Source organism: Peromyscus eremicus, chromosome 22 (assembly GCF_949786415.1).
Source record: "Peromyscus eremicus chromosome 22, PerEre_H2_v1, whole genome shotgun sequence".
NCBI lineage: Eukaryota > Metazoa > Chordata > Mammalia > Rodentia > Cricetidae > Peromyscus > Peromyscus eremicus.
Genome location: NC_081437.1, coordinates 23,469,584 through 23,721,040, shown reverse-complemented (window position 1 = coordinate 23,721,040; position 251,457 = coordinate 23,469,584). Strand labels below are relative to the sequence as shown.

Genomic DNA, 251,457 nt, shown 5'->3' with positions numbered 1-251,457 from the left:
TCCCAGGAAACTTCGAGAGGATGTCTGGGGTCCTGGCTCTTACTGTGGCTAAATGCCAATAAATGGTTTCATTTTCTTTTAGACAGAAGTGTTCTGTTGTTACTCAGTAGAGAAGGGATTGTAAGTACAGCTCACTACTGTGACATGGTTCATTGTTTACTCCTGCTGTCAGGATTGGATGGGTGCCTGTGAGCTGATTCTTAAGGTTGTGTGTGACAGTCCCATTCTCATGAGGCTGCAGACACAGTACCTTGTGAGAGAAAATTAAACTGGAGTTAGGAATCTCAGAACTTCCTGGTGACCACATCTGACCCCGGCACTGCCTGTCCACCTGTCTTGGCTTGCTTTCATTTTCTCTCCTGGGGATGGTGAGGTGCTGTGGTTTTTAATCTCACACCAATACGGCAGAGAGACTCTCTCTCCCCTAACCCTCCCACCTCCCTATTTGAAGAAAACTTTTGATATATCTGCCTTACTGAGTATTTCCTCCCGTAATACGACTCAGTAATTTTTGAGGCTTACTCACAACACAAAGACCCCTTTAGCTGTACTGTTATCTCCTAAATCTCACCTTTTTATGAATGCGGATGTTTTTTTTCTTTGGGCTTTGTCTTTATTTAGTTTGGTGGTGAAATTTCTTGCTGGTTTTAGTTTCCACTGAATGAGGTTTGTGCTTAAATGAAGAGTGTGTCTTAAACCCCTTTTTTTTTGGGTAGGTTGCACTTGGATAAGATAGGCACCACTGTGTTGATATGTAATTAAATTTGTAACTGTTATCACCTATGAATGTGACCATCTTTAGATATTGTAGCTCATGCCTTTGTTGAGTTTCTGTCTGCTGCTTTGTAAAAAGTCACTGGTTGATGCTCCACCTGAATGTTTTTAAATCCTAATCATTGTCGTGTAGGCTGTTGAAAGTGATCCAGGAGCTAACCCACAGTTCTGTGCTCAGTGTTAATTGTTTGTAAGGCTTTTGTGTGTTTGGGGACTTTCTCTGAGACAAAAATATGAAAGCAGACATTGATGTGGAAAGTGGGTAGTGATTCTGTGTTCGTTAATAAATTGCCATCATGGAGGTCAGAAAACAAGCCAGGTACATGAAGATAACTGTCCTGTGTACTCAAGCTCTGTAGAACTGAATTGGGCAACTCGGAGTCGGGAAAGAGCTTTGTGATAAGGTTTTTGGCTGATGATTTCACTCTTTTCTTGGCCTTGTACACAAGAATAATCATTTGTATAAAAGAAAATAACATAAATATTTATAAAATAACGAATTTGGACCACAGGCTTTCTTCACCTTATGCAGTATACTGAAGAATCATGTCCTATAATTTGAGGGCCCCCCCTTTTTTTTCTTTTAAATGTATCTGTCCTCTTTTTATTGCATCAAGTGGGTTTGAAAATATGTTTTGTGCCTTTTGTTTTGTGTTTAACATGTCTCTGTGATGGTAAAGAATTCTAGTTTAGATAATTTTGTTGACACTGTTGAGTGGAAGAGAAGGCTACTGACAGGGAAGCGGAACCGGGCAGTGGAACCGGGCAGTCGGGGTTTCAGAACCCTGTGGACCTGGGACTCCTTCCTAGCCTGTTCATGTCCTCTGTCTTGATGGTGCATCTTAAAAGACTCATTTGTTGTAGCGGTACAGGAGGGGATGAGGGACTGGGTTCTCACGAGCTCTGTGCATCTCTGTCACGCCCCTTCCTCTACACTTTCCAAATGTAAAAGGTACTGAAAGCTTATGTACACTATTTGGGTGAGTTTACCCCACAGCTTTTGCCAGTGTCTTGGGGAGAGGCCTTGCGGTCAGGAGCACGCCTTCATGCTCTCTGTGCATGGGGAATAGAGTGCCTTAGCCAGTCTAGGGGTTGGCACTGTTACTCTGCTGGACGCATACCACAGACACCTTCAGAGCCTTCTCTTCGGGTTATGGTATGAAAAAGCCCCTTCAGGCTTGTCAGAAAATAATCTCCCTGTATCCGAGAGGGTGTGGGATAGAAAGATGTTAACAATACTTGGATAGAGGCTGCCACCTCTGATCTTTCGATAATATTTATGATCTTGAAATTGCCACAATCACTGTCTTAAGAAATAGTAATAGTTGATAGGTTTTAGAGCTGTAGAGTAACTTTGAAGTAAAAATATAACCATTCTTCCTTGGCATTTCAATATTCCGAATGACATACTTTTAATTCCAATTTTAAAAAGAAAACGTTGAACATGATTTAGGATGTTACAAACTGCTTCTAATACTGCCGTTTGTTCTCTGCTCAGGCACTGGGGAGGGAGGTGTATGTCTGGGGTTAGCACATGCTAAGTACATGCCAAGAATGTTGCTTGTGACTTGAAACCTGAACGTTGAAGGAATATGGTGTAGTCAGAAGGTGTGTGGGTGGCACCTTGCTTCCCAAAGCAGACTTCAACTCCATGACCTATGAAGAATAAAAAGATAATTTTTTTAAATTGGAGGTATTTAAGTCCAGGACTGCTTCCCCCCACCTCCTTTTTGGAGGTGGGGTTCCAGAAAGGACGCCCTAGTTGTCCTAGAACTCACTCTGTAGACCAGGCTGGCCCCAAACTCAGAGATCCACCTGCCTCTGCCTCTTGAGTGCTGGGATTAAAGGCGTGTGCCTCCCCCGCCCCGACTACTTTTTCCCTTTTTATTAGAACTTGAAACCGACTTGTAGCCACCACAGAGGACAGAAACAGCTCATTGAGGCCAGGCTTGGCTGCCTCCAGACCTTGCCACATTCCGATGGTGAATGCATTTTATCTCTTGGCTGGTGAAGGACTGGGAACTCCCCCAGAGAAGAGAGTAAAACCTGTGGGTTGCAGCTTTTGAGTTTTGAGTCTCCCAAAGCCAGAAGCAGAGAAGTGTTGTTGTGGTGATGCCTGTGTTCAGAGCGGCCTTATCTTGACTCATTTCTGGTCAAGCCCTCTGTCTGTCAGAAATCTGTGATGTCAGACCGGAATTTTTTTTTTGTCCCGTGAACTGTCATTTGAAGGCAGCATGTCCTGTCTTGAGCATCCGGTGGGTGAGTAATCTGATTATAGTTAGCTGCCCCTGCTCCAGCCTTTCAGAAAGAACCGTAACTAGCGTGCCGCATTGAAAGGGACGTTCCTAACAGGAAAATGGTGTTGAATTAATTAATCACTGTGAAACTTGAACGTGTGAGGCTCTAGGAATTTTCAAAAGCTAGCATAAATTTCTGCTTTTCTTTTATTAATTATGTAACCCATGTGATTTGTATATTTTGGGTTTTTTGTTTTATAATCCTCTTCAACAGTGACTGACATCAGAACAGACAGTGGCTTCAGAGTACATGATAAATCATGGTGATCTATCTTTCCCAGAGAAAGTGGTGATTTTTTTTTTTTTTTCTTGCATGGAGTCTTGGGAATTGGCTTTGCTGGCTGATTCATTTCCAGGGTTTTTACAGTACAAACTAAATGTAACTTACCCTCCAGCCTGCATGTTAGTAGTGTGCTTTGCTCTTTAATAAACAGACACTCGAGATAGTACAGCAGCTGGCTACTGTCTCTGTCTTTTAAGCAGGGATATGTTCTTTTTATAGACATTGAACAAGCTCACATTTAGGGTAGCAGGAGGAGTTTGCCATTTGGAGATCTCCCACAGGCAGCCTGAACAAGGTTTTGTTCATTTAGTGAGGAAGGCTGGGTTCCCAGGATTGGAAGTGCCACACGGACTGATTTTAGAGTATTTGACAAGGGCTTGTCTTTCTAGGAAAATACCTTTGGGCAGAACAAGAAAGGCTGTCCTGGGCTGTTCGGCTGTTCCTCTTGTCTCCCTTTCAGAGAATCATTCTTAGAAAGCTGGACGAAGTCAGTCTGGCTATGTTTATGGCAGTTGGATCATGGCCACTGAAAGTCTAAAATAGAAAGAGAGGCCAGTGCCCACTTGAGCTCTAAAACGGAAATCAAAGATCGCATTGACTATCCAGGGAGTGACTGATACTGTGGGTGTTTTCTATCACAGTGGCTACAAGATCTTTTAAGCAGTTTCTTTGGTTAACAATCAAAATAAGCGTGGATTTGAATTTTTCATAAACAAAAATAATTCTTGATGCAGTCTTGATTGTGGTATTCCTGGTAAGCACTTTTTTAATATCTAGAGAGAAAACCTCATGACCTGGAACTTGTTTATTTTGTACTTGAGGTAACTAAGCAGGTTCTGGAAGTGGCCGGTTTTTTTTAAACTTGGCTGCATCAGTGATCTATTGCAATTACTGTTATTCATCAACAGGCTAATGATTAGCTCATTTCAAAATGTCCCAAGAAAGCAGAAGTCAGTATTGAACTCCGAATTCTAGTTTTAAAAAAAAATGTTGTTTTCCCCCTTTTGGGGCAGAGTGGAAGACCACAATGGCCAGTGTGTAAAGGAGGCCACCGGCTCTTTCCTTCCCCACCTGGCAGTGGGTTAAATGATGGCAGGTAGAAAGAAATGGCTACTGTTTTGAGTAATGTTTCATGTCCTGTGCTAAGAATGTGCGGCAGGAATTGTGGCTGGGAGTTTAATTTGGTGCCGTTCCCAGTGGATTTTCTGTTGTCTTCTGAAGCAAGAGGACAGTCCCATCCCTTCCCTCCGCACCTACACACCACCACTGGAGCACGCAGGATGTGTTCGCTGCAGAGGATGAAAATTCTATCAGAGATACAGATAAAAAGGACATAATAGCTTCCCACTTTCAAGTACTTTTAATTGTAGCTGGCCTATATAGGACTTGCTGTACTAATGGTAAATATGTAGCATTTCTTGAATCTGCTGCCATGTGCTCTGTATATACACACGTTTAATGTGTACACCTATTCTCTGTCTGTACATATGATATGGTATCGACATGGTGTTTACTCCTGATTATCAGCCAGGTGGTAACCCTCACTAGACTGTGGACTTGGGGTGCCCATGATCCGCATCGAAAGCCACTTACCCACCTGGAGCCATCTCAGGCCTTGAGAAAGCCCTCTAGGTATATCACTTTCCACTTCCTTTTCATCAGGGAGCTGGTGAACCAGAAAGACTGGTTTCGAGAGTGCAGGCTGCTGTGTTGAGGGTTAAGGTTTCTGGGTCTGGTGGGCCCTTTTTGACTAGGCGGCAGCTTTGGGAGCAGTGTGCCTGTGAACTCCGTCAGGGAAATACTTGCCCTTGCCAAAGCAGAGCTCTGCAGCTTGCTGAACTTTACTGGAATGTTCCACGTCTTGTGATTTGATGTATAGTAGAATACCCCAAGGCGTTTGAATGTGATGTTTGCATCATCTGTGTTACCGTTCCCTGCTGCTAGTCCAGATAATCAAGACCTGTTTTTTGTCACCTGATTCTAGAAGCCTTGACCTCTCAACTGGATTTATGTTCATGTCTGCTGCTGTGAACTCCAAAAGTAAAGCAGTAGGTTTTAGTTTTAAACTGTTTAATTCTTTTATTGATAAATATTTATTGTAATAAAAATAATTTTTAAATCCTTTTAATTGTTTTCAAGTTGTCTCTCTCTCTCTCTCTTTTTTTTTTTTTTCTTTTTGTCCTGCCTTGGTAGGTGCAAAAGGGAAGGCTCTGTAATGGGAAGCAGTCCCAGCTGCTTGATTCAGAACCATTGGTCAGTGTAAAGCACAATAGTAAAGGTTTGATTTTATATGTGTGTAGATGTAACCAACCTTCTTATTAAATAAGAAACACAGAACCAATGCAAAGAAGAAAGCCAAGAGGTCAGAACTAAGAGCTAAAACCTTACCCTTCCTCCTGCAGTGGTCCTACCTCTCCGAACCAGAGCTACCCCTGTGTTAAAGTCTTTATATAGAGTTCCTGTTCTGCCTTCTCATTGGTTGTAAACCCAATCACATGACCGCCTCGTCACAGCCTGTCTGTATAGGCCTCCAGGTTTTCCATGATTGGTATTGAGATTAAAGGCATGTGTATCCAATAATGGCTGTATCCCTGAACACACAATGTTCATATGATGTCCAAACCCTAGTTCTATGTCAAACGGCAGCTTTGAATGCATGGGACAGAGTTGAAGAACCAGGAAAAAAAACTGAGTCATTTACAAAGGTTATACAGGGCCCAAAACAATCTTTCACAGATTTCTTACAAAGATTGACTTCAGCAGTACAGAAAATGGTCCCGAATTCAGAGGCTAGTCAGATAATAATTGAATCTTTGGCCTTTGAGAATGCAAATGCAGCATGCAAAAGAATAATCAGGCCGTTAAAGGCAAGATCTGCACCTTTGGAAGATTGGATTAGAGACACAATTAATGTTGAGGCTTATGACCATGATGATATGTGGGTAGGAAAAGCAATTTCAAAAGGTTTGAGAAATGTTAGCTGTTTTGGATGTGGAAAGCAAGGACATTTGAAAAGGAATTGTAAACAGGTCATTCCTAGAAATAATGTTTCTTCAAGGAACACTGGCAACAGAATGCCCCTTCTTTCTGGAGTATGCAGAAGGTGTGGTAAGGGAAAACACTGGACCAACGAATGTAGATCAACAAGGGACAGACAGGGTAATCCTCTGCCTCGAGCTTCGGGAAACTCCCAGAGGGGCCTCAGGCAGGCCCCCACAGTAAATCCAGTTCAAACCTTTCCTGCAGTTGTAGAGGAAACCCCTACTCAAAGCAACTAAATAACCACACGTCTATTAGAATAAATCATGTTGGTCGAGATGATGAAACAGAGAAAATAGGAAATTCAGGAAAAAACATAAAGAAAATTTTTTGGCAAACTTCTATTAATGAACAAAGACCAAAACTAACAATAAAAATAAATGGTGTTTTGTTGTCTGGTCTGGTAGACACAGGTGCGGACATTACCATAATTGCACCAGAATTTTGGCATCCAACTTGGCCTCTTCAAGAGGTAAACGTACAACTGTTAGGAATTGGGACATTATCTCGAGTGAAACAAAGTGCAAGATGGCTTGAATGTATAGGTCCAGAAGGACAGAAAGGAAAATTAAAACCATATATGGCTAACATAGCTATGAACCTGTGGGGTCGAGACTTGTTACAACAATGGAATACTCAGATTAATATCCCTCCAATCTCAGAAACAAATCATAAATTAGTACATGTTTCTGAGAGAAATATTAAAAGATATTATTCTAATGAGTGCTCACCAGCCATCCATGTCATACAAAAACAGGGCACAACAACTGATAATCTTCCAAAAACACCAACAGCTCTACCTTTAAAATGGTCAACAGACAAGCCTGTATGGGTCCAGCAATGGCATTTAACAACAGAGAAACTCCAGGCTTTAGAAGAGCTGGTGGAAGAACAGTTAAATGCTCATCATATTGAAGAATCAACCAGCCCTTGGAATTCTCCTGTATTTGTTATTAAAAAGAAATCTGGGCCGGGAGGTGGTGGCGCACGCCTTTAATCCCAGCACTCAGGAGGCAGAGGCAGGCGGATCTTTGTGAGTTTGTGGCCAGCCTGGTCTCCAAAGCGAGTTCCAGGAAAGGCGCAAAGCTACACAGAGAAACCCTGTCTCGAAAAACCAAAAAAAAAAAAAAAAAAAAATGGAGAATGGTAACAGACCTTAGAGCAATTAACAAAGTAATTCAGCCAATGGGCTCTTTACAATCTGGAATTCCTTTGCCTACTCTGTTACCAAAAGTATGGCCTCTCATAGTTATTGATTTAAAAGACTGTTTCTTTTCAATACCCTTACAAGAAAAAGACAGAGAAAGATTTGCTTTCACAGTGCCTACTTATAATAATTCTCAACCGGTTAAAAGATTTCAATGGAGGGTTCTCCCATAGGGAATGTTGAATAGCCCAACTTTGTGCCAATATTTTGTACAACCATTAGAAGTGGTACGTAAAAAATTTCCTAAATCTATAATTTATCATTATATGGATGATATTTTATTAGCTGACTCAAATGCAGATACTTTAAAAGAATGTTTGAAGAAGTAAAGAAAATTTTGCCTTGCTGGGGATTACAAATTGCTCCTGAAAAGATACAAAGAGGAGATTCTATTAATTATTTAGGATATAAAATAGAACTTCAAAAAATTAGACCTCAAAAGGTGCAAATTAGGAGAGATCGACTACAGACTCTTGATGACTTTCAAAGATTGTTTGGAGACATTTCTCATCTAAGAACTATTGTTGGGGTAAAAAATGATGAACTGAATAATTTGTTTGAAACCTTAAAAGGTAACAAGGACTTGAATAGTCCAAGAGAATTATCACCTGAAGCTGAGAAAGAATTGGCCTTGGTAGAAAAGAAAGTACATGAAGGGCATGTAGGTCGTATTGATCCAAAGCTGAATTGCATTTTGGTTATTTTACCTTCTAGGCATTCTCCAACAGGAATATTAATGCAAAGGGAAGATATTATATTGAAATGGATATTTTTACCAAATAAACCAAATAAAAAATTAAAAACTTATGTGGAAAAAATCTCTGACTTGATTTGGAAAGGAAAATTGAGACTTCGTCAATTAGCAGGAATAGACCCAGCAGAAATTATCATACCTTTAACTAAGGAGGACATTGAAAAATTACGGATAGAAAATGAAGCTTGGCAAAAAGCTTGTAGTAATTTTTTGGGAGAAATTAACAGCAAATATCCCAAAAGCAATAGAATTGATCTTATAAAGAGAGCTGATTGGATCTTGCCTCGAATTGTGAGGAAAAACCCCATATCTGGAGTTCGTACATTTTATACAGATGCCAACAAACAAGGAAAGGCAGGTTACAAATCAGAAAATTTAAGTAAAGTGGTTCAAAGTCCTTATAATTCAGTTCAAAAATCAGAATTGTATGCTATTCTGTTGGTATTAATGGATTTTTCAGAACCTCTCAATGTAGTAACTTACTCTCAGTATGCTGAAAGAGTAGTATTACATATTGAGACTGCAGAATTTATCCATGATGCTTCAGAATTAACTTCACTTGCTGTGGGATGTTCTATATGGCAAATGTGTTGCTGATTAGTCAATAAATAAAACACTGATTGGCCATTGGCTAGGCAGGAAGTGTAGGCGGGACAAGGAGGAGAATAAAGCTGGGAAGTGGAAGGCTGAGTCAGAGAGACACTGCCAGCCGCCACGATGAGAAACAGCATGTGAAGATGCCGGTAAGCCACGAGCCACATGGCAAGGTATAGATTAATGGAAATGGATTAATTTAAGCTGTAAGAACAGTTAGCAAGAAGCCTGCCACGGCCATACAGTTTGTAACCAGTATAAGTCTCTGTGTTTACTTGGTCGGGTCTGAGCAGCTGTGGGACTGGCAGGTGAGAGAAATTTATCCTGACTGTGGGCCAGGCAGGAAAACTCCAGCTACATTCACTATTTATTCAATTACAAGATATAATCAGAAAAAGGAGTCATCCTTTATATATAACTCACATCCGATCCCATACTGGTCTGCCAGGCCCTCTAGCACAAGGCAATGATGAGATTGATAAATTATTGATAGGAAATGTGCTGGAGGCCTCAGAATTTCATTAAAAAAAAATCATGTAAATAGTAAAGGTTTAAAAAAGGATTTTTCCATAACCTGGCAACAAGCCAAAGAAATAGTAAAGAAATGTCCTACTTGTTCCTTCTACAATCAAACGCCATTACCAGCAGGATGTAACCCAAAGGGTACTCAGAGGAATTTAATCTGGCAGATGGACGTGTTTCACTTTGCAGAATTTGGAAAATTGAAATATGTACACCAGACTATCGATACTTATTTAGGATTTCAATGGGCAACTGCTTTGAGTTCCGAAAAAGCTGATTCTGTAATCACTCATTTGCTAGAAGTTATGGCCATCATGGGTATACCTGCACAAATCAAAACTGATAATGCTCCATCATACGTCTCTGTTAAAATGAAAGAGTTTTTTGCTTATTATAATATAAACCATATTACAGGTATACCACATAATCCTACAGGTCAAGCAGTTATAGAAAGATCAATTTTAAGTCCAATTGGGTGATGCTTTCCGTGAACTGTATCTTCCTTTTTGTATGAAGTAGAGTTGGGGTTTAATTATATACATATACACATTTAAGCTTAGAGGTTAAGAGAAAAAGAAAAGCACTCAGAAAAGACACCTGGAAGCTTGGGTATGGTAGATTTCTCTAAGAGACTTGCTTGCATCTTTTTTTTTTTAATTTATTTTTTTCCTTTAATAGATCTTGAGTGTTATTCTAGGTCACATAAATTCTTAAATTCTGTATCACCCCACGAATGCTTTGGCAATTAAAAAAAATTATTTATTTAATTCTATTTTATGTGCATTGATGTGAAGTTCCCCGGAGCTAGAGTTTTGAGCTGCCATGTGGGTGCTGGGAATTGAACCCAGGTGTGGGGGGCCTGCCCCAACTTTTTCCCCCAGGGTACTCTTGAGCAGGGAGAAGTAGGAAATATTTAGATAAATATATAGAGGGAAGAGACAGATAGGAACACAGGATAGCCTCGGGAGGGCCTGGGTCAAATCCTGCCAGCCCCTTCTGTCTCTTCTAAAGGGCTATTTATAGAAATGCCAAGGTGTGGAGCAAAAGACCTCCCCCAGCACAGCCAAGTGCAGACCCTCCAAACACCTGGTAACCACACACGTGGTCAACCCATCCCCTTATGCAGCCCTGCTGGGTAAAGCAAATTCATCTCACTAAGAAACCCCAACACCCAGGTCCTCTGGAAGGGCAGCCAGTGCTCTCAACCACGGATCCGTCTCTCCAGCCCCAGCTTTAGCAAAAGTTTTTTGATGGCTCTTGTGCCATACCAGCTTTTAAAACATAAGTAATCAGAATAAGCATACAGATCCATCTGCATTTTTTCACTCAGCATATAAACATTGAACACTTAACATGTAGCAGGTATCGTGGTAGATGCTATAGCATACAATGCTGAATAAAACACATCAGTCTCCTCAAAGAACCCCTTATTCCCTGGGATAGGTATTTTAAGTAGACCTTGGCACCATATTACATTAATGGCAGACTGTCCTGAAAGGGGCCTTCCCAGTGTCATGTGTGACATTTGTTCCTCACACCCATGAAAAAAGTTACTGCGGCGCAGACATTGTGGCTTTTACTCTGTAATCCTATTACTTGGGAGGTTGCCACACAGCTCCAGGCCAGCCTGGGCTGCAAAGTGAGATGTGTCTTAAGGCAACAACAAAACCACCCAAAACAAACAAAAAGGCTTATTACATAATTGAGATTGGCCAAGAGCAGCTGGTCAGGGAGTGGACTGAGCCAGGAAAGACTAGCCCTGTAGCCTTTATTGTGGTTATGGGTCCCTCTAGATGGGAGTCTCTAGCGATGCTGGGAATCACCTGCCTGCAAAGAACGTTTTTTGCTTGTTTTTGTTTTGAAGATTGTGTGTGTGTGTGTGTGTGTGTGTGTGTGTGTGTGTGTGTGTGTGTGTGTGTGTGTAAGAGGGAGGATGCCAGAGGAAGCCAGAAGAAGGTGTCAGGATCTGTGGAGCTAGAGTTACAGGCAGTTGGGTGCTGCGAACTAAACTCGGGTCCTCTGGAAGAGCAAGTGTTCTCCATAGCTGAGCCATCTCTCCGGCCGCGTGGTGGTGGTTTGCTTGTTTGAGATGCTGGGGTCGAGCCCAGAGCCTCACCCATACTAGGCAAGTGTAATATCCATAAACCACTTCCAACTCCCCTTTTTACACAGTTGTCCCAGATATGGAGAAGAAAGGAGAGCTCTAAGAGCAGACAGTAGCCAGACAACAGAAGAATGGGGTCAGTGCCTTCCCACACAAGAAGCGAGACCGATACCTGGATGTCATTAGGGCCATTCATCACCGATTATGCTTACTTGTCATGGATTTTTTTTTCTTTTTTCCCCATTATACAGATGTTGCTGGTCTGAAACTTGCTATGTAGACCAGGCTGGCCTTGAACTCAGAGATCCTCTGCCTCTGCTGGGATTAAAGACATGCACCACCACACCTGGCTTTTTTTTGTTTTTGTTTTTGTTTGGCTGTTTTTTTGTTTTGTTTTGTTTTGTTTTGAGACAGGGTCTCTTGTAGCCCAGGCTGGTCCCTTACTATGTTGCTGAGAATGACCTTGAACTTCTGATTGTCCTCCCTCTATCTCCCACATCTTGGAGTTTTATGGTAGCTTTATCCTCGATTGCCTCTTGTGTAGTAGCTCATAACCATTGACTATCTCGTGGTGGTCTACTCACCGCCGCAGCTAACCAGATACACATACAAGCACACACAGACATATTGCATCATGAATGTCGGAAGCGCGAACCAGAACCTGACAGAGCCTAGGCCCCTAGGAGAGTTTAATGCCTGAGCTTACAACAAAGGAAATCTCCTTGGCTTGACCTTTACGTCATGTGGATAAGCGCTAAATACTTCCTTGGCAGCTGAGGAAATAGCCTTCAAAGAATTGCGATTCATCCAAGGCAGCAGGGCAAGTCTAGGATTAACGTCTGTGTTCTAATAACTTTCTTTAGCTGTCCGTGGGCTGATGGGGCGAGGCCCGGTCTAAATGACACTGGTAGTTTAGCATAAAAGGCTGTAAGGGCTGGGGACATCATTGCAGTGACAGAGCCCTCGTGTAGCTTGTGTGAGCCCCTAGGTTCAGTCTCCAGCACTATAAAAATAAAACGCTCTTGGCTGGTTTGCTTTGGGGATAGTGTCTTGTAATGTAGCCCAGGCTGACCTGGAACTTTTTACAATTCTCCTGCCTCAGCCTCCCAGAGGGCTGATTGTGAACCACCATGTCTAGGTAAAAGGATTTTTAATTCTGTGTGTGTGTGTGTGTGTGTGTGTGTGTGTGTTTGTGTGTGTGTGTGTGTGTAGGGCTTAATTGATCTAGAGATAGGGTCTCATTCTGTAGCCCCAGGATGGCTTGGAACTCAGTATGTGGTCTCCTGAGTCCAGCAATTCCAGGGGTGGCGGTTGTATTTTGTTTTGTGCGTCCTGTCCCCGGGGCTCCGATCTATCTACCCACTTGCTGGTGTGGGCAAGCCCTTTACCACTGTTCTGGATCACAAGCCCACATGCATGGTTTTAATTCTTAATGAGAACATTTAAATTTTTTTCTTACACGTACGTTTGCGTGCTCGAGTGCCAGTGCAGCCTGTGAAGGTCAGAGGACAACTTGTCAGAACTGGTTCTTTTTCCGTAGTGTGGGTCCGAAGGATTGAACTCAGGTGGTCAGTCTCCTCGGCAAGAGACATCGCCTGCTGAGCCATCTCTGCGACCCCGGAACATTATTTTTGTTGGCAAGAGGACACGCTGTGACTAAGGAATAATGTTTTTCTGCAGACTGCTGCTTTGGGAGAGCTGTGGTGTCTTGGGTTTTTTTCTGTCAAACCATTCTCCTGCTCCTGACTGTTCGTACTTGGGTTCACACTTCCAAAAAAAAAAAAAAAAAAAAAAAAAACGCAGGGGGCTCTACACTCTGCTCGAGGAAAGGACGCACTATCCTTAGCTAGAGCACAATGCTTTCCATGCAGCAGGTACTCAGTTACATTGGAGGAATGTGCATTTTAGAAATACTCATTTAGTCAGTGGGTGATGGATGAATTTTGGTCATTCGAGTCAGAAAGTGATGAGGTGCCAGCTGCCTTCGTGGGGACAGGACAAGCCAGCCTTATGCAAACTAACTTCAGGCAAGGGGAATAAAGTCCCCAGGTGGGATACAAACATACAAAGCTTGGTGAGGACCGAAGAGCTGCACGGGCAGCGCACGCACAGTTACGCCCCCTGTGGGTCAGGTGACGGCCTTCCCCTGGCAACGGCTTGTTCCTAGCAACCGAGCCTCGGCGGGTCCAGGCGGAGCTGCCAGCGGGCGGGAGGCCGCTGCCATGAATCCGTCAGGAAACCTTGGGGTCATAGAGCAGAATGGGGACGAAAACTTAGCTACCCCGATTCACGGGCCCTCGGTGCATTCGGATAACCCGCAGGAGCGTATCCAGGCCAGGCGCCTGCGCATCGCTGCTCGCCAGGAAGCCCGGAGGCGGTGAGCAAGGGTGGCGGGAACCTTGACCGCAGTGTGGGAGCTGGGGGCGGGCTGGGTGGGGGCCCTGCGGTGAAGGATGGGTGTGGTCTAAGTGTGAGCAGGAAACTTTTTCTTCCAGAACATGCAAGCAGTGAGTTTTAGGCCAGCTAGGTGTAGTGGCCTTTAATCCCAGAGGATTAACGAGGCAGAGACAGGCAGACCTCTTTGAGGTCAAGGATAGCCTGGTCTACCTAGTAAGGCCCTGTCTCCTCGAAAGAAAAGGAAACGTTTTCATTTCAATTAGTGACCACACTCACTGGCCCCTAGGTCATGCTGATGTACTGTAGCAAAGATCAGGATAGCTACTTGTTTGTGCTTGCAGAAATTGATAATCATTTGCTAGAATCCATCCAGGTATTTCGAGGGCCAGACCCGTGAGTTAGGAGGTGTGAGGGGAGCCTCCAGGCCTGCATCCTCGCCATGCCCCCTTGGCTCCGAAGTCTTTATTAGCTTAGGCACAGTCGAAGGGACAACCGTTGGGCTCCCACACTGTGAGAGCTCTTACCCAGACTTAATGTGGCAGCTCTTCAACTTCTAAGTAGTTCATTCCGTTTTTACTTTGGGGGAGCAGAAAAAAAAAATGACCATTGGCTGAGTGTACAGATCCAGCAGAAGCATAAAATGTTGGTGCCCATGTGGCTTCATCCTAGTTGGGTAAGGCCATGATGAGGGTCTGCGTCGCTAGGTATCAGTGATAACTCAGATCTTGTTTTAATTGTCCTAAAACTGTCTGGGTTAGCCCTCTTGGCTCACTGTCAGTTCCCTGAGGTCCACCAGTCCTTGGGGGGAGGGCTGTGGGCATCATTACAGTGTGTGTTTGCCATTGTCTTCCAGGTTCTTCCTCCTGGGGACCCCGCCACTTCATTAGTTAATAGGTTCTGGGATGAGAGCTGGTATTGGTTCAGGAACGGGGCAAGGCAGGAGCATTCCCAGTGTGTCTGTCCCTGCTTTCTCTGGCGAACAGATGAACTGGACTCTCGTCTGCCCTTCTGTTGGGCTCCAAATAGTGCTGAATTTAACCGTCTCCAAAGCTGTCTGCGGATCATGCTTTTGGCTGTCGCTCTGGCCTTGACAGTGAGTGATACTGGGGATTCGGTGACGTATAAAACAGAAGTTCCCTCGGGAAGTTTGGACTCTAATGGGGGAGAGAGGACAAAGTAGAGTGAACAAAGGGAGTGAGTGGCACTTTAGGAGCTGTGAGGAGGACAGTAAGGAGGAGAGGAGGGTAATGGGTATGGGACCTAAAGACAGGCAGCTAGAAAGGGTGGCCTGAAGCCCCAGAAAGAACTAACGGTATACGATAATGTCTCAACAAAATAAAGGCTACTTTCTCCATGGGAAGGGTGGCACTTTCGCCTTCAAATGGCTCTACTTACTTCTTGAGGACTGGGGTGAGGGGTCAAAGGCATCACCAAGGAGACGAGGGCAGGAGGCGGGTGCTCTGGTTCTGGGGAGGCTCTGGATTGGCCTGGACTCTTTGTGGTGGTGGTGTAGAGAGAAGCACTGGACTCAGGACAGCGTTTCGAGTTGGGACTGATGGACGTTCCGGATTGGCTGTTGGAGCAGAAGCTGGTGAAGCAGGGAGAGCAGCCTGTGGCAGCGTCTGTTCCTAGGGTGACGGCGAGCCGCCGGTGGGACAGCCAGGCGGGACATCAGAGACTGGGTTTTGAACATGTTAAGCCAAGTTGAACATTGTAAGGTATTAAAACTGAGAAGTCCTTTAGGCATTTGGAAGTGGGTCTCAGGTTGAGGAGAGAGTCCTCTTTTAGTAATCTTGAGTAGCCAAAGAGTCAGCCCGCAGAAGCGGCCCACGTGGATCATTAGGCAGAGGTTCACGGTCCAGCCCCACCCTTGTCCCAGTTCTCTTTGTTAGTGCATACATAATGTAACAATGCATTGGCAATACCTTTGGGGTAGGAGAGTCTGTTCTAGGCAGTGATCCTGAACTCCCTGAAATTCTCCTGCCTCAGCCTCCCAAGTGCTGCAGACACTGGGTGCCAGCATATCCGGCATATTTGTCGTAATATTAAAATTAATTTTTTCTGCTTTATGGTAGCAGCATATTTCAAGTTTCTAAGTGATGGGTATTCAGAGTGAAATAATTCTAAATGCTCTTTATTGTCCCTGAATTGGGAGAATTTGTACAATCACGTACTTGTATGTGTGTGTATGACTAACATGACCCTCCACACCCCTTTGGAGATTCTAGCCTTATTTTCCCTTGTCTCAATTAAAGTAGAAGGCAAGAGACAACTTCTGAAAGTTGTCCTCTGACCTCCAGAAGTGTACCATGGTTTGAGTACACACACACACACACACACACACACACACACACACACACACACACACAAATGAATAGATAAGTAAGATTTTTTTTAAAAAGATAGTTGTCAGCCCCATGTGGTGACACATGCCTTTAATCCCACCACTCAGGATGCAGAGGTAGGCGGATCTCTGTGAGTCTGAGGCCAGCCTGGGCTACAAAGCGAGTTCCAGGACAATCAGGGCTACACAGAGAAACCCTGTCTCAAAAAACATAAAAACAAACAAACAATCAAAAATAGTTGTCATCAGTGTGGTGTGCACGCCTGTAATCCCAGCACTCAGGAGGCAGAGGCAGGCGGGTATCTCTGAGTTCAGGGCCAGCTCTGTCAAAATAGGGAGTTCTAGGCCAGCCAGGGCTACCTAGTGAGATCCTGTGTCAAAACAAGGCAAAACAAAACACTAAAGAAGCCTGGAGAAATGGCTCAGCAGTTAAGAGCAGTGGCTGTTCTTTCAGAGGATCTAGGTTTGATTTTTAACCCCCATGGCAGGTCACAACTGTCTCTAACTCCAGTTCCAGGGGATCCAATGCCCTCTTCTGGATTCTGTGGGCACTGTGCAGGCACATGGTACACAGACATACATACATGCAGGCAAAACACCCTTTAACATAAAATAAAATCCTAATCATAAAGAAACTGTTCAGCACGATGGAGGAAATAGGTCTACTCCAGGTAAGGAGAGGATATAGCTCAGTGACCAATCACGTGCCAGTTCCCAGCACAAAAAGGAAGAACTGGAGAGGAGGGGAGAGGAGGGGAAGGGAGAGAAAAGGAGAAAAAGAAGGGAAGGAGGGGGAGAGGGAGGGAAGGAGGGGGAGGGAGGGTTGAAGGGTCATTCCAAGGGAGAGAAGTGCCCACCAGCTTCCAGGGTGAAGTTGCTGTGGTACATGCCAGTAACTCCATGACTTAGGGAGGTGAAGGAGACAGATCATGAGTTCCAGGCCATCCTGAGCTACATAAGGAGGGCCTGTCCCAAAACAACCAGCAAACAACACAACACAATGGGACAACAGAGGATGACCATGCCCAGCTTCCTGTGGGGGCTGGAGGCCGGAGGTTCGAACTGAGGTCCTCAAAGTTTCTATTTTCCCAGCCCCTGGTGGATGGTTTTTGTTTTTAGATTTCTTTACTTTATGTTATGTTATATGATGGTGTAAATGGATGTTTCCTGGTCCGACCCCCCCCCCCCACCTCACCCCCTTTGCCTGTTCCCAAATACCCAGCTGCTGCTTCCCAAATAATTGACCCAGGCTTAGTATAAATTATAAATGCTTGGCCAGTAGTTCAGGCTTATTACTAACTAACTCTTACATTTTAAGTTAACCCATGCTCCTTATTTACACTCTGCCACGTGGCAGTACCTTTATTAGCATGGCACATTCATCTCCTGCTCCTTCTGCATCTGGCTGGCAACTCCTGACTCCGCCCTTCTCCTTACCATCATCCTTAGTTTGGTGGCCAGCCTATACTTCCTGCCGGCTGTGCTTTATTAAACCACTTCAAGTGACAAATCTTTACAGTGTGCAAGAGGATTATTCCACAGCATGATGGTTTTGCCTGCATGAATGCATGTGTACTATGTGCATGCCTTGTGCCTGGGAAGACCAGGGCATCGGATCCCTGGGACTAGACTGATTTCAAGGCATGTGGGTACTGAGATCTGAACCCAGGCCCTCTGCCCGAACAAGTGTTCTCAGCCTCTGAGCCGTCTCTCCAGCCCTGTAGTGAGTTAAACTCACGGCACATTTTAGTTTGGTCTCGCCTCATTTCAAGGGCCTGTTAGTGGCGTGTGGCCAGTGTCCACCGTATTGGCCAGCACAATGCCCGGGAGGTCAAAACGGATGGATTAAAGCTGAAAAGGGATTGAAATAGAAACTTGGTGACAGTTTATAGCCGTCACTTTCCTTTCTGAACCCCTGATCTTTGTCCCAGGGATTAGCTGGAAGTATTTAGACAGGAGTTGGTTATTAATTAATTGATTGATGGCCAATGTAGGAAGTTTGAGGTGGGGCTGGGGATACAGACAGGTCAGATAGTCTGGCAGCGTCCTAGCAGAAGGGAACAATTAGTGTTCCTTCCAGAAAAGCGAAGGGTAAATTCAGATCAGGAGACTGAGCGAAAGGATGAGAAGGATTTGGGTACGACTCCCCAGTGGGGGCTCTCAGCTCTCTTATCTCAAAAATGGGCTGCGGTGGACTTTGAACAGAGTGGGTGGAGCTGAGGCCAGTGGAGGGCTCTCCTTGTTTCCTAATGAATGCTGGAAATCTGACAGCTTCCTTCCTAAACCACTCAGGAGCCCTTATGACTACTTGTGACTTGGGAGTGAGGAAGGCCCTTCCCTCTTCCTTCATCCCCGCCCCCCTTCTCTGTTTTCCAGATAGTAGGAATCATAGGTGTTGGTCACAGTGCCTACCTCAACTGGCGTTTTAATTTTTTTTCTTCTTTTTTTGAGATGGAGCCGCACTATGTAACCCAGGTGGCTGGCCTTAAACTCACAACCCTCTCCCTTGGCCTGTAGAGTGCTGGATTACAGGCCAGAGCCACCATGCTCTGCTCTCAAGCTTAGTCGAGGTCACACCCATCCTTTTCTGGGCTAAGCAGCTCTTTAGATCACTGTTGCGTAAGTTACTTAAGCAAGCTGTTGGGACTGGAGACGGCCCAGGGGCTAAGAGTGCATGTATACTGCTCTTGTGCAGGACCAGGGGATGGCTCCAGCATCCGCATTGGGTGTCTCATGACTGCCTGAAATGCCAGCTCCAGGGGATTCACCGCCCTCTTCTGGACTCCATGGGCACCTACATCTGCATTTGCACATACCCCCTCCCCCAACACATACACATATACATCATTAAAAAATAAAAATAAGCTGGGCGGTGGTGGCGCACCCCTTTAATCCCAGCACTCGGGAGGCAGAGGCAGGCAGATTTCTGTAAATTTGAGGCCAGCCTGGTCTACAGAGTGAGATCCAGGACAGGCACCAAAACTACACAGAGAAACCCTGTCTCGAAAAACCAAAAAAAAAAAAAGAAAGAAAGAAAAAAAGAAAGAAAGAAAACGCCTCCTAAAGATTGGACTGTAGGCAAACCTGTAGGGCATTTTCTTAATTGACAAGCCCATTGTGGGTGGGGCCATCCCCGGACTGGTGGTCCTGGGTTCTATAACAAAGCAGGCTGAACAAGTCATGAGGAGCAAGTCGGTAAGCAGCATTTCTCCAGGGCCTCTGCATCAGCTCCTGCCTCCAGGTTCCTGCTCTATTTGAGTTCCTGTCCTGACTTCCTTTGATGATGAACAGTGACACAGAAGTTTAAGCTATATAAACACTTTCCTCCCCCAATTTGCTTTATGGTCATAATGTTTCATCTCAGCAGTAGAACCCCTAACTAAGGATGTAACTGGATTCCTAGGGGTCTACGCTGAGGGGTCCCAAAGGTCCGGGCCCAGCTACCCGTTGGAAAGGCCAACTAAAGGCAGGGGAGGAATTTACTCTTAATGTGGCCGCACTGGAGAGTGAATGCCAATGAGAAATCTGTCCCTGGCCTAGCTCTCAGGTTATGGTTTTCCTGGTTGACCATATCTCAGGACCAGTGAGGCAGAGCCTGCCAGAGATAAGGAAGTCCTTGCTGCCCTGGGCTGGTTTTAATTCTCATCAAAGGCCGTTTGCCATGCAGACCTGTTCCCTCCTGGAGCCCAAGGTAAAGCTTAAGGGAATGATGCAGAGAAAAGGAAGGTCAGAACGGTGAAAAGTGGCATTAGCTGGCATTTTGCCGGTCATCATGTAGACAAATGGCACACAGAGGTGCCAGCCACCAGGCACCCGACCGTCTTGGTTACTTTTCCTGCTGCTGTGTCAAAGGCAACTCTTGGGGGAGTTTATTTCAGCTCATAGTTCACAGCAGGGAAGGATCCCGGTCAGGGTTGGTGGGTGGTGAGTCTTCCCATTTCAGCCATTCTGTCAAGACAAACTCCATGTACAGTCCAGACACCCGTCTCCCAGGTGATTCCAGATTCCGTAAACCGACAGTTCCCACCATCAAGGCGACTGGTAGCTCTCAAGTCTTTTTCACCTGACTGGATTTTTTCAAAGATGGGCTTGGTGTGCTAAGGTTCTCCATTCTCTTACATTTGCTTCTAGTGTGGGGTTTTGTTGTTGTTGTTGTTTTTTGAGACAGAGTTTCACTGTGTAGACCAGGCTGGCCTCGAACTTAAGAGATCCACCTGCCTCTGCCTCCCGAGTGCTGGGATCAAAGGCCTTCGTCACCACCGCCTGTTGTTTTGAGACAGGGTCTCTTTGGTTTTTTCGAGACAGGGTTTCTCTGTGTAGCTTTGCGCCTTTCCTGGATCTCGCTCTGTAGACCAGGCTGGCCTCGAACTCACAGAGATCCGCCTGGCTCTGCCTCCCGAGTGCTGGGATTAAAGGCGTGCGCCACCACCGCCTGGCGAGACAGGGTCTCTTTACATAACCCCGGCTGTCTTAGAACTCAGCACTGTTTTTATTATCATTGTATGTATGGTGATTTTTTTTTTCTTCTTCTGTGATTCTGGGGCTGGGGATTGAACCCAGGCAAGCTTTTACCACTGAGCCACACCTCTAGTCTTATTATTTAAAAATGTATCTAAGTCTGGCGTGATGACTCCTGTCTGCAGTCCCCGCACTTGGGACCAGAGACAGGTGGATCTCTTCAAGTTCACGGCCAGCCTGGTTTACATATCGAGTTTCAGGCCAGCTAGGGGTTACAAAGTGAGATCCTGTGTCCAAAAAAAAAGAAAAAAAGAAAAAGAAAAGAAAAATCCAAGTGGGCTGCCTTTGGTTCTACGGAGCGTTTAAAGACGGAGCGCGAACACTCGGGTAACAGCAGCCTCCGCGTTGGTGTCTTTGTGCCGCAGGGAAGCCTTGGGAGAGTATCTAGATGGGAAGAAGGAGAGTGAGGAGGAGCAGAGCAAGAGCTACAAGCAGAAAGAAGAGAGCAGACTGGTACGAGCTGGCCGGCGACAGCCGAGACCCTTGGCAGGAGGGAACTACACCTTTTGTGTTCCCTTCTCTCCACCAGCAGATCTGGAGTCTGCCCGGTGGGGGGCGGGGGTGGGGTAGGCTGGGGTGGGCTGGGGTGGGGGTGGTCCCCATCCCCCAGGAGTGAGCTTTCAGATTGTGGGTTCTTCTCAGGAAAGGTGGCGCGTGTCTGTAGCACCAGCATCCAGGACACCGGGGCAGGAGGATTGCTCTGTGTTTAAGGCTGGCCTAGGATACAGTGTGAGCCTGTCTCAAAGACAGAGAAAGTGCCGGTGTCCAAAGCACAAGGGCTGGAGGTCAGATCCCCAGAACCCGTGTAAATACTGAGTGGGCGGGGCAGCAGAGACAAGCCAACCCCAAAGCAAGCTGGCTTGGAATTTGCTGTGTAGACCAGGTTGGCCTTAAAAAAAGATCCACCTGCCTCAACCTCCTGAGTTCTAGGATGAAAGGCGTGCACTACCACCCCCAGCCTTAATTTTTTAAATATATAATTACATTTTATTTATTTTATGTGCCTGGGGTGTATGTGCCATGGTGCATATGGCAGAGGACAGTTTGTGGGAGTCGGTTCTACAATGCAGGTTTTGTGGGTTGAACTCAAGTTACCTGGTTTGGCAGCAAGGCCCCTTAGCCCAGTGAGCCATGTCATCGCCCCTCTTAAATCCTTTACAGAATGTTCTAGCTTTACAGATTCTCATCTCTTCGTTTTTTTAGAAACTGACGAAACTACTGCTCTGTGGTACGGAGTTGGTGACAAATATCCTGGTGGCTACCGACATCCGAGAGATCCATAGGAGGGTGGAAGAAGAAGAGATTAAGCGTCAGAGGTGAGGCATCGACCGCGCTTGCGCACTGCCGACGACGTGCCGGTCCTAATGTTCTTTTGAGTCCTTGGAACGAAAATCTGTCCAACTCAGTCTCTCATGAAATCTCCTACCTGCTTCTCACGACTCCACCTTCCCTCTTCCCCCACCTGGCTGTCCTCTCCCTCCCCTCCTCAAGTGTCCCAAGCTGTGCGGGCTGGAAGGGGTAGACTCCCTCGATCCACAGGGAACACTCAACCGCAGTCTGATCTGGAATTGAGATGAGTGTGAAGAGCCGTAGGAAGTCACACAAGGAGGCTTATAGGGTTTCTCTGCAGCCGCCAGAGGAAACTGAGCAGGCTTTTAGGTTGGGCTGGAAAGGCCAAGTAGGGTTCCGGCTGTTGAGAAGGAGTTTTTTAGGCAGAGGTTTGCAATCTCAGCATGGGCTTGGGAGTGGCAGGTGTGGCTCAGATGCTGCCAGCGGTCCCGAGAAGGACTCTTGCAGGTGCAGCTTGTTGAGTAGGAGTTGCTGACAAAGCCCGTGGTGACTATGGGGGGAGGTACAGGGTGTGTGCGTGTGCGTGTGCGTGTGCGTGTGCGTGTGCGTGTGTGTGTGTGTGTGTGTGTGTACCTTCACCTGAAGTCAACACCCGCCTCTGCCAGCGAACTTCTTTTTTGCAGCTCTAGAGCTGCCGCAGAATTGATAGAAACCTGGGCTTGGAGCGCCCCCTAGTGGTGTATCTGCAGAAGCGACGACGGGCTCAGATGAGGCATCGATACTTTGAGACAAAGTGTTGTTGTGCATTGGGCTTTCTTCCTCTTAGCCAGGCTTCTCTGATCCTAGTAAACACCTTGGAAAACCGTGTGGCTTGTTTTCTGCAGTCTGGCATACAGGACCGTTACCTGAAGTCATGCTGAAAGATGACGTCACTGTGGCGGGCATTTAGAGACGCTGTTTCAAGCCTACGTGATAGTGAAGATTTGGAGGGCAGAGGAGAGGGGAAAAAAATCAATCAAGAAGCTCTTTATTTAAATCAATTAAATGACCAGACCCACAGATAGCCCAGTGTTATGTACATATATGGCAGCGTATTTTAGAAAAGAAAAGAAAAATTGTAATGGGTACTGTGACCTAGCTTGGACAGTGGAGGTGTAGGGGATGTGATCATAGGATATTTATGTTGTGGCTCCTGTCATTAAAGAAATGTGTGCCCTTTTTTGGTGATAGTCTTATAGAGTTATAGGCATTCACTGATGTGGTCCTAGCCACCATTTCAGAAGCGCTCCGGCCTCAGCTCTGATGGCGACTTCTCTACCGCATCCTTGGCGTACCCCTTCACAGGGCCTCTTTGGAATCTCCGAAAGGCACTCCTGATTTTGTTACTGATGATGGAAGGGGACACCTGAGGCTATGCTGTTAATGACAGCATATGTAAGAGTTTAAGAGCTGGGTGTGGAAGTCATGCCTGTATTCATCTCAGTACTGGAAAGTCGAGGTAGGAGAATAACCTCAGTTTTGAAGCCGCTCAGGGGTACCTACTGAGTTCCAGGCCAGCCTGGACTGCAGCTGAGACTCCCAACAAAAAGAACTTAGGTAAAGCTTGTGAAGTGGTTGCCAGACACTGAGCCCCCAAACAGTGTCCTAACAACGGGTACCCAAGGTTGCCAGGGTAGGTGTTTCATCCTCTGCGTGGTACAGAGGAGGAAAGGGAGGCGTGTGGAGGTTCCGTGATTTGTCTTGAGTCTACTCACAGTAAGGTCAGGATTTGAAGCTAAGATGTAATAATTCTAAATATGTCACCCTCTCACCTGGCCGGGCTGGCTTCAGGAGAATGCGTGGAGGTGCTTGAACATTGCCTTGTTTTTTAAATTGGGGTTGGCATTTATGAAGAAGAGGTTTGGTCTGAGTCACTTGTCCTGATGCTTTGACAAAATGCTGGACAGGATCAGCTTAGAGAAGGGAGGGCTTCTTTTGGCTCACAGTTTGGGGGTCACAAGGATGTCGTGTCAGCAGGAGCCCCGGGCAGCAGCTGCTCACACTGCACCCGAAGCCGAAAGGCAGAGGGAGGTGAATGCTGGTGTTCAGCTCAGCTTGTCCTTTTGACTCAGCCCCGGACGTCAACCTTTTAATCTATGCATGGGTGCTGCCCATATTTAGAGCTGGTTCCCCACCTCAGTTGACTTAATTTTGACATGCCCTTGCAGACACGCCCAAAGGTTTGTGTCTATGGTGACTCTAAACCCCGCCACAATGACAAACAATATTAACCACCGCAGATTTCAATAGAGATTTGAGCATGGGCATGCAGAGAGGGGGAGAGAGACATGGAAGGGTCCGTGCTTTCGTGGATGGGTTGTCAAGAGATGGGCTTGCTGGGTCTGTCTTGGCAGGGGCTTGATATAAGTTACATGGGGTGAAGCATTAAACTAAAAGAAAGGGTGTAGGTAAGGGTGCTTGCCCCAAGACTGACGAACCGAGTTCATCTCTGGGACCCACATGGTGAAAGCAGAGAACTGACTTCTTCAAGTTGTCCTGTGTCCTCAACACAAAGGCTGTGTCACATGCCTGCCCCCACACACATGTGCATGTACACACACTTACAAAAACACAATACATAAATAAATATGCAGTACGAAATTAAGCTGGAAGTAGTTTCCCCAGAGTTTGGTTTTTCTTTGGGTGAGTCTGAGAGGAGGGCCTGGACCATGGAGCCCGTCTAATGCTCTCAGGAGAAGCTGCCTGCTCCTCTGGAAGGCAGGACCTAGGGCACCCAGCATGCTTCTATTTGCAGACTCGAGAAGCTGGAGAATGAACTTAAGACCAGCCAGGACAAATTTGACGAAATCACGGTGAAATGGGAGGAGGGCCGACGGAAGCGGATTCCCCAGGAACTGTGGGAGATGCTCAACACCCAGCAGGTGCACTGCGCTGGCCTCGTGGAGGACAAGAACAAGCTGATCAGCGAGCTGCAGCAGGCAAGGGGCGGGGCCTCCGTCCTGGCTGAGAGGGGCGTGGCCTGGTGGTCCTTGGCTTTTCCTGCCTTGCTTTATCATCTAGCCTGTGAACGAATTCAAGCCCGGAGTGGTGATGTGCACCTGTAATCCCGGCACTTGGGAGGCTGCTGGAGGACGACAGCAAGTCCAAGGCGGATGGGGCTGCAGCAATGAGATCATGTTGATAAACAAGAAAGAAACCCACTTGATTGTATTTCTGTTCTAAGTGGTAAAGATTTATCATGTACACAGTGTTCTGCTTGCACGTATGCCTGCAGGCCAGAAGGGGGCACCAGATCTCATTATGATGGTTGTGAGCCACCCTGTGGTTGCTGGGAACTGAACTCAGGACCTCTGGAAACGCAGCCAGTGCCCTTAACCGCTGAGCCATCTCTCCAGCCCGTTGGCAGTTTCTTTAAACTCTCAGAAGGTTTTGAGTCTGGTACAGTCCCGTTTGTCTATTTTTGATTTTGTTCCCACTGCAAATCCAGTGTCCCGAGGCTTTTCCTGTTTTCTCCCAGGCCCTCGCTGTTTTAGGCTCTGCTTTTACGTTTTTATTCCATCGGAGTTAATTTTTATGACATAAGGCGGGAACACTGTTTCATATCTTACATACGAACTGTCCAGCTATTTCAATAATGCTCCCTCCACCCCCCCCCCTTTTTTTTTTTTTAAACATATTCAGTTTCTGGGCACAGTCCTATAGTCCAGGTTGGCTTTGACAGTCTGTAATTGAGAACGACCATCAATTTCTAATCCTCTTGGCTCTGCCTCCCAAGCACTGAGATTACAGGCGTACGTCACTATACTGGGTTTATGTGGTGCTGTGGTTCAAAGCTGGGGCCAGCTGCATGCTAGGTGAGCACTCTACCGACCCAGCCCTGCATGCTAGGTGAGCACTCTACCGACCCAGCCCTGCATGCTGGGTGATATCATCTGAGCTACATCTCTGGCTCTAATAACATTGAAAGGACTTTGAGCATCGTGTGGACTTGTTGAAAACTCTAGGGTCGGGGCTAGGGCTGAGCTCAGTGGTAGATGATTCCCCAGCACAAGGCTCCGCCCTGCACTGCCAACCTCTGCCAACTAGCTCCCAAATCATGGCATAGAGACTTATTAGTTATGAATGCTTGGCCTAGCTTGGGCTCGTTTCTGGCTAGCTCTTTTAACTTAAATTAACCTGTTTCTCTTGATCTACCTTTTGCCTTGGCATTTTTACTTTTCTTTTCTTCTGTATCTCTCTCTCTCTCTTTTAAAGATTTATTTTTTTATTTAATGTGTATGGGTGATTTGTCTGCTTCTGTGTCTGCACACCAGAAGAGTGCATTGGATTCCATGGGATTATAGTTAAAGACAGTTGTGAGCTGCCATGTGGGTGCTGGGAATTGAACTCAGGTCCTCTGGAAGAGCAGCCAGTGCTCTTAACCACTGAGCCATCTCTCCAGCTCCTGCTTCTGTACATCTTACTTTCACTGCTTCTTGTGTCTGCTGGCTGGTGGCTTCCTGACTTTCGGCCCCAGGCGTCTCCCTGATTCTCTCCTGTCTCCCCCATTCTCTTCCCTATCCCCCCTACCCCCCATCCCCACCTCTCCCTCCTCTCCCTCCTCCTCCTCCTTCCCTCCTCCCTCCTCCCCCTCCCTCCCTCCTCCCTCCTCCCCCTCCTCCTCCTCCTCCTCCCCCCCCCCTCTGCCTCCCCCTCCTCTTCCTGGTGCCTAAGATTTCTCCTCCTATTTATTCTCTCTGCCTGGCAGCCCTGCCCATCCTTTTTCCTGCCTAGCTATTGGCCATTCAGCTCTTTATTAGACCAATCAGATGCCTTGGCAGGCAAGGTGAAACAGATGCAACACATCTTTACATAATTAAACACACCATCCTTACGTCCTTAAACAAATGCAGCATAAACAAAAGTAACACACCTTTACACAGTTAAAGTGATATTCTGCAGCATCAACAAATGTAACACATCTTTGCCTAGTTAAAATAATATTCTACAACATGCCACCACACCTGGGATTCTTTTTTTTTTTTTTAAATCAAGTCTTGCTGTTTAGGCCGGGCCAGCCTTGAGCCCACTATGAAACTAAGTGTGGCCTCAAACTCACTTAGTAGCCAAGGCTGAGTCGCACTCACAACCCTCCCATCTCTAGGCCATGCCATCATGCCTGCCTTAATTCCTACTGTTTACAGATTTGAATGGGAGGTGGTGGGTCGGTATGCTTGGAAGCTCTTGCTTCTGTCTCCGTTTCTGACCAACTTCTGCCTGTGCCGTTCTCAAGGAGTTAAAAATAAAGGATGACCAGTATGTGAAGGACTTGAAGAAACAGTCAGACGACATCAGCCTGCTTCTGGAGAGGATGGAGGAGCAGGTGAAGAATGTGATGAAGAACTTCCGTCAGGAGCTCTTTCACATCGAGGTGAGGGCTTGTGGGGATACCTGGAGGACAGCCACACCTGTCCTGACAGTCCAAGGTGGGGCCCCAGTGGCTCTGACCTCTGATTTTAGGGTTTGTTTGCTCACTCATTCACTTATTCAACAAGTAATAGTCAAGTGTTTACTGTATGGCAGGTATTGTTCCAGGGGCAGACGAGACAGCCATGAACCAAACAGAGCCCCCACTGGAGCCTGTGTTCTCACGGGCAATGGCTCCCGCTAAGCATGTCAGTTCCTAGGCATTTTATTTGGCTAATAAGTACTGTGACAGGGTTGGAGCATGTGCGGCGGTCAGTTTTCTGTCACTGTACCCGAACCAGTACCCGAACAAGACAACTTAAGGGGAAAAGTCTTGCTTCAGCTGGTGGGGTTCAGAGGACTCAGTTTGTCCTGCTGGAGAGGGCCTGGCACTGAGCAGTTCACATGAAGGTGGGAAGCAGAGAGGAGTATGCCTGGGCTGAAGAGTGTCCTCGTCTCCCTTTCCCCCACCCAGACCCCCCAGCCTGTTTACTCAGGGTCCTAAGCTAACGGACCACCCATATGCAGGATGGCTCTTTTCCTAAGTCCGTCTCAGACTCTCCAAGAGGTGTGCTGTCTCCCAGGAGCCTCTCAGTTCAAGCTGACAGTGGAGATGAACCACAGGGAGTGAGTGAGGGATGTCCGGCTGGTGTCCGGCCGGCGAGGTGAGGGGATAGGGACCAGGAAGTGACAAGTAGGAATCAGAGGTCATTGCCTTGGATTTGAGTGACACGTTCAAGATTGAGATGGGGTTTTAGGTCCTCCAAAAAATGCAAGAGAGACAAGAGGGCTGGGGTCCTCTCTCCTGACTGTCACTTCCGCAATGGGCAGGTCTTCACCGTCTGCATGCTGTCTTTGTAGAGTCAAGGCTGAGATACACGCTGAGGTTGGCCCTGTGCTTGCCAACCAGAGCACCTCTTTTGCCTCTCGTACCAGGCCTCTGGTAGACCAGGCTGTGGGATTCTGGGCAAGCTTTCTTTCAAAATTTATGTGAAGTACACATTTGCTGACTTCCAGTCAACTCTTTCAGCAGCCATTTTGGGAGATCCACGTGTGTATGTGACTTCATCTGTATGACTAGGCACTTGTGTGGTTCCCTGAAAGTCCTTTGGTACTGGTGGGCCACCCCCACCCCTGCAGTGGAAACAGACACCAGGATCTTTTCCTGTCTTGGTTGTAGAAAGCGTTTGAGCTAGAACGGCAAGAGCTACTGTCCAATAACAAGAAGAAGTGGGAGCGAGCACTGCAGGCTCACAATGCCAAGGAGGTAAAGGGGTGGATGAGTGGATGGGGGTGTCCGGGGTGACCTGTTGACCCCTGGGCAGTACTGGATATGGCCGAGCCTCAAGCCTCAAGACCCTGGGGTAGGACTTGCATGGCTCACACGCCTTTCTGCTTCATCGTTAGTCAGTGTGGCTTAAGGCTGAGTGTGTCCAGTGCATTTCCACCATGTCGTCATTGGCTTCTTGGGTAGCCACTCTGGTCGTAGTGTTTGTGGCCCAAGGAAGTGTTTTTATTTTTTCCTTCTTATTTATTTATGTATTTTTGGTTTTTCGAGACAGGGTTTCTCTGTGTAGCTTTGTGCCTTTCCTGGAACTCACTTGGTAGTCCAGGCTGGCCTCGAACTCACAGAGATCCACCTGGCTCTGCCTCCTGAGTGCTGGGATTAAAGGCATGCATCACCACCGCCTGGCTATTTTTTTATTTTTTAAGAGAGGGTCTCATGTAGCTCAGGATGGCCACAAACACTCTATATGGCCAGTGACCTTGCTCCTCTGCCCCCTTCCCCGAGTGCTGGGATCATAGGTATGCAATGTTATGTCCAGTCTATGAAGTACAGGAGTCCAACCCAGGGCTTCCTTTGTGAATGCTAAGCAAGCACTCTTTCAACTGAGTTATCTCCCCAGCTCAGGAAAGTTTAAGACACACTACTTAATTACTGTTATTAATTTTTTGAGACAATCTCACATTGTCTATGTAGACCTGGCTTGCCTGGAACTCAATATGTAGAACAGGCTAACCTTGAACTTGGAACATGCTTAAGTCTGATTGTTGGGACTGCCGGTGTGTACAATTCAATTATTTATTTATTTATTTATTTATTTATTTATTTATTTATTTATTTATTTGGGACAGAGTTTTTCTGTGTAGCTTTGGAGCCTGTCCTGGAACTCACTCTGTAGACCAGGTTGGCCTCAGACTCACAGAGATTCACCTGCCTCTGCCTCCCGAGTCCTGGGATTAAAGACATGTGCCACCACTGCCTGTCTGTACAATCCAATTTTAAGACACATTTAAAAAATATTGTATCACCTTATTTGATACATACACAGAACAAAGAAACAACAGGAGTAAGGTACATTATTATTATTATTTTGCACTGTAAAGGCTAGGTTATAGGGTGTGTTTAACTTCTTTTCAAAAATTATTTTTTAAAAAGATCTGTTTTTTTAATGAGTAGATATGTGAGCATATGTGACTGTGTATAGAACCCCAAAGCCAGAAGAGGTCATTAGATCTCCTGGAGCTGGAGTTACAGTGATGTGGAGTCATGTGGGTGCTGGGAACCGAACTCGGGTCCTATGCAGGAACATTAATCTCTCAACAGCTGAGCCATCACTCCAGCCCGTTTGACATCTTCCCAGGGTGCCTTTCTATAGTTTCTACAATAAAATCCCAGCCAGGACTCCGGGAACTCCTTGGGCCTTTGAATGCCAGCGGGAATCCCCATCCGCGAGACTCCCAGGCCCGGCACTGTGCCTTGCCTGTCGGGCTCTCTGCAGGGTTGAGTTGGGAGGGAGGCTCCGTGATCTGACCGTCTTCCCACCCTTAGCTGGAGTACCTCATCAACCGCATGAAGAAGGTGGAGGACTACGAGAAGCAGCTCAACAAGCAGCGGGCCTGGGACTGTGAAGAGTACAACACCATCAAGATCAAGCTAGAGCGGGACGTGCAGGTGAGAGGCGCCTCCCACCTCGGAATCGGTCGCCTTTCAGTGTCTCATCTTAGCTGCTACCCGTGGTGTCTCAGAGGCAGCTGCTTACTGTGTAGTATTTCTTTTTCCTCCTCCTCTTCCTCTTCCTCCTCCTCCTCCTCCTCCTCCTCCTCCTCCTCCTCCTCCTCCTCATTCTTCTTTTTCTTTCTTCTTCTTCTGGATAGGGTCTAATGTGGCCTAGGCTAGTCTTGAACTCTGAGTAGCACCAGGATGACCTTGAACTCCTGATATTTCTACTTCCACCTTCTAAGTGTTGGGAGTTCTTCTAAGTGATGGTTGTAAGCCACTGTGTGAGGGTTAGGAATAGGACACAGGTCCTCTGCAAGAGCAGACAGTGCTCCTAACAGTCCCTTAGTTTAACTCTTAATGAAGGAAGCAAATGCTTTTATTTTAGGCACTTCATGCTCTATCGTCCGTCTGTCTGTCCGTCCGTCCGTCCGTCCACCCACCCACCCACCCACCCACCCACCCACCCACCCATCTATCTATCTATCTATCTATCTATCTATCTATCTATCTATCTATCTATCTATCTATCTATCTATCTTAGTTTGGGTCTATCTATCTATCTATCTATCTATCTATCTACCTATCTATCTATCTATCTATCTATCTATCTATCTGTCTATCTATCTATCTGTTTTAGTTTGGGTTATTTTTGTTGCTGTGAAGAGACACCATAACCATGGTAACGCTTATAAAGAAAACATTTCATTGAGGTGGCGGCTCACAGTTTCAGAGGTTCAGTCCATTATCATCCTGACGGGAACATGGCAGCGTGCAGGCAGACATGCTGGAGCTGAGAGGCTACATCTTGCAGGCAACAGGAAGTCGAGTGACTGTCACACTGAGGGAAACTTGAGCAAAAGAGACCTCAAAGCCCGCCCCACAGTGACACACTTCCTCCAACAAGGCCACACCTCCTAATAGTGCCACTCTCTTTGGGGGCCATTTTTTTTTTTTTCAAACCACCACACTGTCTAGTATCTCTTGTTCTGGAGATTGAAGTTAGAGTGTCATGCACACTAAACACATGCTCTACCCCTGAGCCTACATCCCTAGCCCTCTTCTTACTTTTTATTATTTTATTTTGTTTTTTTATTTTTATTTTGCAATATTCTTCTTACTTTCTATTTTGAGACAGTTTCAAGTTACCCAGGCTGGCCATGAAGTCGCCCTGTAGCCCAGGCTGGCTTTGAAATCATGACACACCTTGCCTCAGCCTTAGGCTGAGGTTGTAGGCTTATGCAGTTAGGCCCGGCTGGTCCGTGCTCATTTAAAATCATAAGTGCAGTTCTCACTAGGAGCTGCTGTCTTGAATAGCAGGATGGTAACCACAAAGCATTGAATATGTGCCAGGCACAGTGGCAGTTAGTGCAGGACTGGGGATGGAGCAAGGGTTGGGATGGTGCATACCATCCATCATGTGCCAGAATTTACAAGGAGGAGGCAGAAGCATCAGCAGGTCATCTTTGGATACACAGTGAGGTGGAGGCCAGCCTAGGCTACATGAGAACCTTATCAAAAAAACCAGCAAACAAACACCAATAACCTATGCTTAATATATAGCAATCAAGGATGGCTGTGTTGAGACTAAAACCGGAGATGATTGACAGTGAGGCATTGGTGTGGAAATTATATTAAACACAGAGAGAACACTATGACCAGATATTAAATCACGTCACTGTGCCCTGCAGAGGTACACTGTGGGAGACACAGGTTCCTGTGAATTGTGCGGGATCCTTGGCTACAACTGCCAACAGCCCCCGTGTGCCATTGTCTCTGGGACCCCAGTGGGAGATGCCTTGCATCTTGGTGGAGCCCGAAGGGCTCGGGGCTGGTGCCGGGCACTCAGCACACTGGCAGTGCCCAAGATGTTGGTCCCTGGAATTGCTCTCCAGCAAAACCAGGAGCACATGTTTGGAAGAAGCACGAGGAAGCAAAAATGGCCAACAAATAGTCAAATGTGTGCAACTGGAGACGCAAATCAAAACAATCGGATGACGGTTGCTGTGGTTTGGTCGCCTGGGTCTGGTTGCTTTGGAGTTTTGCTTATAAAATCAGCATAGTTAAATTCTTCCAGATTACAAAGGGGAAAACTGACAAGTCCTTCCGCTCTAAGGTTTCTTTGCGGTATCCAGTGACATGAGACCGTGGAAGTGGTTTACAGAGCTAGCAATGTGCTACCAAGGGCTGCCGAGATGGCTCAGGGGTCAAATGCACTTGCTCTTGTAGAGGACTAGCTCGGTTCCCAGCATCCATGGGGTCAACTCTCAACTGCCTGGAACTCAGGCTCTGGCCTTCACCTGCACATAGAATGCATACATACATGCAGGTGCTCACACATACACATTAAAAAATGATGGTGATGGAGATGTTCCTACATGTGTGTGTGTGTATCTGTGTGTCTGTGTGCGCGTATGCACACACACTCATGTGCATATACCATGGTATAGACATAGAGGTCTTCCAGAAGTTATTTCTCTCTTGCCCCCGTCCCCCCAACCCTTAAATATATTTTAAAGTATGACTTACTGTTGGAATGATCAGCTAGTATGTTCAAGGCCCTGGATTTGATCCCCAGTACCGTTTTCTAAAAAAAGGCAAAAATATTTTAAAATGTATATAGGAAAATATATATTTTTCCTGATATAATCTTCCTTTAAGAATGACATTATTGCTGGGTGTCAGTGGTGCACGCCTTTAATCCCAGCACTCGGGAGGCAGAGCCAGGCAGATCTCTGTGAGTTCGAGGCCAGCCTGCTCTACAGAGTGAGATCCAGGACAGCACCAAAACTACACAGAGAAACGCTGTCTCAGAAAACCAAAGGGAAAAAAAAGACTTTTTTGGGGCTATGACTCAGTGGTTAAGAGCACTGGCTGCTCTTCTAAAGGACCCGGGTGCAATTCCCAGCACACACAGCAGCTCATAACCATCTCTAACTCGGACACCCTCATACAGATATACATGCAGGCAAAACACCAATGCACATAAAATAAAAATAAATTATTTACAAAAAAAGGGAAGACAGCTAGGACTACACAGAAAAACCTTGCCTTGAAAAATCAGAGTCAGTGAGTTCCAAGTTCAGTGTCTTAAAAAAAAAAAAAATAAGATGGAGAGTAATTGAGGAAAAAAACCTGATGTTAACCTCTGTGCTCCACACCTGGGACCCAGAGGGATGCAATCCCACACACACTCATGCGAGCACACATAGATACCACATACTTGCAAACAAAGTAAGTAATAAATTGAAGATTTCAGCATGTAGACCAGGCTGGCCTGGAACTCACGGTCCCTCTGCCTTGGCTTCTGGCTGACTCTGATTGTAGGTGTACACCATTGTTCCAGCCTCTCTACTCAGGTTTCTACAAGCCGACAGTGACCTTTCTGCAGGGTCGGGACTCCGCTGCTCAGCAGCCTGAGCGACACCTCCTTGACTTGATGATATTTTGAATCCTCAGCTTGGCGCGGCTCAGCTGCACAGCCCGCCTCCTCTCTAGTTGTCATTTCCTGGTGCCTTACATCCTAAAGTGCTCATGGTCTCTCCTGGCATCTCTGACCCTTGCTTCTGTGGTCTTGGGCGCCATTTCCTCTCCCCAGATCCTGGGGTTCACTGTGTCACCTCACTGAGTCCTACCCACCCAGGTCTCAGCAGACATGAGGATGCCGTCTCCTCAGGGCTGATTCCTGGTCTCTCGAGGTCAAGGGCTTCTGACTGAGGAAGGAAAGTGTTCCTCTCTGTGGCTCCCATAGCACCCTCTGCCTATTTCGAATGCCCCCTTTTTTTTTTTTTTTTTTTTTTTTTTTTTTTTTTTTTTTTTGAGACAGGTTTCTTTATGTAACAGCTCTGGCTGTCCTGGAACTCACTCTGTAGTCCAGGCTGGCCTTGAACTCACAGAGATCCACCTGTCTCTGCCTCCCAAGTGCTGGGATTAAAAGGCGTGTGCCACCACCACCTGGCTTGAATGTCTTAACATGGATGTGTACTTACTGTTTCAGACCTAGATGGGGACTATGACTTTTCAACAGTGGTTTCCCAGAAACATCTAGAAAAAAAATGTGTGACATATATTAGTCACACAGAAGATAGAAACTGAGCTGTCAGATGCCTGTCCCCTTTCTCTGCTCCCTGATTAAAAGCAGCAGGAAGGAGTCACACCCTACAAAAGGGCCCACTGGGCAGTTTATTGAGGGGGAGGAGGGGCGAGAAGGGAGCAGAAACAGTCCCTGGGGTCGAGGCTAAGGAAGAGAAAGAGAGAGACCAGAGGTGGTCAAGGCCCGCCTTTTACAAGGAAACATAGCGAATACACACAGAAGGAGCTCTTAGTGGCTGCAGCTGAGGTCTACCCTGTCGGGACCCTAAGGGCAGGCCAGTGCAGATGCCCAAATGCTAACACTGATCTCTGCACACTGTAAATAGGCTGGCCCATATTACCACTACCAGGGAGCTACCCACCAACATGCCTTCCACCACGGAGGGCTGTATCCTTTCTCCCTTGAGAAAAATAATGATGTCTGTCCTCTTACATGAGCCTAGATGCTTTCCACTGATACTGCTACTCTGGAAAAGAAAACTGAGGAAAATTCTGATTTTGTGGTAATCATTTTCTAGTGTTTTAAAGGCAGCTTTTTCATACCATTAGAGGGTCTGGAGCAAAGCACCAGGGTTAATTGGGAAATTCTCGACACACACTTTCCTCTTTGAGTATGCAGGTTTAGTTGTGGGATGATTGATTTATATTTTATCCATTTATCCTTTATTTCTCCTCTATCGACACTTCCTTTTTTTTTTCTAGATTTATTTTGTTTTTATTCTTGTTTGTGCGTCTCTGTGTGTATGCACATATGTGTGCAGGTGTCCGCAGAAGCCAGAAGAGTGCACTGGGTCCCCCAACATATGTACTGGAAACCAGGCTCCCGGTCCTCAGTAATGGCAACACGTGCTCTTAACCACGGAGCAGTCGCAATCCAGCCCTGTGTTGATAGGTAGAATTTCCAGTTTAGGTTGAGGTGCATGCCCCTGAGGTCCCTCTAGAGCATGACTTGAACAAACCATTAAGGTTCCAACTCGGTACGCATGCGCGCGTATTTACTTTTAAAATGTACACCAGATTCTCGAGCAACAGCTTCAGCAGATGAAAGCAACTTACCAGCTCAACCAAGAGAAGTTAGAGTACAACTTCCAAGTGCTGAAGAAGAGGGATGAAGAGAGCACTGTGATCAAATCCCAGCAGAAGAGGAAGCTGAACCGGTGAGTGGGCGAGCGTGCGAGCGTGCCAGCGGTGTGTGCCAGCGGTGCGTGCGAGTGAGCGTGCAGAGCAGGAGGGAGCTCGGCTTCTGTGCTGTCCCCGGGGATGGCTTAAGTACTTCTTTCTCCTGAAGGGGTAGAAGAAGTCAGGTGGGTGAGAGGGGGACCACCTTCGTCCCACCCGCTTAGCTACCCCACCACGCTTTCCTCCTGTCAATCAGCCTGCACGACGTCCTCAACAACCTGAGGGCAAAATACGCCAAGCAGATAAAGCAGTTCCAGGAGGAGAACCAGACCCTGGCCTCCGACTACAAACGGCTACAGAGAACCATGAGGTGTCCGGGGGGGACCTGTCCTGGAGTGGGGGCGATGGTGGGACGGGGAGTTGGCAGGGGCGCGGGAGCAGCGATTCCGTTAGACTTGAGATCACCCTCATGCTGTCCGTTCCTCTGTCCCTTGCATTTCTCGTTGCGACAGCTGCATTTTAGACCACGCAGGGTCCTGGTGCTGGGGATTTGGAATTCTTCCTCAGGTTCTTGTCCTGTGGACAGGTGTGGGGAGGGGGCCAGGGCCCAGGCCTCGGGGGGGTCAGCCGTGGCTGTGCTCAGGGACCCTCCTTCGCAGACACTTCGCCGTCATTGACGCGGAGAAGTTCCGGGAGATTTGGCTGATGAACGAAGAAGAGGCCAAGGCGCTGGCGCAAAGAGCCTTCGATGTGGACAGCATCATCAGCACCCAGCACCTGGGGCTGCCCTGGCAGATGCCCGACTACTGGTTCCTGAAGAACGTGGGGCCGATTTCCCTGCAGCAGCGCAAGTCGGTCACACAGATACTGGAAGAGCTGCTGCTGCAGACAGGTGACCGGAAACAGCCACGGAGACTGAGGGGCCCTCTGAGAACACAGGCATGGGGAAAGCAGGAGGGATGCTCGGTAGCGAGCTAGTGAGAGGGTCCAGCGGGTGGGTAAAGGAGCTTGCCGCCAAGCTTGACATCTTGAGTTCAAATCCTAGAACCCACATCTTAGAAGGAGAGGACCGACTCTCAGAGTTGACCTCTGACCTCCACACATGTGTGCCCCCACATACAATAAATTAAAAACACATACTTCCTTTCATCTTTTTTTTGTTTGTGGTGCCCAGCACCTCACACATGTTAGGCATGCTCTGAAGTCACTGTGTGCTATCCACAGCCCTTACTTTATTTTCTACACCCCTGGAGATTATTGGTTGTAGTAAAAATTCCCTTCTTTCTCCACATGGTACCGCGTTAACTCTGTGCCTGAATTCACTCAATCAGCCCTCTGGTCACCACAGGCCTGGTGGCTTTGGGGACTACACCTGTTGCTGAGTGAATAGCCCTGTTTGTTTGTCTTTTTGTTTTCTCTGTTGGAAAATTGTTGGGACAGATCCCTACAACTACGTTCGCTGGGTTAGCAGGCAGATGCCTTTGCTGTCTTGTTGGGAATCACTACAGAGATGTTTTCAAGTCCCTAGTCTCAACATGTATGCTATCTGAGACTCAGAATCATGCTTTTTTTTTTTTCCCCCCTTTGAGAGAGTCTCATGTGGCCCAAGCTGGCCTCAAACTCTGTGTAGCCAAGGCTGGCCTTGGACTCCTGATGCTCTTGCCTCTCCCTTCCAAGTTTTAGGATTACAGGCATGTGCCAGATCATAGAAATTATCTTACCCTTTGAATAACCAGTAAGTCTTGGGTGATTTGTCATTTTCAAAAAATACTAATTCATAGCCAGGCATGGTGGCACATGCCTTTAATCCCAACATTCAGGAGGCAGAGGCAGGTAGATCTCTGTGAGTTCGAGGCCAGCCTTGTTGCATGAATTCTAAATGGTCTTATAATAAAAATCCAGAGCCAGATATTGGAGTAAATGCTGAAACAAGCCACAGCCACTTCTCACCTCGCCAGCTCCTCAGCCGAGCCTGTCTCCACAAATCCTCAAACTGAATGCCCCTGAGTCCTCAGCCGAAAGGCCTCCCTAATTCCTGTCTCCTCATACCTTATATGTCTTTCTCTGCCCAGCCATTTCACTTCCTATCTCAACCTCCCTACTGCTGGGATTAATAGCGTGTGTGTACTTCCCAAATACTGGGGTTAAGGTGTGTGCCACCACTGCCTGGCTCTGTTTCTCTCCTAGACTGGATCAATCTCATGTAGCCAGTGTGGCCTTGAACTCCCAGAGATCCAGACAGATCTCTGCCTCCTGAGTGCTAGGATTAAAGGTTTGTGCCACCACTGCCTGACCTCTATGTTTAACTCTGTGGCTGGCTCTGTCCTCTGATCTTCAGGCAAGCTTTATTTCTTAGATTACAAGTATCACCACACAGCCTAGTCTACAAAGTGAGTTCTAGGACAGCCAGGGCTGTTATACCCTATCTTGAAAAAGCAAAATAATAATAATAATAATAATAATAATAATAATAATGTGTGAGTGTGAGTATGTGAGTGAGTGTGAGTGAGTGAGAGGGAGTGAGAGTGAGAGGGAGTGAGAGTGAGAGGGAGTGAGAGTGAGAGGGAGTGAGAGTGAGAGGGAGTGAGAGTGAGAGGGAGTGAGAGTGAGAGGGAGTGAGAGTGAGAGGGAGAGTGAGTGAGAGGGAGAGTGAGTGAGAGGGAGTGAGAGTGAGAGGGAGTGAGAGTGAGAGGGAGTGAGAGTGAGAGGGAGTGAGAGTGAGAGGGAGTGAGAGTGAGAGGGAGTGAGAGTGAGAGGGAGTGAGAGTGAGAGGGAGTGAGAGTGAGAGGGAGTGAGAGTGAGAGGGAGTGAGAGTGAGAGGGAGTGAGAGGGAGAGGGAGTGAGAGGGAGAGTGAGTGAGAGGGAGAGTGAGTGAGAGGGAGAGTGAGTGAGAGGGAGAGTGAGTGAGAGGGAGAGTGAGTGAGAGGGAGAGTGAGAGGGAGAGTGAGTGAGAGGGAGAGTGAGTGTGTGTTCCACAGCACATATGTGGATCAGAGGACAAGTTGCAGGAATTGGTTCTCTCCATCCATCATGTGGGTCCCAGGAATCAGTCTTAGGTTGTCAGGCTTGGGGCAAGCACCTGTACTCACTGAACCATCTTATCAGCCATTATACCAGGATTTTATCTCCTATTTTCTGATTAAGAATTAATAGGGTAATGGTGGGATAAGGCATTTTTATTTTTAAAATTGTAGTTTCTCTCTCTCTCTCTTTTTGGTGTGTTTTTCTTTGTTTTTTTTTTTCCCCCTTGAATTACAAAAAATGATGTGTGAGTGTATGCTACATGTGTATGCCTTAGGACGCCAGAAGGTGGCGTTGGATCTCCTAGAGCTGGAGTTCCAGGTGGCTGTAGACTGATATTGTTCAGGTGCTGGGACCTGAACTCGGGTCCTGTACAAGAGCACCAAGCGCTCTTAACCTCCAGACTGTCTCTCCAGCCCTTTTCTTCTCATTTTAAGAGAAGTTTGGCTCCTGCTGTCAGCTGTCAGTTCTTGGTTGACAGGGTTTCTCTGTGAAGCCACCATTTTCTTTGAATCGACTGCTCCCGATCTCTGTGGGTTTCGAAATCATGTAACTGGCCTCCAGGACTATCTCCAAATGGCAAATAAATAGGTTCAAACTCTCATCTCACTTCTGGGCTCCTGATTGGACTCTAAGCATGAAGCCCCCAGGTGGGTGAAGTTTGGGGAAATACATCATTCTGGGCTGGCCGGGACAGTCCCGAGTCTCTAGTCGGGCTCTGATCCATCCCTAATTCTAGTCCTCACACTGTAGGATTTTTCCAGCACTCAGATGCGATTGGCCACCGAGGAGCAGTAAGAGGCCCATTTGGTCAGGGAAAGCCTCCCCTCTGCTTCTCGAAGTCCACCAGGCCAAGAAGCCACCCTCCCCCTCCTCCCTTTCTCTGACCCACTTGTAGAGGATGAGGAGATGTCAGAAGACGAGTCTTACATGGACCTGCCCCAGCAAGTCTCGGCGAAAACTACCAAAAGGATCTTGATGCTCCTGTGTGACGAGTCGGTAAGGCCTCCGAGCCCCTGTGGCCTGGAGTCAGGAGTGGCGGGCCTGCCCAGAGAGGGGCCCGGGGAGCGAACTTGAAAGGCGGTGCTCTGAGAGGCCTAGTGGGCAATGACTGCCCCCACAGCGGGCCAGCGGCTGGTTGACAATAACGTTTTTCCTTCCACTGATCCACCTGCCAGGGCTGCCCCTGCTGTGGCAGCACCAACGGTGGCCTTTCTCCAGCTCTGTCAGGTCTAAAATGTTTGCGCTGTGTTGGCAACAATGATTGGACTTAGAGGAAGGGCATGTTGGAGCTGGCTCAGCTGGAGCTAAGTTGTTGCAACATCTCATGGGTGTTTCTTAGATGAGGTGGTAGCTCAGCCTCAGTGGCCCCGGGGCAGCCAGGGCAGTTTTCTTTGGTGCCGCTGAAGCCACTCCTGCTGAAGGAGTCAGCTGGCAGGTCCCCTCTGTCATATGCAGCTGGATAGCGTGACCTCCTCAGCTCAGTGTGGCACTTGGCTTCTCCTTACCCCACCCCATCTGTGTTACATGCCGTGTGTTCCAACGTGGCTCACTCCTCCTCCACACCCTGTTCTTCTTTTCTGTGCTTGCTTCTGGGTTCTGTAGCGATTTGGAGGAAAATGGGTGAGGTGGGCACTGAGGATGCGTCTTGTTTAAAGCGCTGTGGAGACTCGGGTGTTTGTCCAGTGGCTTGTGGGTGAGGTGGAAGGCAGCCTAAACCCAAGATGGGAACTGACTTTGTCCTTGCCTCCTGAGCCTGGCTTAGGCATGCCCAGAGGGCCTTCACTGAGGACCCCACTGCCCGAAGGCTCGCGGTTAGAGGTTCTGCTCCGTGGCGTTGTCCCTGGAGCGTCACATTGCGGATGGCTGCAGATCCTGTGCCTTGTTCCTGAAGCCTGGCTCTGACGGGGGGACCCCACCTTCCTTTTCTCCTCAGGGTTTCCTCATAGAGAGCAAACTGCTGAGCCTGCTCCTCCCCCTGGAGAAGAGTGAATGCTATCTGCTGAGGTTGGACGCCATCTTCTCTGTGAGTCCCTCTGGGCGGAGAGGACGTGAGGTGGGGGTCAGAACTTGTTTTCTCAGTGTTACCTCAACCCCGAGACTACGCCAGAGTCTCCCAGGCCTTCCTGGGCTCACTATCACTGCCTTCCTTCAACTTCAGTTTGGCTTTGGTGTCATGATGTGTGGGCCCCCCTCCCCCCTTGGGGTCATGATGTGTGGGCCCCCCTCCCCCCTTGGGGTCATGATGTGTGGACCCCCCTCCCCTCTTGGGGTCATGATGTGTAGACCCCCTCCCCTCTTGGGGTCATGATGTGTGGACCCCCCTCCCCTCTTGGGGTCATGATGTGTGGACCCCCCTTCCCTCTTGGGGTCATGATGTGTGGACCCCCTTCCCCCCTTGGGGTCATGATGTGTAGACCTCCCTCCCCTCTTGGGGTCATGATGTGTAGACCTCCCTCCCCTCTTGGGGTCATGATGTGTAGACCCCCTCCCCTCTTGGGGTCATGATGTGTAGACCCCCCTCCTGACTCTGGGCTTTGCTCCAGTGTTCCGATGGTTCCACTTCACTCCATCTTCCAGCTCTCACCCTGGACTTTCTATTTGGGCTCCAGGGATGCTGAGGGGAGCCGCTGACTCTGGTTCAGAGGAGCTGAGGGCCTATGAGCGCCCCGAGTTCACGGCCCGTTTGGTGAGGCCTCTGAGCGGCCATGTTTGTTTCCTCCCCAGGCCCTGGGAATTGAAAGTGAGGATGACCTGTACAAGCTGGTGAACTTCTTCCTTCAGTACCGAGCACACCGATTATCCTCTGCTCAGGTTGGACAGGGTGCCGCTGAGGGGAGCGTTTCATTCCTCCAGAGGTTTTGCTTCCCCACGGGGGTCCTGGCTGTCTTTTCACTCCGCCCCTGTCTGTGACGCATGCCCTGCGTTCTGACAAGGCACATTCCTCCCCTGTGTCTTCCTCTCTTGTAGCTATTTGGGGAATATGGTGGAGTGGGCACTGGGTCTGCGGGGAGTTGGGGGTGTCTATGCCGGGAATGGCTAATAGCATTGGTTTAACTATTACTTTTTCTATTTGCAAAGGGCAGAGTGCCTGGGGGAGGGATGAGATGTTGCTCTATATTGAGGCCCAAGGGCTCTCTTCCTGGGCCTTCTTCAAAACCAGACTTTAACCACTGTGAAATCTGAATGCGTCACTCTCTACATATTTGATCCATCACACTGGGCTCATTTGTAGCACTGTGAATATTCTGTTGTAAATAATTTCAGTATAAGACGCAAAGAGCAGCTATTCTGGAGAGTCACGTTCAAAGCTACAAGCGTTTAATTTAAAAATGTTTTTAGTGGTAGTAGCGCCAGGGGGAGTTTCCTGACAGCCTTCAGAAAGAGAGTGCCCAAGGAAGGGCTGGGGAATGCAGCTTCTTTGGAAGGTACTTGCCTAGCCTGCATGAAGCCCTGGGTTTGATCCATAGCACTACATCAACTGTGCATGGCGATGCAGGCCTGCTATCTCAGTACATGGAGGAGGAGGCGGGGGTGGGACAGTCTCATTATCGAGCTCAGGCTGTCCTCAAACTCGTACAGTCTTCCTCCATCACCATCTTAAGTCTGGGATGACAAGTGTGCATCACCACACCTGGACCAGGACAGGCAACTTTTAACACGCCATCGGCTTTCCTTGTAAGAAGGGCCGCACAAGCGAGAACTGCCCAGCTGCTTTCTGCCTGTCGGGTTAACAGCAGAGCTTGACGTCTGCGAACACATAACCGATGCACTGCGTGCTGGCACACTCAAGACCTGGTGGGAGTGTAATGGCTGTCACCTTCCTGAGGACGGTTTGACAGCGTCAAACTATACGCTTGACAAATCTCCTAGGATTTTGTTCTATAGTTAGATCTTAATACAGTCGACTTTCTTATTTTCTTTTTAAGACAAGGTCTTATGTAGCCCAGGCTGGTCTCAAACTCTGTGTATCAGAGGATGACCTTGAACTTAAAACTCTCCTACCTCTACCTTTCAAGTGGTGAGATAAAGGTATGCTCCTGGATACGCTTCCTAATGCAGTTGAAACTAAATGTATATTATAGTTTTCTAAAAATAATTTATTGCATGTGCTTTTGTGTTTTGCTTGTATGTATGTCTCTGTGAAAGTGTCAGATCTCCTGAAACTGGAGTTACAGGCAATTATGAGCTGCCCTGTGGGAATCGAATCCCAGTTCTCTGGAAGAGCAGCCAGTGTTCTTAACCACTGAGCCATCTCTCCAGCCCCTATATTATGGTTCTTTTTTTTTTTTTTTTAAAATTGCAACATTATTTGAAACAGGAGAATTTCATGCTTAAGGAATGTATTTTATTTATTTATTTATTTATTTATTTATTTATTTATTTATTTATTTATTATGTATACAGAAGAGGGCACCAGATCTCATTACAGATGGTTGTGAGCCACCATGTGGTTGCTGGGAATTGAACTCAGGACCTCTGGAAGTGCAATCAGTGCTCTTAACCTCTGAGCCATCTCTCCAGCCCCCAAGGAATGTATTTAATAACTCACGGGGCACTCACACAATGGGACACTACTATGTACAAAACAAAGACCAAGGAAGTTCTTTTATGATTATATGAAAAATCCATAAGGTTGGTTGGTCTGTGAAAAAGGCAAAGTACAGAACATGTACAAAGATTTATATAAAGACAGCAAGGAAGCCAGAACTGTGGCTGGGTAGGTAGAGGCCCATTGCCACCAAGCCCAGCAGCCTGGACTGAGTTTCTGGGACCTGCGTGGTGAGTGACAGCAGACTTCCACAAGTTGTCCTCTGAGCTCCACCCACGTGCCCCTCCCCCACAAATAAATAATTGTAATTAAAAACAGGGAGGGAAGGTATATTCGGGTTTGGTCAGAGACACGCTTTTTTTGCTGAGTGCAGTGGCGTGCACTTGGAATCCCCAGCTGAGGCAGGGGGATCATGAGTTTGAGACCAGCCTGAGCTCTATAACAAGATCGTGTCTCAAAAATAGCTTTTATTCCCCACCCCACCCCACCCCAGGGGACACACTTGCTGCATAGGAAGGTTGCTAACACTGGTTTACCTGTGGAAAGGTAAACTGAATGAGCTGGGATTGGGAGACAGTAAGAGAAAGACTATTTAAATTTAAAAGTTATACCAGAGTTGATTCTGTATTATGAGTCAAAGGGTATTTATAGCATTGGATCACATGACTATCAATACAGCGAACACCTGTGACCTGGATTCAGAGACAGAGTACAGCGCTCATTTCAGGGCCCTGTGTACCCCCTTTACTCACCTGCCTGCCTTCTGTCTTTATGTAAGTGTGTCCATCTGCAAGTTTTCTGGAAGCTTGCTTTGGTTTCTTCTCCTGTTTCTTGTCACGGCGTGTTTGAGAATCACCAGCGCACAGCCAACCTTGTCCCTCTCTCCAGTACGGCACCTCCATTCCGTCAACCATGTCCTTCCCTCTCCAGCACAGCACCTCCATTCCGCCAACCATGTCCCTCTCTCCAGTACAGCACCTCCATTCCGTCAACCATGTCCCTCTCTCCAGTACAGCACCTCCATTCCGTCAACCATGTCCTTCCCTCTCCAGCACAGCACCTCCATTCCGCCAACCATGTCCCTCTCTCCAGTACAGCACCTCCATTCCGTCAACCATGTCCCTCTCTCCAGTACAGCACCTCCATTCCGTCAACCATGTCCCTCTCTCCAGTACAGCACCTCCATTCCGTCAACCATGTCCCTCTCTCCAGTACAGCACCTCCATTCAAACCAACACAGCGCGCACAAGCCTGATGTCCCAGCTGGAGCGTTTGAGCGTGATGTCCCAGGTGGACAGGAAGAGCATGGTGTCCAAATCGGAGCTGGAGCCCACAGAGCAGGGGGTCCACGGAGGCGACAACGAGAGCCTTGTGGGCAGGATGTTGAGAGAGGAGGAAGACCAGGCTTCCCCCAGGCTCATCCACCCCAACGATGTTCTCAAGATTCTGGAGGCCTTTGTCATGGGGCTGAAGAAACCCAAGTATGCAGCGGTGCGGTAGTGATTGGAGGACTTGCCTGAGACCCAGGGACTGGGAGGCTGGGAGGCAATCAGTGGCGAGTTAATGGAAAAGGGGCAGTGAATACGTACATGCACACATGCGCGTGCGCGCACACACAATTTTTTTTTTTTTTTTTTTTTTTTAACATCAAGTATATGACTGACTTCAGTACCATCTGGTTTTGACTTTCAGGGACACTCGGCCAGTCCTGAGAGTGAAGAAGGAAGTTCGAGATAACTCCAAGGACACCGAGTACTGGGAATCCCTGGCCAATGTTATCCCTTTCTCCAAGCAGAGCCTCTGGGATGCGCTGTACAAGGCCTTGGAGAAATATTAGTCAGTACCAGAGCTTGGAAGGGCTGGGAGCCGGGTGGTCTATGGGGACAATTCTGTCCGGAGCCACAGTTGTGTCTCCCATGCTCACACGGTTTGAGGTGGCAGGTGGCGGCACCTCTAGTCCCCGTCTCCTTGTCTGTCCCTGCTAGCCTGGGAGAAAGGGAAATGTCCAGTTCTTCCTCTGCTTGCAGCCAGAGCAGAAGCACCCAGGGCCTGGCTTCGAATCCATAGAGGATGGAAGACCGAGCTGGCTTCTGTCTAACCTGCTTCCTCTGCCCCACCCCCAGCCTCGTGCTGACGGACAGGGCCAAGATGCTGATGGAGAATGACTCCCTGGAGCAGCAGAACGCCGAGATGCAGTCTCTGCTGCAGCAGTATCTCCAGGCCAAGGTGAGTGTCAGGATGTGGGGCCGGAGCAAGATCAGGAACCGCACCCCAGGAGGAGACAGTTGCCAGCAAGTCCTGTCGAGGCCAGAAAGCCTGTAACTCTGTCCCTTTGATGTCATGGTACCACTCTGTTGTGACTGCTCTTTTGATTTTTAATTTTGTTTTAATTTTTTGACGCCATGTGTCAGGTAGCCTAGGCTGGCCTCAAACTCCATATGTAGCCAAGGATGACCCTGCAGTTCCAATATCCTGCTTTCATCTTGGGGAGTTGGGATTACAGGCATGAGGCACCACACCCTGTGTGTGCAGTACAGGGGATCAAGCCTAGGGCTCTCGTGAATGTTAGGCAGGCGCTCTACAAACTGAGCTACATCTGCTCCACTCCCCTTCTCTCAGCTTGAACGTTGTAGTTCAGGCTCTCTGTCTCTCTGTGTGTGTGTGTGTGTGTACATGTGTGTGTGTGTACACGTGTATACATACCATGGCACACATGTGGAGATCAGAGGACAGCTTTGGGGAGTCAATTTTCTTCTTCCACCATGTGGGTCCCAGGGATAGGACTAGGAAGTCAGGCTTGGCAGGAAGATCATCTCTCTACATAGCCCTGGGTGTCCTGGAACTCACTCTGTAGACCAGGCTGGCCTCAAACTCACAGAGATCCACCTACCTCTGCTTCCCAAGTGCTGGGATCAAAGGCGTGCGCCACCATGCCTGGCCATAATGACTCCTTTTTAAAGAACAGTACCAAGTCCAGAAGTAGCTTCCAGGTCCCAGAACCGCCCTAGGGGTTGTATAGTCCTAACAACCTGCCAGGGAGCTGGGCAGAAACTGTCCTCCCTGGTTCAAAAAGAAAAGCAAGCCTGGAGATCTGGTGAAGCTCCCAAGAGCATTGAGTTTCTCCCCCTCTGCCGGACCGGCTTCCTAGGCTATGACTGAGGGTCTCTGTGAGTGGGGAGCAGATTCTGTGCTGCTGGGGTGTCCCCATCCAGGGACAACTGTAACTCGTTCCCATGGACTGGCCAGGGGAGGAAGGGGAAGTCCTGTGACCTGGCTGCACATACCCTGTGGCTGTGGAGTGATACTTTCAGGGTGGTGCTGAGTCCCAGGCCAAGAGGGCCATGACATTCTCCAGTCCCTTGTCCAAGTGTAGGGGATGTATGGCTCCAACCCCGTCTCAGGCCCCAGGCCACACCTGGAAGGTAGGTGGGGTGAATCTTGGCATCATGCAGGCTTCTTGGCCCATGCCAGGACTCAAGACATTTGGAGACAAATGGCCCCCGTTTGCATGGATGTGTCTGTGTACAAGAGGATGGAGACGAGGGGGGAGGGGCGCGGATAGACTGAGGAAACAATAGAGAGGGGAGAGGAGAGGTTTAAGGGGATGGGTGGGGAAAGAACGCTACTGGAAGTCACTCCCTGACGTCAAGCAGGAAGCCCTGGCACCCTCTGGACTGGAGTCCTCTCTGCTTTGGAGAAGCACTGTTTACAGGGGTGGGACTGTGGGGGAGCCAGCATCTACCTGCCCTTGAGCCGTCCCAGAAAGCCAGAGAATGACCTCCACCCTCTAATTTCCAGGTAAATACTGAACTGCAGATTCCTCCAACCCAAAGCTTCCGGATGCCCACAAAGTAGAGATGTGTGTGCAAGCCTGGTGTCTAGAGTCCCCACCTGTCACCCGAGAGCCTGGACCCACCCTGGGTTTTCCAGAGCTGTATCTGCCTGCCAAAATTAGGCAGCCACGGTCCCCACAGTTCTAATAAAGTCTTTGAAAGCTTAGGCCTAATGCCTTTAAGGAGACGAGACTAGCACTCGGCTCCCTTTCTGCTCTTGGGAAAATGCTGGCCTCTCTGGGAGGAGCCTGGGGCTTTGGAGTTGTGTGCCTTCAGGATGTTCTCCCCGCTTTGGGGCCTCTGGGTCCCACCATGGTGTGTGCCCTCTGGACTGGGGGGGGGGGGCTCTTCCATCAGCAACCCTGGGCCTGAAGCCTACCTGAAATGTCGCTCCACCCGAGTTACAAAGAGTCTTACCATCCCCTCACAAACCCTTCCTCCACATGCTCCACTTCGGTCTCAGGGTTTATTTTATTAAGAGAAAAATCACACTCAAGAAAGGAAAAGCAAGCAGCAGACTCTCGGAGGCCGAGGGAGAGCATTCGTAGATTCCTGGCTGTGGCTGCCATCAGGCTCGACAGGGCTGCCTGCTGGGCGGCTAGGACACCGGGTTCACTCTTGGACCTTGCGTACTGGCTGGCACACACTGGCCTCGGCAGAGGAAGCCCTGGACAATGGGAAGCCTCAGGCTAGGCTACAGCCCGTGGGAAGGATCCGCCGCCAAAGGGAGAGCATGCGCAGGAGCAGCTGGCTACTTTGGAGAGAGGTGCGTGGCTTCTGGTGCTTCCCCGCTCGTTCCTACTTATCAAAGCTTTGAGCATTGCCCCACGTTCCTTGGTTAATTTCACTGGAGCCTTAACCCAAGGGAGGGTTGGGCCCCTGTCACTCTCAGAGTTGGGCAGAGGAAGCATGACACCTTCGAAGGTGTCTGCTTTTGGACGCCACCGATTCCAGCTGTGCTCCAAACCCCAGGCAGGACTGGGGCAAGACCGGGCAAGCAGCAGTTTGGGTGTGGGGTGGGGATGGCAGCCCAGCAAGCAGGTGTCTTGCTCAAGGCTGGCAGGGGTGGGAGGGCTCCTCAGGGAGTTGGGAGAGAGTCCAGGCGAGGGAAGGCAAATGAAGCATCTCCTGGAGGGATGGCAGGGCGGGGCGGGGCAGGGGATGCTTCATGCCCCTAGGAGCTTCTTGACCATGTAGCCTGGGAGGCTGTAGAGGAAGAGGCCCAGCATCAGCAGCCCCAGCAAGGCCAGCACGATCTTGATGATCAACCACTTGTACCGGGTGCAGATGAGGTACTTGATAGACTTGAGTGGGTTCAGGAACCAGACGAAGGCTGTGTCAGGCCGGCTAGGGTGGGGAGAAGGAGGGAGGGGCCCGTCAGACAGCAGGCATGAGCCAGCCACAGGCAGAGTGAGGGCTAGAGCCAGGGCGGAGTCCATAGCTAGTATCAGCCTGCAAGCTTTTAAGCTGTGTCCGCTCTGTGAGGCCTCTGCTGCCCCAGCTCTGCCCTGAGCCTAGGAGGCAGTTTTGTCAGGGACAGCTCACTAGGCCATGCACGGTGTTCTTGAGATCTTGTACTTAGCATTCATTCCATCATGCAGGCTCCTGTCTCCCCATAGGCTCAGGAACTCAGAATTGCTCAGCCTGCCTGCTGAGCCTGAGACAAGGTCTCAGTTATCCTAGGCTGGCCTTGTACTGTGTAGCCACGGATGACTTTTGGCTTATCTGCATGCCTCTACTGAGAGCTGGGATTACAGGCCTGCATCGCTACCTGTGGTTTAGGTATCGCTGGGCATTGAACCCAAGGCTTTCTGCATTGCTGGGCAACCATTCCACCAGCTGAGCTCCATCCCATCCCTAGTCCTCAAACTCTCCCTCTCTGATAAACCAACAGAGAATGTCTAGCAGCAAGCATTCAAGCAGCTTGAGTGACGTGCCTAACCCTTTCCGGCCCGCCCACCATCAGGGTGCTAACAGGCCCTGCCTTCTGCAGAGTTTCCTCGCCAAGGTCCCCTTGTCAACCTCCACGGTCCGCAACGTGTGCCACAAGATCAGCAGGCTCCATAAAATGCCACAGTATAAAATCAACGTGCTGGGTGTGTGTGTGTGTGTGTGTGTGTGTGTGTCAGTGGGCACACATGCGCACATGCATGGAGGCCAGAGGGGGCTGTAGTGGGTCCTGCTGTATCACTCTCCTTAAGAGAGGGTCTCTCTGAACTTGGCAGCCAACAAGCCCCAGAAATCCTCCTGTGTTTCAGGTCCAGGTACAGCCATGCCCTAGCTTTTTATGTGAGCGCTGGGGATTCGAACTCAGATCCTTATGCTTGTGTAGCGAACACTCAACTACTGAGCCTTCTCCACAGCTTCTGAATATACTTTTTCAAACAACTGGCCCATCTCTCGAAGGATGTGGACCATACCCTCATTGTAAGTGGGGCAACAGGGCAGGGATGTGGGTCCAGGGTGCCTACACTTCTATTTCTAGCAATTGTGGGCAAGTTAGACTCTTTGAGCCTCAGTTTCCCCATTAATAAGAAGATGGCTTAATAGGAATTCCTACTTCCTGCACTTAGGGAACCAGTGAAGTGGGGAAGTGCTGGTGAATCTCAGAGCCTGCAGGGACATGGTCCTCAGCTGATGTCAGCTAAAATGTTTTCCCTAGCAGGACAACTGTCTCGGGGGTAGGAACCAGCTGTGCCCAGGGAGGCCTCTCACACGAGGAGGAAGAGTTTTCAGAACAGCTGGCTAACCCGAGCTAAACCCTGCCCCTGTATGGCCCTGGCCCACGTCTCAGCTTCCTCCTGCCTGTGGAACTGGAGTGGAGTCTGAGAACTATGCTGCTGTAGTTGGTGGACACTGGACTCTGGCAGTTTGGCACCTGGGCTGGGGACCCAGTGCTACCTAGCCAGGTGATCTTGGTCAAGCTATTTCTCCTCTTGGGCCTCAATAATACAAAATAGCCATTTCTGGTTCTGAGAATGATTAGGTTTTGAAGGTTTGAAAGTTGCAGTGCATGTTTATGTGGATGCCCATATGTGCTTGTGATCGTCTGTGTATGCGCACGAGGGTGCTTCTGTATGTGCGCGCGCACATATGAACTTGTGTGTTTTGAGTGTGTCCCAACATGTTGACCAGCCCTTGTCCAGAGGCAGAAGGAAGAAGTACCGGGTGCAGGAGGCTATGGCGGGGCTCAGGCCCCGAGGATCTTCTTGGCTAGGTAGCCAGGCAGAGAGTAGAGAAACAGAGCGAGCAGCAGCAGGAAGAGGAGCAGGAGCAGGAACTTGAGGAGCAGCCGGCGATAGGTGTGCCACAGGAAGTAGCGGGCAGACTTGAGAGGGTTCAAGAACCAGATGAAGCTGGTGTCGGGCCGACTGGGGCATTGGGAAGAGCAGAGGGGCATAGAGAGAAGTCAGGGGTAGGAACGGGCTTGGCAAGAAGCCTACGCTGAGGAAGCCCACCGGCACCAAGCTGAGTGTCTGACACCTGTCGGGCCACCGAATCTGGCCACCATTGGAGTGCTTGTCTTTGTCAAAAACTAGGGAGAACCCATATCACTGCAGGACTGGGGTTGGGTGGGGGGCGTGGTCAGGGGAGGCTTCCCGGGAAAGGAAAAGCTTGCTTTTGCAGCCAGCTCTTCCTTTGGTTCAGAGGGGGGAGGTAGACTTCAGGGTGGAAGGAAGGGGCTCCCCCTGTGATGTGGCCCAGGAGGGGACAAATTGGTCCCCGTGGAGTCGGGACAAGAAGACTAGAAGGGTCTGGGCCCTCTTTTCTGCCCCCCTCCCCCCATGACGCAGTGAGTCCGGGAGTCTAGGCAGGCAGGACACTCACTTGGGTTTTTCTAGGGGGTCCGGTTCATTGCGGGCCAGGCCCACCGGATTCTTCTCAGCTTCCTCTGCTGTTAGTAAGTGTAGCTCCGCCTCCACTTTGCCCTGAGGGAAAGGACAGAAGAGTTCCAGTGTCTAGGCCATGGTGCTAGACCCTCCGTGGCCCAGCCTGGCCCGTGTAGGTCTACACCCGAGCAGGAAGCGGTACCCACTGTGAGCTCAAACTCATCATTCTCATTTCGGGCCAGGAGGGGCCACCAGCCTTTGACGCGCTTCTGCTTAAAGATGGAAACCAGGGGTACATCCACCTCCCCGGTGGCCATCTCCATGGTACACTGCTTGGCTGTCTTCGCGCCCCTCGGGAACCGGTTCAGGTCCAGCTCAATGGCCCCTGCGGCAACATCAGAGTCAGTTTTGGGTGGGCGGGGACTGCCCTGCCTCCTTCCTTTCCACCCCTGCTCCGTTGCTGGGGCTCTTAGCTTAGAGTGTCTCTAGGCATCAGCCACCCTCATCCCGGCTGCTGTCCATCTACTGACCATGCTGTACCAAATCCAGGCTTGCAGATGCAGGTAGAGCTTGGTACCCTGAGGCCCAGGGAAATCTGCCTCCTTAGGGATCCTTGCTGGCTTCCACCAGTATTTATATCCTGCCTTCCTAGTGTACCCAGAGTTCCTGGTTGCTCCAGTTATGGCCCTAAGAAGTAGCTGGGGCCGGGTAGTGGTGGCATACGCCTTTAATGCCACCACTTGGGAGGCAAAGCCAGGCGGATCTCTGTGAGTTCGAGGCCAGCCTGGTCTACAGAGCGAGATCCAGGACAGGCACCAAAATTACTCAGAGAAACCCTGTCTCAAAAAAAAAAAAACCAAAAATCAAACGAAAAGTAGTAACTGGGCAGATTCTTGGAGAGGCAAGATCCCCGTGTGCTATGTCTGACTCTGGGGACTAGGTGGACTCCCCTTCCCATGGACTCAGCCTGCCCACCCCCGCCCCTACGTTCTGGGCCCTAGGCCTTGCTCTGCTCAGTACCCAGGAAGTCGTCAGCAGAGAAGTGGTCAGCATCCCAGATCTGTAGGGTGAGCCGAGCAGGGATCTTGTACTCCGTCTCATCCCAGGAGAACATTGACTCCTTCTTAGACATAACGATCTTCTCTTCGGCTGCGAGGTAGTCGAAGGGGAATAGGTATCTCCAGTTGAAGTTGCCCTCACCAGTGAGGGAATGGTAGTGGACGTCTGTGTCCTGCTTGTCCTCCTGCTGGCCCTTCAGCCACCTGCTGGGAGTCACCTGCTCCAGCTCTGTGGCCACACCCCTGGGGCCTCATCCCACCCCAGAACCCCCTTATCCATTCTCCCGGGAATAGTGGGCATGCCCAACTCAGCCTCTCCCAGGGCCGTGACAGTCACCCACCCCCGCACGAAAATGTCACTGGACTTCTCTCCCGTGAAGAAATCGTCATCCTCTAGGACCACCTCATCTGTGTTCCACACGATGACCCGCAGCTCGTACCTGGACAGGAGCAGGGAGGCCCATCGGCAACCTGGGGTAGGGCTTGTCCCAGGTCCTGGGGCCGGGTCAGGGCGGGGAGCTCTTGATATGTTGGCAAGAGAAGCCCTGGGGACTTGAGTAGGCTGGGAGGAGACTAGAAGAGCTTTCTGTCCAGTAGGGCCCTGGTGGGCTGGATCTCAGCCAAGCACAGGCTGAGACAGTTAGGGGAGAAGTCGTCAGTCCGGAGCAGACCCTTAAGCACACTGTTGGGCATTAAAGCTAGGGATGCAGAATAGGGAGAGGTGTGTGGGCTCCTGAGGGTGGCTGTAGTGGATCGGGGGCACATGCTGTCTGTGCGTCTCTGGGGGGGGGGGGGCAGGGCTTTGCCCAGTTTCTAAGAAATTCCTAGTTAAGCCCAGTGGCCTGAGATGGAAGCCCATGGACTCTGGGTTCCTTTGCGTCCTTGTCCTCAAAGACGACTTCCCCCTTTGTGTTTTTACTTGTAATTACAAATGAGGTCGTTACATTTCAACTGTCATGAGTGAGGCTGAGTCACCCACTTAAACATGGGTGGGAAGGTGGCTCTCTGGAACAGCGTGACACTGGAGTAGCTATCTGTTGGGTTGGGTTACCCCTTTGTGGTAAAGCCTGGAATAGCAGGCCGACAGGCATAGGCCTGGAAGGTGGTTCCAGGTGGAGCTGGCTGCACTATTTGCTGTAAGATGGAAATACAGGCCCGACCCCTGGGCTAGGGCTGTAGCTCAGTGGTAGAGTATTTGCCTAGCATGCATGAGGCCCTGGGTTCAATCCCCGGAGGTTCAATCCCCAGGATTGCCAGAAAAGAAAATCAATGAAGAAATTAAAGATGGCCCCATCAGGGCTTGAAAACAAAACAGACAGCTTTTGTATGCCCAGACAGTTGGCCCCAAATCCAAGAACTGATGATGTCCAAGCTACAGTGACCATCCTGCCACCTTACTGGGGGACACTGAGTTCCAGGGCCAAGACCACCTAGGGGAGTCAGGTGGCTTAGCTCCAGACGGCAGCCCCTTCCACCCACCACCTCTGGCCTTTCCCAGGCATTCACTTTGCTGGAAGAAAGGCTGGTAAAATGTAGTGATGGTTGTATGGAACAGGCTCTGATGTGTGCCTCTAGGAACGCATATGGGCTGAGCGCAGGCAGATGTGAGGAGAGGACATGTCTTTGTGAGAGGTCAGCATGTACAGGGGGTGCTGGGGTATGGGTCATCTCATTCACTGTGGTCAGAGCAGGTGTTGCCCTACCTAGAGCAGGCCCCAAAACTCATAGGTTGGTTTGTATCTCCCCTAGAAAGGCCTGGCCACACCTGAGGCCCGAGAGACAGTGACTGATGGAGGCTACTTTCCACCCTTGGACAAGTCTAGGCTGTGGTGGGACGTAGATGAGGTGGGGTAAGGGGGTAGTGCCCATCTCAGGCAACTCACTTCTTGGGTTTCCTGGGGGAGATGTCTAGAGGCGTCCCAGGGGCTGGCATGTCCATGGGGAACATATCCACCCACAGCTCCAGGCGACCCTGAGGAAGAGAGGGGTGTGGCAGACGTCTGAGTGGCTTATTCTCTATTCTCCAGGCCTATCCAAAGCTGTATGCCATTGGATGTCTTATAATGTCACCAATAGCCAGTGACAACTTCTCGGGGAGCCAGCTCCCTGATGGGATTCTCAGAACACACACTTGCCATTCAAGTTGGCCTTGGTGGGGAGGCGGGTGGGAATACAGTGGGGACACAGGGAATATCATGAGCCCTGTTTCTACCCTTATGATCCCAGGTTGAGGATCTCTAACCCCAGACCCCAGCCATGTGGGCATCACCTGCTCGATGCCTGGCTTGTCAGGGTTGAGCAGCGGCCTAGTCTCCACGTGTTCCGGTACAAGGCGGCAGCCCACTCGGGGGATGTCCTCCCAGTGTCTCAGAGCAGACAGCGCCACATGCTCATCTGTGGGCTTCTTCTGACCTGTGGATGCAATGGATCAGGTATATCCACACAGCCTCTTCAGAACCGGGGGACCTGTGCTGGGGCCAGGAGCTTAGGAGCACAAAGTTCCAAGTCTTGACCTGTCTACCTCATCTACATCTTATTGATAGAGAGACAGGCCTAGGGCTCAGCAGCACCACAGAGCCTAGAGAGACCTATGAATTTGGCTTACCAGACTTCGGGAAAGGAGTAGGGGGGAGTAGGGGTGGGGCTTTGAGCCAGAGAGACCTAGGCCCATGCCATTACTCAGCATCAGGAGAGATACAAGACCTTGGGCAAGTCACCACACTGGAACTTGTTGGGTCTCAGTTTGCTTATTTGGAGAAGGGGATATTTTCCTGGCCCATGGGGATGAATGAGAGAGAGAGAGAGGCAGACAGACAGGGGGCATTGTGTGGGTAAGTAGTATAGGAGAGGGTGTCAGGGCAGCGGCTGGGCAGAATAGAGGGAGCTCTGGAGTATGGAGCAGAAGGTCACCAGGACTCAGTTTAAGGACATGTGCAGTAGGCCTGGAAGTCCCCCATAGAGAAGTGTGGCTCGCTGGTGGCCTCTGAAGCCCCTGGGGTGGGGGCCAGTCAGCCGCTTTCGACGCCCCTTACCATTCTCATCCTCGATCTCTGAGGGCCCCGTGAAGACACGGTTGGAGACCTTCACTCTCCCATGGGGACCAAAGTGGGGGCCGTCCACCTTGCCTTCTTTGCAGAGACGAGTTAGGATCTGGCTGGGCTGCATGGGGTCCCTCCAGATATTGTAGCCGTGTCTGTGGGAGGAGACGCACAGGCGTGACGCTGGGTCATCCCAGGCGGCAGCTCTTTCTGGCCAGTTCTCTGCAGTTGGCCATGGCCTCCGTCAGCAACGGCCTCCTGAGGCTCCAGGACACTGGTGCTGCTGGAGGCTGACCCTTCTGTCTTGTCTTTGGCCCTGACATCCACCACCCCACCATCCCTCAAGGACTCTTGTGAGGCACCAGATAGCCCGAGAGGGAAGGGACTTGACCAGGTCGCTCAGCCTGTAAGTGGCAGAGGCCTTCCCAGATCTTCAGAAGACATTACCCACTGTCCTGCGCCCTTCTACTTTCCCGATTCTGTCCCCTTTGTCCTGGAATCCCCTTCCTACCCTGTCTTGGAGTATTCAGGCCCAGTCCCTGAAGCTGTGCTCAGAGTACGTAGGGTGAAGGCATCACCCAGAACAGAAATCCCAGCATGTTCACCTTCCCAAATTATCACTCCCGAGCAGTGGACATTCCGCCCCTTCCCCATTCCCTGCCCTCAGCCTGGTCCCCAGCCCCTCCCAGTGACCGGTCCCGCTCTGTCCTCGCACATGGAATAGGTCTGCGCGATACCACAGGTGGCCCGGTGCTTGCTGTAGAAACGGTTTTCCAAGTCAATCTTGGTTTCTCCGATGAGATCATCGGTGCCCACCAGATCCCAGTCATACACGGCCACGGTCAGCATGGACTCCATCGGGAAGGAGGCCTCGATGTCAAAGGACCTGCCAGGCGAGGGGGTGAGGAAGGGGGTTGCAGGTTGAGATTGGTTAAAGGTGGGGACGGGACTGAGAGTTACGGTGGGCAGAGAGGGTACCACAAGGCCTTACTTCCCAAAGACGGGGTTGAGCTGCTTGGAGATGTAGTTCTCCTTGTCTCGGATGTCGGTCTTGCCTAGCTTGATGGCGATATAGGGGTCAGCTTTGCCATTGATGTCAGCCGGGTGCAGGTCTGTGGCCTGGACAGGGTAAGTGCTGCCTCAGTAGAATCTTGGGTACCCTCGCCCTGTTCCTGAGGGCCCCATGATGTTGAAAAGTGGGGGCAGGGGCGTTGGGTTAGAGACAGAATTCTCACTGTGTGGCTCTAGGGAAGTTGCTGCGTCTTGCCCCTGGGACTGGACTTCCTCTCTAGAAAGATGAGGACTAGACCAGTGGGTCCTTCTGATGTCTCGAAGCTACCTCAGTCCCTCCAGCAGGAGGCCTGGGGGTGGGTGGGGCTCATAGGGAGGGGATGTGAAGGGAGCCTTACCCGGACCACATAGACTCGGACCAGCACATTAATGGGGTCATTGCTTGGGATGCCCTGGAACATCCCATAGGTAGGGTCGTAGCCAGCTTCTCGAGATACATCCTCTGGGAGTGGCACTTTGTACACACAGAGGGAGCCCTGGAGCAAGGCATGGGGTGGGGGTGTAAGGCGGCAGGTTCCCCTGGAGAGGCCCAACTAGCCAATAGGATAGGTCCACACCGTGGCAAGGCCTTAACACCCAGTTGCTGGATTGTGGAAGGTGCAGGGGTTCTAGAGGGCAGTGGTAGAGATGTAGAGAAATGAGGTTGTGTCGGGGGGGGATCAACAGTTGGGCCGTGCTCCTTGCCTGACCTTGAACCGACCCACGATGCGTTCCTCCTCTGTGGAACCGTCTTCATCATCCCCCGTCTTGCCCCGCAACAGGTTGAAGGTGTGTAGCCAGTCCTCAAAGTTGTCAAACTCGGACTCTAGCTCTTTGGGGTACACCTGGACGGGCCAGGGGGTCAGGCCTTGTGCCAGCAGCCTGCCCCATCTGCTGTCCCCCACCCTGCACCCCGGCAGGATCTGCTCCCAGACCTTCACCTTAAGCTCGTCGATCTTGGCTTTCTTCTTCTCAGGAGCCTCAGATCCCTGGCCAGGGCTCTGGTTTTTCTTCTTTTTCTCCTCCTTTGCAGCCCTGGACTTCTCCTTGCCCTTCATTGGCCCCTTCAGGCCTGGCCCAAAGTAGAAAGGAGGCCCTAGTTAGGGGAGCGTGGTGTGGAACGGCCAGAGCAGGCAGGCCTGAGATCAAGACCCAGCTTCACTACCTCTTCTCCATTTAACTTGGAGTCTCTCTCTCTCCCATTCTCTCTCTCCAATTCTTGTTTGTTTGTTTGTTTTTTTGAGACAGGGTTTCTCTGTGTAGCCCTGGATGTCCTGGAACTCACTCTGTAGACCAGGCTAGCCTTGAACTCAGAGATCCCCCTGCCTCTGCCTCCTGAGTGCTGGGATTAAAAGTGTGCACCACCATTGCCTGACAACGTTACAGTCTCAATGCATTCCACGAGGAGATGCGGACAGCAGGTCATACCTGGGATAGGGACACAGACTGTTGCCTGCTCTTGGCAGGGTGAGTGGGGAAGGAGTTGGATCTGGAGTCAGGGGCTTGTGTGTGGCCCTGTGCCTGCTCCCTTTGTTTATATATATACATATGTCCTGGAACTTGCTTTGTAGACCAGGCTGGCCTCGAATTCACAGAGATCCACCTGCCTCCCGAGTGCTGGGATTAAAGATATGCACCACCACATCTGGCATCGTTTTCTAGGTATATATTAACAAGATTGCTGCCTATTAGCATTTCCCAAGCTGCATCCAGTGGAGTTCCAGGTATAAGTGCCATTGGCATGCTTAGAAGAAAAGAGGAAATCATTTATATAGTATCTTCCTTTGAAAAACTGATGATACCAGTGCTTGAGGGGATGGCTCAGAGGGTAAAAAGAGCTTTGCAAGTGTGAGGATCTAAGTTTGAACCCCAGGAATTCATGTAAAGCCTGGGTGCATAGCACAAGTGTCTCCAAACCCAGAGCTTCTGTGGGGAAATGGAGGTAGAGACTGGAGAATTCCCGGAAGCTCACAGGCCAGCTAGCCGGGTGTACACAGAGACAGGGAGAGGCTGTTTCAAACAAGGTGGGAGGTGAGGAGTGACATATGAGGTCATCCTCTGAGCTCCACATGCATGTTGTGGTACATGGGCTCTTACATTCACATGCAATACACACACACACCCAGACACACCTCCACACTCACCTGTGTAATCAATACTAACATAAAGGCTCTGAGACGTCTTGCACACAAAGGAATCTGCTCAAGCCAGCATTTCCTAAACAGATCTGACCATAGAAACCCCTTTCTCTTCCAGAATAGCATTCCTGTTGTTCCATGGAAAAGATTATTAAAAACCATGGGTGGGACCAGCGAGGAGGTCCCTTCTAGCTCAGATACTCTATGGTTCTAGGTGTCTGCCTGCTGCTATGGTTACTGAACTGATCAGAGTGGAAACCACTGTAGAAGAGGTCCTTGGCTTGATCCTTGGAGCCCAGGCCAGGACCGGGAAGCAGCAGACATTGTCGTGGATGCAGGGATCCAGAGTTCGGGATGCCGGGGGTGGGGGGTGGGGGTCCAGGACTCACCCTCACTGGTGTCCATTTCTTCCTTCTCTTCCAAGTCAATTCCAGAGCCCTCATGTTGTCGAAGTTGCTGCCAAAACATGAAGAGGCATCTCTGACTCTCCACTTATTGTCCCAGAGGCCAATGACATCTTCACCTTCTGTTGACGTGTGCATTCGGTCCCCAAGCCTGGGGCTGCTCAGGGCGTTCATGGCACCCTATCTTTGACTCCCCACAGCATCTAGTATGACCTGCTCATCATACAGATGCCAGAGGTCTTTGTGGGACACATGGCTGACAAGAGGGGACTAAGCCAGGAAGGCGAACCGTCTACTAGCCCAAAGAGGGAGGGTTCTGCGGGTTAGGGTAGGAGCTGGAGAGGCAGGTGTGATTTCTAGCTGGGTCACCTGCTGCCCCGTTCCTCCTTCCAGCCCATGCCCAGGCCTCACCTCCTTCATGGTGTCGATGGAGGCAAAGTACTTGGACCACCAATCCAGCATGCTCTCATCCGGTTCCTCCTCTTCTGCCTCGTCTGATGTACCTTTCTTTTTCTTCTTCTTCTTCTCCTTCTCCTCTTCAGCCTGGGGGTTGGCCAGGGCGACCATCCCATAGGCTCTCCTGCTCTCCACCCTTCCCCGGCACCCTGCATGATCCCTTCCCACTCTGGCCCCATCGGATCCCAGAAAGCCATAGTACCGTGGGGCCACCAATGCCATGGAGGCAGGGCCTTGGAGAGGAGGATACCGTAGCCCCACAAGAACCACAGCCTGCCACTGTGAGCCGTAGGTCAGGGCAGGGCTGGCACTCAGGGAAGGATGGCTAGGTCCATGAAGTTGGCCCACCTTCTGACCTGGCACAGGATGGTTCTCTTGCCCTAGGGCACTCGCACAGCTCCCATACTTACCACATCCACCTTGACCACAGCATCAGAAGTCTGTAGGGGGAAGGAACCAAGGAGACAGGACAGGATTAGCCACCAAGAACTGAAGGGGCAGGCAGTAGTGAGAAAAGCCAGGAAGTGAGAAAAGCCCGGAGCCATGGGGGTGCACACAGCGACCAATGCTTTCTACTCGTGCTCAAGAGCAGGGGGCTCCCAGCAAAAAGGCAAGCTTCACATTCACAGGAGCAGGCTGCCTGCTAAGGTGACTAATGTCTACTCAAGGCTACTTCCGCTGTTCCCTCTGGCTTGCTAGATCCCTGGCTACCTGTACCTTAGAGTCACCTGGGGGCTTTTTATGAATAATGATGGATCTGTATGGGGAAGGGGTGGGGAGCTGGGCAGCAGAATATTCAAAACTGAGCAGCTGGGCTGCAAGCTCTCCAGGCAGCACCACCCAGAGCTCCAGGACCCATTGCCTTCTGCTGTCCTTTCTAGAGACCATTGGCAGCTCTGACTCTACTCACTGGCCAGGTCAGGGCAAGAATACTTTAGACCAGGCCTCAGAAGCTAGGGAATACCCCAGGCTGTGTGAATCGAGTGAGGTCGGGACCAGGAGGCTGAAAATGGGCCGGGAGGGAGCCCCTTCATGGCTCAGAGCAGAGACTAGGCCTCAGGGAGGCTGGCTCCAGGCTGACCGATCCTGCCCTCTCCTACAGGCCTTCCTCTGCTAGGTAGACACCCCTGGTCCTAAAGCCAGAGGAATAGGCCCTTCCCTGTGGAAATCCTTCCCTAGCTCAGGTTCCCGGGGCATCACTTGGCATGGAAAATGACCCCATACAGGACACACCTCTCTCATAAGCAGTCCAGTGCCTATGGGGGTCATGTCTGAAGTATGAAACACTGCAGGTCATCACCTTTTACTACTACTATTGTACATACCGTCTGTTCATGCACACATGTGCATACACATGTGTGTAATGCTCCCTTCCAGACAGTGCCATGTGAATCAAGGTTGGCTCTTGACAACTACACTTGAGAGTTAAGTCAGGGTTGCGCTCTCTGGGCAGGTCTGCCTGGCTCTCCAATGTGCCAACTGTGCTTGTGTGTCCCCGGGCAGTAGGGGGGTGGGGAGCCTGGCTGCTCGCCTTACCGCGTCCAGCTTCACCATGGTCTCCAGCTTCTTGACAGGCACCTCGGGCTCCATGCTCACTACAACCTCCCCTGTGGGGCGAGAAGTGGGGCCCCCATTGCACAGCATGTGGTAGCCCCGGAGAAGCCTGACTGGACAGAGAGACAGACAGACAGACAGACGACAGACGACAGAGAAGGAGCAGAGTCACAGTGAGAAGCCGTAAGGTAGGAAGAATGGAGTACAGCAGATTCTGGAGCTTTCTAAGGGCAGAGGAGGGACAGGGTAGATATAAGAACAAGATGGGCGTGAGGAAGGGAAGTGATCTGGAGAGAAGGGTGGATCCTTGTGCATCCAGACAGCAGAACTGAGGCAAGGCCTGGAGGCTATGCCCGAGGGAAGGCCCGGGTCTCCTCCATCACTTGGTAGAAGATGTCATCTGTTCTCAGCCTTTTGAGGGCCTGTCCAGTACGGGCTGTGGGCCTCAGAGTGAAGGGCGGGCCTGTGCAGCCTTCTCTGGCCCCGAGGATGTCTACCCACCCTGCCCCCGCCCACTACACTGCCATGCTGCCCCATAGAGATGGCATAGAGTCAACCCTGATGGATACGTGGAACCGCACTGTGAGATGGGGGTCCTTCTAGGAGCTGACTAGAGCCAGGCCTAGTCTTTAGGTGGCATACCTGTGGTGTTCCAGTTGGGGGCTGAGCGGTCCGGGGGGCGGTAGATGAAGCGCCGCAGCGAGCTGACAGCATGGGAGCCCACCAGGGTGTATCGTCCAAAGGCCCGGCAGTCTACCACACGGATGTTCAAGGGTGGGTGCAGTAGCTCATTCTCTGGGAGGTCCTGAGAGATGATGGTAACATGTTACAACCTCTGCCTCAGAGAAAGGGGCCAAGGAGGCTGGCTAAGGCAAGCCACACTGGTCGGACCTAGCCCTGGCCGGCTCGGCCAGCTCCCACACTCACCACTTCAAACCACTTGACCAGGGTGTTGAAATTGGGGTTCTTCTTATAATTGTGGATCAGGGATGATTGTACCCCCTTCCCTGCACACTCGATGTCCACCCGTGGTCGGTCCACCTGGGCCAGGTTCACCCTCTTCAAGTCCCTCAGGCCCCAGAACAGCACCTGGGAGCAGGGGGAAGGTGGCTTTGTGAAGGGAGCCAGTGGTGGCTGGGAAAGGCCACCTGAGAGAATCAGTAACAAGGTGGGAGGTGAGGAGAAGCTAGATTGCCATGGGCAGGGACAGTTCCAGGAAGCTGCACGTGGTGAGTGTCCTCAGAGGACTGAGGTTATAGGGCCTCTGGGGTAAGGGTCGCTATGGAAAACAGGCTGAGAATGGCTATGGGCACAGTGGTGTGTATCAGAGCCTGGGCTGGGGGCCTGTGCCGCGGTGCTGGCTCCAGGGAGTGATCTTGGACAAGTCCCCTCCACTCCTGAGTCCGCACTATCCTTTTCTGGAACGGAGAAGTGTGGCTAGGGGACTAAGAGTTTGACTGCTCACATGGAATGTTCACTCAAGCTGCTTCACGGAGCAAAAGTCTCAAGGTGACTTGGATGAAGGTCACAGGCAGGGCAGGGCAGGGAGGTGTACAGCACCCTCAGACACCTCTGTTGTGGAAATTAACTGTGTAAAGGTGAGTTACAGTTGTTTATGTTGTGCGATATTTAACTGTGTAAAGGTGTGTTACTTTTGTTTATGCTGCATTTGTTTAAGGACGTAAGGATGTGTGTTTAATTATGTAAAGATGTGTCGCATCTGTTTCACCTTGCCTGCCTAAGGCACCTGATTGGTCTAATAAAGAGCTGAACAGCCAATAGCTAGGCAGAAGAGGGATAGGTGGGGCTGGTGGGCAGAGAGAATAAAATAGGAGAAATCTAGGCTAGAGAAGAATGAGGAGAGAAGAGGGAGAGGGGGAGAGGGGGAGAGGAGGGAGAGAGAGATGCCCAAGGGCCAGAAGCCAGGCAGCTGCCACCAGCCAGACACAAGAAGCAGTGAAAGTAAGATATACAGAAGGAAAGAAAAGTAAAAAGCCTCAAGGCAAAAGGTAGATGAAGAGAAACGGCTTGATTTAAAAGAGCTAGCCAGAAACATGCCTAAGCTAGGCCAGGCATCCATAACTAATAAGTCTCCCCGTCATGATTTGGGAGCTGGTTGGTGGCCCCAAAGAAAAAAGCCTGGTACACACCTCCACTCGATACTTGCTGAGCACCGGCCGGATTCCCACGGGCACAGGCATGATGGGCCCTCGGTCCATGTCCACCGGGCCATTGATGGGTGGCAGGTCAGCCTTCCCTGACGGCCCAATCTGAGGAATGCGGTCATACATCACAATGGCCGGCCAGGGAGAGGGGCCATTTCCCCATGGAATTGGTGTCATGAGATCAGAAGGGACAGGCAGGCCAGAGAGCCCAGGGGCCCTGAGATCTTTCTCCAAGCCCTGGCTTTCAAGCCCCCCCCCTCCCCACCTACCTGCAGCAGCTCAAAGGCGGCCAGTAGGTCTCCGGCGGTGGCATTACCTCGGTAGATCTGGTAGTACTCAAGCTGGGGTGGGAAGCGAGGTGGGCAGTATGCCTCATCTGCCATCTTCACCAGGGGCTTGGCGAAGGTCCGGCCCATGAAGTCAGCTTTGCCCTAACACAACAAAACTCTATTGGGCACCCCGACAGTTGAGTTGGCTTGTAGGCAGAGTTAGGTCCTCCTGGAAAGGGTACTATCCGGACTGATCTTTCTGCCCTACCCTAGAACGTCCACACGAGGCTGCTACAGAGCGTGATAAATCTAGGTAGGGATCAGAGCCCTGGAGTCGGGGGTGGGACTATGACTACAGGGCTCCCTGGTACATCTCTGGAAGACACTGGCCTCAGTGTGTTTATCCAGAAGGTGGGCTGGTTTGCTCCCAGTCCCCGGGAGGCTCATGGTACTGGAAAAGGATCAGGTTGTGGGTGGGCAGGAGGCACCTGGAAAGCTTGGTCACCAGCCCCGCTTCCCAATAAATCCAGCTAAGGAGCAGGGGCAGAACAGGACTTTAGTGCGGGGGTGGGGGGAGGGGCGGGGGGGGGCTGCTAGAGGTCACTGGTGCCAGTGCCCACCTTACCATGGTGTCCTGGTCGTAGATCTCAATGACAATGATGGGGGGATCGTCACGTAGCTCATGAGCTTCACCGTACAGCTCCAGGTTGTCGAATACCAGCATTTGGTCCCAAGTGGGACACAATGTCTCATTCAGAACCTGCGTTGTGGAGAGAGGATGGAGGACAAATGGCAGACACCATTCATCGACGTCGTGGGCGGCAGGGTACCCTGCAGGCAGGAGTGTTGGATTTTCCTACTTTCCCAGAAATCTGAAAGTCAAGGCACTCTAGGAAGTCTGTTCCTAGTACCCTACCGAAGTCATCTTGCTTTGTGGGCGTAGCCCTAGTCCAAGCTGGTGGCTTTTACTAGCCTAGACAGTTACCTAAAGGGCTTCCCTCTGAGGATCTGGGGAAGTAGCAGACCAGTTGTACTCCTGGTGCTCCCACAGCCAGCGGCCCCTCCCCTCCAGCGCCCTGCCCCTCCAGCGCCCCCTCCCCTCCCCTCCAGAGCCCCTCCCCCCGAGCCCCCTCCCCTCCAGCGCCCCTTCCCCCCTCCCCCCTCCCCCCCTCCCCTGCAGAGCCCTCTCCCCCTCAGGTCCTTACCTCCGTGCACTGGCTCTGGTTGATGAAGAAGACACGGGCGAAGGGATCAGAGAGGCCACTGCTGTCAGCGGCAAAGAGGCTTCGGGCCTGATACATGTGGGCTCGGAGCTGGAAGGCCTGCTTCTCTGTGGGGAAGAACAGGTTGAGCCATGCCATCTGGGCCCCCCCATGGCCCTCTGGGGGTTCAAACTGGGAGAGTGGCCCACCCAGGACGAAGAGTCCTCACTCACTGGTGTAGACCAGGCTGATGGGCGGAAAGGAGTGCAGACCCAGGCCTTGGGCGGCCTTGACCTCCTCGAAGCCACAGGGCAGGCCACACAGGAAGTCCTTTCGCTGCTTACTGAGGCCCAGCCACAGGTAGAGCTCCAGCTTGGCCTGTACCGTCCAGCCTGCCGAGCCGAAGCCTCTTTTCCCTGGCAGCTAGGGGCAGGCTTGGGGTCACCAAGAGCCTGGTAACTTCCCGGGCTCACAGGGTAAGGTGGGGGGGGGGGACCCAGGGTGAAGCCTCAGGCAGGGTTAGACAAAGTTGGGCCTACCCCTTCACCGTAGGGATGTGGGGGTGAAAGACTAAGAAGAGGGATGGACAGATGGGGCCGGGTGGGCTCCGGACCTCTGCTGCTAGTTAAGGGCTCTACCTCCTCCTCTTAGGCTTGCCAGACTCGGTGGAGCCTCTACAGGAACCCACCTCACCCCACCCAAGTCCCATCCCCTGCAGCACCTTGAGGAAGAGGGTCTTGACTTTGGCACAGTCCTTGCCCAGTTCCTCTTCCACAATGGAGAAGAGCAGGTCTTTGGAGGGCACCCGGGCATAGGCGATGCGTTTGTTGTTGCTCATCATCCAGATGAACACATCTGGAATGCTGTGCTGGGGCTGCAGTAGAGAGAGAGAGCCAAGGGCACACGCCAGGGGGACCCAGCCTCAGTGTATAATGGTACCCTGAGCCTGATGCACCACACTCGGGAGAGCAGGAACCTGACTGAGGAGAAGCTGGGGGCTTGGAGGGGAAAGACCCTCATTCTTGGGTTTTCCTTTTTCTCCCGCTGAACTTGCTCCATCTTGTCCAGAGTGGCTATCTGAGCAACAGGATCCACCCAGGGTGTGGGCTTTCTGGCCAGCCCTTTTCTAGGCTGTCCCTGTCCTCTCGGCCACCCACCTCATCTGCCAGGAAGCGTAGCTTCTGCAGGAAGTTCTGGCACATCCTCAGCTTGTCCCGGACAGTGTGTCGCTTTACCTGAGCCCTCAGGTTCTTGGCCTGTTGTCCCATGCTCTCCTGGTGGGAAGAGTGTGGGTAGGAGGAACACTCAGCTTTCAGTGACAGCCTGAGCCACGACATCAGGAGCAGATGTCCCTGCTCATTGGCTTTTCTTGATCCCGGGGTCCAACAGTAACTCACCAGCTCCCTCATACAGGACTTGAGGCGCTCGCGGTCCAGCCTGGTGCGGGACGAGTGGCCCTGGTCCTTGTCCGAGAGGGAGAGGAAGCGGCTGTAGAGGGACCGGGGTAGGGAAGACCCAGGGCTTAGTCTCCTCTGCCCTGACCTGGCTGTAGTGTCCACTGTCCCACCCTGCCCTCCCTGTCCACCCTCTTACTGGCAGCCACAGCTCAGCTCCTCTAGCACACCCCGCAGGCGGCGCTCCGGGTAGGACTTCTCCGTTTTGATCATCTCCTGCACGTCATTCAGACCTTCTTCCTGTGAACCGGGGTTTCAAGTGCACTCTGGGCCCCAGCCCTCCTCATCCCAGATGTCAGTCCCATTCACCCCAGGAAAGAGGAACCTAGTAACGGGGGGGCCGTTCCATATGTATTATGAAGGAGCCAAGTTCCCAGGGCCTGTTTTAGACGTTAGGGATTCTTGGTTACTCATGGGTCCTCAGCTCCTCCAGGAAGAAGTATCCTGGGCTGGGACCATGGTGGGCTGAGCACGACCCCGGGCTGGAGAGAGGCCTTGTGCAGACTTGAAGCCTGCCCAGCTGCCTCTGAGAGCCCAGACCTAGAGGGTCAGACCCTTAGACTCTACTCCAGAGCACTGGGATCCTGTTGGGGGGGGGGTCCCCTTTCTCTATTTCAAGACAGCCTCTGGATAGACAGCCTGTGTTTTACAGGTGAGGCCCTCACACATGCCCATACTTCCAGATCCCACCACCCCCGCCTGGCCCTGACCAGCTTATCAGCTATGTGGTCCATGATGTTCGCATTGTAGAGACGGCGTCGCTGGTCAGGCCACCAGCTCTTGATGTAGATGCAGGGTTTGCGCTCCAGGTAGGGCAGGTGAAAGTAGTTCCTGGTGTGGGATGCAGAGGGGGGTTCAGGGGTGTCAAAGTCTAGGGCCCTGGGAGGTGAGGGCCAAGGCCGCTGGAGGCTGGGCGAGTGACCAGCCCACCTGTCTGTGATCTGGGGCCGCATAGGTGGGGTGGAAGACACTGAGGCCAGGTCCCCGCCTTCATCACCCTCATCGTCACTGGAGTTCTGAATCAGATCGACTTCTTCTTCATCCCCAGGCTCCTTCCTGGGCCGAGGCCGCGGGGGCCGTGACATGCCATCCACTTCATTGCCATAGTTTCCTAGACAAAGAGTGGCTTGTAAGAGGCCTACACCCCACCCTCCATCCAGTCCACATCTGTCTCTTGGAGAGGTAAAGGGCTCAGACACCATCCAGGGAAAGGTCTCACGTCGCCCCTAAGGGAGAGGTCTGATGTGAGTTGTGCCCAACTCAGAACATAGCCTGGATTTCTCCTCTCCTCTACTATGGGGTGGGGGTGGGGGGCTCCCCCTTCTTTCTTTTAATGTTCTAGCCCCAGTCTGTCTCTTTGGTGGAGTGATGGTTGACCTCTCTTAGAGTCAAGTACACTTTCAAGAACCAGATATGCTTCATGGGCATTTGAGGACAGTCGGGGAAACACGTCAGTGTTGTCCACTGTACTGGGTGGTTTTATGTGTCAACTTGACAGAAGCTAGAGCCATCAGAGGAAGGAGCCTCCGCTGATGAAATGCTACCTTGAGATCCAGCTGTAAGGCATTTTCTCATTTAGTGATCAATGGGGGAGGGCCCAGCCCATGGTGAGTGGGGCCATCCCTGGGCTGGTGGTCCTGGGTTCTATAAGAAAGCAGGCTGAGCAAGCCATGGAGAGCAAGTCAGTAAGCAGCACTCCTCCATGGCCTCTGCATCAGCTCCTGCCTCCAGGTTCCTGCCCTGTTTGAGTTCCTGTCCTGACTTCCTTCAGTAGGAACAGCAATATGGAAGTGTAAGCCAAATAAACCCTTTCCTCACTAGCTTGCTTTATTATGGTCATGGTATTTTGTCACAGCAATAGAAACCCTAAGACACCCACTCTTTGTAGCCTAGGGCACGGGGTCAACGGTGACAACCCCAAACCTGAAACTCTCCACATGATCCCAGCAGCACTCACCAATGGTCACTTCAAAGGTAACTGGTTTGTCCCCGTTTTTCCGGTCAATCATCGAGGCTTCCAAGAAGGCTCCAAATAGAAAAAATTCTTCCATTCTTCCTGTGCAGCTCTGTGGGGGAGCAGTTAAAATCTGCATTGAGTTTTAGTGGGGTAACAGGCCTGGGTCAGGTTCCTAATGTCACAGAAAGGCTCTCAGCTGACAGTTGGGGTGTGTCCTATTCAGCTTTGGGGGTAGGAAGTCTGGACTCAAGCCCCCAGCCTAGCTGTCCTTGAGAGGATGTCTAGCTCTGTAGACACAAGGATAGCCATGGGGACACCATCTTGGTTGCTGGTGGCTATAACAGGATCTCTGGGTAGAGCACAGGTCAACAGTAGCTGAGGACTGAGGACTTGCAAAAGGGCCAGAGGAGGGCCTCTGAGTTGACAGGGCAACAAGAGGGAAAAACCAGAACTCAGCTGGCATGTTGAGGAAGAGGACTCAGTGAGGGATCGTGTCACAGCACAGGCTTGCCCTCACCTCCAAGACAGGCGTGGCCTGTTCCACCTGCACTTCCGTGGAGCTGGTGAGCTCTGGGTTGGAGGTGTCCAGGATCTCCACAGCCAGTCCCAGCATGAGGCGGGCTCGGAAGGACACACCCTCCCCCAGGCCCTCATTCAGGTCCTGGTGTTCGTCCAGCAGTGTGTAGTTGCGTGTGGAGCCATACATGTTCACCCAGGCTGGGCCAAGCGTGGGCAGGAAGCCTGCGGCCATGAGGGGGAGGTAGAAAGACTGTGTCGCATCCAAGGCTCACTCAGGATGCAGGGATCTTTGTGGACTGCTGGGTACCAAGCTCAAGGCTATTGGGTCCCAGGCAGGTATGGGGCAGTTTGCTTTTTCATGCCTATATACTGTGCCTTCTGGTGTCTTATTCTCTGCAGGGGCCTTGGTGAGGTGTGTGGGAGAGAAAGCCAGACTCCTGTTTCCCACAGCTGTAGGCACCACCTTTGGACAGGCGCCACTTCCTACACTCCACAGCATGGATCCTCAGTTTTTGTTTCGTTTCTGGATGTAGGATGTACACATATCCTGCCCCTCCTGCTTAGGAGACCTTCCCTCCTCTCTGTGTTCTCTTGGTTATTCACGGGCCCTCAGCTCCTTCAGGGAGAAGCACTCTGGGCTGTGATCATGGTGGGTTGAACAGGACCTGGGGCTGGAGAGCAGCCTCATTCTCTGTCACCAGCTACTTCTCTCAGGCTTAGGATTTGTTGGGCCTCATCCAACAAATTTTGCCTTATGTGAATCTAATTCGTCCTTATGCCTTGTCTTTCCTTTCTTTCTCTCTCTCTCTCTCTCTCTCTCTCTCTCTCTCTCTCTCCCTCCCTCCCTCCCTCCCTCCCTCCCTCCCTCTCTCTCTCTCTCTCTCTCTCTCCTCTCTCTCTCTCTCTCTCTCTCTCTCTTCTTTTTTTTGCCAGAATCTGAATGTGGGCACACACCTTTAATCCTAGCAGGTGGATATCTGTTAAATTCAAGGCCAGCCTGGTCTATATAAGACAAATGAACAAACAAAACGTGTGCGCGTGTGCGCGTGTGCGCATCCTCCCTTTCCTCCAGGGAGGGGCTACAGATAAGATCCTTAAAAGCCCTGTCTGGCTGAGGTCCAGGGGTGGTGGAAGGGGCTTCATTTACCCTTTCCATCATGCCCCATTCCCACCCCCCGATACATCCACGCTCTGCCGCTGACCTTTGTCCCCGTCGTTGGAAATCTTGCGCAGGTCAATGAAGTGGGTGCCGATGGCCACGTCATTGACCTTGTCGGAGTCTCGGATCTGCACCTTCATGCGTTTGCAGAGTGGGGGGAACAGGTCTGTAAAGACGACCTGCTCGTTCCACAGCGGCTCATAGCTGCTCTTCTGCACCGATGTTTTGCCCTGGTGAGACGAAGTCACGGCTAGTGTGTGCCGCGTTGGCGCACGCGTCCCCCGCTGGAGGTTCCCGACGTCTCCTGCTTTGCCCCTCCCTCCCACCCACCACCTGTACTTGAAGCTCATCATGCCCTCCTCCAGCATCTCCATCCTCAGTACCTTCTGGCCAGCGAAGAAGACTTGCACGTAGGGGTCTACCAGGTCCTTGTTCTCGCCGATGAAGGCCTTCTTCACGTTGGCCATGAGGCTTGTGTTCATCCGGGGCAGTCCCTCCGCTCGGTAAATTTTCACATAGAACCGGGCCCACTGACGTTCCGCGGGCACGCCTTCGGGGAGCAGCAGGTTCCTGTGAGCACAGGCAGCACATCATGTCCACCTTGGGACCAGGCTTAGAGAATCCTCTTTGCATCTTAGGTCCTTAGCCCGAGAGCTATGCAAGGGTTATGACAGGTGGAGAGGATGGGGGTCAGGGAGATGAGGGGTATGACAGGTGGAGAGGATGGGGGTCAGGGAGATGAGGGGTATGACAGGTGGAGAGGATGGGGGTCAGGGAGATGAGGGGTATGACAGGTGGAGAGGATGGGGGTCAGGAGACAAGACAAAGCAAGGGCATGCTTGTACATGTCTGTCTCTCTGTCTCTGTCTGTCTGTCTGTCTGTCTGTCTGTCTCTCTCTCTCTCTCTCTCTCTCTCTCTCTCTCTCTCTCTCTCACACACACACACGTGTGCACACACCCCATCTTAGCAGCGATATCCCCCTGGGGCCTGGCATGATCTGTGAAGGACAGCTTTAGAGGACCCAGACTCAGATTAAAGACACTAATTCGTGGTGCCTATCCACTTTTAGGGTTCTGGGAAAGGCTTCCCATCTCATCCAGATTCAGTTTCTTCTGCATTAAGGTGGCAATGCTATTAATAGCCGCTTCTCAGAAGAGCAACACATAGGTTACAGTGTGTGAGCGCTTTGTAAACTGTTGTAGAGGATGCTCATCATGGCGTCAACTTTCAAATCTCTGTGCCACCTTTCTCCCCGAGACAAAAACCTCCCAGGCGCTGGTCTCTCCCCGCCCATGGGAGACCAGGCTCACTGGCTCCCAGCACATTTTGAGAGTCCAGACAATGTCCTGGAGTGTTTCTTAGCCACCATCTGCTGCCTGAGATACACTGCATGCCATCTCTCTGCTGTCCTGCAACATGGCACTGGAACCCTTGGGCCCTGGCAGCAGTAGAACCTCCTAGTTGCCAGCATCGCCTGCTTCCAGCAGCTTTCTCCGTTGGAAGTCTGGATGTCAAAGCACTGCCCTCTATTAACCCCAGCGGCCACACCGGGGAGACTGGCATGCGCGCGGAGGGGATCATGGAAGTAAGAGGGTCATGGCAGGAACTCTGGGTTCAGGCCACTTCAGGAGCTTCCTTTTGGGGGAAGGAGGGCTTGTGTGCAGGTCTCTAGGGGAGATGGGGGCCTCACCCCTCAATGTCATCCTCCTCGGTCTCGTTGGCCTTGTGGGGTGTCTTGATGTTGTCTCCCTTGCCCACCACGGCGACATCACACTTTACGTAGCCCTTCAGCCCGGCAGAGATGTCATCGGGGTCCGACAGGATGGCCCACTTGTGATGGAACTGGTGTTCTGCAGTGGTGAGGAGGGGCATCACACCCGTCATCCCCATCCCCATCCCAAGCCAGGCCATGGGACATGCCTGCTAGACCTTGCAAGTTCAAGGCTGCTGGCCCAGGAGACTTGGGGCCACAGCTCTCCTTGCATCCACGCGATGAAGACAGAGGGCCTCTGTAGCTACAGGGCTGGGCAGCGCCCCACCCAGGAGCGTAGTTCAGGACTCCAAGTTGCTTCCAAGTCAGTTTCTGAGTTTGTGGTCTCCCCCCTGCTCCCTGCTACAGCTGCTCCCACACCTGCCAGACAGGTTTTACTAAAATAGAGGCTCCTTATCATGTCCCCCCCTTCCGGCCCTTCTGAGTTCTGCTGTGTCTTGAAGCCCAGAGGTTTGGCAAGGGAGTCCTGATACTCTTCCCTCTTGGTTCCACCACCCCAGGGCTGTCCAGGCAAAGGGCTCACTGCTTCTTGAGCCCACATCCCGCCAGACTCTAGGCCACCGTGTCTGTTCCAAATGTCCTCACCTTCTTTCCCCTCGTTTAGCCGGAAAACTACTCATTTTGTCCAAGCAAGGGTCTCCTCTTCCATGCAGCCTCCTCTGACTACTTCAGAGGATGGGCTTTGACCTCTGGGTGCTCTCAGGGCCCCATGTCCTTGCCCCCCCACCTCACTGTACATCAATACACTGCCTGTCTCCATGTTTAGACAGAAACAGAGATTAGTAGTGTGCCTCCCCCGTGTCCCCAGGACACAGGACAAGTGTCAACCAAGGAGGCATTTTAGGAAGATCTGCCTCACCGGGTTCATTTTAAAGCTAGTGAGCAGGTACCAGGTGCGGGTACCTTCTTCTTCTTCTTTTTTTTTTTTTTTGGTTTTGGTTTTGGTTTTTCGAGACAGGGTTTCTCTGTGTAGCTTTGTGCCTTTCCTGGGACTCACTTGGTAGCCCAGGCTGGCCTCGAACTCACAGAGATCCACCTGGCTCTGCCTCCCGAGTGCTGGGATTAAAGGCGTGCGCCACCACCGCCCAGCGTGGGTACCTTCTTAATCGTTTCCTGCAGATAATGAAACCTCCAAGGGCTCAGAACTGTCACCCCACTTCCTTTTTCACTTGCGTCCTCCAAGGTCCTGACCCCAGTGGGACCCTTGAGGTGAGGTTGAGGCAGGGAGCAGAATCCAGGCTGTGTGTGTGTCCCCTGGCCCGGCTGTCAAGAGAGCTAAAGCCATGGCAGTGTCAAGTGAGGTTCAAGGTTGATGAGAGGCCAGGAAGCCTTAGTGCTTGGCGTCACTGGAGTCCTTCTGCTGGGGACTTCCAGCTGGTGGCCTCAGGAAGAGAGTGCCGTATATCCCCAGAACCTCCTGGTTCTGAGCAGAGAGAGGTAGGAAGGGTAGCCCGATGGCTAGTGGGACGGACAGAGCTGAGTGTGGGTGCCTGCTGGCCTTGGGGATGTATGGGCAGAAGGTGCGCGGATACATGGGTAGCAGGAGCCGTTAGGCTGTGGACGAAGGAGTGGATGTTTGTATGGACGGGTAAACTGGCAGGCGTGTATGAGGTTGAGTGAAATGGGAGGAGGGGGGATTTAATATGGAAAGAATAAGATTCGGGTAATACAAAATCTACCTTTAAACCTCACAGTGATTGGAAAACGAACCTGAAAACCTGGGTGAAGATTATAGGTGATAAATACAGATGACAGGTTTGGCTCAGACATACATGGAATAGTTGTCTAAAATACAGGTGGCAAGGATCCCACTTTTAGCCTGATGGCTATCAGGGGAGCAGCTGAGGGGCAGCCCTGTGGGGGTACACACTGGGTTTATGGCCTCTGAAGTTCTTCTCAGGTTGGATGCTGCAATCTCCAGCTGGAGATGTAAGAAAACCAGGAGACCCGCTCCAGGCTTCGCTTCTGCCTGGCTCTCACATCTGTGGTTCAGGAGGGAAGGCTATAAAAAAGCCCGCCACTCTGGCCTCTGTGACCACAACCCATCTCCGGCAGAGGGCAGCAGCGAGCAAGTTCCTGAACTTTGGAGAGACGTTTAAAAGCCAAGCCATGCCTCTGTGAGGGCACCAGGCTCAGAGGCAGACCCCGCAGGAGCAGCAAGTCTGGGAATGGGTTACCCTGGTGGAAAAGCTGTGCTGAAGACCCATGAAGGCCTGAGCTCAAGTTCTATCTGCCACCCCGGTAGTTTTGAACTAGCAATTTAAGTTTGAAGAGTCTGTTTCCTTACTGTCAGGTGGGAACAACGGTGTCTATACGGATTGGGAAGTTAGACCCGCTGGAATGTGTCTGGCCCAGTGTCTGAACCTACCAACCTCCTCTGTAACAGCAGCATTTTCTCAACCAGAACTCAGTCACCGGGGGTGCATATTAAGATCTCCACCGGAGAGCTGGAGAGATGGCTCAGAGGTTAAGAGCACCGATTTATCTTCCAGAGATCCTGAGTTCAATTCCCAGCACCCATATGGTGGCTCACAACCATCTGTAATGAGATCTGGTGCCCTCTTCTGTGTACATAATAAATAAATAAATCTTAAACAACAACAACAACAACAACAAAAAAGAACAAACAAACAAACCACAACCACCTGGTGGGTCTCTGTGAGTTTGAGGCCAGCCTGGTCTCTCTCTCTCTTTTTTTTTTTTTTTTTTTTTCCGAGACAGGGTTTCTCTGTGTAGCTTTGCACCTTTCCTGGAACTCACTCTGTAGCCCAGGCTGGCCTCGAATTTACAAAGATCTGCCTGGCTCTGCCTCCCGAGTGCTGGGATTAAAGGCGTGCGCCACCACCGCCTGGCCAGCCTGGTCTCCAAAGCGAGTTCCAGGAAAGGCACAAAGCTACACAGAGAAACCCTGTCTCGAAAAACCAAAAAAAAAAAAAAAAGATCTCCACTGGCTTTCCACCCTCCCCTTTATCTTGGCCGAGGGCCTGCTGATGCTCAGCCTAGAGAAGAGCTCATCTCCAGAGATGCTGGCAGCAGCACTCAAACCTATGGACCATGGCCGAGCATGTTTCCTGGGAAGCAATGTAGTCCTTACCTGGAGGCCCCAAGCCTGTGTGGGGCAGTGGAGAGGCCTGGGTACCAGGGAATCAAGCACTCCCTCTTACATGGGGTAAGTCCCCTCATCAATTTGGGCCTGTCAGCCTACCTTTCTTTCCATGAATCCGAGTTAGAGAACTTGCTATATAGCTAAGGATGACCTTGAACTTCTGATTCTCTGGCCTCTACCTCCCAAGGGCTGGAATTATAGTTGTGTACCACCACACCTGGTTTATATAGTGCTGAGGATTTAACTCACCCCTTTGGGTATATCAGGCAAGTACTCCATTAACTGACTTACACCCCCAGTCTACCTGTCTGCCTTAACAGGTAGCCAACTAGATGCTTGAACGCTTCATACATCTGGAATGTTTTGATCTATGAGTTCATGTGAGCACTCCTAGATACTAGATTCACATTTCCTGATGTAAGCCACTGTCACAGTGGGCACCAGCTGAGTGTTATTAGGCTATAAGAAAGAGCTGACTCTTTCACCTACTTGTTAGCATCACCTCCAAGGCCCCTACCCCATTTCTTCTTCCTCATTGGCATCTCTGTAAAGTGGGAAGGGATGTTAGTGTGTGTCCATCTACTTTGTGAGGGTCAAACGTGACATGGTAGAATGAGATGGTATTGTCACCATCAAAGGGTTTCTTCTAAGCGGTTTCATTTCAGGGACATGGATATCCCCAACTTGGCCACGTAATGACAAGCCTCCTAGACCATCACTTGAGGTGCCCTTGCCAACTCCACACAGTGCTGGCTATAGATACCTGTGGAATGATGAATCAGACACAGCCCCCCCCCCCCATGGCTGTTCCTCAGGGGACCTGGGTCCCTTGTGAAAAGTGTTTTCAGAGCCCAGAGTCCCCCAAAGTTGCTGTCTTACACTTGCCATCCACTGTCACATTTAGATTGGACGGTGTGACTTTATGGGGGCTCTGAAACACATGCCTTGGTACTCTCTACCTAGCTGATTGGCTGGGTCAAACGCTGGCACATCTGTGAGCCTCAGACCTCTTAACTACCAGAAGGGGTGACAGGGACTTTGTAAGGCAGGGTTGTTTCCTTTCGTTTTGTTTTCGCTCAGCAGGTGCCAGCCAGAGGCAGTGGGTGGGCATGGCCCCTCCCAGGCCTCTCATTGTCCTCGATATAACTGTTCTCCTAGGACACAGAAGTGATGCTCTCTCGTGCCACAGGTATTGAAGCTGCCTCTCTGTACTACTATTCCCAGATCCCTTGTCGCCATAATGACCAAGCAACTATCAGACATGGTACATGTGGCCCATACATCTGCGTGTAGAGTACACACCACTTCCCTGCCACCCCCATGGCTGCGTACTAATGGCCAGTGGATTGTGTCTGGGCTCTTTGATGGATGAGCTAGGAACCAACATAGCAGGAAGGACTCCATATGTTGCTTCTGGCAATGCATGCACCAGTCCATTCTTAGGGGGTTACTCACCAGGCTGGGAGTACACGGTCCCCACATCCATTTTGAAGGAGCCCACCAGGGTGCCACTTCGAAGCAGGTTCTTTGAGTGGATCACCTTCCGGGCAGAACCACCAGCAGCCAGTTAGGCTGGGTGACGAGAAGTCTTTGGGGGGAGGCGGGGGCAGGGGCAGGGGTAGGGGTAGGGCCCACTAGTGATAGTGTTAATGCCGTCTTTCTCAGGACCCACGTTTCATAGTAAAGTGGGAAGGTATTTGGCAGGGGCCAGGCTGGTATGTTCATAAGAGCATCAGCCCCTCCCCCCACTGCTGTCATGTATTCATGAGTAGGTTTTACACTCTGGCAAGAGGGGGCCATATCCATTCCCTGCTACCCTTTGTCCAGGTGTGCGTCCAGCTGTGTGTCCAGGCACAGGACTGCTGTGTTATGAACAGCATGTTACAGGGGCACGTTACATGTTATGAACCAGCTGAAGGGGGCAAGAGGGGGCCAATATCCATTCCCTGCTACCCTTTGTCCAGCTGTGCATCCAGGCACAGGACTGCTGTGTTATGAACAGCATGTTACGGGGCTGTGCAGAGATCCAGCGTAAGTCCTGCTGGCGGCAGCTGCTCTCTCCACTCACCGAGATCTTGATGATCTTGTCAAACATGACGTCAGGAGAGACATGGAAGTCGAAGACGAAATACTAGAGGGGAGGAAGGACCCAGAGTGATGTCACTGCGGGCCCCTCCCTCCGAGCAGTGCCTGCCTATATCCCACCATGTCCCCCTTGAGTCTCAAAGCTCACATGAGCAGTGGTGCGGACCCACTGGGTTCTGAGAGTCTGAATGGGTGAGAAGTAGAGCCCCATCTCCTAGGTTGCGTCCTCTACTCCCAGGGGGTGGAACAATCTACTCACTACCCGTGTTCACGCTGCAGGCTGCCTACCACATTTGTAGATGATATCACGCTCCAATGTCAAAAAAAATTGAGCACCCCTGATTGTGTGCTGTGTGTGGACGAGTCCTGACCAAGGGGCCAGGAAACCTGCGCTCTAAGCCATTTTTGCCCCTTTCTAGTTGTATAGACATATACACGTGTTCTTTGGCTTGTCCCCCAGAGGGCTGTAAAATAGGGGTATGGACACTGACTGCCATGTCACGGAACCAAGCAGGCTATTAACCATGAGATACACTATGGTGTGAAGGCTGTACGGATAACTACAAAACCTCAGCGCTGCCTGGGAGATGCACCCCAACCTAAGAAGTGTTAAAAGGTAAAACACAGGGAGTTTCAGAACGATGCACTTGGGTTAAGACGACACTTCCTTAGCCCTGAGAGAGAAACACTGCTTTGTGAACTGTTCTCTTCGGCTGTGAGCCTCCAGGCTCACAGTCCCCATCCTTGACCTTGGGTGCGTTGGGATGAGGTTAGGGTGTGGGCAGTGAGCACAGGGACTACTGCTTTGATGCACTTGTGGGCGGGGCAAAGAAGGCAACATTACCAGAGGGCTTTGGTTAGAGCAAATGTCCCAAGAGCGGGTATTTCTCGATGTAGTCAATAGTCCTGGTCAATAGCCTGCTGATGATACCCCATCTGACAGTTAACTCAAGCACTGTGGGCAGGGCTGTCTATAAAGACAGTGACATTCAGCTGTTACTGCTGGACCCATCACTTCTTTGTGTTTACCCTTGTGCTAGGGGGACAATGACCATGCTGTCCTACTCCAGGGGCATGACCACACAGAGACAGGTATGGTTATAAAATCAAAATGACAGCTCTCAGTGGTAGTGGCATTTGCTCCGCCCATGACCTTGGGCTATGGAGGCCAAAGGAGGCGGCGCTTCCTGCCGTTGTATGTGACCTCTTAAAAGGTAAGGGAGAAGGGTCACGAGTCAGAACAGAGGGTGACTTCAGCTATTTACTCAGTTCTGTATTCGTGAGGGTATTTCCTCAAGTTATATCTTAATAAATCCCTATTACCCATTAAATAGACTCACATGGCTTGGTCATACCAGGATAAAAATAAATTAAGGGGCTGGAGAGATGGCTCAGTGGTTAAGAGCACTGGCTGCTCTTCCAGAGGTCCTAAGTCAATTCCCAGCAACCATATGGTGGCTCACAATCATCTATAATGAGATCTGGCGCCCTCTAGTGGTGCACAGGCAGAACACTGTATACATAATAAATAAATAAATATTTAAAAAAATAAATTAAAAAAGAAAAAAAGGAAGCAGGAAGCACCGCCTCCTTCAGGCCCTATAGTCCAAGGTCACGGGCGGAGCAGATACCAGTCCACTCAGTTGTGCACTTGGTAAGGGCACAATAAATGTTAACTGGTGTGCGCGGCTGGTAAGTCTTGGGGTGCTGGCTGGGGTGAGGGTCTGCAGCTCTGGAGTTGGATTTGGGAAGGAACCGTCAGCACGAGGATGGTGACAGAGCTGTGGGAATGGAGGAGACACCTGAGAGAAACACAAGAGGAGTAGGCTGCCCAGAAGAGGGCTCAGGGCTCTAGGAAGCGACAGACTTTCTCGGTGAGTTGAGAAAGCCATGGCAAGTTAGGAAGCTGGGGAGAAGGTTCTGGAGAGACCACGGAGCAGGAGGGTGTCACGAGAGCTCCTGGGAAGGAGGAACGAGATGAAGAATGTGACCGAGAGTGAGAGGGTGGGGACAGCTCCCACATCTTCTGTGAATGGAGGCGCTCAGAGGAGATAGATGGCTGGAGGTCCAGCTGGAAGTGGAGAAAAGCCACATTTAGGTGATGGGTGACAGACTCCAGGTCCCTGTCCTTGGGTATCCATGAGGTGTCCTGGCTGTGTTTACAACACTCTGCCACGTGGGCAAGAGAGAAGGAAAGAGCCAGAAAAAAGGCAAAGACAGGATTGGGGTCTCGGTACAATGCTGGGTCCTTTGGGTTGAAGAAACGGGAGGGTCCAGGGCAAAGGTGATAGGTGGGCATTGGGAGAGAGAGGAGCAGTGGCCACAGGCTGGCCAGGTAGACCACATGTGCACATAGCAAAGGGGCTTTGTGTTGGTCCACGTGTGGCCAGGCTATCATGGGAGGACAAAAGTCACCAGCCTCTCTTCCCAGGCAGGCTCAAAGCTATGCTGATGAGCTGCCAGGCCATAAGAACTGGACCAGGCCCATGGAAGGAGCTGGCTAAGCTGGGGCCAGACTCTGTGTGCTCTGAGCTGGCTGGAATCACAATCCTTGTATTTTCTGAGCGTGATTCTTCCCTGGGATTGCTTAGTGATCTGCTAAGTCAGTTGAGGGTTCCTACCAGCCTCTGCTGTTCTAGTGGAGCCAAAGGAAGATTCCTGCTTCCTAGAGAACTTTTCAGAAGCAATGCATCCCCATGGCTAGAAGGGTGTTTGTGGTGGTTTGAATGGAATGACCTCCATAGGTTCATAGGGAGTGGCATTATTTGAAAGAATTAGGGCATGTGGTCTTATTGGAGTAGGGTGTGGTCTTGGGGGAAGTGTGTGGGCTTTGGGGTTTCAAAAGCCCAAGCCAGGCCCAGTGTTTCTCTCTCTCTCTTTTCCTTCTGTTGATCTAGGTGTAGAACTCTCAGCTCCTTCTCCAGCACCATGTCTGCCTGCGCTCCGTCATGCTTCCCGCCATGATGATAGTGGACTAAACCTCTGAACTGTAAGCCATCCTCAATTAAGTGTTCTCCTTTATAAGAGGTGCTATGTCTTGCTCATGGTGTCTCTTCACAGCAATAGAAACCCTACGATAGTGTTTTTCACTGAAGAGGAAAAGAAAAGAAAGAGACCGTTCCTGGGACTGCAAAGAGTCACAGCAACGTAGTGTAGAGAGGGGGGCTTAATTGAGGGTGAGTTTAATTCCCACGGGCATTTGCCAACACCTGCAAATATTTAGTTGCTACGGCTACGAGGCATTTTGTTATTGGCATTTTGTAGCCTCAGTACCCAGAACTTTCAATCCAGAATTTTCCACTCCAAAATACCCAAATGGCCGAGTTTAAGAAACCCTAGTTTAGAGGAAAGAGACAGGAACAAAACCAGAGCTACTTGGCTTTGTGCAAAAGAGCACACCCATGACCAGGATGAGGCAGAAGATGGTCAGAGATGAGCGGAGGGGACGGGATGGTTTCTAGCTGTGGCCAGGAAGCGACATATGAGGGTAGAAGCTGTGTTCTGGCTAGCCTGGAAGTTTTCATGCTGCCCCATGCACCACGGTCTGGCACTTAGCAAATGCTCCCTCATTTCAGTGAGGGTCCACTCAGCAGTGTTATGAGCCTTCCATGAACCTGCAGGTTCTGAGCTGGGAGAGCAGTGAGGGAAACCTGTAGCCCTTCATCCACAAGGGGATAAAAACGTGAAAGAGCCACCACAGCTGAGGCACATTAGTGCTCACAGAGAAGGGCTGACCTCTGACTCAGAAGGCAGGGTGGACTGCTCAATGGCAAGGTCATTTGACCTGGGTCCCTGCAGAGACAATACAAGTTTGCTAGAAGCCCATAGAGCTGGGAAGCCAGGTTGGGAGGAGCAAGCAAGTCGACTGAAATATGAGGTACGTGGGTCTGATGCAAGGTGAACCTCCAAGTCGGCCACATGCGGCTTCACCACTATCAAATAACCCGAGAGCTGCTGGGCCTCCTCTCCATAGGCGTCACAGGAAAGTGGACCCTTATCTGGAGCGGAAGCTTTCCAGTCAGAAATGTCTCCTGGTGGAAGATCCGAGATGTCCAGCTTGGATATCCTGATTCCACCCAGGGCTGGAGGGCCCTTGAGCAGTGATGGCCTGCCCTGGTTGGGGAGGTTGCGGGAGCAGTGGGACACCAGCTTGGAACATTGTAACCCGTGGACACACATGAGTTTGGTCGAGCTTGAGCTGAAATGCGGAAGTGTTCCTGGGTCCTGCACTGTGCTGCTGGAAGCCCCACAGCTGCCCAAGGACACCCTCAGCTCTCCCCACACATGTCTGGGACATGGATACATCATTTGAGCTAGCCTGGCACCCCTTGCTAACTAAAGTCACTGGGGTAGACAGACCCAGTGTTCCCTCCAGGACAGGGAGTCTGGGACACCCAGACTTCTAGACACTTGAAATGTGCTCAGGCATTAGGGGAAGGCCTTGCCACCTTCTCCAAACCCAATCATGATGGGGTCCCATCTGGAGTCAATGTGGGCTTTATCCCATCAATAGCTCCCTAGGGGTGTTGGGAAGGCTCTTCCTGACCTGAGGCCTCACTTATCTCCTCTGTAAGATGGGGAGATCAAACTGTGAAGGCTCTGAGACTCATGAGTGTCCCTGCAGGTGCAGTGGGCAACAGAATCCATGTATGGTGGGTATCGATGTACCTATGGATGTAGGCGAGACATGGTACCTGAAAGGACTCATTCATGGTGTCAGTGGTACCCGGGCTAGGCTGGTGTGAGCTGCTCTACCCTCAGGTAGGCATGGTTGGCTTGTAACCACAGCAGGACTAGACAGGGGTCCACATTTGGGGTACAGAGGGTGTGGCACTGTATGCCAGTGTGCTGGGTTATAAGAGGGTGGGCCAAGACCTTGGGGTTGGTGGCTCTGTGCCTCCAACTCCCAGCTGTTCCTGTTCCCATGTCAGTACCTTTCCCACCTGGAGGCCATAGGGGTCACTTACCTCATTGTAGTAAGGGCAGTTTGTGGACTCCTTCATCGATGTGTATTTTTTCTCATCGCCTACTTCCACACACACCACAGGGTCCATGTTCAAGCCCACCAGCTGCCGAGCCTCGATCACTGTGATGCTGACCTGCCGAAGGAAGAGAGAGGGCTACATGAAGGACTGTAGGCATCTTATTAGAGTCGAGTGCTGTGGGATGGTCTGTATGGCAAATGTGTTGCTGATTGGTCAATAAATAAAACACTGATTGGCCATTGGCTAGGCAGGAAGTATAGGCGGGACAAGGAGGAGAATAAAGCTGGGAAGTGGAAGGCTGAGTCAGAGAGACACTGCCAGCCACCACGATGAGAAACAGCATGTGAAGATGCCGGTAAGCCACGAGCCACGTGGCAAGGTATAGATTTATAGAAACGGATTAATTTAAGCTGTAAGAACAGTTAGCAAGAAGCCTGCCATGGCCATACAGTTTATAAGCAATATAAAAGTCTCTGTGTTTACTTTGTTGGGTCTGAGCAGCTGTGGGACTGGCAGGTGAGAGAGATTTGTCCTGACTGTGGGTCAGGCAGAAAAACTCTAGCTACAGTCGAGTCTTACCAGAGCATGGGATCAGGCAGCAGGACTAGGAATTTCAGGAGACAGTCCAGCTTGCAGTCAGACCCCAGGCTCTGGGTTGACTATGGCCCCTGATTTGCTGAGTGATCCTGGGATGTCTGTACTGAGAGAGGTGTGGGGACTGGTAGCCTCTAGGTCAGTGTTACAGAATTGCCCAAGGGAGAAGCATTACCAAATCCTGGTTCTAGGCCATTCTCCTGATCAATCTCACCCATGTGGAAGAAAGGTCAGGTATCCGTTTTTCTAAAGCCAGTCAGGCATTTCCAGCCCACCCCAGGCAGCCACGGACAGCCATGAATGCAAACAGCCAGAATGCAAACAGTAAATTCTACTGAAACATTATGAACAAAGCTAAAAAGTTGTACCCACTAAAAGTTCCCGTTGATTCCTGGGTTCCAAGTTCTCCCTAGTGCCCTGGCTCTGCTGGGGGAGGGCTGCCAAGCCTGCCTCGCCGGTTTCCCACCCTCAGAAACAGGCCAAGCTGCTCAACTCTCCCTGAACTTGCTTTGGATCCTGTCCAGGGTTTCTTGTTTACACTGCAGACCTCTGACATACCCTGGGCTTTCTAAAAGCTGGCCCCTTCCCAATGTCCCAGCCCCTCCCCTTTGTCGAACTTCCTGAGTGGCTGGAGCCTCACTTTCTGGCGTGGTTAGAGTATGTGGTGTGCATTCTCTCGTGCCCTTCCACAGCCTCTAACTCCCTGGGATCTTCTGTCCTGGGAAACCCTGGTGCAGCTTGTCTGTTCTGTCAATAACTATTTAGGGGACACCTGCTGGGGCCAGGCACCGGTGAGGCTGGAATAAATTCCTACTCCTCAGGGATCTTACTATAAAGGAATACTGGCTTATAAATTTTAAACTAGTACATACGTATTTTAGTTTAGAATATACATAAGAGATCCCTTATATCTTTATATGCCCATACATATAAAGATATGCATAGCTAAAGGATGCATATAAAGATACATATATGTGAAAAATGTATTTATATGTACATATATAAAACTGAAAAAATGAGACATATATAGAGAGAGATAGAAAGGAAAGGGGATAGGAAAGGGAAGGAGAAGGGAGGGGAGAAGGGGGAAGGGAGGGAAGAGAGGGGTAAGGGAGAGGAAAGAGTGTGATTTTTGATGCAACTGCTATTTTTTCTGAGTCTTCATTTCAAGCCATTAGCTCTGGCCTTGGATTTGGTGGGGCCAGTCCCCATTAGGATTGCTATGGCAAAATAGAAACAGGTACAGATTTTGGGTGGCTGGTCTTGGCGCTGAGCCTCAACCTGACATATGGCCAGGAATGGATGCAGAGGACCCCGTGGGCTCACTGAACTGCATATTCTCAGCTCCGAGCTGAGACCCTAGCCAGAGAGGGTTAAATAAGATGATGTACACCTCGAAGCATCACAGTACTGAACACTCCATGAATGGAGAGCCAGCAGCATAAGTGGCCCCTCAGACAGAAGGTGCCTCTGGTAGCGGCCATGTAGGTAGCATTGGTGGGATGCTTCAGATTGCTCCACAGGAGACTTGAACTTGTGTTTTAACTCAAAGCCTCGGGTCGCTGTCAGCATTTCCCCGCTAGCTAATTCGACTGTAAGAACAGCTGTTTGTGTCGCTCATCTGGGTCTCTGGCACTTTAGTTGTTATGCTTTTGATGCAACTTCTAAATACGATTTTACTCAGGAGGATTATTTTCCATTTTTAGATAAAAAGAATCCTTACTAAAATTACCATCCACTGTGTTCTTCAAGGTCTTATAAATAGCTCGAAGACCGAGAAAAATCCACACAGCAGAAACGATGCTAGGGAAATAGAAACCCTAACACCAATAAGACCACTGCCAAGAAAGTACAGAAATGCAGAAGCGATGTGCACTGAAGGAATACTTGAACTATGTGAGCAGCCGCTTCTATTCTGGGGCTTGAGAGGCCAGAGGGGCTGAGGTTTGAAGGCTTTAGAATCCACGCTTGAAAGAGTCACAACAGTTACCATTTCTTCAGGGAACCAAAAAGGAAACAAGGCTAATTAACTTAGCTCCAAGAAGTTGATGATGAAGCGACACTAAGAGTCCTTCTGGAATATTCCTTGCACAGTGGTGCATGGAGTTTTAACTTCCAGAAACCTTTTTATGCAAAAGGTTTAGAAATTCTATTAATCTACAGCTAGCAACCCCCCTCCACCCTCTCCGCCAAAGAAAAAGGTTTTCTGTGACTTAGGACTGGGAAACAGACAAGTACGGTTTTGGCCAGATGTGCCAGCTGAGATTAACTGTCCCATTCCAAGAGGGTGGTTGGTTTTCATGTGTGTATTCCATCTTTTGTCCCCTCCTCTGTTTGGTCCCTTTCCCTGTTTGGGGATTCATTTTTCTGTATTCTGCAGCAGAGCTTAGCCAGCCACAGCGACCCAGGTCAGAAGCTGACAGTCAACATGGCGGGTGAAGTTTGGAGGAGAGCAGATGGTTGAAAGGAATGAAGAGATGGGGGAAGGGACATTTCTGGATGAGGATGGTCCCAGGGGTAGCCTGGGAGTGTGAGATAGAGGTGAGGGGCCCAGTACCGGGGCAGAAGGGAAGCCCACTCCCATAGCCTCCCCGATCTCTGCCTCAGTTTTTTGTGTGTGTCTTACCACTTTCAGTGAAAAGCAACAATGTGGCCATCCTCTGTATTTGTCAGGAGGGGATGGGCCACCCACTCATCAGAATGTTGAGAAAACCAAAACCACGATGCCAATAAGAAAAAAAAAAAGAAGATGCAGGAAAGCAAAGAAACTTCTATTTCACACATAGCCTTTCCAGGAAAAACCAGGGAGCAAAGGGAACCACCAGGGGGACCACGTGACCAGCTGGTGCCTTTGGCTGCCCCACCATCTCCTATTGAGGTAAGGGCTAGAGTTCTCAAGAGCCCTCTCCAAGCGATCACAAGGAACAACGCTGAGTTGAGTTAAAAAAAAAAAAAAAATCTACTCAAATGTCCTGCAGGACCCCAAGAATAATGACCTGCTTTGGGGACTTCTGTTCATGCATGCATCAAGACTGTCAGGGGAGGTTAGAGGGAAGAGGTGACAGGGATACCCACCCAGCATTCTTTGTGTCCCCTGGTCTCCATGGCCAGAGGTAAGCCATGACCAGGTAGGCAGATCACGCTAGTGGTGACCGGGAGGCTGGAGTGGAGGGGCAATAGGGAGACATGGAGGCTGAGGGGAAGGGGAGGGGAGGGGTCCAGCAGAGGCTGGGGGGTTGGAGCTGGCCTGGGAGATGGAAAGATGCTGGAAACGGGAGAACCTCAGTGTTAGGAAGAGAGACCAGGGGACAGGCTAGGCTCATGAGCATCTGTGCTATGAGGGACAGCTGCCCACTCTCCTGGGCAGAGTGCACATTCCCTGGGAGGTGACAGTGGTTTGTTGTCGTGGGCAGCTGTTCCAGCTTTGACCTGGAAGTACTACCCCCACTGAGGCTTCCGGTAACTGTCATGCCTACGATGTAGGGCCGAGATGGGAGCCCTTAAGACTGGAGATTCAGATGTGCTGGCTCTGTTGGTTCCTGGATCCTGGATGCTGGAGGTAGACGGAGCAGAGTTCCCCAGAGAACACTGCAGGACTGCGCCACACCTTTCCCAGACCCTGTAATCTATCCCTTTACTTGTAAGTTACCCCACAAAATAAACCTCCCTTTTAACTACGTGGAGTGGCCTTAATACTTCCACCAATAGTTTGTCTCTTTTTAGACACTAATAATTAGGAAAGGATTTGAATGTTCCACCTGTCTAAATTATCCACGGTATACAGCACACTGGCGTCTCTTCCCACAGGCCTCCTTTCGTTGTTGGTATCTGTCCTTCACAATGGTTCTGACTCTCAGGATCCCACCTGGACCTGAGTTCTGCCAGACTCTCCTCTCATCTCTCCAGTATCCTGAGCTCTTTGAGGTCTTACTGATAAATGGCAGCCAAGTTCCCCAGAGGAGAGAAGTCGCTGTCGGGTTTATTTGGTTTGAACATGGTATTTATCGGGAGTAAAAATATTTTGCATTTGAATCCTCCTCACTCCCTCTCACACAGTGGATAAATACGTGCAGGTGAGCTGTGAATGGACCTGTCGGGAGACACACAGTGCTGCCGGGTGAAATGGGGTAACTGGTTCAACTCAGGTCTAAAAGACTTGGGTGGGAAAACTATCTGGCCTGGGACATAAAAGTCCCTGGCAAGAAGCAGCTTGGGAGGAAGAAGTAAGTGTTGAGCTAAGAGAGACCGGAAGGGAACACTCTCCAGAAGCCTCACTACCGAGAACAAGGTGCTCTGACTGCTGTCACTCTGAACCCTAGCTCCAGCCTTGATTTACCCGGGACCCATGACCCCCTAACTTTCTTGGTTCCAGTTCTTACTGTAAAAATGCAGTAAAAAAAAATTACATTCAGATGGTTGTAAGAAGGGCATCATCTCCATGGAAACACACATTCAGCCCCTAGCACAGTGCCTGGCTTAGATAGAATAAGTCTTTACAATAATAAATTGTATGAACAATGAGTTCCCATGCTTTTGCACAGCAGGCCCCTGGCATGGTCTCCACGTGGATTTCCCTGATCCCAGTACACAGAAGCAACCCCCTAGGTTTCAGTCTCCCCGAGAAATCCACTAATGACTCAGGACATTGTGTTTGGGTTTTGATAGGTCAGGGGACCACGTTCCCAAACCTCCAAGGGACTCTAAAGACTTGAGGTTGTCTATAATTTCAGGGTGGCACCATGTGACATGCCACGTGGAGCTATTTTTTAAACACCAGAGAAAAATGATTACTGGATAGAAACAAACCAAAGGAGGCATTAAGGGAGTCAAGGCGAATCCTTGGGAAATGTGACCGGGCATATGAAAAGTAGACAGCGCCATTTAACCCTTTGTATCATTACCTGAGGGAGGTGAGGTGGGGTTGTCTATGCATAAGGGTAGTGAGCACGGGGCTTGGGAAATAGGCGTCGAAAAATAAGGCTGAACTCACATCAGTTTCTGACCTATAACTGGTCCTGTTAACTCTTAGGGGGGAGTCTGGAGTCACGGTGGGTCCCTGGGCCTGTCTTGAGAGACGCTTCCTCTTGCCTTTCTCCTCATTTTGTACATGAGGCCTAGGTGTTTCCGGCTTGTACGCCTGTCTATTGTGAGCCATTCTATTAAACTCTGTATCTCAGGCTGGGAGAAGAGCCAGGACTAAGGGTCTGGGCCTGCAAAGTGGAGGCCACTAGGGTCTGGGTTGGTACCCCCCCCCAATGATGCTTAGCCCATGTTCTGCCTATACTGTGGCTACACCCACAACCCTCCTGGCCAGACCTTTTAAAATTTAGAATTAGAAACAAGTAACTACTAATCTAAGTACCAAGACACAGCAGAAGTGGGGAAATCACTCCTATTCTTACTGTCTGGAGATAATTACTTCCAGCATTAAAATAAACTGGAACAACTTAAAAATATACCCACCATTCTCCAACAGCTCGTCCCTGAACTGTCTGAGTGTGTGTGTGTGTGTGTGTGTTTCTTTTTGTTTTTCCCAGGCTCCCCTTTCCTTAGAATCTTCAAGAAGCTTTGAGCAGTGCAAAGACCCTCCAACTCTTCCTTGCCTTTGCACCTGCCTTGATATGTCTAAGAAAGCCAGGCAGAAGCCAGCTTTGAGAGTCGGCTTGTGATGCTCTCTGACCCCCTGGTTCTTACATGAGTCTACCATTCACACCTGGCAGGAACACCCCACTCCAGCAGAATCTGTAAGACCCAGACATCCGGGTGTCCACCCACCTGGTAATCCATGGGCCTCCCAGCACTTGGCTCCATTTTAATGTCTGGCTTAGACCTGAGGAGGAGAATGTACTGTCAGGGGTCTATGTGAGGGATGGAAAAGCCAGGGGGACAAGACTGTGGTCTTCAAACACTCAATTCTGCCAACAGAATTGGGGGTGGGGGTGGACGTCCTCATTGGCACTAACGAGAGGACTAAGTAGATGCAGGCGGGACAGAGAGATGGCCACCGGGTGAACAGAGCCACGTGGGACTAGTCAGCTCTGTGTTTTCCCTCCACCCTCAGGGGCTCGAGGACTCTGCCTCTACAGGGGAAGGAAAGGACAGGGCTTGGGAGAAGCTGCTCGTGGGCCCTGGTTTCTCTGCCCCCAAATCTCAAGCCTGACAAGTCGGTCCTGCCTGGCAGGAAGGACTGTGGCACGTGGGCTACAGGCCTCTGGCCCACTCACCGCTTGTTGGAGACATTGCTGGTGAGAGCAGTGACCGAGGCCAGAGACACCGAGTCGGGATCCAGCCCGTCCCCCAGCCGAATGGCCAAGTGGTCCAGGTCCTCCATCTCCAGCACGGCTGGCTCATCTAGGGAAGAAGAGGGTAAGTGGGTGGATGCAGGGCTAGGGACGGTCTCCTAGGAAGGAGAACCAAATTTCAGGTTTATTTGCTGGCACTTGCTTAGAATGCTACTACCCATACAATTCTTGTTCTCTTATTTGTCTGTCTGTCTGTCTGTCCGTCTGTCCGTCTGTCCGTCCATCTATCCATCTATCCATCTATCCATCTAAGGCAGAGAGAGTCTCATTATGTAGCCCAGGCTGGACCTCTGCGTAGACCAGGCTAGCCTCAAACTCACAGAGACCCAGCTGCCTTTGCCTCCTGAGTCTCGGAATCGAAGATGGGCACGGCCATGCCAGGCTCTACCTAACATCACTTCTTACGAGGTTTTCATTGTCATTATGTCTAGTCTTACTTTCTTTTGTAATCTTATCCGAATGTGATTCTCTTAGTCAAGTCCATTTTCCAAAGCTCTGAATGTCCTTTGTGGAAGACAGTAGAAAACACCCTGAGCTTACTACATCCATCTCAGGACAAGGGCTAACTGTTAACACAGAGGCCTGCCCTCCTGGGTATGAATCCAGTGGGATGAAGTGATGATTTGGAAAAGCCATCCAGAGATGGTAGGTTTGGGGTTCGGCAGGCAGCTGTACCCTCTGTCTAGGAAGAGTGCAGCCAAACCTGCTAGAGAAGAGTTTTCTAGGGCCAATGGGACACATAGGAAAGCCTCGATGTTGGCGACACACAGCTCCCCTCTCCGCCCCACGTACCCCCTATCTTCCATCCGTCCTTGTCTCCTCCCAAACAGCTGTCAGAGACCCTTCCAACCTCCTTTCTTAGGAGAGACCCAAACACGAGGGTCACTACTATAGCTCTATAGGCCCAGTGCCCTCCCTCTAGAGACAAGCCTGCTGGCAGCTGCCAGGTGCAGCCCAGCATGCTTCCTCGCCACTCTCTCTGCTAATTAAAAGTCTCTGGGCTCCTGTGAAGTTAAATACTCAATGTAGGGAGGAGCCGATCTCCCGGGCAGAAGTTCCACATCCTATGCTTCCTTTTTCCAGGCCAGCCAATGGGAGTCCAAGTCCTGCCCAAATGGCTGTGGGAGTGGCCAATGGAGGTGGGGAAGGAGGGCCCTTTGGGACCAGCCTAGGGCGGTTTAAAAGATGATTACAGTGGCTGATGGAGTTGTGTGCATGGTGGGCAGGACCACGTTGCCTACCTTGTCTTTGGGGCTCCTCTTTGTGGGACCGAGTCTTGCCAAGTTTCATGGCCGAGAAAACACTCCTTCCCGCTCTGTAAAAGGGGGACCCCAGAGTGAGGTGGGGGCTGGGGGTGGGGAGGGATAGATGCATGCAGGAAAAACACAAACACACAAGAGACAGTCCCCGGGGAACTCGGAGAAAAGGAGATAGAAGCCCTGGGCCCAGCTGACTTTTCCCAAGATACCTTCCAAATTAGGGGCCAGGAGCCCTGGAGGACATAGAACACAGGACACTTCCTCCCTGTCACCTTCTTCAGGTTAGTGAGGAGCAGGTGGGAACCCCAGCTGACCAGGGAAGTGGCCTGGACTGTGGCTGGGTCTTAAGCTTCCCAGCCTGACCTCGGCCCAGTCTTCTCAGAGCTCTGAGATCTGCAAGGTCCCTAAGCGTTCTTCCTGTCCACGTACCCCAACTAGAGCTAACCGGAAAAGAGGCCAGGTGCCCAGAGACAGCATCAGAACAGATACAGAGAGAGGTCTGGGTGACTCGGAGGGACAGACTGAGGCTGAAGATAAGGTGGGAGCCATGGAAGCCAGCTATTCAGGTCTCGGGGGCTTTGGGACACAGGACCTGCTTTGTCTTATTCTATTCTCTGCACCTGAATTTCTTTAGTTCCCAGGGAAAAGGGCCTTTCTCTGATTTCCCCCCCTGCCTATGCCTTCCTACTGCCGACCACCACCTCCTACCAAGCCCCTAGAACCCATGGCAGACCCCACAGTTCCTACCTCTTCCTCTGGTGTGGTATGGCCGTGTGCCAAGGCAAAGGGCCTTGCAGTCAGTGGGGCTGAGGGAAGGGGCTAGGGGTCCCCACAGCCCTTCAGTGATGTCCCTGCAGCCGAGCCTGAGGTCTCCCGAGCCAGGAAAGACCGGGAGTAGGATCCGTGGGGGGTAAGTGTAGTATTCCATTACCCCATCCATATTGTATAAGAGGACACCTGACTCCCTGCATTTCCCATTCTCCTCCTCCTGGGTGTAGCTGCCATGCTATGGGCTCCCATGGGGGTAGGCACAGTCCCATTCCTAACCTGCTTCCTGCAAAGCCCCTGCCATTGGGTCAGCCTCGGCTGACAGAGGCTTGGGAACAGTATCTAAGACCCCCAGATTTTTGCTCTACAGGCTTGTACAGTGTGAGGCTGGAGAAAACCTTTCTGTCTCTACAATGGCCTGGACACCTCGAACCCCTCTACCTGGGATTGGGGGAATCAGCCTCATCCCCAAAATCCGGCCCTATCTTAAATCCCAGACACAGAGGGAGCCATGTCTGTGTCCTGTGGTGGATGAGTGGACAGGGACCTTTCATGTGTTGTCAACTCATGGATATGTTCGTTGATATGCTAGAAACAGATGAAAGGGGGGGGCAACCCTGATTTGTCCATTTCCCCTAGTATTGTGGGTTTAAAAATGAAGGAAGGGACCCTATGAAGGAAAGCTGCTGTCTTTGGAGTTATTATCATTTAGCTCACGTTATCTTCTTTGTTCCCTATTCTCTCAACTAGCAATCTCTTTTTTTTTGTCATATGTGGTATGCATGTTCACCTCTATGTGAATCACAGGTGTGAACAGGAGGCCAGAGGTTGATACTGGAAAGACAATTGCTCTCCGCTTTACCGAGACAGGGTCTCTGGCCGAACCTAGAGCTCAATGACCAGGGGCTGGGGTACATCTAAGGAAGAAAAGAGGCCACCAGAACTGACGACCTTGGTTCCATATCTAGGTCCCGCAAGGTAGAAGAAGAAAGTCAATGCCTGAAGATTGTCCTCTGACCTCCATCCATGAGCCATGGAACATACATGTCTCCACACACTCTCTCTAAATAAATTAATAAGTAAATAAATAAATGTAATTTAAAAAATTTCTTAAATACTTTTAACAAAACTAAAATCTAAAAAGGAAATAAAGTCCCAGACAGACTAAGCCTGGATCACAGCAAATATCCTTTGAAATTCAATCATCTTCATATCTATTTTGTGCTTCGAGTCAATAGTTAAGACTACAGAAATGGCATTGGAAGTTGAGGGGCTTAGGGATATAACTCAGTGGACAATATGCTTGTCATGCCTGGCAACCCACCTGTAATCCCAACACTCCGGAGGACAAGACAGGGAGTCCCACGGAGCAAGCTGGCCAACTAGACTAGCCCGGTCATTTGCAGAATGGGATGTCATTGAGAAAGAGTCCTTCATTCAAAAATGACCCAAGCCTCGACATTGTTTTGCAAGAGACTGTGATGAGTGTTAAATTGCTGGTGACATGCCATGGAGCAGATCAGTGAGTTCATGAGAATCGGTGGTTCGGAGGTGGGAAAGGGGTCATCCTGCCTGGCTTAGCCTGAAACACCCCCCCGGGGGGGGGGCTTTCTCCCCAACAAGTGGCTTAAAGGGCAGGGTGGCTATTCCTAGAGTCCGAGTCTTGTGCCTGTGTGACCTACATGATGCCATCACCATGGCAGCCTGCTCTAGCTAGAATCTCCCCACCCCTGGGGGGGAAGGTTCTGTGATGGCAGCGCCGAGTGCTATGTGGGTCAGGAGAGGTCCTGCTTAGAGAAGCCAGCTGCTCTGCATCTGGGGCTGGAATCTGGGCACCTGCCAGAAGCCCAGAAGGGCTGCATGACTTTCTAAAGCTGGTCCCATATAGCCACTTAAGTTCAAGACCTGGGGTACTCTTAGACAGTTATGATCCTTTTAATGAAAGGGCCACTTTATTCTTTAGAATGCACATTTTGGAAAGTAAATATTGAGACTTTTAATGACCATACTTAAACCCAATCACTCTACTTTACCTCGAAAAAAATTCAAAGGAGAAGACCGACCCCCCCCCCCCCAAGACTGCATCATGTGACCACTGAAGCAAGCAGGCTCACTGGCAGCACCACATGCCTGGGGATGTCTCAAAATGGTGTGTTTGTTTCTTGATGGAAAGCACAGAGCTGCGCAATGATGGACACCATCCCCACATTCTCAGTCCAGGCTCCACACTTCTGGTACCTTCTACACTGATCTTTACAGTGTGGTCATTGCTACTATTACTGTACTTTGTGATTCCCCAATTGACACATCAGGAAATCACTATAGAAAAGGCCCTTTCTACTGTGCTGGTAAGGAAAGCAGTGCATGACTTCTCCAGGCGAAGGGCAAAGAAGGACAATTTAAAAAATAAAGTTAGGCTAGGTGGTGGTGGCACACACCTTTAATCCCAGCACTCGGGAGGCAGAGGCAGGCGGATCTTTGTGAGTTCGAGGCCAGCCTGGTCTACAGAGCTAGTCCAGGACAGGCACCAAAACTACACAGAGAAACCCTGTCTCAAAAAACAAAACAAGGGAGCTGGAGAGATGGCTCAGAGGTTAGGAGCACTGACTGCTCTTCCAGAGGTCCTGAGTTCAATTCCCAGCATCACATGGTGGCTCACAACCATCTGTAACGAGATCTGGTGCCCTCTTCTGGCCTGTAGGCATACATGCTGTATATATATAATAAATAAATCTAAAAAAAAAAAAAAAAAAAAAAACCAACAACAATAATAATAAAGTTAGTTTCATCAGGGCACTTTAAAGATTATCAATTTATACTGGAGACAGATTTTTAACTTGTGATTCAAGTTTCTCTTTTAGAAATTAAAATTCTGCATCTCTTCTAATGGGGTTCTGCAACCATAGAAGGTGGGATGGAGTGAGAAGCCGGCCCTGAAACAAACCAGTAGTCAGCTCTGTGAGGAGAAACCTTCAACCAAGCGAGTCTGTACTCATGGGCACAGTGTGCTTGAGAAATATGAGAATGAGCGCCTTTTCCAAGGACTCTTTCTAAATGACACCCCATTCTACAAATGACCCTGGCACCTGGGCCATATCCATGCCTGCGATGGCCTGGGCTGAGTGAGACCTATTAACAAAAAAAAAAAAAAAAAAAAAAAAAGAGCAAAGGGCTGGCGAGCTGGCACAGTGGGTAGGAGAGCTTGCCACTAAGCCTGATGACCCGAGTTCAATCCCTGGGACCTCCTCCACGGTGGAGGGGGAGAACTGAGGACCACAGACTGTCCTCTGGCTTCCATATGCATGCCGTGGCAGGTGCACATGCACACATAAAACAAATGTAATGAAACAAAAACATCAACAAAAACCCGCATACACAAAAATACAAACAGACAGGAAAGCTTGACAATTAGGAGTGTGGGGGAGGTGAAGGTAGAGAATCACATTTACTCCCAGTGGCTGGGTTCACCGTGGTCAGAATGATATATCTAGACCGACAGTTCTCTAGAGAGAAGATTTTTAAATCGGAGTGTTCGTTATAACCCCTTCCTTTACGTATCTAGCAATTCCCTCACCTTGTTCCGTGGCTCAACTCAGAAGTCTGTCACTGTGACTGTGCCATGTACATAGGACCCAAGAGTGGAAGCTACATATTTGTTATGACCTGGGGACATTCAATGAGGGAAATCGAGTGGCCTGAGTGCTTCATTGGTTTGCTCTATGGATTATTCTGGAAGCTGTGACTTAGAAGGGTGTGGCTACAAATGAATACAGACTGTAGCTCTCACCGTCCATCCAGGGCTTCTACTCCACAAGTACGTTCAGCTGGAAATGTCAAGGCTTATCCAGTCATGTCTCAGGTAGTCAGGATACATAAACTATCCATGAGAGGCAGGGTCTGTACTCTTTCTTTGCATTGTTTATATGGCCAGATTTTCTCATCAGTCATTGCTTACACAGCCTCTAACTCAACATCAAGCTGGCTTTGAACTCCTAATCTTCCTGCTTCCATCTCCTGAATATTCAGATATGAACAGATGCTACATGTCCCCGCAGTGACAGGTAATTTTATAATTTTAAATGTGTTTTCAACTGTGTTGAATTTCAGTTTGTTTTGAATAGCTTCCTGTATGGGTGAAGACAGGCTGACTTAAATTTTTGTGTGTGTATGTATGTGTGCACTTATTAATTTATTATTTATTCTTTTAAAATTATTTTATGAGCATTGGTGTTTTGCCTGCATGGATGTCTGTGTGAGGGTGTTGGATCCCTGCAAACTGGAGTTGCAATAGTTGTGAGCTGCCATGTGGGTGCTGGGAATTGAACCTAGGTCCTCTGGAAGAGTAGCCAGTGCTCTTAACCCTTGAGCTATCTATTTCTCTAGTCCTTAATTTATTTATTTCAGAGGTGGAGAATCAATCCCATAACTCACACAGGCTGGGCAAGGACTCTACTACTAAGTTACATGCCTGGCCCAGACTGACCCAGAGGGACTGTCAGACCCTCGACTGTTCCTCCTGACCGTAGGAATGCCTGGAATCTGGCTCCTCCTTTCTTTCTGGTTGTCAATTCTGTTGCAAAGCCCCAGCAAACAGTATCTCCAGAGTAGATTTCCCATCTCCCCATGGCAGCTATGCCCCAGTCCCACATGCTCCTGGAGAGCACTTTCGTTCTTTCCCGGGTCAAACTTTACATTTCCTCTCACAGCTTACATCTGTTTCCTCTGATCTCCCTCCAGCACAAGGATAAACCAGCCAGCTCTTCTCACAGTGTTCTTTTCTCGGGCTAAAGAGTTTCAATTTGCTTAATCGCATCCTAGAGATTCCATTCCCCATTCCGGTACACATTAAAATAATACTGCATCCTAGCTTATTTAATTTCATCCGGTAATGGGACAGCGAGAAACAAGACAGAGTAGGGCAAGGGAGGCAGCGTGTCCTAGGGATCTGCCCCGCGCCTGCATTGTGAGGCCCGGCTACCCCAGTGGAGGGTGGAGGGGGTCTGGAGCCTGGTGATCTCAGAAAGAGCGCCTGAGGGAGAGACTGTAGGTGTGGCTTGTGCCTCCTAGGGAAGCCACAAAGAAACCTAGAGCCATGAGCCTTCTCACTAAGAAAGGTTCCCAGCTCAACGCCCCCATCACCTCTTACCCACACGAGGATTCAGATCCCTGGCTCTCTCTCTCTCACACACCCTACCCTTCTCAGAAGCTCTCCATCTCTCTGCGGGGCACTCTCCCCCTACAGCATGCTGCGTCTGATGCCCTGGCATCACGGTTATTACTCGTGCGGTTATTACAAGCATGACTAGAACTCAGTAGGACTTGGGCAACAGAGTGGACGAGGCTCCAGGTTCCCCAGGATCTTTACATGCGCAGACACGTCCATGAGGAGCAGCTCAGACCGTTATACACACGACTGTGAACTGTTTAAAGTATTGATTGGGACCGCAGTTTTGAGCAAATCTCTTGGTGTCTCGAGTTCAATTTCTATATGTGGGAACACAGACTACGTCTCTGGGTTTGCAGATTCACCAGCGCATTTGAAGAATTAACTAACTGGCTTTGAGTACAGTCAGGGGCTTCCAACTTCCTGGGGCCACTGTGAACTCTGGGTAGGAAGTTAGATTTCTTGTTTGTGCCCAGCTCTGCCTTGTTCTCTGGAACTGACACTTGTCACTATACACAAAGGTCAGAGGCTCCTTGTACTGCCCTGGAGACCTGAACTACTGTAATTTCAGTGACAACTTGAGTCTCCAGGTGACATTGTGGCTTTGGGGAACCTACGAGCCTGTCGCCTTAGGCTGCTGATCTTTGTAGGCCCTTGTGATCAGCCCATCAGACAGCCCTATGCCTTCCTGCTGTGGAATAGAGATTGTGCGGGTCATAGAGAGTGGCAATCTCTCTTTGGCTCTCTGTGATTTTGTGCTTTGGCCACACCCTGCAACCACATGGTGCCTAGAGATTGTCTTCCTGGGACCTCCAAGGCTGTCTGTTCAACTGCCCAGTCCTCCTAGACTGGAGGGCGGCTTCTCACGTTCCCCACACTTTCGCTATATCCTCCCTGGTCGGGATGCTTAAGGGCCTGATCTATAGGTACAGAGAGCTGGTCAGTGAAGTAGAGGAGGAACAAGACACTAAAAGGAGGGAGCGTCACCTCCAAGAACCCAGAGTGGAAAGCAAAGGTCCGGCCACTTCCCTGGCTCCGACCACCCTCTCCCAGTTCTCTCCCCGGTAGTCTGGTGGAAAGACCTCCCTCACCCTGCACGTCCCCTGCCGCTCCACCAGGACAGCTCCTCCTAGGTCCTCTGGGCCCGTCCCTCCCCCCTGCAGCCCCATGGCAGATTGTCAGCACCACTGGTTTGGCCCTGGCCTGGGACACCTACTTGTGCTCGTCATCTCTGCCTCCCTTGGTCTTCTCTCTGCCTTTGCTGAGCCGGGTGGGGGGAGACATGAGGAGACAAGGGGATTCGAATGAGAGGGTGTGGACCAGAGATGCTCACAGCCTTTGCCCCTGACCCTGCTGACCCCCGTCTCCCTCCCCAGGGGTTTCCCTATCCCACGGACCCCCGTCAGTCATCTATAGAGGAGTGTCATGGCCCCAGGCTCGGCCGATCTCCTCTATCCCAGGAGGGAGGTCTGGGGATTCCGGAGTTGGAGGGTCCCGAACGTCTCTGCCTCCCTCACTTCCTCCCTTGGTCCCCTCCGAGGACTGTGTGGTGGCCATGCTGTAAGGTGGTCCAGGGACACAGTGGGCAGAGCCCTTTTGAGAGGAGGGACTACAAGATGGGGCGTCCAGCCACTGAGAAGAAAGATGGGGGAATGGGGGAATGTGCCGTAACCTCGCCACCACTAAAGGGTTCAGAGCAGGAGAGACGTATTCCCGTCTTCCTTTAGAGAGGTTTCCAGAAACTGGAATGTTCCCTCAAAACCTCTCCAGTGCTGAGTGAACGAGAATGAAGAAAAGGAAGAGAATATGCATTATGATTTTCCCCCCTCTGCCCACACACACTCTTGGCTCGGACCTTGCCCAGGTGAGGCCGTACCCTGATAGCTCAGGCCTGGAAGCCTCCTTACACACTCACAGCTGAAGTCCAGAGTCAGCTGGCTAGCTTTTGTGTTAGGCAAAAGTATTTAGTCTATAATTCAAAGACACCCACAATTGCCAGGTTTCTGGCTGCCCAGATCAGCCAGGACCACTGAGCAGAAAGCAGGGAGAGAGAAGGGGAGTCTCTCTCTGTTGCCCTGCTCCAGGCCAGCTCAGTTGACCTCAGGGCCACTGTTAGGAACCTCCAAGGGCTATTGGGGCCTGCTTCCATGGAGCGAGGGTTCCTACAGGCTATTTGGGAACTACGACTCCATTCAAGATTTCTGGTTTCCATCCTCACATTTGTCTTAGAGAGTTGCCTTTTTTTTTTTTTTTTTTTTCCCTGACTGGGCAATCCAGGTTATAAGGGAAGGATTTTCTTTCTGTTTTCATTCTGTGGCCCTGAGAAATATGTCAATCACTGCTATGGACTACAAAAGAGAGGTGTGTGGCCTGGGGTTGGGCAAGGGTCAACAGGTGTGTGTAACTGGTACTGAACTGGGAACTGGGATGTGTGTTCTCTCTCTCTCTCTCTCTCTCTCTCTCTCTCTCTCTCTCTCTCTCTCCCTCCCTCCCTCCCCTGAGCTTTGTTCTGAAGTCAAGAGGTGTCCTATCTACGAGGATATAGGGAGACTTCTGCTTTCTCCCCTCCTTCCATCCTCCAGACCTCAAGGCTATCACAGGCCCACACTCTCTGAGTGGAAATAGAGTGAGAAAAAGACTGTTTATGTGAAGAAAGAATTCCATCGTGATTTTACTACATCCACCGCTGCTGCTGGGCCCATCCTTAGAAACAATCGCTGCAAAGCTGGGCCTTAGCCCTTCAGCAGGCGCCCATGGGATCGAGTTGTCATCCCGTGACAGTGGCCATCTTCACTGTCACCTGCTTCTTATGGGAAGTTGGGAAGGCTCAGGCTACCCTCTGTCACTCAGCTGGCAAGCAGTGACCTCACCTGCCTGCATTGCCCTAGAACCTCCCGGGAAGCCCCAGATAAGTCTGGGTTTCCTCCTAGCGCCCACATGGTACTTTTGGTTCTTCCTGCCGGTTGTATAAATCCCACTTCTTAGCATTCTCTTCTGAGGGGCCTTTCAGCCTCATTGAACAATTCCCCTTCCTTAGCTCTGTCCCCACCGCTCCCTGAACTGATAAAAGCATCCACAGTCAGGAGGGAGAACAATAATACCCTCCTGGGAACACGAAGGCCTGCGGAGATCTAGGCACCAGGCCTCACTTGGTTCCTCGACCTTGGGCTGAGGATGGGAGCCCTAACCTCAGGTAGAGTTCTGGACAGGACAGGAGTATCCTAAGGACCACTTCACTCCTAAATCTCAGCATGGCTGTGACTGGTCCTCGGGCTCCTTGGCAGCCATGGTAGCACTGAATCCCAGCCTGGTGAAGGGAGGCAGGGAAGGGTTGCCTAGCTCTTTGGGGCCCATGAGAACCAACGAAGTAGTCTCTGAGGATGAGGCAGCGTGTACTGCACCATGCACACACTTCTGCACACCCCTTAGTGCACACATGTCCCTCCTTCTCAGAGCCCCTACTGTGCCCACCTGGCCAGCTCCTCTCTGCTCCAGCCATAGGAAGGGGCTTCCTGGTTCTACAGGTTTCCACTGGAGTGGAAGGATGCCCATAGGCGGGAGAGGAAGAATGGTGTCCGTCACAAACTACCGCTAAAGGAATGACATAGTAATTACCTAGACATCCCCAGGGACACCAAAGGGCCTGGGTAGCAGAAGGTGGGGTGTGTGTGGAAGCTGGTGAGGCTAGGAGACGTAGAGAAGATGAGAGAGCCTCAGAGCACAGAAGATCTTGGGGAAAGCGAAAGGCTGTGTTGTACAGCCACACAACGGAAGCCGATGCTCCTTGGTAAGATGCGACTCCTAGAGACAGTTCAGCAGCAGAGGCTGATGTCTGGTGGCCTGGAACTCCCTGGTACCATGCAGAGAATGTGTGTGCATGCAAGTGTGTGTGTGTGTGTGTGTGTGTGTGTGTGTGTGTGTATACACATGTTTTCAAGATCCCCCTCTGTCCTGAGACTGAGAGGTTTGGAATATTGATTCTATGTTCTTGAGAGTGGAAATGCTCATGAAGTTAGTAATTCATTCCTTTCTCACAGCAGGAACATTGGGGTGTGTGTGTGTGGCATGGGGTCGGAGGGTATTTCTGTTCTTGCTCAGGATAGCTGAACCCCCAGTGGGCAGCACTGGTAGAGCCCTTGGCAGAGGATGGGACGAGAATCAGATTGGTAACAAAGCCCGGACCAGGTCAGGTAGTGCTTAGAGGAGAAACAGCTGGAGTCAAGGTAGCATGGAGTCTGGAGAGACAATGCTGGCCGAGAACCTGGTGGGCGGAGAAACTCAGATGGATCAGGGCCCAGGAGAGATTGAGACATGAACAGAGAGAGTCCTGCCAGTCCCAAGGCTAGGTCCAGAGGAGAGAAGGTGGTAACATCCATCTCAAAGGTGATGTCACGCCTAGGCTGGTGGCTCCAGGTGGCAGCTGGGGAAATAGTGTGCCCTCACACGCTCCTTCAACCAGGGTGGTGGCACCCACTGAAAGCTAGGAGCTCTGATGCTGCTGTTGCGCTTGCCCAATTCCCAGTCCCTAAGATAAAACCCTTCTTCCCACCTCTCCCGGCCTGGGAAAGGTCCAGGGAGGTGGGGAGAGGAGAAAACCCCAGGATGCTGTGCAGTGAGGCCTTGGGTGGTCCTCTTAGCTCCGCCTTCCTGGACCAGGACTCTGAGGGTCTGAGAAGTACCCTTCACATCTTGTTTTATCAGAGTCACATCACCTGTCCATCCTCTGCTGCCTCTTTGGGGCAGGTGGTCCCTCAGCCACCAAGGACTCCTGGGGGAACTCATCATGGCTGCCCCTGAGTCTCCTGAGGCCCGCTGGAGGTCAGAGAGGAGGGAGGTCAGCGTGTCTACTTTCTGAACTCATTTATTTGTTGCTGACCCAGAGAAGGTTGGTGACATGTCAGAGTCACCCAGCTGATGAGGGCAGTCGGGGTCAACCTGATGGAGCTAGCTTTCCTGACTCAGATCACCATTCCTTTCTCTGCAGTGGGTGGCCCTGCTTCTCAGAACTCCCTCTGAACCAGCCCTACACAGCTCTTCATGTAGTACTGGCCGATGGTGACAGGTGGTGGCCATTGAGTTAGGTCCCTCACGTACTATCCAGTCTCTGATTTTCCTCTTAAATTTCTAAACCTGTTCCTGACATTTGGCCCTGTCCAGGGTGAAGAACTTGTCATCAGCCCTTCCACATGTAATACGTGGCTCTTCATTGATAACCTCTGGTATTCCCATGGATCATCGTCAGGATGGTGGTTGGAGCAGGGCTTGTGGCTATGGCTCCCATTTCACAGATGTGTAGATAGGGTGAGAGAAGTTATAGGACTTGCTGACACTCAGGCTTGGGCTTATTTATGCTAAAGGACCTGATATTTGTGTGGTGGGGGATGTGGCTGGCCTAAAGCACGCGTGTAGTCCTGGGTGTTTATTTAAACTCATGTTTGGGAGGTGAGCTGGTGATGGGAGGTGGTCAGACAAGAGCCCTTTAATTCCATTTCACTAACTGGGAGCCTGTGTGGTTTCCATCACAGGCTGAATATACCTTACCTGGGAAGGAAAGTCTGGGGAGAAGCTTGCAGTGACACGGGGGACCCTTGTTCTCAAAACACACCCCAGACCTCTAGGCACAGGTCTCGAGCATTTTACATGCTGCTCTCAGCATCCTAGGTGTCCAGGGATATTCCGCTAGCTCCAGTTTTGACCCCTGAGATTTGAGTAACGTAATTGCATTTTGTATCTGGTAAAAGTACTACGCGTGGGGAGGTGAGGCCTGGTCAAAGCCCTCTGTCATTTGTAAGTGGCAGCATTTGTGGGATGTGAATCTTAGACACAGAAAAGCCTGGACAAATGGAGTGGTATTTGCTCCGCCCATGACCTTGGGCTATAGGGCCCGAAGGAGACAATGCTTCTTGCCGTTGTCTCTGACATCTTAAAAGGAAAAGGAGAGGGGTCACAAGGCCCCTTCTCCCTGTTTCCTTCCTCCTGGTGTGATCTGACTGCCAGGTGGATTAGTTCCTTGGTCAGATCAGAGGACGACTTCAGCTGTCTACTGGGTTCTGTATTCTTGAGTGTATTTCCTCTATTTATATCCTAATAAATTCCCTAATACTCCTTAAGCAGACTCCTGTGGATTTCTCACTTTAGACAATTTTTTTCTCAACAGAGGGTGGCCAGATCCTGACCAGGACTGTTAGCCTCACTCTGGCAACAGAAGGCCTCTCTCTTAGTGATTTTTTTCACTGGGCCAAGGAAGGGGTCAGGCTGCCTGGGTCTGGTTGGCACTGTTGGGTCTTAGACCAAAGAAACCAAGGCCTCCCCTGTCTCCTTTTCCCATTTCTCTGATGAAGGCAGGAGCTCCAGCCTCCCCCTTATGTTAGAACTCGGTCTCTCAGACCTGGGCTTCCCTCAGGGCTGGGGCAGACCTGGCCTCTCGTTCTGACTACAGCCTCCCACATGCTCTTGGGTGGGGAGCTGGGTAAGAGATGGTGAGAACATCTTCCCAACCCTTAAATATCTCTATAACTACTCAGCCCCACACTGTGAGCCCAGCCAGGCCTGGAGGGCCTTCCAGAGCACCAGCTCCTGGTGCCCGCTTCCCAGGCCTTTTGGGGACAGTGGGCGGCCGGAGGGGTCCACCTCTTACCTGCGAAAACTCTTCTCGCCCGGTGTTCTGGTGCTGGGCCGGGAGCCAGGTAGCAGTCCATCGGTCTCCTGGCTGTCCTTCTCCTCCTGAAGAGATTCGTCTCCCAGGAAGTCTCCATCATCCCAGGAGCCCACGGAGCCATCTGCGGCCTGATACCGGACCTCCATGCTTAGGCTGGTCTGAAGGGAGAGGGACAGTGAGCAGCCGGGTTGACGGTAGCAGTCCCCTGGTACCTGGGGCAGCTGGGAGGCACATTCCCTCCCTATGAAGACTAGGTGAGGACCTTCCTGCCTCAGTTTGTAGATGAGAAAAAAAAGGCCGAGTAAGACTGATACACGAGGTCCTCTTGTCCTTGGCCCTCCTCTTCTCAGGTGTCCCAAGTCAAGTGGCTGTCCTTGATCTCTAGGCCTAAGCCTGGGTGTGAGGTCTTTGGGTCCTCAGTATAGAATCATTCGGTGTCTCCCCACATATAGGTCACTTCCTCATCCTCTGAACGTGGGCTGTGTATAGGCACAAGAGGGGTCTCCTTGGCAAAGTGACGAAACCAGTTGAACCTGTCTTCTCAGAGAAGACCCAGTCCTGGGTGTCCCTCAGCCTGGTACAGTCAGCATTTCTTCCAACTCCTCTGACTCTGCCCCTGCCAGCTAGAGAAGGGGGTCTGGGGGAGTTGCCTTGGGCTTTTCTTCTGGAGAAAGTGGAGTGCCACATCTGGGTCCAGATGCTACACAGAACCTGGGTGGAGGGACCATGTCTGGAAGGTACAGCCCTAATTTGCACGGAGTAAAACTGAGGTAGGAGATAAAAGCTATTTGTACATCATCCAGCAGTCAAGCACTTTTTCTTTTTTTATATGCCCTTTGACCCCTTAGAGCAATCCAATGAGGCCAATATACTTTTGTGCACTTTGCAGATGTTATATAGGCCTAACCAAGAGTCATACCCAAGGGTCAGGCTCCTTACCCCCATGCCAGCTGCCTGTGAGTGGCTACAGAGGAGCTTTAGGAGACAGAGCAGAGCCTGGGGGCTGGGCATCAAGGGCTCTCCCATCTCCTTTTGTTGGGACTGACACCGAAGGGTGGACTGGGTAAGACTAGTTCATGCATGCCCACGCTGACTTGAGCGGAAATGGACAAACGGAGCAGAGAAATGAGATCCTGATCCTCGCTGGACCACTGGCCAGGGAGGAGCCACATCATATGTACAATGGAGGCTACTGCCTTGGAAGGGCTGGAGAGGCTCAATCCGGCCATTGGATGATAAGAGGCACCCCAAATTCATTCCTGAGCTGGATCCAAATGGAAAAGACACATCAGTGGGGGAGGAGATGGCATCCTCTTTACCTTACCTAGCACTATCCCCGTGGGAAAGACTGGGTATCCACATGGGATGGACCCAGCCATACTACATACAGAGACTCCAGCACCAGCCTTCCTACCAAACGGCTCAGGCAGAGTCTCCCTGATGTCTTCCTACTGCCTGCCTTGTCAATCATGGAGCATTCTCTAGACCAGTGGTTCTCAACCTGTGGGTTATGACCCCTTTAGGGGCTGTTGAATGACTCACAGGGCTTGCCTAACTAAGACCATCGGAAAACACAGATATTTGCATTACGATTCATAACTAGCAAAATGACAGTTATGAAGTAGCAACAAAATTTTATAGTCGGGGGTCACCACAGCATGAGGAACTGCCTTAAAGGGTCGCAGCATGAGGAAGGTTGAGAAAGAATTCTCTAGACCATCTTCTGTGGTCTAGATATGCAGCAGGCCCTCTGGTGGCTGGGTGGCGGGAGACTCCAAGGACTCCTTGGCATACCTACCTTGATGATAGCATTATTGTCATCAATCAGCGTATCCGTCACTTCGACACGGTTCTCCTCCACCACCTTCTGCAGCACCATGCGGAAGGTCCCGATTAGTCTGTGAATTGCAGAGGGGATGTTGCCAGAATGAGGAGCAAGGCTGATGTCAGTGTCTGGCTGGCAAGGAGACACGGGCAATTGTGAGGACCTCGGGCTGGCATTGGAGTAGCCCAGAAACCATGGCTAGCCTGGCCAGGACAGCATGTCTGTGAGGGTCCCTGACCCCTTACAAGTATGGATGGTTGGACATATGTGGTTGGCTCCCCCTAGAAAACTTGGGAGAAGAAAGAACTCTAAATGATGTCCACAGATAGATACAGGGAATTTAGCACTGGGATTGCAGCTGGTCCCCTGCAGTGTGGAAGCTTCCAGAACCCATAATGGAAGGTGGTAGGGAGGCACCGAGACTCCTGATGATGATGGTGGTGGTGATGGCAGTGTGTGTGTGTGTGTGTGTGTGTGTGTGTGTGTAGACTGAACCCTGGGTCATGCTAGTTAAGTGAGCAACAGCCTCTGAACTATAGCCCAGCCTCCTAGCTACATAAGCACCCCTTCCCTCCACTTCCTGACTGGGGTAGGGGCCTCTACTCCGATCAACACCAGTCCTCCATCCATCCCACATTTGCAACTGGTAAGCTCCTGGTGGGCAGGGGCTCCTGTGACCTCAGAATCCCCTTAATTTGGCTGCAGATTGGGATAAGCATACAGACCTGGGTGAGAGGCACAGTCTCGGCCTCAGAAACTCAGCTCTGACGCTTACATGGGTGCTATCTGCCCTGGGAAACTCACCTAAGCTTTCTCGGTCTTGGTTTTCTTCCAAGCTAAGCTAATGATTTCAGTTTCACGAGTGTCACGCGCATCCCGAACACACACTCCCTCACAGAGCAGTCCGCACGTTCTGTCTAGCCTCCATTTGGTGTTTCCTCTACACCAGAGTCCCCCAGCGTCTATTGCATTTATGAATGAGCAGCAGTGGGTGTCTGATAAATGCTGAGCTGGATCCCATCTCCCCCTGAAGCTGGAAGGCTGTTGCTCGGGGGAGGCGGGGGGAGAGCAGGGCGTCAGAAAGATGGCATCCGGAAGATGCCCTCACGCGGTACTGACCTGGACCCACGGAGAAACATACCCCGTTTCTACAGAAGTGAAAAAGGCGTCAAGGCACACACAGTATGTGAAGCCTGGAAGGGATCTGGGGGACACGTGCTGCTGGGAGTTTGCAGAGGAGGGAGGTGGGCAGGAAAGGGGACAGGGACATAACCAGTTAATGACAGATCTGAGTGAGATGAGTTATCCAATGAATTCTGACATAGGTTGGCTGTCTATAACACACTAAGGGCTACGGAAGGGGAACACTGATTTTTTTTTTTTTAATTCTGGGCCTAGGGAGATGGTTCGGTGAGTGAAATGTTTGCCTCGCAAGCATAAGGACTTGAGTTTAGATCCCCAGTGTCCATCTTTTAAAAAACAGTCAGGAGCTGTGGTGCTAGTCTCTAATTCTCTAATTCTGTGGAGATAGGTGAGTCCCTAGAGCTCATCTCTCTCTCTCTCTCTCTCTCTCTCTCTCTCTCTCTCTCTCTCTCTCACACACACACACACACACACACACACACACACACACACACACACACACAGCGGGGGGGCATACATTTGTATGCCCACGTGCACATATACACATGGTATGTATGTATTCTTTTTTTAAAATTTTTTATTTAAAAATGTGCAGCCCAGGCTGGCCTCGAACTCGTGATCCTCCTGCCTCTGCCTCCTTCAGCAAATCCTACCGGCGTGTGCCACCACAACCGGCAGTATGTATGTATGTATGTACTCACACACACACACAATCCTCCCAGCTGTGTTGGGCACATGGTGGATTCAGCCCTAAGAGGGATGAATATGAACTGTTTGCCTCCTAAGCTCAGAGCCTTGGTGAGTTTCCCATCTCTCGGAGGGCAAACTGTCCACCACGCTAAGGCTGAATTGGGCTTTTAGATTCTTCCCAGAGAAGCTCTGTAGAAGAGCCTCGCTCCATCTCAGCTTCTCCTCAGCTTGCAGAGGCACACAGAGGGCCCGAGTGCTGGGCTGGGACCCAGGAGATGTCAAGCCATTGCTGGGGAGTTTCAGCTCTCTCTTTATAAAGAGAAGGGGCGGGCCACTGAGCTTGGAGACATCACAACGGTCAGCAGCAGACAAGAAATAGTGCCCTGGCTTTGTGAAGGCCTCGACTGTTACGGTTCTAAATCTGTGGCACAAATGCAATCTGGGAACCCCTAACTCCTCACAGACCCACTGTCACTGCCAACGTGCAGCATTTACCGATTTCCACAGTGCAAATGCTCATAGAACCTCCCATCTCAATATTCTAATGGTGTAGTCCCTAGAGGGATCTGCTGAGTCCTAAAGCACCTGCTGGCTGGAGGTGGTGGTGGGAGGGAGGGCCCTGGACATGTGCACTTCCAAGCATCCGAGGGATGCTGCTGCCACTGTTTGGGGCAGACAGCATCTCTGCCCAACTCCGAGCCTTTCTGTCAGGCTCTTCAAGCCACCATCACCCCCACTAAGCCCCACCAGCCAACTGCTGAGTACTGGGACTTGGGCACATTTGTTCTCAATCTTAGATGCCCAAGAATAGTCAAGGAAGGTCCCTTGGTAGAATCTACCTGGGTGCTGCAATGTGACAAAACGCCCCCCAGGGGGCAGGAGGGAGCCATTCCCCTGCAGCTGTTCAGAGAGCTTCTGATGTCTTCTAGATTTCTTGTGCATTACAGTCTGTGAGATCCTAGGCTTGCGAGGAGAGCTTGGCCCGCACGAATCCCCGAAATGACCTCTCTGCCAGGTTTTCAAGCCTCTTCCGGACACAAGGGTGCCAGTGACATCAGTACTGTAATCTGTTGCCACTGCTAGCCCATTCACCCCTGCTGACAACACACAGCAAACCGACCTTCTGGCACACCCCTCACCATTTCCTTACTTCCTGGGCCAAGCTCTGTGGACACGCAAACTATCCTTCCCTAAGGGGGGAGGTATAGACAGTGGACGAGCTGGCTCTGGAGTCAGACAGATGTGACTTCACCTAGCAGTCCCTCAGGGGGATTCCAGCACCCGGCAGCTATATGATTCTGTCTAGTTCTGCAACCTCTGTAAGTCTTGGGATTTTTTTCCTTCTCGCAAAGGCATCGATGCCACCCAGTTCCCCGGATGCCGATGGAGAGGTACAGCTCCACGATGCTGCAGCCCTCGGTTCAGCCAGGGCTGGTCCTCTCTGTAAGCTGGGCTCTGGGAACAGATCCAGGTTGTTCCCGATCCTTAAAGTTCTGCCTAGAACCAGGGCCTGTTAGTGACTGGAGGGAGGTGGGGCTAGGACACTGGGGGCTTGTACTCTCAAAGAACTTGCCACACACCCAGAGAATAGTGATGGTGGTGGTGTGTATGTGTGTAACTAACAGCTCCCCTTTCCTCAAATAATAAACATAAATAAAACATAGAAATAATAACTTTTGAAATGGACTGTAAAGAATGTTCGGAACCTACTCTCTGGGCCTCAGTTTCCCAGGCTGACTCCACATCCTTTATGCGGCCTGAGCAGCTCACCCATTAGAAAGAGGGACCCACAGAGGAACCTGGGAGAATCCAGGGCTCTCAGGTAGGTAGACAGTGGGGAGGAGGCCGCAGGTGCAGATGGGTCCACAGACCGACCACAACAGAGCGGCAATCGGGCACCAGAATCCTGTCAATAATTTATCATCTTCCCCTGGGAGCTGGTGTCAAATGCCCTGGGCTCAGTTTGGCTTCCACTGTATTCCTGGTTTCTGAATTATTCAGGACCTCTGGCATCCTTGGTGGAAGGAGCCATTGCCCCTTAAAGTCCTGGTGAGGCTATGTGGGATGCATAACATCTCATCCTAATGTCCTATTTTCATGGAAGCCCCAGGTTTCTTGGAGGAAGCCCTGGTTCTGAGTGGCCAAGCACACTTACGGACCTTATGGTCCCTGGCCAGGTGGTTTCCTCCTTTCCTCTATCTCTCTACTTCCTGGCAGCCCCTAACACTGCTGGGTAGAACCAGGTCGGCCTCTTCTTTGGCCCTAACTCTAAGGTGGGAAGCCCCGAGCCCCACTCAACTCCAGGTACCTTACTCCCAAGTTGGCCTGTATCGGGATGGCCCTTGTCTCTTTTTCCATCCTAGGTCTTGGTCAACAGTGGCCTGGACAGTCTCTAAGTCCTCCTTCACTAGGCCTGGGCACCGTGAGACTTTCCTGCCTTCTCTTTGGTGGGGAGAAGGAGGGCACAGTTAGGTGAGGGGGGTCACATTTTCTTGTCTTCCCTCTTCTTGGCATTTAAGAACACCTGAAATGAGCATTAATGTTTGGTAGATTCACTGTGTGGTTATCCATTGCTCCCTAAAATGTCTAAATCCTTTGATTTGTCTGTAGCAGGAGTCCTGATGGGGACTCTCTGTATTTCCCTGTCTGTTCTGGAACCCTCCACTGTAAGTGATTCAGCAACCTCTTCCTCTGTTTCCTCCATCACATAATATGCTCTGGCTGCTGGGAGTGACAGAGGTTTAGAAGAGGAGGTAGAAGACATATATCCTATCCTAGCTCATCCAGAGTCTTCTCATGTGACCTCCATGTGCCTCTGAGCCTCGGTTTCCCCTTCTGCACAGTAAAGGTTTTACTGCCGAGCTCCAAGGCTCCTGGGGGCTCTGACATCTGTGGACAGGCTCTGGGTGGGGTTCTTTGGTACCCTCCCTGGATTCTGATTCTGTCTCTCCTTCATATTCACCCGGTCTGCATTGGGCCCTTCTCTTGTTCCTGCTTCTCCCAGTCTTGTTAATCACAGGGGTGTCTCACATCAGATACGGTCATGCTTTATCTTTGGGGGTCTCTAGTGGGATGCTTTTCCAAAAGTTTTTATTGTGGTACTAGAGGAAGTTGACTGAGTGATGTGATCCCCTGGAGATAGAGGGAAGGCCTCTGTGCACTAAGCATATTTTCCATGATCCTGCCAGGAGGCCAGAAACCCCCTCTACAAGGGATCTATTCAGCTCACTTCTTGCAGTGGTAGGCACTCACTACTTCCTGAGATAGCACAGATGTTGGAGAGTACCAGCTCTTCCAGCTGTTTGCTCTCCTAATAATGCAGCCCTGTTCCTCATGAGTCTCTCCTCTTCACATGACAGACAACTTCTTGAGGACAGGGACTGTGCCTTGATCCCCCATTTTAGCAACCGTCATGACTCACACAGTGGAGGAGTAGGTGGGTAGGGGAATGGATGAGTGGATAAATGGGTGAATGGATGGATGGGTTGAATGGATGAATGAGATGAATGGATGAATGAGATGAATGGATAGCCAGGATTCATAAATAGGTAGGATGCATGAATGGGATAGGATGAATGGATGAATGAAAAAATGGGTTATCGGATGAATAGACAGGTTGGTGAGTAGCTAAATGACCCTAGGGCTTCCTCTTGAAGTTTGCGTCTACTTACCACCCCAGATAACCACGGGTGTTGCCTATTAGTGTTCTTTACAACTGATACAGGAGAGTGGACTCGTTGGCCACCCTTTTGAGATTATATTCCTTCTAACGTGACCCAGGATTAGGTTAGCTTTCCTTGTCTACACCCCCTTCTCACTGCCGAGACACTTAGAGCCTTCACTGGAACAGCACTGCCACACCTGTTTGGACACCTGGCAGTTCAGCCATGATCTCCTGTAGGTCACACAAGAGCAATGGACGTTTTACGCCAAGGCGGAGTGTCTCAATTTACTTGTGTTTAGCCATCATTTTAGAACCTTCCAAAACCTGTGTGTCACTCAGAGAACAGGAAGGGGGCTACTTCGATTGATCAGCTTGTAGGACAACGTTCACGTGGCAGGTGCATTTCATTTACAGAACGGAAGCTCCATGAGGGCAGACACCTCTCTCTTTAGTATCTAGTTTAGTTCACGACATACAGTTTGCACTTCATAAATGTTTGTCGAGTGAATGAATGAACAGATCTGTCTCATTTCATTTCCACAGCTGTTTTGAGACAAGTTCTTATCTTTCTCACACATAAGGACAGTGACCTCAGAGGGGTTCCCTAGCCCACTCAGGGCCACATCTTAAATCACTGCCCAAGGGTCTGAGATCGTGTTTGCCTCCTACGCCACAGTGCTGAACAGTCTCTGGTAAATAGTTTCGCCTTCAAGGCTGCAAGATGTAACAGCCATACGGCTTTTAGCATCTCTGATGGGCTGCACCCTCCAGTATGAGTGAGGAAGAGCTTGAAGAGAGGGGCATGTGGCTTTAAAGGGGCAGGCGATTGAGGGCTGGACAGGAGGGTGAGCTGCCCTTGGTTGACAATGGTTGACAATAGCCAGGGTACTTTGAGGATCCCACAAAGGAGCAAGATAGGCAGCCCTTAGGCCTTTAAGGAAGGGTCAAAGGGCAGGGCTCTCTTGTAAGCCTGGAGGAATCCAGGAATCAGGCCGGGCCCCAGCCCACACCATACTTACTTGTTGCTGAAGACTTTGCTGTAGTTGAAAATCTGAATCTCCAACATTTCATTTCTGTCAATACTGCTGGCCACTGGCCACCGGAATGTCTGGGGAGAGAGGGACAGCTGTGACCTTGGGTGCAAATAGCAGGGAGGTGACGAGTGATGAGAGGGGGCCTCTTAGCAGCCAGAGTGACCCCCTCACACGGTCCAGGATCCCCGGGGACAAAGCATCCATACTCCCACTCGGTCACCATAGCTTCCTCATATGGTAGGTACTGTTACCCACTCTTCTTTAAAAGATGGCGCTCAGAGAGGTCTGGAAGGCTGCCAAGGTCATAGGGTAAGTGGGAGGGGGGACCCCAGGTCTAAGAAGGACTTCTGACCCTCAACTGTGTGCTGCGTCCACTGCCTCCCAGCTTCTGTGAGAGCTGAGAACAGTGGTCAGCCAGGGTGTGGGTGGACTCCAGGGCAAACCCAGCCTGTGGGATGGGAGCTGGGTTCAGGATGAGCTGATTGGAGTCCTGTCTTCCTAGCTCTCTCATAAGGCATTTGGACCAGTCCAGGCTCTGCCCTGGCCATCCTCCCATGGTGGTAGTGTGAACAATAGGGCCTCATTTTGAAGTTCTTTCATGTTATGAGGGTTAGGCCTATATATAGTTTGTGCCCAACTTACTGTTCCAGTCACACCCCTAGAGACATCCCCACATCAATAATAAGGATGAATTAGAAATTCAGTGGTTTTTTTTTTTAATGCCCTATAAGTGGCAACTAGGACTCAATGCAGCTCATAAAAGGAGTCATCCGTAGGGAAAGTCAATGGTGGATGGAGCCAGGCTCCCCCCACCCCCCCACCCCAAGGCTCTGTCATCCTGTCCTCACCTAGCTCTCTTCACTTTTGGGACAATGAAGGCAACTGGGGAGGAAATAAAGAAGAAAGAATTCTATCCTGTGCATAACATTTGTGGTACTCCCTAGAGAAAAAGCTTGTAGCCACCACCTTCAAGAATGTGCAAGTTCCTAGGGACACCTGCCTGACAGTGAGTAGATGGTCTGTTCTGCTCCATGATCCCCAGAGACCCTGCCCTCTGGGCAGGGAGAGATCTGGCATGTCTCTGTTGGTAGATCTGGAGTTTATCCTTTGTGGGCCAAGCTGGGCAAAGCCAACAAGAGGACACCCTCCAAAGACTGCCTGCCAGGGGAAGCCGTCGGGCTGACCCCCTCAGTAACAGGAGAAAGGATGAGTTAGAGCCAGAGCTCAAGGTATATACAATGACACAGGCCACTCAGGTCCCTCCTAGATCCCACTGTACAATGTCTGCGAGCCAGCCCATGTTTGTAGACACCACATGCCGATGGCACCTGGAACAGGTCAGAACTCATCAGAAAAGCCATCTCACCACAAGGACAAGTCACGCCCATCGTAGAGACTATGCCCCCATGCCCTGGTAGAGTGGGAGGGGGGTAAGAGCACCCGAGTGAGACCCATGTTCATCTCAGGCCTGGTGCGTCAAGCATGGAGACAGAGGAAAAGGGCAGACTGAACGAGGTGCTGTCTGGAGTCTATACCCTTCTGGGCTTGATGTTTGCTTTGTATCCTAGGCTGGCCTCGAACTTGAATATCCTCCTGCCTCCACCTTCAGAGTGCTAGGCTATAGGCTTGCATCATCCCGTCTGTTTTATTTGGGGCTGGGGATTGAACCCACTGTCATGGATGCTAGGTGAGCACCTACGTACTGAGCCACACCTCCAGTGAGGCTGGACTTTGGGTTAGTAAGTGTCCAGCAGGCTTCAAGTGCTGCTCAGCTGTTGAGAGATGATAACCAGGGATTCTGACAGACTAGATAGAAAGTAGTGACTTTAGTTTTAAATGTCCTCTATGTCCCCCACCCACTTCAGACCAGTGGACAGTTCAGGAATAAATAATAACAGTGACAGTAATAATTTTTTGCTGTTTGCAGGAAGCTTTACATTTTGCAGGAGGCTGAAGTCTATATGTATATTAATTCATTTATTCTTCCCAACATCCCAGGAAGCTGATGTCTGCTCTGTTTCATGGATAGGGGAACCACAGCTCTGAGCAGTGGGGTGAGGCAGAGTTCTGCTGATGGCTGAGTGGACTCCGCTGGACGGAGGCTTCTGAGAGCTGGGCCTGCAAGCCTACCATTCCACAGTTGGACTTCCTTCTCCCAGACTGGGGACTTTAAGGGCAATCCTGCTCAGTATGACCTCCCTTCATGTCATCTCTTCTTAGGACTAGCCAGGTCTCAGGGACACTGTGCTGGCTAGTTTCGTGTCAACTTGACACAAGCTAGAGTCATCTGAGAAGAGGGAACTTCAATTAAGAAAATGGCCCCAGAAAATGTGGCTGTAGGCAAGCCTGTAAGGCATTTTCTCAATCGGTGATTGATGGGGGTGGGCCCAGTCCATGGTGGGTGGTGCTATCCCTGGGCTGGTGGTCCTGGGTTCTATAAGAAAGCAGGTTGAGCAAGCCACAAGGAGCAAGCCAGTAAGCCGCACCCTCCATGGCCTCTGCAACAGCTCCTGCCTCATGGCACTTCATCACAGCGATTGTAACTCTGACTTAGATAGAAACCCTGATGTGAGCATGAGAGGGGAGAGAGGTCCAGAGGTTGGTGGGGCTCCTGGCAGCCCCACAGCTTTGGTTCCTGCTCTCTGATGCCTGCGGCAGCTCAGCTCAGCTCAGCTCAGCTCCATGGAGTGTGTAGCTTTCTTAATGAAGTTGCTGAGATAAGACCACAGGGAAATTAAAACATTCCACAAGGCCCGACTCATGAGCTGTGGACCAATTACGGGGGCCCACTGAGCCTAGGTTTCCTGGGAGGCAGAAGGAAGGGTACTAGTTCCATTTGTGGACTGTGGGTGGCTCCTAACACTGTTAAGCGAGAAGGAGCGGGAGAGACAGGTGTCCACCCTGGAAGTGGCCCTCTTGGAGAGGAAGGATTTTAGATGGACACAATGGTAACAGCAGTGTCCCTTGGAGGGGGTGATGAGCTGAGATGAGGGAACCACAGAGAGAAACTGCTGGCTTCTGCTTGTCAGCAGGTCACAAGAGCCGACTGGACATAAAGGGCAGCCTCTCTGTCTCTGCCTGTCTTGTCTGTCTGTCTGTGTCGTCTCTGCTCCCCTCTCTCTATTTTTTTGCCTGTCCTTGTTTCTGGCTCTCCACTTGTCTGCTTTCCTTTGTCTTTCTCTTCTTCTGCCTCTCTATTTCTCTGTCTTTGTCTCTCTTCCTCACTGGTTCTCACTCCTTGTTGCCCATTAGCCTGATTTCTGGAAACTTTTTGAGGCCCCTTGATGTGGGATAATGCTCTTATACACTGTAAAGATTTGTTACTCCTGTTGGTTTAATAAAATGCTGATTGGCCAGTCGCCAGGCAGGAAGTATAGGTGGGGCGACCAGACTAGGAGAATTCTGGGAAGAGGAAGGAGAGACGAGTCGCCAGCCAGATGCAGAGGAAGTAAGATGAGAACGTTGGACTGAGAAAAGGTACCAAGCCACATGGCTAACATAGGCAAGAATTATGGGTTAATTTAAGCGTAAGAGCCAGTTAGTTATAAGCCTGAGCAATGGGCCAAACAGTTTATAATTAGTATAAGCCTCTGTGTGTTTATTTGGGACTGAACAGCTAAGGACCAGGTGGGACCAAAACTTCCATCTACATTTGGTGCCCACCATTGGGCATTGGTCCACATAGACCTGAAAAAGCTTTAAAAAGATTCTATACACACAGAAACGGAGCCACACTGGGCTTCCTAGTCTCACAGTCTCATGTCATCAGCAGCGCAGAGACAGATCCCCCAACAGCTGCCTGCAAGATGGAGCTGGCCACCAGCAGCCATGAGCTAAGGGGCATGGCGGGCTCTTACAGTCTCTCCCACAGGCCTTGGTACGGAGAGGATTCTCCCAGCTGCTGCCTGCAGGCTAGAGAGCACAGCCTTGCGCTTAAAAACACAGCTCATGCTACTTAATGCTGCTTCACAGAATTGGGGAGGTAAGCATGACTCCTTGGTACCTGCGCCATGTTAGAAAGCCTGAGTGGGACAGAGCCAGCAGCCAAAGCCACGCTTCTATTCTAGTCACACAGTTTAACAGTTTAAAAATTCTGGTGGTCAGAAAAGGATTACAGATATACAATAAAGACAGACTCAGATGGAAAAAAACTCTAAACAGGTTACAGTGTGTATAAAAATACATAGGCTTGGGGGAAAAAGAGATAAAATCTTTAAAAAAAGAAATAGAGTAATAAAAAATATAATAAACCATGTAAAAATACACAGAGAATCTGGATACTGTATATTATTGTGTCGTATTTGGTTTTTTTTTTTTTTAAACTACAGAGAGATATTTGATTATGGGGGCTGCTAAGTTAAATCAGCATATATATTTTAAAGATATCTTGACTTCAAAATTTGGGTCTAAGGATATATTGCTTGGGAAAAGAGGTTCTGCTTTTGTTTCCACAGAAGATGAGAACCTGTGGATTGCTTCCAGGCTAATATGGTTTGATCGACCAGGACTCCCTGAAAGGTTTCTGATGACAGCCATGACCCAGATGATTCAACATCTGGAACAGCTTCAAGGCAACTGGCTGAGACGATCCAGCCTCACAGACTACTACAGCCAAGATTTACCTATAATTCTAATTTTTCTCAGGATCTCCAAAGATTACCAATGCCCCCCAATCAGCAAGAAATAGCCTAGAAAATTATGCCCAAACTCCCCAAGAAGTGGATTATGGATGTTTCTTTGTTGGTTAAAAAAGCTAAACAAAGGAGATTAGATTCAGGGTTTTTGTTTTAAAAAGAAAAAAAAGGGGGTGGAAATGCTGTGGGTTAATGCTCTTGTACAGTGTAAAGATCTGTCACTCCTATTGGTTTAATAAAACACTGATTGGCCAGTAGCCAGGCAGTAAGTGTAGGCGGGGTGACTAGATTAGGAGGAGAAGGATGGGAAGAGGAAAGGCAGAGATGGAGTCACCAGCCAGAGGCAGAGGGAGTAAGATGAGAATGTTGGACTGAGAAAAGGTGCCAAGCCGCCGAGCAGTGGTGGTGCATGCCTTTAATCCCAGCACTTGGGAGGCAGAGCCAGGCGGATCTTTGTGAGTTCGAGGCCAGCCTGGTCTACAGAGCAAGATACAGGAAAGGTGCAAAGCTACACAGAGAAACCCTGTCTCAGAAAAACCAAAAAAAAAAGAGGTACCAAGCCATGTGACTAAACACACAAGCCTGAGCAATAGGCCATAGAATTTATAATTCATATAAGTCTCTGTGTGTTTATTTGGGACTGAATGGCTACAGGACCAAGCGGGACAGAAACTTCCATCTACAGCCCCTGGTCCCCAGCTTTGATACTGACAGAGCTAGAAACTTTGGTGGCATCCAGGCCAGGCGTGGCACTTGTTTCTCCTCACCATGTGATGCCCTCTGACACATTATGATGCAGTAAGCCCTAAGCAGATGCCAAGCAGATGTGGTTGCCATATTCTTGGACTTCTCAACCTTCAGAACAGCAAGCCAAACAAACTTCTATGCTTTAGAAATGACCTTGTCTTGGCTATTTTGTTATAGACACAGAAGACAGACTAAGATGGATATCTACCTCACAGGGCTGTTGCAGGAACCAAATGAAATCACGTGACACATGACAGGCTGCTATATGGAAAGAGAACATGGAGCTGCAGAAATGAAAGCCATTATTTGTTCCGGCTTCTTTTTCTCCTGTAGGGGCTCTCTGTACATGTAGCCAATATGTCTCCCTGACCCTTCTGTGCCCTGCCTCTGCCTCCCTCACACTTCATCTGCCCGGGCCTTTCCATGTCTCACGTCTCTTTTTTTGCTTGTTCTCACCCTGATTTCATTGTTCATTGTCTCATTTTGGTCGTCATTTTTTTTTTTTTAACCAGATGCTGTGATATACACATATATGCCAAGAACACAGCCAGATAAGTGGGAGAGTTCAGGAGTTTGGGGACTCCCAGGAGCCATCGCTCACCGTATCCTCCCTGACCAGACAATGATACCTAACTCCTGAAGTATCTGCCTGGAGGGAATTCTGAGAAGTTTCTATCACAGTAGTAATTTCCAGGGCACCGCTCTCTAGCAACAGGCGAGGCTCTGGCAACACGGCCAGGATGCTCATCCGCTGAAGGGGGTGAGAGAGAAGTGTCCAAGGGCACATGCTGATTTGTGGCTGAGGCAGGACTGAAACTCTAGCCTCCAAGCTTAGCTCAAGACTGACTCCCTGGCACTGGGCTGTCTCTTGAGCTTCAGAGGGGCCTGTGGTTCTGATTATCAGTCCAGGTTGTCAGCTGAGAAATCATTTATTTATTGAACATGGACCACCTCTCAGGCACTGGCTACCGCTTGTCCCATAGTCTACAATTTTTTTTTTTGTTTTTGTTTTTGTTTTTGTTTTTCGAGACAGGGTTTCTCTGTGTAGCTTTGCGCCTCTCCTGGAACTCACTTGGTAGCCCAGGCTGGCCTCGAACTCACAGAGATCCACCTGGCTCTGCCTCCCGAGTGCTGGGATTAAAGGCGTGCGCCACCACCGCCCGGCCCATAGTCTACAATTTAACCCCACCTCACAGATAAGGAAACTGAGATTCAGGATTTGCCTAGCTTCACCAGCCATGGAGCTTATTAACTAAGAGGTAGACTCACTGTTCAGGTTCGAACCCTGGCGCTGATATTTAACAACTATGAGACCTTGGAGGAGTTTACCTCACTTCCCAGTTCTCTTTTGTGTGGAGAGGAGGTTACACCACCTAACCTTGGCTCAGGTAAAAGGCAGACGCTCAGGAAAGCTGTGATTTCACTGTTATTTAGGGGTGACTGTTACCTCTGTGGCTCCCAGTCCCCACGTCTCCCTTTTCTCTGTGAGTTCATCTCCTTTATCACAAGATGGAGTCTGTGTTGCCTCTCCTTTTGTCTAGGTTTGCCTTACGGCTGCCTTTCACAATAGAAGGTGGCAGATGTGACGCTGAGTGGCACCTAGGCCTGGAAGCTCCCGTTCTTCACTGTCTTAGACATCAGTGGCACATAAGAAGTCCAGGCCATCCGGCCGGAAGAGAGAGGCCCTGGAGGATGTGAGGCCCAGAGGAGACAGAAAGGACCCAGATGGATGTAGTGATGCTATCATAGCCGCCCAGCAGGTGGCCAGCCTCAGAATCAGAAGCCACAGTAGAGTGCGGATTCTGTCAGTCCCTGGGTGGTTTGTTACACAGCAGTGGACAACCGTGACATTATCCCATGTTGCCTGGGGTTCTCCCTATCAGGTCTGTATGAAGATCATGTCACACCAGGAGCAGGGCTGGGGTCCATGCCCCTGCCTCGGTCTCCACACTCACTAGTTCTCTTGCTTCTCCTCTCCCCATTGGTTCCCAGAATGTCATGACGATCATTCTCAGGGCGTTCAGAGCAGGAGCAGAGCTGAGGCATGTCAGGGTGTCTGTCTAACTTGCTGGGGCTTCCCTGCACCCTTTACAGGGTCTGGCACACAGTAGATGCTCAGCAAACAATTCTCAAACAATAGAAGGGACTATAGATAGCACAGGTACCCATCAGGTGGAGCAGGAGTGTGTTCTTTGGGGGGAACTATAAGGCTGGCCAGGCTTTTGGCATAGAGCCATAACACAGGAAGTGTTCAGTTAATGGAGCCATTTGTTATAAGTGTTATTGTGGTGCTGTTTGTTCCAGGAGCTGGGCAAGACTTGGCTTCATGATGGCAGACACTTCAGGGCTGCAGAGGCTTCTGGGGACATAGGGCACTTCTCCAGCCTGGGCAGCACTAGCAAAAGTCTCTTCTTGTGGCCACTGAAGCTAAGAGTGGTGGCTTTTATTTCTGGAAGTGCCCAGAAAAAGTGGTTGCCTGGAGACTGGGCCAATAAAATCCAATTCACCATCTAATAACATCCTGCTCCATTCAATCCCAAACCCAGGACCCTGACCCTGTTAGGGTAGCAGCTGAGCCAAACATTGCTACCTCAGATGCCACGAGTCACCACACCCCATTCAGGGGCACAAGTTTGCTGAGCATCTTCTGTGTACCAGATCTGTGAACAGCTGGCTCCACGTAGGATGCAGGGGTGCAGAAATGCAGGGTGTGGGGTGTTTCCCAGTCCTGGGGATTTACCTAGATGGCTCTGAAGACAAACTGACCTGAAACAGTAGCATGCATGAGACTTTACAGGAGCTGGGGGTGGGTGAGTACTAGCGGTGGAGGAAGGAAAGATGATCTCCATCTGGAGGCGTCTTGGGAGCCCCTTGAGTGTCTGGCTGTGACCCAGTTCACCAGCTCCAGGCTTAGGCTAACCTGGCTAGTAGAGGCCAGGGTGCAGTGTTCTGTATCCTGTCAGTCTCAGGGATCTGGGACTCCACAGAGCTCCCTGTTATGTGTAGGAGGATGACCTGGATTATCCCCAGCTTGCCCACTGACTGGATGTGGAATGTCCTATCAGCAGGCTAGCATCCCCAAGGCACAGCCCCCAAGCTGTATGTGTGTGGGAGTTGAAAGTCGAGATTTTCTGTAAATATTTGGGGTATAATAGAAACAGTTCTGGGAGCTGAAAGACCTGGGTTCTAGTTCTACCCTTGTGTTTCTCTGCAAGTCTCGGGGAGTCCCTTCCCCCATAGACCCTCTCCTACAACTGTAAAATATCGAGGCTCAACTAACTGACCTCTAAGGTGCTTTTAAGTAATTTTATCTGTGCCTAATGCTTATCCTAAAGGCCAACCTGAGGGCCTGTGCACACCACTAGCTCTGTTGAGCACCCCAGAGCTGGACACAGGCCTGCCTGCCGTTACAGGTGCCAGACTAGCAGATCCTCCCTGCCCTCAACTTTTTATTTCACGTTTTCAGTGCTGTGTGTTAGACCAATGCTGAAAAGACAGTCACATCCCTGTCCCCTTGGAACATGTAGCCCATGGCTTCCAGATGTGAGCAGAAGTGGGCAGACTGAGCTCAGAAGGCCCACAGTCTAGCTTTGTGTGTACTGAGCACCCGAGGGCAGGGACTAAATCATTTATCTACCTTGCAAGTCACCCTGGGCTCTGGAATCAGACAGACTAGCGTTTAAATCCTGGCATGGCTTCTTGTGACCTGGGACGATGTGGCCTCTCAGCCAGTTACACTGAGCAGACACTCAGGCAAAGCTTTCTCCCCTTAGCATTGTTGAAGCAGTGTGGTTACTTGGGGGTGGGAGGGGCCACATAGTGCCTGTGTTAAAGCCAAACCCGGCTGAGATTGAGAGAGACTCGGTGTGCCCCCCGCCCCCGCCCTGCTCCCCCCACCACTGCCTCCTGCCTTAGTTTCTTCAGAGCTACCAGCTCAATGAGGGATCTCGGGTTCCAGCCCCTAGGAAAAGGGACACCTCGGGCTCTGTTTCCATTGCTGTTGGAGGGAGCATTGTTTTTCTTCCCGGCTACCTCCTGTCCACTCAGGTTGCTCAGTCCAAAGCACTCCATCTACCTGTGTCTGAATCAAGCAGGGGCCCCTCCCCTGCTTGGACTCCTTACCCTAGTAGAAGCATGTTTACCTTTTTGCCTAACAGTGGAGTCACTTCATTTTCTTGGCCTTTTGACCGCATTACAAGGCAGCATGCAAGGAGGACCCCCTTCTTGATTTATGGAAGAGTCCAAGACCCAGAAACACTGTCTCATGAGGGGTTAGAAGCCAAGTCTCCTGACTCCCAGGCTCCCCAAGCTATGGATCTCTCTCTCTCTCTCTCTCTCTCTCTCTCTCTCTCTCTCTCTCTCTCTCTCTCTCTCTCTTTCTCTCTCAGCCAGTTCTGGAAGGCCTTAGGCAGAACATTAGGACAGAGGAGATAGACATTTTGCAAATCCACAAGGGTTTCTTTTCCCAAGCTTGTTCAGGGACCTCTGGTTGGTTCGATCAGGGATAGCCAGAGGAATGTAGGTCTTGTCCACCTGGGGCCGGAATGTATCTCCATGATCTCTTTGGGGGTCCGGAGTTGCCTCTCCTGCCTTGGGGTATACGTACTAGGAGTAGCAAGGCTAATGGGCCACTTATTAGAGGTAGGAGGGGAAGGCTGGCTCACTTGGACAAGCCAGCCAGAGTCTTGAAGCATTAGGATAGCTTTTTATTGCTGCACCCAGAGAAGTCCTCAAATCTTGTGTTGGTGGTGTCCACTTAGAATCCTGGCGTGGCCTCTTCTATTCTGTTACTTTGTAAGGGACATTCTCTGGGCCTGGGTGTCATCATCTATGGGTTAGTATGGGGACTAGATGGGAGGGGATGGCTCAGAGACTATTGTACCACCCATGCCTTCACACCCAGAGCTACAAGTGGGTCTCCATTCTGTGATAACCAGGAACTTTCCAGTCAGCACCCCCACCCCCAAAGGCCAGGGAGCATATGAGCAAGCTTCTCTCCATCTGGTGGTGGCTCTTGGATCCTGTCAGTGTCTGTCATAGCTCCCTGGCTTCTGCCTCTTCCCTGTGGTCACTGGACGCTGTCCCAGAGGCAGCCCCATGTTAGGTTCCTGTATGGAATGTCCTTGTCTCTCCCACTAGCTCAGGCACCCTTCCAACACTCAGAATATGCCCCCTTGTAGATGTCCAGTGGCATCGAGGACATCCTTTACCTGATCCGTGTTGGGCTGCTCTGGAAAGAGGATGGACATGGTGATTAACTTTGAATGTCATGTATTATCTGTGGCTCAGGTGTCCTGGGTGCAGTGCATGGAAAGGGGTGGCATTGTCCTAGGAAGGGGCATCAGGTTGCTCACTGCCTGGGACCTGGGCCGATAGGGCCCCTAGGAGTCTTGGAAGGGGTTAGTTAGATGCTTGCTATGGGCCAGGGAAGGCAGGCCTGCGAGGAAGTGATCCGGAGCCCCTGACTGAAGAGAGGAGGTGGGAAGGGAGCCAGGAGGCTGTGCAGTGGGGCTAGGCTGCAAGCTCACGATAGCTTCGTGTGCCTCAGGGTCTCTGTGTCACAACTGCCCCTCATTTTGCTCATTGTCTCCCAGAGGGACGGCAGATCCATCTCCAGCATGATTTGACAAGTGTGGTAACTTAAGCTAAGCTGGAGTTGAAAGCCGCCCGGCGAGGAGACAGAGAAAACAAGAACAGACCCCTCCCTCCCCACAGTATTGGTGATGAGTCCAGGACATGCCCAGTGAGGAGGCAGAGGACTCGAGGCTCTGGGTCCAAACTCTCAACTATACCATACCTGGGCCAAAGGCATTGGCCCAGGAGGAGGAAAAGTAACTGGTTTGGGTGGCCCCTCGGCCCTGATGCTTCATTTGACCTCAAGTCTGCCATGGAGGTCCTTCTCAGCATAAACGAAGTCAGACATGAGAGACAGACACGAGGAAAAAGGACATGCTGTTCTGTTCTGGTGTGTGTGTGTGTGTGTGTGTGTGTGTGTGTGTGTGTGTGTCTGAGCTTTTGGTTTAGGCCAAGATGGTGATCAGACTGTTGGTTCTCCTCCAAAGTCAACTCTGGAGAACTACCGTAGCAGGAGGGAGAGACGGATTCCAAGCAGACAGACAAAAGGACACAGACACCTGAATATATCTTGGGCTGTTTAAGCTGGTGGTTGTCGGAGGAGGCTGCCAATGTGGGGTCAGAGGGGAGGGGAGGAGCCGGGCAAGAATGAGACCTAAGGCTGAGGAAAAGTTTGCCATGGCCATCTGTATCTCTGAGAAAACTGTGACGGAGCCTTGCTGAGGTGGGCAGTAAGGTGAGTAGGCGTTGACAGAGAGACCAGCAGCTTATGTGATGTCAGAGTGACTGCCAATGGCGTTTCTCCTCAGAAGTTCCAGGAGGAAGCCCAGACTCCAAGGAGGGGTCCGCACATTTCTGTGCCCACTTCTTTCAGCCCAAAGTACCTCTCTCTCAACCAGCCCCAAACCAGTGTGGCCCATATAGGGACCTTGCCCAGAGGGAAGCAAAAGCACTTGGGTAGTACATCTCCTGTGAAAAAAAGACAGTTCACTGACTCTGTTACTGTTATAGCAGAGTTAGCACAGGCATGGACCATCTAGAAATGTATTAGCAATCTGGAGGGAAGACAAGGAACCATAACAAAGAACAGACAGCGTTTCCTCAGGGGACAGCGAAAAGGGATCAATTCAAACAAGGGAAAAGCCCAGGATGTGGCAGCTGATGCTTCAGGTTGCAGAAGAGAGAACAATATTTTTAATAAGGAATTGGGGAAGAGGACAGAAGTGTTTTTTAAAATAGTAAACAAAGGTGGAAAAGGCGTAGATTTGTAAAGGCTCAAAAAACCCTGCAAAATGGGAGCCACTAAGGAAAATCTACAACCAGACCCATCATAATAAAACTGAAGAATGACCAGGACACAGGGCTGGTGAGAGGGCTCAGTGGATAACGGGGCTTGAAGTCGAGACTGGTGACTGGTGGTCTTTAAACCCACAGTAGAAGGGAGGAGCTGGAGTCATTCCTGGATCTCCACATACGTTTCTTGGTGTGTTGGTGTGTGATGCCCCTACCAACTAACTAACTAAATGTAATAAACAAAGAATATCCAGTACAGGCTGGAGTGTAGCTTAGTGATAGAGCACTTGCTTAATGTGTGCAGGGCTCTAGGTTCAATTCCCAGGACACACACACACACACACACACACACACACACACACACACACATCATATGTATTATATCAAATATATATTGTATCAAATATATATATGATGTATATATCTCAAAGACAAAAGAACACAGCATATATATGAGATATGAGATTCATAGGGTTTTTTGGGTTGTTTTTTGTTTTTTGTTTTTTGCAAGAGAGAAGATTGCTTTCAGAGCTCTAATCTGTGGCTGCCAGACTTTTTAACTGTAGCATAGAGTTATACCTTTTCAACTGTGAAAAAAAAAAACCTTAAACTTACATGTTTCTATCTAGTGGAATTCTCAAATTTGAATAAGTAAGAAAGATATTCTCTGATTTATAGAGCTTGGGAAGGCAGACTATAAAAAGACCAAATGACTCCTTTGGATAGACTACTCAAATAGGAGGACAGAATCCAAGGGGTCCTTCAAGAGATCTGAGAAGTAAAAATGATCAGAGATTTTTATTTTGTTATTTTAAAATTTTATGTATGTGGGTATTTTGCCTGCCTGTATGTCTGTACACCACATGCATACAATGCCCACAGAGGCTGAAAGAGGGTGTCAGATCCCCTGGAATTGGAGTTACTGACACTTGTGAGCTGCCATGTGGGTGCTGGGAATTGAACCCAGGTCCTCTGGAAGAGCAGCCAGTGCTCTTAACAACTGAGCCATCTCTCCAGCTCAATCAGGGAATTTTATAAAGACTAACTGTCTTTATAAAAGAAAAAGAGGGCCCAGGAAAACAAAAGCCACAGAGACTTCACATCCTCAAAGATAGAACCCAGAATCCAACCTAACTCCCAAAGCGGAGGTTGGGACCCTACATGGGTGTCACACAGTCGAATGTGGGAGTGGCCAACAATTTGGCAACAGTAAAGGTTTCTAAGCGTGCTGTGACCAAAAGTCACTTTGAAACCAGACATGTAACTAACGTGAGGCAAATCTGGTAGCGCTCATCTATCTGTGCTGCATCCCACAGCTTCACTGCAGCCTTGGCTCTGAACACACCACACAAACTTTGTGCTGCACCTCATCACACCACACAACACGTATGAACACTGAAACATTGTGTTTCAGGTTGAGATTCTTGTACATTACGAATTGCAGGGTTTTGTTTTGTTTTTAACTGTAGATATGAAGTTTTCTGCTCTTAGAGAAACTTTTCTTTTTTTTTTTTTTTTTCTTTTTTCCGAGACAAGGTTTCTCTGTGTAGTTTTGGTGCCTGTCCTGGATCTCGCTCTGTAGACCAGGCTGGCCTCGAACTCACAGAGATCCGCCTGCCTCTGCCTCCCAAGTGCTGGGATTAAAAGCGTGCACCACTACCACCCGGCCTTCCAGAAACAATGTTTTAATTACGGAAGCAAAGACTTTTAGTATTTTCCTCATGCCATTTTTTGGGACATATCAAATTAGCATATTTTTGGATGGTGCTGTGTTAGATCAACAAACACATCCATCTCATTAGCATGTCAGCTTGCTTTAATAAGTAATACAATTATATGGAGAACAAAGACATTTTAAAATAAAGTTCTTCATGATTAATTATCGGTGAATGTTTAATTGTACAACTATCCTGTTTTAGGTAAATATATGCATGAGGTTGCATAAAAAATTTCCTGGGTGGAAGGAGTCTAGAATGGACTGTTGTGGAGTATTAGTTGAAGCTGTGTTACTTTTGTTTATGCTGTGGAATATTTGTTTAATGATGCAAAGATGTGTTGCATTCTTTTATGTTGCATTTGTTTAACTTTGTAAAGCTGTGTTACTTTGCCTGTCCAAAACACCTGATTGGTCTAATAAAGAGCTGAATGGCTAATAGTAGGGCAAGAGAAAGGATAGGAGGGGCTGGCAGGCAGAGAGAATAGATAGGAGAGAAGAAGAGCGGGGAGTGAGAAGAGGAGAAGGAGAGGAGGAAGCCGGGGGCCAGCCACCAAGCCACCCAGCCACCCAGCCATACAGCCACCCAGGCACACAGCCAGCCAGCCACACAGCCACCTAGCCACCCAGCCATCCAGTCACACAGCCACCCAGTCACACAGCCAGCCACAGAGTAAAAGGGAAAGAAAGAGACATAGAATACAGAAAGGTAAAAAAGCCCAGAGGCAAGTGGTAGACAGGATAATTTAAGTTAGCAAAGCTGGCTAGAAACAAGCCCACACTAAGGCCGGGCATTCATAAGTAAGAATAAGTCTCTATGTATTTATTTCGGGAGCTGGGTGGTGGGCCCCCAAAGAATAAACAACAACAACAACAACAACACAACTCCAGTAGACAAAGTTAAAGAATGGCTGATATAGACAGTATTAACATGAGAGGTGGAATGAGGTGGAGAAACCAAAGAGGCCTGAGAAACTATTAAAGTACTTACACTAATGATAAGCTACTCTAATTGATTTCTATAAGTTATCAGTAGGGACTTTGATTTTATAAGGGTAACTGTATAGAAGATTATGACCTTTCACTTAAACCTTCTCAAGTCATGATAAGCTGAAAAGGAGCAAACAAAAGGGATGGGAAATAGAAAACCAGATGCTGGTGGATATAAACCTGACAGTCATGGCCATGGCAATAAGTGGAAACGGGTAACATCATTGATTTATAAACAGAAACATTGGGACTGGATAAATCAGCGGTTAAAAGCACTTGCTGCTCTTGCAGAGAACCCAGGTTCTAGTCCCAGCACCCATATGGAGGCTCACAACACCTGTAACTACACTTCCAGGGGACCGGATGCCCTCTTCTGGTCTCAGTGGGCACTTGTACACATGTGACAAGCACACATATATCCAGGCAAACATTTATACACATATAAAAAATCTTTAAAAAACGAGAAACACTCAGATGGGTGAAAAGTGAGATCTAAAAGTTTTATCCTAAGAAGATCCATCTAAACTTAAAAACATGGACAGACTGAAAATAAAGAAATTGAAAACAGAGTCTAGAAAAATAACCTGAGATTTGCAGTATGTGTGAGTGTGTGGTGTGTGTGTGAAAAGGAGGTCCATATTGGCTTCAAACTTGTAATCCTCCTGCCTCAGCCTCTCAAATACTAGATTACAGTCATGTCTCACAGATACCTAGGTAGCAACCTTAGGATTCCAATAAGATAGACATCAATGCAAAAAACATCATGGGGGACAAGAAGAGAAACCTTATGTTAGCAAATGAGAAAAAGGACAAGCAGAAGAAGCCCTTGTACAGCAACTAATAGCACGGCTTCAAAACACAGTAAGCCACAGCTAGCAGAACAGCAGGAAGAAATCAGCAAATCAACGGTTGGACCTTGAACCCAGTTCACAGAGAGTTGATAGACTGGGAAGCAATATCATCCCTCTTCTCCTCCCCGCCCACCGTCTCTTTCATTCTAGACAGGATCCTATCTGGCTGAGGCTGGCCTTGAACTCGATATGTAGTTGAGGACAACCTGAACTTCTTGATCCTCCTGATCTACCTCTTTGGTGCCAACATGTCCGGTTTACATAGTGCTGGGGACCAACCCCAGGGCTTTGTGTATACTAGGCAAGCACTCTACCAATTGAGTTACATCCCCAGCAGGTATTTTAAACATCTAAAACCAACAGAGATTGACACCCAGAGTATACTAAGAAGATCAGTAAGAAAAAACAAAACAAAACAAAACCAGACATTGTAACTAGCAAAAAGGCAAGGAATATGATAATTTGCAAAAGAGGGAGGATCTAAAAGGCTAAAGACATTGTCAAGAGACGTTCAGATCCATTAGTAATCAGGGATCTACAGAGTAAGTAAGAGATCCCTGTTGGACTGTTGAAAATCAGGGGCCTAGGAAACCCCACTATAGACGGGGATGTGGACATAGGAAGCTCTGTGTTGTGTAGGCTGTGGCTGCACTGGGTCCCTTTCAGTGTATGAAAGCACCATGAGTCACAGATTCCTGATTCCAGTGCTCAGCTTGGGGAGACACTCACACAGATGCAGGAGAGGCATGGAGACTGTTTTCTGTATCTCTGATGCCATGAGCCAGGGACCCTCCCTGGTAGAGAAGGCAGGTGACCAACTCATCCTGGCTTGCCCAGGACCTCCCCATTTTAGTCCTGAAAGTCTGTTTCTCTGGAATCTTCTCCATCCCAGGCTGACTGAGATGGTTGGTCACCCTGCCTTGGCTGTGTCCCAAGCAGTGCTTTGTAACACAGATGGAACTTAGGAACAGTATATAATGAAAAAATAGAAAAGGAAATATTTAACACATTGTCATTTAAGTAAACAAACATATGCTTACAGCAGTCCAAATCTCGCAAGAAGGTGTAAGACACCAAAAGGTATTCGCTGCCTACGTTAGAATGGATAAAATTTTTAGATCTCATTTTTCACCCATCTGAGTGTTTCTGGTTTTTAAAATATTTTTTATATGTGTATAAATGTTTGCCTGAATATATGTATGCTTGTCACATGTGTACAAGTGCCCACGGAGACCAGAAGAGGGCATCAGGTGTTGCAAGTCTGAGAAAAAGAATGGGATCCAGGGAGAAAACACACATGTATACCAAAACACACATACATACCAAAAGACCTAAGTGTGGCCTTACAGGGGCTAATAAGATGATATACCACAAACTGAAGTGAATAGTTTAGACATTCAATGATCCTGAGTCCATAGTTCAAAAGAAAAATAAACTTTTGGGGGAAGCACTGTGTGTATGTCTTTCGAGATTCCCACCCAGGATGCTTTGAGAACTTAGGGAGGAGAAGTAAGTGCCCTGATACTCTTAGAGAGGTGATTCCTGTATGAGATGGGCGTCCTTGAAGCCCTGTGGCCTGGTTACTCCAAGGATACCCTGAGACACTGAGGAAAGACCCTAATGGCAACCTCACTGACCCGCGGAGAGGCTTGCACAGAGTTGAGAACTCTGGTGGATATTTTCTCTACAGGGAGCCAGGGGCCCAGATCTGGCAGAGCTCTGAGGTTGCACCTGGTTGCTCAGCTGTTGCTGTGTGGAGGTCTCCACACCCCCCCACCCCCCCAACCCCCCACCTCCCCACCTCCCAGGAAGTCACTCAGATGAGGCATGCTGCAAACAAGCCACCCAGGGTTTAGGGCCACCACATACTCCAAGGGCAGAGAGGAGTGCTTGCTGGAAAGGCCTGGGGACAGGGACCCAGATATCCTACCTCATCGAAGTCAGCCACATCCTCACAGTTCTCCAGGACCCGGGAGTAGAAAGACTGCCCTGTGGATGGAGGAGAACTTAAAGTCAGACTTGTCTAGACAGCAGGCTGGGGACACACCTCTCTTGAGAGTGTCAGAACAGCATCTGACCCCATGACTATGCAACTCTCTCCAGAATGAAGGGAGCCCCCACACATAGCCTCTTATCAGACCTTCTTGCAGCAAATGTCATTAAGTCAATTTTATAAATGGGACACTAAAACCTAGGAAGTCCCAGGCTAGTCGAAGTAGAAGAGTGGACCCCAGGGGCTCTTTGGTTGTCTTACCACATACCTGGGGGCCCCCTTGGTCTTCTGCACTCCCCAGTCCTGCTGCCTCAGCAGAGGCCTGGTTGATGGGGGTAGTGAACCTCTGCATACTAGTGGGGCTTTGTGGAGTCTAGCCCCCTCCTGTGACCACACCCACAACCACCTCAGGATCTCCTACCTGCACAAAACCTGGGCCAAGATTTAGGGCCCGACTTCCCCAAGAGATGACTGAGGACTGCTTTGGGAGAATTTGCTTAAATGCCCTGTGGAGTCCCAGGTAACTGATCATCCAGCTTCTTAGGTGACCTGCTCCTCTGGTGTCCTCATTTGGGTCCTCAAAGCTGCCCAGCCAGAGCAGGCAGGCTACTATTCCTAGGCAGACTGGCATAATTATGTAAAAGTCCGCAGTTAGCCAAGAGGACTCTGAGCATATGTGAGCCCCTTTTTCTAAGCAGCACCCCCTCACCCTTAATTGGGGTGGTCTATGTACTGCTCACCTTATTCTCTGAGGAAGTCCTAATAAAATTTCTTTTCTTTTCTTTTTTCTTTCTTTTTTTTTTTTTTTTAAATCTGAGACCTGGTCTCGCTGCTTAGTTCTGACGGGCCTGAAACTCAATACGCAGACCTCCAGCCTGGCCTTGAACTCACAGAGATCCACCTGCCCCTGCCTCCCGATTAAAGTCACGTGCCACCACACCTGGCCTAATGAAGTTTCTCTCAGATGGTTTTACTTTGCATGCCAGTGATTTCTATTGGCACGTTGAGCTCGCTCTTCCCACCAACAGCTGGTAGCACTGAAGACCTCGGGTACTGAGAGTGGCCAGTAGCCGGGGCTGGTAACTCTGAGGATGACTAGCGGTTGGAGAACCACAGGGCAGTGGAGACACAGGGCAGTGGAGAGCAATGGGGAGCTTCTTGGAGTTGCGAGCTCTGACTCCTGAAGAGTCCCAAAGAGTGTGTGTGTGTGTGTGTGTGTGTGTGTGTGTGTGTGTGTGTTGCGGGGCCAGATATGGTGTGTGTGGGGGGATATGGGGCGGGGGGTAGAAACTGACACTGAGAGCTGGGAACTGCTGGTGTTGAAGGCACAGAGCTGCTGACACCAGGGAAGCCATCACTTTGCCTGCTCGTGATTTCTGTCTGAATTGAGCAAAAGAACCTTCAACCAACTAGTAACACAACCAGCCAGTTCATTTTTTTTTTTTTTTTTGTTTATTTTCAAGGCAGAGTTTCTCTGTATAGCCCTGGAACTTTCTGTGTAGATAGACCAGGCTGGCCTCAAACTCATAGAGATCCACCTGCCTCTGCCTCCCAAGTGCTGAGATTAAAGGCGTGCGCTACCGCCTCCACCACCTCCCGGCAACCGGCCGGCTCTTAGGTGGTGGTTCTCCCGACCCATGGCCAATGGTCTTTTCTCTATCATCTCTCTTCCCACTTCTGTGTCCCCCTCTTAAAGAAAAGACAGGTTCAGCTGGCTTCTTCCCTGTGCCCTGCGCCTGGCCCCTCCCTTCCTGCTGGCACAGGCCGTAGAGGGCTTGGATGAACATGCATGTCTCAGACCACCCTCCACACCCGACCCTGAGATCTACACACCTCACTTGGGGATTGTTGGGTGGAAAGGGTGAAATCACCTTTTCAGACCTCTCCAGTCTGGGCCAAGCTGCTGGAAGAATCAAATTAGAGAGTGGGGGCAGGCTAACGGGGGTGGGTGAAGGCACCTACTAGTCCAAACCACTTTGAGAAACATTCACTCTTGATGTACGGGGCCATGGGGATTCTAGATGAGAAGATGAACAATTTCTACAGGATCCCACCCTCAGGGGACCAGAAAAACGGAAGCCACAGGGTTGGAACAGACTTCAGTCAGTGTTATATAAAACATGCCCGAGATACAAGTGTGCGTGAGATATAGAAATGATACAGAGAAGGGAGAGCGTATACTGTTGGAGAATGGGATGCAATTCCATGAGAAGGGTTGTCATTTCTACCGGGAAGAAACCAAGTAGACGAAGTTAAAAATTATTTACAATTAACTTACTATGCTCTGTCAATTCCATACTAAAAAGAAAAAGGTTGCATTATGATAGGAGCCTCTTTCTTCAGCCAAAACAACTCCCCAGTTGTATACACATATTTCTACATCCACATGGAAAATCTGCAATCACTAAGTGGTCGTCTCCGCAGAGCAAAGAGTACATACTGCAAGCATGTACATGCTTAACATTTTTACTATACATTATGTATATTATATATGATTTTTAAATTTTAAAAATTGTCTAGTCTTTTTATTTGCTCATTTTGTCTGTTTCTTGGAGACAGTCTTTGATATGTAGCCCAGGCTAGCCTTTAACTCTCAAGATTTGACTTAGTCTTCCAAGTACTGGGATGCTAGGCTTGTGCCATCTCATTTGGTTTCATACGTGTGGTGTGTGTGTGTATGTGTGTGTGTGTGTGTGTGTGTGTGTGGTCCTAGAGCTCAAACAAGGGCCTTATATATACTAGACACTGTCTCTGATGTGTATCCCTCACTACGTATATATATGATTTTTTTCTTACAGTTCATACTTTTGTAATCAAGGGGGAAATAAGTCTAAATCCTTACCAACTTAAACCAGGGGTCTATCTCTTGGAAGACTTTTCCCAATTTGAACTCAATCCTTTCTGGGGTTAGTGTGGGTTGTCACTGGTGGCCATGGCTGGGTGGCCAGGTGATTTGGTATTAGGCAAACATGCTCTTCTCCCAGGAGACCTGAAGACCCTGCTTGGCTAGCACTGGGCCAAGGGAGGATGGAATGAGCCCCGCTGGTCCTCCCCATGTCATGGATGATGCAGGTGAGCATAGAGGCCTGGCCAGGCCTGTTCCCTTTAGGAACTGACTCGGATTTGCTGGGTCTCGGTGGCCTCATCTGTTGTTTTTGACACAGTCTCACACTGTAGCCCAGGCTGGCTTTGAACTCTCAGCTGTCTGCCCAGGCTGGCTTTGAACTCTCAGCTGTCCTCCAGGTGCGAGCCACCCTGCCTGGCCAGCTCAGCCATTCAATTCCGTTCGATGTTGGGTTCTCAGAAACAAGTAAGTGGGTGTGCAACTGTGTGTGTATGTGTGTGTGGCAGGTACACATAGAAATGGTTGCCTGGTTGCATCTGAGATAATGACGACGATGCATGCTATAAAGCAGAGGAGTCATCTACACAGAAAATGGATGGGAAATAGATGAGACGGGAAAGAGTCTTTAGCACTAGCCAGGGACAAAACAAAAGGAGAAAAATGGGAAAGAAAAAGCTCCACCATGCATTTGAAGGCAGCCAGCAGAGGCGGAGGACGCGTGAGCGATGACACCCGAGCTTTGTGCCTCTGTTAATTTTTCCCTCAGGCCGCACACACAATATAACTCGAGAATCAGGTGAGCACTGGTGTGCATTGGGCTTCCCCAAGGACCCACAGCTCTGAATAATCAAAGGCCTTTTCATCGTATAAGGTCTTAATGAGCCTTGGCCTCGGCTAGGCTCAGGGGTCTCCAGGAATGAAAAGCTGGAGAACTCAGCTGTGGGGGCAGGTGGGGTCCTGGAAGGTGGTGTTGGGTTTGAATTGCATAAAGCACTCCTCTGCTGTTTCCCACAGCCCTGGGGAGGGGATGTAAACTACAGTGAAATTAGTCACCGTAGACTGTGCACAGCTCAGCTCTACCTGGAGATGAACTAAAAACCTCAATGTCTTGGGCACTGGAGAGGAAGCTGGGAAGAACAGTCCAAATAGGGGAGCTGAACACTCTCTCCTTCTGTATACAAGTAACATATTCATACAAATATAAATATTTGCTTAAACAAATCATGCAGAAACAGTGGAAAGAGCAACGTATTAAGAAAACAAAACGCGCTGGCACACTTTGGAAGAGCCACATTTGGGGAGGATTAATGAGCAGTCCTGTCTTCTCTGGGGAGAGCCAGAGGCCCTTTACCATTCCAGCTTATCACTGAGGACTGGGAAGCTCATCCTGCTGAAGTTCATTTCCACTTACCATCCACTTCATCCACCACCCGTCTTAGATAGTGACATTTCAGCTTCCTTTTAAATGGCCTCGGACAAAACCATTAAAAGTCGTAATACCCAATCCCCTTTCTCACCACGGGGATGATGGAGAATAAAGCTGGAAAGAAAATCACCTCTTCCTTGCGTGGAGAGGGGTCAGGTGAGACTGAGGTTAGATGGAAAATTGAACAGCACCCTCCCCTCTGAGGGCTGAGCCGTTCGGTTTGAAATGAACCCCTCCCCAGCCAGTCAGTGCAGAGCTGAGCTCAGAGTGTTGTGAGTATCCCACCATCTGATATTCCCATCACGACTCGGAGGGCTCAGGATCTTAATAGAATGAGAACCTTTATGTCATCTGCCATTTAAAAACACCTACCCGGCAGCCCGCTTCCTATACGCAGGTGAGCTGTGTGCTTGTATTATGTGCAGGGTGACACGTCCTAGCTCCTCGTGGGATGTGAGTGCACAGCACAAAATACACCCCCTGCACAGACTAAGTTCTCTTTTCCAGTTGGCCCTGCCAGAGAGAGACAGACCTTTGCGACGAGGCAGGCACCAGGGGCTGCTCGCCCCATAAGTTCTTCCATTTCCACAGGCAGCAAGGGGTCTTGGCTTCCCCCGGCCTGTGTCAGCCCTACCATTCAGCCCTCACAGAGGGAAGTTGAACGGAGATAATTAGCATCTGGATGCTGCCTTTAAGAGCTTATTACGAGCCACAGGGAGAGACGTGTCAGCCGCGGAGACGCTTTTATGTAAGGTAGAATTAGACGGCTGGCTTGAAGCGAGAGCTCAGAAGAGGAAATGAGCCTTTGCCTAGCAGGTCAAGGCAAGAGTCACCCAGGCATGAACGCAGACACCAGAAGAATAACAGAGTCCAGATCTCCAGAGGTCTTGGGCACTGAGCTGGGAATTCCGGGAGAGAATGTATGCAAATTTTCAAAGAATGCCCGAGCTGAGGGAGGGGTCTGGTGGAGCTGAGAGTGTGGCGCACTGAATCCTGATGCTGATGGGAGAGAGGTCTGTCCTCAGAAAGCAGAAATGTTGGGTAGCTATTGTTTGCTCCACGTGAGCCGAGACAGAACATAAAACACTCTTGGCCACTCGGCCCTGTCCTAATTCTTTCCTTGCCTTACTTAAAGCCAGCAAATCACTGTGCATTCCCTGAGAAGGGTCCAGCGAGTTTCTCCAGGCCCCTTCCTGTGCCCTGATGCTGTGGGCTTCCTCGGTCACCCCAGAGGAATTCTCTGAGCAGGCCCTGCTGCAATCTCACTCTCTCTGCTTCATGCCAGCCTGCTTCCTTGCAAGGCCAGCTACCCCCACAAGCACCAGGAAGCAGGCTCTGAGTGCCAGGGAGAGGCCAGACTTTGGCAGGGGTGGGTATGGTGCTGCCCCTCAGGGCTTAGTCCTGGAGCTGGTGGTCCTACCCATGGGGGTCTCCAAATCATTACCTGTAACCTGGGAATAATCATGCTGGACCAGTTTAATGTCTTAGGACCTTGGGACAGTCAGCAAGAGGTTGCTTTGAAGCAAGTCTGGGCATAAAATCAAGTCTCCATGAGCACGGGGCCATTGTGTAGATAGTTCAAAGTTTTGTTTATGATTACTGTGTATGAAAGCATGGTGGATGTGGGGGGCGGGTGAGCCCCACAGTACATGTGGAGGTCAGGAGACACCTTTGTGGAGTGAGTTCTCTCCTCCTAGGGTTCTGGGAAGCAATGTCACATCTCCAGGCTTGCAGCAGAAGGCCTTCACCTGCTGAGCCCTCTCTCTGGTCCTGAATTTGGTAGATGATATGGCTCCTGGGCCAGCTCTACCGGTTGCTAGCTCGTGCCCTCCCACCAAATTCCTTTTCTTTGCCTTAGTCTCCTCATCCATGAAATGGGGAAAGGGGGGTGGTGTTTAGAACAACACGTGCACAAATTTTATTACTATGCGTAATACAGCCACCATTCCGTGGAATGGTCCTTTGCTTTAGGCCTTTAAGTTATAGGCTAAATATAAAAGTTGTCTCCTCTACTATGAATCACATTTATAGTGTAATTTTAGCAGCATATAATTAGAAACAATTTTTCACTCACCTGTAATATTATTCAAGTTTTAGGTATTTTAAGTGTGATTATGACTCTTTTTTTAACTAGGTAAAATTTACATTTACAGATCTTAAGGGTATGTTTTAATGAGTCTTAATAAATGCACATACTTGTTTAATTACCACACAGTCAAGATACAGAACATTTTCAGTTCTTCAAAATATTCCCCGGACCCCTTCCCAGTTAATTTCTACCTGCTGCAGTCAGCCCCTAACGGCTGCTCCAATTTCTATCATCAAAGATTGCTTTTATCCCATCTTAATCTTTTAAAGTTTATTTTTATTTCATATTATGGATGAGTGTTTGGCCTGCATGTATGTGCGCCCGCCACATGAATGCCTGATGCCCATGGAGATTAAAGGATAACACCATATCCCCTGGAACTGGAGTTAGAGATGGGTGTGAACCACCATGTGGATGCTGGGAACCAAACCCAGGTCCTCTGCAAGAGCAACAAGCGCTCCTAACCACTGAGCTGTCTCTCCAGCCCCCAGTCTTTCCCCACCTGGGTTGTGGAATAGTATTTTAACTAGAAAAGATGTGTTACATTTGCTTAAGCTGCGGAATATGACTTTAACTATGTGAAGGTGTGTTACATTTGTTTATGCTGAGGAATATGACTTTAACTGTGTGAAGGTGTGTTACATTTGTCTCTGCTGCCTTTGTTAACGATGTAAAGATGTGTGACTTTTGTTTATGCTGCATGTGTTTAACTATGTAAAGATGTGTTCCATCTGTTTCACCTGGCCTGCCTAAGGCACCTGATTGGTCTAATGAAGAGCTGAATGGCCAATAGCTAGGCAGAGAAAGAATGGGCGGGGCTGGCCAGGCAGAGAGAGTACATTGGAGGAGAAATCTAGGCTCAAAAAGAAAAGGAAAAATGAGAGAAGAAGGAGAGGAGGGGCATGCCTGCCTGGGACAAGAAGCCAGCTAGACACAGAGAAGCAGTACAAGATATACAGAAGGAAATAAAAGTAATAAGCCCCAGGGCAAAAGGTAGATAAAGAGAAACAAATTAATTTAAGTTAAAAGAGAAATGTTAGCTAGAAATGTGCCTAAGCTAGGCTGAGCATTCAAAACTAATAATAGGTCTCTGCGTATGATTTGGGAGCTGGTTGGAGGTCTATAAGAAAAAGCTTGGTACACGTCTTGAACATCATTTATATGGTATCTTATAGAAGGTTCTTTTGTGTATATGTGTGTGTGCCTGTGTACATGTTCATGTGCGTGCATGCAGGTGCATGTGTGCACATGTTCATGTGAAGGTGCATGTGTGCACATGTTCATGTGCGTGCAGGTGCATGCATGCATGTAGAAGTCAGAAGACATCCTTGGGAGTTGTTCCTCCAGTGCCATTCATTGGGACTTGACAAGTAGGCTCCTCTGGCTGGCCTAGAACCCCAGGATAGCCTGTGTTTGCCTCCCGGCACTGGAATTATAAGTACATGCCTGGTGGGCTCTAGGGATTAAACCCAGGCTCTTGTGCTTACAGGGCAAGTGCTTTACCAGCTGAGCTAGTGCAGCCCCCAGGGGTGCTCTGTGTGTGTGTGTGTCAGTGTTAATGGTTCTCTTAGTCACGTCTTTCTGATTCATTTATATTGTTGTGTACATCAGTACAGCCGTTCTCAGTGTCTGAGGGGCCCGAAACCAACTCCCCCTGGACATCAAAACCCGTGGGTGCTAGAGCCTCTTGTATAAAATCTTGTAACATTTGCATTTAATCCACACACATCTTCCCATATACTTCAAACCATCGCTAGACTACATATAATACCCACTCATGTAAATGCTTACAAACGTAAATAGTGTTTTACTTAGGAAATTCTGACCAGAGAAAAGTGCATGTTCAATACAGATGCGTTTCCCCCGTCACTGCTTCCAGTCCTCACTTACAGATCTCATCCATATGGCGGGTATATCTGTTTCTTTTCACTGTAATATTCTGTCGCATGGCTATAGCTCAACGTGTTCGGCTGTTCTGCTCATAGACTTTTAGGTTGCTTCTGATATTGTGTTATTGTGCTAGTTGTCTTTGTTTCGTCAACTTAAGTTACCTGGGGAAAGGGATCCTCAATTGAAGAATTACCTCCATCAAATTTGCCCAAGGGAATGGCTGTGGGGCAGCATTTTCTTAATGGACAATTGTTATGGGAGAGTCCAGCCCACTGTGGACGGTGCCATCCCTGGGCTGGTGGTCCTGGTGTGTATAAGAAAGCAGGCCGAGCAAGTCGTGAAGAGCAAGCCAGGAAGCAGCATCCTCCATGGCCTCTGCTTCAGCTCCTGCCTCCTCCAGGTTCCTGCCTTGGCTTCCTCAATGATGGACTGCAGTGGGTAAGCCAAAGGAGCCCTTCCCTTCACCTGCTGCCGTCAGCCAGCGGTTTTGTTTTTGTTTGTTTTGTTTTTGTTTTTGTTCTTTTGTTTTTTGAGACAGGGTTTCTCTGTGTAGCTTTGCGCCTTTCCTGGATCTCGCTCTGTAGACCAGGCTGGCCTCGAACTCACAAAGATCCTCCTGCCTCTGCCTCCCGAGTGCTGGGATTAAAGGTGTTCACCACCACTGCCCCGTGCCCTGCAGTCAGTGTTTTATCACAGCAGCAGATGGCAAACTGGAACAGTTGTTATGAGTAAATCTGCTGTAAATTTGAAAACAAAATTCCTTGTGTAGGTAGGCATGCAATTTCACTTTTCTTGTGGAAATGCATAAGAGCAGGAATGCAGGCACAGTGGACAAATATCTGTGTAAATTTATCAGAAACTGCCAAGGAGTTTCCAAAGTGATGGCTCTATTTCACAAACCAATCAGCAATGAACAAATGCAGCTGTTTTGCAGTCCATAAACATCTGCTGACTGTGAGCCTTTTACTTTCATAGTTATTGTAGTGCCCGTGAAACTGTATCTCTTGTAACTTTGATGTTCGTCTCATTAATGATGCTGATCACATTTACGGTTTTGGGCTTTCTTCTGTGAGACATCTGCTCAAGTCTGATTGCTTTAGAAAGTTCGTTCATTTGTCTTTTTGCTATTGATTTGCCTCGTTGTGAATATTTTCATCTTGTGTGTGCCTTGCCTTCCTCTATTCTTAAATATATTTTGTGATAAATAGGAATTTTTAATTATTAGAAAAATCTAATTCATGCCCGTGGTGGTAGCACACGCCTTTAAACTTGGGGGGCGGGGGCAGAGGCCGATGGATCTCTGTGAGTTCGAGGCCAGCCTGGTCTACAGAGTGAGTTCCAGGACAGGCACCAAAACTACACAGAGAAACCCTGTTTCGAAAAACCAAAGGAAAAAGAGAAAGAAAAAGGAAAAAACAAGAAAGAAAACCTAATTCATTAGTTTGGGGAGGTTTATATCTTACAATGTGGGGTTTTTTTTTTCATTTCCTTTAAGAAATTTTTATGTAATCCAAAATAGAACAAACATAGTTAAAATTTCTTCTAGAAGTTTATAGGTTTTTTTGTATAGCTTTATTTTCAATTTTAATTTGTGTGTGTGTGTGTGTGTGTGTGTTGTATGCACATGCTTGTGAGCATGTGCAGAGGCCAAAGAAGAGCATAGTGTGTCCCGCCTCCCCTCCCCCATCACTCCTTTGAAGCAGGGTCTCTCAATGAACCTAGAAATCCTTTTTGTTTTTCTCTAGATTGACAGCCAGCAAGTTCCAGCAGTCTTCCTGTCTCTGCCCCTCCCTGTCCTGGGCTTACAGGTGCTTGTGCGACCACATTCATCTTATCACACCAGGTGAGGGGATCTGAACCCTGGTCCCCATGTTTACACATCCAGCACTCAACTTCTGAACCATCCCTCCAGTTCCCCTACCCCCCTTTTGTGAAACAGGGTCTCACTCGCTGTGTAGACCAGGCTGGCCTCAAACACACAGAGATCCTCCTGCCTCTGCCTCCCGAGTGCTGGGATTAAAGGTGTATGCCACCACACCCAGCTCTCCAGCCCCTTTTAATATTTAGCTTTAGTGACCCATCTTCAGTTCATCTTTGTGGGTGAAATGATGTAGGAGCTTGAAGTTTATTTTTACCCGAGTAGGGATCTAGCTCTTTGAGGTACCTGATACCCTGACTTCAAATCAACTGTCTGCCCGTGAGATCTGCTTGTAGACCCTATATTCTACGCCACTGTCTATTCTCAGGCTGGTCCACTGACTTGGTTCCTGTGACTTTATAGGCTTTTACTCAAATAGAGAGACTCCCAAACTTTTCTGTTTTCAAGGTGGTTTTGGCTACTCCAGATCCTCTGCATGCCCACACAATTTTAACAGCCTGTCTATAAAACGCCTGTTGTGGCTCCTGCTAGGACTGTGCTTACTCTACATGGCAATTTATGGGGACCTGGCGCCTTTACCAGTATGAACTTTCCTCCCCGAGACATAATTTTTTTTTTCTGTATTTGGTGTTCTTTCATTTCTCTTGATGTTTTATTTTTCACATCAAGGTCTTTGACTAATTTCTGAATTTCTTACATTACATTTCATGCAATTGTAAATGTAATAACTTTTTAATTTCTTCATTTCAGCTGGTTGTTTCTATAGAAACATTTGTGTGTATCAATCCTATACCTTGAAAAGTTGCTAGTTTCCACTCATTGTAGTTTTCACATAGGTTCTTTGGAATTTTACACACACACACACACACACACACACACACGCTAGTAAGGTTTCCTGTGAAACAAGGCAATTTCACATCTTCTTTCCTAATCTATGGGAGTTTTGTTTTTTCTTGTCTTATTGCATTGGCTAGACCACCACTTTGTAAGGAACAGAGTGGTGATGGAAGACCACTTCACCTTGCCCATGACCTTCATGTTCAGGGTTTGTGGAGTAAATGTGGTGTTAGCTGGATAGTTTTGGGGGTGGTTCTTTATCTGATTGAAGAAGTTTCTCTATTCTTGCTTGGCCGAGAGTTCTCATTGTGAGTAGGTATTGAATTTTGTCAAATGACTTTATGCAACAGTGGGTAGAACCATGGCATCTTTTCTCATTTATTCCACTTACATGGTGAAATGCTTTAATTTTGTAATTTTAAAGAGGACTTTGCTTTCCTAGGATAAAACTCATTTGTCATGATGCACTATCCTTCTATATTACTGTTCTGTTGGCTAATATTTTAAGGGGTTTTATGTCTGTGCTTATGGGAGCCATTATGGAAATACACACACACACACACACACACACACCCCAGAGATTGGTGGCTTCCTCAGTTGCTCTCTACTTTAAGGATTCAGGCTCTATTCCTAAACCTGAGCTTGCTGATCCCATTTGGCTACCCTACTGACTTTCCATGGGGATTCCCCATTTCTACTTCCTGAGCATTGATATCCACAGGTGGTATCCATGGCTGCCTGGCTTTTCTGTGGGCGCTGGGGATCTGAACTCCAGTCCTCACACTTGGGTAGCCTTCGCTGAGTCACTTCTCCAGCCCCTTCTCTGCCTCTGCAAAATTAGAACTTGTGGGGAGGAGGCAAGGATCAAACCCGGAGCTTCATGCATATTAGACAGGTGCTCTACCACTGAGTGATAGCCCCACCCATCCTTGTTTCCTAATTGCTATTTGTGCTCTTTTTTGACCACAGAGAGAAGGCTACTATTTAATTCTCCAATATCTGGGGCTTGAAAAGATATCCTATTGATTTTATAATTAATTTCAGTATGGCCAAAGAACATACTCTGTGTGGATGTGTCCAACCTGAGGCCCATGGGCTGCCTGTGTTCCACCGTAGTTATGAATACAGCCTGACACGTTTGTAGATGACGATATCCCACTGTCAAAAAGTTAGACTTCCCTGTGAGTATACAGGATGCCAGTCTTTCCCATTTCCCCCCTTATTAGTGTGAATGTATGGCGTGTGTGTGTGTGTGTGTGTGTGTGTGTGTGTGTGTGTGGTTACACGTGCCGTGGCACACATGTGGAGGTCAGAGGACAACATTATGGAGTCGGTTCTCTCCTTCCACCTCTGTGTTGTGGGTTCGGTGGACCAAACTCAGATTGCCAAGCTTACAGACCCAGAAGTCAGTCTTCTGAAATGTAGTGACCCCTGAGTCCCTCAGCATACTGCCTGTCATAACGAACATGCCAGAAATACTTCAGACAAATGTGAGGTCTTCAGTTTTGAGGCTTAGTATCTCAGAAAACCCTGTTAGCAGGACGTTGGCTGAGGGTTGTGTCTGTCAGACCTTCCATCTCCCTAATGATTTTGTCTGCTTGTTGGTAATTTTCTCTGGAAACAACCCATCATTTCTTCTACAGAGAGCTCTTCGCTTTTTTATTGACAGGTGATGGCACAGTATGACAAAGAAATTCAACTCAAAATAAGCTCCCTCTGCCACGCGCCCAAGCATACTCCTCAATCTCCTTAAATAGTGTCCTTTCTGAAAACTGGCTGTTCACAGAGACAGGCCCGAGAGACTGGAGACTGCCTGCATCTCCAGCTTTCAGCTAAGCAAAGGCCCCCTCAGCCACTAATTCTTTACTTCTCGTTCTTACTCAAGTATCATTTTATCACCCATTTGTTCCTCCTTCCTCACCCTGCTAACACTAACAAAGTCGGACTCGGGCAGGGTTCATCTGAGAGGCAGGGATAGCGTGCGGATCTTAAGCCGTATTTGAACTTATTGACCCCGATTTCTCTAACTCGGCTCAATCCTTCTCCCAGGTGCTGACATCTCCGGTTCCCACTTTTCATGGAGGCAAAGGAGGAGGAGGAGGTGTTGCCTTGGAGCCTGGGACATAGGGTTAGCAGATGCTGGGTGCTAGGTTCTCCCAATCCAGAGATGGATGGAGGAGTTTGTGACCCCGGCGATCCACAAGCTGAGCAGAGAACTCCTCCTGTGCCTGAGCTGGGAGTACAGTGAGGCATGATGGGAGAATGGCTGCTTTTACGTTCTCAAGTAGAGCAGAAATATTGTTACAAGCACAATGCTGATTTTATTCTAAACTTTCACATAAAAAAGGGGGGCTGGAGAGATGGCTCAGTGGTTAAGATCACCAGCTGCTGCTCTTCCAGAGGACCTGAGTTCAACACTCACACGGTGGCTTACAATTATCCAGTTCTGTGAGATCTGAAACCCTCTTTTGGCCTCAGTGGATACTATGTACACACGTGGTACACAGACTTACACACAAAATACCCATACACACACACCAAGAAAATTAAAATTTGTTTTAAAAAGCAAATGAATGAAAACTAAGAAAACTTCTAAAAAAGCAAGCACCTGGGATCTGTCAGGCAGAAAGTAGTTAATGGGTTGAGAGTATCACAGGGTATTCTATCTTAGACTTTTCTGGAACTGTGAAACACAGATCCCTGTGAGAACTGCATGTTCCTGAGGGCAATGTGGCTATCTTCCCTTGTATAGTATGTGACGCACCTCCTTGCTATAGTGATGGTTGCTGCCTCTTGAGATGGGTGACTTGGCATTCGGCCAAGGTTGAGTTGTCTGAGAATGGACCATCCTTATGAATCTAAGGCATCTATTTTTCTCTATGTCATAGGGAGTGGTGAACCTTTTTGATGAATGGAGTATAGGGGCATCTTGAAGACAGTTAAAGGGTTGGGGAGACATTGTAGTCTCTTGGGGTGGGGTCATTACCTGCACTCAGGCTGCACAGTGACCCCTGCTGCTGACAGACCAGCTGTCTCTGGAAGTGGTCAAGGCTCCAGCTCTGGCGATGCCCACATGGATGCTGACAGCACCAGTCAGGAGAACAGGACCACCCAAAGCAGCCAATCTGTTTCAAGTACCATTTTATCTCCCGTTATTTCCCCATCCTCCCCAGGAATCTGCAGCAGGATTCCTTCCTGGGTCATCTGAGAGCCAAGGACAGGGAAGTCAAATAGGAAAACCTATTTGAACCTATTGATCCTGCTCCTCCAAATCCAAATCCCTGGGTCCACAAGCCACATCTGCCCCCTACTGAGAGGCATCTTTTCCTAACCCCGTGATCACTGTCTTCTGAATGCCAGGCCTCCCTTCCGGTGGATCCCACAGCCCTAGCTGCACCCTGCCCTGGCTTCCTCTTTCCAGTCTTGGAGCCAAATGGAATGTTCTTTCCTGAACCATTCTTAGCTTTCCATGCTTCACATCCACTTAGCAAACTGAGCTCAGGCTTCATGGTGCTACCAAGACCTCCTGCACCCACTGTTTGGTGTTTTCCAGACTCTCGGCCACATTCCCAACTCCTAGACCCCTGGTTCACCTCCACACCCCTACATTGCACCAATCTTTTCCCCCCATTTTCACATTGTATGTATATTTTGCAAATGTGTGGGCGCACACGTGTGCTTGCTTGTGAAGGCCCAAGGTGGATGTCAGGATTCATCCTGTACCACTCACCCACCTTACTCATTGAGGCGGGCTCTCCATCAAGCCCAGAGCTCACCCACATGGCTACTCTCCTTGTCTAGCTTGCTCTGGGGATCCCTGTCTCTGCCATCTCAGGGTGGAATTACAGGCAAGCCACTGTGCCCACCTTGCATTTACATGGGTCCTGGAACACCAAACTTGTTCTCACAATTGCATGGCAAACTCCTTAACCACTGAGCCACCTTCCCAGCCCCATACTAGTCCATTCTGTAGGCTGGTCCCTGCCAAGATTCTCTGACCGCCCCCCCCCCCCAGGGAAGCTCTCTAGCAGTGTATCCCTCCCAGACCCCACCCACTTTGGAACTTCTCATGGCCTACAGATTGTTTGGTGCTAACTCTTGCCTCTGCGCTACCTCGTCAGACTGCCTATCTCCTGCTCCCAGTGCACTACCTGGCCAGGCTCTGCTCTGGCCCCTCTGCCTCCCTCCCTGCAATCCTTTGCACATCCACAGTGATGGTGCCAGGACTGACTGCCCTTCTGCTCGAAGGCCCCCTTGCTGCCCTCCCAGGGTCTAGAGCGGCATGCTTGGCACATGGGTGGGTTCTCAAATACCATTTGTGGATGAATGAAAGAATGAGTGAATGAATGATTAATTACTTGATTTACAAGACACATTAAAATGAAGCTTTTAGTGAGCTGGAAAACAATTTACAAAATGGAGACAGAGGAAATTGACACGGACCGAGTACTTGGCAATATGAGCGAATTGTTCATTTTTAAGGAACCGTAAAATGTGTGGGTTTTTTTTTTTAAACCCTCCTCTCTCATAGCTATGACTTGAATATTTCTAGATGAAATAATACATGTGTTTTTCAACATAATTAGCATGAAAGAATTACAAGATTGGCCATGAGCTGAGGGTGTTGAAACTGGCTGGGATTATTCTCCCTCTTTGTATTGGAAGCTTTTTATTAATACTTTGTTTTTTTTTCTGACCCAGGAATGGGTATAGGTGGGAGAAAGCTTTTTTTTTTTTAAGCCAGTAAAGATGGACATGATAAGCAAGCCTTCACACTCTGGGGGATCATTTGCAAGTCGGCTCTCTCTCCCTCCGTACATTTCCAGCAGCTTTCACTGAATGCTTTTGTAACAGAAGACAATTTTACAGTCATTTTCATAGCATGAAAATACCTTCTCCTGTCAAAGCAGGGAGGCCGAGGGAATGTTCTGGGTGCACTATCCGCCCCCTGCTAGGGCTGTGTTTGCTTGGGCTTGCTCAGGGGGAGGAAGAGGGAGAGGAGCCCTCACTACCCTGGCGAGAAGGAGTCCCCCTGGGTCAGGGAAGGAGTCTGTGTGCTGGGGGAGTGGGAGGGTGCTGTGGGCACATTCCTGTGTCCATATCAAAGCACAGAGCTGTGCCCATACCTGCCACAGGCTGCAGCTGCTATCCCTGGGGAGCCCCTCTGTTTGCTGCCCACGGAAAGAAGAACACCTGCCCCATCCAAGAGCAGAGGTGTCAGAATGGCCTAGGCATCCAGGGCAATACTGAGGATGGGGGCCCTGGATAGTCTGCTTCCCGTATTGGGAATGGTAGAGAAGTTTCCAGAAAAAAAGTCTAGGGGCAGTCTTGTCCTCAGATCACAGTCACCACCACCACCACCACCACCACCCCCGCCCCCCGCCCCCCGCCCCCCGCCTCTAGCCAAAGGACTAGCTGATTTTCTGTCTGGGGAGTCCACTCTGCTGCCTTTGGTGCAGAGAGCCCCTCACCTAGAATGGCTTTGCCTCCAACAGCCCATCCTCAGCTCTCCTGGATCTCTACTTAAAAATACAATTCAAGACCCAGCTAGGAGCTGCTTCTCCCAGTCAACCTTGCCTCCCCTTATAGGAAGTGCTCCTTGACTGCTGAGACACTGAGTGACATGGTTCCTAGGCTGGACCACCCCGACATTTGGCGGATGGAAGAGGTCAGCCTTCCTCTGGGATCCTGAGGGTTCTCTGAACTACAGGCCGACAGAAGGAAAGTGAGGCAGGGCTCTTGGCTCATGAGACCTATTTTCAGTTTGGTATTCCCTGTAGCATAAAATTCTGGTGACATTCACAGCTGAGCCGAGCCGGGGACTGACAGGGCCACCGTGGGAGAGTTTAAACATTCATTCAACAGTGAAAAGAGTGGTATGTAGTGCTGCGTCTTTGTAAGCCTGTCATGGCTCAGCTACATAGTTCAAGGCTAGCCTGGGCTACAGGAGGGTGTATTGGGTGTGGAAGGGAAGGAGAAGGGCTTCCTGGAGGAGGTGGCACATGAGCTGGGCCTTGAAGTATGCATGAAGATGGACATTTGTAAGGCGGAAGACGGGGTCATTCTACGACAAAGAAGTACACAATGTCAGGCAGGACCCTTGGCATCTTAGGAACCCACCGAACATTCAATGTAGTAGGACAGAAGTTGGGGGTGTGGGGAGGGGTGTAAAGATGAACCCCTATGGGAAGCCTTGCTACAGAGAACCTCCGTATTAGCAAGCAGTCCAGGTGAATATGCGCAAGTGTGGAAAATTCTCGACTTTGTGTTTTGGCAAGAAGGCTCCAGGGAGGAATGTAGAGGTGGCAGCCTCCCACTAGGATCTTGGCAGCTGGGGGATCGCAGGGGCCGAGCACAAGGCAGAAAGGTAGACAGACAGACGGCTCCCACCCCGTGGTCGTGGCTCTGACGATTACTCAAGTTGAAGTAAGAGCAGAGAAACCGGAAGCCGACAAGCATCCTCCGGCTGACCTGTACTGGAGACGGCTCCTGCAGGCTGGAGGCCTCTCAGTGCATACGGGGCGGCCCAGGTCAGCCATGGCAGGTGAGGCAGGGTGGAGTCCATGCTCCCCTGTTCCCTTGCCATTCCTCAGGGCAGGGCCTTTCTCTCCTTCACCCCTAGGCCCCCATGCCGGCCCCACACCCTTCTGCCACCTGCTTTGAGAGGTTTGTGGAGGTTGGGGCAGGGAGGGGCTGCCAATAAGCCAGGCCCTGAAGCTACTCCATTTTCTCATTCCTCCCCTGCACAGTGTGGCTTGGACATTGATTTTAGATGTCAGGAAACGGCAGTGTAGGCTGGCATTTTGGGGTGCCCATAGTTGCCATCTGTTTCTGGTGAATGGCTGTACACTTCCATACTCCTACGGCCCACCCCTCACCTCTTGCTCCACGAGCTCTGCTTCTGACTACCTACAAATGAGGAGGCGTGGGCTACAGCCAGCCTCATCCCTGGGTGTGTGGCCTTGCAGCTCAAAAGGAAGAGGTGGAAACCTGGCCTGGTGGGGGCAAGCCTGTAATCTTAGCTATGGGGGCAGGGAAGTGTGTGTTCAAGGCCTGCCTGGACTGTAGAGTTGAGTTCAAGGCTAGAAAAGAGTGGAGGGGGGCATGTGTGGTTCAGCAGTAGAGAGCTTACTTTACACGTGGGAGGCCCTGAGTTCAACTCCCCAACAAGGTCCCTCCCCTCCCCCAAAAATGTCTCTGATGGACAGGATGCCCACTCCTTGTGGGTCCTGGAAGAGATAAAAGATTACAAGATTGAGTAGACAGGATGAGGACCTGACAATTTGGGCCACTATCCCTACCCCTCCACTAATTCCCTGAAAGTCTCTCTAGACCCTGGTTTCTTTTTCTGGCAGGAAGACAGGCCTGTCACAGCTGTGGCCACCAAGCAACCTAGGGCTAAGAAGCCAAGCGCAGGGCTGTGTGTGTGTGGAGTGCAGGCCAGGTCCCATAGACTAAAAGATGTACTTGTTTTTCTAAAGCCACTGTGAGCCGGCAGGTGGCACACGGAGAACTAGGTTACCACAGAGAAAACAACCACTAGGGTGGCCTGCAAAGCGGTAGGTGGCCCAGCCCACTCTCTGGTCCCTTCTGCCTGCCTCTCTACCCCCAGTGGACATAGCTGGGACTTCCACCTCGGCCCAGCTCTATCAACAGCAGCCTGCGGGTGGAAAGAAAGCCCATGGCCTGTGCGGGTGATGGTGCCCAGAGGCTCCTACTGGAATGTCAAGTGACTCCCCACATCTCATATCTCCTTCCTGGCAGACCTGTAGAGGCAGTGTGCATCCTGAGCCCCCTGTGACCCCTCTGGGGAGAAGACGCCACACTGGAGAGGACATTGGCTTTGGCCAAAGGCTGCTGAGACACCCCTGGACCAGAGGGTTTTACTGTGGCTAGGCAGGTTGAGCTGTATTTTGCAGAGGTGAGTGGGCACAGAGATAAGCCTGGCCCTGTCTTTCTCTACTTGGCTCTTCAGGGCGCTGCCAGATACCCTCGATGAAGCCCGTTTCCACTCCTTGGTTTATGCAGCAACTGTTTCTCTCTCTCTCTCTCTCTCTCTCTCTCTCTCTCTCTCTCTCTCTCTCTCTCTCTCTCTCTCTCCCCTCTAGCTCTGCTCCCGGCCTCGGGGCACACTGCCCCCTTTACCTCATTCCCTTTGCTCGCTCCCTCTGCTCGCCCCTCAGCCAGCAGTTGAGCAGTGCTTCCTCCTGGAAGCCTTCTCCAGCCGCTAGCTCCCAGCCTCGGTTATGGTACCCGCGTCCCCCCACCTGTCTGCATCACACTCTTGTCACGCCTGTCTGCAAACTGCTTCCCATGAGCCACCAGATGTAGCTCTTTAGACCGGGACCAGCCTCGTGCTCAGCGTCACATTTCTAGACCCCCGATTTGGTACACAGTAGGTCACAATCCATGAGCTGAAGGAGGCCAGGAGGAGTCCACAGAGGAGAGGCTGGAGTCATGTCCCTGTCTGGCCAATAGTACCGTCATCACCCTGGAGGGCAGAGTGCCCCCCTGGCTGCCAGTTTCTACCAGCCACTCAAGCCTTTTCAGGCATAGACTCCTATTCAGCAGACAGAAACCAGTCTGTAGGGGGAGAGAAGAAAGGGGTCCCAGGAAAACTTTGCTGGAGCCCTTGTCCTGGGTCTGTGTGGTCCCAGGAATGGACCCCTCACTTCTGCCTCACTGAGCTAATAAGAATCTGCACTCTGCCAGGACAATGGTGTGTTAGCCTGGGGGAATCGTGGGAAACCTCAAGGCTGGTCAGGCCAGGGGCATGTGGCCACTCTTAAAAAGCCTATAGCCACGATGCCCGCTAGAACTTTGCCATCCCTCCTCCCAGCCCTCTCCCGTCTCTACCAACTCACAGAATGTGGGCAGAGTCAGTTTACTGGGGTCCCCCTGAGACAGGGGCTTCCCTACCTCGGAAAGTCACTTTGGCGATCCGGTCACTTCTGCCTCGCAGCTCCGAGACGGTCTTGAGGTGGACGATCAGGGCCATGCTGGTGGGGAGAGCCTGGGCAGTGCCAGGCAGAGCAGCAGGAAGGAGCTGGCTGGTGCGGCTCACACACCTCCTTCTTCTCTGGCTGCTGCCGCCTCCTCCTGATGCTGCCCACAGAGACCAAGGCAACCAAAGCGAGCTGCTCCTTCAGCTCGGCAGAGCCGTGCAGCCCTGCCAGCCCCGCCCCTCTGTCAGCCCAGCATGTGTGTTGTGTGTGTGTGTGTGTGTGTGTGTGGTATTCACCCAGCGTCGGGAATGTACGCTGAATTCATTATTCAGCAGCACCAGCCCCTAGATACAGCTCTGTCCAGCTTCAGGTGTCTTCTCTCAGCTCCTTGAATGGAAGCTCCTGCCACTTGGAGGATGGAAGCTCTATGCCTCTAAGAGCCAACAAACTGCAGAAGGCGTGAGGGTGGGGTGGGTGTAGGGTCAGGGCACCCCTTCTCCTGGGGATCAGGAAGTTCATGATCTGAGTTTGGATTGGACCGCTGGTGTCTTGGGGAGTTATCCACAATGACTCCTGTTCTCTCTTGCTAATCACAAGGGTTGTGGATGCTCAGAGGGCTTGGGGAACATGGGCAGGCCAGGCCCAGCTGCTCTGGATGGATCATGCTGTGTCACTTAGAAAGCCTCACTCAGGGGCAATGGAGATGTCTCAGTGGGTAGAGAATCTGCCACAAAAGCATAAGGACCTGAGTTTGGATTCTAGCATCTGTGTTAAAGATGGGGGCAGCGGCATGGGCTTCTAACCCAGCTCTGGGGCGAGGGAAGGGTGGAGATAGAATTCCTGGAGTTGAATGACCACCCAGCCTTATCTGAACGGATAAGCGCCAGGTTCAGGAAAGAGACCTGTCTTTAAATAGTGACTAAAGAAGACAGTGGAGGTTGACCTCAAGCTTCCATGCATAAACACATGCATATACCTACATGGATGCATACATTCCATGCACCCCCTCCCCCAACTCACCTAGAGTCTGGACACACACACCACATACTCATCTAGAGTCTAGAAAGCAGCTTCTATAAGGCAGCTTAGAGGATACACCCAAGGGCTGGTCCCTATGAAATACAAACATTAGAAGTAGCAATGTAGTGACCACCTGGCCATGCCCCTGGGACGCTATGTTTGTGCCCCTGGCATGCTAGATTCTGGTGCTCTGTGCTGGGATCATGGGTTTGAATTTCAGGCAGCTGGTCCTGAAATGGAAATCTGGTGAGATACCCTTCTGGGAGGCCACAGGGCTTCTTCTGTGTAGGGCAGTGTGTAAGACTCAGGACACCAATGTAGTTTTTTTCTCTTTTTTGGGGGGGGCCCTGCCACCCAGCTCCCAGATAAATCACACGGAGACAAGTTCTTACTTATGAATGCCCAGCCTTAGCTTGGCTTAGTTTCTAGCTAACTTTTCTTAAATTATCCCATCTACCTTTTGCCTCTGGGCTTTTCCCGTTCTCTTACTTCTGTAAATCTTACTCTTACTCCATTGCTGGGTGTAGCTGAGTGGCTGGCCCCTGGAGTCCTTCTCCTTCTCTGGCTGCTAGCTCTCATTCCTCCCAGATTTTTCCCCCTCTATATATTCTCTCTGCCTGCCAGCCCCGCCTACCCTTTCTCCTGCCTTGCTATTGGCCATTCAGCTCTTTATTAGACCATCAGGTGTGTTAGACAGGCACAGTAACACAGCTTCACAGAGTTAAACAAATGCAACATAAGCAAAAGTAACACACCTTAAAACAATATTCTACAACACCCCAACCTCCCCATCCCTGGCTGGGGACTATGAACTGGGGGAGGTGATGCAGTTGATGGGGGGTTTCCAGTGGGCAGAGAGATACCTCATTTTCCCTAATCAGCTGCTAGAGGTGACAGGAAGGACATCTGTAGAGGAATCCAAGGGACATCAGAAGACTGTCCACCCCCTCTTCCAGGAAGGGCTTGTAGGGAAAGGAGCCCAGGGGGACTGGATCCCCTGACCCTGGAGCCTGCACACCCTTGCAACACATGTTGCTCACTCTTGGTGGGATGTCCCCCATCTTGTCCCTGCCTCCTGGCCTGGCTTAGCAGAGGCCCGTTCTCAGGGCTAACTCTGCACCTGCACTCAGATGGGCTTTGGGACCCCCTTTGTGTGGCTACTGATCCGGGTGTCTCTCACTGCCCCGAGGTTTCTGCCTGTCCTCACACCTCCCCTGCTGACCCCAGGGAGATCCTTATACCTGAAAACTTCACAGGCTATCCTGTAATAGTCAGATGTCCAGATAATATGAACAGGGCTTGGAAGCTCAGTGGCCTGTCCAAAGGAGTCTACAGGCTTTGGGCTGACGGAATGGCTCAGCAGGTGCCCAACCTGCTCTTGCTGCCCAACCTGATGACCTGAGTTTGATCCCTGGGACCTATATGGTTGGTAGGAGAGGATCAGCTGGTCTTCTGGCTTCCAGATGTGAGCTGAAGCACATGCTCTCTTGCGCTCTCTCTCTCTCTCTCTCTCTCTCTCTCTCTCTCTCTCTCTCTCTCTCTCTCACACACACACACACACACACACACACACACACCATGTGCTCTCTCCACATAGATGATAAATAAATAAATGTAATAAAAGGGTATGAAGGTTTAAGGAGAGAAGCGCTAAACTTTCTCAGCTCGCTAACAAAGTTACCCCCTCGGAATCCCTCAGTGGAGTAACCTACAAATATCCAAGAGCCTTCCCCGTCTAACTGTTCCTTGTTCCTGACCCTATTTTTCTGTGTGCTCATTTTCTTCTCCCTCCCCAATTTCTGCTTGCCTTTTCCACATATATTTAATTACACTCAATTAGAAAATTCTTAGAAAATGCATATATTGAATGTGAGCAAATATCTAAAACTTTTAAAGACCAAGTTTAATGTCCCTTTAAAATTATACAGATTCGTCTTCATTGGTAAGGCTCAGTGGTACTTAGTAGTCCCCCTTCCTGAGGGTCCCTTGGCTGTATTTTGCTGTAAAGGGTGAATCTCATGGAGCCCTTTGCAGCCCTGTGCACGTTGAGGGAAAATCCTACAAAGCAGCCCTAGGAACCGTCACCAAACCTCAGTTTCCCTGTCTGTAAGAAGAGGGCAGTCCCAATGAGCATACCTTTTCTCCAGCAGCTGACCATTCCAAAAGCTGCCCCCATACACGAGTCAGAGTTCATGCAGAAAAAACAGGTCTTAGTGATCCAGAGCAGCTCAGGAGGGGGATGTGTCCGTGAGCTGGGCCAACTGGGATGCCACTAATGGGGAGGAAGTGAGTGTGTCACCTTGTAGAGCTGGGGTCATTGGGAAGTCTTCCTGGTGGATGTCACATCAGAGCTACAGGCCATGTTTTAAAAACAACTTTCTTGGCTGGGCAGTGGTGGCACACACCTTTAATACTAGCACTCGGGAGGAAGAGGCAGGTGGATCTCAGTGAGGCCAGCCTGGTCTACAGAGCAAATTTCAGGACAGCCAGGACTGTTACACAGAGAAACTCTGTCTTGAAAAACCAAAAACCAAAACCAAAACAAGACTTTACTGAATGTTTCCCTTAGTGCAGCACATGTCTCCCCAGGAGGCTTGGTAAACTATGGATACAACTGGATGGCATTTCCTCCACTGGCTTGGTAACCACTCACCCCCCTTTGGCTTCTCTGCCACACTAGGTTTCAGTTCTGGTGTGTGTGTGTGTGTGTGTGTGCGCGCGCGCGCCTCTTCAAGCATGTGGCTCCCCACCTCCCAGACTTGTTGGCGTCTGTTAGAGGGTATCTTTGGAGCTTTCTGATTGCAGTGGCATCCTATGCGTTCATTAGTGTCTATGGTCTTCATCAGCTGCCATTTACAGAGTCCAGTTGTACAGGTGACACTTCTCCCAGGCTGATATGGAAGAGGAGACCGACGTTGTGATGGTTAATATGGACAGGCTACTTGATAGGACCTGGATTCGCTACAAGTGGAAAAGCCTCATGGAGGGTAGGTAGACGGTTTGTGTAAAGCAAATCTTATGCAGACTTCAGGGCTTTGATGGCTGGAGGGAAACCCACCCCTGAAGACTCCTGTGCAGAATGAACTGTGGCACTTGAGACAAATCTAAACCACACACTTCATTACCTACATCCACATCACCCTAATAAAATAATGGACTAAAACGACCGAACGGAGCCAGGCTCTATTTTAGACAACAGTTTCAATCCAGCGCAGTGGAGAGGCACGGAAGAACAGCCCCGTTCATCTCAGCGATCAGAAAACAGAGTGGGGCAGAACCAGGGGCCGAGGCATAACTTTCCAAGGGTGGCCCCTAGTAACCCACTCACTCCAGAATTCTTTGTCTAAAAAGTCGCACCCACCCGAGGAACAAGGCTCGAAACAGGAGCCTGTGAGGGATATTCTAAACTCAAATTATAACATGCACACCCTCTTTCCCCTCCCCCTGCCCCGCCTCTGCTCCTGGAAGTGTCTCACCAAGTTGCCCAGGCTATCCTCAAAACTAGCAATCCTCCTCCCTCAGCCTCTGAAGATGGACTTAACAGGTGCAAATCATCAAACACAGCTCACTTTTTCTGAGGAATGTGAGAGAGGAGAGGGTAATGAAGACAGGAAGGAGGGACATCGAAACGACCGGGCTGGAAAACCACACATCAAGTGAGGCCCACCATGGAGCCCCTTCCGGAGCTCCAAGGATGGAGGAGCTCTGGGCCCTCCTAGTGGTCCAAACTGGATCGCCGAGAGCCACTTCCGCACCATATGTGAGCTCCATAGATAGGAACACCTAGGCTGGAGACCAGGAAGACTTGGCGGAGCCAACACAGTACATTGGTAGGGGTGCAGGTAGGGGGCATCTTCTCAGGCCCGCGAGGGAGGCGGTCTAGGGGAGCACACTGCAAAGAGGACTCACTGTCCCAGAACGAACTCGGGTTGCCAGGCATGTGGTTGCCGGGTGACCAGCTGGCTGTTGACCATAGGGCTGAGCCGAGCCACAGCGCGGGGCTCACAGCACCCCCACCATGGCCTCCCGTAGCGCGGGCACACTAATGACCGAATTCAATGCCGCCTTCGTGCCCCCCGCTCTCATGCCCGGGTAAGCTGCCAGGCACCCTGGCACACCTGAACCTGCGGGTCAGGGCTCTCCTCCTCCCTACTCCACACACCTGCCAGGATGCCGAGGCTCCGCCCTCCCAATTTGGGGGGGAGACTTCAAGGAAACCCACCTGGCCAATTTTTTCCTTCTTGGGTTTCACGGCTTTTCTACTATAACGACAGGCAGCGGCAGGTGATGGGGCTGGAGAAGCTGATGGTTGAGAATCAGCCCAGGATGATGCCATCTGCCATGGATGGGGCCAGAGTGAGGGAGAAGGAGGAGATGTGTGTGTGTGTGTGTGTGTGTGTGTGTGTGTGTGTGTGTGTGTGTGTGTGCTTGAAGCAGCAGCCCGGCTCCCAGAGAAATAATGTGAGGGGGAGCATGAGAGCACGCTGGATTTTCCAGGAATGTGAGTATTTATGGATTGAAGGAGGAACTGGGGCTGGGTGGGCATGGCTGGCAGAATCTGGCAGGGCAGTATTTGACAGTTGGTAGAGTACACTCTCCACCTGATTTTTACACATACTCTCTTCTGCACACTGAACAGACTGCAAAATGAAAACCACCAGCCTCAACAGAACACAGTATATTTTGCCTAATGTTTGAGGGTTTTTTTTTTTTTCCAGCAGAAGCCGCAAGGCATGGAGGGGCCTTCGTGTTACCATCATTTTTCAGAAACAATACACACTGAAGTAGCTGCAGTCGGAGGATGGGGCTTTAGTTTCCATCCTGCCTGTCTGTGGACGGGACCTTTCTCTGGTGTTCAGTCAGCTCAAATGCTACTTTGGTTGCCACCAGATAAAGCTGGTTGTACAAAAGCTTCCCAAAGGCAAGCCAGGAGTGTGGGATCAGCTTGCCTGTTCACTCATTCTTCACTTGGAAAAGATGTTGAGTGCTCATGGGGCATGGCCAGGTGTTAGGGGGTCCTGGGGGAAACAGAGACAAATGGGGAGAGATTGCCCTTGAGGGGCCCCAGTCTTCTATTTAGATTTTCTTTTCCTTAGATTTTTGAGACAGGGTCTAAGATTTTGAGCTCCGTGGTAGGCTAGGCTGTCCTTGGACTGCTCCTGCCTCAGCTTCCCCAAGTGCTGGCATTAGAAGTCTATGGCGCCAGGCCTGGATCTCGTGTCAATACTTAAGATTTAGTTCAAATTCATCTCTGTGGCCACGGCTAGCAGTGTTTGGGCCATAGTCTGGGGGTCTGTCATGAGGTTTGGCTTGATACACTGATGTTTTATTTTTCTGAAGCCTCCACAGGCTTTTTATTGGAAGAGCCTCTGCTGTCAGACCCCTTGGTTCCTTACGGCCCTTTCCCACAATCCCCTCACTCTGGAAGCTATGGGAGCTGTGATCTCAGGGCAGCGCCCACAGTATCTCTCTAAACCTACCACTTGTCTGCAGTTCCATTGAGTGCCGCATCCTACCCCATGATGCCTTTAGGAGTAGTAATGACGAATGGGCCATAAAGGAGGCTTTACTGGTCTGGATTAGGCTGGGCAGCTGAGCCCATGTCTGCTGCTTTCTTGTTGAGATCTTTCTGGGAGAGAGATGCTTTCCTTAAAGGGTCCCCATCAACAAGGAATGAATCAAGACATCTGGTGTTTCCACACCTCCCTGGCAATTCCGCTAACTTAATGAAAGAATCCAGGATTCCCTACCTCGCTTGGATAATTATTATTTTTTTTTCTGTTCTTTTTCAAACGTTAATCACAGATTCTAAAGAACAGCCAGTCTCTCCTGACACTCAAATCGCCTCCTTTGTAGTTTTATCCACAGGCAGAGAATATTGGGTTGGTTAGGACCACACAGCTCTCACAGCCCACCTCCTTGCTCTTTCAGATAGGGGCATGGAGGCCACGGGGGTCTATGCATGATCTCCTGCTGGTGACTGTAAGAGCTGGGATGGAGCCAGGTCTCTGGTGCCTGGCAGTAACACCATAACTCCCCAAGTAGGTGCCGTGTGCACAGTGTGATATGTTTTTTTCAAGCCCCCTCTGTAAAAAGGTCTCCATGGCCCAGTGTGATGGCTCAGCAGGTAAAGGAACTTGACGACCCAAGTTCAATACCTGGAACCCACACAGTGGAAGGAGAAGAGAACCCACTCCTGAAAGTTGTCCTCTGACCTCCCCACACCGGCCATGGCACATACGGCACCGCCCCCCCCCAAATTAATACATTAAAAAGTCTTCATAACAACCAAGAGGAGGAATGAGAATCTTGCCCAGGCCCACTCCACATGCCCTCATGGCTTTAATATTCCACTTTATCCCAGTATCTACCCTGAACCTTCATGGAACCCATCACAGGTCCCATTTCCTGGGCAGGGAGAGGAACAGAGTACACGGTGAGAGGCAGATGCTGGAGCCAGCCTGCCTGAATTTGAACCGGGGTCTCCTCACTTCATTACTTTCATTAGCCCCACTCTGTTCTACTTGGCTTATCTATTGAATGAAGACAACGCATGCAAGTTAAAAGAAAGTAAATCAGCCAAAATGTACACAGCCGCCCACGTGGTAGATGTGACCTATTACTGTTAGAATGCTACTGTGCTCAAAGCCTCAAGCTGCAGGGGGCAGCACCAGATGAGGAGGATGATAGTGATAGCGATGATGATGATGATGATGACGACGACGATGATGATGATGATGGTGGTGGTGGTGATGATAGTGTTCAGAAGGCTGCCAAAATGGCCTGTTTTGTTTCTTGCTGTTCCTAAGTGGCACATTGTCCAGACAACTTCTATAGATTGTAGATACTATCTGTAGGTACCTGGCTTAGGTGCCACACTATACTGCGTAAAGAACTCTTGGGTCCAAGGCCCAGGGGATCATAAGCCTTTTTAAGGGATAAGATGAGCTCCTGTGGGAGTCTGCCCTCTGCCTGCAGATCAGGTGTGGGTGACGCCTTCCCTGGCTCTCTACCTCCGTTCACACTTGTAGCTCCCTGTACATTCATTCATGCCCAGCCTGCGTCTTGAAGTTCACTCCAGAGGAGAAAGCATGGATTTGTAGCATTCACCTGGATCTGTGTCAGAAACCCTCCAGAGGTAGCTTAGTTTCGAGATGTCAGCATGGCGGGTCTAAAGCTAAGAAGGGGTGTGGTGATACATCACTACATGGGTTGTCAGTTTTCAGCAATTTCAGTTACCCAAAGTCAACCTCAGTCTGCAAATAAGAATAGAAACTTCCAGAGGCAGATAATTCATAAGCTTTAAATAATTTTATAAGTATATTATTGTAATTGTCCCATTATACCATTAGTTATTGCTAATCTATAGTTGTACACAATTTGTAAGTTAAACTTTATCGTAAATACATATGTATAGGAAGAAAGTGAGTAGAGAGAGTTGAATACCTGGTGATTATTTGCACACTTATTATCTTAGTCTTTCATACCATTTGTTTAATTACAACTTTAAGTAACTCAGTTTTTTTACACTAGCTATTTATTCATTTGCTTTTTAATACTAGCCTTTTAAACACCTTTTAAACAGATTTCTGAAGTTTTAGCAACCACTCTTTTGAGGCTAGATCAAGCGAGTACCACCAGCAAACCATTCCCTCATCGGAGGAGGTGGGGCAGAGGGCATGGGGTTGGCCAGGGCTCAGGGCAGGCCTAGCACATGGAGGTGCAGCCTCCAAGATGGGCCAGTCCATCGTGGAGTATGAACCAAAGGCTGTCTCAACGGATGTGGGCATCGGTGTTAGATCTGAGAGCTTTGGTTTGTGTCCCTCCGTGGGCCACACCTAGAGGTTCTGACGCCATTGGTTGGGCTAAGCACGAGGATGAGGTTTTTCAGCCCTCCTGGGTGATTCCAGTGTGGAGGACCTTTGTGATGGAGCGGGCACCAGCCTAAGCATCCTTTGAAAGGATTCTCCCAGGGTGCAACCTTCCTGTGTGTGCTTCTGACGGCTCAGCCTTAGGCTGCAGGGTCTGCGAGTCTCATCCCAGCTGCCTGAGCAGGGGCATTCAAGCAGACATCGGACTCTAGAACCCCCCTCTCCTCCTCTAGACTCTGCCCCGCAGGAAGTCCCATCTAGTGCTCTCCTCCTCAGAGGATGCCTGTTCTCATTTGCTGGGGTTCTCTGGCAAGCCATTTACCTTTCTTCCCAGTGTGGTTCCCGAACCTCTGCCCCAGGGCTATCTCCTCCTCAGTTTTCAGCCCTAAGCTGAGTTGGGGTGGTTCTTAGGTAACTGGTGCCTCTCACACAAGCTGGGGCACTAAGAAGCCCCTGGGAACAGAGCGTCGGGAGCCTGGAAACCCGGGCTACGTATCAGAGGTTCTTCTCCTCCTTTCCTATAGAAAGATGGGCTCTTCAAAGCGAGCCTCCATTTGTCACTTCAACCCGATAAACACTTACAGAGCATCTGCTGGGTGGGAACGGTAGGAGCACAGAAAGAAGCAGTAGGAAGAATACTCCGAGGGTTCAGACCATTTCAAATACAACAGAATGTGAACAGGTCAGAGAAAAAACAACAGGGGGTGAGCAGGGCCTAGGAATTCATCAGTAGAGGCTTCCTGGGAAAGAGAGTTACTCGGGTTGGGAATTTAGTGCACTTGCCTAGCATGCATGAGGCCCTAGGTTCAATACACAACACTGTTTAAGAAAAAGAGTACACTTAACATCACCTAGAACGGCAGACAGGCTCACAGAGGAGGGAGGGAGGGAGCCCTCTGGGTGGAGGGGAGGGCTTGAGCAGAAGCAAGGGCTGGAGGTTCTGTGTTTTCAAAGCAGCCGTCTAATTGGCCTGAGTGGGAAAACTTCAATAGGAAAGTTACGAACAAGGTGGGTAAGATCCCTCACACAGCCCCACAGGTAGAGACGCCCTCCCCCAAAAGCTCGCCATAGGCAGTGGGGAGCCCTCACAGGGTCTGCCGAGGGCTGGGGTGGGGTAGGAGGATGCCATCAGCTCGCTCCGTCCTCAGTGGAAGGTATGGCAGAGAAGAGGCTTGTGCACAGAATGGGAACACGCCGAATGTAGCAAGTTAATTAGTTAATAAGGCTGCTCAAGGGATCCCTGATGCTCATGGTAATTAATTTTAATGTCAGCTATGGGGCCAGCCAGTGCTCTTAAGAGGCAGGGATGGGATTGCTCCCTGCACACACGGTGATCCACAGTGGGCCTTAGAATCCATTTGTGGTCTTGGCCCAGGAGCCTGGCTCGGCATCTCCTGGCTTGTGTGTGCAGGTAGATGGAGAAACATGGGGGCAGATGAATGGGCACGGACAGAAAGAAGGGGTGGGGAGGAGATGAGCTTGTGCCACCGCTCAATGCTCAGTTATAAAACCTACCATTTCCCTGTCACAGGGCCAACAAAAAACAGGGCAGCAGAAGGTTCTAATATGGAGCCCTATGGGGTCCGCTGAAGGCCCACACATCCAGGTGCAGCCAAGGGACCTGCGCCTAGCTTCTTGATGAGTCCTCTGAGTGCTAAATAATGAGAATGCGTGTGCACACACATCCACCTGGCAGAGCTGCGAATTCAGACGGGAAGCCAGGCAGAACTGAAGAGTTGCGGAGGAGGGGGCTTCTATTCTATTGGGATGCAAATACCTTGGCATTCAGAGAGGGTGGGAGGCAGGGAGCAGAGGAGGAGCGTGGCAGGAGCTTGGGGGTGGTGAAGAGAAGACTCCCAAGGGCAAGTCTCATCTCCACAGCTCTTTTCTTCGGAAGAGCCCCGATGCCTTGTGGGTGGGATGCTTCACGCGCTTTGGAAATCTGAACTCCCTTTAGAACAGGCCAGAGACATGTGCTGCCAGCGATCTGGACCTCTCGCTCCTCCCATGAGCATGTATTAAGTGCTGGGTCTGGGGCTTGGGAAGAACAGAGTCGACACAGGCTGTCTTAGTTCACTTTCTACTGCTGCGATAAGACACTGACCAGATCCAGCTTGAGGAGAAAAGGGTTTATTTGCCTTACATATCTAATCACAGTCCATCATTGAGGCCAAGGTGGGAACTCAAGCAGGGCAGGAGCCTGGAGGCAGGGGCTGAAGCAAGGACCACGGAGGAGTGCTGCTTACTGGCTTGCTCTCTATAGCTTGCTCAGCCTGCTTTCTAATATGACCCAGGATGACCTGTCCTGAATGGCACCTCCCACATCACCCGTTTAAAAAAAAAAAAATACCCCCATGGACTTGCCTACAGGCAATCTGATGGAGGCGTTTTCTCAGCTGAAGTTCCCTCTCCCCAGACGACTCTGTGACAAGTTGACAAAACAAAACACTAACCAGGATGTGCATGGACTTGGGTCTGAATGTAAGGATGAAAATCGCAATAGCAAACGCCCGTATGAGGTCCAGGGTGAGGTCAGGGAGGCAACTCAGAGGACCGGCTCTTCCCAAGTGAGTAGAAGGCAAGTCCCCTGAGGGGGGAGATGGCATCAGAGGCTTAGGGTACGACACTGTGTGTGCCTCTGCTAGACCCGGGTGTCCAGAGGGAAGTGGGCAATGTGAAGAAGATTGCTCCGACCTGGACACAGGATACAGTGGTGTTGGGAGGAGGGATGGTGGGGATGAGAGGGGGGTGGGACTTAGTTGAGGAAAGACTCTAGGAGAATTGAGGTTGTCCTGGTGAGCATAGTTGTGGGAGAGAGGAAGGCAGAGAGAGAGATTTGGGGAGTATATGAACAGAATTGAGGGAGGTCTGTGTGCGGGGTATTGGAGAAGAAATGGCAGACCACTGCTTGCTGGATGGGGCAGTGTTAGCAAGGGCAGCATTATAACACTGGGCAGAAGGGGAAGCGGGCGAGCAGAGTCTGAGCATCTGTAAGTGGAATAGCTGGGGCTGGAGATGGAGCCAGGCATCATCAGTGCATAGGAAATGGAAATCTTTCATGGTGAGGTTTCCCCAAAGAAGCCAGTCTTTGAAGAGAGAGCCATGGGTGTAATACCGAGATGACTCATAACTTGAACTGACCCTCCACCAGACCTCTCCAACCCCCTGCTTTGTGGGTCTCCTTAAGCCAAGCCCTTCTCTGTCTCCCAAAGGAAACTCTGCCAGTACCTACCCAAGGAGTGGGCCTCCCTCCTGGCTTTTCATGAAAACCCTGACCACGGTCCAGCTTGGTTTGGAGCTGGTCCTTGCTGGTTGCCAAATGGCATGGCAGACAGGACACGACCTCATGACCCTATGACTTCTGCCTGAGAGTCGGAGCTTACGTCTCCATGCTGTAGCATTGTGCCACCACACAGTAGGGTCCCAGAAAGGCAACTTTTAACCTCTCTCTGTCCTTCTAGCTCTGTCTCTGTCTGTCTTTCTGTCTGTCTCTCTCAGATGCATATACAAAAAAATGAAAGCCGTAGGTCTTCCCAAGTCATCCATCACCCAAAGTTACCATTTGGTGAACCCTATCTTAGGTCTGAAAAAAGGGCCCGATGAAGGACAGATGTGAAGTCACATGAAATCGATTTTGTAAAACAATACAATCAGACCTTATTTGCTATTTCAAAATGAAAGTGTGAAATTTGATCTCACTAGGATGGAAGAGAAAGAAACTGAAATAAAAGGGAAGACTAGGCAGACTTTAAATAAATCTCAGCTCATCAGAAAAAGATACCCCTCCAAGATCCTTGGGCGCGTGGGGGTGGGGGTGGGCAGGAAGAGAGCGACTAAAAGCCAACAAAGGCTGAGAGAGTCATTATGTCGTGTACTTGTGATGGCGTTTCCATTTTCGATGGCATGGGTTGACTGTTCGGAGACATTCTTAGTACGCTCCCATCTCCCCTCCACCCACCTTTCGATTATGGCTGCACAGGTTATTTTTGCCTTGACAGGTTTTATAACATTCACCCCTGTTCTGCAGGCAGCGCTCACCTGGCTGCTATTCCTAGTCCTCTTCTTGAATAGGTTGGAAGATCACCAGCCCTCATTCTCACAGAAGCTCTGCTTGACTGAACTTAATTTTTCCTTTGAATCCACCCCTTGTTTGGCAGGGTTTTGTTGTCACTGAACACTTCATTTAGGGAAAGCCTGTGAGGATTTTATTTTCTACATCTTCGTGCTGGGAAAGGACTGACAGGCCTCTTGGCTGGTGTGATAGTCTCAGGTCATGCTTCCTGTAGAGTGTTCTCTACAACCCACACGTCTTCCCATCTCCATTCTTTTCTTTTTCAAATTGGTGTGGTGTCTTAGGGTTTCTACTGCTGTGAAGAGACACCATGACCATGACAATTCTTATAAGGAAAACATTTAATTGGGACTTTTGGCATGGAGAGGCAAAACATGCATCTCTCCTTCCAAAGAAAAGGAGGAGAGAAGACTACAAGTTCCTTGTACCACCAGGGCTTAACTGGGATTGCCCTGCTGTGTGGCTGGACCTCAGTTCTCATGGACGGTGGTCGTTGTCTTAGGACATGTATTGGAAGTCCCTAGAACATGGTCACTGACCTTCTGGTGTTGATTAATCTAGGTTCAACTGTGCTCATCACTACAACTGTAGATACTCTATCTGCTTGTCACTCTATCTGTTTAATAAACAGTTTGGTTTCCCCCCCACATACCATGTGCCAGACCAAGTATGAAGAACCAGGGACACAAATATGTAGAACACAAACCCATCCCACATCTGAGAAGCTCACCATCTGGTGGAGCACATGAAGTCTTACTAAATAGACTAAGCTGGCCTCAAACTCAGAAAGTTTAAGCAGTGAAGGAATCTATCAACAACAGAAAGCTAATATATATGTAATTGAACAAAGGGACCAAGTTCCAGGCCTACAAGCAAAAGAACTTGGCGTCTTTGATCATGTGGTTCTGGCTTTACCAGGGAATATACAGGAAAGGAGTTGTGGAATCTACCTCCGCAGCTAAGGAAAGCTGCTGAGGCCAGATGCACATCAGGACCGTCCCTGCATGGAGGTCCAGAGAGACCATTGTGTGAAGCTGTGAAGGTAAAGCCTGGATTTTGTTGGAGACCTCAAGATGTTGGAGATGCCAGAGGTGTGGGATGCCTGCCAAGAAGAGCCATCGATTTGTTGTGGAACCAGCATAAAAGAAAAAAAAAGTGTGTTGTAGTCAACAAAGCTGAAAGGAATTGGAGATCTGAAGAACACTTTGACATCAGACATGGAGATAGAGAATTTGGAGTTTGCCCAGCTGGTTTTAGGTCTTGCTTTTTGATCCAATATATCCTCACTATGCTCCCTTTCCTCCCTTTTGGAATGGTAATGGATATTCTGTGCCATTGTATGTTGGGAGTATGTGATTTGCTTTTTGATTTTAATTTTACAGGAGGTTACAGTTAAGCAATTGCCTTAGTCTCAGAAGAGATTTGGACTTTGGACTTTTAAACAGTGTTGAGACTGTGAAAGTCTATAGGGACTTTTGAAGCTGGATTAAATGCATTTTACATTATGGTATGGCTACAAGTCTATGGTGGCCGCAGTGGAATGTGGTGGCTTGAAAAAGAATGGCCCCCATAGGTTCATATATCTGAATGCTTAGAGACCAGGGAGTGGAACTGTTTGGAAAGATTAGAAGGATTAGGAGGTGTGGTCTTGTTGGAGTAGGTGTGGCCTTGTTGAAGGAAGTGCATCACTGAGGGTGGGCTTTGAGGTTTCAAAAGCCCAGTGTTTCTCTCTTCCTCTTCACCTATGGATCAGGATGTAACTCAGAGCTACCCCTCCAGGGCTATGCTTTCCACCATGATGATGATGGACTAAGCCTCTGAAACTCTAAACAAGCTCCCAATTAAATATTTTCTTTTATAAGAGATGCCTTGTTCGCCGGGCGATAGTGGCGCACGCCTTTAATCCCAGCACTCGGGAGGCAGAGCCAGGCGGATCTCTGTGAGTTCGAGGCCAGCCTGGGCTACCAAGTGAGTTCCAGGAAAGGCGCAAAGCTACACAGAGAAACCCTGTCTCGAAAAACCAAAAAAAAAAAAAAAAAAAAAAAAGAGAGATGCCTTGTTCATGGTGTCTTTTCACAGCAATAGAAAAAGACTAAGATGGGGTGGATTGAGGGCCTGAGTCCAGCTGCCTAGCACCTACATAAAAGTTTAAAATCTAAGTGTGGCTGAACACATCAATAACTTGAGCACTGGGAATCTGGAGGGGTCACAGTGCTCACTAGTGAGCCAGTCCAACCAGGTAAGCTCTGTATTCAGTTGGTGACTCTGTCTCAAAAACTCAGGTGGAGAGCAATGGAAGAACCACCCAACATATAGACCTCTGACCTCCATATATGTATCTCTCTCTCTCCCTCCCTCCCTCCCTCTCTCCATCCATCCATCAACTCACCCACCCACCCACCCACCCACCCATCCATCCATCCATCCATCTATCTATCATTTAGGGAGTACTCTCTCTTCCTTCCTTCCTTCCTTCCTTCCTTCCTTCCTTCCTTCCATCCTTCCTTCCTTCCTTCTTTCCTTCCTTCCTTCCTTCCTTCCATTCTCTCTCTCTCTCTCTCTCTCTCTCTCTCTCTCTCTCTCTCTCTCAGATGAATGGAAAAGGATGAAGAAAAAGAGACCCAAAGAATGATCAGGGAAGTGGGTACGAAGAACAGTAAGCAATAACGACATTTCCAGGTGGAGGGGAGGTGTGCTCCGCGCTAACAGCCGGGAGGGCAGCATCAGCACTGGTGGCGGCAGCTGAAGGAGAGTCAGATGTTGGAGGGTGAGGGATGGAGAGCAACAGTGACTGTGCAGACTGGAAAGCCTTGGTCCGTGTCAGACATGTGCTGGGCAGCCTTGCTCTGTGAGCCTCGTATAGCCAAGGCTCTCCCGTCTCAGAAGGGTCCCTAAGTCTTTCACATCTTCTCTTCCTCTTTCTGGGCCTCCTTGGCATCAAAAGAGTTGTTCCAGGGTGTTTAGCAGCACAGAGCCCTGGTCAAGGTCCCCAGGTCACTTGAATAAGCATCTTGAGAAGCCATGGGAATGTCAACCTGAAAACCACAATTATCTTGAGAAGGAGTGTGAGGAGTTGGAAGAGGGAGAGGCAGAAATTCAGTACTCGTGTACGTCATTTTCAAAAAAGAATTTTTAATTAAAAACAACACAGCTCTCACCTCAAAGGAGAGAAGAGAGTTTATTCTAGAGCCAAAGACGGGTGTTCATAGACCGGAACTCAGAGTTCAGTTACCGTGAATTCCGTGTTCCAATGTGGTAACAGTTCGATGAAGCTTGTATAGTAACAGAACAAAGAGAGTCATAAATCAAGACACTTTAAAAATACATCGGTGGGGGGGGGGGTCCGCTGGAGAGATGGCTCAGTGGTTAAGAGCACTGGCTGCTATTCCAGAGGACCCAGGTTCAATTCCCAGCGCCCACATGGCAGCTAACAACTGTCTGTAACTTCAGTTCCAGGGGATCTGATATCCTCACACCGATGCACATAAAATAAAGTTAAATAAATTATTTAAAAAAATATATTAGTGGAACCACTGAGTAGGTGTTCGAGGCAAAGTTTCCTGTTACAGTCTCCACGTGCTATCTGATGGCATTCTTAGCCTTTTGGTTGGTAGAAAATAGGGTTTTAAGTTAATCCACTCAAAGGGTTTTTACCTATTAGTCACTGGATATTAGGTCAGACACAAACGTGGGCAAGGAATGGCTGTTTCGTGGGCCACAGATAGCCCAAGACAGAACATGATTAGGCTCTGGACCGGCAACATCCAACCTCTCCAATCCCAACCTCTTCAATTAAAACATTGAAGTTTTAATCAGCTACTCAGCCTTGAAAAAAAAATTTAGTTGAAGGTGCAACTCCTTTAGGGGACTTCCGTTTGGAGGAACAAGGCCCCGCTGGGCGAGCCTGTGCTATAGAAAACCAAACACCCACGGTATTTCACTGCTGAGTTCCACCAACTTCTCTTCTCTCTTCCCTATAACGAGATGACTGTGGAAGATCGGGGCTAGACAGAGCCCAGAATCTTCTGGCTGGCCCCTAAAGAGCTGGGGGATCTGTGCGTGGGTGACTGGCCTGTAAGCTCCCTGAGAGGTTCAGAGGTCTATGGTCTGGAGGACAGCCACCCAGTCATCCCCTCTGTGCCAAGGAAGTGGCCCAGAGGCCTGTTCACGTGATCTTCCCCTAAAGCCCCGAGCAGGCTAGTGCTCTTTGAGAATCCTCTCACAGCCAGAGGGACGCGGGAACCCTCCATTGCCCCGGGCCTGTCTGGGAACTAGCTATGGATGTCATGTGTCTTCCTCCACCCGTCCCCTCCCCGCTGTCACGCAGGTATAAAGGCCATGTCCCCAGTGTGGCTTTCTCCTTTGGCTCCTCTTACGGCAACACCACCTTCAAGTACTTCCAGGACCTCCGCAACACAGCCTTGGAGAAGAGCTACGCACTCCTCAGTGGAGGCCGCTTCCCCACCATCTTCTCCCCTAACCCCACCCTGGTGCTAACCAACCAGGCCCAGGACTGGGATCGCTTTCTGCATCTGCCCACCTACACCCGATCCAACCTGGACAGCAGCCGCAACTTCGAGATCAATAACTTTTATCAGGTGAGCGGCCTGCCGGGTTGCAGCCCCAGCCCGGGAAGGCCTGGGTGGCTGGGGAGAGGAGTTTGCCCTTTTCAGAGTTTCAGGGCCAGAGGAGATCTATATTCGAGAGGTTTCCATGGCTCTGTCTTGGATTTTCTCAATTGAGGTTCCCCTTTCCCAGATGACACTAGTGTGTATCAAGTTGACATGAAATTAACCAGCATGAGGGTACTTGCTTACTTCTTACCTGAAGGAAAGGCCCCCCAACAAACCCCAGGGAAAATCATACACAATCAAAGGGTCCACTGAAATTTCTGGGTACCTGCTAACCCTCCACAGTTCCCATTCCCCTAAGAGTGGGCCCCAAGTCATTCCCAGCCCAGATTGTACCAAATTGTCTGGTGAAGAGCTGGAGATGAAGGAGACCTAGCCACACCCCTGGTACTTTTCTTCTCTGGCTCATCAAGTGTCCGTCCCAGTGCTGCCCAGACCTGTTCCCTTGGTTGGAAAGAGGGTTCAGTTCATGCTAGCTCTGGGAGCCCTGTTCTTCACAGCATCTTCCGTCACCCCCACACCCCCCATGCACCCCCCCCCCAGCCTGATAGGAAGGACATGGCCATTGTCTGATGCCAGAAGGGACCTGTCCGAGGGAGGGACAGGATGAGTAGACAAGCTCGGGCTTTGAGAAGCCGTGGGAGCATCTCAGTGTGGCCGTGGCAGCCTTTCTGTCCGTTTTGACTCACACAGACACACCTGCTCCAGGAGTGAAGGAAAAGCTGAGCTTGTGTGGACAGTGGTGTGCTTAGGGCAATGATTGTGTGGAGGGTGGTGTGCTTAGAGCATTCCTGTGTGGACATGGGTAGATGTGCTAGGGCATGCCTGTGTAGACATGGGTAGATGTGCTAGAGCATGCCTGTGTGGACATGGGTAGATGTGCTAGGGCATGCCTGTGTGGACATGGGTGGGTGTGCTTACGGCATGCCTGTGTGGACAGTGGCTAGGCATGCACATTTTAAGCTGGGATTTCAGAACTTCTCATAGTTACTTGGTCCTCTTTTACTCACCGTAGCCGAACTGCTGTGTGGGTACCAATATACCTTATAGGCAGAGGAGGAACTAGGGTGTAGAGATCAACAGCTGGGTCGCCGTTGAGATGAGTCCTCGGGATCCCCGGGGACTCTCCCAGGAGCCTGGGAGGAGACTTCCCACTCCTGCCTGGGTATCGCTGGGCACGGGTGATGTAGCAACAACCTGTTGTGTGTTCTTTGGCTGAGCGGTAGGCAGTGCAGCAGCAGCGGAACTACTACCAAGACAAGACTGGCACGGTGCCCCGTGTTCCCTACTTCGTGCTGCCTGTGAAGGAGCGGGACCGGTACCCCCTACCCACCGACCTGTGAGTGTCCCTGTCTCCCTCTCTACCGTGAACACACACACACACACACACACACACACACACACACACACACACACACACACACACACACACACAGGCCACTCATTCCTCATCCAGCCCTAGAGCCCCGACGCTCGGAACCCATTAACAACCTAACGCGTGGTGCCTGACGTGCAGAGGCAGACAGTTGCGTTGCAGAGGGGGTCCCAGGCCCAGCCACTTGTGGCGGGAGAATGCCAGGCACCTGCGTGGGCAGAATCAGAAAGTGTTTTCCTGACCTGATGCATGCTCCACAGCTTTTGCTGGTGGGAACCTGCCCACAGCTTCCTCGGCAATGGCCCCCTTCTTAAAGCTGCACCAGTTCCAACCTGGAGCTGCTGCTGCCCTCTGGTGGTTGAATAGGACACTACATGGACTAGAGAGGGGCTACCAGCTTGCCACCCCCCATCTTCTCGCCCCCTCCTGTGGAACCCAGTCTGGGATGTTCTGGGGACCTAGTCACACACCAAGGACTTGAAAATACCTTAAAAACCCAACTATCCAAGTTTTAAAGAAAAATGTAAGAAAGCATGTTACATTCTAGCCCTCACGCCTGGGGCTATCTGGGCGACTTCCTTGGCCCACCTCCAGGGAAGACCTCCTTTGCCCTGCAAGGTGAGTGAGGCAATGTCATTCCCTCCCATCACCCAAGGGATCACAAGCTTATTCCTGGTGCCTGCGGCTGGGGGACCATGGTGACTCGTGCCTGGGATAGAGACCAGCAAGACTCCAAGCCCATTCCTCACCCCACTCTTACAACCCGCCTCTCTTTGTCTGGGGAGGGGCTCTTGGGAGGTCAGTGGGCAGGTTTGGGGTTTCTAACCCTTACTAAGCCCTGCTCACCTCAAGAGTCCGGGCCTCGGCATTCAGGGAAAGCAACTGTTCCCACGGAGTTTGCAGACATTGTCTCGCTGCCTCTAGAGGCGCCTCTCTGTAAGAGAGGTGGGTCTGTTGGTAAGGAAGGAAGCTGAGTCCAGAGAGGACTCCAGGAGCTTGGGCCAGGTTGCCTGGTAGTTGGCGACACAGTCCGGGAAGAGACCCGTGTCTGCTGCAGTCAACTCAGCCTTTGAGTGGGCCATTCTCTGAGGCAGTTCTCAGCCAGTGTGTCCTTGGGGACAGGTCTCCCGAGACCTTGCAGATGTGTTCTTCTTGAATCTTCAGATCCTTGTGTCTCTTTCTTCACCAAACCACCTGGTAGTCAGTTCTGTTGACAGTGCCATGCCTGACATAGACAGTTAATCCTAAGTGCCCAGGGAAGGTCAGCGATCAGTTCTGTAGCCTGGAGAGTCTCAGCCTTTTTGGAATTCCATCACTACCATCACTACCATCACCACCATCACCATCACAACCATCACCTTCACCATCATCACCACCATTACCATCATCACCACCATCACCTTCACCATCATCATCATCAACACTATCACCACCACTATCACAACCATCACCTTCACCATCATCAACACTATCATCATCACCATCACAACCATCATCATCGTCATCACCATCATCACCATCATCAACACCGTCACCTTCACCATCATCAACACTATCATCATCTTCACCATCATCATCAACACCATCATCACCACCATCACAACCATCACCTTCACCATCATCAACACTATCATCATCACCATCACCACCATCACCTTCACCATCATCATCAACATATCATCACAGCCATTACCTTCACCATCATCAACACTATCATCACCACCTTCACCATTATCATCAACATATCATCACAGCCATTACCTTCACCATCATCAACACTATCATCACCACCTTCACCATCAGCACCATCAACACCATCATCACCACCATCACCTTAACCATCAACACTATCATCATTCTTATTGTCACCGTCCTCACCTTACCTATCATCATAATTACCATTCCTACCATCACCATCATTACCCCTGTTACCTTCACCATCATCATCATCATCACCATCCCCATCTGTCACCACCATCATCTTCACTGTACCGTCATCCTCAGCCCCCACCTCCTGTAACCGTCAAGGCTTTACTCTTGCCTTGCATTATGTTAAGTGCTCTGTATGCAGAGTTTCATTGAGAACAAGGCCCAAACGGTAATAGTAACAGCCGTTCGTTGTTACATGGGTTTGTTTCCAGCTGGAGACAGCACCAGAATCCACACCCAAGTCCATGTGACTTAGCAGATGTCACACTGCTGAGTGACTACAGGGCCACAAAGCCATTGTGGGTACACGCCGCTATGGTGAACACTCTTTACCCTCCCCACAAGGCACTCTGCCTGACAATGGCCCCGTCCTCACCCCCAGGCCTCCTCTCACCCCGAAGAATAAGTGGCACCTTTTAAGAGTGTCCCCTGACTACCTGAAGCACTCTCAGACTTTCCCGTCGGGGAAGAGAGTCTCCTCACAGGAGCGGAGGAGGAGGGACCTCTACTTCGAGTTCAGAGCCTGAAGCCAGGAGCCTTGGCTTGACCAGGCTGGCTGGCTTGCAATAAAATCTTCAGCCACAACCTTCCCATGTGCCTCTCCTTTGGGTCCTGTCACCATGCATGACGGTATCCTGAGCGCCTGGGGAGAGCTAAGCCTAAGGGATTCAAACTGAGACACAGTGTCCACCTGCTGTGGACCACCTAGCTGTTCCCAAGTTGAGCCAGGTGGGGCCAGGGGGTCTGACAAAGGTCGGGCTCACAAGTCCGCCCAGGCGGGTCACTCGGGTATGGAGACCTCACATCTGTTTTCACTAGTATAATTGAGAACACCCACCCTTGTCTCTAAATGGGTGTCATGGCTCCCCAAACAATTGCCCTGGGTGTCGATGCTCAGCTGACTTTTTCCTTTTCCCTTGACTCAGTCTGGGACTCCCAGTCTGTGGGATGGTGCTGCTCACATTCTGAGTGGGATTTCTACCCTCAGTTAATTGTCTCTGCAAACACCCTCATGGACTCATGCCCAAGTGTGTGGCACTAACTCCCTAGGTGTTTCTTAGTCCAATCAAATTGACCCTCACACACGGGAAGGAATTCTCCCTGAAGCCTTGGCATTATTTAATTGATCCTTATGATAACTTGTGAGGACGGCATCACCCTCCCTCTTCACTGAAGACGTGGAACTTCCAGGATGCTGAGAAAGTTGCCCAGGCACTCACAGTAAGGAAATGAATGGCACAGACAAGATTTGAACCAGGTCCTTTGGGCTTCCCGGTTCTGGCTTCTCACATACCCATGTGGAGACAGCAGGGGTCTTTATGATCTGGAGGGGCCTGGCAGTGGGGTGGGTGGCTCTTCAGGGAAGAAGCCATTTTGAACATCGTGTATTCAGCATGGACTGGCAGGAGCTGGCTGAGTATCTATCCTTGAGCGTATGTCTTCCCTTCCTTCCTTCCTTCCTTCCTTCCTTCCTTCCTTCCTTCCTCCCTCCCTCCCTCCCTCCCTTCCTTCCTTTCTTCCTTCCTTCCCTCCTTCTTCCTTTTTTTTTTTTTTTTTTTTTTTTTTAAGGTTTTTTGAGACAGGGTTTCTCTACGTAGCCCTGAGTGTCCTGAAACTCACTCTGTAGACCAGGCTGGCCTCGAACTCAGAGATCTACCTGCCTTTGCCTATGAAGTGCTGGGACTAAAGGCATGCGCCACCACCACCCAGGGGGCTTATTTGTTGAAGAGCTTGAGGGGTGAGCTGGGATTAAACTACTCTTAACATTATGGCCACAGGGAGTGGGTGTCAAGGTCACAAGCCTAGGTGACCTTTGAGGGTCAAAGTCTGCTCTCACAACATGACAGCTTCTGACCCCCTGGGGGACTTTGACAGGGCAGAGGGTAGGACAGAACAGCCCCATAGGTGGTGCTGGGGAGGAGATCTCGGCTCAGGAGTGTACTACACCAATGGGCTTCCCCAACATTCCAGCCCCTCCTGGATTAGATCAAGGGGACTTCGCCGAGCATTGGGTGCCTCTTGCCTCATAACAGGTAAGTCAGGACCTAAAGATGAGATGCAAATGCACACTATGACAAAATGACCCTTTCCTATGTCATCAGTGATTACCTGCCTCCCTCAGGACCACATAGCTGAGGAAGACCACGTGCCCATCAGGTAACCATCTGGCAGCTCCCACAGGTTCCCATGATGAGCTTCTCTCGTGTTCCAGAGTCTCTGGCCAGTTGGACCCCAAAATGTCCCTGGAGTGGCCAAATTCATTGCAGGACTTGGCTGAAGAGCAAAGCAAATAAGCCCTAAATGCTGGTCACACATGGTCCCATCCCCAGAGCCCAAGGGTGGCAAGCAGGGCCAAGATGTCTTCTCCGTGGGAGGAAGACAGAGAAGCCAGGCGCCGGCTGGAATGACAGCTATGTGCACATCCCTGACAGTACTCTGGGAGACGATGGATCAAGGGTAGTTCCAGAGGAGGGGAGGTCGAATATTTCCCTTCTGAACTTCGTTCCATTTGGCTCGGTCCCCTCCTCTGACACGGGCTGAGGCTTGAGCTCTGTCCTCAAAAGGATCGCCATCCCGGCTTGCCTGGGGTTTTCGGCAAACCTGACGCCTAGAATGAGCAATTCCCAACACCAACGCCCTATGTCGGACCCTGCTTTCAAAAAGCAGTGGGTAGGGATGGGCTGAGGAAAACACGTGTATTTTTATGTAGTAAACAGTGTTCTAGAGGTGAAGGAGGGTCAGACGAATCATACTTCCAATCAGCTCTCACTGTGCCTGGGCGCAGGTGGGTTCCAGGGGTCTCCCTCGAGGCTGCAGAACTGGAAGGCTGCCTCCATATCAACATCCCCAGAAATGGATCCGAAAGGAACTGAAAGAAAAAGTTCCTGAGGTCCCCACCTTGTCCCATCAGGCCCGTTTCTGTGGGTAATGGTCCCAGCCAACTCAAACCTTCGTGTGTGTGTGTGTGTGTGTGTGTGTGTGTGTGTGTGTGTGTGTGTGTGTATGAGTGTGTGAGTGTGTGTATGTATGTGTGTGTATGAGTGTCAGTGAGGGTGCATGTGCACATATGTACATGTGTGGAGACCAGAGAGCAACCTCCAGTATGGTCCCTCAGGAGCGGCATACCTTGTTTTTGTTTTTGGACAAAGTCTCTGGCTGGCACCAGGGAGCCCAGTGACCACCCTGTCTCAGGCTCCCCAGCCTTGGTATGACAAGCAGGTACCACCATACTCAGCTTTTACCATGGATGCCAGGGATCAAAATCAAGTCTTCACGATTGCATAATGGCAAGCGGTTTACCAGCTAAGCTATTTCCTCGGTTCCTAAACTTTTTAAGGCCTCTATCAGCATCACCAGAACACAAAAGGTTTCTGAATTTGGGGGTGCTGGAGCCAGTGGGAAGAAACGGGAGTGATTTAGACACAGGTGCAAGGCAAACAGGATTCCAGCGCCAATGTTGTGCGGGGCTGTGGTGGAGGAAGAGGAATTTCCTCTGATAGGACTGATCCCAAGTGAGACCTAGGTAGATTCTGCCCTAGCCACGGCCCCTTGGAAGTAGCCACAATGGAGTCAGGAGCCTTCATCTCCAACCTTACGGTTGGAAGAGGTGTGGACTGCCTGATCCAGCTGGGCCGACCAGAGTCCCTCTGGGAATTCAGAGCTGAGCTGAGATACCACTTAGGAGTCACTGAAGCTCAATTGAAATCAAACATATTGGGAGGCCGTGACACACGACGACCCCGTGTGTGACACACGACGGCCCTGTGTCTCACTACCCAGAGGTTTCTGGTGTGCAATGGAAGGTAATGTGGGATGAGTAGAGAAGTAGAGCTAATGGAGGTAAAGATGGGTTGGGGAAAGGGAGAGATGGAGATGAGAACATGCAGCTGCCTGGGCTCCTGCCGAGTTCCCTGCTAAACCCCGCCCTGAACTTTTGTGAGTTGGTTTGTAAACGTCTCAAGAGTCTTCATTATCATCATCATCATCAAAATCATCTTGCCTATGAGACCAAGGGGCAGCATTAGGGGCGAGTGTGCAAGACAGGTCAGCGGGTGCCAACTCAGCACGAGGAAAGCCCTCTTCTCGTGGGACTCCAGTCACGGCCCAGACCATCTCTAGAGAGGATGCCTTTGCTTTGAATTGGAAGGGACCAGAAGACTGGCAAGTGTGGCCTTGGAAATACAGAGGGCTGCCATCTGGAGGGAGTCCGGAGCAGAGGTCACTGAGGCCTCTTCGGCTCTCAGGTAGAATTAGTCTCTTCTCTTGTGACATTTCTTTTGCCAGCTTTCCCCTTACACTGCTGAACAATGTCCCCTGCCGCCCCCAGCCCAGCTCCCAGTGAACCTGGGTAACAGCGGGCAACACACAGGTCAGATCTGAAGCCCAGGAGGTACTGGGAGATGGGCACAGATGTCCTGGCCATCAGGGGTAATGTCTCTGCGGTTGCACCACACATGGTTTGCAAAGCCTGGGATCCTGCCGTCCCCTGTCTTGGTTCCCCAAGATGAGCTGATTTCTCAGACGCTTCAGTTTTATGACTTCTGAAAGACTCAGCAGAGCCCAGGAAACTCATGACTTCCATGGCAAGACTGAGATGTGCCATTGGCCCAGGGGAGACTCGGGAGCCTTCCCTGCCTCCAACCTTGCTGGACAGCCCCGACCCTCAAAGGATGTCTTACTTCATGAAATCTGGAGATTTGGCCATTGCGTGTTCGAACTCGGAGAAGGACAACATGTTGTCATTGTCCAGATCTGACTCGCTCAGGACCTGGTGGAAGGAAAGAGGCTGAGAGGAGCCTGGGGTCCAACAGGAGACGGGTCTCAAGATGGAGACAGACAGTGTAGAGGAACTATGGCAGGGTGTCTTAGGGCCCCTGCCCCACAGAGAGGAGAAGGTGTGTGCACTAAGGTGGTGGAGAAGGCATCACGGGCTGGCTTTCTTTTGGAAGGATTCTCCTCAGCGTCCCCCAGCACCAATTTGGCAGCGAGGACAATAGACCCCATCCGCTGGACATAGGCACGAGCCCCCCATTGTAAGAAGCCTGAGTCAGGTGGGAGGTGCTACCATCCAGCCCTGAGATCCTCGGGGGTTCTCACAGCCTGAGAGCTTGTGGGCCTGTGCCCCATCTTAGGTTTTAGGGCTGTGTCCATGCCTTGTTACCAGGATATATAGTGGGCACTGTGTTCCTAATGAATGACATGGGCAGGGGAACGTTGTGATGTGTTCATCTGATGCTAAGCTGTTATAGACCCAGCTGCCCTCGGTGACCCATGTAGATGGGAGGCTCTCAGGCAGGAGGGGAATAGAAGATTCTTATTGGAAGAGCAGACAGCTGAGGTATAGTTCTCTCCACTGTGTGCCCACTTCTCAGGGCACCATGTGCTGCCCATCCCCATGGCAGCTGCCCGGGGAGGGGATGGAAATATGTGCCACCTGCTCCAGGCTTGACTCTGGATCCCTTCCCAAGAAGATGGCCTGATATCCAGGAGCTTTTGGGTAGCCACCTGGACCCTCAGGCCCCGCCCTTCCACTTCCGGATACACACGTGGTGCGTGACGTCCATCAGCAGGTCCTCAGACACATCATCACTCTTCAGCAGTCTTAGCACGATTTTCTGGAGGTCTTCCTCGTCAATGAAGCCATTCTCGTTAAAATCTGCAGAGAGGAGGTGGAGGCTGAGTCCCTGGCTCATGGGACCGACTCCCATCTGGGAGGCCAGGTCCACTTGCCCCAAGTAGATCTAGAATCTGGGACATGGGGCTGGGTAGCTGGCGGGGCATGCAGCATCCAGGCCAGCTGTAGACAATACTAAGTAAGGCAACAGTCATAGCAATAAGCATTGACTGTGCACCTACTGTGTGCTCAGATGAGTCCTCTTTTAAATCATTGAATCCTCACCATCCACCTTTTTATTGTCTTATTTTTGTCAAGAGGACACCAAGGTTCAGGTGTGATGTAGCTTGTTCAAAAGGGCAGGAAACGGGAGGGCAAAGTTCAAGCCCACCTAAGCTGATCTGGCCCCACATCATAGTCCATGCTATGGGATGTCCATTTCAGAACTCAGAAGCCAGACTGTGGTTTGGTGGCCGGGAGCCAGGCAGAGTAGAGGAGTGAAGGGTGGGCTGGGTTTGGGACCAAAAGGCTTGGGTATCATCTGATGCTTCCGGTCCTGTACAGTAGCTGCTGGAGTGACCTGGACATGTGTTCTAGCTTCTCAGGGAGGTGGGACAGTGGTTCTTGCGACTTGTACTAGTGATGGGTTGGCTTCAAGAACTACAGCTGTTTCCTCAAAGAGTCAGAGGCTGGAGCAATACTCCCTACAGCTTGGCTTCCTAACTCTGTGCCCAGCACAAAGCCGAGTCTCAGTGAATAAATGGGCGGATGAATGTCCACTTCAACTTGGTAAGTGATAGGATATGACTAAGCTCCGCCATTTAGACATTACAGGAAATCTGTGCTCTTTACTATTCACGACTGTCTTCATTACAGAAAGCCACCAATGTTTGGCTGGGCAGAGGATCATCCAAACAGAACACTATATTTCCTAGCTTCCCTTGCTGCAAGAGATGGACAAATAGCTGAGCTCTGCCCAGTGACGTATTAGCAAAAGAGGGCAAGTGACTTATGGGAAGGTCTTTGAGACCATGAGGTAACCATGGGAACAGAAGGCAAAGCAACAAGTCAGAGGAGCCTGGATCCCTAGTGTTAGAGCCTTAGAACCATTGTGGACAACTACTTTTGGCTTCTCCACAATATATATATTTAATCCCAGTACACTATTTGAGCCTCAGTTTCCCTGTCTGTAAAATGGGAATAATAGTTGTACCTCTACAGTGTGAAGGTTAAATAGGAAATACGTAGCCATCCCTTGGCATTAGTCTGGAATACAGAAGACTCCTGTTAGCTGTAGCCAGGGCTTAGTTCTCCACCAGGTGCTCATTGTTAAGTACAAAAAATGAAAATCTGAGCGGTTATAACACCCCACCTTGAACAACGCCAGCTAGAGTTAATGGACTATTAGGGAAACTGAGGCCCAGAGTCTGCCAGTACTACAGAGTCAGTCCTTTTATGGCAGAGCCAAGAAATATCTGTCCCCAGAAGCGGACTGAGCATATGGAAGGTACAGTACATCCCCGACTGTGTTTCTCAGTCCGTGACTGGAGCCCTCGTCCTAGCTGCTCTTGGGTGCTCTCCCTACATGACCCCTGAGCACCATAGGAAGTGAATCAAAGGACCAGGTGAAGGGGCGGAGGCATCGGAGGAGGCACTGAGCAGCCGCAGTGACACCACACTGCCGGTAAGAAACTCCGCAGCCTCTCCCCAAGCCCCTGCAGTGTCTCCAGGCATCCTGCTGGCCGAGCTCCCATATGCGGAGACTACAGAAAATGACATGGCTTTGGTCCCAAGCCATCTGAAAACAGAATAATTTGCTAGAGTAAATGTAGTCCTGGGTGGTTCCTGTCCTTTGGGGGATGCAAGGGCAGAACAGTCTGGGAAAGGGCTAGGGCCAGGGAGTCTGCGCATTGGCTGGGCCCCAGTCTAGGCTGACCCAGCAGTCTTAGAACTCACAGCCTGTGACTGACCACTCAGGGGTGGGAGTGGGGGCTTGCTCTCACATGTTTCTCAACCCCGTGAGCTTAGAGAGCTGGATTGGTTAACGTTTAACCTCCAAGTCCCTCCAAAACAAGCTTCCCACAAAGCAGTCTTCAAAGTTTCCCTAGGCTTGCTCCACAGCCTCACCTAGCCACTGACACCTCTGTGCTTGGGTCAGGTCTCAGGAAGGTGTGGCAAGATCTGCTACTTGCTTTCTGCCTGAGAATCCGTAGCTGGTGCCGACTGGATCAGGAAGGTGTGGCTGAGATGTTGGTCTCTGACAAGTGATTAATCTTCCTGGAGGTATGGAGAGATGTTACATTGATCACACGGAGGCCAGAATGTCCCTCAAGGCAGAAACTGGTGCCCAGGAGGTGGGTTCCAGGCCTCAAGGAGCTCTGGCCCTGCTGAGCTAGAGGCTCATTCTCCAAACAGTTCTTGTTCAAGATGACCCCGGGTTCAGATGAAAGTACATGGCTTTCCCGTCTCCGCGGCAGCCATGGGTGGCTGTGTGACATCATTCTGGCCCCTGAAATATAAACTCAAGTGTCTTGGTGACGTTCCAAGAAAGCTTGGGAAGAGCTGACTTATTTGTGTGTCTCTGGATGTGAATTTCACCTCTGTTCCTTCTCCCATCCCCCTCCACGCCACTTTCCCTGCCTAGAATAAAGACGAGAAGTCCGTGGGCACAAAAGCCATTTTGTGACCACGAGGACGGTAGGACAACAGTCTCATACCAAGACTTTACAGTTGAGGAAGCATGAAGAACTCTGGACTCCTTTCTGGAGCTCTGGACTGCCTGACTCCAGACTTTTTTTTTTTTTTTTTTTTTTTTTTTTTAAATCGGGGACACTGCTACACGTAGCTGGATGGAATCCCAACTGATACAGCAAGCTGCAGCAGGAGCCTGCAAACCTACTGCACGTTAGAAATACCCAGGGGGCTTTGCAAAAGCCTGCCAGCCAGAGATGCCATTCCATCAGGTTGTTTTTTGTTTTGCTTTAACTCCCAGGTGATTTGAGGATGCAGTCAGGTTTGGGAAGCCGGGGGGCTAAGGCATGGCTTTCTAGATTTTTCAGGAGCAGAGATTGGTGGGGGGTGGAGGGTGGGCCTTGCTAAGGTGTAGATTTGGTTTGGAGGTGTAAGTGGGGCCAGAGGGTCCGCATCTTTGTACCCTCCCTTGCAGGGCTGATGTGTCTGGTCCCTGAACCTCACTTGGAGTCATCAGGTCAAGAGCATCGGGAGATCTTCGGACTTCTGCAAGGTTCGCTACCATGAGCATCACCAACACATTCGTCTTCTCTGTCCATCTCTTTGCCCTTCTTTTTAATTCTCCTTTTCCCTTCCTTATGGGCCATCACCTCCAGACTTACAGAGCAGCTTCCGCAGACCAGGCACTAGATTCAAGGATCCTGGAGTTCCATCTCACACTGAGCTGACATCTGCCTACAGTCACAAATCTTCAGAACCCAAAGAGAATTCTGATTTGTCTGGGTATCCTGGATGCACGCTGGGGCACGAGTCCCAGGCATCTATTTGCGCTGATGATTTAATTGAGCTTTTGAAAGTCTTTTGCTAGGGGTCCTTGGGGAAAGGAACTAACTATGTGCTTTAGGGACTTGGAGAGGGGTGGACACTGGGCTGGGATGGAGTGTCTTGTCTCTCACTTGGCCCCATCCACTCAGTCTGACCTCCGAGGACTGAACATTCCCATTTCTAAAGCTAAGCGAAGTTGGCCCTGTGTCCGGAAGATGCTTGTGAGCATCTACTCTCCTGATGGGGTTTGGGGATTTTGTTTATTGGGTTCTGAAAACCATGGGAAGACAGCAGAGCATTCTTCCTTCCTTCCTTCCTTCTTTCCTTCCTTCCTTCCTTCTTTCCTTCCTCCCTCCCTCTCTTCCTTCCTTCAATTTCCCCTTCCTCCCTTCTCCTTTCCTTCCTTCCTTCAATTTTCCTTTCTTCCTCCCTCCCTCTCTCCCTCTCTCCCTTCCTCCCTCTCTCCCTCTCTCCCTTCTTCCCTCCCTCCCTTTCTCCCTCTCTCCCTCCTTTTCATCAAGACAAGGCCTCATGTATCTCAGGCTGGCCTTGAACTCACTATGTATGGGAGAATGACCTTGAACTCCTGCTTCTTCCAGCTTTCTCTCCTGAGAGCAGAGATTAGATTACAGGCAAGTGCCACACCACCCAGCCTTTTCTGTCTCTGAGAAGTGTCTTCACTCCCAAGTGCTTAACCTCTGGGGCCATGTTTATTCAAGTGACTCTGTTTTTCTTTTGCCTGTAGGTGACTGGGCAAAGCTGATCATCCAACCAAGGTATCAGATCATTGGCTTTGTGGAGCCATTTAGTACCTGCTAAGAAACTGCAAGGGAGAAGCAGATGCCTGTGGCCAGATGCTCAGAAGAGGCTCTATAGGCCATGCATGTAGGTACGAGGGTAGTCATCTTTAGTCCATGGGCACAGATGAATAAACCTTAGATCTGGGAAAGAGGAGATTTCCTCAGCAGCCATGCAGAGAAATTGCTTGGCTTTTCTGACAATTTCCTAACTGTATCCTAGCCCTTCCCTTCTTTCATGGGGTCCGTACTTCTGTCAGTGGACATACTTCATACTTGTGAACGGAGAAACCTCCCAGAGACAGATGTCTGGAGCTGGGTTTGGTGGTATTTGCCTATAATCCCAGTACTCTGGAGATACAGGAATCAGGAAGATCAGGAGTTCAAGGTATCCTCAGCTACGCAGTGAGGCTAGCCTGGGCTACATGAGCACCTGTCTCATGCCCCCCCCCCCAATAATCCATACCTCTTGCTGTTTATGCTTCTGTATAACTTGGTGCTATTTGGTGTGAGTGGAGACTGTAACCTGCTTCCAGCCAACATAATTTGGCAAGTGTGATGGGATGGATGTCACTTTCATGGTCAGGTTATGCCATGGAAGACTCCATTCTAACAGTAGATGGGTTGAGGGCTATTCCCTCCTCATTATCTTTGAAGACAAGTGGCCATGTTGGGAAGGTTGTGTGGCCAGGGGCCGAGGGTGGCCTTCAGAGGCCGAGGGCAGCCTCTAGCTCCTAGCCAGCATGAAGCCAGGGGCCAAAGGTCCATGAATACAAGAACTGCATTCTGCCAGCGGCTTGAAGGGTCTCCCCCAGCCAGCCATTCTCCAGATGGGAAGCAGCTTGGCCAGAACTTTGGCTGGAGTTTTGAGACTTTAAGAGAGGGGTTTGCGCCGGGCGGTGGTGGCGCACGCCTTTAATCCCAGCACTTGGGAGGCAGAGGCAGGCGGATCTTTGTGAGTTCGAGGCCAGCCTGGTCTACAGAGCGAGATCCAGGAAAGGCTCAAAACTACACAGAGAAACCCTGTCTCGAAAAAACAAAAAAGAGAGGGGTTCTCTGGGAGTGGTAGTGCTCATCTTCATTCTAGCACTGGGGAGGCAGGGGCAGATAGAGTTCAGTGAGTTCCAGGTCAGCCAGGACTACATAGTGAGACCCTGCCACAAAAGAATAGAAAGAAAGCAGAGGAGGAAGAGGAGGAGGAAGAGGAGGAGGAGGAGGGAGAGGAGGAAGAGGAGGAGGAGGAAGAGGAGGAGGAGGAAGAGGAAGAAGAGCAGGGAGAGAAGGAAGAGGAGGAGGAGGAAGAGGAAGAAGAGCAGGGAGAGAAGGAAGAGGAGGAGGAGGAAGAGTAGTAGGAGGAGGAGGCAAGAAGAAGGGAGAGGTGGGAAAGGAGAGGGGAGGAGGGAGGGGGATCCAATTAAGCCAAGCCTGGACTCTTTTTTTTTTTTTTTTTTTTTTTGGGTTTTCGAAACAGGGTTTCTCTGCATAGCTTTGCACCTTTCCTGGATCTCACTTTGGAGACCAGGCTAGCCTCGAACTCACAAAGATCCACCTGGCTCTGCCTCCCGAGTGCTGGGATTAAAGGCGTGCACCACCACCGCCCGGCTCAAGCCTGGACTCTTAGCCGGCAGGCACCCTGAAGCCATAAAGTGTGGCACCTGAAGCCGTTGAACTTTGGGGGATTTTTTTTTTTTTTTTTTTTTTTTTACCCAACCCAGACAGACATAGAGCCACTGTCCCTTATCTTTTGCTTCATGAGCTAAGTTTCGGTGACTTTCAACTGTGTACCGTTGGCTGAGATGAAAGGGTTGAGCCGGGCCAGTGCTCTGCTAGAGGCGTGTCTTGTCCTAGAGAGTGTGACAAGGACTTCAGTCAGCCCAGCTGCCGCATCTGACAGAACCGTGGCGGTGACTAGCCGAGCTAGGACTCCTGGGATCCAGGACATACTCCCTGGGGACGCTTGGGGCTGCTTGGGAGAAAGAAGGAGGAAGCTGTAGGAGAAACACACACACACACACACACACACACACACACACACACACACACACACACACACCAGGCAGGACTGCTGAGCTAACAATATACGGGTGTGTGATTTCATTTTGGATTGGGATTCACTATGAATTTGTGTCTTTTACCAAATTTAAGACATTTAGGGCTGTTAGTTCTTCAAATATCTTTCCTACCCTTTGCTTTCGAGACTCCAATTGGATCACCTGGTTGTATATTTGACCTTTCTAATTCTGTGTGTCCCAGAGGCCCTGTTCTTTAATTCTCTCAGTATCTGCTTTCTCTGTTATTCAGATTTTTTTTTCCCCCTGCATCTGTCTTCAGATTTACCCTTCCCTCCTGTTATCTCAATTCTCCTGTTAAGCCCATCAGTGAATTTTGATTTCAGATAGGTTTTTGAGTTTGTTCAGCTGTTTTGGAGTGGAGTATGAACCTAAAGGCTACTGCATGCTAAGTAAGTGGTCCATCATCAAGCTACATTCCAGCACTCTCATTTTTATTTTTAAATTTTGTAATATAGACTTACTAAGTTTCCAGGTTAGCCTTGAACTCACTCTGTAGCCCAGGCAGACTTTGATCATGTGATCCTCCCGCCTCAGTCTCTGTAGCAGCTGGAATTATAGGTCAACGCTACAAGGCCCAGCCCATTTAACTCCTTCTCATAGCTGTATTTTTCTGATGAGCTTTCATATCCTTTCATTTCCGTGTGTGTGTGTGTGTGTGTGTGTGTGTGTGTGTGTGTGTGTGTGTGTGAGAGAGAGAGAGAGAGAGAGAGAGAGAGAGAGAGAGAGAGAGAGAGAGAGAGAGAGCGAGAGCAGATTTCCTTTTACTTTATTGGAAACGGTGGTTGTGATGGTCAATCCTATGTGGCAGTTTGACTTGGGCTGAGGAATGCCCAGATAAAGGCAGAAAAAAAATCATTTCCTGGTGTGTCTGTGAGAGAATTTCTGGAAGAGATTAGCATGTGAATCAGTAAACTGAATAAAGAAGGTCACATTCAGAACGGCAGGAGAGAGTCCCTTCATGGCTGGGTGAGGGCGGCCTCAGGAGGCCTCACTCCTGAGTCAGGAGCTAGTGACAGTTGTGAGGGGCGGGACTAATTTTCTTCAGTGGTGTAGCCACCGGTAAACTGCAACTGCCCATGCTTCAGTCAACACCCTTCAGCCATTCTCATGCAAGCAATCCCAGTCAAATACAATGGATCTCTCTCTCTCTCTCTCTCTCTCTCTCTCTCTCTCTCTCTCTCTCTCTCTCTCTCTCTCTCACACACACACACACACACACACACACACACACACACACACACCAAAGTGGAAGGGGCCTCTTCTTGAAGGGTACAGTAGGAAGGAGTGGAAGGGGAAGGAGGTGAAAATGACTGAAATACATTACGTACAGGTGTGATGTCATGAAAGAATTAAAAAATAATCAAGGGCTGGAGAGGAGGCTCATCTGTTTGGAATGTGTACTGTTCTTGCAGAGGACCTGAGTTGTTTGGGTCTCAGCAACCATGTTGGGAGGCTCACAATCACCTAATCCAGGGGATCCAACACCCTCTTCTGGCCTACTTGAGCACTGCATTCACGCACTACACACACACACACATACACACACACACACACTTTTTTTTAAGAATTTAAAAAACAAGTAAAAATTAAAAACAAGGCCACATTCATAAAAATGAAAAACAAGACCACATTCATCATTGTGGGTGGGCAGCATCCGGTCCAGCAAAGGCCCAATAGAGCACAAGACAGAGGACGGAGGAGCTTTTATTTCTGCTCTGTCCTTGGTCAATGGTGCTCTTGGTCCTTGTACCTTTGGGTTAAATTAAATCATCGTCTTTCCTGGACATCCCACTCACAGCAGATTGTGGGTTCTCTGGTCACCAGAGTCATCCAGTCAACCCTATAGTCCTGTCTTTCTCTTTCTCCCTCCCCTCTCCATTCCCGTGTCCTCCCCACATCCCCTCTTTCTCCTTCTCATTGCTTCTGTTTCTCTGAGGAGCGGACGGCAGTGACGGCGGCTGTTTTAGGACTCTTTATCAGTGAATTTCAGTATCTGGGTCACGTCAGAGCCAGTCTCCTTTCTGGAGACGGCAGCAAGATTTAAAAGAATTTTCTTGCATATCAGGTCACTTTTAGATTTTATTTGGGGTATTGTAGATGTTCCGGTGTCAAGACGTTGAGTTCTGTTATAGTTCTCCAAAACAGTGCTGACACTTTTGGTTTAATTCAGACTGCAATCCTGTTGTCCGGGTTCTCCAGATTAGAGAGGGTTCTGGAGTTCTGCTTGTTTACTTTGAGAATCAAATCTGGAGCCTTGCATGTCCTTCAAGCATTCCACCATTGAGCTCTAACACTAGCCCTTGACTTTTTAAGACAAGGTCTCACAAGGTAGCCCACTTTGTCCTCAAATTTATGATCCTTCTGCCTCAGCCTCCTGAGAGTGAGGATTACCAGTGTGTGCCACCACACCTAGCAAGTTGAGGTTTTCCTCGGCCTGCATGATTCTGCTCACTGATGTCTGAGGACAGGAGGAGCTGGATGGCCTATTTAAACAGAAGGGGTGGTGCTCATCCATGCCAGTCTGCCTGGGCAAGCAAAGGAGTTACCATGATGTACTCAAAGACGTTCGTGGTCTGTTGGAAGGTGTGTCAAGATTTCTTTGATTTTTTTTTCCCCTTTCGGTTGCTTTTGGGAGGTCCGAGTATCCCCACCGTGCTATGGAGACAATACAAGGAGAAGGGCAGATAGCAAAGACCTCAGAGGTGATCTCTCTCAAGTCCTTCGCTTTCAAGATGATAGAACGACAGATTCGCAGGAAAATGAAATGACTTGTTCAAGACTACGCAGTGACCGCACGCAGGGCTGCTCCAGTGCCTCATGTCTCTCAAGTTCCCATCCAATCTTCTTCCTGCCAGACAAGCCCTGTCCTTCACACCCGTATGTACCGTCTCTTTCTCTCTGGCCTGCCCTCGGCGACCCCAGTGCCCTTGGGTGGCATTATGATTTGAACCTGAAATAGCCCTCCCAGGTTCATGGGTTCGAACATTGGTTTCCCAGCTGCTGGAACTCCACGGCTGGAGACCGTGGGACCTTTGGGAGGAGGAACCTAGCTGGGGAGGGAACATGTTTCTTAAGGGGCAGGACTGGAGGCTTGCAGTACCACCCAGCAGCCTGTGTTGCTTCTGATTTCTGTTCCATCAACATATGAGGAGGTGAGAAGTCTCAGCCACACATTCCCACTCCTGCGGCCTGCTGGTCACTCTGCTGGCCCTGCCACAATGGACTACATGCCTTCAAATAGAGCCCCAATAAATTCTCCTTCCCCTGAGGTGCTCCTTGTCAGGTATGTTGGTCACAGCAACAATAAAGACCACTTCTATAGATAACGTGGAGGGAAGGGCCTCTGTCTATGAGAGCTCAGATTCTCAACCCGCTTTGTTATTTCACAGTACTTAAGAAATACGATATATGCTCATCAAGACCTAATAAATCCTGGTTACACTATCCCATCAATGAGCTAATGTTGTTGGATTTCAGATGTGGCGGGTTCTCTTTGGCCCCCTCCTCCTTCCCATTCAGCACCACCACCGCAACCAAGGTACCCACCATAGATGCGAAAGGCATATTCAATCTTCAGGCTGGGGCAGGCCTGCTCACTGAACACCGACGCCATGCCCAGCACATCTTCAAAGGAGAACACGTTGTTGTGTGAGAATACCTTGCAGATGCGGTCTCTGAAAGGGTTGACCTGTGATGGGGGTGAGGGAGACAAGGTCTATCAGGGTTAGGGTGTTGCCTCCCCAAAACTCTTCCACCTGCCGTCAGCACTGCGTCCTGGGCTGAGACAAAAAGAACAAGGTAGGGTAAAGCAGGTCCCTGGGGGTGATGGAGGAACCCAGGACAAGGGACCCTGCTTGACATCACTCTGCTCACCCACATCTCCTCCTGCGCACACATTCCAATGGCTTGTGGGTGTGTGTGTACGTGCGTGTGTTTTTGTGCATTGTCTTATTGAGGTTTTTTTATGGCTATTAAATTTCCCTCCATTTTACATTTAAAACTTGGAAAAATAAAATAAATGGATAAAGAAAAAAACAAAAGTCAGATATCTATAATTGACTCCCCAGAGTTAACAACTATTAACATATTGATGTAGCAGTCAGCAGACCTAGGTTTAATGCTGTGTCGTGAGTTAGGGAACAACTGCCATATAGATACGTTCATTAACTAGCTGTCAGAGTTAAAGACTTGTATAAAGTAGAGAGATAATAATTATGTCTACCATGTAGGACTGCCATGAAGACTAAGCAGGAGAACTGCCCAGTGTCTGATAAATAACTCGGCCAATGAGAGCTGGTAGTTGTTATTTAACCACCACAGATACCACAATCAACAGAGCAGTTTTCAAATTAGGTGCCCAGGCTGGAAATGAAGCTCAGCAATAGAGCCTTTACTTAGCATGAGTGATGCCCTGGCTTCAGTCCCCACCCTACCCCTTCCCAAACACACACACACACACACACACACACACACACACACACACACACACAATCAAATCAGAGTCCCAAATTACCATGCGATTTTAGCAACTCTGTTTCCCTCAAACTGGCCCTGGCCTTGGTGCGTGAGCTCCCTCCTAGGCTGACGTTCCTCCACGTGGGCTTGTGACATCCCAGCCACCATTTGCCAGTTCAGATGCAGCTTGCTATTTCAGCTTGCGACTCTCCCTCCAGGCCCCAGGAATGGGCAGGGGGTAAGAGGGCTTTCGGGGCAGAGCTCATCAGAGTTTGCTATAGTTCTGATTATAATTATTTCTCCAAAGCCTGTATGTTGTAGGCTTCATCCCCAGGAAGTAGCAGAAGCTGTAAAAGGTAGGTCCCAGGGAAAGGTCGTAGGACATTGGTGAGATGTGTCCTCAAAGAGGATCATGGAACTCCAGCTCTTAATACTTTTGCTTCCCAGGTACCACGAGGTAGGCACCTTCCTTCTCTATACCCTCCTGCCATGATGCCTTGCCTCACAACAGGCCCCAAAGCGATGGGGACAGTTGACCAAGAGCTGAAACTGTAAAGCTGTAATCTCTTTCTAACATGATCTCCTCCAGTGTTTTATTATACTAACAGCTGATTAGCATAGAGCTCAGTAGGGATCCACACGCAAGGACGCTTGGCAGTCTTTAAAAGTAGCAAGTTCAGCTTTGATACACCCTCGGCTCACTCTCTGGGGCTCTGATCCATTCCCACCTCCTAGGATGCCTTTCCCCAGCTGCTCAGGGTCCCCGCCCGGCAGACCTTATCACACTCCAGCTCTCTCCTGTACTTCAAAACAAACCCTAATAACTCATACCTCCCTCAAATCCCTGTTCTTATATGTACCCTGACTAAGCTGCCTGACCCTGCAAACCCGCAGAGCAGCTGTGAGTGTACAGTAGAGCCCCAGCTCCCAAAGTTCTAATCAGCTGAAATGGCTCTCTGGTTTCTTTCTAGCTCCCTTTGCTATGACAAGGCATCTCTTCAGAGGCGCATGTTTCATGCAGAGGGGATTGGCTCAGCCTCTCTGCTTCAGCTGTGCCAATGACCTGGCGTGGGCCTGCTGCTAAGGATCTACGCCAGTGGTTCTCAGTCTGTGGGTTGTGAACCCTTAGTCGGTCGCCTAAGACCATCGGAAAACACAGACATTTATGTTACTACGATTCAAAATTACAGTTACGAAGTAGCAACAAAATAATTTTGTGGTTGGGGGGGGGTGTTCAGCACAACCTGAGGAACTGCATTAAAGGGTCGCAGCAGTAGGAAGTCTGAGAACCACTGTTCCATACAGACCCACGCTCTCTAGAGCTGCCCGACCCGGACCAGCCAATGCTTAGCTCTCTCGCTTCAGTTCTCCAGTTTTGACATGTGGGATATTTTTTTTTCCCCTTTCATTCTCCTAGAACTCAGCCACACACTGAAACACACGCTTTTATTTTGTCCATCATTGTATTTGAGATGAGACATCGTGTGTCACTCCAGGTGGCTCTGTAGCTCTCAAATTCTACTCAGCATACAGGTCACTTGGGGTCGTTCTTAAACACGTGAATTCATGTTGGACAATTGAAGAGCTTCGTCCATGCAGGATGAAGAACCAGCTATACAACATTATGCTTGGAGTTCCCGGTTTTGTCCTGTGCACTGGAATATCGAAGGGGGTAGAGCTCATGCCAAGTGTTCTAAAAATTCAAGCTCAATATGGTGGTGCACCCTACTAATCCTAGCCCTTGGGAAGCTGAGGGGGGAGAATTTGGGAGGCAGAAGCTAGCCTTGGCTACATAAGGGGGTACCAGGCCAGCCAGGGATATATAGCAAGACCTTGTCTCAAAAACAGAACAAAACAAAGAACAGTGTTGTGAAAACTGTGAAGAGCGTGATTGTCACATTATGGTGTGTGCATGGTATATGCTATATAAATGTCACACAAGCTTTCACCCTCAGAGGTCTTCTGTCAGGGGGTCTAGACTGGAGGCCAGTGTTATAGGTGAATTGTATCCCCTCCAAAATTCCCGTGTCAAAGCAGTAAACCACCCCACCTCAGAATATGACTTCATTTGGAAGTAGAGTTGAAGGCATAATTCCCTAGGTTGAAGTGACATCACAGAGAGGAGGCATCCTCATAACATACGATGTTGTCCTTCTAGAAAGGGAAACTGGACGTGGATATGTGTTCTCAGAGACCACCACATGGAGATGGAGGCAGACATCACAAAGAAGCTTCTACAAGCCAAAGAACGTCAAAGATCGCCAGCAACCCTGCAGAAGGGAGGGAGAGCCTGGAACTGACCCTTCGTCCCAGTCTTCAGAAGGAACCAACCCTGTCTACACCCCGATCTTGGGCTTCTAGCCTTGGCAGTTATGAGACAGTGTTTCTATTGTGCGAGTCACAGAGTGTGTGGTACTTAGTAAATGAACGCACCAAGCAACACGCTTTGTAAGCTCCTCAGATCACGGGGGTCTGTTTTATACATTACACATGCATCATAGGCATATACATACATAGATAATGTATTATGGAGAAATATATACATATATCATATGCATGTCCCAGGACACAAGGGAGTCCAGGCTGACCCACTCAAAAAACCACACTTGCTTCGGGCTGGAGCTCCCCTTCTTTTAACATGCCCAGAAATACCTATTTCCCTATCTCTAATTGACGCTGATAGCTTGAACTCCTATGTCCCAAGTACCTAGCTAAGTGGCTTTATCAATTATGTGACCAAATTTTAACTACATTAACTCTTCTCACAAATGGATATATGGCTTAACAAGACTCCTGCAAGGAAACCACAGTTGGAGATAATGTTTGTAACGCAGATAAAAGCGAACAGCAAGAAAGTGCCAGCGCTGAGGTCTTTTCCTGTTTGAAATGCAGCTTTGCTCCATACCGAGAAGGCTTGAGAATCCAGACAGACAAAACAACGTGTCCTTGCTTCAATTCTCTGAGCCTGTGCTCAGTCAGGCACAAGGCAGGTCAGCGAGCTCTCCACCACCACACATTTCCAGCTAGGGAATGACGTGGAGTCTTCCTTCTCCTGGGGCCTCTACTGCAGGCCTTGGCTGGGAGTGAGGGGGTTGGTGGTGGTGGTGGTGTTAGGGCTTGGGATGGGGGGTGGGTACTGGAAGATCAAGTCGCTCTCCCTTTGACCCATCACACACACACACACACACACACACACACACACACACACACACACACACACCAAACGGGCAGGGGTGGCAGTGTGCCATCCTCTAGGCAAAACAGCCGCCATTTTCATTAGGCCAGCTGTGCCTGTTTTCAAGAGACCATGGTGATAGGGCCTGTTGGCTACTGATGTTTCCTCAGAGGAGGAGGAGTTTGCAAAAGCATGGACCCTCTTCTGAGACTCCAGCCACTCTCCCCAGCCCTTTGTCTTCAATTCTGTCTTAACTGCAAATGACCTGGGGGTCTTGGGGTGTTCAAATAGAAAAGCTGGGGGAAGTTAATGAAAGGGACCCCCATCTGTGTGACTATAGGGAAGCCATGCTGGGGAAAGACTTTCTGGTATGGCAGGGTCACTCATGGTCCTGTAAGCATCCCCTCACCCGTACTCTGAAGTCCACTAAACTCATTGGTTCCTTAGGTGGACTTTTTGTCGTTGGGACCTTATAAGGCTAGTGCATATGTTTATGTATCTTCCCAGAGAAGGAATTCCCGGAATATACACACCCTTCTTAGACCAGAACCCCAGAAGTTGGGAGTTGATGACAGTAAGAATAATGGCACATACAATACAACCTTGGAAAATGCAGAGAATTTCTGAAGACGAGGAGAAATGGTTCTCACGCCACCAAGGCTTTGCGAAGTGGTTAAAGTACAGATGTTTCTAACTCGGATTAAATGCTTAGGTTTTGATTTAATAATGAACTACACGAAGAGCCATATGTCTCTGATCCGCTAAAGAGGAAGGTGTTACAGAATAAATCATGAAGACATCATTTCTAGTTGTACGTGGCGGTACAGGCCCGTGATTCCAGCACTTGAGAGGTTGAGGCAGGAAGACCATGAGTTCGAGGCTGACCCGGACTATACAGCAAAACGTGGTCTTAAAAGACAAAAAGCAGCGGTGTGGAGCTGCCTCAGTAAAGTGCTTCCCACGCAATTCCAAGAACCTGAGTCTAGATCCCACGTAAGAAGTCAGGCGTGGCAGAGCACATTTGTAATCTAGGGAGCTGGAGACAGGAAGGTCCCTGGAGCTCACTAGCCAGACAGCCTAGCTGAATTGGTGGGCTCCAAGTTCAATAAGAGACCGTGTCTCAAAAAAATTAGAGTGGAGAGTCATTGAGGAGGACTCCTGACATTGACCTCTGACCTACACACACGTGCACACACACACACACACACACACACACACACACACACGAACATGTTCACACATATACCCACCCCCATATACACACACACACAAACATGTACACACATATATACCCACCCCCCCATGAACATGTACACATATATACCCACCCCCATACACACACACCCAAACAAACATGTACACACATATACCCGCCCCCTGCCACCCCACATGAACATGTGCACACATATACCCCACCACATACACACACATACACACTGCACCACTACTTATGGGTGAAATTGAGTGTAATCACTGATGGAAAGTCTGTCTATGATGGGGAAAAAAAAGAAGGTGAATTGATGTTGATTTCCCTGGAGATTTTTCTTCAGGGTGCTGTGACCAGGACAATAAGTCCGGACATTCAGAAATTGCAGCAGGAATCATTGATTTGATGAGGTTTACTTTTTAGAGTTTTATAGCAACACATATACAAGGATCTGTGATCAGAGACGAATGACTGGGCATCTTTCCAACCACAGGGAGGCTTGCTGGCCATCTTGAGACGGTGCTCTCGAAGGAGCCATACACCCGTAGATGAGTTACATATTTTTTCCTGCACAAACAAGTGTTCCACACTTGCTGGCCTGTTAGGATGACAAGTGGCGGTTGACATTTTCCACCCATTATTTTGCTAATAATATTTCATACTATTTGTAATGTATACGCGGCTATTGCTCAGCGGGAGGAAATGCAACTTCATTTGACTCCTCGAGAGAACTTAGGTGACTCATTGTAACAGGAATGCTTTTCCATTGTCGCTGGTATTTTGGAGAGACTGTTTTGAAGGGCCTTTTGTTGTTGTTGTTGCTAAAACTGTGGTATCACCTCTAAAAAGTGTTTATGTGGACATGCCTGTAAGTATCAGAAATGGCTTTTTTTTTTCCCTAACCTGTTTGAAATTTGCCCAAATAATGTAGGCGGATATTGAGCCTGCTTGTTCAAAAAATATCAAAAGGTAAAGCTTTCCAATCAGCTTGTAAAACCACTGGCTGACACAAAGGAAGAGGCATGATTCCTCGCTCAGCTCAATAAAAAGCCTTTAATTGGTAGATGGGGATGAAAACCGAGGGCTGTGATTTAATACATGCATCCCATGATACATTTCTCCTCTTTGAATCAGTTATGACAGCTATTAAAAATAAAACAAACTAGCTGTACCCCATAAATATGCACATTATGTGTCAATTAAAAAATAAAACAACCAAACTAGACCCAGCTCTCTACACAGCGCTATTTCAAAATATCACAATAAGATTTTAAAGAATAAGCTGGTGTGTGTGTGTGTGTGTGTGTGTGTGTGTGTGTGTGTGTGTGTGAAGATGACTCAGTGTATAAGAGTACTTGCTGCTAAGCCTCATGACCTGGATTTGATTCCCAGGACCCACATGTGGAAGGAGCGAAGTACAAATTGTCTTTTGATCTCCACATGCATACTATAGTATGCACACCCTCACACATATGCATACAGGATAAATAAATGGTTTTTTTAATTATTTTTAATGTGTGAGAGTCTTGCATGTATGTATGTGTACCATATGTGTGCATTGCCCTCAGAGGCCAGAAGAGGGCACTGGATCACCCTGAGTTACAGACTGTTGTTAGTTGCCATGTGGGTGCTGGGAACCGAACTCAGGTCCTCTGCAAAAGCAGCCAGTGCTCTTAACCGCTGAGCCATCTCTCCAGCCTCAAAACTTCTTACTTTTAATAAAGATTGTTTTCTCAACCAAGTGCAAGCGTGGAAGCTGGACTGACATGGAGTGGCTTGGGAACACTTGGGGGCTGGCCCCGGGAACTGTCTCTGTGAAGGTGAGACTTGCCCGCAGAGGAAGAAACCGGGAGAGAGCGCAGCGGTAAACCCATCAGGCAGGCGAGGAGGAGGAACCAGAGCATGGAGCAAAAGACACTGCTCTCTAGAGGACAGCAAGGCAGATGTTAAGCCAAAGCCAAGGTAGGATTATATCATCAGCGCAGCCTGTAAGAGTCAGGCACTGCCAATCCGGTCACCCCTGAAGCCTGATATAGGAAAGAGACACTCAAGGCCCCTCCTTTTGGCTATCAGACTGTTGATGCAATGGACCCCCATGACATTAGGATTTCCCCAAGAATCTCAGGCCGAGAGACAGTAAAGGCTGAAGGTGGATGCCAGCCAGAGCAGGAAGCTATCTCCACGCTAAGGTTTTTGGTTCTGACAACTTGTCAGACCACATTTAAGGAGCAACTGGAGTCCAGACAAAATGGTCAATGACGGGCAGGAACACACCTTTACTAGGACTACTCAGTTTGGCATATATACCTCTTGCTATGAACCTGAACCCCATGTCAGGACCCAGAAGACAGAACAGCTGGTGCTGGGTGTCTCTGTCGCTCTTCTCAATGTGACCACGTTGAATAAATCTCCCTTTTCCGCTGTTACCCTGCCTCTTTAACAGGCCTCCTGAGGACAGGTGGTGTAGCCTAGCTCATTAAGGCGGTCAGGGCCCAGGCTCTGACCCTACCAGCTCCAGGACCACCGGCAGAGTGTCCCACGCCTGCTTCTATCCCAACCAAAGGCAGCTTCCTTGTCTCCCAGGCTCCCCGCCTTTCTCTCTCCCAGAGGGATGGCCAGACACTGTGATGAGGTATCACTTAGAATCTACACAGCTCCAGATGGAGTCTGGTGGAAATGGCCCTGCAGAGAGGTTTCTAAGTACCTGGGGGATGCAGCTGGCTCTCTACCATGGACTGAATGACAGAAGGCTGGGTGGGGACCCTCCAGCCCAAGTCCCCTGGGGCAGACAGAAGAACAGTCAGAGAAGCGTGGCAGAAGGGATTCCTTTTCACCATCCCAGGCCCCCATGCCTTCACCACCCCAGGTCTTCACACCTTCATCACCACCCCAGGTCCCCGCTCCTTCACCATCCCAGGTCTTGTTTAGTTTACCATGTTCCAGATTTAAAAAAACAAACAAAAAAAAATGCTATTAACGCTAACAATCTGAGATCTGAACCCATAAATTTTGGGATGCGTCCAGAGAGTTATCATCTGCCTTCAATTTCACACTCATTTAAGAACCCTCAATCCTCTAAGGGAGGAAGGAAGTGACAATCGACGGAGCAGTACTTCCATTTCGGGAAGAGCGTGTACCCGAGCTTGAAGGCGTTCTGAGCAACGGGAATATAAACATGTCAGCGCAGAAATTTATACAGGTAACTCAGCAGCGACATCTCCCTTTTTCCATGGTGAGACCAACAAAGACGGAAATAAACCCCAATGCTGGCAGATTTTTTTTGAAACAGAAACTACAGTTTGTTGATTAAAAAGATTGCGGTCCCTGCCCCCCCCCATTAAACGTGTTGTTGTTGATGTTGTTGTTATTGTGTTGTGTTGTTTTCCAAAAGATCCTCTCAAAGCTGCTGAATGAGAGATTTGATTTTACGATGAAAGTCAGAGGGAAAATATTTGGACTTAGCTTAAAAATATCTCCTTGCCATTTCTCTAGCTAATGCCTAGTCAGAAAGAGGTTTTTTACAGTTGCTGGAAAAAATGCTCTTAAAAATATGTCAGTGACTCAATAATGACATCATGGATACACTTGGCCTTTTTTTTTTTTCTTCAAGACAGGGTTTCTCTGCATAGCCCTGACTGTCCTGGATCTTGCTCTGTAGACCAGGCTGGCCTCGAACTCAGAGATCTGCCTGCCTCTGCCTCCTGAGTGCTGGGATTAAAGGCGTGCACTACCAACTGCCTGGATTTTTAAGAGTTCGTGTTTTTAAAAAGACCTCAAATAATACTATTTCCCTTAAATTTTCTCATTGCTATTTAAATCTTAATGTCTGGTGGCTATCTTTAAAACACTCTTTCTTTAAATTTTGTTTTCTTTTTCTTTTATTTTGTGTGTGTATGTGTGGTGCATGTACGTGTTCGTGTGGGTGTATACACGCGTGCGCGCACACACACACACGTGGAGGTCAGAGGTTAACAGTGGGCATTTTCTCTTAAAACACATTTGAGATTTATTTTTATTTTGAATTGTGTGTGTGTGTGTGTGTGTGTGTGTGTGTGTGTGTGTGTGTGTACACATGAGTGCAGGAGCCTTCGGGGCCAGTGGCATCAGATCCCCCTGGAACTGGGGTTATAGGCAGTTATAAGTTACCCAACATGGATGCTGGGGATGGATCTCGTGGTCTCTGCAGGAGCAAGTACACTCTCTTAACCAAAGAACCATCTCCTCAGCCCTCTCATCAGGCATTTCCTTTCACCTTGTTGTTAAGATTCATGTGTTATTTATTTGTTTGATGTGTATGTGCCTCACACATGTGCTTCCCTGTCGATGGGGTGCACCACACGTGTGCAGAAGCCTGGGGAGGCAATGGGTCCCCTGGGACGGAAGCTGTGGGTGGTTGTGAGCTACAGGGTGGGTGCAGGGATCCAAACCTGGGTCCCCTGCAAGAGCAGCCAGCACTCTTAGCTGCTGAGCCATCTCCAGCCTCCTCCACCTTAGTTTTTGAGACAGAGTCTCTCCCTGAGCCTGGAGCTCACTTACTGGGTAGGCTGGGTAGCCAGTGAACCCTAGGCATCTGCGGTCTCTGCACAGCCCGCCCCAGCTGGGGTTACAGAGGTGCCCCCGACACTGTGCCCTGCTTTGACCTGGGTCCTGGGATCCGAACCCAGGTCCTAATGCTTTTGTGGTGAGTACTTTTAGCAACCGAGCCATCTCCCCTGCTCCTAGTTTTGAATATTATGTTCTTTTTGATCACTGTTGTCAACTCTCATTAAAATGATATGATTAGGCTGCATGATGGTTCAGCAGGTAAAGGTGCGGCTGAGCCAGATGACCTGAGTTCAGTCCTGAGATAGGGGATGTGATTTCAGTCTCTGGGACCTACGTGGTGGAAGAAAAGCACTGACTTCTAAAGGTGTCCTCTAAGCTCCATTGATAATCTGCGGCCTGTGCATGTGCGCGCACATTCGCACGAGTGTTCGAACACACACACACACACACACACACACACACACACACACACACACACACACACCAAATATTAAAAGTAAAACAAAAGTATTATTAATGTATAAGTATTTTTTTCTCATAGTACTAAAGGTTGAACCTAGGGTCTCATGAAAGTACTTTCACCCCCGAGGGCATATCCCAGCCCTCTTTTTTCACTTTGAAAACTTTTATTTTGAGACATGTTTTCAATAAGTGATCCAGGTTGGTCTTGAACTCACTGTAGCCCAGGCAAGCCTTAGCTTATGATCCCCCTGCTTCCGTCTTCAGGTAACCGTGATTACGCACCTACTCTCCCATTTTACATTTGAAACATGTAAAAGGATCTGTTGAGGAAAGGAGTGGCTGACAGGAGGGCCACAGAGCATCACCCCTCAATTTTGAATAGAGGCCTCAGTTTACCTGGAAAAGAGGAAGCTCTGCTTATAAGGTCCTACCTGGTCACAGACATTTGAGTGGATAGATCTCAGGTCCTGGAAGAAGGATGAAACTAAACCTTGTCTCAGTGTCTTTAAAGCTTTTTTTCTCATATGTATCTTAGTCACAGATTGAAAGGCTCAATAATAAGATTCCAGTTCTTCCCAAGTTGATCCATAATGTCACTGCAATTCTAGTTGAAGTCTTCCAAGCTGCTATTTTCGTGAAAACTGACAAGCCGATTCTCTATGTGGAGATTCGAAAAAGAGTTCAGAACAGCAAAGGCAGTTCTATGAGCTAGGAAGACCGGGACCAGAGCCCTGGGGACTGAGACCATGTGAGATTGATGTGATGTAAGAACAAATGAACCGGGGCCAGAATAGAGACTCCGATACCAGATGTGTGCAATCGATGGTGCAGAAGGCTCTATAATGCATCCAGAAGGAGAGTCAGCAAGCCCTGGTGCTGGGCTGGTGGACAGTGACATGGGGGAATGATGGATCTTATTCCCTACCTCACACGAAACTCAAAAGCAGTCCCGGATTGAGCCATGGTCTCATATAGAGGACTAGTAGTCAAACTTCAGAAACGTTTCTTAACCCCGAGGCAAAAATTGTTTAACAATAGACGAAAGCACTAACCATAGGGGCACCGCCATAAATTTGAGCATACTAAAATTGAAAAATTATATTGTTCAAAAGACATCATTACGAGAATAAAAGGGCAAGCGACAACAATCAATACCCGCTCCGAGAGATGAATGGATAAACAAGCCGCGACGCAGCTAGGAGATGGAATGCGACTTGGAGAAAGGGAAAGCCATTGATGAACGCCACAATGCCGAAGATCCTTCAATGGATTTTGCTGAGTGAAGGAAATCAGGCTAAAAAGGCCACATATTGAGGCTGGCACAATGCCTGTTAACTCTGGTGCTCAGGAGGCGGAAGCAGGAGGATTAAGTGTTCAACCAGGCTAGTCTGAGCCTACTAAGTGAAACCCTATCTCCAAAACAAACAAACAAACAAGGGGTGAGGAAGGAAGAAGGGAGGGAGAGAGACTACATATTGTTAGGAATCTATTCCGGAACATGCAGAGCTATAGGGATGGGGAAACAGAAGAGTGGTAGTGAGCGATTGGATAGTGAAGGAGATGCTAACTTTAAGGGGCTTCACAAGGAAAGTTGCAGGGTGAAGGATCTGCTCCAGATGGGGTCATGGAGGATGGAGGGGTTGGATTCAGCCTCTATGCATTTTTGTCTGTCGGTGTGTGGGTGTGTGCCTACGCGTGCAGGCCGGAGGCGCTGGAGGCATTGGATTCCCCTGCAGTCGCAGGTAAGCTGTCTAAGGTAGGTGCTGGGTCTACTGAACTCAGGGCCTCTCTCTGCAAGAGCAGTGCTGGTTCCCAACTACTGAGTGTGTCATCGTCCCGTGTCCCCGCCCCCCCCCCATCTATGCATTTTTTTCCCCCAAAGCCTGGGCACCATCCACCACAGGAGTGAGCTCTCACTGGGTGCAAATTAAAAGCAGTTAACAGCAGGATAGCAGTGAGCTCGGGAGGGAAGCCAGGCCTCCAACAAATGAAACCATTGCAGTGTGGCCAAAACCTCACTGGAAGGGTGGAGAGAGGAACAGTGATCAAGTAACTTTTGAAAAGAGGGTTTCGGTTGGGTTCTGGAGGAGGAAAGAGGATAAGAGATCCACACTGTGCTCCGGGGTCCAGGGAAGTTTGTTTCTCACGGGGCTGTGTGAGTCAGTCATTCACCAGAGTTCAAAAGATGAATCACAGGTAGGTGAGTTACAATGCAGATAAGTTAAAAATAAGCAAGGGAGTGGGGGGGGAGCGAGGTTCGATAGTCAGGACGTCAGCATGAACTCTGTGGCATCTTACTATATGTAAATAGAGAATTACAACAGCTAAGTACTGATGGGTGACATCAGGGTGTGTGTATGTGTGCGTGCATGCATTTGCAGGTGCACACTGCTCACACATGCATGTGCCTGTCTGAGAAAGTCAGAGGACAAGCTCAGCTCTTGCTCCCACATACTACCAACCTTGTTTGTTTGAGACAGGGTCTCTCACAGGCCTGGAATATGCCAAGCAGGTGTGGCCTTTAGGCTGGGAGCTCCAGAGATCTGCGGACCTCTGCTTCCTCAGCCCTGGGATGACAAGTTAATATGGAATGCTTCGCCAATTTGTGTGTCACCCTTTGCCCGGGGGCCATATGCTAATCTTCTCTGTGTTTTTCCAATTTTAGTATATGTGCTGCCCAAGTGAGTGCCTGGCTTTTCTTTTAATATGGGCTCTGGGCATTGAACTCAGCGTCCTGTAAAGCTGGCACTTGGCTGACTGAACTAACTCCAAAGCTCCAAATTTCTTGGTTTTGATAGGCATGCCACGGTTCTGTGAAACACAGACATCAGGGAGGGCTGAATAGAAGGAAAAGAGACCCTGCCTTCCAAATTCCAGGAGCAAATGGTTGCAGGAAGCAAGCCACATTTGGAAATAAAACTCAAGAAAGGACGAATAACTTCAGCATTGGGTACTTACAATAGAAAATTTGCAATATTAAGCATTGGGGGGAAAAAAGATAGTCATGTAAAAAGGCCAAACACTAAGAGCCACATCGGTAGAAAGAAAATCATGTAATGGAAACAGGGTCCAACTCGTCTCAAATGATAGAGCAGACATGAACAGTAAAACAATAACTGCAGTCACATTAGCTATGTTCTAGAAGGTAGAGGAAGCTGGGCTCAGAGGTACATACTGTTAAATTCAGCAGCTACTTGGGAGGCAAAAGCAGGAGGGTTGCCTGAGCCTGGGAGTTTGTGGCCAGCCCAGGCAACAGAGTGAGTCCCTATCTCAAAGTGAGCAAGCAAACATTAGAGGAGAAATGATTTATAAACTGTAATCACACATGCTCAAGGCACTCCACAGATAGATGCTCATCAAGACACAGAAAAACCAAATGCTAAAAACTAGTAATAAGATCTAAAAACAAACAAAAAACCCAAACAGCGCGATAAGGAAGACCTAGACAGGAACAAAGATAAAAATGACACCAGATTCCTTGTCTGAGCAGATCAGATGACAATAAAATCATTGTTTAATTTTCTGGGGGGAGGGGCGAGATTCTTATCCTGCTATATTCTATACCTAGCAAAGATGTCCTCCAGACATGAAGGCACAGAGTTATTTCTTCCCAACAAACAAAGCTGAGAGAACTTGGTAGCAACAGACCAGAGCTAGAAAAAGCATTCCAGGAAGTAATACAGAATAAACAGAAAGAAAATACCAGAAAGAAGCTTGGATCTATACAATGGAGTAAAGGACACCAGAAATGAGATGTATGTGAGTGAATAGAAAATTCTTTTGAAAAGAAACAATCCACAATTGCAGTTGGAAATGCCAACATTTCTCTGCCAATAATTGATAGAACAAGTAGATCATCCCCAAAGTCATGAAGAATGTAAAAGACTGTCAACCAACTGGATGTAATGGATGCTTTCTAGAAAGCTCTACCTCTCACAGCAAATAGACTTTTTTTTTTTCAAGTGCATTTGGAACATTGACCAAAATAGACCGGATTCTGGGTTAAAAAGCAAGTCACTGAATTTAAGAGGACATAAATCATACAAACTATGTTCTTTGACCATAACTAAATTAAATTAGAAATCAATAACAGAGAAAACATCTTGGAAACCCTCAAAAAAAATGAGAAAATACTTTGAGCTAAATGAATATCCAAAGTTGTGGGGTTTTAGTGAAAATGGTGCATGCAGAGAAATTAGCATTGATAGTGAGAAATAAAAGGGTAACTGAGGTAAGCATTTGGAAGGTCCTTTGCCCGTTGGTTGGGGGAGAGGGTCACTGGCAGGGGGGGGTAGTCTACCAGCCAGTGGATGGTGGAACCCATCACCATGCTGCTTCTGACCTATCTGCTTCCTGGGATGTAGCTGTCCCAGAGGAATGGAAGAGCTTGTTACGGGCAGCGGCGGCATGGGGACCACAGGCTGATGGAGCTCTGTGCTCCCCGAGAGCAGAGGAGCTAGGTGACCCTTCTGTGTGAGGTTCCCCTTCCATCAACCTCTGCCTGGGAGGAATTCCTCCTTGCTGAGCTGGTAGAACAGCACCAAAGCTGTTCTACCAGAAGGTGGCGGTGTTAGGTTAGAACCACACGGTCAGTTCATAAACCCAGCACAAAGTGAGCGCCTGCTGTATGCAGATGGGTGGCAGATAGACCCTACCACTCCATTTGAGAGTGAGAAAGCAGGGCTCACAGGAAGAACTGGCCCCTGGCTATGTGCCACTGCCCTGAGGAGCCTCTCGGCTGCTGCTTTGTACAGAACTAAATCCTTCGGTGATTTAATTAAGCCCCAAGAAACTTTCTCAAAATCATGTTCCTATGGACAAGGTATGTGGGCCCAAGGCATTACCCAGAAATCCAGGCCCTTGTCAGCTGTCAAGGGCTCCAGAGACAGGCCAGCGATAGTGAAAACACCACTTCGTCTATGGGTGTGAGCAAAGCTCATAATCTGAACTCAAGTCCTTGTAGCAAGTGCATTAAGTGTGAATCAATCACGGAATTAGATCCTGGGGGTCCCAGCATGACAGGAAAGCTACCTCTGCCTTTTCTATGAGGCTCCTGGCACTTACAGAAGTCTCTCCAGAAACTCAAAATGTGGGAGAAAGGTCTAAACCAAACACCACACACACACACACACACACACACACACACACACACACACACACACACCCTTATCTTCAAGGGACATGCAAAGTTAAGATAGAGCTGAAGCCTTGCATACCTCTGTGATAACTCTAAGTTACTCAGATAACTGAGAAGGCTACTGAGTCTTCCGCAGGAGGGTAGCATACACAGTGTGGACACACTGGACATAGGGAGGCTTCATGCCTCCAGCTGTAAAGTGAGATTCCATCAGGCTACTCAGAAATGGCACAGTCTTTGAAAAGAACCGTTTATTGCTGGGGGTTAGAGAAGACGGTTCGAGGGTTAAGAGCATGTGCCGCTACTGCAGTGTCTGAGTTTGGTTCTCTGCCCCTGTAACTGCCAGGAACTCCATTGACAGGGGGAAATCCAACAACTCCAGCCTCCGAGGACAACTGTACCCATGTGCACATATCCACACACAGGCACAAAATTTAAAAAATAAAAAATGAAAACAACGACAAAAAAGAACTATTTCTTTCCAGACCACGGAAGTACCACCCTTGGTAGGCCCCAGTTGGCCGTGGATAACTGAAACTGTGGGAAGGGAAATGGCGGGAGAGCTGGGACCAGTGCATACAGCAATGCATGATGGCCTGAGCTAGGACAGAGCCGTGTGTCCTGGGAGGGAGAACAGACAGACAAACAGCCCGGAAGGGGAAAGCAGGAAGAAACAGGGTAGAACAGGACAGAGGCCGGTTCAGGGAGGAGGTGCATGCAGTCAGGTCCCTGGAGACCCTATGGCAAGAAGAGGACACAGAGTGAGGCCAAGGACGCTCTCCTGCTTCAGGCCCCTCGTGGTGGCCTCTTCTCCCAGATGCCCAGCTTCCACAGGATGAGTGAAACTACAAAGAACAGAAGAGCTGAACATGGACCCGGAAGCCCCCTAGAGGCCCTGAGTGTTCTGCATGACCTCGCTTGCCCGTTTCAGAGGCTGGGAATGGGAACATGGAGCTTCACCCTGTTCGTGAACATGGAGGGTGGGAACAGAGCTTCCAGGAGGGGTGGGGGGACTCGGACGATGAAGCTGACGCAGGTGGACGCCCTTCTTCTACGTCCAGGCCCCCGGGCCTCATTCCCACTAGTCTCTGCCACAGAAGTTCACCCTTCTTAAAGGTCCTGTGAGAGCTGTCTCTCGGTAACAGATGGGCTGGCAGGGACATGCTGGGGCTACGTCCTGCCGGCAGCTGGAGGCAGATCACTGGTGGATACGAGAGTGAGGCAGTAAAAACATTAAATATTATTAAACAACCATGGGCTCACGAGGCCGGAGCCTGGCTCAGGGCCACCAGACCAGTCTCTTCCTAGATTCCAGGCCCATAGATAGGTCACGCTTCCCTGAGGAACCTTCCAGAAGATCCATCTTTCCCTAAGGTGGAGGTCAAGAACCCTCAGTCTGCAAAGGCTGTCCACAGGAGTTGGGCCTTATGTTGTGGAAGGCTTGGGACACAGTGAACCAAGCAGAGGTTCTAGAAGTAGGCAGTCTCTAAAATGCTAATACATATATATATAAAACTTTGCCGACAGGTTTTTGTGCAGTTTCAATGAGACCATCTTTGCATCTGGTACTGACAGTAGCATCATAAGCCCGGCCCACATTGCCTGCCTCCTGTCAGGATCAAGGCCACCCTGTCACAATCAGAACTATGTGGTGTGAGCTCCAATCAGGCCTGTGACTTGAGCCAAGCATGGCAGGATGCAGCTCATGGATTTCATACCTGCCTGTACATGGCTTCATTCTGCAGAGGACCACAGAGGCATGCACTTGCCACAGACAGGTCCGAGCCTAAAGGAAGCTTTCATGAAAATCCCAATTCCTTACCACAGTGGCCCTTCCCAGTCAGTCTTCATCAGTTGGCACACATTTCTGATTCTTTTTTTTTTTTTTTTGGTTTTTCGAGACAGGGTTTCTCTGTGTAGCTTTGTGCCTTTCCTGGAACTCACTCTGTAGACCAGGCTGACCTCAAACTCACAGAGATCCGCCTGGCTCTGCCTCCCAAGTGCTGGGATTAAAGGCGTGAGCCACCACCGCCCGGCCATTTCTGATTCTTAAGTTCAGGGATTCTCCATGTGGCCAATGATCAGACAACACAGAAGGCCCCAGTGGCCATCACAATACCAGGAAATAGCAGGTGAGATCTAGGATACTCTTGGGCTGACTACTCTGGTGGTTCCTGTCCCTACCAGGGCAGAGCCTTCCCCCCAACAAGGAAGGACAGAGCTGGGGACAGGGGAAAGTAACTCTGGGCAGAGAGCAGAAACCCAGCCTGAAAACCCTACCCAGCCCCCTTTTACAATCAGGTCTTACAGAGACATTGGCCCTGTCACACGGGTACCCTGATCCCCATGGCTTCTTCTTTGGTGTGCCCTAGCTTATGATTAACTCCACCTCTGATAGACTGGGTCTCCTTCAGACATGCCCTGAAGGAGCATTCCTTTCTTCTTTCCAATGCGTGCCACATTCAGTTAAGAAATACATAAGTGTATTTCTGTTGGCTGCCCTCTGACGAAGACACGTTGGCCAGAACACCCCATAGAGTGCCGGGATTGTGGGAAGGCCTCTCTAGTCCAATGCGATAGCTTTGCCATTTCATCTAATTACGAAGACCGGAGGAAAACAATTGCTATTGACATTCTGAAGCCATTGGTCCTGGGAGGGTGGGTCGTGTGGGTGGGACGACCCTCTGCTTGGAGGACTGGGCCTGGGGAGAACAGCTACTGCCTAAGAGGAAGGAGGGGGAGGGGAGGGGAAGGGCAGATGGAGGAAAGAGAGGGAGGGCGGTTTGGATGGATGCAAGCCTTTGAGATGGGATGCTTCTCTGCAGCCACCCACCCTCTCTCTCCTCAGCCCTATGCAGTTACTACAGGGCTTGTCTGGGGCAACGTTTGCAAATTTCTGTTGAGAGGCCAAGAGTTTGTTTGGGTCAATGTGAAGTGGAGGCTGAAAGGGCAGAAGGAGGAACAGGAGCCCCTGGTCTCTGTCCCTTATGCCCACCCCCAGGAAGAAGCACAGGAGGCAAGGAGGAGGGAGGGCCGTGTCCCCCCCCCCCCCCGCAAAGTGAGGAATTAATTGGAGAGCTGCCGTGTACCCCACAAAGTGAGGAGCTGGTGGGAAGGTGGTTCACAGCCACTGCACGGTTCACAGCCATGTCTCCCCAGTTCTCACTCAGAGCAGGTGGCCCCTGGTGCCCCAGTCGTGACTCTGGGTGCGAGGTCACCTAGCGCGGCTGCACGGAGAGGTGAATGGGGACAGTTTCCATGGTACAGCAGGAGCGCTTAATGACGGTTTCTACGGCTTTCTGGAGAAAACACAACAGAGCTCAGGACGGCCAATATAAAAATCATTTACGATACACTGCACCTGTAGCTCACAGGCAATTCATTCAAATCAGGAGACCAAGTACGGGAGGAAGCCGGCTGCCCAAGGCCAGCCTGGACATAGGACTCTTAGGAAGTTTCCAGTACAGGCCTTTTGCAGCCCAGGGAGTTAGTTGTTGGTCTGAGTTAGTCTGCCCCCACCCCCCACCCCCCCCAGTCAGAGCATCTAGATGGCAGCAATATTGCTTTGCGGCTGTATGGGGTCACCTGGCCCAGGGCACCCTGGGAGCCCTGTCAGCTCTGTAAGATATAAGTCCCTGTATCCCAATAAACTCCTCTTGTTGGTAGAGCTAAGCAAAAGACACGTGATCTGTTTTGACCTCATTGTGAATCAATGGATGACAATGGAGTGGGGTAGCCCAGGAGGCGGCTCATACCTATAATCCTAACCCCTGGGGAGATGGGGCAGGGGGACAGGAGGTTAGCCTGGCCTGCAGAGTGAACCTTGTCTCAAACAAAACAAAACTCAAATCAAAATCACGGAATTACACCCTAGTCCTCGGTGGAAAATACCCCCTCCAGGTGCCTTGTTGATTTGTGTGTTTTTGTTTTTTGTGTTTGTTTTTGGTGTTTGGAGACAGAGTCTCGTGAAACCTTGCTGGTCTTGAGCCTAGGTACGTCACCTCGGATGGTCTTAATATCTTCCTGATCTTGCCTGCACCTCCCTTTAAATGCCAGCGTCACAGATGTTTGCCACCACACCTGTCATTGCTCCGCCCTTCCTCGTGCTCCGTGGCTCTCTAAACACCGCGAAGTATGAACCTAACAAAGGGCTTTTTCAGTCCAATATTCGAAGGCCCCGACTTCCTCGTCCTGGGGACATTACCACACTCCCACCAGGCCGTTTTGACCACTAGTGTCTTAGTTTTCTACGGCTCTGATAAAACACTATGACCGGAAGCGACTGCGGGGCGGGGTTGGGGGGGGAGGGTTAGTTGTCATTATACAGTGGGTTGTCCATCATCCAGGAAATCAGAAACCTGCAGGCAGGAGCTGATGCAGAGGCCGTGAGGGAGCGCTACTCACTGGCTTGCTCCTCATGGCTTGCTCTGTTTGCTTTTGGATACACCTGCCCAGGGCGTGGTCCTACCAAATCAATCACTAATCCATAAAATGTTCCTCGGGCCAACCTTTCAAAGGCAGGTTCCTAAGTGAGAGTTTCCCTTCTCAGATAACTCCAGCTTGTGCCAAGTTAACAGAAAACTAGCCTGCACACTAAGGGCCTAGCCAGCCGGGAGGTATCACCACCTGGGTATTTATTGGCACCTGATGTTGACTCAGACCTCTAGGCACCTTGCCCTTTTCCACACTCCTGCTGGCCCAAGAAGACAAGGAAAGGAAGAAACTCTTTTAAGTTTACCTCCCGGGTGCTGCCGCTGTGTGCGTTCCTATCACTGCTTTTACTACAACCCAGGCAGTCATTGTGGATAATTTACACTGACAATGAAAATCAAGACGTGATGGAGATGAGCAACTGGACCAGATAAGAGGAAACATTGGGAATCTGGCCCCAGGTCTATCTGACCCATGCTTTCCCAGCCTGTTCTGGAAGGTACGTGGAGGTGTCGAGCGGAGATCACCAAAACAAGTGCTGGCACCAGCTCCGGCGGGACCAGGCAAGAAGTTGAGCGTGGTGGGCAGTTGAACTAATCGATCTCATGCAGACATGCAGTTCCAGTGTCTTTTCTCTAGGACAGTAGCACAGGCTCACTCACAGCAAGAGATGTCGAAGCCGCGGACCCCAGCCCGGTTCTGGGGTCCCTGTTAACACAGCCACATCTGAGAATGTTCTTGTTCATGACGTCATCAGGAGGGATGGAGAAAGTGGGTCAGAGAACAAATACACAGCTCTGGGTTAAAAGTCCATGTGCATGTCCATGTCCCTTTGTGATGATGGCCACTTAAAGAGAAGCCTCCAGCCACGCACCGCAGAGCTCCCTCTCTCTTTACATTGATTCAAGCTGGGGATATTTAAACACCCCAGTTCTTCATTTTGTGTTTTTCCCTCCCCCCACAAGGCATAAATGTTTTCCCATGTTGTTTCATAGTCAATGCAATTTTCACTTTAATAGCTACTTCGTTCTGGTTCCTAGAGTGGACAGCCCTGTCTATTCACCGCCTCCAAGGAGAAACTGGATGTCTAGACTCAGAAAATAATTTCAAAAAATGAAGAAAATAATACACGAGGATGTTTACTGTGATGTTATTTATAGTAGCAGAAAAATAACTAACCCCTTGAAAGAGCGTTACTGCTCAGCCATGAGGGGAGGGTTTGTTTGGTCAATTAGAACCCAATGCAATTATGCATCCATCAGACCACAATCACGCGGGCTATTCAGCAACATGAAAAAAGCATTTATGCCTAATGGGGAGAAAAAACACAAAATAAAATTGCATCCAGGTACATCTACCATGTTGTAAAATAAAGCGTGACCAGGGAAAAAGATGGCAAGAGAAAAATAGAAAATGAAAACTTATGTTGTGGTTAATGGGTGCCAAGGAATTGATTTTTTTTTTAATTTTGTTTTACTGACACACTACTCTTAACAATAAATAAGAAAAACAAACCGGAAAACAACAAGTGTACTGGGAACCTGTTACCTTTCCCACGGGTTGCTTATCAGCTTCGTTTGCTCATAAGCAGAGGCTGGGCTCAGGCAGGGCTGGACTCCTCACCTCCAGACCCAGTAAGAGTGGGTGGCCCCTTCTGTTGTAACCATCTTGGCGGGAGCAAAGATATTCTGAAGAGAGACACTTGGTTCCTTCCCTTTGGCGATCGGACTATTGGAAGAATGGAACTCAAGAAATTAGAATTTCCCCCAGAGACCTCGTGCTGGTGGGGGAGGGGCAGTCAAAAGCCTGGTCCTATATAGAGGGGAGCTTGTCTTTTAGACGGATATTTTACAGTTTTGGCAACCATCTTGCAGGAGAGAGCGGGAGCTGAAACAAGGTCCACACCTTGCCCAGGCTGCCTGGTCAGCCACACCTCTCGCTCTGTTTAAGCCTAAATCGTAGGAGTTACTGACCCTGTTCGTCCCACTTCCTAATGTGGCTGCCTTGAATAAATCTCCTTTCCCCATTTTCCACTATGATTTGTGTCTTTAATTGGTATATTGAGGTGGGGTGGGGAAGCCTGGGTTGTGAGAGCGGCTAGGACTGACGCCTTTGACCCTGAACATTCTAGTAGCGTTGTCAGGGTGGCAGCTGGAACTGGAGTCCTGCTGAGGGGACAGCTTGGTGAGAAGGGAAGGTCATTGGAACATGACCCATTTCTGTCATTTGTATCAGAGCATCTGTGTTCTACCTTTCCGGAGACATTCCAAACGGCGAAAGGCAGGGGACCCGTTAGTGGTTCTGATGTTTTCTATAGGGTTCCAGGGGCCTTACTGAGGCTTGCGCTGGTCCCCTCCTGGTCTCCACCCAGGAAAACTCAAGTCTCTCTCCATTTGCCCATGGCTCCCTGGTACCCAGGGGCCTTCTGAAGGAAGAGGACACTCAAGGGAAGAGTATGGACCACATCACCTGCTGTCCTGAGTCTGGGCAACTCTTCCTGTCCCAGAGGCCAGGGCAGATGGCAGGGCAGGGCTCTGCTTTGTAGACAGGAAGCCAGTCCACGCCCCAAAGCTGCTAGCCAGCTGTTCCCCTAGCTACCCCCTGTAGGTCGAAGTTCACGGGAGGTAGAGGACAGGGCAAAGACAGACTTTGTGTAGACAGCAGTTGGGGACAATGTGAAGCAGAAGCCTTTAGCCACCTCCAGAAAGAAGTCATTTCTAACGGGAAAGGGTTTTTTGTTTTGTTTGTTTGTTTGTTTGTTTGTTTTGTTTGTTTTTTTGCCACCTGAGGAGCTGTGTTATAGTCACAGACTCTTTATTCAGATCTCTTGACACTAGATAGGGCATCTACTTCTGGCACTTGGCCTCAGGCAGAATGAGGAAAAGGGTGACCTCTCTCCCAGAACCTAGCAGGACTAAGGGTGCAGGACTCCCAGAAATCAAAGGACATTCAACACCTTGCTCTCACCACCAACTGCCAGGCCGAGTTTAAGATGCCCGCCAGGAGCCTGGTCCCCTGCAGGACATCAGCCAGCTCCTGTGGTTATGGTCCCAAGTCCTTCTTCTGATGGAATACCATGATTTTCCTGTCACCTTCCCACTAGTAGGGGTTTGCGTCCCCTCCTCGACTTTTTGGGGGACACATACCTTCTCTCTAGTTCTTTTGTGTGAGATGGGAGACTCCCTCAGTGGGTCTGCCATTCATAGAACGCAATCATGTCCTTCCTCTCCCGCCACTGCTCTAGGCCCACTGAGCCCCGAGTTCCAGTCACTTCCCTGGAGCACCTCCTCAGCAGTCAACATAAAACCCTCTGAGGTGGGCCGTGGTGCTACCATCTGGTCTGTTTTTCAGACACAGCAAAATGAGGTGTGACACAGGCTGCCAGTTACAGGTCAGGATGCTAAAGGAGGTGCCAGTCCTCAAAACCGGGGCTCAGAAGAGGGCTCTGGCCCTTCTGGAAGGGGCTGAGGCCAGAGCCAAAAGTGGGAGAAACTCCCAGAAGGTCCCTTCATAGCTGAACCTGTCCCTCTACACCTGGGGGATGTCCCCACCTCCATCTTATGTAGGGTAATGTGACCAACAGCAGGTGGTATGGCCTTCCCTCCTAGCGTCATGCCCAGGCCCCTGGGAAGCCCTTCAAAGCTGCAGGGTGTCTAGTCCCCATGGAGGCGGCAGCAGGCAGAGGGTCAAAAGCCCTGGGAACAGAGCCCTGGCGGGCCCAGCCAGCACCTCGTTAGGAAGCCTGAAGGGGAAGGGGGGTGCGTGAGGAACAATGTTGTTTATTTTTTTCTATTTTTAAACCAGTCGAAGGTCTCTGGGGGCACAAATGAAGTTATCAGCAAAGACATAAGGGGAATAGAGCCTCCAGCCAGCGGGTTGAGAAGGCCCTAGGGACCGGCACTCTTGAAAAGCTGAGAAGAGCTTATTTATCTTGTTTTCTGAGGGCAGGACAGGGCCTGGGGTGCTGGACAAGCAAGCTTCCAGGCCCATGGGTCCCCTCCCCAGGCCCTCAGCTCCTTGTTTCCCTCAGTACTGCTGGGAATGTGGGCCCAAGTCAAGAGAGTTTCAACTGTGTGTCATCTGCACCGGGGAAGGAGGGGTCTGCTTTGCTCTCGGTTCATAGACAGTACACACACACAGGCAACATCACACCAAAGCATGCAGACACACATACAGAGGCACGTGTGTGTGCACCCGTGTGCACATGCACACCTACACACATGGGGTAACACACACGGGCAACATATACACACATGCACATACAGGCAACACACACACACTCACACACACTCACACACACACACACACACACACACACACACACACACACACACACACTACCTGTTTGCGCCTGGTCACAGGCTACCCCTGCCACCTCACACCCTTGGAACAACCCTTCCTCCATGTGACCTCCTGTTCCGTCAGCCTTCCCACGTGGTACTTATCCCAACCTAACTCCAGAACCTCTCACAGGGAGCAGCAAGCACAGCGATGTAGATGCAGTGTGACAGGATCCTTACATGAACCGAAAGAGAGGATGCATCACTCCCGTCTTAAAGGCAAGGGCACCGAGAAGTCCGGTGCTTTGCCCAGAAGCTTTTTTTTTTTCAGTAACACCAAATGCCTCTAAGGGCTTCACAGCAGGAGAATCAGTTCCGCCCTTGGGAACTGAAGAATCATGAATCATTAGAGAATCAGTTAAGGGCCTGGCTTCGGGAAACATCCAGGGAGCGCTAAGTGGTAAAAGGCAAGGATGGTTAGACCCTGGGTGTATATCCTGCTTGGAATTCTGGTCTTTGCTGGATTCTAGCTGGGTGACTGTGGGCAGGTCACTTAGTGATGCCATGCCCTAATCCCCTACTCTCTGGAGACAGTAACGGCAGGTAATTTCCCAGGTGGATGAGATACTCCATTAAAATGTAACATGAGAGGAGACAGAAAATGGCTGAACTCTGCAGATGAAAACATGTTTCCCTACTCCTACTCCAAGATGGACGGAAGATGGACCAAGCAGCTGCACCAGGTGGGTTGTGGGAAATTCTGTCCATTACCCCCTCTTTGGTCCATTAATGGCTGTGGGGTACAAAACTCCACCAGAGGGAATGAAGGAAAAGTGGCCCTTGACATTTTTGTGGGCTCCCCGTCTCCGGCTGAGAAAAAATCCGAGGAGAAAAGCCAAAACCAGAACCCGGACCTTTCTTTCATCTTCTCCAGCTTTCCTGGTAGGAGGTGGGAGGGGATCCACTTGAAGTTGAGGAACTGGAGACCTGGAGAAAACCAGTGACGTGCCCAAGACGGCTAGGTGCCAGCGGCAGGCCAAGCCTGGACGTCAGGCCGTATCCCTGGGCCGCTGCTCAGCCCAGAACAGAGATGGCCTCTCACAGTACTGAGCTCTCTCTGAAACAAACCCCTTAATTCTTTGGCTGAATGTCTAAATAAGGATTTTTGCCAATTCCAAGCCCTGCTAACTGATGAAGTTGTCAGAAAAAAGATCTAATGATGCTTGAAAAGGCCGGGAGTGAACCAGATGCCAAATTGCCTTCCCAGCTCTGACTTGACATCAGGGAGCTTGGACCCTCCCACTGGGGCTGGGCGGGGCCTTGGGGAGCAAGAGTTGGGACTGACTTCAGTCCTGCTTCGGACTGATGAGCTGTTAACCCCTTTGATCAGCTCTGCTGCTGCCGAGGAGGGTACCACTTCTTCCTCCGAGTTACCTTGTAGATGGAAAGAGGTGATGTGTGAGTTACGCCCTGCTGGGGACAGCTCAAGTTTCAGCTAGGGGCTGGGCTGCAGCAGCCAGCTGGCCTGAGCTCTGCCTAGTAGACCGATGCCTTACAGCCCTTGAGGGAGGAAAGAAATGGAGATTGTGGGTTCCATTTGGCGAGGCAATGGGTCTCTGATCAACCCCTAGCATTTATTTATCTCTGGGATCCAGCTGCTTGTCTTGGATGAGTGAAAAGCTCCCAGTGACCTCAGGCCCCTGGAGGTGGCGCCTCAGGGTGGGAGCCTGGGAGTTCAGCAGGCTCTTTGTTCTCTCTCTCTCTCTTTTTTATTCTCAGTGGAACATTTGTCCCACTCAGGAGTCTGGGTACTAGGGGTGGAGCCCAGTCTGGGGACTTGGGAATCAGACAATTCCCAGGCCTGTCCCAGGAGCCAGAGAGACTGGGTGCTTAGAGACGGGAGGGCAGACTACCATCACATGGAGAAGAAGCCCCAACAACACAGACACACGCAAGTGTGCCCTTCTGCCCGAGGATGCTTCCTATAGACAATCATCAACCACTCAGGCCAATAATAACTCGTTCCCACCCAGTTTCCTGCTCCTGACATGCGTGTGCACACACACTTACTCTGGTGCCGTTTTCCCAGAAGATGGAGAAGAGCAAACGGAATTCTTGTGTTCAAGTGTATTTGGGGCTTTCGACCACTCAGTTTCCTTGTGTGTAGGATAATATCCAAGTGCCTCAAAGAGTGTGAGACTCAAACCAGGCAGCCTGTGAAACAGCTCACAGCCATGTGACCTGGGGCAGCGGGCAGGCATATGGAGCTAGGCACTGGGATTGTTGCACCCCTCCAATCTGTTGCGGTTTTAAATTTATTTTTTTTTAAAGCATGCCAGGAAAAATAGCCGAGGATGAGGGGGGCTCAGGACAGTGGCCTAAATACAGTCTAAGGATTATTACCGGGCCCAGCTGTCCCCCCTGCTGCTGCTGAGGTCACTGGATGACAATAACACTCCCTGGGCTGTCCCGGGTGTTAGGGGAGGCATCCTGAAGATAGAGCGTGGACACAGCCTAGGCTGGGGAGGAGGGGCGTGGGGGTGGGGGCGGCTGTCATCCTGTGTGTCCCTTCTCGTCTGCCGACTTTGGCTTCTTCCTTTGTGAAGGCCCCTCTGCCTTAGGATGTGGACGGGCAGTGTGGCAGCTGTGAGCAAGTCGATGGCCAGATGTTCAAGGAGACCCCTGGCGTCCTGGTGCTGGCTCCCTCCCACCCACCTTTCCTCAGAGGACTGAAGGAATCACTCATACCTGTGCCCTCTCCCATGGAAAAGGAGCCCAGAGAGCCAAAGATCCCCTTCCAGCTCAGGACTCAGCAGGATGAAATGAGACTGCTACTTACAGTAACAGTTTGCACGACTAGGCCAGGGATTCTAGCCTGTCTCAGGGTAGACATCCAGCCGAGCAGGGTGCATTAGGGAAGTCTATGTGCAGGTTCTAGCCATTGCCTTGGCCTAGTCCCAGGACATAGTAAGACATATTAAGAAGCTCCTCTGGGGGTGGGGGTGTTGCCCTGAGACCTGCCTGGCCCCCAGAAAGCCTTTCCTTTGTTCCTAAGAAGTATGAAAGGACACAGATGGAGAATATCTAAGATGTGCCTGGCTAGGTCTGTCTGTGAGAGGCCACACCCACAAGGGGAGCTGCATAAGACTATTAGGGCACCAAGTTCGGGCACTACGATCTGGAAAGTAAGCTCTGCAAAGAGGAGGTGGCTGATGACACCCTTGCTCTTTGCCCAGAGCACCCCAATGAGAGAGAGAGAGAGAGAGGCTCTGTAAGGTTGGAGATTGCACACAGTGCATGGCCAGCTGTTGGCGGTAATATCCTGCTTGTAGTGTGTGAGAAGGGTGTGTGAGAGTCCCCCACACCAGGCATTCTCCACAAAGGGGAAAAAAAAGTCTGTCATGGTTCCTCCTGTCTGACAACGAAAGCAAAGAAAGCAGCAACATTCCCTAGGAGTCCTTGGGCAGAGCCCTCCTGGAGGTGAGGGAGGATCCCAGCGGCCTGCTGGGTATCTGGTTTGAGGATGAGGATGAGGACCACGCAGGCATGGGGCTCTGAGGGCATTGACCTAGTGGGGCACGTGGCAGGTGTGGGGTCGGGAGGAGGAGACGAAAGGGGGGGAGACAGCGTCCACGTGTGGGAGATGCTGGGTTGACGCGTGGGACATTTTACTTTATCGGGGAGCCGTGAACACTTGCACCTCGCTTCATGCCCTCTGGCACTCACTGCAATGGAAGTAAAGGGCTTTCTCTCTTGGAGCTACAAACAAGCACAGAACACGGGAGAACAGCAGTGACAGGCGCACCCGCGGGGAACAGATGCACAAGTTGTGAGTGACCAGGAGAGAAAGAGAGAAATCAGGACCTGGGCCCACCGTGGGAAAGGTGACAGCAGCCCTGCTGTCTTCCAGGCTCTGGGTCCGCGCGCGCGCGCGCGCCCCGGCTGTGCTGGAAAACAGGCAACCACGTGGACGGCTGGTGGCAAAGGGTCTCAGAGCATCTAGAGTTCTGGAACCTTCCGCACTGCGTGCTGAGGGACGTGCCCTGTCTCCAGCCTTACCAAAGGTAGGGAAGCTTGTCTCTTGTGAGAGCCAATTAGCGCCTTTCTGGGGAGGGGGGGTGGACACCAGACACCACTGCGGACTGGGAATTGAACAAATAGGTGGATGTTAAACTCAGACTCATCCAGCCTGTTTCTCAACTTGGCGCTAGGATGCTGGCTCACAGAACACTCCAGTGTTTCTAGGGAATCCTCAAAACGTGGCCCTTTCAGCTCACTCGCCCGTTGGCCTTCCAGTTGACAGACAACCACCCACGGGCTCAAGCTTTGAAACAGTTTTTTGGCAACCATCTGCAGTCTTCATTACGAGCAAACGATGACCAGATATCCACGGAAGGCCTGTGGCATGAAAGGCAAGGGCTCACAGCAGCAAAGAGCAAAAAAAAAAAAAAAAAAGTGCCTCAAAGGGAAGATCAGAGAAGAGAAGTGCATTCAGGGAAAAAAAAAAAAACAAACAAACAGGAGGGTATTACTCAAGAAAGGGATAAGCAGAGAACACAATAACTCCTGGAGACCAAATGCTTAAGGGGGAGAGTGAAAAACTCATTGTGGTTGAAAGACAAACGTTGAAGAATCAGGAGCCCAGAAAGGAGAGATGGGGGCTGGAGAGATGGTCAGGAAGTGTCTGTGGTGCGTGCATGAGGACTTCTGGTGTGAGTCTCAGAGTCTCCGTCAAAAAGCTTGGAATCCCAGCTCTGGGGAGGTGGGGACAGGCAGATTCCTGGCGCTTGCAGGACAAGCAGCCTAGACCTAGGGATGAGCCCCAGACCAGTGAAGAGCTCTGTCACAAACAACACGGAGAGCTCAGAGACGGCTCAGTGGGCAAGCGTCTTTTGTTCGGCAAGCATGTCGGCCTGAGTTTGAACCCCCAGCTCTCCTGTTAAAAAGGCAGGCATGGCTGCCTGGGCCTGTAATCCCAACACCACAAGGCCGACAAAATGAGGGTGACACGTTTTCAGAAAGAAAGTAAGCATGAACGAAGAAACAAACAAACAAACAAAAAAAGCAGGCCATACACACACACACACACACACACACACACACACACACACACACACACACAATCAGGAAGCAGAAAGGCTTTGGATTTCTCATTAACAAGAGTGAAAGCTAAAATGTCATCCAGTGATACTTCCCAAATCCTGAAGAAAAATAGTTTCCAATCTATAATCCAATTCCATCTAAATGCTCAGTCCAGTGTGAAGGGGAAGTAAGGACATTTTCAGACGTGTAAAGGGGTCACAAAAACACTTAGCTCCCGGTAACTCTTCATCAGAAAGCTAATAAAGGATGTCTCCCACCAAAGCAAGGGGAGCAAAGGGAGAATTCCGCGATCCCAGGGAGACGTGGGATCTGAAAGGATCGGGAAGGGCTGGTATCTAGGATGCTGACATGTTCTGTGTTCAAAGGGCAACCCTCTCCCAACGAAAGCCATTGTAAGGCGCCGAGAACAACTTCCCTAAGAAAATGAAACGTACAGAAAATCCTCCCTTTTGAATGCTCTTGGAGATTTAGACAATTGGTAGAGTCTTGATGATGAGTTAATGATATGTACAAAGAAAACCAAGCAAAAACAATTATTATAACCAGAAAAAAATATGCAGAAAAGAAAACTCTCCACATTTTATTTCTCAGCTCAGCTCCGAATAGGGTAAACGGCCATCGTGACAGAAACCCCTGCTAATGGTTTGGGTACGGTTGTCCCTCTTCTCTGCTCACCGAAGGAGTTTAATCCCTGAAGCTTTATGTTAATGGTATTGAGGAGGTCCGACACCAATCCTAGGGCAGTGCCCAGAAGTGAGGCTTTGGGGAAGTGATTAGGTCAGATAAAATCATTCGGGTGGGGCCCTGGTGAGGGAATTCTAGCAGCTTTAAAAGGAGAGGGAGAGAGACCACACAGACAGAGACATCCATGTGCTCCTGCTGTGGTGTGTCACAGCCAAGGGGAGGTCCGTCTTTGCAGCCTGCAGCTTCCAGAACTGAACTAAATAAACTTCTTGAACTCCCAGTGAAGTAGCCCTGCTGCAAGTATTTTATTAAAGATAACAAACAACAACAACAACAAAAACCTGACTATGCAACACCAAATGTTCCTTTACTTAAAACGATCTGATCACTATCCTGGGAAGTCATGGGAAGAGGGATGACGCATGGGATCTCATGGGGGAGGGCAGAGAACTAAGCACCTACCCCCAGGAGAGTCGAAGGTTGAGATTTCAGAAGAGTCATCCAATATTCTCTTTAGAGATCCGGGCAGTGGGGAGCAGGGAGAGGCTGCAGATGGTGTAAGCCTTTCCCCCACCCCTTCCCCTGAAGACCACTCTATCTCCTCTCAGGTTTTGCTACCATCATCCCAGGTGGACCCAAAGACGCTAGGGCAGGAAACCAGAAACCCGAGTCACGCCATGCCACACTCACGGTGTTTACAGAAAGCAAGATCATTATTTACAGGAAGAGAAACATTGAGCTAATTGACTTTTAAAGACATCAAATACAGCAGACAAACAGAGCATAAAACCCCACGTGGAAAAGGGGCACAGCGTCCCATCCAGTAGGCGTCTTTGTCCACAGGCTTTTCCGGTTATCTCTGCTACCCGGAACCTTCTCGTGCCCTGCTCTCTAAGCCACCAACCAGCCTACTTTTTCCATGATGAAACCCCAATTAAGAACACAAAACTTCATTCTTCTCAGACCATCCAAGTCCCCTAACCGAGTTATACCAATCCCTAAAGTTCTCTGTCGTCCCCCCACCCCAGCCCCTCTCCACCCACCTCCCCCACCTTCCACCTTCTCCAAGCCTGTCCCGGGAAAGATTCTGGGTAGTGTGAGTCACAAGGCTCCCATCCCTGGGCTGCAAGGTTCTTCCGCTTGCCCAAGATTGGGAAGGGGCAGAAGGCGACAAACGGGAGTCTGGGTTTAAGTCCAGCCCGAGGCCAGGGACATGGTGGTTGACCATCTATGACGAAGGACGAAAGATAAAGACAAATAGCGAGGCAATGACAGCAGCAGCAGCAGCAACAACAAAAACCAAGGTTCTTGCTTCTGGGGTGTGTGTGTGTGTGTGTGTGTGTGTGTGTGTGTGTGTGTGTGTGTGTGTGTTAATTAATTGATTTTTGCTATATTGCTGTTGTTGTTTTGAGCCAGAGTCTCATGTAATCCAGGCTGGTCTTGAGCTCCTGATCCCCCTGCTTCTAGCTCCCAAGGGCTGGGATTAGAGCATACACTATCAGGTCTGGCTAACATGAACATATTTTAAAAGTGAATTGGTGGTGATTATGGGTGACATTTTTTTTAAAATGTCCTTACTTGGAAAAAATTAGAGGTTGGTGTCTCTAGTCCCTGCTGAAAATAAACTTCAGTTTTGGAAGAAAACGTCTGGGATACACTGTGGAGGATGATCCCGTAGAGAATAAGAACCACCCCAGAGACAGAACTACAGACTCCGAGGAGGCATCTAGTCCAGGCTCCCTTTGGTACGAAGTATATGCCAGAATACCCCCTGCCAAGGGCCTCCTGGCATGCCCTGCTTGGCTCCTTTTGGTGGTGGGGAGCTCATTCCCTGTGCAGCCTGGACTATTAGAAGGTATTTCCTTGTACTGTTGAAAATGTACAAAGTCCGTGGGCAGCTATTCTCCTGCCCACACTTTCTCATTCTTTGACCTCTCCGTACTTGTATTTCAAACCCATCTGGGTGCTGGGTCCCCACCCACCTCTGCATCTGAGGGCTACGACTGCCTCCTAGGCGGAATCATGAAGCATTTGTTGAATGACTACAAAACTCCTTACTCAGTAGCCAGCTTCTCCTCCTAGGTCCCTGGGCCTCATCTCGGAAGCAGCCTTACCCCCAGAGCCCATCCTGTTCCAGACAGAGAGAAGATGTGCCCTCACTGCATAATGACAGCTCAGATCACTATTCCGCCAGGACCCAAATGACATATGAGGAAGTCTGAGTGTTGTGATTTGTCAGCCCAACACCGCCTCCCACAAACCATGGACAAATTTTAATTCAAACCTCAGAGTGACTGGGGAGGCCTTTCCTTGTGTACCTCTGGGCCTGGTCAGGCTGCCCTGGGGAAGGGCGGGGCCTCTTCCTAACAGAGGAAGTCTCAAGCCACTGTCCCTAAGGAACTGAGAGATGGTGGCAGGGTGGGGGTGGGGGGTGGGGGGGTGGGGGGGTAAGTGCTGAGAGCTGCAGACTTCTGGGAGCCAGGGGCCTCCAAGTCACCTCACCACTCCTCCCAATTTACATAGGAGGAATCTGAAGACTCACCCCAAGAGCAGAGTGTGCTGATGCACATGCACACACCTGTCTGTCTGTCTGTCTGTCCTGGGAATATGGAGTGTAGGCTTCAGCCTCGTGAAGTAGAGAAAGCCAGAGGGAGATGGGCGTGTTCCTCCCATAGGTGTGTCCCGCCTTTGATAGTGTGAAATGGCGTAGTCATCTACAAGCTTCGTACTCAAGGACTGCATGCATTCCAAAACCCAAACGGAAACAAACCAACAAACCAAACCAAACAACAAACAAACAAACAAAACTCATACTGTTTCAGGAAAGGTGAGGGTTTTGTGAGGGACTTCATTCAAAGCTATCATTGGTTGCACATGGCTCATCAGGCTGCAGGCTGGATATGCCTGAGGGGGTTCCCGGCTTGGGGAGGTTGGCAACATTGCTGGATGGATGGATGGATGGGTGGATGGGTGGGTGGGTGGATGGGTGGATGGATGGGTGGATGGATGGGTGGATGGGTGGATGGGTGGGTGGGTGGATGGGTGGATGGATGGGTGGATGAATGGGTGGGTGGATGGGTGGATGGGTGGATGAATGGGTGGGTGGATGGGTGGATGAATGGGTGGGTGGATGGGTGGATGAATGGGTGGGTGGATGGGTGGATGGGTGGATGGGTGGATGGGTGGGTGGATGGGTGGATGGGTGGTGGGTGGATGGGTGGATGGGTGGGTGGGTGGATGGACGGATGAGGAATTAATGGAAGAGCTGGAATCAGAGTATTCTTCTCATTAAACACATGGGAATGGACAAAGGCAGGCTAGGGAACAGTCCCCAGGCTCCCCACATCTCTCCTCCTGGCTTCTCACAAGAGAACCTAAGGAAACTCTCAGTCCCTCTATAAGAGACCTAGTCTCCTGACATGGCGTGAGCAAAAGACAGAAAGGGCAGAAGAAGGCTGGGTAGAGGTCTGAAGGAGCCCTTGGTTTCCTCAAGGCCCCTGGTGGTCCTGTGTGGGATCCCCCCACCTTTCTACTCACCCCAGTTGGGGTATAAAGGACACAGAAGGAATAAGATGGTACAAGGGTCTCTGGGGTCAGGGAGGGGTGGAGTAAATGGTGAACCCCAAAGAGTGGATCACAAGATGAGGCTCAGAAGGGACCTACGGGCCTGGGAACAGGAGGCCTGTGAACGGGGCCTATGAGAGCTCCCAGCTGGGCCACCACCTTCCAACGGGGAAACCTGGCTGGGTTGTCCTCACCTGAGAGAGGGCAATGGTCAGTACATCTGTCTGACCAGGTCTGGTGGGGGGTGGAGGGAAGATAGATATGTGTGAGAAGTACTTGAAGGCCCCTCTGCCTGGAAATGCCAGAGCCCCTGGGAATGACGGTGTCAGCTGAGACTCTTTAACACTCAACATGGAAGGCCCCCTCTGCCCTTACCGTACCTTCAGCCCCTCCCCATCCTGGACTCACCCTCAGAGCAGGAAGGGAGCTGACCTGCTCCATGGTCAGTGTGGCCTCCTTATAGTGCTTGCCTGAGGGGCAGAGCTTCAGGAAGGTGTCGTGGATACTGAGGAGAAAGAAGAGAGGCATGGTGGCCACGTGGGAACGAAAGGGGGCCGTGGAGTCCCCTGCTCATCTGTGTAGGGATGTCTTAGTGAAAAAAAGGGGGACTAAGTGTGGACTGACCCAGAACAGGAAACATCCCCCATCCTCCCACGTTCCACGTGGGAGTATAACCATGAACGGGGAGCGAGGAGAGGAAGGGGCTTGTGCTATGCTCTGTCACACGGACCACACTCCACAGTGTTCACTCTCGACTATCAGAGCTGGCAGGAACTTCTGTCGCGGCTCCGTCCAGTCCCGCAGGTAGAGGTGGAGACATCCAGGTCCCCTCCTGGACATCCAGATGCCCTCATCCTCAGCATGTAGAAAAGAGGTCACTTGGTGAACACAGGAGCCAGGTTCAAAAATCCATGTCCTGGCAGCTGGTAAACCTGACAGCCAAGCTGGACAGCCGGCTGCGGACGGTCCCCGCAGACTGACAACCGGAACGGTCTACCTCTCTCCTTTATCATGGCCCTCTCCATCTGTAGGCAGCCGGGGAACTTTGTAAAGGACAGACAGGGCCTGGTGCGGCTGTATGGCCGCTGAGCAGACAGTCATAAGGAACCCTGCCCCAGGCCAACAGAAGATGCTCTCTCCACCTCTGTTCCTGTCTCCCCATCCTGGACTGCAGGCTCGGGCCACTAGCAGGCTCTTGGGACCACAAGGCCAGTGAGTGTGGCAGCCCGTGGAGGAGAAGGTAGGCAGCAGGCTGGGCAGAGCTGTGTGGTCCTGGGCAACTTACTTAATGCTTCTGAGTCTTGGCTTCATCGTTTGAATAAAGAGCCATCAATACCTCTCCCGAGGCTGCAAGTTCAATGTAAGTGAAAGGAAGTGCATGCGTGCGTGCGTGCGTGCGTGCGTGCGTGCGTGTGTGTGTGCGTGTTAAGGTGTAAATACGGTTTAAAATATGTCTTTTATATCCAGATAGACCTAACTCCCCAGCTCCTCTCTGGGTTCTCCTCCGGTGCATCTGGCACACGCTTCCTGCTGGCTGTCGTATGTGTAACTCCGGCTAAATTAAGATGGAGGGAGTCCTCTCACCTCACTCAGACTTTCTTTCCAGCCTCGTTTTTAGTTATTATTATTATTGCATCTTTATTATGTGTGCGCACGCGCGCGCGCGCACACACACACACACACACACACACACACACACACACACACTCGCACACACCACTGTATGCATGTGGAGGTCAGCAGACGACTTTCAGAAGCTAGTTTTTCCTTCTCCCAGGTGTGTCCAGTTATCGAACTCAGGTCTCCAGGCTTGGTAGGAAGTACTTCTTGCTACGTCACCTCACCAGCCCTTCAGCCTCCTTTCTGATCCCCTTAATCCTTCAAACTTAGCCTTCTCTCCCCCACTCCTTCTCTAGTCTGCTTTTCTCTTGCATCAAACCCCTCATCTCAGCCATGTGCAGGAGCTAGCCACCTAATTCACATTCTGGAGTAAATAACTCACAGTCCCTCCACTGACATTCCCAGATAAACTCAGATGAATTTGAGTCAGTGGGGATTTAGGGACACGTGACTTAGTAAGGAATTCAGGGGTGATTCTGTGACCAGAGAATCGGGGGTAGAGGAGGAGGCCGTGGCAGTGCCCAACAACAGAGAACGTAGAGCCATCTTGGGCTCCCTTTTTAGCCACTCATTCCGTCACGGCTCACTGACTAGGAAAGCATCCTGTACGTCTCAGCCATGGACAAGTGGAGGAAAAAAAAAATAAACCCAAACTCTGTTTGTCCACCATGCTGCCTAGTTCTGCACTCTGAGAGGCTGGTCTCCACCCATTGCCACCGGCTCCCTGGCCTTCAACCTTCCAAAGGGCTTGGGCCCAGGGGAAGCCCCAGCAGGAAGTTGGAGGCCATGAGAGAACCATTAGGGTTCCTCCCCTCTGACCTCACAACCTCAGCGCTGCTCTTAGCCGAGTTTATCCTTCAGCTTGGGCAGCTCCAACCAGCACCTGGACGCCTCAAGCCCTGGGCAGGGATGGTTGGTGTTTAGACATCTCCCACAGCCTCCGCAGAGTTTCTCCATCCTCCATCACCTCCCAGGAGTGGAGCTGAGGATGCTGTCTTTGTCCTCCTGGGATGCCAACTAATGAGGCAGACGAACCCATGTGAATCCCTTTCCTTCCCTACTGAATGTGTGACCAGAGACCAGAGACATGGGTTCTATTCCTGCTCGTCCAGTGGGAGGCAGGCCCTTTCCAGGCAGGCTCTGTGCTGATTTGGGAAGGCCTGGCAAATGGGAGGTGGACCAGGGCTTGGAGATGCACGGAGAGGGCCACGACACTGCCAATCTAGTAAGGGACCCTTGAACTGTCCCCAGAGGCTCTGTGTTAAGTATAAGAGGGAGCCAAAAAAAGCAGGGTATGGAGGAGGTTAGGAGAGAATTCTAAAAGGTGTTGGGATGGGAGAAGGATCATCTCAGGTCAACAGGAAGAAAGAAAAGCTGTTCCTATTGGAGGTTCCCTGCTGATCTCTAAGGGGTAAGGGTGGTCACAGGTGCATTATGTCACTGTCATTGTCAGAATTGCTGCAAACCTACTTCCTTTCTTCCTTCTTTCCTTCCTTCCTTCTTCCTTCCTTCTTCCTTCCTTCTTCCTTCCTTCCTTCCTTCCTTCCTTCCTCCCTCCCTCCCTTTCTTCCTTCTTTCCTTCCTTCCTTCCTTCTTCCTTCCTTCTTCCTTCCTTCCTTCCTTCCTTCCTTCCTTCCTTCCTCCCTCCCTCCCTTCCTTCCTTCCTTTCTTCTTTCTTTCTTTCTTTTTTCAAACAGGTCTCACTCTGTAGCCCTGGTTAACCTGGAACTCACTTCATAGATCAAGTCAGCCTTGAACTCATAGAGAACTGCCTGCCTCTGCCTCCAGAGTGTTGGAATTAAGGATGTGCACCACCATGTCCAGACCAAAGACAGACTTTCACTAGGTGTGTGTTGGTGTGTGTGTGTGCTAAGAATACATGTACTTGTGCCTACTGAGTCCAGATGTGGCTGTCCACTGCCTTATTCTATCACCATTCATCTTATTTTGGGGGGCAGGATCTCTCACTGCACCCAGATCTCACCAATTCAGTTAGCCGGTTGGCCAGGGAGCTGCAGGAATTCTGTCTCTCTCTTTCCACCTCCAAGTCAAAAGCAGTGCTCAGCATTTTCACATGCATCCTAGGGATTGAATTCCAGGTCTCATGCTTGTGTGGCGAGCATGTCACCAACTGGGACATCATCCCAGCTCTTCACTAGGTTTAAGCCCTCCTGGAAGCACATGGTTGTGGTGTGTACCTAGAGTGACTGTTCCTCTGTCCACCCCATAGGGAGGACCCAGCAAGGCAGAGACCACTCCTCTACAGAGGAGAAAACAGGAGGTGGATGACTTGCCCAAAGTCATGTGGGTGTGGATGTTAAAGTGTGAGTCGCAGACACCAGGGCTCTCTCCCAGAAGCACAGAGAAGGGAGGCTGGGAAGGCCCTGCGGTTGTCACGACCTCTCTTCTGACCACATACTGTGTTCTGGGCATACTCAGACATGTCACCTCCTAGCGTCTTCCCAATAGTGCCTGTGGGAGAGATGTAAGTGACCACTTTTGTGGATGGGTAAACTGAGGCTTGAGGAGTTTACCTAGTATGTCCAGGGTCATGCCACTGGGAAGAAACAGGAGTAGATGACTGAACCCTGAAATGGATTATTTGAGTTGTGCTATCTCCCCTTGAAGGGTCCACTCTACCCCCCACTCCCAGGTGAAAGACCCTGTGTACCTAATCCCCGTTGAACGGAGCCCTGCCCAGACTCCATGCCTTCCCAGACGGCCACAAGGACCAGCTGTCCACAGATGAATCACGGCTGCATCTCGGCTGCCACAGAATGTTCTCCTCCTCCAAATATGGATCAGCCAGCTCGAAATGGAGCTCTGAATTAATCACTAATGGACTCAAAAGTCAAAGCCATTTGAGAAACTCACACGTTCAGCCTGCCAACAGCCAGGCAGCCTGGGTGGGGCTCGCTTCCACGCTTGGCTCCCAGAGGAGAGAAAGGCTCAGAATCTACTTTGCTGGGAGGTACCTCTCCAAGTGACCTTGGATCTGCCTCTCCCCTCCCTCCTCCTCCCCTCCCCTCCGCTCCCATCCCCGCCCCCTTTCTTACAGCCTCAGTTTCTCATGAGGAATGAGTGTCATGGTGACTCCCCTGCTTGGATCCCCCTAGTCAGGCATCTGTGACTCTGAAAGTCTGTACCCCTCTCTGCCATCCTACCATAGCTGCCTCTGAGACTTTTTAGTTCAGTGGGTCTCAAACGGGGTTCTGTTAAACCCTGTAGGGAATCTGTAAATGGGTCTGTACTCTACTAGGCCCTGGGGTTCTTATTCAAACCCAGAACAACGTGCAGCTTCTACAAGCTTCTGGGTGCCCCTCCCAGACCTGTAAGACCTAGATCAGAGATTTAATGTAAGCCCCTGGTCTCTGACTGGGCTCAGGGGCCCAAACATGCAGATTTTTACTTCCAAGCTGTGTGACCCTGGGAGAATCACTGTGTTTCTCTGGGCCAATTTCCTGCTTTGCAGAGGGGAAGTAATAGCATGGTAGCCAACAGCTGTGTGTGCTCAGCCCTGAGCTGGGTGTACATGGCTCACACAATGACATGTCGTCTCCTTGGCCTACGATGGCTTTGAGAGGTTGGGGGCCGAATCCCCTGACATTGTTTCACAGTATGTAAACTGAGGCCCAGTCACATAGCTGGAAAGCGGCAGAGCCTCTGAGATGCTAGGGAGAAAGAATGGCTCCCTAAGGGGCTTGGCAGAGCATTTGCCTGGCATGTGTGATACCCTATGATCAGTCCTCAACATGGACGGAAGAAGGAAGGAAGGAAGGAAGGAAGGAAGGAAGGAAGGAAGGAAGGAAGGAAGGGAGGGAGGGAGGGAGGGAGAGAGGGAGGGAGGGAGGGAGGGCGGGCCAGGCTGAGCAGGGTCTAGGAACAAATGCTTCAGTAGATCCAACCTTAACCCAGGGATTCCAGAGTGTCACGGATTCAACCAAAGTGCTCAGCCTGGGCCAGGCTGACCTGGATCCAGTCACAGTACATTTGGATCTGGTGACTTGGCCTTCGTGTGCGTACTCATGTGGATAAGAAGGTGAGACGTCTTACACAGACGTGCTCGCTGCCTTCCCACCTGGTATTGATGTTTTGGTGGTTTTTATCAGTGGATCACCACCGTTCCACTGGGCCGTCATTGAGGCCACTTAAGAAGAACTGTTCAAAAGTGACTGGGGTTTGGTCTGGTCCAACTTGACCTTAGCAGCTCATGATGACCCTTTCTCCCCAGCACACTGTGAGCCAAGAACTTTCTGAGCCCACACCGTGCATCCATATCTAAGCTGTTTCTTTCCTTTACCCATGATGTACCCCTAACTCAGACATGCTCAAGTCCCTGGGTGTCTCTGAGGAGCTAGGCTGTTTTCAGTTTGTCCTTCTGCATCTATGTGTGGAAACATCCCTCACTTCAGAAACCGGTAGCGTCTCGTCTCTCAGTCTAGTTTGCCAAAACAATACACTGCAATAGGCTAAAAACATAAGCACTACAAAGCCTACCGTCAGGATGACTTATATTCTGTACCCCCACACTTATCTACCCTGTTCTCCAGAGGCATTTTACAAACAGCTTACTGTTTCTCTTGTTTTTTTTTTTTCTTAATATTTATATAACACTTCTAAGTACTGCACTAATGTTACTACTGCCGTCAGTACCGTTTCATTATGGATATTATCTTGCGACAGGCCCCTATTAAGAAGAGGATTTATTTCCCTATGTAAGTCCCTTTCCTGATGTCCCAATTTAAAACAATTTGCCTGAATCGATATTCTGTATTTACTGTATTACTCTTATATTTTATTTATTATTCAAGCATTGCTCACAGCCGATTTCCCTTGTGTAGCGTGATTGCATTTCCTTTCTTACAACGCCTTTTGTTTTTCCCGGAGTTAACTGTTGCTTTGCTTTCTTTTTCTCAGGTTGTAGTGTACCTATCGTGAGCTCATCCGCCGAACTTCCGAGAGCGCTGTAAAGAGCTGACGGCTCCCCAGGCCTGTGCCCATCGTCCTGCTCAAGCTTTCTCCTTGTCTCCATCCTTGTAGTTAATTGTTCCATCCTTTATGGTAAAAATCCTTTCTTCCATGGGTCCTGTATCTTTCTTTGAGTTTGACGACTAATTTTAGTGCAGCAAATCCTCAAAAAGCTGTCTCTAATTTTTTTTAATTGCATGTAAAAAAAAATATTGTTACCCCGCTTACATTTCTGATCAATAGTTTATCCAGGAACTTCGTTCCAGATTGAAAATTTTCCCCTAAGAATTTTGAAGGACTTGTGTCTTCCAATGCAAGCCCCAAGCTGTTTTGATTCCATACCCACTTTTATGGAAGTTTTCTTTTCCTCCCCATTATCTCAGCGTTCTGAAATGTCATGATGGCAGGATGCTACATGTAGGCTCTTTTGTTCACTCTTGACATGTAGAGGTCCTTGGCCTTCAAGTCAGACTTCCAGCAAGGCTTTGAAGGTTGAGTGGAAGATCCTTTTGCTCTTCACTGCTTCTGGTGGCCCCAGCAGCCAACCTGGCTACAGCTCTTATCCAGATGGTGAGCTTGTCCTCCATTGCAGCGGGGCAGGACTACCAAGTGGATCACAGGGCCAGAGGTAGACTGGCCTGACACCCTCAGTTTCCCTTCCTGCTCTCACCTGACTCTGCACCATGGCTTTCCGAGCTCCCTCGGTCTTTCTGGGATTCTATTCCCTTACTCCAGGCCCTGCACATCAGCTTCTTTCAGCTGAGTCTGTTTGGAGAGCTATCTACTTGGTACTTCTCACATTTCTGTTGGCCTTCCTCATCTATGTTTTTTTCTTTTTGTGCTTATAGGTTTACTTCTTCTTCTAAAAACAAGCCTTCACTCTCCCTTTGGTAGAGGGAATGGACTTGGGTGATACTCCGTTTTCCATATTAACTGGAAGTTCCATGTCCTTTGCTTTCCTAATTTAATCTTATCGTCTTGAACATTATACTTCTAAGATTCTCCGTGAAAGTCCCAGCACTCAAGACAGCATCCCACTGGAGGGTGAATCAGCACCCGTGTTTCCTGGGCCGTCCGTCGTGATGCAGGTAGGAATACCAAGTCAAAGTCTCCCTTTCAGTTTGACCCACAGCAGTTGAGCACCTTGATCAGCTGAGGCCCTTGTCCATGTCTTCAACTGCTCCTCAGGCTGTGATACCCTTGAGCTGGGGTGTCACCTTTATGGAAGGAGCAGGACTCTCTGCAGCAGCATCCCGCCATCTTGGAGTTCCTGTCTCCTAGTGCTTGTGCATCTTGGAGGTGTGCGCAATGTGGAGATAGATGTAGAGCAGGAGTCGAGCACCACATTCTCCACTGTATCTTCATTAGGCAGGATGTCCCCTATCCAACACTGACCCACGCCTCTGCTCCAGGTAGAAGCTTCCTTGCAAGAGCTACCCAGTGAGGCATGGGTGCCTTGTGCTCTGGAATGAAGCCATCAGCCAGGGTGAGCCGGGAAGAGCTTCCAGAGAAGTTTGCGGGGCAGGTTTGAGCAGATGCAGAGCTTTCCCTAGCAACATCTGGACAGTTAAAGCTGCACATTTTCCAGGGGAAGTATTATCAGACTTGGAGGGGGAGGGGGTCACACAGGCTGTGTCTCAAGCTAGGTTTGGCCACCTGTCCTTCATAAGCCAATTAAAAGAGCCAAATTAATATCGGAAAGCAGAAAAAGTTTAACATGGCCACATTGGGAAGAGGGACAGAGGGAGCCAGAGATTCTCCAAGCCATCTTCAGCAAAGAGAGCCAAGGATGTGCACATAAAAACATCTAAGCAGTACAGGTCAAGGTGTTGTCCCATCCACAACTGATCCATCATTATCTGAGCTTCAGTCTCATTCTGGAAGGTGGGTAGAACTGTGTGAAACCTCTTTCAGGGGGACAAGTTCCCCTATGGCTGGCCCCTTTTCCTTCTCCCGGCATGAGATTCATGGGGAAATTCCCATTTCTTTGGGATCCATTGTTTGAATAATCTGATAGATTGAGAGATACAGTGTCTCATTAGAATATCTTCATTTCTGTCAGGGCTGTTACATAAGGACACGGTATTAGTTACTTTTCTGGTTGCTCTGATAGAATACCTAACAGAAATAACCTATGAGGGTTTATTTGGTTCATGGTTGAAAGGGATACAGCCCTTCATGGTAGAGAAAAGTATGGTGGCTGGGGCTGGAAGCTGGGATGCCAGGTCTGTAGCTCTGGGGACTTAGGGGCTGGGGCTGGCCTGTTAAATCCTAGTGGAACAAGAAGCAAACGGTTTGGGAGCAGAAGTTTCCATAAGCCTCAGGATCGGCTTCTACAGCCCTACATTTGTCAGCCAGGCCCCGCATCCTAAAGGTTCCATAACCTCCCAAAATAGTGCCACCAGCGGGAGATGAAGTGTTCAAACACACCAGCCTGCTGGCACATTTACATTCAAACCATAATAGCTGCCTTTGATGGGGATGGGAGCAGGCTGGAAAGAGGATGTGAGCAGGGGCCACCTGAGGACCTGGGTGGTCAGGTCAGATGGGAAGGGACCCTTAAGGATGGCTTGCTTCCAAAGGACCTCATTCGCAGGAGGTCAACAAAGAACAAAGGAAAACGGGGAAGAATCTTCAAGAAGGAAAACAAGGGTGCCCTCCATATTCCCTCTCCCCAAGTCCTCACCACCGTCATCACAACCACCCCACAGGCTAAGTCTCCACAACGGGGTCTGGTATTGAATTACAGTTCATCAAAGCAAGGGAAAGAGCCAGAGCCACTGAGGAAGGATGGGTGGTTCTATATGCTTCCTGTAAAAGTGTCGAAAGGACAACTTCAAAAAAAAAAAAAAAAAGACAAGGGAACAGAACAAAGGGGGTAAGGGGATGATTCGGGCACAAGAAGCAATGATGTGAATGGCTGAGAGATTCGCAAAGGTCTGTGCATGGACAGTTCTCTTGGGAGTCTGGATGATAAACTAACAGTGAGCAGGAGCTGAGTCAGGAGGAAGGGCCCTCAGGAGAGAACGGGGACATTCGCGTCTCACTTAGAACTTGGGTCCCATTTGAATTTTCTAGCCATATTTAAACGCCGTTTCATTTCCTCTTGTTTTAGTTTTTATGCATACATCGCTTCTTAGAAAATATCAATGGGGATTAGGTGAGTAGTAGGATACAGCTCATCTGGAGTTTTGCCATTTTTTTCTCTATGTAAAAAAGTGAGTTCACAGAGTGACTCAGTCGTGACGTGCATGTATCAAGCCCTAGCTTTGATTCCCAGTATAGAAAAAAAAAAAGTAAATAAAATAGTAATTTTAAAAGGAAAAGTAACACAGCCTCAAGATTGTCCCTGATATCCATAGCTCTTTGTCACTTGGTTACCCTATTGTGCCTGGAGAGTCTAATGTTTGTGGCCTTCAGGCTGGGTGTGGTGCTTAGGGAGGGTCAGTCCAAGAAGAGCCAGTGAGGTTAAGGGGTATGTATGTGTGTGTCCTGGGCAGTGTCTAAACAGTCTCCTCATTCCCATCTTCATTGACTTCCCCCAAGAGTGTCCTGGAAAGCTCATTTGCACACCACACAGGTTTGCACACCACACAGGCTTGCACACCACACAAATTTATTGAGCACCTGGCTCTAACCAAACATATCCACCCTGGTCATGCCACTCATGCCTTATGAAGCCATTTGTCATATCTCCATTCTGGAGGATGAGGTCTTTGGCCAAGAGCTTTCCCACGGGGTAGGGGTCCTGCTTGAGAACACATTGCTTCTTTCATTGTATCTGGCACAGAGAGGGCCCTGGAAGGAGTCTTGGGGGTGGAGGGCAAGAGGGGGAGGGGACAGGTAGCAGACTGAGTGTCCACGGCGCTTCCAAGTTCATCGAACCAGCGAATAGTCTGACTAGCTCACCCTATACCGTCTAAGCCTTTCTTCATTTTCCTCACTACCCAAGGAATCCCAGCAGCTATGAAGAATCTCTGCCTTCGGTGGGAGTAACAACATTGCAGCCCAGATTTGGTACGTGTGTCTTTCTACTCCAGGGGAATCTCACAACTTCCTGTCCATCCCAGATGCTGCCTCATGGCTGTGTGGTTCTGAGCAGGAGGTCACACCCTTGAGCCAGAAGGAAGCTGTAGCAGGAAAAGAACGCCCCCCCACACACACACACACTACCACCTCAAGAGTAGGGGAAGGAGGACCCGGGCCTCTCTACTCACCACAGAATCTCATTTCTCGTCAGGAAGGTCAGAGCCTGCAACAAATCAGAGAGATGACCTGCCACTCAATCCGGTCCCACCCTGGCCTCTGGAAGAGCGTGGAGCCTCAGGAGAGGGAGGAATTCTCTCACTGTACTGTTGAAGAAATGAAGGCACTGTAGGCCACAGGAGCAGGCCCATGGTGGTAGGCAAGGGCAAAGTGGTACCATACCCTCCTTGCCATGTCACGGGAAAAAGGCAAAGTAGCCCAGACTGGGAGAGCCAATCAGAACCAAGCAAAGCCCTGGGCTCTAGGACAAGGGGATGGGGGTGATGAGGTCAAAAGGTCCGAATCACAGGCTACAAGTGCAGCAGAGGCAAGGAACATCACTGCCAGCCCGGGACGCTCCAGAGCTTTAGGCAAGAGTTCTTCTCCTCTTTGTCCCACCTTCCCCAGGAAGCCCCTAGTTCTGTCCCAAATCTGTGACCCGACGACCCACCTGGTACTCTTCCAGATCCTCCCACTGCATCTGGTGCCTCAGACACTGCCCCATGCCAACCCAGCCTCCTTGTGCCAGCAGCAGAACTTCTGCCCCAAGGGATCAGCAGTTGGTGTGGCCCGTTGATTCAGTTACCATGGTGACCAGCATTCCACCTTCTGCCCCTTGAGTTGGCAAACAGGTTCTTTTGGTGCCTGGCTAAGAAACATCACCTCCAAAACAGCACATGGGAAGGCAGGCCAAGAAGCAGTCTTAAGACTGTTGACTCAGGGAGTCACGATGCCTGGGATGGAATCCCAGACCTGCCACGTGCTGACTGTGTGACCCGGGGCAAGCTACGCAACCTCTGTGATGCTTTGTGCCCTTACCTCTCCAAGGGGATAATAATCACAGGACTGTCGTGGGGGCTTACTGAGTTGATGCAGGTAGCGATAATTGACATGTAGAAAGTGCTCCCTAAGTGTCAGAGCCAGATCCTGAGTACTGTGCAGGGTGTGGGATACATACTGAGGTGGAGAAACATAGACCCTGACTTCAGGGGATGGCCTACAAGATACAGAAGGGTACTTGACACCATCTGACCGAGTCCCCGGAGGAACAGAAGGTGCATTCAAATTTGGACGACAGGAAGGAACCCTACACAAAGATGAGGTCAAAAGCTTCTACCAAGATGGGGCCGAAGTCAGGGCTCCTATCACAGAGCTGCTCTGGTTCTGCCCAAGGGCAAATGGACCAGACTGAGCACTCCAGCATCACTCTTTGATTTTTCTGGGGGACAGAAAGTTGGATAGAATGGGCAGACTGTGGATCAGAAAAAAAAAAAAACAAAAAAACAAAAAAAAAACAAAAAAAAAAACAGAGACGCTAAGCACTGACATTGGCGCTAAAGTTTTGGGGTCCCCCTGAAATCTTCTCCCTGCTTTCCTCCAGGGTATTCTGCATACCCACCCTCATAGGACACCTGAGAGTCCCTTCAGCCTCCAACATATCCAACCACAGACTGTCCTGGGAGGAGCCTGCGACTCTGATGTGGTGAATTCTCTGGAAACGGAACTGCACGCTGTTGCCTAGTTGACTCCACAGAAGTAGAGGCTGACAGGAAGCCTAAGCTTCGTCCCTTCACTTACTGAACAGGCACCAGCACCAGGCATGTCATTGGACCCTGGAGAGGAACAAGTCTTAGAGTTAGCAACAAGTTCTGAGAAATATCTGTCTTCCATACACACTCCCTAGGCACACGCCTGGCCCCATATACACACACCATGTACGCGCACATCCCTGGAGTTGGAAGCTGATGTCACTAGAAGTAACATTACAGGGTCATGAATATATAAAAACTGTTAAGCAAGAAGACAGGCACATTTAACTCCTTGATATTTTATCATCCATGAAGTTCAGGCTCAAAAACTGTGCAACCAAGTTACAAGAGAGACAGAGAGAGAGAAAGAGAGGGAGGGAGAGGGAGAACACCCATCATGTTTTAAGGTAAGTTCATAACTTTCTGGGCCTTGGAGTGCATGTAGCCTTTCAGCTGTAGGCCAGACTTGCCTGTTTGTAGACAGGGACGTTTAATAGCTGTTACATGTGATGACCCAAGAACCTAGACTTGGAAATGCTAAAAGCTAGATTTTGTCACTTTAAGCAAATCATAAAACTACTGTAAGCCTCAGTTCCCATCTCTAAAATGGGACATGTAAATTCCTACTTCCTAAAATCGCAAGGCTGAAAAAACATGACAAAGGTGTAGCTTCTTTGGCTGCTATCTTTTAATCAAGATGTCTGGTACAAAGTGGGTCCTCGAGACCGGGGAAACAATATTGCTTTAAAAGTTGGGCCTGGGAGGAAGCGGAGGCATCCAGCAAGCAGGCAGTTCACTAAACCCCATCCAGACTTGACTACTTCTCACTACCAGGTACATCTGCCAGAGCTGGGTCCACGCTCATGGGATTCTTGCTCCCTTACTCTGGGTTGATAAGGTTAAGGGATGCTCTGGGGGTAGGCAAGTTGTAGGTCTGGGATACCCAGGGAAGCCTGGGGAACTTTGAGATGCTACCCTTGCAGGCTGTATCCTTCTCCTCCTTCTCCAATCCAGTCTTTTTTTTTTTTTTTTTTCCAGACGTCTTGATTATACAAGGTGCAGCAGCTTGGCACCAGCCTGTTGTGTCTTTACACTCTGCTGACCCTTGCTAAAAGAGAGCAGCGGAAAGCAAAGGAGAGAACCACCCAGCAGCTCGGAGCTCTTAGCTCCTCATGCAGCCGCTACAGAGCTAGGCGGGGAGGCTGGTGGAGAACTCGGACGGACGACACCCTGCCCAGACACACTCCAGGAATGTGAACCCACAGCCCTCAGGCACCTACAGTGCAATAAGAGACAGATAACCAGGACCAGGCCGGAGGCCAACACTGGAGCTGTTAGAGCCTCCAAAGGAGAGCCATCCGAACAGCAGCCGCCTGAGTGACAGACAGAGTTGAGCCAGGTTGTGACGGCAGGGACAGTGTTCCAGGCCCAGGAGGCAAAGGAATCCAGCCAGAACTGCATAACACTGTACGGATTTTCACATTTGTTTTTAATGGGGTACCTTCCCTTCTGAAAACAATGCGGGTTTGTCATTTACAACTGGTGTATAAAGTTACCTTTGTAAACACAGTTCTTTAATGAAAAGAAATAGGAGCCCTTTTAAAGAAAAATATTAAGTGAATCATTTTACAGGTGGTAGAGGAATGCACCAGAAATTACAAGGTGCTCTGTGTGCTCATGCGCTCCCTCTCTCCCTCCCTCCCTCATACACACACACACAAAGCCAAGGTATGCCAGCCCTGCTACCCTCCTGTCTCCTCAGCTTTCACCCTCCCCGCCCCCATCTGTCCCTAGCCCACTCCTTCCCCCACCCCATCCCCAACGCTCTGTGACTTCATGCTAGACAGGCCTTTTTTATTGGTTCTCACCCATAACAATAGTAGCAATAAGAATGTCACCTTACATTTGCATATCCCTTTACAATTCCAAATGCTTTCATATGTACCAACCATCTCATTTGCCCAAGGAATAAAAGACCATGCATTTAAAAAGAAAAGAATGAAAGAAAGAAAAAAAAAATTCCCCACAGGAGGTTCCACCTTCAATGGAACCAACCTGTGCCCTTCCCCCAGCCCATGGCACTCCCGGATGCCCGTGGTGCCGCAGAGATTTCAGAAGAGGTGTGTAATTGAGCAGGGAAGAGTCTCCAGGAAGGCCAGTTAGTTCCACATCCTGCCTTTCTAGGGTCTGCCTGAGGTAGGTTTCTGTCACCTGGCACAGATTCTTAAAATTCCAACCCCTTCCCGAACTTAATTTATTTTTACTTGCCCTGTCAAATTCACCAGTCTTTGAAAAATGATTGGTATCCAGGCTATGTAAAAGGTTCTCACAACTTAACAATACAAAGAAATAAGTCAACTGAAAAAAAAGAGAGGGATGGGAGACGGAGTTGAGAGCTGGCCAGCACCTGGGAACTGACTGCTCTTGCAAAAGATCTGAGTTCTGTTCCCAGCACCCACAGTAAGTGGCTCAGAACTGCCTGTAACCCCAGCTTTTAGGGGATTTGATGTCCTCTCCTGGATGCCATGGGCACCTGTGTTTATGTACACACACACACACTCTCTAAAATAAAGTAAGCCTTCAAAAATTAAATTAAATGTAAAATAGGCCAAGGCTATGAATCGGCATTTCTCCAAGAAGATAAGTGAATGGCTTGGCAATCCACGAAAAGTGCCTCCACATCATTAGCCATCAGGGTAGTCTTGCAAATCAAAACTACACCGAGATGCCTCTTCACGCCCACCAGGACGGCTGCTTTAAACAGAAGAATAACTGTGCTCACAGCAGCATTATCCACAAGATTCGGAAGTGAAAGCAAGCCCAAAGCCCATTAACTGTGCGTACCTATAAAGTAGAATATTACTTGGCACTACGAAGGATGAACTATGGTCTCAGGAAACAGCATGCATTAAACACAGTCACCAAAGGCTCCCCCCTGCTTAAACTATCTCGGGTGGACAAACAGGCGGAAAGTAGGCAGATTGTTTACAGAGGCTAAGGGGCAGGGAGATCGGAGTATCTCCCAGATGCAGATGAGGACCAGTTCTCTTGATGGGCAGATGAATATGTTCTAAAATTAAATGGCGGTACAGCTCAGAATAGCCTGAAAACTGTGAAGTTACATACTTTACCGGAGTGAATTGTATGGTGCGTCAATTATACCTTAAAGCTGTTATTTTAAAAATGACAAGGTGTGTTTAAGTGCTAACTCAATGCCTGGAATGTAAGTAAGCCACCGTAAATATTATTGAAGGATGTATAAATGAGAGAATTCAGATCTATTTCCTCAGCCCAGTCGTCTAACCCAAGGGGCTCCACCCACAGCCACCCCTCCCTGCTTGTGATTTGGAAGTTAGTGATGACTTCCCTGGCAAGTAGCAGGCTTGCAGGAACCCATCCTAAAGAGGGGCTGGTCTTGGGGACAAACGTACCCAAAGATGGAGACCAGAATGCTTGGAAACATCCCCAGAGCCTTGGGAACCTGAAGCTGGAGCCCTGCTTTCCCACGGCAGAGACATTTAGACTCCCGCCCTATCATCTGCTTAAGCATTCATTGGTCCAGCCTGGGGCAGAGCGCAGGTGTTCAGCCCACGAAACTGGTGCCCAAGGCAGGGGCTTCCTGCTTCTGCAGTCTGATGGCATTGTGCAGGGATCTAGAAGTTTCCTGACGCCCCGGAGACAGAGTGTAGAGGGTTCAGCAGGCTAGCACCTGACACTGTGCTTTCCCAGAGCCAAAAGGAACCCAAGGCCTCAGCGCACTACACACATTACCCAGAAGGCTAAGCATGGACAATGCGGATAGATTATACCCTGAAATTTAAACTCTCGTGTTTTTCCCCCCTCACCTTCCTCTAGGACACTATTTTTCCATTAGTCTTTCCCATTCTATTGCCGGGGGCGGGGGGGGGGGGGGGAATAGAATTACTAGGCGTGGGGTTCTGGGATAAGTGGCCCATGTTTGGGTCCCCAAAAAATCAATCAGACATTTGACAATCAGAAGGGAAGGCTAAAGGAAGCAGAGGCTGGAGTTTATGAAAAGGCGAATAGAGGGCTGGTGAGATGGCTGAGCAGTGAGGAGGCCCTTGCTCTGTGAGCCTGGGCACACGAGTTCAAGCCTCAGAACTCACATAAAGGCAGAAGTAGAGAACCAACTCCGCAAAGCTGTGCTCTGACCTCCGCATTAGCACAGTAGCACATGCCTCCTAACACATTTCACACACACACACACACACACACACACACACACACACACACACACAAAGAAGCAAGTAGGCTTAAACATTTTTTTAAGGCAAATGAAGGGGGCAGGGGACATGGCTCAGTCAGCAGAGTGCCTGCCACGAAAACACAAGGACCTGAGTTCTAATCCCCAGTATCTAAGGAGTTCAGGAAAAAAAAAAAAAAAAAAAAAGCTAGGGGTAGTCATGAGCGTGCATCTGACCCTAGCATAGGAAGGGTCATGAATGAAGAATGTAGTTTCCTTCTGAGCTGCTGGCCAGCTAGTCTAGCCAGTCTGTGAGCATTAGGTTCAGTGAGAGACCTCTGACTCAAAAGAAAAAAAAATAGCAATAGAGGACGCGACACCTGCCAGTCTCTAGCCCGCTGCACATTGTACACACCCTCGGGGCAGATGAAGACAGAGGAGATGGACCATCCCACCACAAAGGCTGGCAAGGGTCTCCCACACAGAGACGTTTCCACTGCCTTGCCTGGTGCAGGGCACTCCATCCCAGTATCCAGTGTGCTGTCACTCAGGGACTGCCCAGAGAACCACAGCTGTGTGCTTCCCAATGCTTTTCTTAGCCTGGATGACAGACACCCCTGTCTTCAATGGCCCTGGATACTGAAAATCTCCTCAGAAAAGAAGAGTGAGTATCCTTGGCATTCAAAAAGCATGAAAGGCTGGGCCCAGGGGATAGGGGACATGTGCTTGGGCCCTGGATGAGGCTGACCTTGGCCTTTTGCGACTTGCATCAGATGCCCCGGTGCCCCGCGTCACACTCTGGTTTCAGCCACTGTCCATGTGACAGTGAACAGGTCCATGTGAGCTTAAGCCTTCTCCCGGCGACTGAACATTGCCTCACAAACTCTTCAACCTTCAATTTCTGTCCCGGAACCTTCTCTTTTTTTTTTTTTTTAGTTTTTTTTTTTTAGTTTTTTGAGACAGGGTTTCTCTGTGTAGCTTTGCGCCTTTCCTGGAACTCACTCTGTAGACCAGGCTGGCCTCGAACTCACAAAGATCCGCCTGCCTCTGCCTCCCGAGTGCTGGGATTAAAGGCGTGCGCCACCACCGCCCGGCTTCCGGAACCTTCTCTTAAAAGAGAAATCTTGAGGAGCTAGAGTGATGATTCAGCCAGTAACGGCACCAGCTGCTCTTGTAGAGGACCTGGGATCCATTCCTGGCACCCACCCGGCGGCTCACAACTGTCTGTGACTCCGTTTCCAGGGGATCTGACACCACTGCACACATGTGGAGCACAGATACACATGCAGGCACATGCATGCATTCTTATTAATTAATTAATTAATTAATCTCCATTAATTAATCTCCTTGAACTCTGTGTAGAGGGAATCAATCACAGCTGAGAGTTCAGTGTGATGGTTCTGGGTGACCTTCAGCCCCTGGAGGTTGGAGCTTAGTAGAGACAGTTCTATGACTTTGGCAGGTCTAAGTGGAAGGCCAAGCTCTTCCGGGTGGGGATGGGAGGCTGGACATACCTAGGTTGACAGTGGCGTCCTCTCTCCTGCCTGTCTCTCAGTTCTGGGATCGAGTCTCAAAGGACCTACCAAAACAGTCCTATAGCAAAGTTTGCTTTCATATGACACCATACTAGAGGGTGCCGAGAAAGCGGGGAGCAGCGACTTCCCAAGAAAGGGGACCCCCAAAAATTGCTCTCTCATTGGAACAGTTTGAGCTTTTTTTTTTTTTTTTCTCAAAGTCCACTCAGACTGCGTTCCTTCCCTCTCCCTCTCCCAAAGGAAGAGAGGAACGATCATCAATGGCAGGAGGCAGCTGCAGACAAGCAGCACCTAGAGCCGGCTTCACGCTCAGGAGGGAACGCTACGTCTCGTCCTCGTGGTCTCGGGTGCTCTACACAGTCAGAGAAACTTCTCTAGTAACGAACTATAGAAATGATCCCTGAAAGTATAGTCTTCAGTTTGAGCTTTTAATTTGGAAATGTCATAGACAAACCTTAGCCACCAGCCTTTGAGGACTTACGCTTTACAGAGAAGCAGTCTGTGGTCCAAGGTGGGGCTTCCCTAAGACACAGGAAAAACAGCCCAAGTGGCCCTGGAAGTCCGCTGTCTCCTTTTCCTTGAAAAGCGACTTGCTGGATGTCACAGCATCGGTCTGATAATGATCCTATCTGTGGTAATACCTTGTGAACCAAGCAGCATAATAAAAAATAATGCACCGGGCAGTGGTGGTGCACGTCTTTAATCCCAGCACTCAGGAGGCAGAGCCAGGAGGATCTCTGTGAGTTCGAGGCCAGCCTGGTCTACAGAGTAAGATCCAGGACAGGCACCAAAACTACACAGAGAAACCCTGTCTCGAAAAACAAAACAAAATGCTGTTTGTCATGATATGGACCAGGCCTGGGACTGGAACTCTGTGCTGTGGACTCCTGTCCCATGTTGCACCCTCAACATTAGGACTGTCTTAGCTAGTGAATTCCTCACCTCTCCCTCTCCTTCACCACCACCCCCACCCTCCCACCCCCCCACCCCCCACTCACCCCTACCCCCACCGCCGGTGTGTGTCTGTGTAGGCCAGAGGACAACCTCAGAAATCATTACCAATTGAGCTAGCTCCCTGTGTACTCACACTCTGATGCTTGTTAGCTTTAATCTTCCCAGTTACCCTTTCTACTGGGTGTTCACTACCCTACTCCTACTAGGTGGCTCGGGCTACTAAGTGACTACTTGTCCTCGCCTAGTATTAAATTTATTCATAAGGTTATTTTCGACTCTTTTAAGGTGTCCCAGGTACTTTACTAGTGTTGGAGATAGTGGTGACCAAGACAGACCCAGTTGTTGGCCTTGGGAAATTAGACTTCGGTGAGGGAAAACGGAATCAACGATCACTGAATTATCTATGGAGTCACACCCGTGCTGTGGCCAAAGGGCAGGGAACAGAATGGCAGGGATACAGCCGTGGGATAACTCACCCAGGGCTCAGGGAGGCTCCCCTGAGGAGGGGACATTGAGCTGGAACTGAGAGGACAGTGTCAGAGGCAGACATGTGGAAAGTGCTCCCTGATGAGAGGGGGGCATGTGGAGAGATCCCCCACTAGCTAAGGTGCTAGAAGAACAAAGGCTGTGGAATTGATGCGTCAAGGGAGGAGCCAGGAGAGAGGGGCAGGAGACCGCTTGGGGCAGAAGGGCCCTCAGTGCTTTCTGTGAAAAGTAATGGGAACTCATTGTAGGGAGTCACGGTGAGAAATGACATAATCTTGTTTCTGTTTTCAAGGGCTCGCTTCCTCAGAGGGTGGCTGGCCACTGTGCTGGAAGAAGGCCATGAGGCTGGGGAGAAGTGTGAGGAGACTACCGAGGAAGCCACAGCATGGCTGGGACAAGGTTGTCGATGTCGGATGGGACTTGGTGACGTCATATGACAACTCAAGAGGGATGGACTATGGGAAGGGAGGGAGAGTGAACTGCGGGTGACCCTCAGGATTCCGACCCTGAGAGCAGCGAGGAGGGAATGCTGAAGAGTTGGGCGGGAAAACAAGATTTTAAATGCATTGTTCGAGATGTCTATGGGGCGGATATGTGGGGACGAGAAGAGATATTAGGATTTAGGTCATTACGGAGCTCCAGGCTATAGACAGACATTAGGGAATGTCTGGGCATAGGTGACATTGAAAGTTATGGGTAAGATCAGCGAGGGACCCCAGGGTGAAGAAGACAGGGTTCCTGCTCACCTGTAGTTCTAAGGGTCAAGTACCCTATTTTCTGGAATCGCAGAATAGCTCATCAAAGGCCAGCCTTCCCGCTGCAAGTAAAATCCAAAGCCATCTACTTAAAGGTTTTCAGTACTGGAGGGGATCAGTCTTCCAAAGGGGAAGCATGCAGAGGCGACGCTCAGTCCTGTTCATTCTTGAGCAGCCGGAGATCAAGGAGTTACAGAGCCCCAGAACAAGCAGAAAGCGAGGGGCTAGTGGGAGGGTTCTGCTATCCCCTAAGATAGGGAAGTAAGTGTGAAGGTCAGACTACAAGACGATCTGAGGGCCAGGATCTCTCGGAGAAAAGCACACCAGAGTCAGTGCTCAGGGGCAGCCTCCTAGCATGTAGCGGCCCGCGACTGAGAGGTGGGGAACCCGGAAGAAGAATCACCAACAGCTGCGTGAGCCTTGGAAGACACTCTTGGACTTGGTAACCCACCTAAGTGGAAGGGCCTTAACAAACAAGCAGGCTTGCACCTAGAACCCCAGAGAGGTTAGGCAGCGGGAGGAAGGGTGAGCCAGAAATAGAACAGCCCCCACAGGCTGACCGCCGGCCGGCATCATAGCAGCCGGATCCCAGGCTGGATTAGGGTGACCTTCTGCTTTTCCTGACGGACAGGACGGCCTTCAGGAAGGCAAAAATAAATCCTCTGTGATGAGAGGTAACATCAGTCAGAGCCCAGAGCATCTCCATAATAGAAACGCCCCACAGGGGATCCAGATCTTGGGCTTTTCTGATCTAGACTTTAAAATAGCTGTGATTAATATGGTTAAGAAAATAGATGACGAGGTGCAGAATTTCACAGGGAACTGGAATCAAAAGGAGCAGGTGGAAATGATGATATAATTCATAGAATTTGGAAACTGGTATCTTTTTAAAATGGCTAACAAGGGCTGAGGGTATGGCTCCACATCAGAGGGCTTGCCTAGGATGCATGAGGTCCTGGGATCGATACCCAGCACCCCATTCCCCACTCCCGCAAAAGCTAACAGTTTTTCTCTGTAGTTAGGAGGAAGGGCATCCCAGGGGGAAAGTAGGTAACTGTGAAGCCCAACAGGTCCAGCCTGCAAACAGAATGGATGGCAGATGGGGAGGCAGGGCCCGTGACAGGATCTTGTATCCAAAACTCCAGGCAGATCCCCTGACATGCTGGAACTCGGATGTCAGATGAAGAGATCAGAATTTTCTTCCTCAGACTGAGGGTGTACAGTAGAGGTGCTTCTCTGCTTTGTTTTAGTTTGTTTCAAGGTCAACTTAAAGCAAGTTTTAAAAACTGATAGTTTTCATTTTTTTTTTTTTAAATCAAAACTGTTTTAAAATATCAGGAGCTGTAGTAGCCACTCAAGTACATCAGTCACTTTTGTTTTTAAAAGAAGTATTTTTAGGATTTATTTTTGCATTTTTAAGTGCGAGAGTCTGTGTGTGTGTTTCTGTATGTGTCCGAGTGTGTGTGAGTGTGCACACACGCACACATACACACACACACACACACACACACACACACACACACACACACGCGCGCGCGCGCGCGCGCGGACACACGAGACCACATGCACATGGACATGGATGAAGGTGCCCATGGAGGCCGGAATAGAGAGCTGGGTCCCAGGAACTGGGTTTAACAGGTGGTTTTTTTTTTTTTCTGGGAACCAAACCTGGTTCCTCTGCAAGAGCAGCAAGCCCTCTTAAACACTGCATCGTCTCTTTAGCCCTCACTCACTCCAGTCACTTTCAACGGTTTCTCCATCCCTGCCAAGATTTGTCTTTGGGGTTTTTTTGTTGTTGTTGTTCTAAACCAAACCATAGAAAAAGCCCATGTTACGGTTTGAGACTGTAACGTTGAACTTTCAAACAAATTTTTTTTCTTGTTGAGCAAGACCTTTTGGCTGGTTTATTTTCTCCTTCCTTTACTGACCTTGTAAACGACTTAATTGCGAAATGTGATTTGTCTCAGAGTGCCTCTTAACACTGTATTCTTTAAAACAGGAGATTTTTCCATTGCATGGGAGACCGACGGCAACATCTTCAACTTGCGCGAGCACCGAGCAGGACTCCTCGTCACTTACTCAGGGACATATGGTTTTCATCAGCCACCTCTCTCTTCTTGGCAGCCACCAGAACAAGGATTTACATTTCGTTTAGCGAACGTCCCCTCAAAACCCTTGCACCAAGCTCTTATTTGTTACCGTACCCCTTTTTCTGTCTCTCGTGATCCCGTCTCTGCCTCACTTTCCCAAGAATGCCAGTCCCTAGCCAGGCAAACCCAACTAAAGGAAGTACCTGTCTACCAGACCTGGTCAGTAGAGCCTGAAAGCAGAAGTTGGCCCAAAGGCCTCTGGGAGTTGGAGCAGTTGGGGTGAGTGGAAAATACTTCTAAGAGAGAAGGTTCCTGAAGCTGTATTGGTGGGTGAATGAGAAGCTTTTCTCAGCCACAAAAACCTCCTCATGATTTCTGTCGTACTTAGAATAAACACTGATGTCTCAAAATGGCCTTTGAGGCCTCTCTCCACATCTCTTCAGCCTCATCCTGAGTAATGCTTCCTCACTCACTGCATCCTGGCTTCAGTAGTCTCTCCAGTTCCTCAAACTCCAGCATGTTGAAGTTCCTGGGGCAACAGACCCCTCCGTAGGTTAGAGAAGAAGGCGGCTCAGGATCGCCTCTGTCCTCACAGGATCTCTGACGTTCCAGGCATCTTGTACGTTCCTGTCAGGGATAGCATCATCTCATTCCTGGGACCAGGATTCACTCTGGCCCTCATCTAGTCCACTGTCTTGTTTTTCAGGAAAGGGACAGAGGCCTAGATTGGTGTCTCGCCTATTGGTCAGGGACCTGCATAAGAAGCAGAGGAACCAAGTCTTCCATCTCTATACCACCTGGCAGTCCAAACTCCAGCCCGACTCCTTCCCGGGACATAACAGAGCTCCAGGTAAACCAATTGAACGTTTCCCCAGATCTTCCTAACAGCTGGTGTTCCATCAGACGCTAAGGCTGATCAGACCATGGATCTGGATTGCTGACTGTGACACCCTTGGCCACACAGAGTGGTATGAGAGAGACGGATGCAGGTGAGTCGAGGACTCTGGGATCTAGAGGAAGGAGGAAGAAAAGCAGCTCCCCTCTGGCTCAAGGCCATGGCTGTTCCTTCACCTTGGGAGGAGAACATGGCTGTTGTGGAAGGCTCTTCAACTGGAGAGGCAGAGTGGGACTAGGGTCGTGCTGACAAGAGAGATGATGGGGACAGGATGGGATGATGTGTCACTTGGCCAGGTGGGGCTGGGAAATATCTCCAGGCTACAGCCAACCTTGAGCAGCAAGAAAGAAACAGGTACCACTTAAGCAACCGTCAGAACTGTTGTAGCTAATTCTGCCCTCCAAGAAGCCGCAGCTGGCTGCACTCTAAGTTCATTTCAAGTGATGGGCAACCCTCCCCCAATCTGGGCTTCTGTCCCTCATCTGAAAGTAACTCACACCCAAGAGACAACTGACCTCAACATGCATGTAGACACTGGTAGGGGAAGGAGCTGGGATTAATGATAATAATGATTGCATTAAAGGAAATAGTAATTTCAAAGCTGGGTTTCTGAACATGGCCCAGAGGCAGGCTGGGGCAAGGTTGAAGTACTCCATGGGGGGGACTCGTGGAGAGTCGAAGGAGTTTGTAGTGGGGGGAGACAGAAACCTATTGAGGCTGGGGCTCAGACGTGAGCTGGCTAGTGAGAAGATGGAGACGTGACCTATATGCAAGGGATGGCTGGCATTTGATGTATTTTTCTGCTAAGATGCCACATGATTTCCCCAGTTATATGTGAAGAAAATATGTTCCAGATGCCTTCTGCTGCTACCTTGAAGGAAATCAGTGACAGAGATCTATACTTTACATTTGTCTTGATACAAAACAAAGAAGAGAAACTAGTCCCAGGAAGGAGAGAACAAAGAGAAGGAGAGGAGAAGGGAAGGAAAGGGGGAGGGAGGGAGGGAGAGAGGGAGAGAGGGGGAAGCATGATATCAGAGAAGATGGGATTGGAATCAAATCCCCAGAGGTACTGCAGGCAGCCCTAGATTTCCTGTGGGTTGAGGGCTTGATCTATTTTCTCTCACACACAGAAAGGCAGGATGGTCCTGCCAGGCATTCAGGTTTTAATTTTGTGTGTAACTCGCTGACTGGCCAGGAAGAAGACAGACAAAGCAGAACTCATGAAATCTCATTGCAGGCATCACGGAGCCTTGAGGAGGTCCATCCTTTAGGGGTCGAAATTCAGGTCTGCTGGGAAGGCCTCGGCTGTAGTCATGTTATCCAAGACGACTACAGGAACCTTTGAAGGATAGAGAGGGGAGTGGGATTGTCATTCTCTGTTACACACACACACACACACACACACACACACACACACACGCACGCACGAATGCATGCACGCGCATGCGCATGTGCCCACATGTGAGCACACGTACCTCTTCCTATATGGTATAAATAGACCCGGCTCCATGTTTCCCCACTTCCCTCTGCTCTTTCTTAAAACTACTTTTAAATTATGGATTGGCTCATTAACCGCCAGTTAAGATGACTGAGTGGCTTCATCTGTATTTCAGGGCAGGCAGTCCTGGGAACTTCTTGACTATACGGAAGGACGCATTCCTTTTTCTCCCACCTAGAAACCGAGACTGGTCCAGGTGCTGACCTTAGTGCCCGCTGTGGCCAAATCAAAGTGTGGTGTTCTCCACAGAAGTGTGAGTACCTCAACTCGTACAGAAACCCTGATGGAGGAGGCCCTTCAACAGACTGCCGGGTTAACGGTCTTCTGCATCATGTACTTCCGCGTACTCCGTGCTGAGGCGTGTTCCCCCAGGAAGCTAGTATCCCCAGAGGAGGATGGCCTGGATAGAGAAGCTCTAGAAACCATTTTACATATAAGATGAGCCAGGGCTATCCAGTCTGGAGAAGGACAGAGGAAAGCGGGCTCACAACTGTTGCTGAGGACTTCCGCTGGCACAGGAGGGAATGAGACAAAGTAGATTCGGCAAGAAAAATGTTATTGGCTCACGTTAAGGGGCGGTTTGAATTAGCCTCGAGAATGGCTGAATCCAGCATTTTACCAGCATCATTGAGGTTCTCTTCTCCGGTGGCCTGCCTCCACTTATGTGATCCATAGCTGTACCCCAAACTACATCCTCAGGGCTCTGACTCATACCATCTCTCAAATATTTTCTCCTCACGTGGCAGGAAGCCTTCTTAGTCATCAGTAGCCCTGGATTCATATTCTATTTAGAGACCCCATCAGAAAAAGATAGTCTTCCCTAACCCGTCTGTTGAGAGAGTTGTAGGCCCAATCAGTTGACTCAAACTTGAAACCCAGTCCCGTCTCCCAAGCAGCTCCCATAGCCAAGTCAGGTGCCTCATTGGCCTGGATTGGGTATGAGCACACTCCCTGATTTGGGGAAGACTGCAGTCAAGATCCACCTACAGCACATTCATTAGATTCCTTCTAGAAGGTTGTATCAACACAGGGAGGGCAGAAGCAGAGCCAGGCAGACAAAACCAGCAGATGCTCCCCACAGCCATCTACGAATCTTGAGAGAATCTGTTGTTTTCTTTCTGGGTAGCGCAAGTTTAATCACACCATCCTCCTTCTTGGTATCTTTCCATAGCTGCCGATGGCCCAGGAGATAAGGGCTAGTTCCATACAATGCCCTACATAGAAGTCTGTGCTCTGGCCTGCTCCCTGCTCAGCCTTACCCACCATTCTTACTCACTCAACTCTCTCCTGAGTCCTTTCCACCAGAGCTGGTCAGTCCCCGACTTCCTCCTCTCAAAGCAGGGACCCGATTTTCCCCTAATCCTCAGCAAAGTAGCCAGAAACAACATAACTGCCTGAAAGCCCACGGGAACAGAGGAAATGCCCATCCAGCACCGCTAACCGCTGCTCCCAGAGGTGACCCAGAGCTGACTTGGAAGTCCTTCCCAAGCTCTATCCTACCTCAGGGGTGTTATTCCTCCTACCACTGGGCCGGTCCCAGCCTCCTGTCGCTAGAGTCAGGACTAAGTGAGACCACCCTCGCGGCAGCCTCAAGAACTGTTTCCCCCCTCTCAGATCCAAGACCTGTCCCAGAAATGGCCTCTTCCCTGAATTACCAATAATAGACATATCAAAAAAGATACCCATGGGAGACTGCCCCCAAAGCTGGGGAGTCAGGTTAAAAGATCCCCTCAGGTGAGACACCTACTCCCAGGTCTAGAATGTGCTGCCCTGGGCAGCTTCCCCTTCATCTGAAACAGTGAATGTTTCCTTCTACATCCTTCCCTACCCCAGCCCCCCAATCTTGTGCAAACAACTCTGGTTCACAGAGTATTATCTATAACACACGAACCACAAGCATAAGATAATGTGACTCCAAATTAGGACATTGGTGGTGTTCTAAGTAAACCGTCCCCAGAGGCATAATTTAAGTCATTCCAAACGTCTTTTGCTAAAGGGTATTCACATCTCAGAGTTAGAAATCTCTCTAGGGCTCCCTCGGTGTTTTCCCATACTCACCAAGACTGGCACTGGGAGTTGGGGTTGGGGATTGTTTCCTATTGACGGAACGTAAGGGTCAAGTGGTGAATTCCAAAACAAAAGGGTATCTCCTGCAAGCAAATTTTAGACTCCACCAGGAAGGCAGTGCCGTTTCTTCTCCCAGTTAAAAAAAGAACAACTTATTATAATGTTATAGTTCCAGGACAAGCAGAGAGAAAGGGTGAAGGTTGACGTCAAGGTTGTGTTGTGGGAGACCTATTAAGATGTCTAATCAAAACCTAAATCAAATCAGACACGGGAATCTCTCAGACTGTTCCCGAACAGCAAAATGTTATGTAACAGAAGCTCAAAAGCAAGGAATAGAAAATTTCTAGGTAGCAAAAAATGAAGCAAATTCAGGAACTGTCAGAAAGCCAGTCCCCCCTAAACAGGGTCGAGGTAGGAAGTAGTGAAATTACCTAAGGAGGCCCTGATAACTCAAGGCACTTGCTGGTTCCCAAGGAAAGAAACTCCTGCTGCTGCTGAGCTCACAGACAAAAGTGAAGTCCAATGTCAACACAGACATCCTACCATCTCACATCAGAGAAACTAGAGATGAAGGACTCATCTTAAAGGAACCTTTGGTTCATTAGGCACTTAAAGAAGTCAATGAAAAGGCCACATAATAAGAACAGAAAATTATGACCTAAGGACAAGATGATTTGAAGTCTCAACTCTGATCACCAGTTTGTCTATTTCTCTTTTGGCTTCATGTAATTCGAAGCCTCCTTAGACACACATGCCTTGGGTGCCACCCAGTCCCCTTGCACTGATTCTGTGAAATAAATTTCTTTATCCTTAGAAATACTCCTTGCTTAGAATCTGCTTCACATGATGGTAATTCCCAATACTGTAATCAAAAATTAAACATAGAATTATTTAAACACTCCAATTAAAAGGCATGGATGGTCAAGATGGAATTTATTTTCTTTAAACCATGGTCCAACTAAACACTTCCTACAAGAAATCCACTTTAAATATAGTTATAAATAGTCTAAAAGCATACCTTATTCCTGTAAACTGCTGCTGTTCTGATGAATTATTTCTTCTACTGCTTTACAGGTATTATTTCTCAATAATAGCCCTTTGTCTATGGTGACCATGTAAATCATTATCCACTTACTATACTTTAAGAGTGACAGATACTAGTCCAGATGGGACACTGAGAAAATAAGCCTGATCTAGAAGTATCCTAAGAAAGCTGGGAAGTTACATCACTACTGCCTATTACATTTGCTTCCAATTTTTCTTCAAATATATTAATTACTTAAATGTCAATAGACAGCTGGGCATGGTAGCACACACCTCTAATCCCAGTACTTGGGAGATATGTGTGGTCCCAAGCACAGACAGATCTCTGTGAGTTTGAGGCTAGCCTGGACTACACAGTGAATTCCAGGACAGCCATGGATATACAGAGAAACCTTGTCTAAAACAAAAACAAAAAACTTTGATCTTAAATCAAAGATTAGAGTACATGGCATATGGAAAGTTGCAAAAGAAAGTGTAGTTCCCCTATATCCTCTGAGCCCGCAGCCCTGAACATCCAGTTTTTTCTACAGTAATATCTTGTATTAGTATGGTACATTTATTACAAATTGATCATCAAGAACTGAAACATTGTTATTAAGTAAAATCCATAGTTTACATGAAGGTTTTGTCTCTGAGTTGTATAATTCTATGGCTGTTGACAAATATATAATGCTATATATCCACTACTTGTAGTATCATGTGGAATCATTTTGTCACCTTAAAAATGCCCTGAATTTGTTTATTCATCTCTCCCATTCTCCCCTGAATCATTAGAACCCATCAATCTTTTTTTTTAAAGCATATCTATAATTCTGCCCTTTCCATAATGTCATATATGGTCAGAATATAGACATTCAGACTGACTTCCTTCAACTGAACAATATACACTTGAATTCCCTCGGTGGCTTCTTGAGGTTTGATAGCTCTTTTTTTTTTTTCCATTGATGAAAATATCCCATTGATCTTAGATACCGCAGTTTGCCATTCACCTACTGAAGAGCATCTTGGTTGCTTCCAGTTGCTAGCAATTATGAACAAAGCTGTTATAAACATTTGCATACAGGTTTTTTTTTTTTGTGTGTGTGTGTGGACAACGTTTTTCAGCTCATTTTGGCAAATACCTAAGAGCATAATTGTTGGAGCATATGGTGGGACTGTGTTTAGGTTTGTAAGAAGAGTGCCAAACTGCCTTAGAAAGTGGCTGTCCCATTTGCATCCTCCCTGGCTACGGAGGAGAGCTCTTGTTCCACTTGATGCCAGCATTTGATGCTGTCAGTGCTGAGGGTCTCAGCCTTGTCTGATGACGTGTGCAGTGGCGTCCCATAGTTGCTCTGGTTTGTAATTCCTCCCCGGAGATGTCATTGCCTACTTTCCACACGCTTCCTTGTCCTGTGCGTTTCCTTTCGTTACAGGTTTGCTCAGGTCTATTGACTATTTTTAAATTGCATTTCAAGACTCAGTTATATATTTTGGATGGAAGTGTTTCATCTTTATAATCATGCTTGAGTTTCACTTTTCTCCTACCCATGCCTTGCATTGTCATTTTTACAACAATGTCCTTCACAGGGTAGACAATTTTGATTTTTTTTGTTTTTTGTTTTTGTTGTTGTTGTTTTTGTTTTTGTTTTTTCGAGATAGGGTTTCTCTGTGAAGCGTTGTGCCTTTCCTGGAGCTCACTCTGTAGCCCAGGTTGGCCTTGAACTCACAGAGATCTGCCTGCCTTTGCCTCCCGAGTGCTAGAATTAAAGGCGTGCACCACCACCGCCTGGCTCAATTTTGATTTTGATGAAATTCATACTAGCAACTTTTCCTTTTCTGGATTATCTTTGGAAATGTATCTAGAATGTCATCATCAAACCCAAGATTGCCTAGATTTTTCTCTATGTCCTCTTCTAGAAACGAACAGCTTTGGGATGACTTTAGGGCCAATGACTGAGCATGCAGAAGGGGCTAGAGCTTGGCCACTCCTTCCTGGATGGAGTTCCTCTATGAGCAGCCTTTGCAATGGCCCAGGCTCTCTGTACAGCCTCACCGGTTTGCAGCTTTATTCTAGCAACTTCTCTTCCTTCTCCTTTTTCTTTTTGCACGGTCAGAACCTGATCAAGTTCCCTGCTGTTACTGCTTCCTCTTCTCTTTATCCTGAAAATCATTTGCCTCCTGGCTCTCTCTCTCTCTCGGTATCTGCTTCCTACATCCCTCAGCAGATGCATCACCTGAAGCTTTGAGTTATGTGGGAATGAAAGCAATAGAGCATCCATTTGCCTAGCCTGGATCCTCAAAGAGACGGTGCAGTTATAGAACAGAGTCCACGACCAAAACTTCCTATTTTCTGAAAGCTTCCAGACCATGGCAGAGACACCGTCTTCTGTAGTGGCTTGGTTCTGTACCACAGCTATGGAAATTGTTCTGTAAGCTCAACCTGAACACTTTCTTTTCAACACTCTCTATAATTCTTGCATGCATCTTCTTTTCTTGTTGCTGTAACAGAATACCTGCTGTGGTGATTTGTCAAAAAGAAGAGGTTTCTTTAGTTTGTGGTTCTGGAGACTGGGATGTCCTAGCTCATGGTGCCAGCATCCAGAGGGGGCCCCATGACACTTCATTCTATAGTAGAATTCAAAAAGGGAAGCAGATACATACGGGGAAGAGAAATCACACAGGGCAGTCTTGCTTTGTAACAGCCCTCTCTCTTGGTGGCTGAGTCAGTTCCTGGAGAATGAGAAGTCACTCCCTTGAGCAAGGCATCAATCTCTCCTAATGACCTCATCGTCTTTCAAAAACCTCACCTTCAACCTCTCGCCACAATGGCAGTCATATTTCAATATGACTTTCAGAGGGGACAAATGATATACAAACCATAGCACATACCTTCCTCAAATCCCTTGCTGGTTGAAATAGCTAGAATGAATTCTCTTTGCAGACGCATGAAGTAAAGGCACCACCAATCTCATAACTTGATTTCTCCCGAATGGGAACTCTGTTGTCCCTGAATGTTTCATGAACAGTGTTTTCTTACTGATTTAGGCCAGATGTGGTGGTGCACATCTGTAATCCCAGTCAGTACTCAAGAGGGATCCTCACTGGATTCTCACTGAATCCTCACTGGATCCTCTCTAGATCAAGGTCATTTTGGGCCACATAGCAAGACCCTATCTCAAAAATAACACGATAAAAATGCCCCTTAAGCACACACATTTCCATGAATCTGTCTCTTTCTTGGTCCCATTGAGTAGATCACCTGTTCATAAACAAAGACCAATCTGTATTAATCACTTCATAATAAATGTTTTAAAAGAGCCACTTCATCCTTATTGTTCTGCGTCAAAACTTGCTTGGCTATTCTTATCCATTTTCCCCCCCCAGATGACTTTTAGTATTAGCTTATAAAATTACATTTTTAGAACTCTTGTTAAGTTTTTTATTGGTTTTTTTTTTTTTTTACTGAATTTATAGATAAATTTTGGAAAAATTTATGCCTCTACAATATTGGATCTTTACCAGGATCCATTTGCGTTGATAGTTAGCTAAATGACTTGGGAGCAGGCCCGAAGCATGGAGGCACATAGGCCCATCATCAGGCAGCTCCAGCACAGTATGAATGTTGTCTCCATCACCAATCCAGGGGCTGTGGGAGAGAGGCCCCGGGACATCCTGGGAGAACCCCAGTCGGCAGGGACAAAGATGCAGCCCTCAGAGGAGACTTGAAGAATGATTCAAAATTTCCCAGAGAAGGTGGGAGGTGGTGGCGCACGCCTTTAATCCCAGCACTCGGGAGGCAGAGGCAGGTGGATCTCTGTGAGTTCGAGTCCAGCCTGGTCTACAGAGTGAGATCCAGGACAGGCACCAAAACAACACAGAGAAGAAACCCTGTCTTGAAATAAATAAATAAAAATAAAGATAAAAAAATTTCCCAGAGAAAACAGTGAAGAGAGTGTACTCCAGGAAGGGACAGTGTGGACAAAGATACCCAGGCATGAGAGGTCATGAGTGGCAAGAGGGCAGGTACAGAGATGGATATAGCTTTGGCTAGAAGGGAATTCATTTGACAGACAGTATATGGGGTCCTGGGACTAGTCTAAGTGCTACACTAATTCATTCAATCTTTACAACACTCTAAGCACAAAACTACATAAATACTGGTAGTTTTCCTTCACAAAGGAAGCCACTTCAGAAGCACTGAGGAGGTAGGTGGGGAATGTTCTGGAGATTGACAACATGGGATTGGGTTTTAAAGCCTGAGCTTTGGTTTGCAGACACAGGCAAGCTGGTAAATGCAGTCTGTGGCACCCTGGACACATTGTCTTTGGAAATGCTTCTGTCTTAATTACTTTTCCGTTGCTGAGACAAAAGCCCTCTGACAAAAGCAACTGAGGATCGAGGGCTTTATTTGGGCTCATTGGAGGTCTGGTCTCCCAGGATGGAGACGTCAAGTCGGCAAGAGTTTGAGGTAGATGGACACACTGCATCTGCAGTCAGGAAGACGTGAGCAATGGGGGGCTGGAGAGATGGCTCGGAGGTTAAGAGCACTGGCTGCTCTTCCAGAGGTCCTGAGTTCAATTCCCAGCAACTACATGGTGGCTCACAACCATCTATAATGAGATCTGATGCCCCCTTCTGGTGTGCAGGCATACATGCAGGCAGAACACTATATACATAACAAAGGAAGGAAGGAAGGAAGGAAGAAGTCTTCTTTAAAAAGGAAGAAAGAAAGAAGTGAGCAATGAATGCCTGTATTCAGCCAGTTTTCTCCTTTAGCCCAGGGAATGGTGCCACCCACAGAGGGTGAGTCTTTCCACCTCAATTAACCCAATCAAGATAACCCCGACAGGCATCCCAGAGGCCTGCTCCCCGGTGATTCCAGGTCTCACCAAGTCGACAGCTGAGATTAACCGTCGTGGCTTCTTTGTAGATAAAATAGGGGTGGCCATTTTTCTTCACAGCATCATGGTGAGACTGAGGAAGTCCCTTCAACCAAATACCTTTTTGAGTACCTACTACCACAAGGCAGACGCCTCTCTGGACACGGGAGAGCAGGGGTGAGTAAAACAGATCAAGGTGCTGCTTCAGGAGCTTGTATTCTAGCAGAGGCTCACAGAAAACAGAGACGTCGTCGTCGTCGTCGTCGTCGTCGTCGTCGTCGTCGTCATTTCAAGTAATGGTAAATGGCTGAAAAATAATAAAGCCCGTATGTTGGCTTGGGCTCCCTAGGAGTCATCCCAGAAATGAGGACCCGTAAATGAAGTGCTTCCCAGAAGCCACAGAGGTGGCAGGGAGAGCAGGGGCCTCAAACAAGGGACTTCTGACATAAAGTCACAGCCGAAGGCTTCAAATCCTGCAGGACGCTGGAGGTGACCCAGCTTTCTACATGTCCCCATGTATCCATATCCCCAGTTACTGGCTAAAGAACACCACGGGTGGAAATTCCCAGG

At 49.6% G+C, this 251,457-nt stretch overlaps 4 protein-coding genes, 2 long non-coding RNA genes and 2 other non-coding genes across 12 annotated transcripts; 4 read left to right on the top strand and 4 right to left on the bottom strand.

Moving 5' to 3' along the window:
• Positions 1-13,713: 13,713 nt before the first annotated feature.
• Drc1 (dynein regulatory complex subunit 1) lies at positions 13,714-47,352 on the top strand. Its single transcript, XM_059248463.1, has 17 exons — positions 13,714-13,951; positions 21,199-21,286; positions 22,037-22,149; positions 24,918-25,101; positions 27,396-27,533; positions 28,749-28,835; positions 30,402-30,524; positions 35,679-35,818; positions 36,037-36,150; positions 36,440-36,672; positions 39,700-39,800; positions 40,738-40,827; positions 41,529-41,615; positions 44,566-44,834; positions 45,046-45,189; positions 45,477-45,579; positions 47,152-47,352. The coding sequence occupies exons 1-17, from the start codon at positions 13,797-13,799 to the stop codon at positions 47,206-47,208; spliced, it is 2,226 nt and encodes a 741-aa protein (XP_059104446.1). The 5' UTR covers positions 13,714-13,796; the 3' UTR covers positions 47,209-47,352.
• Positions 47,353-48,352: 1,000 nt separating this feature from the next.
• Positions 48,353-148,248, bottom strand: Otof (otoferlin). Of its 5 annotated transcripts, XM_059248365.1 has the most exons (47): positions 148,170-148,248; positions 128,222-128,280; positions 110,474-110,562; positions 103,931-104,030; positions 102,112-102,290; positions 96,691-96,735; positions 89,525-89,598; positions 88,206-88,332; positions 87,757-87,811; positions 81,370-81,501; positions 76,386-76,448; positions 75,773-75,857; positions 71,131-71,290; positions 69,823-70,009; positions 69,483-69,669; positions 68,279-68,502; positions 67,762-67,870; positions 66,735-66,915; positions 66,515-66,635; positions 65,944-66,044; positions 65,748-65,838; positions 65,508-65,624; positions 65,072-65,224; positions 64,584-64,773; positions 64,354-64,478; positions 63,774-63,908; positions 63,149-63,310; positions 62,865-62,984; positions 61,642-61,803; positions 61,357-61,519; positions 60,697-60,767; positions 59,571-59,600; positions 59,116-59,247; positions 58,690-58,756; positions 57,104-57,234; positions 56,873-57,007; positions 56,522-56,659; positions 56,104-56,231; positions 55,828-55,998; positions 55,107-55,267; positions 54,344-54,486; positions 53,958-54,046; positions 52,416-52,514; positions 52,037-52,278; positions 51,223-51,401; positions 51,015-51,115; positions 48,353-48,533 (listed from the first exon to the last, which is right to left on the bottom strand). In XM_059248365.1, the coding sequence occupies exons 1-47, from the start codon at positions 148,246-148,248 to the stop codon at positions 48,353-48,355; spliced, it is 5,973 nt and encodes a 1,990-aa protein (XP_059104348.1). The 5 variants fall into 5 exon arrangements, with proteins under 5 accessions (XP_059104348.1, XP_059104347.1, XP_059104350.1 ...); XM_059248364.1 differs by lacking the exon at positions 96,691-96,735 and having other exon boundaries at positions 60,697-60,827; XM_059248367.1 differs by lacking the exon at positions 96,691-96,735.
• LOC131897443 (uncharacterized) lies at positions 64,365-69,054 on the top strand. Its single transcript, XR_009375686.1, has 5 exons — positions 64,365-66,613; positions 66,853-66,986; positions 67,303-67,362; positions 67,698-67,778; positions 68,680-69,054. It is a non-coding gene; the product is annotated as an uncharacterized LOC131897443 (long non-coding RNA).
• Positions 148,249-153,173: 4,925 nt separating the features above from the next.
• Cimip2c (ciliary microtubule inner protein 2C) lies at positions 153,174-169,678 on the top strand. Its single transcript, XM_059248371.1, has 4 exons — positions 153,174-153,307; positions 165,486-165,756; positions 167,016-167,128; positions 169,476-169,678. The coding sequence occupies exons 1-4, from the start codon at positions 153,234-153,236 to the stop codon at positions 169,618-169,620; spliced, it is 603 nt and encodes a 200-aa protein (XP_059104354.1). The 5' UTR covers positions 153,174-153,233; the 3' UTR covers positions 169,621-169,678.
• A 2,092-nt stretch (positions 169,679-171,770) lies between these two features.
• Positions 171,771-229,556, bottom strand: Cib4 (calcium and integrin binding family member 4). Its single transcript, XM_059248559.1, has 7 exons — positions 229,420-229,556; positions 228,941-228,975; positions 218,544-218,640; positions 184,639-184,780; positions 174,640-174,749; positions 173,773-173,861; positions 171,771-171,962 (listed from the first exon to the last, which is right to left on the bottom strand). The coding sequence occupies exons 1-7, from the start codon at positions 229,471-229,473 to the stop codon at positions 171,932-171,934; spliced, it is 558 nt and encodes a 185-aa protein (XP_059104542.1). The 5' UTR covers positions 229,474-229,556; the 3' UTR covers positions 171,771-171,931.
• LOC131897772 (U6 spliceosomal RNA) lies at positions 197,516-197,625 on the bottom strand. Its single transcript, XR_009375792.1, has one exon. It is a non-coding gene; the product is annotated as a U6 spliceosomal RNA (small nuclear RNA).
• Positions 229,557-231,541: 1,985 nt separating the features above from the next.
• Positions 231,542-241,232, top strand: LOC131897545 (uncharacterized). Its single transcript, XR_009375724.1, has 3 exons — positions 231,542-231,964; positions 237,969-238,075; positions 240,431-241,232. It is a non-coding gene; the product is annotated as an uncharacterized LOC131897545 (long non-coding RNA).
• On the bottom strand, positions 236,437-236,652 carry LOC131897757 (small nucleolar RNA U3). Its single transcript, XR_009375779.1, has one exon. It is a non-coding gene; the product is annotated as a small nucleolar RNA U3 (small nucleolar RNA).
• Positions 241,233-251,457: the final 10,225 nt, after the last annotated feature.

Coding starts and splice junctions, on each gene's coding strand:
- Drc1 (XM_059248463.1), top strand. CDS start 13,797: ATGAATCCGTCAGGAAACCTTGGGGTCATAGAGCAGAATGGGGACGAA. Junction 28,836..30,401: donor AGGCTCACAATGCCAAGGAG/GTAAAGGGGTGG, acceptor TCCCACCCTTAG/CTGGAGTACCTCATCAACCG. Junction 36,151..36,439: donor CGGCTACAGAGAACCATGAG/GTGTCCGGGGGG, acceptor CCTCCTTCGCAG/ACACTTCGCCGTCATTGACG.
- Otof (XM_059248364.1), bottom strand. CDS start 148,248: ATGGCCCTGATCGTCCACCTCAAGACCGTCTCGGAGCTGCGAGGCAGA. Junction 76,449..81,369: donor ACTGCCCTTACTACAATGAG/GTAAGTGACCCC, acceptor CCTCCCCTCTAG/TATTTCGTCTTCGACTTCCA. Junction 55,268..55,827: donor ATCGCGCAGACCTATTCCAT/GTGCGAGGACAG, acceptor CTCCTCCCACAG/ACACGGCTACAATATCTGGA.
- Cimip2c (XM_059248371.1), top strand. CDS start 153,234: ATGGCCTCCCGTAGCGCGGGCACACTAATGACCGAATTCAATGCCGCC. Junction 153,308..165,485: donor CCCCCCGCTCTCATGCCCGG/GTAAGCTGCCAG, acceptor GCTGTCACGCAG/GTATAAAGGCCATGTCCCCA. Junction 167,129..169,475: donor TACCCCCTACCCACCGACCT/GTGAGTGTCCCT, acceptor CCTCACCCCCAG/GCCTCCTCTCACCCCGAAGA.
- Cib4 (XM_059248559.1), bottom strand. CDS start 229,473: ATGGGGCAGTGTCTGAGGCACCAGATGCAGTGGGAGGATCTGGAAGAG. Junction 174,750..184,638: donor ATATGCCTTTCGCATCTATG/GTGGGTACCTTG, acceptor TCCTCTCTGCAG/ATTTTAACGAGAATGGCTTC. Junction 171,963..173,772: donor AAATCTCCAGATTTCATGAA/GTAAGACATCCT, acceptor TTTTTCTTTCAG/TTCCTTTCGGATCCATTTCT.